General features: G+C 37.8%; 11 protein-coding genes, 1 non-coding gene and 2 pseudogenes across 13 annotated transcripts; 8 read left to right on the plus strand and 6 right to left on the minus strand.

Annotated features, from left to right (window-relative positions):
* Positions 1–753: 753 nt before the first annotated feature.
* On the plus strand, positions 754–1461 carry LOC132852531 (b(0,+)-type amino acid transporter 1-like; the record flags this gene model as incomplete). The annotated part of the gene is made up of 1 exon (XM_060879767.1): positions 754–1461. A coding segment is annotated over exon 1 (708 nt), but the record flags the coding sequence as incomplete, so codon positions are not given.
* An 832-nt stretch (positions 1462–2293) lies between these two features.
* LOC132852770 (b(0,+)-type amino acid transporter 1-like) lies at positions 2294–6699 on the minus strand. Its single transcript, XM_060880187.1, has 6 exons — positions 5964–6699; positions 4641–4774; positions 4379–4508; positions 4162–4286; positions 3850–3937; positions 2294–3142 (listed from the first exon to the last, which is right to left on the minus strand). Exons 1-6 carry the CDS (start codon positions 6672–6674, stop codon positions 2912–2914), a joined length of 1419 nt encoding a protein of 472 aa, XP_060736170.1. The 5' UTR covers positions 6675–6699; the 3' UTR covers positions 2294–2911.
* Positions 6700–8061: 1362 nt separating this feature from the next.
* Positions 8062–11330, minus strand: LOC132852771 (b(0,+)-type amino acid transporter 1-like). The gene is made up of 6 exons (XM_060880188.1): positions 10620–11330; positions 10254–10387; positions 10019–10148; positions 9736–9860; positions 9262–9349; positions 8062–8292 (listed from the first exon to the last, which is right to left on the minus strand). The coding sequence occupies exons 1-6, from the start codon at positions 11328–11330 to the stop codon at positions 8062–8064; spliced, it is 1419 nt and encodes a 472-aa protein (XP_060736171.1).
* A 1320-nt stretch (positions 11331–12650) lies between these two features.
* LOC132852532 (b(0,+)-type amino acid transporter 1-like) lies at positions 12651–19058 on the minus strand. The gene is made up of 4 exons (XM_060879768.1): positions 18999–19058; positions 17956–18447; positions 12988–13124; positions 12651–12890 (listed from the first exon to the last, which is right to left on the minus strand). The coding sequence occupies exons 1-4, from the start codon at positions 19056–19058 to the stop codon at positions 12716–12718; spliced, it is 864 nt and encodes a 287-aa protein (XP_060735751.1). The 3' UTR covers positions 12651–12715.
* Positions 19059–20945: 1887 nt separating this feature from the next.
* Positions 20946–21472, plus strand: LOC132852533 (rho-related GTP-binding protein RhoB-like). Its single transcript, XM_060879769.1, is given in 1 exon segment — positions 20946–21472. A coding segment is annotated over 1 exon segment (348 nt). The 5' UTR covers positions 20946–21124.
* Positions 21473–25868: 4396 nt separating this feature from the next.
* On the plus strand, positions 25869–62287 carry LOC132852236 (b(0,+)-type amino acid transporter 1-like). Of its 2 annotated transcripts, none has more exons than XM_060879318.1 (6): positions 25869–26567; positions 60372–60505; positions 60607–60736; positions 60954–61078; positions 61373–61460; positions 61627–62287. In XM_060879318.1, the coding sequence occupies exons 1-6, from the start codon at positions 25869–25871 to the stop codon at positions 61855–61857; spliced, it is 1407 nt and encodes a 468-aa protein (XP_060735301.1). In that variant the 3' UTR covers positions 61858–62287. The 2 variants fall into 2 exon arrangements, with proteins under 2 accessions (XP_060735301.1, XP_060735300.1); XM_060879317.1 differs by lacking the exon at positions 25869–26567 and adding an exon at positions 56581–57323 and having other exon boundaries at positions 61627–62114.
* LOC132852237 (b(0,+)-type amino acid transporter 1-like) lies at positions 33548–40849 on the plus strand (annotated as a pseudogene).
* LOC132852117 (b(0,+)-type amino acid transporter 1-like) lies at positions 43747–48280 on the plus strand. The gene is made up of 6 exons (XM_060879162.1): positions 43747–45114; positions 46037–46170; positions 46305–46434; positions 46527–46651; positions 46889–46976; positions 47678–48280. The coding sequence occupies exons 1-6, from the start codon at positions 44404–44406 to the stop codon at positions 47906–47908; spliced, it is 1419 nt and encodes a 472-aa protein (XP_060735145.1). The 5' UTR covers positions 43747–44403; the 3' UTR covers positions 47909–48280.
* Positions 62288–62424: 137 nt separating the features above from the next.
* LOC132852239 (b(0,+)-type amino acid transporter 1-like) lies at positions 62425–66555 on the plus strand. Its single transcript, XM_060879320.1, has 6 exons — positions 62425–63776; positions 64008–64141; positions 64258–64387; positions 64548–64672; positions 65026–65113; positions 65865–66555. Exons 1-6 carry the CDS (start codon positions 63066–63068, stop codon positions 66093–66095), a joined length of 1419 nt encoding a protein of 472 aa, XP_060735303.1. The 5' UTR covers positions 62425–63065; the 3' UTR covers positions 66096–66555.
* A 1184-nt stretch (positions 66556–67739) lies between these two features.
* LOC132852240 (b(0,+)-type amino acid transporter 1-like) lies at positions 67740–71442 on the plus strand (annotated as a pseudogene).
* Positions 71443–75542: 4100 nt separating this feature from the next.
* On the plus strand, positions 75543–77363 carry LOC132852238 (rho-related GTP-binding protein RhoB). Its single transcript, XM_060879319.1, has one exon. It carries the CDS (start codon positions 75688–75690, stop codon positions 76276–76278), a length of 591 nt encoding a protein of 196 aa, XP_060735302.1. The 5' UTR covers positions 75543–75687; the 3' UTR covers positions 76279–77363.
* Positions 77364–100628: 23265 nt separating this feature from the next.
* Positions 100629–107104, minus strand: hs1bp3 (HCLS1 binding protein 3). The gene is made up of 7 exons (XM_060879932.1): positions 106872–107104; positions 106062–106227; positions 105553–105760; positions 105265–105475; positions 103064–103179; positions 102401–102539; positions 100629–101508 (listed from the first exon to the last, which is right to left on the minus strand). The coding sequence occupies exons 1-7, from the start codon at positions 106895–106897 to the stop codon at positions 101268–101270; spliced, it is 1107 nt and encodes a 368-aa protein (XP_060735915.1). The 5' UTR covers positions 106898–107104; the 3' UTR covers positions 100629–101267.
* A 144-nt stretch (positions 107105–107248) lies between these two features.
* On the minus strand, positions 107249–107330 carry trnas-aga (transfer RNA serine (anticodon AGA)). Its single transcript has one exon. It is a non-coding gene; the product is annotated as a tRNA-Ser (tRNA).
* Positions 107331–113247: 5917 nt separating this feature from the next.
* LOC132852245 (latent-transforming growth factor beta-binding protein 2-like) lies at positions 113248–216516 on the minus strand. The gene is made up of 35 exons (XM_060879325.1): positions 215794–216516; positions 210169–210242; positions 198285–198564; positions 176214–176437; positions 174454–174624; positions 170889–171086; positions 169661–169947; positions 167253–167355; positions 153740–153814; positions 149963–150085; positions 149082–149246; positions 146892–147203; positions 146276–146295; positions 146124–146151; positions 145530–145625; positions 143266–143391; positions 141806–141934; positions 141527–141646; positions 137716–137835; positions 133223–133345; positions 133017–133139; positions 132720–132845; positions 131539–131661; positions 129371–129493; positions 128136–128252; positions 121017–121142; positions 120717–120878; positions 119755–119913; positions 119553–119639; positions 118500–118628; positions 118029–118169; positions 117595–117768; positions 117187–117465; positions 116884–117033; positions 113248–115059 (listed from the first exon to the last, which is right to left on the minus strand). The coding sequence occupies exons 1-35, from the start codon at positions 216171–216173 to the stop codon at positions 114884–114886; spliced, it is 5349 nt and encodes a 1782-aa protein (XP_060735308.1). The 5' UTR covers positions 216174–216516; the 3' UTR covers positions 113248–114883.
* Between the last annotated feature and the right edge of the window lie 29004 nt (positions 216517–245520).

Below are 245520 nucleotides of genomic sequence, written 5' to 3' on the forward strand. Positions count from 1 at the left end.
TCAGGGTTTTAAGAGGGATTGTTTGAGTCATCATAACCTTCCTGTAAGTTTGAAAGATTTTGACTAGTTTTCTCTGAAGGCCCCTGTGCACAAACTGAGGTCCAAAGACATGGTATGCAAAGGATGGCCTCAAGAAAGAGCCCTGTGTAACTGAGAAGTTTTAAACAAAAAAAAAAATTTTCTACACATGAGAAACCAGATTACTGCCAAAGAGTTCTGTTTTGTTTAATAACACTGCCTTTGGCAGAAGAGATACTCCCTTAGTCTTTAAATAAGCACTACTTCCTACTTCCACTTGTAGGGAGGACCCTAGAAAGTGCCACCACCATGTATGCTCCTAAGTAAAGAGGTGTGTCTTCTGACAACTGTAAAACATTGCGCACTGTCCTAATTTTACTGCCCATCTGGATGATGATGGCAGTGGCCTTAGGAATTCCCATACATGCTTGCTAAAATTGCAAGCATTTTATTAATAGGTCATCAGTCTTCTGTGATGAGTTATTCAATAACAAGCGCATGTCCATCAGAAAAGGCTTTATAACACTTTAACTTTTAATATTAAAAGGGGAAAAAAAACAAAAGGGGAAAATTTAAGACAAAAAGTTAAATGAGTTGCCAGAATTAAGTACTGAACTCCTATGCAGTAAACAATACAGCATAGTGGGTTGAGTTTAAATGTGGCAGTACTGTAGGTAGGGCAGCAGACACTACCACAGTACAGTGGAAAAGTCAGTCATTAGTAGAGTTATAGACATGGACAACACAGCTAGGAAACTTCAACTAAAGTCAGAGGTAGGACTGATTGGAGGAGTGTCCCTTATTGCAGGGGTCATGATCGGCTCTGGGATCTTTATGTCCCCACAGACTGTACTGCTGGACATTGGGAGTCCTGGGGCTAGCTTGGTGATCTGGGCTGTCTCTGGATTGTTGGCAATGCTGGCATCACTGAGCTATGCTGAACTGGGAACAGTGATTCGTGAATCTGGAGGTGAATACGTCTACATACTGCGCACTACCGGCAACTTGATGGCATTTCTCTTTGCTTTCACCTCTGTGCTTGTTGTAAGGCCAGTCAGTATGACTGGACTGGCTCTTAGCTTTGCGCTCAATGCTGTTGCACCCTTCTATGAAGACTGTGAACCCCCAGCCCTCGTAGTAAAGTCTGTAGCTGCATGTGGAATTGTCTTCTTGACCATAGTGAACTTCCTGAATGTGCGCTCCTCCATGGCTGTCACCACAATCCTCATGGTAGTTAAGTTCCTTGCACTGGCAGTTATTTCTATTATTGGTGTGATTTTGCTCATCCAAGGAGGCACTGGAAATCTTCAGAATGCATTTCAGGGGACCAGCTCCAGCATTAGTGTGACTGGAATGGCTTTCTACCAGTGTCTGTGGGCCTATGATGGTTGGAGCACTCTTAATTCAATCACTGAAGAGCTTAAGCATCCTGAGGTAACTATCATATATATATATATATATATATATATATATATATATATATATATATATATATATATATATATATATATGAATTACATGTTAAATTAAAAAAAATCTGGTATATCCATTAGAAACATTATTTTATTATCAATGAACGCCAATGAACATATAGTGTTGAACGTATAGTGAAAATATATGATTTAAATATCCCAGACTAGTAATCTGTGTGCACCTGAATGTTCCCTTTAGATTGAACACCCCTTTGTGATAAATTAATTCCTTAGATACATTAATTCTACAGGTAGTCTATGTTTCCCATTGCACAGTAACAAGGTTAATTTGTCCTCTGCTAGCTTCAAAGGAGGTATATAACATCTAGATGTGTGCATGTGCATTTACTGAGATATTTCAATGATCACATTGTGATGTACATCACAGTGTGTGCAATAGATACTGCTGTCATACACCATTTTAACTGGCCCACTACTAGTCTCACAACCTGAATATATACTTTCTACCTTTACTGCTAATATTTTCCACTCAGCAGGAATCAGCAACTTGTGGACTTGAGATGGTAAGCAAGTATTTTGTGCACTGCTGCGTTCACTGGTTGCTCTCAGTGTGGTTAGACCTACCTGATAAGATTTTTGCAGTAAGGAAAAACTCCCCTTTCTTAGAAAGAATCATAAGAATATTAATTGTGTATGAGTGATTTGTGTACATGGGTGAGTGGATTACAAACCAAGTATATATGTGAGATGCTTAAAGGGCTTGGTTTTTCTTTCTTGTTTTGGTTTGAGGTCATTTTGCACTCCTTGATTGTTATTTTTACATGTGATCATGTGGATATTAATTGGAAGCGCTGCCTTTTTATTTATAATTATAACACAAGTGTATTAGAAATCTGGAATATTATTTCTACTTTCAGGATGCAAATGGGATGTTGTAGCTCAGTAATTAAGGTGTTGGACTACTGATCAGAAGGTTGTGAGTTTGAATCCCAGGTCCACCAAGCTGCTACTGCTGGGCCCCTGAGCAAGGCCCTTAACCCCCAGTTGTTTACATTGAAAAAAGTCACAGAATGTAAGTCTCTCTGGATAAGGGTGTCTGCTAAATGCCAGAAATGTAAATGTAAAAGCAAATATTCGGAATACAGTGTTTTTCATATAATTAAATAATAACACCAAAAACTCTAGCTACAAAAATTATAATTTTTAAAAATTAAAAATTAAAAAAATTATATTTTTACAAACAAATTTGGCAATTTCTAGTGGTGCCATAAGACAACACAGCATATTATTGATATTTTAACAAACTCACAAAAACTAAAAATGCCCAAATGCAAAGACGGACTAAATGTTAACAACATTAAGAAAGCATTAGTAATAAAACTGTTACATATTATTATAAGGCCCCAGAGCTTATCAGCACAAGAGGCTAAAAAGTCTGCCTGTCAGTCTGATGTGGGGTTTTATACATTTTTGTTAGCTGGCGCCACCTCCAGGAAGAGCTGCAGGAACACTGTGAGTTTGTCCAGCAGGTGTGGACACAGTCTGAAGTGAATGAACGGAAAATAAATTAAAGCTCCACTTAGGATGAAGAGGGTGACATATAGGTACTCGAGCTGAGGATCGTCAATAATAGGAGCTAAAACCAGAAACAAAGCCACCAGAATTACCAGGATGGGGATAAAAATTGGAACCTGAGAAAAATAAAACACAAACAGTTTATTTCAATAATATTTCTGCTTTTGATTTTAATGATTCATGCATATTATACAGAATTAAAAAAATACTTTCAGTCAAACAGTCAGAGAAACTTTGTGTCTTTGTTCAAATAAGATTCTTATGAGATTATTTTTAAATAATGATCTGTAATAATAATAATAATAATAATAATAATAATAATAATAATAATAATAATAGTATTTAATCTGAAAAATACATGTGCCACATTTATTGAAACCACAAAGGATTCATTTATTATTGAAAAAAAGTCAAATTTTATATTTGCTCTCAGTCCTATTTCATGTCCTATTTCACTGGGATATAAATATGAGGTTGCGTACATGTAAAAATCCCATCGTCATGTATTCACATGAGAAACACCAAAAGAAAATTAAAAATAACAGACAGCAGTTGACCTGTAATCAAGTAAAGGACATATAAATGCATGTGGTTAAACAAAACATTAAACATGATTTGGACCATAACAATCTGTAACAATCTGAAAATATCAGATACATTTTGGATAGGTTTTGTAATTAAAGATCTGCACCTGTTTCTGTATAGTTCTAGGAGTGTGCTGCTGCCACATAACTGGCTGACTGAATAACTGCACTAATAAGATGAGAGTATATAATTTTTAACACATTCATTTTATATGAGACATGAGGTATATCTCACTTACCTTGTATGTACTTGGAAGGTCAGACCTTTTGATTTTTAGATAGAGTAGTCCAGATATTGTAACTCCATAGAAGAACCAGGATGTAAAGCTGAATGTCAGAGTAGAATTAAAGGAACAGGTGATAAACAAAACTGACTATCGCATGCATAACCTAAAATAAAAACTGGACAGATTCATTCAAGCTGATTCCTATACTTTACCAAACAACAGTAATCTTGTATTGATATGTTTTATAGTAAAGCTTATAGCCCACTATCTATCTCTCTCATTATATATATATTAGCCGATGAAGCTCTAAATGTTATGTCATACCTAAAGAAGTTGATTATTCCCTGGAAGTCTCCAGGAATGAGCACAATGAAGGCAATGATGCTGGTAAACGTAAGAGCTGGAGAGGGTGTGAGGCGACGCACATGGGCCATAGACAGGATGCTAGGCTGAAAGAGCAACAAATCACAAAGAAAGAAATCTCAGAACATATAACATCTTGGGTCATGTGTATTAAAGTTTTAATTTTTTTCATATTTACCATGTGACCCTCTCGTGCAGCTACAAAGCAAATTCGTCCTCCACTGAAGAACGAACCGTTCAGCGTGCCAAAAGAAGATAATGCGGCTGCAATAGACATCACCCATCCCCAGCTGCCCAGCACCTTATTGCTGTTCTCAGAGAAAAGATGCTGAGGTCTTATTAATTTCTTTATTTATTTTTTAAACCTACATTTAAATTTAGTGCTGTTCCATATTTGTTACATGCATCATCTTCCATGAATTCAAACTGTGGTGTCCTACCCCCATGTAACAGCTACAGCACTCGACGTCATCATCTCTCTAGGAGTCATTACAGCCAGATAACTGATATTGACCAGCAGGTAGAGGATCGTTACCATTGGGATGGCAATCATTAATGCTCGTGGGAGATTTACCTTACACAAATGGATATAGTATAAAATCCAATACAATTAATTGATGTTAATTACAAATTTCATAATCATTCATAGACCTCTAGATGTCCTACTAACCTGGATTTCTATTTCCTCTGGAGGATATCTTTGCTCTACACCTTTTCAACACCAACTGCCTTTACTCATCAACACCTATTAACTGAACTGATCTATCTTGTAGGGTTTGTATAAACTAGACAGCCAGTTACTGTGGTCTGGAGAATCCTGCTAGTCAGGCAGAGGAAAAAAAACAGCAAGGCAGGTGATAAAGAAAAAAGCTAAATGTACTTTGTCTAAAATTATTTCAGACTAGATTGTAGTCAGTTTTATAGTAACTGCTTCACTACATTGGGAAATGTGTTTTTAAACTTTTCTTTTGCTTTAATAGAAACAGATTTTTTATCACTTTGATGGCAAAAGATCCCACTTGGTTAGATTGGAATCAAATCAGTGGTGCATGCTGACTCAACTATAATGATCCAGTCTCATTTTCAGATGCTACTAAGGCCAAAGTTCAATATCTAAATATCTGAATATTGAATAGGGCAGGCTTTGGACTATTGATTGGAAGATTATGAGTTCAAGTCCCAACAACCTCAAGCTGCCACTGCTGGACCCCTGAGCAAGGCCTCTTAACTGCTCAGTTGTAAATGTAAGTCGTTCTGAATAAGGGTGTCTGCCAAATGCCATAAATATCCTATCGCTTTCTGTAGACATCGAATGGTATCTCAAAGAATAGTTCTTGCCGCTGATAACACCGTGATCTAAATCTACATGATCTAAAACTGCTTTATACTGTATAATTAATAAAAGTGCTGTACATATAAAATTGAATTGGACTGTAAAGAATCGCAACCTTTATTTATGTTCAGCAATAACTGAGTATGCTATATCAAATAGACATATGCTATGTAAACAAAGTGTTTATTAGCACAAAATCTCACAAATTACCTCTGGCATTTTATTTTGCTGATATTTATAAATCTCATGAAAATCATTCAGACAGATACAGATTTGTGTTTCCTCTAGAGAATCTTGACTCTTTGTTGTAGAAGGATGTATATTTACCAACTGAATATACCATTTACACCAGTTGAGTTATTAAAAGACATACTGTACAGTGTAAACTATGTCAAATTATCATATCAACACAAAATCTCAAGCAACTTACCTCTGGCTTTTTCACCTCTTCAAGAACAAAGTTTAAATTGTACCATCCAGCAAAAGACCAGAGTCCCTGATACAAAGCCATTCCAATGGTACCGATCCCCAAAGTTGTACCCTCAAAGGCAATGTCTGGATTTCTAAGGGTTTCCAGGCCATTTTGGGCCATGGTAAAGATCCCACCAATAATAATCACCATCAACCCCGCCACTTTAGCCACTAGGAAGATAACTTGAATGGTCATGGCAAAGCGAACATTCAGCATATTGATGGTCGCCACCACTAAAATGCACGCTGCTGCTAAACATTTCACCACCAATGTAGGTGGCATGCAGCCTGGATAAAAAGGAGCCACAGCATACTGAGCTAAACTCAAGGCTACAGCTGTAATACTTGCTGGTTTCACCACAATTGTGAACGTATATGCCACAAAGAATGCAGGTAAGGGTCCGTAGATTCTCAGGACGTAGATGAATTCACCTCCAGACTCTCTGAACATAGTACCGAGCTCTGCATAAGTGAGCGCAGCACATAGAGTCACCAGGCCACACACAGCCCAGATGATCAAGCTCGCTCCAGGGCTTCCAACATTGGACATCACAAACTGAGGGGACATGAAGATCCCCGATCCCATCATAGTGCCTGCGACCAGAGAGATCGCACTAATTAACCCTACCTCCCGCTTCAGCTTCAGACCTTCATGCATGTTGCTTGTCATGGTGCTGTGCTGTGAGTGAAAATGAGCTTAATACATCTTGCAGTAAAAGATCTGAAGCATGGGCAATAAAATACTAAGTACAAAGTATTACTGCTTAAATATTAACATTTATTACAGCTTGATGTACGTTGCTATGCACAAGTCTCAGAACAGCCAAGAAAAGTATCAATTGGTGTGGAGAGTTTATCACAAATTTAACAACTTTCAAGGACTGAATTCTGATGTCTGCTTACTGCACCACATGAACATTTCTGTTTATTTTTTGTGATTAGGGACAAAGGCATCAAAGAAATGTATGTGTTAAACCTAAATCTCCATCTGGAGCTTTGTCAGGTCTTACAGTGTCAATGTAATGAACACGGGACAGAGCGGACCCAATCGCAGGATAGCTAAAACAAACAGGGTTTAATAACAGAAAACACGAAACATGACGCGGACTAGAGACAGGACAAAACCACAGTAGATTCCGCGCTGCACAAGGCAACGCGGCACAATTAAATAGACAAGGTAATACAATGGTAAACAGGTGTGTTGAAGCGGGCAGGAAGAGACAAGGGGCGGGGCAGACACGTGACGAAGAACATAAACAAATGCACGTGGCCAGAGTCCGGGCAGAGTCCTAACAGTCAAATCAGCCACTTCAACCTCCGCCTCACTCCCAACACACTCAGATCTTTTTTATTGTCACAGTGAAAAAATTCCTAATAATATAGTGTAGTTGATCTTGATGCCCATTTTAGAAGAAAGATGAACCTAGTTGTGTGCCTGTACACTATTTATATCAGCCTTAATACAAATCGTGTCTTATTATTTATTTGTAACAAATGTCACACAAGCAAAGAATTTGGTTTTGGTGCCCAATGTATGTGAATCACACAGCTAACACAAGAATAGGAAAACTGCATTACAACCAGAGTTTTGTAAAATTTGTAAAATATTTTGGAATCAGAAAGATGAGAAAATAACTGATTTAAAAGCAGAAACAAGGCAATTTAGCATTTTATTATCAGTTATATAATTTTTTGCTTTTAGCCGTATTGTCTATTGGAAGTTTTATTCTACTTTCCTTCTTATTCTAATTCTGTACTAACACAAGGATATGAAATGTTTGGAGCACTAAATATGAATTTGGTAGTTTTTCTTTTGTTAATTAAACTGAAAAGAATGTAATAAAAGATTAAAAATAATTACAGTTGTGAAAGATGAAAGCATGTTTAGATACGCATATATTTATTTACCTTATTTACCTTAATTACAATGATGTGTTGCAAAAATGTTTATTTGGACTCTAAATGCTCAACACCCATAATATTCTGGTAATAAAATCATGACATACTCTTTTAAGGATCCAGATAAAAAGCTTTGCCTCCAAGCCTGATGTGGCATTTTATACATTTCTCTCAGCTGGTGCAACCTCCAGGAAGAGCTGCAGGAACACTGTGAGTTTGTCCAGCAGGTGTGGACACAGTTTGAAGTGAATTAATGGAATATACATTAAAACTCCGCTTAGGATGAAGAGGGTGACATACAGGTACTCGATCTGAGGATTGTCAATGATCGGAGCTAGAACCAGGAACACAGACACCAGCAGACCCAGGATAGGAATAATAATGTGTACCTGAGATGATCATATTAAACACAGAATGAGAAAAAGATCATATCACACATACACACGTTATATTTACCTGCTGTATACAAGCCAAAATTGTTGACAACCCTAACTAAAGCTTTACAGAAATATGAACAAAGTACACATTGCTCTCAGTCCCCAGGAACGTTAACTGTGTCCTGTTTAACTGTTATATAGTATGTATATATAAAATTGGTTTCTTTACAAAATTTACATAATGGATTTGGAAATAGTTAAGCTGTTAAAATGCATTAAAAACAATTATGGCAATAACAAATCATTTTACGTGTGAAATTTGCCAAGAATGGACTCACGACCACAGCAGTAAGGATGATGACGAAAGAGAGGTAAAAGTGTCTAAAGCTCACCGTTTGATTAATTTTTGGTTACAAGATTAGTAATTGTCACTTTAAGAGGAACAAGCTGTGAAATGAAAGTTTGATAGGTGTCCTGTGAATAATCTGGGGATAAATCCCCCTTCAAAAATAAACAAACAAGAAAAAAAAGAAGAAGAAGAAGCACAGAACTAACTAGAAATGCCAAACAAGGGAACAAGGAAAGGCATGTAAACCTGACTTAGTTGCACATATTAATGATAAGACTTTTCTGATGATATGAAAACACAGGAGGGAATAAAAACTAATGGGCATAGTACACCTTGACACATTTGGCAAAACCCCAATGATTGGGCAGTTACAAGACTCAAAGCAATACAAAAGCACATGACAATGTGAAAAAAATTTCATACAGAGGGGAGGAAATTGTGAAAAATAAAGTACAGGAAGAGACTCTCCAGGGCAGGCATCACAGAGTATTAATTGTATAGGTAGTGATACTTTTGCAACCAGAAAATTACACTAGAGTTATCTTTATTGTTGTTTGCAACTGATCATATAGGAATAAAATATATATTAGGTCACATTTTATGGGAGCTTTAGGCATGTGAATCTCTCTCACCTTGTATGCATGAGGAAGATAAGAATTTTTAATTTTTAGGTAGAGTAATCCCGATATTGTAATTCCATTGAAGATCCAGGATGTGAAGCTAAAGGTGAAATAGAAAGGTATTAAAAGAAAAAAGAATAGGTTATATAGGCTGCAGTAAAACTGGTTACATCATAACACATACATAACCTAAATTCCATATATATTTATTCAGTATTTTTTTGCTATTTCAAAGACAAGAAGTTCAGCTAAATGATTTGATATTTCTGTATGTTTTAATTCTGTCATGTGTTCATCATTAGTCACATGATTTATGCAACAGCATTACTGCTAAATGTATTTGTCATATATTTATTGCACATTCGTTTCAATATGCAGAATCAGTATTAAGCATTGCTTTGGATATATTATAAGCCATAAATTATGGATATGCATTTTATACTCTAAGTGGACAAAAGAAATGTATAAATGTATTATTAGCCATACCTGAAGAAACTGATTGTGTGTCGGAAATCGCCAGGAATGAGCACAATGAAGACAATGATGGTAGTAAAGCCGAGAGCTGGAGTGGGAGTGAGGCGTCGCACATGGGCCAAGGACAGGATGTTTGGCTGAAAGAGCAACAAAACATAAAGTGCCGCCAAACATTTTTTTAAAATTTTGGATTTAACACATCAGGAAGAAGATCTAAGGTGTGATGAGAACAAATGAGAGAGTCATCATTTTAAAATGTATAACTGTAAATATTAACCATTTCATTTGTACTTACCATGTGACCCTCTCGTGCAGCTACAAAGCAAACTCGTCCTCCACTGAAGAACGAACCGTTCAGCGTGCCAAAAGAAGCTAATGCGGCTGCAATAGACATCACCCAGCCCCAGCTGCCCAGCACCTTATTGCTGTTCTCAGAGAAAAGACGCTGATCTTCAGTGGGTCATTTTTCTTTGTAATATATGAACTTAATGCAGTTCCACAGGTGTTACATGCAAACTGTGATGACCTACCCCCATGTAACGGCTACGGCACTGGACATCATTATCTCTCTAGACGTCATGACGGCCAGAAAACTGATATTGACCAGCAGGTAGAGGATCGTTACCAGTGGGATGGCAATCATTAATGCCCGCAGGAGATTTATCTTGGATTGTATAAAACAGAACAATTTATTTTTTGCTTATATTTATAAATCTCATGACAATCATTCAGACAGATACAGATTTGTGTTTCCTCTAGAGAATCTTGACTCTTTGTTGTAGAAGGATGTATATTTACCAACTGAATATACCATTTACCCCAATTGAGTTATTAAAAGACATACACTGTAAACTATGTCAAATTATCATATCAACACAAAATCTCAAGCAACTTACCTCTGGCTTTTTCACCTCTTCAAGAACACTATTTAAATTATCCCATCCAGCAAAAGACCAGAGTCCCTGATACAAAGCCATTCCAATGGTACTGATCCCCAAAGTTGTACCCTCAAAGGCAATGTCTGGATTTCCAAGGGTTTCCAGGCCATTTTGGGCCATGGTAAAGATTCCACCAATAACAATCACCATTAAACCCGCCACTTTAACCACTAGGAAGATAACCTGAATGGTCATGGCAAAGCGAACATTCAGCATATTGATGGTAGCCACCACTAAAATGCACGCTGCTGCTAAACATTTCACCACCAATGTAGGTGGCATGCAGCCTGGATAAAAAGGAGCCACAGCATACTGAGCTAAACTCAGTGATATAGCAACAATACTTAATGGCTTCATCACCACTATTTTTGTGAATGCCAGAAAGAATGCAGGTAAGGGTCCGTAGATTCTCAGGATATAGATGAATTCACCTCCAGACTCTCTGAACATGGTACCGAGCTCTGCATAAGTGAGCGCAGCACATAGAGTCACCAGGCCACACACAGCCCAGATGATCAAGCTTGCTCCAGGGCTTCCAACGTTGGACATCACAAACTGAGGGGACATGAAGATCCCCGATCCTATCATAGTGCCTGCGACCAGAGAGATCGCACTAATTAACCCTACCTCCCGCTTCAGCTTCAGGCCTTCATGCTTGTTGCTTGTCATGGTGCTGTGCTGTGAGTGAAAATGAGCTTAATACATCTTGCAGTAAAAGAAAAGATCTAAAGCATGGGTAATAAGATACTAAGTTGCTGATTAAATATTAACATTTAAAACAGCTTTTTGTATGTTATAGTGCAGAAGTCTGAGACCAGCCAAGAAAATTATGGTAATGTATCTGTATAGTTAGTAGCAGAGGGGTGGGGCTGGGTTAAGGGAGATGAGCTCTCTCTCTCTCTCTCTCTCTCTCTCTCTCTCTCTCTCTCTCTCATATGGTTAAGGTGAATTGGAGCTGAGTTACACTACTATAATTTAAACCATAACCATTTAAGGGCATTTAAATAAATGAAATAATGTAATGTAAAAATACATTGTCAAATATTCTGAAAGAATGTTTAGCCCAGTAAAGTAAGAATTTGTTTATTTAGCTCATTTAAAGGTCTGTATCATTTCTTGGCAGAAAAAAAAACCAGACAAGATATATGATATTTTATTTCTTAAAGCTAACAAATATTACTGAAAACTTAAGATTTTGCCACTTTTATTTCCTAGATGTACTCTTTTGTCAACATTTATGAAAAATCAGAAACATGTAATTGAATTTGGTGAAAGATTGTTTTGGGATCTTTAATGATCTGGTGAAAAAAACAACTTATAACATATCTAATTAATTACATTTCCATGATCGTATGTAATAACACAAACTGACACTTTACATGTTTATTTGTTTAAAAAAAACAAAAAAACAAACAAAAAAAGACAACAGCTCAAACACTAAAATAGGGAATTTAATCCCATTTTAAGTTAGGATGACATTAATACAGTATTTACAACAAGCTGTATTTGATGTATTATTTAGTAGCAATCTTTGTGCCACAATTCCTTTGGAAACTGCTAACAAAAACATTGCAAAAAAAAAAAAAAAAAAACAAAAAAAAAAGAAACAATTTAGGCTGCAACTGACTGACAATTTTGGTAAAACATTTCTTTGAGTTCAACATTTAGAGACATTGCAAAAAATGTAAAAGTAATCTTTGTGCCACAATGCCTTTGGAAACTGCTAACAAAAACATTGCAAAAAAAAAAAAAAGAAAGAAAAAAACAATTTAGGCTGTAACTGACTGACAAATTTGGTAAAACATTTCTTTGGGAACATTTAGAGGCATTGCAAAAAATTTAATAGTAATCTTTGTGCCACAATGCCTTTGGAAACTGCTAACAAAAACATTGCAAAAAAAAATTTTTATTATTGCTTTATTTTCTTTTTCTTTTTTTACAATATAAACAGTTATTTGGAAATCTATTATTGTAGAACAATATTTTAAGAGTGAGTACTACATTATTAACAAATTATCATTAAATGAGTCACCTGAAAGAACATGCTGTTGCAGTTAAAATGACGAAGGCAAAATAATAGTTGTTCTTGTTTTCCTTACCATATGACCCTCTCGGGCAGCGACAAAACAAACTCGTCCTCCGCTAAAAAAGGATCCATTTAGAGAGCCGAAGGATGACAGTGCTGCAGCAATAGACATCACCCAGCCCCAGCTACCCAGGACCTTATTGCTGTTTCCAAAGACATAACAGTATCAACAGCTGCTTAGTCAGTGACTAACAACATGTTTAGTGTGCCATTCCTTCTGTCAGTATGCAGAATAAAAACTTACCCCAAGTAACTGCTACAGCACTGGATACCATAATTTCTCTTGGAGTCATGGCAGCCAGATAACTGACATTAATCAGCAAGTAGAGGATGGTTACCATCGGGATGGCAATCATTAATGCCCGGGGGAGATTTACCTTAAACAAATGGATAAAATGTAAAGATAAGTGCATCTTTTACTGACATATTTTACTGTTTCATAATAATCACTAACTTGTAGATCCATTTCATAAAGAACTTTGTTTCATTAGAAAGTGAAAGAATAACATTTTGTTGCAGACAAATGCATATTTGTAATGCTCAAGTATGCTATACTATACACATCCTCAATACAAAATGTCTTACATCTCACCTCTGGATTTTTCAACTGCTCAGTCACAACGTTTAGATTAGACCAGCCTAAAAAAAGACCAGAGTCCCTGATACACAGCTATTCCAATGGGACTGAGTCCCAGCTTTGTGCCCTGAAAGGCAATGTCCAAATTGCCAAGGATTTCATGGCCACCATTGGACACCATTATGGCCACCATTCCCCCAATCACAATTATTATCAAAGCTACAACTTTGGCCACTAGGAAGATAACCTGAATGGTCATGGCAGAGCGAAAACTTAGCATATTGATGACAGCCACCACCAAAATGCACACCACTGCTATGCATTTCACCACTAATGTAGGTGGCATGAAGCCGGAGTAAAAAGGAGCCACAGCATACTGAGCTAAACTTAGTGCCATGGCTGCAATACCTGCTGGCTTCAACACGATTAATTGAATTCACCTCCAGACTCTCTGAACATGGCACCAAGCTCTGCATAAGTTAGCGCAGCACATAGAGTCACCAGGCCACACACAGCCCAGATGATCAAGCTTGCTCCAGGGCTTCCAACATTAGACATCACAAACTGAGGAGACATGAAGATCCCCGAACCTATCATAGTGCCTGCGACCAGAGAGATTGCACTAATTAACCCTACCTCCCACTTCAGCTTCAATCATTTATACTCTCTTCTCTTTATGATACAAGTGAGAATGAGCTTATCAAAGTTTGCAATGAAAGGAGGAAAAAAAGGTAATAAGACACTTAAGTCCAATGTAATTCTGCTTAAATATTAACATGCTTGGAAAAACGTTCTATAAACAAAAGCATTACGGCAATAAAAGCAACCAGATAGTCAGTTCACTGTGAACATTTAAAGAACATTTGTTTCTCATTATCATTGTATTTAGTTATTCTATATATATTAACTACCATCACATATAATTCAAATAATAATTTAAAAAACCTGATTAGCCAAATATAGTTGTAGTGTTTTGTTGGTGTTTTTACATAAAAAAAAAAATATCGACTCTGTAGCACTTTGTATAAAATGTAATTACATGTTTTGTTTTTTGAATCACTAACAACGTGATTAATTCAATTTGATTTCAATTCGGTTTATAAAGCACTTTTAACTTTTACATATGTAGAAATATGTACATTGGATAGAAATGATTACATATGTGGTATGGACAACAAAGAAAAGTATTCTTGTCAGAGATGGGGGACTCGAGTCATATGACTTGACTCGAGTCAGACTTAAGTCGCAAATTTGAGACTTGCTTGACAAATATTAAAAAAAGACTCGACTTGACTTTGACTTGACATTCAAGGCTTGAGACTTACTTGTGACTCGAGTTAAATGACTCGAAATAACTTGTTTTTTTTGTTTTGTTTTTTCTAAATCTGTTTTTAAATGCATGCAAGAGCGTAATCTAATCACGTGACGCAGCAGGCAAGCAGAGGGAGCGCGCGCACTAACTAATAAACCTTAACAGTCGTGACGAAACATGGAAGGCGCTACACCAAAAATTATTTCGGGTACCGGGATTTTGGGGATCCAGTCCCCTTATTCGGTTTAACCACTATTTGGACATTTGTGATGGACTCCCTGCAGTTTTAGGCTGAGAACAGACACCCTCCCCTCTTTGTTCAAGGTAGCGGTAAGAGTTATGGCCATCCCTGCATCAAGTGCACCTGTTGAACGTGTATCGATCACAATGGAATGACAAAGTTCTATCAAATTAAATTTTTTGCAAGCGCAATGTAGTGTAAATGGTCACTGTTTATGTGGAAATGTCAGCTTTTTTGCAATAGCACTTATAATTGGTCTTCAGTGTTAGGCTTTGAGTGAAAAGCGTATGGATCGTTTATGGTAATGCGCGCACACACACACACACACACACACACACACACACACACATATATATACATATATATATATATATATATATATATATATATATATATATATATATATATATATATATATATATAAACCCTAAATATAAAAATAAAATACTTCAGAGTTGCAAGCACAGCAAATATTCTCGCATGCACACGCACACACATTCAATTTAAAGGGACAGTTCACCCAAAAATTTAAATTCTTTCATCTTTTTCTGACCCTCATGTTGTTACAAACCTGTATAAATGTCTTTGTTCTGATGAACACACATGTAGATATTTTGAGGACTGTTTGTAACCAAACCATTCTTGAGCCCCATTCACTTCTATAGTATTCCTTTTTCCCCACTATGGAAGTGAATGGGGCTCATAAATGGTTTGGTTACAAACAGTCCTCAAAATATCTTCCTCCGTGTTCATCAGAACAAAGACATTTATACAGGTTTGTAACATCATGAGGGTGAGAAAATTATGACAGAATTTTAATTTTTAGGTGAACTGTCCCTTTAATATTAATAAATTACACTCACTAAAATCATCTCTCTCTCTCTCTCTCTCTCTCTCTCTCTCTCCCCAATAGTTAAATAACTTCAAGGTTTGTGTGATTCAATAATTTACGTTTTTTGATTGACGTGATTGATTGTTGTTGTTGTTCTGTTGTTAAAAAGGAAGGGTCTAATTTAAGGATGTGTTCATGTCCCATTAAAAGGGAATGCCTGTTCAAAAAATACCATTTGTTTGCATAGAAACCATTGTAATCTTTTATATATATATATATATATATATATATATATATATATATATATATATATATATATATATATATATATATATACTTTTCTATGGTCTTCTGTCATGTTTGAGGCATATTGAAACTTTTCATGCTTTTATGTTGGCCTTATTTCAGTTACATTTACATCTTAGGTTTTGTTGTTTTGATTTTTATTCATTTTTAGATTTTTATTGTATTCACAACTCTTGCAAATTTTTTGTTGCAAATAAAACTAATTAAATTAGTTAAATTATCAAACATCTGTATGACTTGCCAGTGACTTGCTTGACTCAAGCTACGACTTGACTTGAATTGTTTGATATAAAGCAGTGACTTGACTTGACTTGACTTGACTCTCTCAAAAATTGACTCGGACTTGCTTGAGACTTGAAGGTTAAGACTTGAGACTTACTTGTGACTTGCACATGTGTGACTTACTCCCACCTCTGATTCTTGTAAACCTAAATACACATTTGATAGCAGTAGTTGGTAGCAGCATTAAAGAGAATTGAACTGCTGTTTTGCACAATACATTACAAGACCTCATATAACTGCTGCTATTATATAAAGTGTTTAGTCCAGTATTTCTGCACATGCAATAGTGTATATCTGCACTTCTTTTGTGTATTGTCTTTTGTGTAATGACACTGTCCTGCACTGTCTTTTTGTCTTGCACTGTTTGCACCACGTTGCACAGTTGCACATGTGGCTAGGACTACTTACTAAGTCCTTAGCTCTGTCTTTGTTCTATGTAGCACCATGATCCTGGTGAAACGTTTCATTGTGTACAGCAACAGCTATATATGGTTGAAATGACAATAAAATATTCTTGACTTGACTTGAATGTACAAAAACAGCATATAAAAAATGTTTATATTAGTGGTGCTGTAAATTTATGTATGTGTGTATGTGTGTATGTGTGTGTCAGTTCAGTTCACTGGAGCATGTACAGTGAGTAGAACAATGTAATCAATAACATAAAATAAACTAACATGGATAATCACATTGTGAAGTGGGAACTTACATCAGGTAGGTAATGGAGTTTATTTTTAACAAAGCTGGCAAAGCTGTCTTTATCAAGAAAGTTTTGTTTTTCTCTAAATCAGATGCTACTAATGTATTCTAGAAGATTCATCAGGCACCGACTCTACTGCTTGGTGTAAATGGGTACAGCCCAGAAGAAAGCTTAATAGTCTGAGGACTTCCTGTGATGCTTCTTGATCACCTCCACCTGAAGAACACCCTTCTAGCCAGACAATAATTCTGGTGTTGTCTATTGTACCTGAAAGGGGGGGAATTACCACATCTTCCCATGTAATTGGAATGCTGTCTCAATTTAGTTGCATAGTTCGCACCCTACTTGGTAGGTCTTCATATTGTACCTGATGAAAACAAGATAACAATAAGCTAAACGAAAGTCAAAAGAAAAGTATGCAACTTTTTTCTATTTTTAATATTGATTTCACTCTGTGTGTTGTCTATTCAATCGTATGTCATTCCAGCTGCTCAAATTTGTTTGCTTCTATAAAAATTGAAATTTGAGATATTTTGTTTACATATGTTCATGTATGTCTAAAGAAGAGCTGGTGAAAAGTTCAAGCAAGTCTGTATGCTGGATTCTGTGAGACACAGAACAGGCTTTATCATAGATATTATAACCAAAATGATAAAGAAACGCTCAAGGACAATGAAATAATAAATTCTGAGCAATACAAACGGAATATTATAATTTACTCTGAAATTGTGGAAGACCTTGTACACAGAGAATTGCTGACTTTTAACCTAAAAATCACAGTTCCACACCAGAGTTTGTGGTAATTAATCATCTGTCACACTCCTAAATGGTAAAGCATTTACATTTTATATTTATCGACCTTGATCTATGATCTATCCCATTGGGATAACATGCAACAAAACATTCATTTACTTGTTATCTTCCAAATAAAGGTACTTTATCTTAAGATAAGAATTACCTCTGGACACTTAAGTTCTTCAGTTACAGAGTTCAGGTTGTTCCAGCCATCGTAAGACCACAGACACTGATAGAAAGCCATTCCTATCACACCAACGCTTTGGCTTGTCCCCTCAAATGCATATTGAAGATTGCCAGTGTTGTCTTGAATAAGCAACACCACACCACCAATGGAAATAACAAGCAGTGCAAGGAACTTAACTGCCATTAGGATTGTTGTGACAGCCATGGAAAATCGCACATTCAGGCAGTTCACCATGACCAAGAGTAAGAGGCCAACAGCAGCTACAGACTTCACCACCACAGCTGGAGGTGCACAGTCTTCATAGAAGGGTGCAACAGCATTCTGGGCAAAGCTGAGAGCCAGTCCAGTCATACTGGTTGGCCTCACAACCAGAACAGATGTAAAGGCAAATATAAAGGCCATCAGGTTGCCAGACGTGTGTATTATATAGATGTATTCACCTCCAGATTCACGGATCGTTGTTCCTAGCTCAGCTTACGTTGTTCCTAGCTCAGCTCTTTAGTATTATCTACAGAGCAAGAGAAGCTATATTCATGTCAAACCATTCATTTGTGCGTAATGTTTTTCTCCTTTCGTCATAGCTTTGTGTTCAAGTTCTTACTTTTTGAGCAGCTCATGAGCAAAAAAGCGGGCTTAACTTTAATGAGGTATCCATTGAATTTAAACTATTACAATTGTATTTTACTTGATAAGGTTACAGTGTTTACAGTAACTTCTAATTAATGTAAGGCTTACATTACTTCAAAAGTTGAACCATTTACTTGCAAAGAAGTACATTTCATGTTACGTTACATTGTAAGCTTACATTTTGTTTGTGATGACAGGAATATAATGATAAATTACATTGGTTATGTCACAGCCAGTGTTTGTTGTGACAACAAAACTCAATGAAAGTCCCACACACGTCTTAAATTCGCAGTAAATAGCCGCCACCGCAACCGGATGCAGTCCTCGCATTTATCCACCGCGCGTCATGGCGCGTCATAGTGGGTCATAGCCAACATGGAAGTCTGTCGTACCTCTCGCGAGATTTCCATACTTTGAAGGAATTCGTGTAGCCGTAGAAACAGAGCAGCCATTTTGCCCCGGGGTTAAATCTTATAAACACAATTTTATTACTGTAAACCTTTAGTATTTTATTTATTTATTTTTCAAATTATAACAAATAACAATACAATAACATAGTATTAAAATCTTAAAACATCAGTATAACATAAAAGGAAGGAAAAATGGAAATACAAACAAGGGGTATCAAAACAATACAATTAATTTAGAAAAGAGGAATTAACAGCAATGTAAAAGTCCATAGTTTTCATAGCTTTTCAGATTGTAAGTCATTTTAAAGTTTGAAATATGGATAATGTTTGGTTTCCTTTCAGACCACTTACACTTATGGATATAAAACTTTCCAAATAAAATACAAAGATTTAAAATAAAAATAGGACATTTTGCCATTTTATTTTCCCCATTAAAAAAATATAACATATTTTTCCTGTTTATTAATTTTTGTCCCACATAATGAATCAAAAACAATTTTTGATATCAATCCAAAAAACCTAATGTACATACAATAAAAAAAGGTGCACAGCAGATTATGTATTTATATTACAGAATGTACAGCAATCTGATATATCATTTTAAAATTGATTAAAATATATCATTTAGAAATTGGTTTTTGCATAAATTAGGTGTATCATTTTAAAATATACTTTACTAATTTTATTGTTAATGCAATACTTATTATTGTAAGTACAAACCAATTTCCAAATAATATTATCAATGAGTCTGTCCCAGTATTGTTTGCTTTCCAATTCTGCAAGACAGTGAAGTAACTCCCTAAAAAATTTATTATCACATTTATTGTCTTTAATATTAATACCATTCAAAAGGATTTCTTTTTCACATTAGATTCTTATCAGAGTCCATATTACTTTGCAATAATCTCAGAAAACCTGCAGAAACTGCATCAAATACAATGCTATATTCTCTTGAAGAACTGGGATGTTAAATTTTATTCTAAGAAATATGTACTGTAAGTAAATAACCTTTGTCGTTTAGCAGTTTTGAAATAAACAATCTATTATTTTTAACTCAGTTATTGTAAAATATTGATTTATTTTTGTATTTCACGTATTGATTATTCCAGATGAAGTGCCTGTGGGGATAAAAATTATGTTTGTAGATAAAAAGCCAGAATTAGAGCCTGCCTATGAAAACTGGATAACTGAAAAGGGAGTTTATTTACATCAGAATCACATTTTAGGAGAAACTCTATGCCGCCAATTTTTTTCAAAACATACGATTAGGAATTATATACCATATCTTATCTTTATCTTTTATGAAATGTTTAATTCAGTTCAACTTGAACAAACCTGTAGTGTTTAAAGTTCATAAATCAGTACATGTATACGCATCTCTTTTACTAAAGACACGTGTCAGGGTTTCAAATGACAATAAATTATCAATAGGCCCACAATCAATAAATAAATAGTTTACAGTGAGATAACTTATCAAATTTGTAGGTGTTCTGTATATTATTTTTTAGAGGTTAGTATTTTTTCAAATAGTTTCATACACTTTGTCCAAAAATAAACAAAACAATTAATTTTGTTACAGTGAAATCTAGCTTAAAATACAATAAATAAATAATATATGTATTAATAATATTAATAATTTATTAGTCAAATAGAGGTTGTAAAATATGTATAAAGCCATGGCATTCTTACAAATAAATAATACAGTTTCTGTCCTGACATTGTCTCAAGATGTCATTTTTTATGATGTTTTTTACCATTTCGTCTTGTGAAACGTTGATGCTTTAAACATGCATGCGCATGCGCAAAAAAGAGGCCGGCAGTTCTAGTCCTCGTGGTGAAAGAATAATCCACGCTCTCTCTGCTGATTCAACCAATAATATTGCGAGCATGAAGTCATCGTGCTGCTCTCCATTGGAGTGCTATATTAAGAAAGCAGCGAGGTTGCTTTATAAAGAAGTTCTGTCCAGCAGCTGTTCATGGAAACGTCGTGGTCCAACCTTGTGAGAGGAAGTGACTGTAGATTATATGGCGGCACAATAAAAGCAGAGAGATCACTTGTATCTAATAAGGTTGTTTAGTTATTTGCAGTGTTTGATAGAACCAGTACAATGGCTGCTATCCGAAAGAAACTGGTGGTGGTTGGGAATGGCGCATGCGGTAAGACCTGTCTCCTGATCGTGTTCAGCAAGGACGAGTTCCCGGAGGTGTACGTCCCTACAGTGTTTGAGAACTACGTGGCGGACATCGAGGTGGACAGCAAGCAAGTGTAGCTGACGCTGTGGGACACGGCCGGACAGGAGGATTACGACCGGCTCCGACCGCTTTCCTATCCGGACACGGACGTCATACTAATGTGCTTCTCTGTGGACAGCCCTGACTCGCTAGAGAACATCCCTGAGAAGTGGGTTCCCGAGGTCAAACACTTCTGCCCTGTTTGGTTCTACTTGTCCACTTAAAGCACAAGTGTTAAACGTAATGCCTATGGGAACTTGCAAAAGTCATATTAAACATTAAAACATATAAAAATATTTTATTTGTTAGAATTGCACATTACATAAAATGGGTTAAAATTGTCTGATGCAAATCAGATATGCAGCTAAAATATTTCAGTGTTTGCAGTGCAGTAGAATGGAATTAATTGGAGGTGGGCCTGTACAGAATTTCCTGTATTGTCTTTAAATGTTAAACAATCAGCTCAATAATGATAAGTACATTTAAGCTCAGCTGTTAAGCTCAAACCATCATTCATGTAATCATCACAATTATATGGTTAATTATACATTGCTTTTTAATATTGTACTAATAATATGTAGTAGATTTCAGTAGTTATATCTTGGCTTGTTATAAAATCATTCAAAATCATTCAGATATTCATTCATTCATTTTCTACCGCTTATCCGAACTACCTCGGGTCACGGGGAGCCTGTGCCTATCTCAGGCGTCATCGGGCATCAAGGCAGGATACACCCTGGACAGAGTGCCAACCCATCGCAGGGCACACACACACACACACACACACACACACACACACACACACACATTCTCATTCAATCACACACTACGGACAATATTCCAGAGATGCCAATCAACCTACCATGCATGTGTTTGGACCGGGGGAGGAAACCGTAGTGCCCAGAGGAAACCACTGAGGCAGGGGGAGAACATGCAAACTCCACACACACAAGGCGGAGGCGGGAATCGAACCCCCAACCTTGGAGGTGTGAGGCGAACATGCTAACCACTAAGTCACCGTGCCCCCCCACATTCAGATATGAAATATTCAAAAATAATTTCATCTCACTGTGATGCATTGTTTATAGCAGGATATTTTTATTCATAAATTTTCCATCTACAGAATCTAGATTTTATAAAATTTGATTTTAACTTGGGGTGCACGGTGGCTTGGTGGTTAGCACATTTGCCTCACACCTTTAGGTTTGGGGGTTCTATTCCTGCCTCTGCCTTGTGTGTGTGGAGTTTGTATGTTCTCCCTGTGCTTCGGGGGTTTCCTCCAGGTACTCCGGTCCCAGGGTGTATCCTGCCTTAATGCTCAATGAAGCCTGAGATTGGCACAGGCTCCCCGTGACCCGAGAATAGTTCGGATAAGCGGTAGAATGAATGAATGAATGAATGAATGAATGAATGAATGAAACATTTTTATCATATTAACCATAATTATTAAAATTATTTATAGTCATATTTACATTAATGAGGTTTGGCTAAAACCCTTTCAATTTACCAGATTTATAATAATCTGAGAATAGAAGCCTTTTGAGAGACACAAGCGTAACAAATTCACCCATGACTCATTTTGGGGGTAATTTAAAGTTTAGTGGGGCTAACTTAACACTTAACAAGTAAAGTACAGCTAAAGTGTCCCTGGTTCAATCTTGAGTTTAGGTCACATTTTGTGTGAAGTTTCACATTTTCCCTGTGTCTGCACCATTTTCCTTCCTTCTCATTTTGGTGGTATATTGGGCTTCTCTAAAATTTCTTGGTGTGAAAAAACTGTCATATTCGAATGTATACCTTTCTCAATGCTCATGCAGGGAGCCTTCAAAGTGGCATCAATCCAGATCAATCTTGCTCTCATCCAGAAGCAGGCCAGCCATTACACATCCATTATTCCCTCTTACACTGTGACATGTAGACTAACAGTGAAAATGGTTGAGACCCCCTGAACAGGTAGATCACTAGCATGCATTTGGATAAACTAAGATAAATATTATCCTGCTTGCCAATGAGGTTCATCAAGGCTGCTACCTATATTCCCCTAATCTTGCTAGAACTGCAGACAATTCATTGATATGTCATCAGCCTTCAACTGTACTCCAAGTTACACAGAATAAAATGTGTCTTTGTCCCAGTAGATGGAATGCAATCATTAGCCCGCTGGCAGTGAAAGACATTTCTTGCAGAATGAGTCCCACTGGGATTATGCCCCACTGGAGAGGAATAATCACCTTGGATTCTTCACCCATAGGCTAGAGAGGTTGTCAGTTTGGCATCTGGTTTAAGGTGCATCAGTCACTTGAGAGCAGTCCATTCATGAAGGTTCTCAAACTTTGCAATGTTTTTGTCTGCTGAGACAACATTGTGACAGTTATATCAGGAATCGAAGTGGTATGAGGACGAGCAGCTGTTTTCACCATGTCACTTGGGCTTACTCATATCTTGTCTCTTTGAGAGCAATTCAACTGCCAGAAATGAACTGCCAAGATGGCGCATGCATACAGGGGAGTGATGTGTACACCTTGATGGTAGCCCTTGGGAAAATATTGTCCATGTACTCTTTGCTTGTGCCAAGTTTACCGGTTGCTAATTGTGCTAACATCTGGGTCATATAAACATTTTATTAACTCACTATCATTATTAAATATTGTATGCAACACATTTCTTCCTCCTCTTCACATTTCAGACATTTTCTCCTCTGATAAAGAAACTAGTAAGCCTCTTAAAATTCCTCTTCACTTCTCCTAACATTTTTTGACCTTATGAGATCTTTTAAGGGTTAAGATGATTTATGAATAACTTTTATCTTTACTGGGATCTTTTCTTTAATTTTAAGAGAAAACGCCCCAAATTCACTTGGAGCAACTCTTTATGAAAGAATCTTTATGAAATCGTCAAGATGTCATTGGATCAAGATGCTTTTATTTGTGTATTATAATTATAATTGGCTTTACATTTTTTACATTTCTGATTGTCAGCTCATTGTGACTGAAAAGTGAAAGGTGAAAGTCTGGAGTCTGGATTTCATGCCTTTAACCATGTTGGTTTTGAACCTCTTAATTGTAACTTTGTTATATGATGACATCTTCTGGATAGATTTGTCATTACAAGATACTGGTATCACATAGCCATGTCATAGTAAAGCCTTTTATGGTCCTCAAGATATGCTTCATCCACTGCGGGTCCTAAGCTTTAACGGAAATATTGTTGCTTTTCTAAAGACAGCAAATCCTGGTGGTTAAGGTGCCAGCCTGCATTCAGAAAATGAAAGTTAAAGCTACTGAAGGACTTCTTGGAACTGAAGAAACTCCTGAAGAAGAACAGCCGATACTGTATATACATGCAATGGGCAGTTTATTAGGCCTTGCTCATTCACACAACTATCCAGTCAGCCATTTATGTGGCAGCAGTGCAGTGCATAAACCCATGCAGATAGAGCTTAAGAGCTGTTCATCAAATATCAGAATGCGGAAAAATGTGCTATCAGTTATTTTATCATGGTTATGGTGCCAGTAGGGCTGGTTTTGGTATTACCAAAAATGCTGATCTTCTGGGATTTGTATACAAGATATTTCTACAGTTTCATGTAAAACTGTGTAAAAAATAAGGCAAAAGTATTTACTGTAGGGCGGTAGTAGCCCCGTTCAAGCCACAGCACCACAAAGCTGCCACTCTTGTGCCCTTGAGCAAAGTCCTTAACCTTCTCTTCTTCAGGGGCATTGTATCATGTGTTATTTCTTTAGCTTCCTTGCAAGTTGGTATATGCAAAGAAAGAATTTCTCTGTGAATTTCAACTATGAATTTCAATAAGACAAATAGAAACTTCTTCTAATGACCAATTGGTGTCAAACCTTTGCTAATAGGCAGAAGAAGTCAGGGTTTTAAGAGGGATTGTTTGAGTTATAACCTTCCTGTAAGATTGAAAGATTTTGACTAGTTTTCTCTGAAGGCCCCTGTGCACAAACTGAGGTCCAAAGACATGGTATGCAAAAGATGGCCTCAAGAAAGAGCCCTGTGTAATTGAGAAGTTTTAAACAAAAAAAAATTTTCTACACATGAGAAACCAGATTACTGCCAAAGAGTTCTGTTTTGTTTAATAACACTGCCTTTGGCAGAAGAGATACTCCCTTAGTCTTTAAATAAGCACTACTTCCTACTTCCACTTGTAGGGAGGACCCTAGAAAGTGCCACCACCATGTATGCTCCTAAGTACATGGTTTAGAGGTGTGTCTTCTGACAACTGTAAAACATTGCGCACTGTCCTAATTTTACTGCCCATCTGGATGATGATGGCAGTGGCCTTAGGAATTCCCATACATGTTTGCTAAAATTGCAAGCATTTCATTAATAGGTCATCAGTCTTCTGTGATGAGTTATTCAATAACAAGCGCGTGTCCACCAGAAAAGGCTTTATGACACTTTAACTTTTAATACTAAAAGGGAAAAAAAAAAACAAAAGGGGAAAATTTAAGACAAAAGTTGCCAGAATTAAGTACTGAACTCCTATGCAGTAAACAATACAGCATAGTGGGTTGAGTTTAAATGTGACAGTACTGTAGGTAGGGCAGCAGACACTACCATTGTACAGTGGAAAAGTCAGTCATTAGTAGAGTTATAGACATGGACAACACAGCTAGGAAACTTCAGCTAAAGTCAGAGGTAGGACTGATTGGAGGAGTGTCCCTTGTTGCAGGGGTCATGATCGACTCTGGGATCTTTATGTCCCCACAGACTGTGCTGCTGGACATTGGGAGTCCTGGGGCTAGCTTGGTGATCTGGGCTGGCTCTGGATTGTTGGCAATGCTGGCATCACTGAGCTATGCTGAACTGGGAACAGTGATTCGTGAATCTGGAGGTGAATACGTCTACATACTGCGCACTACCGGCAACTTGATGGCATTTCTCTTTGCTTTCACCTCTGTGCTTGTTGTAAGGCCAGTGAGTATGACTGGACTGGCTCTCAGCTTTGCGCTCAATGCTGTTGCACCCTTCTATGAAGACTGTGAATCCCCAGCCCTTGTAGTGAAGTCTGTAGCTGCATGTGGAATTGTCTTCTTGACCATAGTGAACTGCCTGAATGTGCGCTCCTCCATGGCTGTCACCACAATCCTCATGGTAGTTAAGTTCCTTGCACTGGCAGTTATTTCTATTATTGGTGTGATTTTGCTCATCCAAGGAGGCACTGGAAATCTTCAGAATGCATTTCAGGGGACCAGCTCCAGCATTAGTGTGACTGGAATGGCTTTCTACCAGTGTCTGTGGGCCTATGATGGTTGGAGCACTCTTAATTCAATCACTGAAGAGCTTAAGCATCCTGAGGTAACTATCACATGTATATATTCTTATATATATCCTAAGTACATGGTTTAGCATTGTGGCTTCTTACAGCTGGGAACGTTTCTCAGTGTCCTAATTTTACTGCCCATCTGGATGATGATGGCAGTGGCATTAGGAATTCCCCTAAATGTTTGATAAAATTGCTAGCATTTTTGAAATAGGTCATCAGCCTTCAATTGGACCAAGGCCTACTGAAATTGTGACTGAATTGTGTCCTCGTCTCAATAAGGGAACACAATCACCATCTGAATGGAAAAGGCATTTCTAGCAGAAGGAGTCCCGTTGAAGTTGTTTCTCACTAGACAGCGATAATCACAGATGGCTCCCTTACAGGCTGGAGGTAGTCTAGTGCCATATGGGTAATATGGGCAGGTGGCCCTGCAGTAAGCTGGAGTTCAGAACAGGCCACTTTGTTATATTTTGATATGTTTTTGATACAGAATTGTGACAGTAAGTTATAAGAGTAATCATGATTGTATACAAATCAACTGCCAGGGTTATGTGATAGTACAGTAGATTACCTACAGTATAAAGGATAGTGCTTTCCTCACCTTGCTGGTAGCTCATATGTCCAGATAAATCTATACTTATTTGTCTGTGCCAAGGTACCTAATTACTGGTTGTAGTTCTCTCTGGCAAAATTACTCAGACGTCTGGGATAGGATCGTATGTCCTCACTACTTCTATACTATGCTTTTATAAATTCAGAAAGAAGGATAGAATGCTTTACTTGTGGCCTCAAGATGATGCAACACAGTTGTTTGCACTGACTGATTTACTGAGTTTACACGATGACAGCCTCTAACTTCCCTTTAGTAATACCTCAAGAAGCTTAGCCCATTTGTTTTTAGTATGGTCGTGAATCATCTTCAGTTGTCAGTTAGTTGTTACTGTGTAACCATTTGAAGGTTTTAATAGTAGGCTACTTTGATTATCTTGTTAAAAATAAATTAAGGGTTTTGTCAGTGATGAGTTATTCAATAACAAGTGTGTGTCTGCCAGAAAAGAGTTTATGACACTTTAACTTTAAATACAGTACTGCTCAAAAGGGAAAATATAATGCAACAAGGGAAATAAGTGGCCAGCATTATATACTGAACTCCTATGCAGTAAACAATACAGCATAGTGGGTTGAGTTTAAATGTGACAGTACTGTAGGTAGGGCAGCAGACACTACCACTGTACAGTGGAAAGGTCAGTCATTAGTAGAGTTATAGACATGGACAACACAGCTAGGAAACGTACTCGGTTACAAACATAACCTCGGTTCCCTGAGATACGGAACGAGTACTGCGTATGGGGAAAAGCTCCTTTTTTCCTCAATACTGAAGCCTTTTTCAATAACGCAGTGCAACTGCACTGCCATTGGTTTAATCTGTAAACTTTTTTAAACCAATGACGGCGCTGCGTAGCTGCGCGAGCCTGTGGCGATGCAGCGCGCCAAAGCCCGCTAAAAAGGGGTGGGGCGTATAGCTATATAAGCAGGCAAATCGCCAGAGGAAATCAGGTCATACGACTGAAGCGACGACACTGAAGCCGCAGCCTCGTGGCATGGCATATAACGCAGTACTCGTTCCGTATCTCAGGGAACCGAGGTTACGTTCGTAACCGAGTACGTTCCCTTTCGATACTCCACTCATACTGCGTATGGGGAACGAATTCATCCGCGCCGTGCCACGGTAGGGAACGATAAGACTTATCTTGAACACCCTGGGGCCCAGAGGATAAGTGAGAGGGCCGGAGCCGTCGAACCCTTGACACAACACTGCTAAGAGGGAGCAAGCTTCCCGGAGGTGGTATGATGATGGAGCCTGAAGAGGCCGTCATATCAAACCGAAAGAACCCGAGCGTGCAAGGTCGGGATGTCCAGGTTATAGAATCTGACAAAAGTGGACGGCGAGGACCAACTGGCCGCCTCACAGATGTCCTTGATAGAGACACCACCAGACCAGGCCCATGAAGAGTCCATCCCTCTAGTGGAGTGGGCTCTTACTCCTATGGGGCACTCAAGACCCATAGAAGAGTAACATAGAGCGATAGCGTCGACTATCCAACGCGAGAGGCGTTGCTTTGAGACCGAAGACCCCTTGGTGCGGCCACCAAAGCAGACAAAAAGCTGGTCAGATTGCCTGAACGGCTGTGACCGCTCAGTGTATACCCTCAAAGCCCTCACTGGGCAGAGTAAATTCAGCTCTTGCTCACCTGACTCGTCTGATGACCTGAGGGACCAGAGCGATCGGGGGAAAAGCATAAAGAAGGAGGCTGGGCCAGTCGTGGGCCAGCGCATCTGTGTCCTTTGAAAAATAAGTTGGGCAATGAGAGTTGCTTTCTGAGACGAAGAGGTCGACCTCTGCCTTCCCGAAAATCTCCCAGATTTTGAGAACCATCTGGGGATGGAGCATCCACTCGTCCGAGGGGACGTTGCTCCGCGAAAGCATGTCTGCTCCCAGATTCGACTTGCCAGGTATGTGTGTCGCCTTGAGCGATTGCAACCTGGGTAATGCCCATTCCAAGAGGCGCTTTGCCAGCATGTAGAGGCGGCTGGACGAAAGGCCACCTTGGTGATTTATGTAGGACACCACTGTCATGCTGTCCGACTGGACTAGGACATGGCGCCCTTCCAGGATCGCCTGAAAAGATCGAAGGGCTCGTTCTACCGCCAGCATCTCGAGGCAGTTGATATGGAGATGGCTGTCCTCGTGCGACCACGAGCCGAAGGCTGGTCTGCCCTCGCACAGAGCGCCCCAACCCAGGTTGGACGCATCTGTTGAGACCACCGTCCTTCTGGAAACCGCCTGTAGGGGTACTCCACGGCTGAACCAAACAGGGTTCATCCAAGGCTCCAGGGCTGCTAGACAGGCCTGGTTGTCTCTGACGCGAAAGCGGCCGTGCCGCCAAGCGTGAGGTGGGACCCGGAGTTTCAGCCAGTATTGCAGGGGCCGCATTCGTAGGAGGCCAAGCTGTAAAACTGGGGAGGCGGAAGCCATCAGCCCTAGCATCCTCTGAAAGAACTTCAGAGGGAAACAGGCTTTGTTCCTGACAGAGGCCGCGAGCTGCTGAAGTACCAGAGCGCGCTCTGGTGATATGACCGCCCTCATGCAGACTGAGTCGAAAACCACTCCCAGGAACATAATACGTTGGCTGGGGAGCAGTGAGCTCTTGGCAAAATTGACCCTGAGTCCTAGGCACTCTAAGTGGCTCAGGAGCACGGATCTGTGGTGGTCTAGCTCGGTTCGCGACTGGGCTAGAATGAGCCAGTCGTCGAGATAGTTCAGAATGCGGATTCCCATCTGTCTCAGAGGGGAAAGTGCCTCGTTCATGCACTTCGTGAAAGTGCGTGGAGCTAGAGACAGCCCAAAGAGAAGGACTGCATATTGGTAAGCCACACCCTCGAACGCGAATCTCAAGAATCGTCTGTGATGTGGGGCTATCTGGATGTGAAAGTAAGCGTCTTTCAGATCCAGCGAGAAGAACCAGTCCTTCGGGGCAAATCTGCGTGAGTATCTGCTTCAGTGTCAACATCCTGAACTTCCGTTTCATGAGGGAGAGGTTCAGGAGTCTGAGGTCTAAGATGGGTCTGAGACCGGCATCTTTCTTGGGGACAAGGAAATAACGGCTGTAGAACCCCGACCCGCTTTCTGAGGGAGGAACGATCTCTATGGCTCCCTTCCTCAACAGCATCAGCACTTCGGTGCGGAGGACCTGGGCGTCGTCCGGCTCTACCAAAGTGGGAATCACCCCGCGAAAACGCGGGGGTCTCCGGGCGAACTGCAGTGAGTAGCCGTATTTTATTATCCCCAACACCCACTTGGACACTTTGGGGATGGCAGGCCACTGATTAGGGGCCTGAACACTGACGAGTGTGGAAGAGGAAAATTGCTCTCTTTTAGAAAATGTGAAATCTTTATTGTGTTTGACATAACAACAGTGCTTTGCGTGGACGCAACAACGGTGGGCCCAGGTCGCATAGCCGGCAGGTGAGAGAGCTTCTGGGGTGGTCCGGCCGTGGCGGGACTTTGCTCTTTCCTCTTCCTTCCCCAACATTAAGGAGGATTTAGAGGGCGTCGGGTCCAGCACAATCCTCTGCCGGGGGCCCTGACGTCCAGGCGGTTTAGCGCGCTTAGTGGGGCGAGCTGGGTGCTGCTCCTTAGGGGGCGCCACCTGGGGGGCAGAAAGGACAGGTTTGCTCTGGCGTTGAGTCGGCGCAGTCCTGGGGCGACTCGGGGCAGAGGTGGAGCGCTTGGGCAGGAAGTGCCGCATAGCCTGGGACGACTTCTGTGCTGCGGTGAAGCGCTCCGTAAACCCTTCTACGGCCCGAAGAGACCGGATGGAGAGACTGGGGCATCTAGAAAGGCCACCTTGTCGCTCTCCTTAATCTCAGTGAGGTTAAGCCAGAGGTGGCGCTCCAGCACAACCAGGTTGGCCATGGATCGTCCAATGGCTTGGGCCGTGGTTTTTGTGGCGCGCAGGGCCAGATCTGTCGTGCTGCAGAGGTCGCAAAAAGCAGGTTCACTAGGGCTCGACTCATCCAGGGAACGGAGAAGCTTTGCCTGGAACACTTGTAGAATGGCCATGGTGTGTAGTGCTGAAGCGGCTTGGCCCGCAGAAGTGTAGGCTCTGCCAGCCATGGCAGATGTCATCCTGCAGGGCTTTGAAGGAAGGGCTCTCTTGCTTTTCCACCCCACAGCCGCGGGGGGGCAGAGATGAGCAGCCACGGCCTCGTCCAGGGGCGGCAATTGCTCATAGCCCTTCTCCTGAGAGCCATCTACTGCGCCAAGAGCTGCAGAGGAAGTGCGTAGGCGGGCCGAGTAGGGGGCGCGCCACGACTTTGTGAGCTCATCGTACACCTCAGGGAAGAACGGGGCAGAACGCTGGCGGGGGGCCTGGCGGCTTCCCGGCAGGAACCACTCGTCCAGCCTGCTGCGCGTCGGCTCCTCAGGGGGGGCCCACTCCAGGTGGAGATCTTCGACAGCTCTGGAGAGGATGCGGAGAAGCTCGGCATCCATCCCAGCTTTGGCGTCGATGGGCTCTCGAGACGGCAAGTGGGCGGGGTTAGAATCACCGGCCCAGTCTTTCAGAAGCCGCGAGTGACATGGAGTCGTCAAGCGGCTTGTCCTCCGATCCGCCAAATGAGACGAGGTCACTCACTTCAGCTGAGGGACGCTGCTCTGGGCGTGAGAAGAGGACGGGGGACGGCTCTCTCGTTAAAACCGCTGGAAAGCTCTTTTTGTGATCGCCGGATGGCGGCAGGAGATCGCTGAGAAGCGGCTGCAAGCAGGAAGCCGGCAGCCCGAGAACGGCTGTCTAAAGAGCACCGGCGCTGCAAGCGGTCGGCGGTCTCAGCTGGTCCGCTGCGATGCCTATTCAACGGCGAAAATCCAGCGAAGGCGTTCAGAGGAAATTCAGCGAAGTCGTCGCTGAAGGAGTAAGATCTGATTTCCTCTGTCGATTTGCCTGCTTATATAGCTATACGCCCCGCCCCTTTTTAGCGGGCTTTGGCGCGCTGCATCGCCACAGGCCACATATAGTGAAAATATATGATTTAAATATCCCAGACTAGTAATCTGTGTGCACCTGAATGTTCCCTTTAGATTGAACACCCCTTTGTGATAAATTAATTCCTTAGATACATTAATTCTACAGGTAGTCTATGTTTCCCTTTGCACATTAACAAGGTTAATTTGTCCTCTGCTAGCTTCAAAGGAGGTATATAACATCTAGATGTGTGCATGTGCATTTACTGAGATATTTCAACGATCACATTGTGATGTACATCACAGTGTGTGCAATAGATACTGCTGTCATACACCATTTTAACTGGCCCACTACTAGTCTCACAACCTGCATATATACTTTCTACCTTTACTGCTAATATTTTCCACTCAGCAGGAGTCAGCAACGATTTTTGCAGTAAGGAAAAACTCCCCTTTCTTAGAGAGAATCTTAAGAATATTAAATGTGTATGAGTGATTTGTGTACATGGGTGAGTGGATTACAAACCAAGTACAGTATATATGTGAGATGCTTAACTTTTAAAGTGGTCCATTATTAGAAATGGCTTTATTTAAATGAGTGCTGCTCATTGTAGCAACTCATTGCAACAATCATCTTAAAGTCAGTCTGGATTGCCAGAAATTCCTTGGCTTTGCAATATGTTCCCAGACACTTGATGACTTTAGAAGGCTGATGGGAAAACTAGCTATAATATGACATATTCTGGACTGGTATGTGATTATATTAGCATGAAGTTAATTCCTTCTTTGTTGCCTACCATGTTATATTAAGACCTCCTTTTGTCCTTGAATCCCAATTCTATGCTACATATATGTATGCATCGATATAGGCTTGATAGCACATGAGTAAATTTCCATGATTAAATTTGCTATATAGCAAGACTATAAGGAGTAAGCGTGTTTTTAATAAGTTTTTAGATGACAGATTCTGAGTGTCAGCCTCAATATAAACCGAATAAATAAATTAATTCTAAGTAGTTTTATATTGAAAAAAACTGAGGAACAGTACAATGCAAAGTATTTACTTTACTATTTTGTTATATATGGCATTATTTTAGTTTTAGTTGTAAATAACAAGTGTAGTTAACACTGTTTAATGTTTTCACTATTTTCTCAGTCTTGATCAGGCTTAGAAGTTACTGTAAACACTGTAACCTTATCAAGTAAAATACAATTGTAATAGTTTAAATTCAATGGATGCCTCATTAAAGTTAAGCCCTCTTTTTTGCTCATGAGCTGCTCAAAAAGCAAGAACTTGAACACAAAGCTATGACGAAAGGAGAAAAACATTACGCACAAATGAATGGTTTGACATGAATATAGCTTCTCTTGCTCTGTTGAGAATACTAAAGAGAGGGTTGAGTTTAAATGGCCACAAGCCTGTAATTATTAACTGACTTAATTGCAGGTGGGGCATAGTGCAAATAAAACATTGCAGTGTCTATGAAAAGTATGCACTAAGTATCCATTAGATAAAACACATATAGACATGGACAGCACATCAAGGAAACTTCGGCTAAAGTCAGAAGTAGGACTGATGGGTGGAGTGTCCCTCATTGCAGGGGTAATGATCGGCTCGGGAATATTCATGTCTCCACAGACTGTACTGCTGAACATCGGGAGTCCTGGGGGTAGCTTGGTGATCTGGGCCTGCTGTGGGCTGTTGGCAATGTTGGCATCACTGGCGTACGCTGAGCTAGGAACAACGATCCGTGAATCTGGAGGTGAATACATCTATATAATACGCACGTCTGGCAACCTGATGGCCTTTATATTTGCCTTCACATCTGTTCTGGTTGTGAGGCCAACCAGTATGACTGGACTGGCTCTCAGCTTTGCCCAGAATGCTGTTGCACCCTTCTATGAAGACTGTGCACCTCCAGCTGTGGTGGTGAAGTCTGTACAGTAGCTGCTGTTGGCCTCTTACTCTTGGTCATTGTAAACTGCCTGAATGTGCGATTTTCCATGGCTGACATAACAATCCTAATGGCAGTTAAGTTCCTTGCACTGCTTGTTATTTCCATTGGTGGTGTGGTGTTGCTTATTCAAGGCAACACTGGCAATCTTCAAAATGCATTTGAGGGGACAAGCCAAAGCGTTGGTGTGATAGGAATGGCTTTCTATCAGTGTCTGTGGTCTTACGATGGCTGGAACAACCTGAACTCTGTAACTGAAGAACTTAAGCGTCCAGAGGTAATTCTTATCTTAAGATAAAGTACCTTTATTTGGAAGATAACAAGTAAATGAATGTTTTGTTGCATGTTATCCCAATGGGATAGATCATAGATCAAGGTCGATAAATATAAAATGTAAATGCTTTACCATTTAGGAGTGTGACAGATGATTAATTACCACAAACTCTGGTGTGGAACTGTGATTTTTAGGTTAAAAGTCAGCAATTCTCTGTGTACAAGGTCTTCCACAATTTCAGAGTAAATTATAATATTTCGTTTGTATTGCTCAGAATTTATTATTTCATTGTCCTTGAGCGTTTCTTTATCATTTTGGTTATAATGTCTATGATAAAGCCTGTTCTGTGTCTCACAGAATGCAGCATACAGACTTGCTTGAACTTTTCACCAGCTCTTCTTTAGACATACATGAACATATGTAAACAAAATATCCTAAATTTCAATTTTTATAGAAGCAAACAAATTTGAGCAGCTGGAATGACATACGATTGAATAGACAACACACAGAGTGAAATCAATATAAAAAATAGAAAAAGTTGCATACTTTACTTTTGACTTTCGTTTAGCTTATTGTTATCTTGTTTTCATTAGGTAGAATATGGAGACCTACCAAGTAGGGTGCGAACTATACAACTAAATTGAGACAGCATTCCAATTACATGGGAAGATGTGGTAATTCCCTCCCTTTCAGGTACAATAGACAACACCAGAATTATTGTCTGGCTAGAAGGGTGTTCTTCAGGTGGAGGTGATCAAGAAGCATCACAGGAAGTCCTCAGACTATTAAGCTTTCTTCTGGGCTGTACCCATTTACACCAAGCAATAGAGTCGGTGCCTGATGAATCTTCTAGAATACATTAGTAGCATCTCATTTAGAGAAAAACAAAATCTAGATAAAAAAAACCTTCTTGATAAAGACAGCTTTGCCAGCTTTGTTAAAAATAAACTCCATTACCTCCCTGATGTAAGTTCCCACTTCACAATGTGATTATCCATGTTAGTTTATTTTATGTTATTGATTACATTGTTCATACACACATACACACATACATAAACCTACAGCACCACTAATATAAACATTTTTTAAATGCTCTTTTTGTACATTCAAGTCAAGTCAAGAATATTTTATTGTCATTTCAACCATATATAGCTGTTGCAATACACAATGAAACGTTTCTCCAGGATCAGGACACATGAAGACAGGGCTAAGGACTTAGTAAGTAGTCCTAGCCACATAAAGTGCAACTGTGCAACGTGGTGCAAACAGTGCAGAACAAAAAGACAGTGCAGGACAGTGTCATTACACAAAAGACAACACACAAAAGAAGTGCAGATATACACTATTGCATGTGCAGAAATACTGGACTAAACACTTTATATAATAGCAGCAGTTATATGAGGTCTTGTAATGTATTGTGCAAAACAGCAGTTCAATTCTCTTTAATGCTGCTACCAACTACTGCTATCAAATGTGTATATAGGTTTACAAGAATATTTTTCTTTGTTGTCCATACCAACTGTACACTGGGCGGCGCTGTTTTATGTATCTGTCCTGTAGAGTATTGTATTGCACTGTTTGCACTGTCCTTGTCTTGCACTGTTTGCACTAGGTTGCCCACCATGTACATTACGTGTTTGGATAACTTACTTTTTAGTCCTCAGCTTTAACATTGTTTCTTGACTTAATTTGACTGGACAGAAAAGATGAACTAGATGGATACAGTATGAAAACTTCAAACAGATTTTGCATAGACACATTTTTTATCATCAGATTTGACTTTACACAGTTTGAACACATGAGGAGGGCAGTTTGGCTGTTTCTGCAAACAATTTCCTGACTGGAACAGAACATATGCGAGCATTTCTACAAGATTTTCATTACATTCTAAGCATTAAATTTGGCACCAGATGTCAAATTCTTAGCAATTCTGGATGTCTTTGTCTCTAAAAATAAATAATGTAGGTTGCTCATATTTGTTCATAAAACTACATCCAGATTTCTACATACGTAAAAGTTAAAAGTGCTTTATAAACCGAATTGAAATCAAATTGAATTAATCACGTTGTTAGTGATTCAAAAAACAAAACATGTAATTACATTTTATACAAAGTGCTACAGAGTCGATATTTTATTTTTTTATGTAAAAACACCAACAAAACACTACAACTATATTTGGCTAATCAGGTTTTTTAAATTATTATTTGAATTATATGTGATGGTAGTTAATATATATGGAATAACTAAATACAATGATAATGAGAAACAAATGTTCTTTAAATGTTCACAGTGAACTGACTATCTGGTTGCTTTTATTGCCGTAATGCTTTTGTTTATAGAATGTTTTTCCAAGCATGTTAATATTTAAGCAGAATTACATTGGACTTAAGAGTCTTATTACCTTTTTTCCTCCTTTCATTGCAAACTTTGATAAGCTCATTCTCACTTGTATCATAAAGAGAAGAGAGTATAAATGATTGAAGCTGAAGCGGGAGGTAGGGTTAATTAGTGCAATCTCTCTGGTCGCAGGCACTATGATAGGTTCAGGGATCTTCATGTCTCCTCAGTTTGTGATGTCTAATGTTGGAAGCCATGGAGCAAGCTTGATCATCTGGGCTGTGTGTGGCCTGGTGACTCTATGTGCTGCGCTCAGATCCTTTTTTAGCGGAGGACGAGTTTGTTTTGTCGCTGCCCGAGAGGGTCATATGGTAAGGAAAACAAGAACAACTATTACTGTATTTTGCCTTCTTCATTTTAACTGCAACAGCATGTTCTTTCAGGTGACTCATTTAATGATAATTTGTTAATAATGTAGTACTCACTCTTAAAATATTGTTCTACAATAATAGATTTCCAAATAACTGTTTATATTGTAAAAAAAAGAAAAAGAAAATAAAGCAATAATACGATTTATTTTTTTTTTTGCTGTTTTAGCCTAACATCCTAGCCATGGCTCATGTGCAGCGTCTCACTCCTTCTCCAGCTCTCATCTTCACCACCATCATCTCCCTCATTGTACTCATTCCTGGAGATTTTCAGGGTATAGTCAACTTTTTCAGGTCTGTAACATTTAATCTGCAACAAGCTCAATACATCATTATTATTCACACAGAGAGTGCAAATAGGGTGTGTTTCAAATTATGTGATTTTTTTTTTTACAACATTTTTTCCAATAACATTACAGGTTAAACTGTATACATATATTATGTGATTAACATAATAAGAATTATCTCTGAAATCATTTAGCTAGACTCCATCAGTTGGAGGCACCTGCACTATGACTATATTTAGTTCTTTCAGGTTTTGTGTGTGAAAACTAGTTTTAATGCTAATTCCAACCCATTTGATCTTCAGCTTTACAGCCTGGTTCTTCTATGGAGTTACGATAGCAGGGTTACTCTATCTAAAAATAAAATTTCCTGATCTTCCTCGTGCATACACGGTGAGATTATTAAACTATTATGGATGTAAAAATGAAGAGTTTATGTGCTTAAATTGCAAAAAAATATGTGCACACTCTGCACCATGACACAAGTTTACATTTATCAAAAAAAAAGTATTACTTTCTTTAGCTCTTTCGAATTCTGTGTTTAATATGATCATCTCAGGTACCCATTATTATTCCTATCCTGGTGCTGCTGGCAGCTGTGTTACTGGTTCTAGCTCCGATCATTGACAATCCTCAGCTCGAGTACCTATATGTCACCCTCTTCACTCTAAGTGGTGCTTTGATTTATATTCCATTGATTCACTTCAACTCCGTCCAGGGTGTATCCTGCCTTGATGCCCTATGACGCCTGAGATAGGCACAGGCTCCCCGTGACCCGAGGTAGTTCGGATAAGCAGTAGAAGATGAATGAATGAATGAATGATTCACTTCAAACTGTGTCCACACCTGCTGGACAAACTCACAGTGTTCCTGCAGCTCTTCCTGGAGGTTGCTGCAGCTGAGAAAAATGTATAAAACGTCACGTCACTCTTGGAGGAAGGTCAATATTTGTTTCTAAATGTTCCCAAAGAAATGTTTTACCAAATTTGTCAGTCAGTTACAGCCTAAATTGTTTTTTCTTTTTTATTTTTGCAATGTTTTTGTTAGCAGTTTCCAAAGGCATTGTGGCACAAAGATTACTATTAAATTTTTTGCAGTGTCTCCAAATGTTCCCAAAGAAATGTTTTACCAAAATTGTCAGTCAGTTACAGCCTAAATTGTTTTTTCCTTAGATATGTTATAAGTTGGTTCATTAAAGATCATTAAAGAGCCCAAAACTATCTTTCAGCAAATTCAACATTACATGTTTCTTATTTTTCATAAATGTTGACAAAAGAGTACATCTAGGACTTCTGAAATACATAAAATTTTTTCAGTAATATTTGTTAGCTTTAAGAAATAAAATATCATATATCTTATCTGTTTTTTTCTGCCAAGAAATGATACAGACCTTTAAATGAGCTAAATAAACAAATCTTTACTTTACTGGGCTAAACATTCTTTCAGAATATTTGACAATGTATTTTTACATTACATTATTTCATTTATTTAAATACCCTTAAATGGTTATGGTTTAAATTTCCGACAAATTATAGCAGTGTAACTCAGCTCCAATTCACCTTAACCACATGAGAGAGAGAGCTCATCTCCCTTAACCCAGCCCCACCCCTCTGCTACTAACTATACAGATACATTACCATCATTTTCTTTGGCTGGTCTCAGACTTCTGCACTATAACATACAAAAAGCTGTTTTAAATGTTAATATTTAATCAGCAACTACACACGTAAAATGATTTGTTATTGCCATAATTGTTTTTAATGCATTTTAACAGCTTAACTATTTCTAAATCCATTATGTAAATTTTGTAAATAAACCAATTTTATATATACATACTATATAACAGTTAAACAGGACACAGTCATCATTCCTGGGGGCTGAGCGCAATGTGTACTTTGTTCACATTTCTTTAAAGCTTTAGTTAGGGTTGTCAACCATTTTGGCTTGTATACAGCAGGTAAATATAACATGTGTATGTGTGATATGATTTTCTCATTCTGTGTTTAATATGATCATCTCAGGTACACATTATTATTCCTATCCTGGGTCTGCTGGTGTCTGTGTTCCTGGTTCTAGCTCGGATCATTGACAATCCTCAGATCGAGTACCTGTATGTCACCCTCTTCATCCTAAGTGGAGTTTTAATGTATATTCCATTAATTCACTTCAAACTGTGTCCACACCTGCTGGACAAACTCACAGTGTTCCTGCAGCTCTTCCTGGAGGTTGCACCAGCTGAGAAAAATGTATAAAACGCCACATCAGGCTTGGAGTTTTTTATCTGGGTCCTTAAAAGAGCATGTCATGATTTTATTACCAGAATACTATGGGTGTTGAGCATTTAGAGTCCAAATAAACATTTTTGCAACACATCATTTTAATTAAGGTAAATAAGGTAAATAAATGTATGCGTATTGTGAGAATGATTGTATGAAATACTTCATCTTTTCTAATAATGTTGCAGAATTTCTGTGCAAAACACAATGTTCTTTTCTTACACACAATCACATACACACACATTCTCTCTCTCTCATACACACACACAGATACCTTGACCTTAGCATAACCTCCTCTACCTAGCACATCTGCTCCGCTTTGTATGAAAGAAGCTATGAAAAACATGATACTGCTCTGGGAGGTTTCCTGCTTCATGATAACGGTCAAAGTATCTTCTGCCGATACTAGCATTAAGCTCCGCACACACACACATTATGTCCTTCCTCAATATATTCAGGTTTGACATAATAAAGTTTGGGACTTCTCTTTGAAAGGCTGACTGGCGTGTTTCATTGAGACTACCCCGAGTACTCGCCGGAGAACCAGAAACCGAGCAGAGGAAGAGGGGCTCAGAAATCCTGTCCAAGCGGCAGATGAGAGGGAAATAATTCCTTACAGTTTTGAATCCTGTCCAGGCGGCAGACGATAGAGAAATAATTCCTTACACGTATCTAAACATGCTGTCATCTTTCACAACTGTAATTATTCTTAATCTTTTATTACATTCTTTTCAGTTTAATTAACAAAAGAAAAAATACCAAATTCATATTTAGTGCTCCAAACATTTCATATCCTTGTGTTAGTACACAATTAGAATAAGAAGGAAAGTAGAATAAAACTTCCAATAGACAATACTGCTAAAAGCAAAAAATGATATAACTGATAATCCATCCATCCATCCATCTTCTACCGCTTATCCGGGGCCGGGTTGCGGGGGCAGCAGTCTGAGCAGGGACACCCAGACTTCCCTCTCCCCAGACACTTCCTCCAGCTCCTCCGGGGGAATACCGAGGCGTTCCCAGGCCAGCCGAAAGACATAGTCCCTCCAGCGTGTCCTAGGTCTTCCCCGGGGCCTCCTCCCGGTTGGACATGCCCGGAACACCTCCCCAGGGAGGCGTCCAGGAGGCATCCGGAACAGATACCCGAGCCACCTCAGCTGACTCCTCTCGATGTGGAGGAGCAGCGGCTCTACTCTGAGCTCCTCCCGAGTGACCGAGCTCCTCACCCTATCTCTAAGGGAGCGCCCAGCCACCTTGCGGAGGAAACTCATTTCGGCCGCCTGTAACCGGGATCTTATCCTTTCGGTCATGACCCAAAGCTCATGACCATAGGTGAGGGTAGGAACATAGATCGACTGGTAAATAGAGAGCTTCGCCTTGCGGCTCAGCTCTTTCTTTACCACAACAGACCGGTATATCGACCGCATCACTGCAGAAGATACACCGATCCGCCTGTCAATCTCCCGCTCCATCCTTCCCTCACTCGTGAACAAGACCCCAAGATACTTAAACTCCTCCACTTGAGGCAGGAGCTTTCCACCAACCTGAAGGGGGCAAGCCACCCTTTTCCGGCTGAGAACCATGGCCTCGGACTTGGAGGTGCTGATTCTCATCCCCGCCGCTTCACACTCGGCTGCAAACCATCCCAGTGCACGCTGAAGGTCCTGATTTGAAGAAGCCAACAGGACAACATCATCTGCAAAAAGCAGAGACGAAATCCCGTGGTCCCCAAACTGGACTCCCTCCGGCCCCCGACTGCGCCTAGAAATCCTGTCCATATAAATAATGAACAGGACCGGTGACAAAGGGCAGCCCTGCCGGAGTCCAACATGCACCGGGAACAAGTCTGACTTACTGCCGGCAATGCGAACCAAACTCCTGCTCCGGTCATATAGGGACCGGACAGCCCTTAGCAGAGGGCCCCGGACCCCATACTCCCAGATCACCCCCCACAGATCACCACGAGGGACACAGTCGAATGCCTTCTCCAGATCCACAAAGCACATGTGGACTGGTTGGGCAAACTCCCATGAACCCTCCAGCAACCTGGTGAGGGTATAGAGATGGTCCAGTGTTCCACGACCGGGACGAAACCCGCATTGTTCCTCCTGAATCCGAGGTTCGACTATCGGCCGAATTCTCCTCTCCAGTACCCTGGCATAGACTTTTCCGGGGAGGCTGAGGAGTGTGATCCCCCTGTAGTTGGAACACACCCTCCGGTCCCCCTTCTTAAACAGAGGGACCACCACCCCAGTCGGCCAGTCCAGAGGCACTGTCCCCAACCGCCACGCGATGTTGCAGAGGCGTGTCAACCAAGACAGCCCCACAACATCCAGAGACTTGAGGTACTCAGGGTGGATCTCATCCACCCCCGGTGCCTTGCCACTGAGGAGCTTCTCAACCACCTCAGTGACCTCAGCTTGGGGGATCGACGAGTCCCCAACCGAGCCCTCTGCCTCTGCTTCCTCAGTGGAAGACATGTCGGTGGGGTTGAGGAGATCCTCGAAGTACTCCTTCCACCGTCCGAGAATGTCCCCAGTCGAAGTCAGCAGATTCCCACTCCCACTGTAAACAGTGTGAGCAGGGCACTGCTTCCCTCTCCTGAGGCGCCGGACGGTTTGCCAGAATTTCTTCGAGGCCAACCGATAGTCCTTCTCCATGGCCTCACCGAACTCCTTCCAGACCCGAGTTTTTGCCTCTGCAACCACCCGGGCTGAAGCTCGCTTGGCCCTCCGGTACCTATCAGCTGCCTCCGGAGTCCCCCGAGCCAACCAGGCTCGATAGGACTCCTTCTTCATCTTGACGGCATCCCTTACTTCCGGGGTCCACCACCGGGTTCGGGGATTGCCGCCGCGACAGGCACTGGAGACCTTACGACCACAGCTCCGCGCGGCCGCGTCGAGAATAGAGGTGGAGAACATGGTCCACTCGGACTCAATGTCTCCAACCTCCCTCAGGATCTGGTTGAAGCTCTGCCGGAGGTGAGAGTTGAAGATCTCTCTGACCGGAGACTCTGCCAAACATTCCCAGCGGACCCTCACAGTACGTTTGGGTCTGCCAAGTCTGTCCAACTTCCTCCCCGGCCATCGGATCCAACTCACCACCAGGTGGTGATCAGTTGACAGCTCCGCCCCTCTCTTTACCCGAGTGTCCAAGACATACGGCCGGAGGTCAGATGAAACAACCACAAAGTCGATCATCGACCTCCGACCTAGGGTGTCCTGATGCCATGTGTACTGATGGACACCCTTATGCTTGAACATGGTGTTCGTTATGGACAAACTATGACTAGCACAGAAGTCCAATAACAGAACACCACTCGGGTTCAGGTCGGGGGGGCCGTTCCTCCCAATCACGCCCCTCCAGTTGTCACTGTCGCTGCCCACGTGGGCGTTGAAGTCCCCCAGTAGAACGCCTGAGTCCCCGGTCGGAGCACTTTCCAGCACCCCTCCCAGAGACGCCAAGAAGGTCGGGTACTCTACACTGCCATTTGGCCTGTAAGCACAAATAACAGTGAGAGACCTCTCCCCGACCCGAAGGCGCAGGGAAACGACCCTCTCGTTCACCGGGGTAAACTCCAACACATGGCTGCTGAGCTGGGGGGCTACGAGCAAGCCCACACCAGCCCGCCGCCTCTCACCGTGGGCAACTCCAGAGTAGTAGAGAGCCCAGCCTCTCTCGAGGAGTTGGGTTCCAGAGCCCAAGCCGTGCGTGGAGGCGAGCCCAACTATATCTAGTCGGTATCTCTCAACCTCCCGCACCAGCTCAGGCTCCTTCCCCCCCAGCGAGGTGACATTCCATGTTCCTAGAGCCAGATTCCGTGTCCAGGGATTGGGTCGCCTAGGCTCCCGCCTTCGACTGCCACCCAATCCACATTGCACCAGCCCCTTACGGTTTCTCCTGTAGGTGGTGGGCCCACAGGAGATCGGCCCCACGTCGCTCTTTCGGGCTGAGACCGGCCGGGCCCCGTATACTCATAATAAAATGCTAAATTGCCTTGTTTCTGCTTTTAAATCAGCTATTTTCTCATCATTCTGATTCCAAAATATTTTACAAATCTGGTATTAACTCTGGTTGTAATGCAGTTTTCCTATTCTTGTGTTAGCTGTGTGATTCACATAAATTGGGCACCAATTGGGCATTCACATACATTGGGTACCAAAACCAAATTCTTTGTTTGTGTGACATTTGTTACAAATAAATAATAAGACACGATTTGTATTAAGGCTGATATAAATAGTGTACAGGTACACAACTAGGTTCATCTTTCTTCTAAAATGGGCATCAAGATCAACTACACTTTATTATTAGGAATGTTTTCACTGTGACAACAAAAAAGATCTGAGTGTGTTGGGAGTGAGGCGGAGGTTGAATTGGCTGATTTGACACTGTAAAACCTGACAAAGCTCCAGATGGAGATTTAGGTTTAACACATACATTTCTTTGATGACTTTGTCCCTAGAACGATTAAAAAAAATTGTCTTTGTAATTTAGTGAAAGAAAATGTGGAGACATTTTTGCATCACAAAAAATAAACAGAAATGTTCATGTGTTGCAGTAAGCAGATATCAGAATTCAGTCCTTGAAAGTTGTTAAATTTGTGATAAACTCTCCACACCAATTGATACTTTTCTTGGCTGTTCTGAGACTTGTGCATAGCAACGTACATCAAGCTGTCATAAATGTTAATATTTATGCAGTAATACTTTGTACTTAGTATTTTATTGCTCATGCTTCAGATCTTTTACTGCAAGATGTATTAAGCTCATTTTCACTCGCAGCACAGCACCATGACAAGCAACAAGCATGAAGGCCTGAAGCTGAAGCGGGAGGTAGGGTTAATTAATGCGATCTCTCTGGTCGCAGGCACTATGATAGGATCGGGGATCTTCATGTCCCCTCAGTTTGTGATGTCCAATGTTGGAAGCCCTGGAGCGAGCTTGATCATCTGGGCTGTGTGTGGCCTGGTGACTCTATGTGCTGCGCTCACTTATGCAGAGCTCGGTACCATGTTCAGAGAGTCTGGAGGTGAATTCATCTACGTCCTGAGAATCTACGGACCCTTACCTGCATTCTTTGTGGCATATACGTTCACAATTGTGGTGAAACCAACAGGTATTACAGCTGTAGCCTTGAGTTTAGCTCAGTATGCTGTGGCTCCTTTTTATCCAGGCTGCATGCCACCTACATTGGTGGTGAAATGTTTAGCAGCAGCGTGCATTTTAGTGGTGGCGACCATCAATATGCTGAATGTTCGATTTGCCATGACCATTCAGGTTATCTTCCTAGTGGCTAATGTGGCGGGGTTGATGGTGATTGTTATTGGTGGAATCTTTACTATGGCCCAAAATGGCCTGGAAACCCTTGGAAATCCAGACATTGCCTTTAAGGGTACAACTTTGGGGATCAGTACCATTGGAATGGCTTTGTATCAGGGACTCTGGTCTTTTGCTGGATGGGCTAATTTAAATATTGTTCTTGAAGAGGTGAAAAAGCCAGAGGTAAGTTGCTTGAGATTTTGTGTTGATATGATAATTTGACATAGTTCACAATGTATGTTTTTTAATAACTCAATTGGTGTAAATGGTATATTCAGTTGGTAAATATACATCCTTCTACAACAAAGAATCAAGATATTCTCTAGAGGAAACACAAATCTGTATCTATTTTCATGAGATTTATAAATATCAGCAAAATAAAATGCCAGAGGTCATTTGTGTGAGATTTTGTGCTAATAAACACTTTGTTTACATAGCATATGTCTATTTGATATAGCATACTCAGTTATTGCTGAACATAAATAAAAGGTTGCGATGCTTTACAGTCCAATTCAATTTTATATGTACCTGCCCTATTCAATATTCAGATATTTAGATATTGATCTCTGGCCTTAGTAGCATCTGAAAATGAGACTGGATCATTATAGTTGAGTCAGCATGCACCACTGATTTGACTCCAATCTAACCAAGTGGGATCTTTTGCCATCAAAGTGATAAAAAAAAAAAATCTGTTTCTATTAAAGCAAAAGAAAAGTTTAAAAACACATTTCCCAATGTAGTGAACAGTTATTATAAAACTGACTACAATCTAGTCTGAAATAATTTTAGACAAAGTACATTTAGCTTTTTTCTTTATCACCTGCCTTGCTGTTTTTTCCTCTGCCTGACTAGCAGGATTCTCCAGACCATAGTAACTGGCTGTCTAGTTTATACAAACCCTATAGATAGATCAGTTCAGTTAATAGGTGTTGATGAGTAAAGGCAGTTGGTGTTGAAAAGGTGTAGAGCAAAGATATCCTCCAGAGGAAATAGAAATCCAAGTTAGTAGGACATCTAGAGGTCCATGAATGATTATTTGTAAATGAAATTTGTAATTAACATCAATTAATTGTATTGAATTTTATACTATATCCATTTGTGTAAGGTAAATCTCCCACGAGCATTAATGATTGCCATCCCAATGGTAACGATCCTCTACCTGCTGGTCAATATCAGTTATTTGGCTGTAATGACTCCTAGGGAGATGATGACGTCGAGTGCTGTAGCCGTTACATGGGGGTAGGACACCACAGTTTGAATTCATGGAAGATGATGCATGTAACAAATATGGAACAGCACTAAATTTAAATGTAGGTTTTATAAAAATAAATAAAGAAATAAATAAGACCTCAGCATCTTTTCTCTGAGAACAGCAATAAGGTGCTGGGCAGCTGGGGATGGGTGATGTCTATTGCAGCCGCATTATCTTCTTTTGGCACGCTGAACGGTTCGTTCTTCAGTGGAGGACGAATTTGCTTTGTAGCTGCACGAGAGGGTCACTTGGTAAATATGAAAAAAATTAAAACTTTAATACACATGACCCAAGATGTTATATGTTCTGAGATTTCTTTCTTTGTGATTTGTTGCTCTTTCAGCCTAGTATCCTGTCTATGGCCCATGTGCGTCGCCTCACACCCTCTCCAGCTCTTACGTTTACCAGCATCATTGCCTTCATTGTGCTCATTCCTGGAGACTTCCTGGGAATAATCAACTTCCTTAGGTATGACATAACATTTAGAGCTTCATCGGCTTTACAAGTTATTATTAATTTATTTATTTATATCTATCTATCTATCTATCTATCTATCTATCTATCTATATATATATATATATATATATATATATATATATATATATATATATATATATATATATATATATATATACATAAATAGGTTATGCATGCGATAGTCAGTTTGTTTATCACCTGTTCCTTTAATTCTACTCTGACATTCAGCTTTACATCCTGGTTCTTCTATGGAGTTACAATATCTGGACTACTCTATCTAAAAATCAAAAGGTCTGACCTTCCAAGTACATACAAGGTGAGTTATATCTCATATCTCATATAAAATGAATGTGTTAAAAATGATATACTCTCATCTTATTAGTGCAGTTATTCAGTCAGCCAGTTATGTGGCAGCAGCACACTCCTAGAACTATACAGAAACAGGTGCAGATCTTTAGTTACAAAACCTATCCAAAAGTTATCGGTTATTTTCAAACAGATTGTTATGGTCCAAATCATGTTTAATGTTTTGTTTAACCACATGCATTTATATGTCCTTTACTTGATTACAGGTCAACTGCTGTCTGTTACTTTTATGTTGAATTTCCTTTGGCGTTTCTCATGTGAATACATGACAATGGGATTTTTACATGTACGCAACCTCATATTTAAATCCCAGTGAAATAGGACATGAAATAGGACTGAGAGCAAATATAAAATTAGACTTTTTTCAATAATAAATGAATCCATTGTGGTTTCAATAAATTTGGCACATGTATTTTTCAGATTAAATACTATTATTATTATTATTATTATTATTATTATTATTATTATTATTATTATTATTACAGATTATTATTTAAAAATAATCTCATAAGAATCTTATTTTAACAGACACAAAGTTTCTCTGACTGTGTGAGTGAAAGTATTTTCTTAATTCTGTATAATATGCATGAATCATTAAAATCAAAAGCAGAAATATTATTGAAATAAACTGTTTGTGTTTGTTTTTCTCAGGTTCCAATTTTTATCCCCATCCTGGTAATTCTGGTGGCTTTGTTTCTGGTTTTAGCTCCTATTATTGACGATCCTCAGCTCGAGTACCTATATGTCACCCTCTTCATCCTAAGTGGAGCTTTAATTTATTTTCCGTTCATTCACTTCAGACTGTGTCCACACCTGCTGGACAAACTCACAGTGTTCCTGCAGCTCTTCCTGGAGGTGGCGCCAGCTAACAAAAATGTATAAAACCCCACATCAGACTGACAGGCAGACTTTTTAGCCTCTTGTGCTGATAAGCTCTGGGGCCTTATAATAATTTGTAACAGTTTTATAACTAATGCTTTCTGAATGTTGTTAACATTTAGTCCGTCTTTGCATTTGGGAATTTTTAGTTTTTGTGAGTTTGTTAAAATATCAATAATATGCTGTGTTGTCTTATGGCACCACTAGAAATTGCCAAATTTGTTTGCAAAAATATAATTTACAATACATTTTTGTAGCTAGAGTTTTTGGTGTTATTATTTAATTATATGAAAAACACTGTATTCCGAATATTTGCTTTTACATTTACATTTCTGGCATTTAGCAGACACCCTTATCCAGAGTGACTTACATTCTGTGACTTATTTCAATGTAAACAACTGACGGTTAAGGGCCTTGCTCAGGGGCCCAGCAGTAGCAGCTTGGTGAACCTGGGATTCAAACTCACAACCTTCTGATCAGTAGTCCAACACCTTAACTACAGAGCTACAACATCCCATTTGCATCCTGAAAGTAGAAATAATATTCCAGATTTCGAATACACTTGTGTTATAATTATAAATAAAAAGGCAGCGCTTTCAATTAATATCCACATGATCACATGTAAAAATAACAATCAAGGAGTGCAAAATGACCTCAAACCAAAACACGAAAGAAAAACCAAGCCCTTTAAATTGAGAGAAACATGAAATGTACTTCTTTGCAAGTAAATGGTTCAACTTTTGGAGTAATGTAAGACTTACATTACTCCAAAAGTTGAAGCATTTACTTGCAAAGAAGTACATTTCATGTTACGTTACATTGTAAGCTTACATTTTGTTTGTGATGACAGGAATATAATGATAAATTACATTGGTTATGTCACAGCCAGCGTTTGTTGTGACAACAAAAATCAATGAAACTCCCACACACGTCTCCATACACACGGCTATTTACACACGTAAATAGCCGCCACAGCAACCGGATGCAGTCCTCACATTTATCCACCGCGCGTCATGGCGCGTCATAGTGGGTCATAGCCAACATGGAAGTCTGTCATACCTCTCACGAGATTGCCATACTTTGAAGGAATTCGTGTAACCGTAGAAACAGAGCAGCCATTTTGCCCCGGGGTTAAATCTTATAAACACAATTTTATTACTGTAAACCTTTAGTATTTTCATTCATTCATTCATTTTCTACCGCTTATCCGAACTACCACGGGTCACGGGGAGCCTGTGCCTATCTCAGGCGACATCGGGCATCAAGGCAGGATACACCCTGGACGGAGTGCCAACCCATCGCAAGGCACACACACACTCTCATTCACTCACGCAATCACACACTACGGACAATTTTCCAGAGATGCCAATCAACCTACCATGCATGTGTTTGGACCCGGGGAGGAAACCGGAGTGCCCAGAGGAAACCACTGAGGCACGGGGAGAACATGCAAACTCCACACACACAAGGCGGAGGCAGGAATCGAACCCCCAACCTTGGAGGTGTGAGGCGAACGTGGTTATGTCACAGCCAGCGTTTGTTGTGACAACAAAAATCAATGAAACTCCCACACACGTCTCCATACACACGGCTATTTACACACGTAAATAGCCGCCACAGCAACCGGATGCAGTCCTCGCATTTATCCACCGCGCGTCATGGCGCGTCATAGTGGGTCATAGCCAACATGGAAGTCTGTCATACCTCTCGTGAGATTGCCATACTTTGAAGGAATTCGTGTAGCCGTAGAAACAGAGCAGCCATTTTGCCCCGGGGTTAAATCTTATAAACACAATTTTATTACTGTAAACCTTTAGTATTTTCATTCATTCATTCATTTTCTACCGCTTATCCGAACTACCACGGGTCACGGGGAGCCTGTGCCTATCTCAGGCGACATCGGGCATCAAGGCAGGATACACCCTGGACGGAGTGCAAACCCATCGCAAGGCACACACACTCTCATTCACTCACGCAATCACACACTACGGACAATTTTCCAGAGATGCCAATCAACCTACCATGCATGTGTTTGGACCCGGGGAGGAAACCGGAGTGCCCAGAGGAAACCACTGAGGCACGGGGAGAACATGCAAACTCCACACACACAAGGCGGAGGCGGGAATCGAACCCCCAACCTTGGAGGTGTGAGGCGAACGTGCTAACCACTAAGCCACCGTGCCCCCCCACATTCAGATATGAAATATTCAAAAATAATTTCATCTCACTGTGATGCATTGTTTATAGCAGGATATTTTTATTCATAAATTTTCCATCTACAGAATCTAGATTTTATAAAATTTGATTTTAACTTGGGGGGCACGGTGGCTTGGTGGTTAGCACATTTGCCTCACATCTTTAGGGTTGGGGGTTCTATTCCTGCCTCCGCCTTGTGTGTGTGGAGTTTGTATGTTCTCCCTGTGCTTCGGGGGTTTCCTCCAGGTACTCCGGTCCCAGGGTGTATCCTGCCTTAATGCCCAATGACGCCTGAGATAGGCACAGGCTCCCCGTGACCCGAGAATAGTTCGGATAAGCGGTAGAATGAATGAATGAATGAATGAATGAATGAATGAATGAAACATTTTTATCATATTAACCATAATTATTAAAATTATTTATAGTCATATTTACATTAATGAGGTTTGGCTAAAACCCTTTCAATTTACCAGATTTATAATAATCTGAGAATAGAAGCCTTTTGAGAGACACAAGCGTAACAAATTCACCCATGACTCATTTTGGGGGTCATTTAAAGTTTAGTGGGGCTAACTTAACACTTAACAAGTAAAGTACAGCTAAAGTGTCCCTGGTTCAATCTTGAGTTTAGGTCACATTTTGTGTGAAGTTTCACATTTTCCCTGTGTCTGCACCATTTTCCTTCCTTCTCATTTTGGTGGTATATTGGGCTTCTCTAAAATTTCTTGGTGTGAAAAAACTGTAAGTCATATTCGAATGTATACCTTTCTCAGTGCTCATGCAGGGAGCCTTCAAAGTGGCATCAATCCAGATCAATCCTGCTCTCATCCAGAAGCAGGCCAGCCATTACACATCCATTATTCCCTCTTACACTGTGACATGTAGACTAACAGTGAAAATGGTTGAGACCCCCTGAACAGGTAGATCACTAGCATGCATTTGGATAAACTAAGATAAATATTATCCTGCTTGCCAATGAGGTTCATCAAGGCTGCTACCTATATTCCCCTAATCTTGCTAGAACTGCAGACAATTCACTGATATGTCATCAGCCTTCAACTGTACTCCAAGTTACACAGAATAAAATGTGTCTTTGTCCCAGTAGACGGAATGCAATCATTAGCCTGCTGGCAGTGAAAGACATTTCTTGCAGAATGAGTCCCACTGCGATTATGCCCCACTGGAGAGGAATAATCACCTTGGATTCTTCACCCACAGGCTAGAGAGGTTGTCAGTTTGGCATCTGGTTTAAGGTGCATCAGTCACTTGAGAGCAGTCCATTCATGAAGGTTCTCAAACTTTGCAATGTTTTTGTCTGCTGAGACAACATTGTGACAGTTATATCAGGAATCGAAGTGGTATGAGGACGAGCAGCTGTTTTCACCATGTCACTTGGGCTTACTCATATCTTGTCTCTTTGAGAGCAATTCAACTACCAGAAATGAACTGTCAAGATGGCGCATGCATACAGGGGAGTGATGTGTACACCTTGATGGTAGCCCTTGGGAAAATATTGTCCATGTACTCTTTGCTTGTGCCAAATTTACCGGTTGCTAATTGTGCTAACATCTGGGTCATATAAACATTTTATTAACTCACTATCATTATTAAATATTGTATGCAACACATTTCTTCCTCCTCTTCACATTTCAGACATTTTCTCCTCTGATAAAGAAACTAGTAAGCCTCTTAAAATTCCTCTTCACTTCTCCTAACATTTTTTGACCTTATGAGATCTTTTAAGGGTTAAGATGATTTATGAATAACTTTTATCTTTACTGGGATCTTTTCTTTAATTTTAAGAGAAAACGCCCCAAAATCACTTGGAGTAACTCTTTATGAAAGAATCTTTATGAAATCGTCAAGATGTCATTGGATCACGATGCTTTTATTTGTGTATTATAATTATAATTGGCTTTACATTTTTTACATTTCTGATTGTCAGCTCATTGTGACAGAAAAGTGAAAGGTGAAAGTCTGGAGTCTGGATTTCATGCCTTTAACCATGTTCGTTTTGAACCTCTTAATTGTAACCTTGTTATATGATGACATCTTCTGGATAGATTTGTCATTACAAGATACTGGTATCGCATAGCCATGTCATAGTAAAGCCTTTTATGGTCCTCAAGATATGCTTCATCCACTGCAGGTCCTAAGCTTTAACGGAAATATTGTTGCTTTTCTAAAGACAGCAAATCCTGGTGGTTAAGGTGCCAGCCTGCATTCAGAAAATGAAAGTTAAAGCTACTGAAGGACTTCTTGGAACTGAAGAAACTCCTGAAGAAGAACAGCCGATACTGTATATACATGCAATGGGCAGTTTATTAGGCCTTGCTCATTCACACAACTATCCAGTCAGCCATTTATGTGGCAGCAGTGCAGTGCATAAACCCATGCAGATAGAGCTTAAGAGCTGTTCATCAAATATCAGAATGCGGAAAAATGTGCTATCAGTTATTTTATCATGGTTATGGTGCCAGTTGGGCTGGTTTTGGTATTACCAAAAATGCTGATCTTCTGGGATTTTTATACAAGATATTTCTACAGTTTCATGTAAAACTGTGTAAAAAATAAGGCAAAATTATTTACTGTAGGGCGGTAGTAGCCCCGTTCAAGCTACAGCACCACAAAGCTGCCACTCTTGTGCCCTTGAGCAAAGTCCTTAACCTTCTCTTCTTCAGGGGCATTGTATCATGTGTTATTTCTTTAGCTTCCTTGCAAGTTGGTATATGCAAAGAAAGAATTTCTCTGTGAATTTCAACTATGAATTTCAATAAGACAAATAGAAACCTCTTCTAATGACCAATTGGTGTCAAACTTTTGCTAATAGGCAGAAGTCAGGGGTTTAAGAGGGATTGTTTGAGTTATAACCTTCCTGTAAGTTTGAAAGATTTTGACTAGTTTTCTCTGAAGGCCCCTGTGCACAAACTGAGGTCCAAAGACATGGTATGCAAAGGATGGCCTCAAGAAAGAGCCCTGTGTAATTGAGAAGTTTTAAACAAAAAAAAAAATAATAATAATAATAATAATTTTTCTACACATGAGAAACCAGATTACTGCCAAAGAGTTCTGTTTTGTTTAATAACACTGCCTTTGGCAGAAGAGATACTCCCTTAGTCTTTAAATAAGCACTACTTCCTACTTCCACTTGTAGGGAGGACCCTAGAAAGTGCCACCACCATGTATGCTCCTAAGTACATGGTTTAGTGTTGTGTCTTCTGACAACTGTAAAACATTGCGCACTGTCCTAATTTTACTGCCCATTTGGATGATGATGGCAGTGGCCTTAGGAATTCCCATACATGCTTGCTAAAATTGCAAGCATTTCATTAATAGGTCATCAGTCTTCTGTGATGAGTTATTCAATAACAAGCGCGTGTCCACCAGAAAAGGCTTTATGACACTTTAACTTTTAATACTAAAAGGGAAAAAAAAAACAAAGGGGGAAAACAAAAATTTAAGACAAAAAGTTAAATGAGTTGCCAGAATTAAGTACTGAACTCCTATGCAGTAAACAATACAGCATAGTGGGTTGAGTTTAAATGTGACAGTACTGTAGGTAGGGCAGCAGACACTACCACAGTACAGTGGAAAAGTCAGTCATTAGTAGAGTTATAGACATGGACAACACAGCTAGGAAACTTCAGCTAAAGTCAGAGGTAGGACTGATTGGAGGAGTGTCCCTTGTTGCAGGGGTCATGATCGGCTCTGGGATCTTTATGTCCCCACAGACTGTGCTGCTGGACATTGGGAGTCCTGGGGCTAGCTTGGTGATCTGGGCTGGCTCTGGATTGTTGGCAATGCTGGCATCACTGAGCTATGCTGAACTGGGAACAGTGATTCGTGAATCTGGAGGTGAATACGTCTACATACTGCGCACTACCAGCAACTTGATGGCATTTCTCTTTGCTTTCACCTCTGTGCTGCTTGTGAGGCCAACCAGTATAAGTGGAGGGGCTCTTAGCTTTGCGCTCAATGCTGTTGCACCCTTCTATGAAGACTGTGAACCCCCAGCCCTTGTAGTGAAGTCTGTAGCTGCATGTGGAATTGTCTTCTTGACCATAGTGAACTTCCTGAATGTGCGCTCCTCCATGGCTGTCACCACAATCCTCATGGTTGTTAAGTTCCTTGCACTGGCAGTTATTTCTATTATTGGTGTGATTTTGCTCATCCAAGGAGGCACTGGAAATCTTCAGAATGCATTTCAGGGGACCAGCTCCAGCATTGGTGTGACTGGAATGGCTTTCTACCAGTGTCTGTGGGCCTATGATGGCTGGAGCACTCTTAATTCAATCACTGAAGAGCTTAAGCATCCTGAGGTAACTATCACATGTACTGTATATATTCTTATATATATCCTAAGTACATGTGTTACGTCTGTGTGTCTGTGCCTGTGTTTTGCTTCCTTCTTGTGCTCTCCCGCGCTATCTCTCTCTTCAGGTCCAGAGAGAGATTAGGAGTGAGTGCCACCCCTTGTACGTTTTGGTTATGGGATAGTTTAGATAGGGCGTTTTATGCTGAAGATCTTTTGTTTCTACATTTTGTCAGTGTAAGAAAATATTATACATAATAAAGAAGGTGACACTATGTACACTATATATATATATATATAGACCAATGAACAAAATGAGAGGTGTGGGGAGGGGGAAAGGGACAAGAGTGGTGCTAAAAGAACCAAAGTAACAAAACAAAACAATACTGACTAATTTGATGGGACTCCCATAGCCTAACTAATAAATCAAAATGTAGAAACAAAAGATCTTCAGCGTAAAACGCCCTATCTAAACTATCCCATAACCAAAACGTACAAGGGGTGGCACTCACTCCTAATCTAGTGTGTCTAATACAAAAATAAGGTAACCTACGTGTGCACAATGTATGTCGCGCGACCTCTTACCTGTCCACTTTTCCCCTATAACCGGAAAACGAGTCACCCACTACAAACAGACGAGTATGACACACAGTACGCCGACTCAAACATTCAGCTGACAAAGTAACAACAAGACTTAAGGAGACGTTCAGAGACGCTTGCACTCCTCCGGTGGCGTTTCTTAAAGTACCGGCATGATTGTGATTGGAGCAGAGACTCATGACGTCACTTTTGAGGCCGGGAGATTGACGGTTCTACGGACCAACGGGAAACTGCAGATGGACCTGAAGAGAGAGATAGCGCGGGAGAGCAAAAGAAGGAAGCAAAACACAGGCACAGCCACACAGACGTAACAACATGGTTTAGCATTGTGGCTTCTTACAGCTGGGAACATTTCTCACTGTCCTAATTTTACTGCCCATCTGGATGATGATGGCAGTGGCATTAGGAATTCCCCTAAATGTTTGATAAAATTGCTAGCATTTTTGAAATAGGTCATCAGCCTTCAATTGGACCAAGGCCTACTGAAATTGTGACTGAATTGTGTCCTCGTCTCAATAAGGGAACACAATCACCATCTGAATGGAAAAGGCATTTCTAGCAGAAGGAGTCCCGTTGAAGTTGTTTCTCACTAGACAGCGATAATCACAGATGGCTCCCTTACAGGCTGGAGGTAGTCTAGTGCCATATGGGTAATATGGGCAGGTGGCCCTGCAGTATAAGCTGGAGTTCAGAACAGGCCATTTTGTTATATTTTGCCATGTTTTTGATACAGAATTGTGACAGTAAGTTATAAGAGTAATCATGATTGTATACAAATCAACTGCCAGGGTTATGTGATAGTACAGTAGATTACCTACAGTATAAAGGATAGTACCTTCCTCACCTTGCTGGTAGCTCATATGTCCAGATAAATCTATACTTATTTGTCTGTGCCAAGGTACCTAATTACTGGTTGTAGTTCTCTCTGGCAAAATTACTCAGACGTCTGGGATAGGATCGTATGTCCTCACTACTTCTATACTATGCTTTTATAAATTCAGAAAGAAGGATAGAATGCTTTACTTGTGGCCTCAAGATGATTAGCAACACAGTTGTTTGCACTGACTGATTTACTGAGTTTACACGATGGCAGCCTCTAACTTCCCTTTAGTAATACCTCAAGAAGCTTAGCCCATTTGTTTTTAGTATGGTCGTGAATCATTTTCAGTTGTCAGTTAGTTGTTACTGTTTAACCATTTGAAGGTTTTAATAGTAGGCTACTTTGATTATCTTGTTAAAAATAAATTAAGGGTTTTGTCAGTGATTAGTTATTCAATAACAAGTGTGTGTCCGCCAGAAAAGAGTTTATGACACTTTAACTTTAAATTCAAAAGGGAAAATATAATGCAACAAGGGAAATAAGTGGCCAGCATTATATACTGAACTCCTATGCAGTAAACAATACAGCATACTATTCACAAATGAATGGTTTGACATGAATATAGCTTCTCTTGCTCTGTAGATAATACTAAAGAGAGGGTTGAGTTTAAATGGCCACAAGCCTGTAATTATTAACTGACTTAATTGTAGGTGGGGCATAGTGCAAATAAAACATTGCAGTGTCTATGAAAAGTATGCACTAAGTATCCATTAGATAAAACACATATAGACATGGACAGCACATCAAGGAAACTTCGGCTAAAGTCAGAAGTAGGACTGATGGGTGGAGTGTCCCTCATTGCAGGGGTAATGATCGGCTCGGGAATATTCATGTCCCCACAGACTGTACTGCTGAACATCGGGAGTCCTGGGGGTAGCTTGGTGATCTGGGCCTGCTGTGGGCTGTTGGCAATGTTGGCATCACTGGCGTACGCTGAGCTAGGAACAACGATCCGTGAATCTGGAGGTGAATACATCTATATAATACGCACGTCTGGCAACCTGATGGCCTTTATATTTGCCTTCACATCTGTTCTGGTTGTGAGGCCAACCAGTATGACTGGACTGGCTCTCAGCTTTGCCCAGAATGCTGTTGCACCCTTCTATGAAGACTGTGCACCTCCAGCTGTGGTGGTGAAGTCTGTAGCTGCTGTTGGCCTCTTACTCTTGGTCATTGTGAACTGCCTGAATGTGCGATTTTCCATGGCTGTCACAACAATCCTAATGGCAGTTAAGTTCCTTGCACTGCTTTTTATTTCCATTGGTGGTGTGGTGTTGCTTATTCAAGGCAACACTGGCAATCTTCAATATGCATTTGAGGGGACAAGCCAAAGCGTTGGTGTGATAGGAATGGCTTTCTATCAGTGTCTGTGGTCTTACGATGGCTGGAACAACCTGAACTCTGTAACTGAAGAGCTTAAGCGTCCAGAGGTAATTCTTATCTTAAGATAAAGTACCTTTATTTGGAAGATAACAAGTAAATGAATGTTTTGTTGCATGTTATCCCAATGGGATAGATCATAGATCAAGGTCGATAAATATAAAATGTAAATGCTTTACCATTTAGGAGTGTGACAGATGATTAATTACCACAAACTCTGGTGTGGAACTGTGATTTTTAGGTTAAAAGTCAGCAATTCTCTGTGTACAAGGTCTTCCACAATTTCAGAGTAAATTATAATATTTTGTTTGTATTGCTCAGAATTTATTATTTCATTGTCCTTGAGCGTTTCCTTATCATTTTGTTTATAATATCTATGATAAAGCCTGTTCTGTGTCTCACAGAATCCAGAATACAGACTTGCTTGAACTTTTCACCTGCTCTTCTTTAGACATACATGAACATATGTAAACAAAATATCTCAAATTTCAATTTTTATAGAAGCAAACAAATTTGAGCAGCTGGAATGACATACGATTGAATAGACAACACACAGAGTGAAATCAATATAAAAAATAGAAAAAGTTGCATACTTTTCTTTTGACTTTCGTTTAGCTTATTGTTATCTTGTTTTCATTAGGTAGAATATGAAGACCTACACAACTAAATTGAGACAGCATTCCAATTACATTGGAAGATGTGGTAATTCCCTCCCTTTCAGGTACAATAGACAACACCAGAATTATTGTCTGGCTAGAAGGGTGTTCTTCAGGTGGAGGTGATCAAGAAGCATCACAGGAAGTCCTCAGACTATTAAGCTTTCTTCTGGGCTGTACCCATTTACACCAAGCAGTAGAGTCGGTGCCTGATGAATCTTCTAGAATTCATTAGTAGCATTTCATTTAGAGAAAAACAAAACCTTCTTGATAAAGACAGCTTTGCCAGCTTTGTTAAAAATAAACTCCATTACCTCCCTGATGTAAGTTCCCACTTCACAATGTGATTATCCATGTTAGTTTATTTTATGTTATTGATTACATTGTTCTACTCACTGTACATGCTCCAGTGAACTGAACTGACACACACATACACACATACACACATACATAAATTTACAGCACCACTAATATAAACATTTTTTATATGCTGTTTTTGTACATTCAAGTCAAGTCAAGAATATTTTATTGTCATTTCAACCATATATAGCTGTTGCAGTACACAATGAAACGTTTCTCCAGGATCAGGACACATGAAGACAGGGCTAAGGACTTAGTAAGTAGTCCTAGCCACATAAAGTGCAACTGTGCAATGTGGTGCAAACAGTGCAAGACAAGAAGACAGTGCAGGACAGTGTCATTACACAACAGACAATACACAAAAGAAGTGCAGATATACACTATTGCATGTGCAGAAATACTGGACTAAACACTTTATATAATAGCAGCAGTTATATGAGGTCTTGTATTATGAGGTATTGTGCAAAACAGCAGTTCAATTCTCTTTAATGCTGCTACCAACTACTGCTATCAAATGTGTATATATTTTTACAAGAATATTTTTCTTTGTTGTCCATACCAACTGTACACTGGGCGGCGCTGTTTTATGTATCTGTCCTGTAGAGTATTGTATTGCACTGTTTGCACTGTCCTTGTCTTGCACTGTTTGCACTAGGTTGTCCACCATGTACATTACGTGTTTGGATAACTTACTTTTTAGTCCTCAGCTTTAACGTTGTTTCTTGACTTAATTTGACTGGACAGAAAAGATGAACTAGATGGATATGAAAACTTCAAACAGATTTTGCATATACACATTTTTTATCATCAGATTTGACTTTACACAGTTTGAACACATGAGGAGGGCAGTTTGGCTGTTTCTGCAAACAATTTCCTGACTGGAACAGAACATACAGTATGCGAGCATTTCTACAAGATTTTCATTACATTCTATTTTACATTAAATTTGGCACCAGATGTCAAATTCTTAGCAATTCTGGATGTCTTTGTCTCTAAAAATAAATAATGTAGGTTGCTCATATTTGTTCATAAAACTACATCCAGATTTCTACATATGTAAAAGTTAAAAGTGCTTCATAAACCAAATTGAAATCAAATTTAATTAACCACGTTGTTAGTGATTCAAAAAACAAAACATGTAATTACATTTTATACAAAGTGCTACAGAGTCGATATTTTATTTTTTTATGTAAAAACACCAACAAAACACTACAACTATATTTGGCTAATCACTCATCTTCTACCGCTTATCCGAACTACCTCGGGTCACGGGGAGCCTGTGCCTATCTCAGGCGTCATCGGGCATCAAGGCAGGATACACCCTGGACGGAGTGCCAACCCATCGCAGGGCACACACACTCTCATTCACTCACACAATCACACACTAGGGACAATTTTCCAGAGGTGCCAATCAACCTACCATGCATGTCTTTGGACCGGGGGAGGAAACCGGAGTACCCGGAGGAAACCCCCGAGGCACGGGGAGAACATGCAAACTCCACACACACAAGGTGGAGGCGGGAATCGAACCCCGACCCTAGAGGTGTGAGGCGAACGTGCTAACCACGTGCAGGGCTGTGTGTTGCCTGGGGACTCTATGTGCTGCGCTCACTTATGCAGAGCTCGTTGCCATGTTCAGAGAGTCTGGAGGTGAATTCAATTAATCGTGTTGAAGCCAGCAGGTAATGCAGCCATGGCACTAAGTTTAGCTCAGTATGCTGTGGCTCCTTTTTACTCCGGCTGCATGCCACCTACATTAGTGGTGAAATGCATAGCAGTTATCTTCCTAGCTGTGTATCAGGGACTCTGGTCTTTTTTAGGCTGGTCTAATCTAAACGTTGTGACTGAGCAGTTGAAAAATCCAGAGGTGAGATGTAAGACATTTTGTATTGAGGATGTGTATAGTATAGCATACTTGAGCATTACAAATATGCATTTGTCTGCAACAAAATGTTATTCTTTCACTTTCTAATGAAACAAAGTTCTTTATGAAGTGTATCTACAAGTTAGTGATTATTATGAAACAGTAAAAGATGTCAGTAAAAGATGCACTTATCTCTACATTCTATCCATTTGTTTAAGGTAAATCTCCCCCGGGCATTAATGATTGCCATCCCGATGGTAACCATCCTCTACTTGCTGGTTAATGTCAGTTATCTGGCTGCCATGACTCCAAGAGAAATGATGGTATCCAGTGCTGTAGCAGTTACTTGGGGGTAAGTTTTTATTCTGCATACTGACAGAAGGAATGGCACACTAAACATGTTGTTAGTCACTGACTAAGCAGCTGTTGATACTGTTATGTCTTTGGAAACAGCAATAAGGTCCTGGGTAGCTGGGGCTGGGTGATGTCTATTGCTGCAGCACTGTCATCCTTCGGCTCTCTAAATGGATCCTTTTTTAGCGGAGGACGAGTTTGTTTTGTCGCTGCCCGAGAGGGTCATATGGTAAGGAAAACAAGAACAACTATTACTGTATTTTGCCTTCTTCATTTTAACTGCAACAGCATGTTCTTTCAGGTGACTCATTTAATGATAATTTGTTAATAATGTAGTACTCACTCTTAAAATATTGTTCTACAATAATAGATTTCCAAATAACTGTTTATATTGTAAAAAAGAAAAAGAAAATAAAGCAATAATAAGATTTTTTTTGCTGTTTTAGCCTAACATCCTAGCCATGGCTCATGTGCAGCGTCTCACTCCTTCTCCAGCTCTCATCTTCACCACCATCATCTCCCTCATTGTACTCATTCCTGGAGATTTTCAGGGTATAGTCAACTTTTTCAGGTCTGTAACATTTAATCTGCAACAAGCTCAATACATCATTATTATTCACACAGAGAGTGCAAATAGGGTGTGTTTCAAATTATGTGATTTTTTTTTTACAACATTTTTTCCAAAAACATTACAGGTTAAACTGTACACATATATTATGTGATTAACATAATAAGAATTATCTCTGAAATCATTTAGCTAGACTCCATCAGTTGGAGGCACCTGCACTATGACTATATTTAGTTCTTTCAGGTTTTGTGTGTGAAAACTAGTTTTAATGCTAATTCCAACCCATTTGATCTTCAGCTTTACAGCCTGGTTCTTCTATGGAGTTACGATAGCAGGGTTACTCTATCTAAAAATAAAATTTCCTGATCTTCCTCGTGCATACACGGTGAGATTATTAAACTATTATGGATGTGAAAATGAAGAGTTTATGTGCTTAAATTGTGAAAGAATATGTGCACACTCTGCACCATGACACAAATTTACATTTATCAAAAAAAAAGTATTACTTTCTTTAGCTCTTTCGAATTCTGTGTTTAATATGATCATCTCAGGTACCCATTATTATTCCTATCCTGGTGCTGCTGGCAGCTGTTTTCCTGGTTCTAGCTCCGATCATTGACAATCCTCAGCTCGAATACCTATATGTCACCCTCTTCACTCTAAGTGGTGCTTTGATTTATATTCCATTGATTCACTTCAAACTGTGTCCACACCTGCTGGACAAACTCACAGTGTTCCTGCAGCTCTTCCTGGAGGTTGCACCAGCTGAGAAAAATGTATAAAACGTCACATCACTCTTGGAGGAAGGTCAATATTTGTTTCTAAATGTTCCCAAAGAAATGTTTTACCAAATTTGTCAGTCAGTTACAGCCTAAATTGTTTTTTCTTTTTTCTTTTTGCAATGTTTTTGTTAGCAGTTTCCAAAGGCATTGTGGCACAAAGATTACTATAAAATTTTTTGCAATGTCTCTAAATGTTCCCAAAGAAATGTTTTACCAAAATTGTCAGTCAATTACAGCCTAAATTGTTTTTTTTTTCTTGTTCTTTTTTTTTTTTTTTTTTTTGCAATGTTTTTGTTAGCAGTTTCCAAAGGCATTGTGGCACAAAGATTACTATTAAATAATACAGCAAATACAGTTTGTTGTAAATACTGTATTATATACTGTATTACTGCCATTTAATCCAATGGGATTAAATTCCCTATTTTAGTGCTTGAGCTTTTTTTTTTTTTTTTTGTTTTTTTTTTTTTTAAAAATAAATGTGTAAAGTGACAGTTTGTGTTATTACATACGATCATGGAAATGTAATTAATTAGATATGTTATAAGTTGTTTTTCCACCAGATCATTAAAGATCCCAAAACAATCTTTCAGCAAATTCAACATTACATGTTTCTTATTTTTCATAAATGTTGACAAAAGAGTACATCTAGGACTTCTGAAATACATAAGAATTTTTCAGTAATATTTGTTAGCTTTAAGAAATAAAATATCATATATCTTATCTGCTTTTTTCTGCCAAGAAATGATACAGACCTTTAAATGAGCTAAATAAACAAATTCTTACTTTACTGGGCTAAACATTCTTTCAGAATATTTGACAATGTATTTTTACATTACATTATTTCATTTATTTAAATGCCCTTAAATGGTTATGGTTTAAATTATAGTAGTGTAACTCAGCTCCAATTCACCTTAACCATATGAGAGAGAGAGAGAGAGAGAGAGAGAGAGAGAGAGAGAGAGAGAGAGAGAGAGAGAGAGAGAGAGAGCTCATCTCCCTTAACCCAGCCCCACCCCTCTGCTACTAACTATACAGATACGTTACCATCATTTTCTTTGGCTGGTCTCAGACTTCTGCACTATAACATACAAAAAGCTGTTTTAAATGTTAATATTTAATCAGCAACTTAGTCTCTTATTACCCATGCTTTAGATCTTTTCTTTTATTGCAAGATGTATTAAGCTCATTTTCACTCGCAGCACAGCACCATGACAAGCAACAAGCATGAAGGTCTGAAGCTGAAGCGGGAGGTAGGGTTAATTAGTGCGATCTCTCTGGTCGCAGGCACTATGATAGGATCGGGGATCTTCATGTCCCCTCAGTTTGTGATGTCAAATGTTGGAAGCCCTGGAGCAAGCTTGATCATCTGGGCTGTGTGTGGCCTGGTGACTCTATGTGCTGCGCTCACTTATGCAGAGCTCGGTACCATGTTCAGAGAGTCTGGAGGTGAATTCATCTATATCCTGAGAATCTACGGACCCTTACCTGCATTCTTTCTGGCATTCACAAAAATAGTGGTGATGAAGCCATTAAGTATTGTTGCTATATCACTGAGTTTAGCTCAGTATGCTGTGGCTCCTTTTTATCCAGGCTGCATGCCACCTACATTGGTGGTGAAATGTTTAGCAGCAGCGTGCATTTTAGTGGTGGCAACCATCAATATGCTGAATGTTCGCTTTGCCATGACCATTCAGGTTATCTTCCTAGTGGTTAAAGTGGCGGGGTTGATGGTGATTGTTATTGGTGGAATCATTACTATGGCCCAAAATGGCCTGGAAACCCTTGGAAATCCAGACATTGCCTTTGAGGGTACAACTTTGGGGATCAGTACCATTGGAATGGCTTTGTATCAGGGACTCTGGTCTTTTGCTGGATGGGCTAATTTAAATATTGTTCTTGAAGAGGTGAAAAAGCCAGAGGTAAGTTGCTTGAGATTTTGTGTTGATATGATAATTTGACATAGTTTACAATGTATGTCTTTTAATAACTCAATTGGGGTAAATGGTATATTCAGTTGGTAAATATACATCCTTCTACAACAAAGAGTCAAGATTCTCTAGAGGAAACACAAATCTGTATCTGTCTGAATGATTTTCATGAGATTTATAAATATAAGCAAAAATAAATTGTTCTGTTTTATACAATCCAAGATAAATCTCCTGCGGGCATTAATGATTGCCATCCCACTGGTAACGATCCTCTATCTGCTGGTCAATATCAGTTTTCTGGCCGTCATGACGTCTAGAGAGATAATGATGTCCAGTGCCGTAGCCGTTACATGGGGGTAGGTCATCACAGTTTGCAATTATATGACATGTAACACCTGTGGAACTGCATTTAGTTCATATATTACAAAGAAAAATGACCCACTGAAGATCAGCGTCTTTTCTCTGAGAACAGCAATAAGGTGCTGGGCAGCTGGGGCTGGGTGATGTCTATTGCAGCCGCATTAGCTTCTTTTGGCACGCTGAACGGTTCGTTCTTCAGTGGAGGACGAGTTTGCTTTGTAGCTGCACGAGAGGGTCACATGGTAAGTACAAATGAAATGGTTAATATTTACAGTTATACATTTTAAAATGATGACTCTCTCATTTGTTCTCATCACACCTTAGATCTTCTTCCTGATGTGTTAAATCCAAAATTTTTTACATTTTTTTTTGGTGGCACTTTATGTTTTGTTGCTCTTTCAGCCAAACATCCTGTCCTTGGCCCATGTGCGACGCCTCACTCCCACTCCAGCTCTCGGCTTTACTACCATCATTGTCTTCATTGTGCTCATTCCTGGCGATTTCCGACACACAATCAACTTCTTCAGGTATGGCTAATAGTACATTTATACATTTCTTTTGTCCACTTAAAGAGTATAAAATGCATATCCATAATTTATGGCTTATAATATATCCAAAGCAATGCTTAATACTGATTCTGCATATTGAAATGAATGTGCAATAAATATATGACAAATACATTTAGCAGTAATGCTGTTGCATAAATCATGTGACTAATGATGAACACATGACAGAATTAAAAAATACAGAAATATCAAATTATTTAGCTGAACTTCTTGTCTTTGAAATAGCAAAAAAATACTGAATAAATATATATAGAATTTAGGTTATGTATGTGTTATGATGTAACCAGTTTTACTGTAGCCTATTTCACCTTTAGCTTCACATCCTGGATCTTCAATGGAATTACAATATCGGGATTACTCTATCTAAAAATTAAAAATTCTTATCTTCCTCATGCATACAAGGTGAGAGAGATTCACATGCCCAAAGCTCCCATAAAATGTGACCTAATATATATTTTATTCCTATATGATCAGTTGCAAACAACAATAAAGATAACTCTAGTGTAATTTTCTGGTTGCAAAAGTATCACTACCTATACAATTAATACTCTGTGATGCCTGCCCTGGAGAGTCTCTTCCTGTACTTTATTTTTCACAATTTCCTCCCCTCTGTATGAAATTTTTTTCACATTGTCATGTGCTTTTGTATTGCTTTGAGTCTTGTAACTGCCCAATCATTGGGGTTTTGCCAAATGTGTCAACCTTTCATTTCACAGCTTGTTCCTCTTAAAGTGACAATTACTAATCTTGTAACCACAAAAATTTATCAAACGGTGAGCTATAGACACTTTTACCTCTCTTTCGTCATCATCCTTACTGCTGTGGTCGTGAGTCCATTCTTGGCAAATTACACACGTAAAATGATTTGTTATTGCCAGAATTGTTTTTAATGCATTTTAACAGCTTAACTATTTCCAAATCCATTATGTAAATTTTGTAAATAAACCAATTTTATATATACATACTATATAACAGTTAAACAGGACACAGTCATCATTCCTGGGGGCTGAGCACAATGTGTTTTTTATTCACATTTCTTTAAAGCTTTAGTTAGGGTTGTCAACCATTTTGGCTTGTATACAGCAGGTAAATATAACGTGTGTATGTGTGATATGATCTTTTTCTCATTCTGTGTTTAATATGATCATCTCAGGTACACATTATTATTCCTATCCTGGGTCTGCTGGTGTCTGTGTTCCTGGTTCTAGCTCCGATCATTGACAATCCTCAGATCGAGTACCTGTATATCACCCTCTTCATCCTAAGTGGAGTTTTAATGTATATTCCATTAATTCACTTCAAACTGTGTCCACACCTGCTGGACAAACTCACAGTGTTCCTGCAGCTCTTCCTGGAGGTTGCACCAGCTGAGAAAAATGTATAAAACGCCACATCAGGCTTGGAATTATCTGGGTCCTTAAAAGAGTATGTCATGATTTTATTACCAGAATATTATGGGTGTTGAGCATTTAGAGTCCAAATACACATTTTTGCAACACATCATTTTAATTAAGGTAAATAAAGTAAATAAATGTATGCGTATTGTGAGAATAATTGTATGAAATACTTCATCTTTTCTAATAATGTTGCAGAATTTCTGTACAAAACACAATGTTCTTTTCTTACACACAATCACATACACACACATTCTCTCTCTCTCATACACACACACACAGATACCTTGACCTTAGCATAACCTCCTCTACCTAGCACATCTGCTCCGCTTTGTATGAAAGAAGCTATGAAAAACATGATACTGCTCTGGGAGGTTTCCTGCTTCATGATAACGGTCAAAGTATCTTCTGCCGATACTAGCATTAAGCTCCGCACACACACACATTATGTCCTTCCTCTATATATTCAGGTTTGACATAATAAAGTTTGGAACTTCTCTTTGAAAGGCTGACTGGCGTGTTTCATTGAGACTACCCCGAGTACTCGCCGGAGAACCAGAAACCGAGCAGAGGAAGAGGGGCTCAGACATCCTGTCCAAGCGGCAGATGAGAGTTAAATAATTCCTTACAGTTTTGAATCCTAAACATGCTTTCATCTTTCACAACTGTAATTATTCTTAATCTTTTATTACATTCTTTTCAGTTTAATTAACAAAAGAAAAAATGCCAAATTCATATTTAGTGCTCCAAACATTTCATATCCTTGTGTTAGTACAGAATTAGAATAAGAAGGAAAGTAGAATAAAACTTCCAATAGACAATACAGCTAAAAGCAAAAAATTATATAACTGATAATAAAATGATAAATTGCCTTGTTTCTGCTTTTAAATCAGTTATTTTCTCATCTTTCTGATTCCAAAATATTTTACAAATCTGGTATTAACTCTGGTTGTAATGCAGTTTTCCTATTCTTGTGTTAGCTGTGTGATTCACATAAATTGGGCACCAAAACCAAATTCTTTGTTTGTGTGACATTTGTTACAAATAAATAATAAGACACGATTTGTATTAAGGCTGATATAAATAGTGTACAGGCACACAACTAGGTTCATCTTTCTTCTAAAATGGGCATCAAGATCAACTACACTATATTATTAGGAATTTTTTCACTGTGACAACAAAAAAGATCTGAGTGTGTTGGGAGTGAGGCGGAGGTTGAAGTGGCTGATTTGACACTGTAAAACCTGACAAAGCTCCAGATGGAGATTTAGGTTTAACACATACATTTCTTTGATGACTTTGTCCCTAGAACGATTAAAAGAAATTGCCTTTGTAATTTAGTGAAAGAAAATGTGGATACATTTTTGCATCACAAAAAATAAACAGAAATGTTCATGTGGTGCAGTAAGCAGACATCAGAATTCAGTCCTTGAAAGTTGTTAAATTTGTGATAAACTCTCCACAATTGATACTTTTCTTGGCTGTTCTGAGACTTGTGCATAGCAACGTACATCAAGCTGTAATAAATGTTAATATTTAAGTAGTAATACTTTGTACTTAGTATTTTATTGCCCATGCTTCAGATCTTTTACTGCAAGCTGTATTAAGCTCATTTTCACCCGCAGCACAGCACCATGACAAGCAATATGCATGAAGGCCTGAAGCTGAAGCGGGAGGTAGGGTTAATTAGTGCGATCTCTCTGGTCGCAGGCACTATGATAGGATCGGGGATCTTCATGTCCCCTCAGTTTGTGATGTCCAATGTTGGAAGCCCTGGAGCGAGCTTGATCATCTGGGCTGTGTGTGGCCTGGTGACTCTATGTGCTGCGCTCACTTATGCAGAGAATCTGGAGGTGAATTCATCTACGTCCTGAGAATCTACGGACCCTTACCTGCATTCTTTGTGGCATATACGTTCACAATTGTGGTGAACCCAGCAGGTATTACAGCTGTAGCCTTGAGTGTAGCTCAGTATGCTGTGGCTCCTTTTTATCCAGGCTGCATGCCACCTACATTGGTGGTGAAATGTTTATCAGCAGTGTGCATTTTAGTGGTGGCTACCATCAATATGCTGAATGTTCGCTTTGCCATGACCATTCAGGTTATCTTCCTAGTGGCTAAAGTGGCGGGGTTGATGGTGATTGTTATTGGTGGAATCATTACTATGGCCCAAAATGGCCTGGAAACCCTTGGAAATCCAGACATTGCCTTTGAGGGTACAACTTTGGGGATCAGTACCATTGGAATGGCTTTGTATCAGGGACTCTGGTCTTTTGCTGGATGGGCTAATTTAAATATTGTTCTTGAAGAGGTGAAAAAGCCAGAGGTAAGTTGCTTGAGATTTTTTGTTGATATGATAATTTGACATAGTTAACAATTTATGTCTTTTAATAACTCAATTGGTATAAATGGTATATTCAGTTGGTAAATATACATCCTTCTACAACAAAGAATCAAGATTCTCTAGAGGAAACACAAATCTGTATCTGTCTGAATGATTTTCATGAGATTTATAAATATCAGCAAAATAAAATGCCAGAGGTAATTTGTGTGAGATTTTGTGCTAATAAACACTTTGTTTACATAGCATATGTCTATTTGATATAGCATACTCAGTTATTGCTGAACATAAATAAAAGGTTGCAATGCTTTACAGTCCAATTCAATTTTATATGTACCTGCCCTATTCAATATTCAGATATTTAGATATTGATCTCTGGCCTTAGTAGCATCTGAAAATGAGACTGGATCATTATAGTTGAGTCAGCATGCACCACTGATTTGACTCCAATCTAACCAAGTGGGATCTTTTGCCATCAAAGTGATAACAAAAAAAAAATCTATTTTCTTTTAATTTTCTATTAAAGCAAATGAAAAGTTTAAAAACACATTTCCCAATGTAGTGAACAGTTACTATAAAACTGACTACAATCTAGTCTAAAATAATTTTAGACAAAGTACATTTAGCTTTGTTCTTTATCACCTGCCTTGCTGTTTTTTCCTCAGGATTCTCCAGACCACAGTAACTGGCTGTCTAGTTTATACAAACCCTACTAGATAGATCAGTTCAGTTAATAGGTGTTGATGAGTAAAGGCAGTTGGTGTTGAAAAGGTGTAGAGCAAAGATATCCTCCAGAGGAAATAGAAATCCAAGTTTGTAGGACATCTAGAGGTCCATGAATGATTAATTTGTAATTAACATCAATTAATTGTATTGAATTTTATACTATATCCATTTGTGTAAGGTAAATCTCCCACGAGCATTAATGATTGCCATCCCAATGGTAACGATCCTCTACCTGCTGGTCAATATCAGTTATTTGGCTGTAATGACTCCTAGAGAGATGATGACGTCGAGTGCTGTAGCAGTTACATGGGGGTAGGACACCACAGTTTGTAACACCTATGGAACAGCACTAAGTTTAAATGTAGGTTTTATAAAAATAAATAAAGAAATTAATAAGACCTCAGCATCTTTTCTCTGAGAACAGCAATAAGGTGCTGGGCAGCTGGGGATGGGTGATGTCTGTTGCAGCCTCATTATCTTCTTTTGGCACGCTGAACGGTTCGTTCTTCAGTGGAGGACGAATTTGCTTTGTAGCTGCACGAGAGGGTCACATGGTAAATATGAAGAAAATTAAAACTTTAATACACATGACCCAAGATGTTATATGTTCTGAGATTTCTTTCTTTGTGATTTGTTGCTCTTTCAGCCTATCATCCTGTCTATGGCCCATGTGCGTCGCCTCACACCCTCTCCAGCTCTTACGTTTACCAGCATCATTGCCTTCATTGTGCTCATTCCTGGAGACTTCCAGGGAATAATCAACTTCTTTAGGTATGACATAACTTTTAGAGCTTCATCGGCTTCACAAGTTATTATTTATACATATACATATATATATATATATATATATATATATATATATATATATATATATATATATATATATATATATATATATATATATAATGAGAGAGATAGATAGTGGGCTATAAGCTTTACTATAAAACATATCAATACAAGATTACTGTTGTTTGGTAAAGTATAGGAATCAGCTTGAATGAATCTGTCCAGTTTTTATTTTAGGTTATGCATGCGATAGTCAGTTTTGTTTATCACCTGTTCCTTTAATTCTACTCTGACATTCAGCTTTACATGCTGGTTCTTCTATGGAGTTACAATATCTGGACTACTCTATCTAAAAATCAAAAGGTCTGACCTTCCAAGTACATACAAGGTGAGATATATCTCATATCTCATATAAAATGAATGTGTTAAAAATTATATACTCTCATCTTATTAGTGCAGTTATTCAGTCAGCCAGTTATGTGGCAGCAGCACACTCCTAGAACTATACAGAAACAGGTGCAGATCTTTAGTTACAAAACCTATCCAAAAGGTATCGGATATTTTCAGATTGTTACAGATTGTTATGGTCCAAATCATGTTTAATGTTTTGTTTAACCACATGCATTTATATGTCCTTTACTTGATTACAGGTCAACTGCTGTCTGTCACTTTTATGTTGAATGTTGAAATAGGACTGAGAGCAAATATAAAATTTGACTTTTTTCAATAATAAATGAATCCATTGTGGTTTCAATAAATTTGGCACATGTATTTTTCAGATTACTGTAAATACTATTATTATTATTATTATTATTATTATTATTATTATTATTATTACAGATTATTATTTAAAAAATAATCTCATAAGAATCTTATTTTAACAAAGACACAAAGTTTCTCTGACTGTTTGATGAAAGTATTTTTTTAATTCTGTATGATATACATGAATCATTAAAATCAAAAGCAGAAAAATTATTGAAATAAACTGTTTGTGTTTGTTTTTCTCAGGTTCCAATTTTTATCCCCATCCTGGTAATTCTGGTGGCTTTGTTTCTGGTTTTAGCTCCTATTATTGACGATCCTCGGCTCGAGTACCTATATGTCACCCTCTTCATCCTAAGTGGAGCTTTAATTTATTTTCCGTTCATTCACTTCAGACTGTGTCCACAACTGCTGGACAAACTCACAGTGTTCCTGCAGCTCTTCCTGGAGGTGGCGCCAGTTAACAAAAATGTATAAAACCCCACATCAGACTGACAGGCAGACTTTTTAGCCTCTTGTGCTGATAAGCTCTGGGGCCTTATAATAATTTGTAACAGTTTTATTACTAATGCTTTCTTAATGTTGTTAACATTTAGTCCGTCTTTGCATTTGGGAATTTTTAGTTTTTGTGAGTTTGTTAAAATATCAATAATATGCTATGTTGTCTTATGGCACCACTAGAAATTGCCAAATTTGTTTGTAAAAATATAATTTACAATACATTTTTGTAGCTAGAGTTTTTGGTGTTATTTTTTAATTATATGAAAAACACTGCATTCTGAATATTTGCTTTTACATTTCTGGCATTTAGCAGACACCCTTATCCACGGTGACTTACATTCTGTGACTTATTTCAATGTAAACAACTGAGGGTTAAGGGCCTTGCTCCTGGGCCCAGCAGTGGCATTGGTGGACCTGGGACCAAACTCACAACCTTCTGATCAGTAGTCCAATACCTTATCTACTGAGCTACAACATCCCATTTGCATCCTGAAAGTAGAAATAACAGATTTCTAATACACTTGTGTTATAATTATAAATAAAATGGCAGCGCTTCCAATTAATATCCACATGATCACATGTAAAAATAACAATCAAGGAGTGCAAAATGACTTCAAACCAAAACACGAAAGAAAAACCAAGCCCTTTAAATTCAGAGAAACATGAAATGTACTTCTTTGCAAGTAAATGGTTCAACTTTTGAAGTAATGTAAGGCTTACATTACTTCAAAAGTTGAACCATTTACTTGCAAAGAAGTACATTTCATGTTACGTTACATTGTAAGCTTACATTTTGTTTGTGATGACAGGAATATAATGATAAATTACATTGGTTATGTCACAGCCAGCGTTTGTTGTGACAACAAAAATCAATGAAACTCCCGTGTCGGCTCCACGAGCGGGCCCTGGGGGGCGTGGCCCGGCATCTTGAGTCACTGTGCCCCCTTACTTCTCAAAATAATAACGAACTTAATAATATAAAAAATGTTTTACAAATTACTTTTATTATAACATGAATACTGGTTAAAGAATAAAGAGTATAAGTTAATTTAAAAAAATAATAATTGTACTAAGGGGGGCACGGTGGCTTAGTGGTTAGCACGTTCGCCTCACACCTCCAGGGTCGGGGTTCGATTCCCGCCTCCACCTTGTGTGTGTGGAGTTTGCATGTTCTCCCCGTGCCTCGGGGGTTTCCTCCGGGTACTCCGGTTTCCTCCCCCGGTCCAAAAACATGCGTGGTAGGTTGATTGGCATCTCTGGAAAATTGTCCCTAGTGTGTGATTGCATGAGTGTGTGTGTGCGCCCTGTGATGGGTTGGAACTCCGTCCAGGGTGTATCCTGCCTTGATGCCCGATGACGCCCGAGAAAGGCACAGGCTCCCCGTGACCCGAGGTAGTTCGGATAAGCGGTAGAAGATGAATGAATGAATGAATAATTGTACTAACTCATAATGCAGTGCTAACATAGTCAGCCAATTACATTCTGGGTGAAATGCAAGTTGGCTGCAGCGCTTTTAAAAAAGTGAGACGTTTTTAAATGTTGAGTCTATGAAGCCTATTATGGATTTAACAAATTGCACCATTGTGGAAACAGAATGCATCGTTGCAAAGCAATATATCTCCAGAATTAAGACAGAGGAAAGTCAACAGAAAATGACGGTTATGAGACTTATTTCTGAACAACACAAAGTTCTGAAAGCTATGCCCAGTGTTTTGTCTGCGCTAAAAGTTGCGGTCACGTTCGAGGCCTCCACTGCCATGTGTGAGAACTCCTGCTCGGCACTAACGTTTTTACAGACCACAGACGAGCAATGAGCCACACTCGTAAGTCTCAACTCGTGCATCTTGCATTTGTGCGGGACCTTACGAAAAAAAAATCGCCATTCGTTGAAGGACCTTGTTTTTCAAAAATGTAATTCTTCCTCTCGTCGCCTGCAGCTCTTCTAAAGGTAAGATGCCTTTTTGCTTTAGTACGTTTGGTTATATGCTGGTGGCTAATTTGCGTGTGTTTTCGCGAGTCTTGCACTTTAGAGTCATGATAAATTATAGTTTACAGTGAGTGACACGTTTAATATTTTATTGAAGTTTAATAATAGTAATAGTATGTGAACGAGATAGGCCCCCTCATTCTCTATTCTCTGGCGCCGACACTGGAAACTCCCACACACGTCCTAAATTCGCAGTAAATAGCCGCCACCGCAACCGGATGCAGTCCTCGCATTTATCCACCGCGCGTCATGGCGCGTCATAGTGGGTCATAGCCAACATGGAAGTCTGTCGTACCTCTCGCGAGATTTCCATACTTTGAAGGAATTCGTGTAGCCGTAGAAACAGAGCAGCCATTTTGCCCCGGGGGTTAAATCTTATAAACACAATTTTATTACTGTAAACCTTTAGTATTTTATTTATTTATTTTTCAAATTATAACAAATAACATAATACAATAACATAGTATTAAAATCTTAAAACATCAGTATAACATAAAAGGAAAGAAAAATGGAAATACAAACAAGGGGTATCAAAACAATACAATTAATTTAGAAAAGAGGAATTAACAGCAATGTAAAAGTCCATAATTTTCATAGCTTTTCAGCTTGTAAGTCATTTTAAAGTTTGAAATATGGATAATGTTTGGTTTCCTTTCAGACCACTTACACTTATGGATATAAAACTTTCCAAATAAAATACAAAGATTTAAAATAAAAATAGGACATTTTGCCATTTTATTTTCCCCATTAAAAAAATAACATATTTTTCCTATTTATTAATTTTTGTCCCACATAATGAATCAAAAACAATTTTTGATATCAATCCAAAAAACCTAATGTACATACAATAAAAAAGTTGCACAGCAGATTCTGTATTTATATTACAGAATGTACAAGAATCTGGTATATCATTTTTACATTTTTGTAGAAATTGGTTTGTTGGATAAATTAGGTGTATCATTTTAATGTTAATGCAATACTTATTATTGTAAGTCAAAACCAATTTCCAAATAATATTATCAATGAGTCTGTCCCAGTATTGTTTGCTTTCCAATTCTGCAGGACAGTGAAGTAACTCCCTAAAAAATGTATTATCACATTTACTGTCTTTAATATTAATACCATTCAAAAGGATTTCTTTTTCACATTAGATTCTTATCAGAGTCCATATTACTTTGCAATAATCTCAGAAAATCTGCAGAAACTGCATCAAATACAATGCTATATTCTCTTGAAGAACTGGGATATTAAATTTTATTCTAAGAAACTCAGAATGTGTACTGTAAGTAAATAACCTTTGTCGTTTAGCAGTTTTGAAATAAACAATCTATTATTTTTAACCCAGTTATTGTAAAATATTGATTTATTTTTGTATTTAACGTATTGATTATTCCAGATGAAGTGCCTGTGGGGATAAAAATTATGTTTGTAGATAAAAAGCCAGAATTAGAGCCTGCCTATGAAAACTTGATAACTGAAAAGGGAGTTTATTTACATCAAAATCACATTTTAGGAGAAACTCTATACCGCCAATTTTTTTCAAAACATACGGCTAGGAATTATATACCATATCTTATCTTTATATTTTATGAAATGTTTAATTAAGTTCAACTTGAACAAACCTGTAGTGTTTAAAGTTCATAAATCAGTACATGTATATGCATCTCTTTTACTAAAGACACGTGTCAGGGTTTCAAATGACAATAAATTATCAATAGGCCCACAATCAATAAATAAATAGTTTACAGTGAGATAACTTATCAAATTTGTAGGTGTTCTGTATATTATTAGTTTAGTTTAGTTTAGTATTTTAGTATTCAGTTTAGAGTTTAGTACTTTTTCAAATAGTTTCAAACACTTTGTACAAAAATAAACAAAACAATTAATTTTGTTACAGTGAAATCTAGCTTAAAATACAATAAATAAAGAATATATTTATTAACAATATTAATAATTAATATTAGTCAAATAGAGGTTGTAAAATATGTATAAAGCCATGGCATTCTTACGAATAAATAAATAATACGGTTTCTGTCCTAACTTTGCCTCAAGATGTCATTTTTGTATGTTTTTACCATTTAGATTAATCATCTTGTGAAACGTTTATACTTTTGTAAATAAACGTGCACAGTAATTTGAAGTGGCATGCGCGCATGCGCAAGCGCAAAAAAAGAGGCCGGCAGTTCTAGTCCTCGTGGTGAAAGAATAATCCACGCCCTCTCTGCTGATTCAACCAATAATATTGCGAGTTTAAAAGCATGAAGTCATCGTGCTGCTCTCCATTGGAGTGCTATATTAAGAAAGCAGCGAGGTTGCTTTATAAAGAAGTTCTGTCCAGCAGCTGTTCATGGAAACGTCGTGGTCCAACCTTGTGAGAGGAAGTGACTGTAGATTATATGGCGGCGCAATAAAAGCAGAGAGATCACTTGTATCTAATAAGGTTGTTTAGTTATTTGCAGTGTTTGACAGAACCAGTACAATGGCTGCTATCCGAAAGAAGCTGGTGGTGGTTGGGGACGGCGCATGCGGTAAGACCTGTCTCCTGATCGTGTTCAGCAAGGACGAGTTCCCGGAGGTGTACGTCCCTACAGTGTTTGAGAACTATGTGGCGGACATCGAGGTGGACAGCAAGCAAGTGGAGCTGGCGCTGTGGGACACGGCCGGACAGGAGGATTACGACCGGCTCCGACCGCTTTCCTATCCGGACACGGACGTCATACTAATGTGCTTCTCTGTGGACAGCCCTGACTCGTTAGAGAACATCCCTGAGAAGTGGGTTCCCGAGGTCAAACACTTCTGCCCTAACGTGCCAATCATACTGGTGGCCAACAAGAAGGACTTGCGCAACGATGAAAACGTGCGCAATGAGCTAGCGCGCATGAAGCAGGAGCCGGTGAAGGGCGAGGACGGGCGCGCCATGGCTGTGCGCATCGGTGCCTACGACTATCTGGAGTGTTCAGCTAAGACTAAAGAAGGCGTTCGGGAGGTGTTTGAGACCGCCACCCGCGCCGCGCTACAGAAGAGGACGAGACCCTCTCCGGGCTGTGGTCAGTGCTGCAAACTGCTCTGAACAAGCTTCAAATGAACTCTTCTGAAAACACCAAGAAATCACGACGTGTCCTGCTCCGTCGCTGCACAAACGCGCACGCAGGGCAGCAGCTGTTGATGTAAAATGGGCGCGTCTCCTTTTTGTGTAGTATTGAGTTCTTCTGAAGCCCGTTGAGAGGGAGAGGGGACACTGAAATACTCCCTTGGTCGTTGCATTATGGGATCGGACGACTAGGGTTGAATGGCAAACCTATTAGTCTACTACAAGTCCGACATTGGGGTTTACAGATATGACTTGCCTTCCTAAACACTTATAGGGTCACAATTTGACGCCTGGGGTTATCCTGCTTCCAGCCATGACTAGAGAGAGACAGAAATATGTTTCTTACAAGGAAACGGTTGCCACGCAGTCCTGCAAAATCTTGAAGAAATGCATGAGGCTGCATAGAGTGGGGGATGTGATGTGGGTGGTCAGGGCTGTGTTTCATTGTGCTTTGCTTAAAATTCAACATGCTTTTAATCACAGCCAGGGATTTATTTTTATTTTTTAAATAGTGCATCAAAATGTTGCCATAGAAATCACAATATGTATACAATGGCCCATTTCATTGCTTATTTTATATGCACTGGATGACCGTGCAGTAGAAATGTACATAAATAAGTTATTGTTTTTATTTTTTAAAACTAGGAATTTTTAAAATACCAGTTCTACAATGATCAGCATAATCTCACTGCACTGAAGAAATAGCTATTTGCTGTTTAAAAAGAATGAAAAATAACAATGTACAAGCCCTTATCTTTGTGTTTGTTACCAGCGAGACACATAGCTTAAGAGATTTACAATACATGCATATATTCGACTTCTTTGTCTGTGGTACTTTTAAGTTTGACTTTAAAATAATGATTTCTGTTGTAAGTTGCCAAGTTTACATAAACCCAGCAAGTATTTCACATGAATGAATGTTTGACAGAACAATTATTAAATATGTAAATGTCAGTTGTTGACAGAAGCCTTAAGGCTTCACCATCTTTCTTTTTTTCTTTTCTTGTGGTATTATTTGTGTAACTGGTTTTACAGTAATAAAAATTGGAAGTGAAATAAAACAAGGGTGGGGTCAGATGCTTTGTGCACAACACTGTCTAAGTTTCACTAAACAGTAGCCAGACATTAAAATGTGCTTTATAAGTATTTATACACATTGATATTAACAGCAAAAAATATATAATTGTGTTTCCCTTCACACAAATTTATGATTTTGACAAAATCTAGTAAATGAATAAAAAAAATACATAGCAATATATTGACCTAACATTATACATATAAGGATGTAATGCAAAATGCAAGTTTGAGTATTGGACCATCTGTTCAATTTTCAAGTAAAAATGGTCTACTTTTGGATAAGATATAAACGACAGTGTCCTTATCTGCTAAATTGACTTTTGTCTTTTACAATTACCCCTGCAACAAAATACCAGCACGTACACCTCACATGTTGTGTGAAAAAATATTGAGTGAGATAGGGTTTGTTATTTTGACTTTGAAGAGTTTAGTGTTTCTAGTTAGATTTTAAGTGAGATTACCTGCTGCTCAAATGTCTGGGCTTTTTCCCACACAATACACATTCTCTGAGATTATAGTACAGGCCTTCTGTAGACCGTTACACACCAGATTTACTTGATATTTGAAACTTGAAGGTGAGGCTTCCGCATTGCTAATTTGGTGAACAGTTATCAGTGCTCTTCTCATTAGCACATGAAAGTTTGCTCTTTAGACGATTTCACATGCCCCAGCAAGTTTACAATGCTTAAAGCCAAATCACAGTGGCTTCAAATATATGGAGAACATTCTTGCAGAACACTGAAGGTTGTCATGCTGCTGATGCAACTAAGAGAAATGAAAATGACAGTAAAAATACAATGTGATGATGTAACATTATGACCTAGAAATGCTTTCACATTGTGCTAACCCCTTTGTGTTGTAATTGGCCTATTAATGTTTCCATTTGTGACAGTGGAAACTAAAACGATATGTCAGACCTATCAAAGGAAAGAGTGACACATCTTATCCACCCAATAACAGGATACAAGACTCCCTGATATTTTGTTCCTTCTTTATGTTCATATTACAACAGCAAAATAATTTTCAAAAGTCAAATTATTGGGTAAAGCATTTTGTTATAGGTAAATAATTTTGCTCATCTTTGTTCCTCACAGATATTTTCAGTAATCCAGTAGACATTGTACTTTCTATTGTCATGTACTAAATAATAAATAAATATAAATATACTAAATAATCCCCACCATATCAATAGTTACACCTTTTTTATTCAATTGATGAGGAACGATAAAATTCCTGTGTAGGTTGTTATTATAACGCATTAAAATAAATATGTGCCCTGCGATGAGTTGGCACTCCGTCCAGGGTGTATCCTGCCTTGATGCCCGATGACGCCTGAGATAGGCACAGGCTCCCCGTGACCCGAGGTTGTTCGGATAAGCGGTAGAAAATGAATGTATGAATGAAAATAAATATGTAGTTTTAGAAGAAAATGAATCAACACCTTCTGACCAATCAGAATCAACAATTCTTCAGAGGAACGGTGACTACTGTCACATTAACACTGCTTACCTTCTAATTTACCCTTTACACATCTACACAGAAGTTTCTCTAGTAGGACATTTATGATAATATAGACATTGATTTAATTTTTGATATTTGCCTTCCATGACATTTTGGGTCACAGTGTAAAACATCTTGTTGCTGGGTATAATCTCCATAGTTGAATAAAACAATGTAATAAAAATAGATGACCTACTTAATGCTTTTGAGTGCCAGTTGACTGATCTGTTCCTATTAGCAAGAGCAGTTTGAGCCTGACACACACACACACACACACACACACACAGAGCTACATCCTTTATATATTAGGCGTCTAGTGATTGGTACACAATTCTTACCTGAGGAGTATAGATGCAGAGTGTAGCATTTTCTTCCCAGAAAATCTTCACAATCTCTTGGATGAATATGGGGGTGGCAGGGATATAGGCCATCAAAGAATAGACAAGGCATACAGAGAGAGCTCGGGGGAGGATGATGAGATAGCTCAAAGGGAAATGTGGGCTGACTAGTTTGGATGGATGAAAGGCTGGATATATTGATTTATTTATGTATTTTAAATCTCTATATTTGGGGCCACATGTCACTGGGGTACTCTGCTGCAAAGCCCTAGTCTGCAAATTCAAAACATATAGTTACACAGAAATCATATGAAAGACATAAACTAATTCCATTCAATTCAATTCAATTTGAGTGAACATTAATATAGATTTGTACATCCATCTGTACACTTTCAGAAAAAAGGGTACTAAACTAGATCCTTTTCATGTGTGTTTACATTTAATAGCTTTAATATGTCTTTCACCTGGAAATGTGTTAATAACATTGCAGTGGTAAGCTTTAGAGAAACACTACATGAATCTTTGTAGGTAAAATATACTAATGGAACAAAAGGGTACCACCCCAGCAACAAGGAAGGCTACAGTTTAGAAACCTTTTTAAGTAACTAACTGTTCTATTAACATCAATAAAGAAACAAAAGCAGTTTCCAATGCATCAGACAGTGTATACAGTTTCAGTCCATATTTGATGAAATAATGAGAATCAATAGTGTTGTGTGTACTTTACCAAAAGGGAAAAATACTAACTTTACACAATGACAGGATATGATATGAATGGGGTAAAATCTTCACAAATCAACTGCCTGCACTAACAAACGACAGCTTTGCTCATCACCTAATTTTACAAAGGAAACCTGCAGGAAACACTTAGAGATGAAACCTAAAATAAATGTCTGACAAGTGACCATTGTTTTGAATCAGCTTTGCCAGAGAGGATGTCTGACCGCTTGATCCATATCCTACATTGGTAAAGTTTTCCACAGAGTGTTAGGACACAGAATAAATAGGCACAGCCATCTGTGTACCTTCAAAAGTCTATTTGTGAACGGATGAAAACAACGCTGTGATTTAGTAATGTTATTAGCATTTTCTCCTCTTACATCACAGCTAAAGATTAAAATACGTTTTTTTTGCACAACATTATTAAAATGGCCAGCTACTGAAACTTAGCACTAATGTTTAATAGGCTACTAGTTGACTTAGCTGATGATATCTCTTTAAAGTATTCAATGTTAATTCTTAGCCATGTGTGCTAGCTAACTCTCTAATGATAGTTAAATTTCTAGCAAACATTTCTGAGCAGTTCTTCTTTATCCTTTTCAGAGTGGCAGAAGATCTGAACTCTATCCCATATATTTGGTCATACTAATTGCAGTTTATCCAGCTTTCATGATATTTGTGAAGAAGGAAAATTGTTTGTTTTTAAAGATGTTTTAGAGTCAAAATAGCTGCTAGTGGCAAATGGACATAACTGAGATTTGTATGGTTTTCAGTGTGACCATGCAGATGTTAGATCAAGTATCAGTAATTGTAGTAAATGTAGTTTACAGTGGGAAACAATTTGCAATATGTTATAAAATTCTAAAACAGTATCCCACAGAAAGTAACCCCAACTCAGTTTAGTTCATGATGTTTCATTCTAAACTTTGGAGAGATTTGAACCTGAAAAGACAACATAAAGACCCAGCCTTCCAGTAAGACCTACACAAATTATATTATTCTATATACAGGAAGTGTCTTTCTAAACAACCGATCTCACTTCAAACTGGATCCATCTAGACAGACTTCATGTTCTGTTTCATCATATTTATACAGGACTGGTGGCATAAGACAAGAATCCGAGACAGTTGCAACAGTTGAGTAAGCACAGAGATAGAATGAGCTGGAAGATCTGTTCAGCGTTCCCTGGTGGCTGGTAGTTCAGGGAAGTGTTCCGATTTGTGAGCTGGATAAACACTTCCTCTAGCCAGATCTGTGCTCTGAGGTCACTGGCCTAATGAATGACTCATTTGGGAAGGTCTCCAAGCTTGTTTGTTTTCAGACCAAGCAAGAACACAGCAATGCCAGCCACCACTGTGTAGTCCATCCCTGTACGCAAATGTATGTGTGTATGTGGGTGTGTGTGCGTGTGTGTCAGTATGTTCGAGTATGTGAAGAAAAGCAAAGTACACAAAATCCATGGTACATTTTTTGGTGAAGTGTTTATAACACTTTAAATAAAAAAGGTTGTGAAAGTAGGATCTGGGGGTATTAGGCTTGGAATTTCCTGCTCCTTATCATGTGTTCAGACAAGGTGTGATGACTTTGAAAATATGTGCACATGTCTTTATGCATCTCTATGTCTGTATGTCTCTATGTGTATGTGTCCATGCTTTTATGTCTGTGTGCTTATTTCTGTATTAAATCATATATATTTGTGTAATATTTTTAAGCTCTGATGAAGTTACATACTGTGAATGATATCTATATCCATATCGAAATGTCTTACAATGTCGTACTTTTTTAATCTGTGCACAGTATATGTTTATATAGTATATATATTTTTATATATTTAAAGTATATATTTTTTCCGATCCGCATTGTTAAAAAAAGTCTAAACACAGAAGAGCCTGTGTATGTGTGTGTGTTTGTGTGTGTGTGTTTGATCTGCATCCATTCATTGTAAAACATATAATAATGTCTAGTTTACAATTTGTACCTTCAGCAAATGTTTGATGTGAGTGCTGCTAGCTTGCTAGGACACAGCGTTAGGTTGCTAGGACAGGTTTATAGGATTGGTTTTAAAAGCCTGAACATTCCAGACATTTATACACAGCAACTCAGAGGTAGAGGAATCAGAAATGGCCTGTCTCGAATACAGATACACTGCTGATTAAAACTTACGTAAGCCTGCAAACACATGACTAAACCTTGTGTTTCCATGGGCAAAAACCTACACTGTGTTCTTTAATAGCCTTTCTGTCTGAGTGAAGATGGAAAATGCTTTATCAAAGTCTGAAAACCCACCAAAATAACTGCAGGACTAAGGAGAATGTTCTGATAGCTGATTAAGGTCTTAACAAATTAATACCTTCTTCTTTCCTTAACTATTTATTAGAATGATTGATCAGATTTGAGATTCAGCAATGTGATTAAAAAAAGTTTCATCTCAGTTTTGACGGGAAAAAAATAAAAAAGGAAAGCCTGACAGAAAAGAGAGTGTCTTTATCCTGAAGAAAAATAATAAAAGTTCTTATACAACATGATATAATGGAAACTTTACCAACATCTGTTCAGATCTGATATATACAGTACCTGGGGTTGTTTCAACTGCTTACTTTATAGGTCTAAACATGTCCATGGGCAGTCCATAAAGATGCTACCGACATGATCGATTTGGATATGATACATCCATAATAAAACAAGTATAAAACAAATGCAATTTGAATAGGAAAGATATTAATTTCTATAAAATGTCTTACATTAGATAAGGTCAGTAGGTCAATCGTTGCATTATCATTAGAAGCTGAAAGAGGGTGAGGCTCTAAGGAAAGGTGAGGCTAAGGGAAACAAAAGGCAGAAATGTATTTTAACACTTGAAAAGTTCAGCAGTAAGGTATGTCTCATATTGTACACCTTGACAAACCATAACACCATAACAACCCCAGTCATAGCATTATTAAAGGAACGGCTGAGCTTCCTCAAGAATGATTTATAGAAACAGAGTAGATAGAGATAGGTTATGTATCTAGCTGAAATGAGTATCTCATAAATCTAATTAAACTACGTCATCTGGCTTAGAACAGTTTTTGGCATTGTTTTCGTTTATTGAGATCATGCTTCTGTGTTTTACAGACTCTCACACATTCACTTCACCAATAAACTGAATCTAGCCCTCATTTTCAACTATATCTGTTTATTTCCTTGAGAACATCCAACACATCTGTCTAAAAAAATTATTTTTACCAAGATGTAAAAACCTTGTTCATTCTCTGTTAAATGGTTTGTTTTGCAATTTGAAGAAAATGTCTGGAAAACGGATGAGCAGTGTGAAAGTTTTGTCATAAAAATATATGAGCTCAGACCTTAGTACAGTTAAACAAGCAGTTCTAGACACTGTTAGATGAGTAATGTTGATGGATCCAGTCTGATCTGGTTTCTTAAAGTTGCAACACAGCCATTATCCACGTTGCTGAGCTCAGAATAAGACGGCTGGATATGTACACAAGATGGCCAAAAGTAGATGGACACCTGAGCATCACACCCATGTTTTCATTTATGGCATACAACTGAGCAAGTGAGGATTAAGGGCCTTGCTCAGGGGCCCATCAGTGGCAGCTTAGTGGACCTGGGATTCAAGCTTGTAACCATTCGATCGGTAGTCCACCACCTCATCCATTAGGCTACACCCCCTTAACGTATGTGGGCCTTTCCCCAAACTCTTGCTACAAAGTTGGAAGCGCACAAATGTTTCAAATATCTTTGAAAACTATAACAGTAAGATTTCCTTTTATTGCAACTAAGGGGCCCAAACATGTTCCAGCATGTCCCTGTGCACAAAGCAAAGTTTATTAAGACATGTGGTACCGTCCCAAATCGAATATTTTTACACTAGTCCGAAGGTTAGTATTATTTTGTACCAATTCAGTGTAAATAAAGTGTGAGTGTTAGCCATTTTGTAGTATAAATAGTGTGACTAGTTTGCTCCCAGATGATGTACTGATTTAACTTCACTGAATTTTTGACACTTCATGAAGTCAACAGTTGCACTTTACAAAAAAAAAAAAGGGGGGGGCAGGGATATCAGAAACTGATGCTGGATGAAAATGCGTAAATGTGTAAATGTAAATGCAGTGTTGGAGTGGAACAGCTCGAGTATCCTGCACAGAGCCTTGACCTCAACCTTACTGAACACCTTTGGGATGAACTGGAACGCTGACTGAATGCCAGGTATTCTTGTCTGACGTCATTGCCTGAATTCACTTATTCTCTTGGGGCAGAATGGTCACAAAATCCCCACAACCATGCTCCAAATTGTAACTGAGAGCCATCAATGAGAGTGGAGGTTATTATAACAGAGAAAAGGGGAACTCCATCTTGAATGGCATGTTCAGAAAATACATACAGGTGTGATGGTCAGGTGTCCATAAACATTTAGCAATGCAATGCTAATTTAGATTCAAGCAGCTTGACTTTGGGATCATTGATATCTAAATAAATACTAAGTGTGAATGAAAATCCATTAGATGTTGGAGCACTTAAATTCAAGAAAACAGTTAAAGACAATGAAAACGTCAAAGATTGCAACAAATGGCAAAAATTGGCAAAATGATTTTGCCAATAATATACTCTGACATCTGTAAAATAAATTAATAAATAAATTAATGAGTAAATAAACAAATAAATAAATAAAATTTACCAAAAACATTTGAACATTTGAACCTTGCCTTTTTGATGCAGCTAGACATTTTAATCCCTTAATCCTTTTTGTTTTTGAGATACTCCTAAAATTAGAATATTTATATTTCATTTTAAGAAAGCTTTTAATTTTCAGAACTATTCCATACAGAATTTTACCATGTGAACTGTTTCATCAGCTTGCCATGCATATTTCATTGTAATGATCATAAACATGTTTGAACTTCGTTCCTCAGACACAGTCGGGAGTCTACACTAGCCTACAGGCCTGGCCTACATTTTTGCATTACTCATGGATGAGCTTGCTCTCATGATTCACAGCTTATTTGTCACACACCAGTTCAGATCCATTCACATCTCAGCCGCTGCTTCACCAGAATACAAAAAACTCATTACAAAACACCCAGTGAGCTTTTGTTCAGTGGTTTAAATGTGATTGCAGTATCTGTTTTGCCAAGACAATGCCTCATTCATCAAATTCATCGAATTTCATACAGCTTAGCCTCTTTTGCATACGTAAGAAATGTAAAGTGTGGAATGCTAATCTACAAGTTGCAAGAGGTTTTGTGTTAGCTGAATGAGTGTACTGTCAAAGAACAAGGCTAGTTACTGATATAAGTTCAAGAGTCCATTATATCTATCATCAGACAAATTTACAAATGCCGTATTTATTATATTTACCACAGCAATGTGGTATGTGTGCGTACACTGTTTACAATGTTCCATTAGTTATAATCTAGTCTTATGAATACAATCATCAGCATGGGATTTGAAAAACTGCAATGTGTGTGTGTCCATGAGTCATGCCGTTTGCGTTGTCTGGTTGAAAAGGAAGAACACTACCTACAGCATGTATTGAGAGACTGTGGAGTTGACGTCTGTTCATTATTAAGCATTATATTGTTTCATAGAGATTCAAAAATATTGCTAGGATTTTATTTGCAATTTACAGAACTGGGGATATAATTATTTCTAATTGCTGATAGAATCACTTCGTGATATGAAGAAACTTTCACAATCTTTATTCCGGTTTTCAGTTCACTGATGCATCCACTTTACTTTTACATTAACATTTACTCGTATGGAATGACTTTTTTCCAAACCAGCTTATGTATGCCACTTATGGTAGCATAAAATAATTAAAATACAATTACAGCATACAATTATGTGAGAGATGATTTTATTGATGAGCCACAATGGTCGAGGTGGCACTTAGCATCAAGACTCTTCACACACTTTTCTTACCTGGACTGCATTGTATTCAAGACCTGTATTCAAGACAGAAGCTTGTCAGTTACACAAAGGAGGAAAACATCTTACTCCTGTGAGAAAATAATACAACTGCTTTAATTGTTAAATCATTGTTCTGGTTGTTCAAGGTAGTACTCAGTTACACTGGAATCTCCTTAAAGTCTTTTTAAGGAGAGTTCGGAAGCAGACTCAAACTTAAATGGTCAGTTTTGCATAGCTAGAGGTTTTTGAACATCAGTTTCCATTCACCTGAACCCACCACACTGGACAAAACAAGAATAAACCATTTGACAGTAATCAGTACTGTCCTTCACTGTTTGTCTACTTTATGCTAGTAGAACACTGGATGCTAGCCATCAGGCAAAACAGCTATGTTTTTGCACGGCCTTATAATTAAAGAACAGTTACCCAGTATAATCAAGTGGCAAGTGATATGCTACATATTACCAGTGTGCTTTCTGAATAATGCCTAGCTTTAGCATTAGCTGCCACCATAACTTTTAATTTAACCTTTAACCCTTGCATGCTGTATTTCTGTTATTTATTTATTTTTTTTTTCAAATAGAAGTTTATCCATTATTTATATTATTGTATTATAGTATTGTGGTTAATTTCACTGATATAAATAAACTAATGTCTGTAACGCAGCTAAGTGACCATTATCCATTGTTAAATGTGCTTTGCAAATAAAATTTACAGTCACAAATGCAGTCACAAATGCTGAAGGATTGGGAACTTGGTGTTTTAAGCAGTACTATTCAATTGTTTTATTGTTTTTTTCAGTCCTTGTGTAAATAGCAGGCTGAGATTGAAAAATAATCAAGTATAATCACCTTTCTCTCTACAATATTCACTACTGTGGTTACACCACTTGCTACCCAGAATTTAAAAATGTCACAATTACATTTTAAATATAAAATATCCGAGTGAATTAAATCAGTCTCCAAAGAAGGTTTGGTTTTGCTGTGGTGTGTTTGTTTGAACTCCTGTGTTACGTAAGTAGCACTGACTTTCTCTGTGTTACATCCTAAAGAAAGCATCAACCATGCCCTCTGATGTTATTCATTGTATCCTGTTATTCATCTGGAGTCTATGGCACACACAGCTTCCATTGTTTGTTGAACTGTACCTTTTCTTTTCTAGTGTATCTGCCCTGTTATAGTTCCTGCCCCTGCCCCATTCTAAGTACATCATGTTCACCACTCATTGTTAGTAACTGGAAATTTGTCATTACATGGAAACTGGAAGTATGTTTATATGAAGTGAAACTGATAGCAAATGCTTATCTGTATGCAACAACATGATAGGTTACATTTCAGACACAGACAATGATAAATGAAACCTTTATCAATTATTGTAGAAATGGTTATTTTTGTACTTTAGAGGCCACACACCAAACAAACCAAACAAACTACTTGAAAAATAGGTTTAATATTAATATACAAATATATAATGTATTTCATTAATATATACATCATTAACAGTTTAGAGTAAATTAAATTTTTTGTGTGTATATCAAGAGCTTTTCTGGTGACTTCTCTGGTGCTGCATTTCAAGCTCAGATAAACATGACCTCCCATTGTATGTAGTGTGTAAAGAGTCACGTCAGCATCTCTGCTGTTAGATGATGAGGGGTGACTCTGAACCCTTGTTACACACATTTATTGTACATACAAGGTACAATCCCATACACACATGCACCCACACACACACACATACACACACGTGTACACACACACCTACACACACCCCACAGAAAGTGATGGTGCTTTTGACCCTTTTAGAGACTTCCTTATATGGGGCATAGCATGATACTGCTACACATTTCCTATTCTCATAACTGCTATCTCAACTGGACTACAAGCACAAACTCCAAAGCAAAGTGTGATTATTCAGGGAATGAAAGATCTATGAAAATCTAAATTACTCTCTGATTGGAGTTTTCGTGTTGGTTTCCTCCCCACGTCATAGCTTGTTATTCTGGGATTAGCTCTGTTCCCTGATCAAATTTAAATAGTTACCGTGGTTACCGAAGATTATCTTATTTTAATGTAAAGCTCTGATTCATTACATATGAATCAGGAACACCTATACACCCATGCATGCAGTTATCTTTAATCATGTGGCAGGAGCATGTTGCCTAGTGGTTAGCACGTTCGCCTCACACCTCCAGGGTCGGGGTTCGGTTCCCGCCTCCACCTTGTGTGTATGGAGCTTGCATGTTCTCCCCGTGCTTCGGGGGTTTCCTCCGGGTACTCCGGTTTCCTCCCCCGGTCCAAAGACATGCATGGTAGGTTGATTGGCATCTCTGGAAAAATTGTCCCTAGTGTGTGATTGTGTGAGTGAATGAGTGTGTGTGTGTGCCCTGCGATGGGTTGGCACTCCGTCCAGGGTGTATCCTGCCTTGATGCCCGATGACGCCTGAGATAGGCACAGGCTCCCTGTGACACCGTGATAGGCACCGTGACCCGAGGTAGTTCGGATAAGCGGTAGAAAATGAATGAATGAATGAATGAACATCAGAATGAAGAGAAATTGTGATCTCTGTGACTTTTATTGCGTCAGGATTGTTGATACCATATGAGCTGGCACAAGGACAGATGTTTAGCTCACGCTGAGACATTTTTCTGGTGACCATGCTTGTAAAGTGTGCTTATATGAGTTACTATATCCTTCCTGGTAGATCTAACCAACCCAGCCATTTTCCTCTGATCTCTTTTATCAACAAAGTGTTTGATGTGAACATGAAGCTCTTGAGCTGTACCTGCATGATTTTATACATTGGGCTGCAGCCACACGATTGGCTGATTGGACAACTTCATGAATGTGCAGGTCTACTGGTGTTCCTAATAAAGTGGACAGTAAGTCTATATACTCGCGTGTGACATTTAATTTTGCTCCGTTTTTAAAGAGCACAGTGAAATTTCTTAGGGCATAAGGGCGCCTATAAAAAGCTGCCTGTATGCTCTTATGATTCACTGCACAGAACCGTCCACAGTCAAGGCCACTCATTTTTATAGAACAAGTACAATCTGATGTTCCACAGAAATGCATAATATTTTAAGCAGAACTATTAAGTAATAGTAATAATAAATAATGTTATTTATTCAATGCTTACAAATTGGATCCATCACTTTCATTTTATTTAATTAAAGCATTAAAGACAAAAGCTGTAAATAATGAAGCTCTTTGTGACCAACAATGAGAAAATCAATGTGCAGTATCTAATGACACACTTCTACTTTGAGAGCATGCATTTAGAAATGTCTATAAATTAAATACACTGGAAATACCTACAATGTCTTCAAAACAACTGCAGATTTTGCTTTTCATAAAATCATATGATCATGATGAATTCTAATGCCTCATGCACTACTGTGACACCCTGAAATTCTGCTTGATCTGCAAGTCCAATAAAACCTTATTATAACGGCATTGAAATGCCTCAAAATGAGACAAATGTAGATATTCAGTAACAAGATTTTGAAAACATGCACAGATTACAAGAACAGATTAAGTGGATTGGTCAATAAGTAACAGGAATAGCAGGGATGCAAAACACAGCAACAATATTCAATTAATGTGGCTGCTGCTTTGCATTGCATTTGATCTGGACTTGTGTACTCATGCAAAGTAATTAAGAGTTTGGGGCAAATCATGAACAAATAGGAACAAAAATATACATTTTTTAATGCGGAATTTGTTTTCTAAACCATACAGCCTTTTCTGAGAAATTTCACTTAATTCACAGAAACAAAATCAAATCTCTATGGATAATATTGCTCTTGTGTTCGGTTATACACCAGGATTTCCCCCAACAAAAAAAACATATCAAAGCTGAGCCAGAGCGGAAGCAGGCCTCAGAACATTTGTCCTGATGACAGCTGTGGAGTCCAGTAAAAAAAAAAAAAACCCGGGTCAGTCAGTTCCCAGCTTTGTTGAGATGATGAGCCATTAAATGGGGACAAGCCACAGCCATGGTGAAAGGAAGGAAGCTGGCAGGTATTTTGATTTAAAAAATGAAAGAATGAAACACAAGTTCCATAAAATACTAAAATGAATAAAAACCTAAATCATGGTTAGTAACAATAACTGAAATGAACTCTGATTTATTTGGCACTGAAGGGGATTTACACCTACTGTCAGAAAACAGGAAGTAGGAACTTATGGCAGCTCTCAGAGACTGTAAAGAACATACAATACCAAGTCATTACGCAGGGTATGGATATGAGGAATAAGGCAAAACATTAAGAGCCAGTTTCGACACTAAGCCAAAAAAATGGAAATCATAGTGAGATATAAATAAAAGCAGCATTCCACTAAGTACTAAACCTGATGTAAAAGCAACTGGTGTGACAGGTCATGCTACTGTACTGTACATATGTGAGGTAAAAAATTTGAGGTAAAGCAAATAATCAGGTTGCTGGATGAGGAGATGTGTTATAGCATTAAAGCTGCATTGATTTTTTTTGTATTATTCCTATAAATAAAGCTGATGCATTAAATACAAATCTGACTTTAATGTTTTCTATAGGTCTGATTTGATTACTGACCCCATGTACAAATTCAGTATAAGCTCAGCTGAATGAAAATGGACCTGCTAAGCATTCACTAAGGTCCTTTAAACTGAATATAATACTACATATGCCATTGTTCTAAACAGGAAACAGGTGCCAATAAGCAGGAAGTTCAGTACATTTAAACATAAAAGGTAATAGTATGCTAATGATAAAGCAAGCCTAGGTAAGATAGACACTTCAAAAATGGAAAATAAATGAATATTATTAATCACACTGTCAGAAATGCAAGACCAGTAAAAGATAAGATAAGATAAGATAAGATAAGATAAGATAAGATATACAGTACCTTTATTCGTCCTTACAGTGGGGAAATTTCTCTGTTACAGCAGCAAAGAAAAAGAAATCATGTTAATCATGAGTGTTAGGTGTGTGTGTGTGTGTGTGTGTGTGTGTGTGTGTGTACGTGTGTGTTTTAGATTTCATTTTTTTATTATTATTTTTTTAAATGCACATTATTAGCTGTGATTAGCTAGCTCTTACTAATCCGGGCAAATCACATGGCAAATTTTATGCCTTATGAAAGATTTGATCATCTACATCAGAATATCAGTCTGGGCAGAGTGAATCTTCTAAAGTAAGCTTTGAAAGTTTCTTTCAAATATGAAAATCTATTTTTTCTGATGAATGTATCTTGGTCTATCCCACTATCAGCTGCTGAGGTGCTGATACTGGTAGTCCATCTTACCAGCTGGTAGAAAGTACACAGTTGCTGAATTACTGCTCCTAAAGTTATTGCTCACTTTAGACTCAAGTAATACGGAAAATGACTTACCAGATGGCAGCTAGTCTACCAGTTTGACCAGCTCGGCTGTTTTGGCAGCTGCTGGATGATTAGATGAGCTTTTCAGATGGGTAATCAAAACCTAATGCAATTCCATATAGAAATGAGGTCATAAAAATTAAAACCACAATAAATATAGTATAGTATAGTTTTTTAAAATTATACAAATATTTAAAAACTTTAGGTATCATCAATAAAGTTTAGATTCACTGGGTATAATTACGTCTTGGTCGTGATGTCTGTGAAATTGTATATATATTTATTCTCAAGAGAGAGATAAAAAGCATCATATTCACACTACAGGCCTGAACCAGTCTAAAACCTCAGACTGAATACTGCAACAGAGAAATAACATTCCATCCAGGACCAGCACTATATTATGTGCTTTGCCCTTTCCAGCACTGCAACTTTATGAGTTTGGGAGGCTCAGGAATAAAGAGCTGATCTATTATTCATCTTTTTATTGCCCCTTCCTGTGCTCAGTGGCTCAGGCAAGAAAGAAGACCCTCAACTCCCTTGGCACCAAAATGCACTACAGCAGCTAATGCTGAGACAGGCAATGTGATTTAAAACCTTAGTAAGCATGGTGAAAGGAAATATTTTGATCTTATAAGAAGCATGGGTAGCCATACATGGAAGGGACGGAGGTATCATAATAAAAATGACCCCACATTAGGATGCTGGTATGAGTGATTTTAAAGGATAAGACATCATGAGGCTCATAATTATTAATAGAAAGTCCAGTTTAAACAGATTATGTAATCTATCATTCCGTTCTGGGATCTGGGCTACTCGGAAGCAAGGAGAATGCTTGCACTTGGGATGCCAGGTTACTTTTGTCATTACATAGCAATGGTTCATTTATGAATAAATGAACTGAATTGAATTGAAATCATTGAATTGAATTGAATTGAATGATTATTATCTTATGTTATATAACTTATGTAACATATAGAACATAATTTGGTGTATAGAAAAACAAAAATGATGCATTACCAGCCCAGAGTTGATTATTTTCCCATAACAGTATGTCCCAAAGTGCTTTATTCCTATTATACAGCAATACAACAATTTACCAAACAATGCATTTATTATTTAAAGAATGTCATACCTTGTTTCTGTATATAGTTACATTTTATGTTAAAAATCCACAAACAATTTAGTTTTAGTATGTTATAAGAACTATAAACAGTCATTCCATCACTTTGTCCTCTGTCCTGAAGTGGAAAACCATTGTCCTCTTTCTTATAAATTGCCCTTTTTTTTTTAAAGGTTTCAATTTGAACCACTTACTCATGACCTAAATTAGAAATGCATTAACCAGATTAGCAAAGACTTCTGCTGATATGGAAAAGCACTGATGAATTATTACTGTTTTTTGGCATGTTCTCAGTATCATTATCTTATTTCAGTCACATTCTTGAACCTCTGTCTATTTCTGTGCCTTCTCTTATTGCTATGACAACACCAGGTATGATGTCTGGTATGTGACAAAATACCTACAGACATAAAGAAAGGAAACCAGATGTTAAAGGCAAGCAAGTCAAAAACATGGCTTCGGTCATAACAGGATAAGGGTCAGTATGCTTTAGTCTACTTTGCTGTTTCCTGTTTTTCTCTAGATGCTATGAAGTTCCTCAGGAGTCTGCTGTGTGCAGTCACGTTGGCTAAATTGAAATCAATAGCTTGTATGCCTCAATGCCTTTTGAAACATTTTTAAACATTGCATTCCTGTCTGTTGACACTGGGACACATTTGCCCTGCTGGGACAAGCAGCAACAATAATTATTGACAGATTGGCAAACAGAAGTGATTGACAGATAGAAGTGATTGACAGATAGAAGTGATTGACAGATGTTTATAGAAGTGGTTTAGTTTTTCCTAATCAGTTTTCTCATACTTGTACAACATATAGAGTCAGAAATATCCCTTTCACCAAACACTATGCCTAATAATTTAGTTTCACATTGGTTATTCATCATAACCTTAATTTAGTGTCACAAATTATGGTCTACATTAGAAAAAAAATATATAATTTGTCCAATAAGTTAAAATAAATAGAGGCCTAATAGGCTCCTGAAAATCATCTCAGAACACCCCAGAAATCCCATCCTGTTTATTTTAACTGATGAAAGTCAAGTTTTTGGGATTATTAAGTAGGCACATAATACGATTATGTAACAGGTCTTTCTCTTCAGAGAAAATAAGAGAAAAGACATTATTAAGTAAAGTCCTTTAATTAAATCTTTAGAATGCAAGGAGTCTGATTTTTCATCCAGTTTCTTGACTATAAGCAATACAAACATCCAGTTGTTTCTGCTTGACTGTTATTGCTAGACTTGTCTAGTTTTTTAACAAATGTCTCACGTGGCACACTAGCCAAACAACAGTTCATAAACAGCAGCATTTTAATCCATTCTTACTTGATATCCTTAGTAACATCATTGTTCCTCATCAAAACTGTAGAGTAAAGCAAAGAACATCAAAAAGCTTTTCAAATTGGAGATTTGGACACAAATACAGACACTTCCATGCCTCATGAGGGGCTGTGCTTCAGGAAGTTGCTGGGGCCTCTGCAGGGTTAGAACATAGGAGACTGATACAGACAACTTAGCGTGAAAAGCAGTGCAGGCATAATGCCAAGCGAGCCCAGTCCCCCCCACTGGATAAAGCCTGCTCTTGTTCATGCTGTGCAGTGAAGCACAGAGATTATCACCAGGCTGAAGAATGTTCTAAGTGTAAGTGTTACAAAAGTGGATGCCGTCAGTGTTGTACTTACTTAACATAGTTTACAGATGCCCTCATAACTCTTTTCTGTCTCTATATACATCTCTGCCTTGTTTGATTTCTGAATACACAATTTCTTATTACCCATCAACTCATGAAAAAGGACTCATTTGTATGTCTGCTTGGATGGCTGATTTCAATTATATCGTTTGGTGTGTGTCTGCAATTTATTACCACAGCACATAAGTCACATTTTTCTACTTAAAAAAGAAACAGCCTGCTTTGGTGAGCTCATGAAATTAGCTTTCTGTCTTGAATATTTAACATCCAAAATGTCATACATGATTTGATAGATAGATAGATAGATAGATAGATAGATAGATAGATAGATAGATAGATAGATAGATAGATTGACAGATAGACAGATAGATAGATAGATAGATAACAACCTTTTAAGCAAGACACAAATGAATGTTCTACATATGCTGTTTCTTCTGCTGTATTGAACATGTGAAGGCTTCAACATGGAGGTGCTCCTGGTTACACAACTCCAAATGACTGCATACAGCTGTAGAAAGGACATTTTATATTTTTAATCAAACTATCCGGTGTTTATGTTGATTTAGAATCACACTCTGGTGTTTATGTTGATTTAGAATCACACTCTGGTGTCACCCAAATGAGGATGTGTTCCCTTTTGAGTCTGGTTCCTCTCAAGGTTTCTTCCTCATACAGTACCATCTCAGGAAAGCCACAGTCATCTCAGGCTTGCTCTTTATAGAAAAATATAAATAAACTAACATTTAATTTTTTATTCAATATTTCTTATATACTTTAAAGCTGCTTTGAGGCAATGTACATTGGTAAAAGTGCTATACAAATAAAATTGAATTTAATTGAATAGTAAGAAACATGGTATGGTATATTGACTAAATTGGTAGTAATGGAAAGCTCTGATACAAACACTTGGGCTATTGGCAAATGTCTGCTACTTTAGTAAAAGAAGCCTTTATTTGTCACATATACGTTGGAGCTGAGCAAAATATTTCATCTAATCAGTGCTGGGGGTTAAAAACTCTGAAACCTTTTGATGGGTGACCCAGAGCCTTAACCATTACACCTGCACTACACTAGTTTACTAGCCTCTAAGTAGTCATGTAATTACCACTGATAGCAGAACTACATGCATATTCCACGTTCATATCTTTCTGTCGTTCACACCTTTAGCTATTAGTTTGGCAGTAGTGTGATGTTTTTGTCATGCTTCCTGTTCCATCATAACCTGGAATCAGCTTCCCGATCCAGCCATGAGCATGATTTCAATATGTCGTTCTTATGGCAAGGGCATTTTTACAGGCTTCTAAAAATATACAATCTAAAATAAGTATGAAACATTTGCAAGACATTTTGTGAATAAGCGTTTATTTTCCTATAAACCAGAAATCTCCAATTATTTCCACTTCCATCTGATACCATCCATTCTTGAAATATATTATTGTTAATATTAAGTGTTCTAGAGCACTTTGTTTCTGCAGATCTGTCCATGACCCTGATATCACCATTTTAATAACATACTATCTAAATAAACCTTGATTTGATTGGTTCTAAACAACTCACCAACCTCGCACAGACCCCACACTGGCTTGCGAACAAAAAGGGTCAAAACCGTGCCATATAAATGTTGGTAGATTATCACAAAATATGATTCATATTTCAGATGCATTTATCTAAATTAGGATTCTGCAGAGCTCTGAGTAAGCAATCATATATCTTGCTGTACTTGACCATCAAGATTTTGGCTCTTTGACACAAAAACGTTTTTTTTTTTTGAATTCGTTTCTCAAAGCCTGCATCACTACTTTAAAGGAACAAACACACTTATTATTATTGTGGAAGCATAAGCATGTTCAGAGTAGGGATAAACATCAGTGCACTAGAACTATTAAGCAACATGTTCATTTATTTGCATCAGTTAGCAGAATATATGACACAAGGTTAATATTCCTAACGCATGAATACTCACAGTTTACTGGATGCTGGCGAAGTGTCGGAACAGCCAGTTCTATAAAGCTGCTGTTGTCAGCAAGTAACACACAACAGCAAACAGCTGCAGTTCATAGAAAGGAAGAACCAAAGCCTGATCAGGGGCAACAGTTATTAACACAAAACTATTAAATAAACCCAATAAAACCACCTCAAAGAAGAGAAGTTCGATTTGTGACTAGAGTACTTAAAGCGAGTCAGTAAAGTTAATTCAAAACAACTCCAGGAGTTATATGAGTTCCAGAGAGTGATGTATTGACATGAGTACAGTCATACATAAGAAAGTGAGCAGACACTGCAGGATGTTCTAAACACGTCTACGTAGCAGGCCAGTGAGTGTCGATGTGACCCGATGTCTGACAAAAGCCACACCAACGCAGCATTAATCACTAGTTAGCAGTGGGCCTCACTGTCACTGCTTCCGGCTAAGCACTTCTGCTAGAGCACAAACAGCCCTTGTACTCCAGATCAACGACTACACTGTGGATGGCTGTGGAAGTGATGGATATACATAAGCCATGTTTTAAAAATGCATTCATTTCATTGTTAGGAAACTAAATGTCAAATCAAGTGGTGTTTATTTTAAACTGGGATTACACATTCTAACAAATATTTTACAAAACATTATTTATTTATTTACCGTTATTTAAAACGATATTTAGATTTCATTTGGAACAAACAAAGGAAAACAAATCAGGTTGTACTCTAGATATTCATTCATTTATTCATCTTCTACCGCTTATCCGAACTACCTCGGGTCACGTGGAGCCTGTGCCTATCTCAGGCGTCATCGGGCATCAATGCAGGATACACCCTGGACGGAGTGCCAACCCATCGCAGGGCACACACACTCTCATTCACTCACACATTCACACACTAGGGACAATTTTCCAGAGATGCCAATCAACCTACCACTTTGGACCGGGGGAGGAAACCGGAGTACCCGGAGGAAACCCCCGAGGCATGGGGAGAACATGCAAACTCCACACACACACAAGGTGGAGGCAGGAATCGAACCCCGACCCTGGAGGTGTGAGGTGAACGTGCTAACCACTAAGCCACCGTGCCCCCCAACTCTAGATATCGACTTATTGAATGATTCGCTTATTTTAATACTTGCGTGATGGATTGGAAAATCTGTTAGTGTGAATAAAATGTACAGAAATCTATTTGATCGAACCAGTTTTTCTGCCAATATGATACTTTAAGAAAAAATACATTAAATAAACAGGAAGCCAGCATCAACAAACATCTATATTTATGATAAAATATAAATATAGATGTTGCTAGCTAAAGTTTTTCTCACTCTTGAATTGAATATGTATGTTTATGGATATTATGTTTCAATCAAGTTGTTAATTATGTTCTGAAGTGAAATAAGACATGATGGTAGCAAAAATTGTGCTGAAGTGGCAGATAGTAGTAGATTGTGCTCCCTTATTAAAATGAGAGCATGATGCTCTCAATAAAGACAATAACCAGATCTGGTGAAACAATCATCAACAACGTCATCTAAGTTTAAACAAGCTGCGATTTAAACCTCACCACAGACAAGTACATACAGGTCACTCTCAACTTCATACACCCATAAATCTCATTTTTATGTGTCAAACACAAGCAGTAAATAAGTGGATACTGAGTGTCTAATGCTGTGTCAAACAGAACTGCTGATGCATTTAACACTCGGTTCCTCTTTGCTACAGCAAGTGGAAGAAATGTAATATAACATAATTTTACATTTGGAGAGGAAAAAAATGGAAGGACCTGCCAGTTTTTAAATTAATAAAGCTGTTGTTAATCTAATCAAGCTGTTTTAAAAGGAGTTGAACTGAAGGTTCAAAGGAAATATCTAACCCTAATCCCAAACCATGATGGAGCATTCGTGAGAATGGAGCACCAGGAAAACCTGATGGCTCATATGAATTTACTTGCTTTGGTTATTGTTGTTGTCCAGTCAAGGTTCAAAATCTGGCAGTCTTTTCCTACCAGTAAACATTCGGTGCACTGAATCTGACATGTTTATTGTCTACTTTCCAGTTTGAACATAAGCTGTGCATTATAAATAAACTGATGACCAGGAAATGGACGAAGCCAGAAATAAGGCACAAAATAAAAAGAGCAAGCACAGGAGATAGCCGAGAGACGAAATTAAAAAGAGAGAACTACCGCAATTAAAAGCATTACTCCAGGCAATGAAGGCAATGAATGAAATACTATACTATAATATGAATATATTTTGAATTATTTTGCATACTTATGCAGATGGTGGTGCAGTGGGTAGTGATGCAGCCTCGCGGCTCTAGGTTGACCAGTTTGATCATGAGCTGGGATTAATGTATCTGTGGAATTTTCACATCTTCTTTTCATGTTCATGTGGGTTTCGTCTGGGTTTTTGGGCTTGAAAAACATGCAGGCAGGTGAATTGGTTATGCTACATTTCCTATAAATGTGTGTGAGCGAGTGGTGTGTGTGTGTGTGTGTGTGTGTGTGTGTGTGTGTGTGTGTGTGTGTGTGTTTGTGAGTATGTGTGTGCTATTCTGCCTTGAAATCTGGTGTTCCGGGGAAAAGTTCTGGATGATCTGGACAAGATGAATGAATGAGTAAATAGTTATAAATATGCTTATTGAAAAATCCTTTTGGCTCTAATCAATTAATATTGATTAATATATAAAACTTAAACTGATACAGACAGTTAAAGCAGCTTCAATATCTCTGCATGGTCAGGGATCCCATCATTCTTTAAGGATTTCATTCTCTCATTACCTTGTTTTGTTTTTTTTTGTATAGATTTTATCATTTCATTTGTCTATTTGATTTGTTTTGTTAAAGATTACTTTTAAATGTAAAATGATTTGCTCACAAAAAAGGCTGAAGGCTTGCCCAGGGGTCAGGAAAAGACCAATCATGAAAAAGACGTCCATAATTTTTTGCCTACACTGTGTGCCTACTTTGTAAGAACATGAGTCAGTTTAAAATTCAGCTTCAGTGTCTCAGGGTTTTTTCCCCCAAAAAAGGTTAATAGAGGTCCCACAAACATGACCCTGCTTCCTGTACAGATGTGGCTCCAAACTGAATTCTGTTCTTATGAATTTGTTTCAAAGCCAACGCAAACTTTGTGCTTTCAGACCTGTGGTCATGTCTGAATGCCCTGTACCACTCGCTACAGTGGCTGTGATCACACAGCTAGGATCTGTCATACCTCAAAAGCACATCTGTATCCGCTGGCAGCCGGACTGATCTGGTCAAAACAGGGACACAAATACCACTACTGAATCAGATACATCTGGGGGATTGTGGGAAAGCCCACTGTTTTGATCTCTGCTGTGCTTTGAATTAAGTAACATCTGTTTCTGGGTCTGGGATGCTTTTACAGAGAATCAGACTCTTGTGGATTATGGATATGCTGAAACTTGGAAACTTTTCCTGGAAAGATTAAACTCAAAGTAATACATAAGGTATGACTAATAAAGAGAAATCATGCTGTCAATGAAGGAATTAATACTTAAGATTGGACCTAACATATTTTTGTTATTGGGGAGTGAAGCTGGACAAACAGAGAAGAAAACAGAAATCATCCACTCTGTTGGAATGTTCTTGGACAAAAACCCACTTTTAGGTTGATTCTGGCATTCTGCAATAATAGCACCAAGAGTACAAATACTAAACATAATGTTTTATTCAAATAATATAGTATTGTTAAATCATTAATATGATAAATTCCTAAAGCATAATACATTTTCTTGTTTGTTAAACAGTTGCAAGTGTTAAAATATAGAGAAACTGGTGTTATTGTCAGCTTGGACAAGGCAAATGAAACACCTGATTTTAGACCACAATAATCTATTGGTATGTTGGTAATGCCCTACAGTGGCTCAGTAATATTTAGATATGGTGACTATGCAAGCCATGGGTGATGTTTAACTTCACTTTCATGTTTATCAGATCACCTGCCTTGCTGTGTCTGTTGTGTGTATTTTCATCCTGATACATGGCAAGACCTTCAGGGTACAATGTTTGAACCACTGGGGCACATAGAACTCAAGAATGGAGTTTGAATAGTCTGTCACAGACTCATACATTTACACTGGATAACTTTTAACTTCCCTAAAATTAGTTCCCTTAAAACCCTCTGTAATAAAGTCTTTAGTCACAACAGTGTACAAAACAGCTAGGGACATCCCACTGACTAGCCAGCATAAGAAATATATAGCTTCTAGGTAAAGTAGAGCTTGAAATCAACTTTTCCCGGCGTTCATTCACTGAAAGCCTTTTGTGGGATTGGCCCTTTTTCACAGGGCCAAATGATTCAGACTGATTGATGGTTTAAACATGGCTAATTGTGGGTAATGATCTGTAATGCAGTCAAGCCTGATAAAAATCACCTTCTATAACCCTTCTCCTCTGTGTACACACCAGAAAGGGAAAGGGAAGTATTAAGCAGGCTGATAAGATACATATGCACATTATGCTTTGTTATGTCACTGATTAACCTGATCTGGATGTACAATGCAAATAAAATGAGCCACAATTGAATTCATTAGAGAAGCTAATGTTTTATCGCCCCCTTGTGTTTGATTCAAGTATCACATGTACATATATATAAAAAAAAAGAAATTCACACTGATTTATTTTAGTTTCCATTATTTTATTTTTTTTATTTTCTCTCTTCTTGTGCTGCTATGTGAACTTGAATTTTCCATATGGGGGAATTAATAAAGGTACATCTAAGGTACAAGTAACAGACAAACAAAAAGAAGAGTTTACTACAAAGTTTACTAGAAAGTTCCTGTATACTACAAAGAACAGGAGATTAAGTATATAAACATTTTTATAGGTATCAAAATGACTTTACAGCTACACAAATCACGTCCTCACAAATCAAAAAGTGTAAGGTCTATATGCCATTAAAAAAATTAATAATAATAATACTAATAATAATAATACCATAGTTTCTGTTTTCTTTATTAAACATTATTATTATTTCCAAAATCAAAATCAACTCACCAATATATGAATGTTAAATTATTTTATAAAGGTTCTTTCCTTCCTTTGAGTCTCTACAATATAATAACATCATATAATGGCATATAATAAAATCTACGTAGATATAGTCAATCATGTGAGCTTTATACGCGAGGGCTCATTTCAGAATGATATTCAGATATTGTCAGATCACCTACATACAAAACTCCTGTCTGAACAGAGATTAACAGAAGAATGTTTTAGTGTTGTTATGATGAAATGTTTTGCCTGGCTTGACCCTGAACAACAAAGCTAAAAGAGGTCCAGGTCCTCACTAGGAGCAGCCTCGTTCTGTTGGATATACTTTAAGATGTCGTGCTGATCCATTGCCTGGGCCACGGCTGGCTGAGGAAGTGCTCGTCCAGACTGTGACATGGAAGAGGGCTTGTGTGGAATTACTGGCTTGGCTTTCACTGCTGGTTTCTGGGCAACAGCTGGCTTTGGATGCACTGGTTTACTGATAGCTAAAAGTCTGTCCAAATTCTCCTCCACTCTATAATAAAATGAAAAAGTGAAAACAGTAATCTTTGATTCTGGTGAATTCTGTTTTTTGGCCTGTACAATGAATCGTGCTTATGTATTTATTAATATAATAATATATTCATATAATACATCTAACAGAAAATGACTAATCAGTAACAAGTTTAAAATCCAAATGTCTTGTGTAAGTGAGAAATTTTCTCAGATACAAATCTACATATCCTGTCAAATCTTGTCAACAGTGAAACTTAATTCACCTACAGATAGAGGCTGTGTATGAAAAATAAAACACAATGGGAATCGATTTGTGGGGATCGATTGATTTCAATAAGAGATTTATTTCAATCTTAAAAAAAAAGAAAGAAACAAATCATTTGGAGTCTCTCTAAAAAAGATTCAGTAGGTCAGGGTCTATCAGAAAAACACCATCAGAAAAAAATAAAAAATATATTACCCTAATATATATATTATAATGTGCCATGTTATAATAATGATATATAATATATATATATATATATATATATATATATATATATATATATATATATATATATATATATATATAGTACCCTTTTACCCTAATCATTTATTTCATGCTTCCAGCTGTCTGTGCACTCGAACCTTTACAGAGTTTTATTTAGTGGATGATCTACCAAAAACAGCTGAAAATGAACACGTGCCGTGACAGCTGGTCATACTATAACATGGGATGGCTACATTCTAATATAGATTTCCTTTCATTCTAATAAAACATTTTAAATCTGTAATGCTGTAAAGGGTCCATGCTATGTTTCCTCTGAACACCAGAAAGCTGTAAAGGATTTCTGTTGGGATTTTCATGGCAATTCTCTCAACATCGTCAGTCTTATCCCTGACTACAGAAAGGGTTAGTGTTAGTTACCTACCTAAAGAGATCATCCATATCATCATCTAGTTTGGTGTTAGCAGGGGCTTCACTCCTCTGGTAGGCGTTAGGAAGCAGCAAAGTGTCTCCAAGAGAGACAGTTCCACCTAAATCTGGATCCTCAAACAATTTCACGTCACCTGGAGGTACAGTTAGGGCCGGATGTTGTTCATTATAATACAATACATCAAACCCAACATGTTCAATGTTTTCTGCTTATCTTGAGGAAAAGTCTTAGATTAAACTCCTGCAATGTGCACACAGTAACAATAATATGCTAACACCAGTCCAAATAGTATTAACTACATAACTAGCAAAGCAGGCCATTTCAATTAGATCATCAACAAAAACTTTTGTGATTACTTTCTCATCATTAAGTGCGACTTGACTGTATGTAGCTAGGGTTTAAGATGAAGATCACATAAAGTCCTGGTGAATGTCCTGAAATAACCAAGTGGATATTTTAAGTTCTATTAAGGATATTGGCAGGGACTTATTTTTGATTGACACTCTACGTTTCTCTACTTGATGTACCTTTGTGCTTTTTAAGTTTTCCCACATGGGTTCATGGTCTGGTAGCAGTTGCACCCTAAACATATCTACAGTGTGTATACAGGATAGTTCATATACTTTTGGTGTAACACAGTTTAAAAGCCACACTCACTCTTTACCGCAGGCTGAAAAAGCTCCTTGTCTGGATCATCTTCTTCATCAAACAGAGAGAGTTTGGGTTTAGCTGCAGGTTTTGGTGCTGGCTTGGCAGGCTTAGGCTTCTTAGACCTACAATCAAGTAAAGGATGAGGGTATTATTGCAATATTTTTCAATTCTTTTACTATAATGGAAATTTAATAGAACTGATTCTGAAAGTTACATGATGTAATAATCTATAGACACAATACTGCATAAGAGATTTCTTGGATGTGAAAATAAAATAAATATTAAACAGGTTCTGTGAAATCTAAACAAAACTGTATTTCTTGTTATCGATTCACACTCAGTGATCTCTTATATTTTTTATCATCCCTCTAAACTACCTGAAGCCTTTTCATCAGAATATCGATTAAAAAAACAACAAAAAAAAAAAACACAAATTATTTCATCACGTTTCAGTTTCAGACACCTTTCTAAAGCCAAAAAAAGGCTGGTAAAGTCTTGTGATTTAAAACAGAAAGGGTGCTTTGTTAGAAAATGTGGGTGGAGGAGGCTGTCTGAAAGGGTACATCATAGAAACAGCTGCATAAAAAGAAAACTCTTTAAAAGTTCTGTTCCAGTAAGTGTGCTTGTGACTCACGGTGACGTAGAAAGGACGGCTTTCTGAATTTGAGACAAAACATCACAGCACTGTGTTCCTGCACACAACACTGCTATCATTCCAGGATGGGTGGTGACCCAAAAAATGGCATTTATCAGTTGTGGTATTTCAAATGTCTAGACGGTCCAATAAATCTGCTCACTTTGACACATGACTAAAACCATTTGTTTTTCAACCAACTGTAACTTGCTAGATAAGTAACCAGACAATTCTAAAAGAAGCAGATAGGCATTTCCTTATTTATTCAATAATAAACACAAGCACGTGACACCATACAAGTCAGTGTATGGCAACAATGCAGTGATTTTATTTCAAGAGAAGTCCTTAAGACTGTGGCTCATCGGGTTCTTGAAAATTCTCGGCTGGGATTTATAAAAAGCATTACCATAACGAGAGATGAGGATGAGTTTTCCAAAACATAGCACAAACGATTGACCTTTTATAGTAGCTTTATTTGGAACAGTGCTGAAGAGCATGTACTACTGGAAGATGTCCAGTAACATCAAATAGTCAAATCAGACATAATGAAGGATAAAAATAAAACCCTGCTTTATAACTGAGTGAACTAAAAAGAACTTTTCCACATTTACTAAAAAAAAAAAAATTGCTGAGAAACTGACCCTGAAACTTGTCGAGTATTCAGAGCATTTTGGGTTGTTCAGAGCATTATAGGGTTGTAAAGGCATTTTACCACTGAACCCATGACTGGGTGTTAGTTAGAAACAAAACAGAGCCAGTGAGCCAGTGCACAGGAATTACTGCAACTCTGGAAGATTCTCACTGCCTAATAAAGCCCTTTTTTTATATTTATTATAAAAATATCTTATTTTTTTTATTGGATTCTAAAACTCTAATTTTATGCTAAATATTTTCCATTAAAAAATCATAGTACCTTATATGCAGCCTAATTTAAGTATCCTTATTCCTAAAACTTGTATTAATTGATAAAAATGTAACGTGTAGAACTTAATATGTCATATAGCCCTGTCATACAGTCATCAAGCCAACAATTGATAAGACAAATCCTTAAGACTACTAAAAACACCACTAATGCAGCACAGCACAGGTTTCTTATAAAACAGCACAGCAATCTTATGACTGAAAAGAACAATGTGTATAGATCTCTGTAAGCTGAACTAGTTCAAGCAATGTTTTCCGATGCATTCATTACAGTTGACAAGTCATTTTTAAATACTAAACAATGAAACTGAGCAGCACTTAAATTAACCTACAGCACATGCCTTTGGACTGGGGCAGAAAACCAGAGTACCCTGAGGAAACCCCCTATTTACAGGGAAATCACATAAACTCCATGAACACAGGGTGATTTATCAAAGGTGGCTTTTTACTTCCATCCAAAGTAGCCAAAGAAATATTAAATTAAGCTACATATCAGTTACAAAAAAAAATCATTAAGTTTAATGATAAAAATAAGACAACGAATAGGTTTTCTATAACCAAACACTGCCATCTAGTGGACAACTTGTAAACTCCACTTTTTTGTCAGGTTGGACAATTTGTTCATTTGTCTGCTAAATAGATATATTCTTACCTAACACTGCCTAAGGGGTCAAACAGTTCCTCTTCATCTTCTTCCTCCTCTTCAGCTGCCTTTCCTACAATCACTAGCTTCTTCAGTTGCTCAGGCTGAGTGGTAGGTACCTCATCTTTCCCAAAAAAATCCAACCCGTCGTCTTCGTTCTCATCCTCTGGTACGTCAGGAGTATTGGAGGCTTTCACATCATGAAGCGTATCTTTTGCTCCTATGAAAGTCAACGCAAATTTGATTACACTAATGGGATAAATACAAATAATGCAATGCATAGACACAGTTTCTCACCTAAAAATTCCATAAGCTCTGGACAGGTAGAGAGTGTCGGATGTTTGGAAATAAAGCGGACAAGCTCATCAAAGGTCACTCGGCGTTCACGGATGTCAGATTCTCCAACAAAGAGCGCTTTACGGGGCATGACAGGCAGATGGATGCTCGGATACTGAGCCAACAACTTGAAGTAAAACTCATCAATTTCACTGTACTTCTTTGACACCTAAAGAAATAATAAAACAAAATTGCAATTAGCATATATTCTCTGAGGCCACAATTGCTACAAAGACATGATTGAAAATTGTATATCTATATAGTCTGCTTTTATTGTGTCACCTATGTATATGTAATGTATGTTTTTTTTTATTAGGGACTGGATATGTACACCCAAACAGGATTAAAACATTACTCTGGTTGAAGAAAGCATCTAAACACACCATTGGTTGTAAAATAAAGTAGAACATCTGATATGTTTCACCTTTGTCTTAGAGTTCACTTGCTAGATTATGAAATCAGACACTCACCACAAACTGGACAACATCTTCTGGTTTGTGTTTAGCAGATTTGAAGGGTGCAAGGCGTGTGATCACCACAATCTGGTACTCCACATGGCCTGTCATCATGGAACCCCGCACCTCCTGATACTGTGGAACCTGCAGGTCAATACCTGTAGCCTCATTCTGCAGAGGCCTAAGTAAAATAACATTATAATGACAATCTACATGAGTAAATACATAAAAACGACATTCACTCTATCCAAAAAGTTAAAGCTGAAGACAGAAACAACATGCAGTTTAGAGAGATTTGTTCAATATTGAAGTATTTGGAGTAAACATTCATACTTGGACACATGGTGGTGTGTGATTGTAACTTTTATGGCAAAACAGATGCTTTTGTACCTTCTCACACAACCATTTCCTATTCTCTAGTTTTATTATATATATATATATATATATATATATATATATATATATATATATATATATATATATATATAATTTGTATATACGAACCCAACCTTTGAGTATTTAATATAATAACAATCCAGGGATGCTACCACTAATCTGCTGTACCATTTCGTCTATGTTGTTTTTAACCTATACAGATTTATTTGTTATTTATTTCTAAACTGAGAGTCGTGAACCACATTTCACTGCACTTGTACTCTATATAATATTATATATGCAAACATATACAGGTATATACTGAAAAAAAATAATAATAATAAAACCCCGATATGGTTGTTTACTCTATCATTTCAGCCTAAACTGTCAGTACTAGCTAGCTAGTAACAGGAACCGTGGAACAGTTCAATAAACTTTCAGTAAAGTTACCTGTTAGTAACAAGTCCATCTGGCATTACTGAACGCTGCAAGGTTACTGCTAAATGTTTCACACTTATTACAAAAGCTTCATAATCGTTTCCTTCTCTCGGTTTGAGTAAATCTTGTGACTGAAACGTATACAGTGAGCTATAAAACAGACAGTACAAGTGACTAGCTTGTGGCTAAGTCACGGGACTCCTCCTTAGCATTCAACTTAGCTAGCAAACAAACTGTTGATGGATTGATTGGCAAAGATGTTAACGATAAGGCGCTGGATTTCGGGGGGATAACGTTTATAAATTAAACCTTAAGGTAAACGACCATAAAGATGTTAAGAATTTTTTTACTGAAGTAAAACACATTGAATAGAGTGGAAAAAGATACTTCGTAGTCGGCAGGATTCGAACCTGCGCGGGGAGACCCCAATGGATTTCTAGTCCATCGCCTTAACCACTCGGCCACGACTACAGACGCCCTAATGTTTTGACATTTGACACATGATGGCGCACTAACGCTTAAAATGTTTTAACATCTTAGCAAGGACATATCTTTCTCAAAAAATATTAATATACTAAAGTGTGAGTGTAATAGGTAAGTATCATACAGGTTCACATAAACAAAACATACACAGTTATCATACACTGATGCCCGCAGTCACTGCCTGTAGATTAATTGCTTTGTCCATTAAAATGATAGGGGTTGTGAGTAATTTTAGAGCTTCTCTGACATTGAGATGGTATGTTAGAGTGTTCTGTTCAGAGGGAGGTGAGGGGATCAACAATATGGAGAGTTGGCTCTGAACATAGGAACAGGGATCTTAAGCTTTTCTTTATTCACAGTTTAGTGGAGATACATCAGGCCCAATAATATGAAGGCTGGATTGATGGCTGTAGGATATGGACAGCAGTACGTACACAGATATGATCTAAAATGAAGGCTACTTGCTCTTCAATAGTGATTAATAGGCTTGTTATGTTGCTTTAAACATAACTGCAAAAATAACTTATCATACCCTACCATATACTGTAACTCGTTGAGAAAACACTGCTTTCAGCAGCTAAATATGTAACCGTAGTTATGCATTTTACCAAATTAGAAAGAAGAATTTCCTCCACATCATCCAAATTATCCTTCTTTTTTAGTTTTTGTTTTATACAGTGCTGCATTGAAGCTTTTCTGGCATGTTGTTGTGGCTAAACACCTTACTAATATTGTTTTTTGTTTTGTTTTGTTTTACATGAATTATTTTACCATGCATTAAATTATGTTTTGCCATGTCTGCTGATGATGTTGCTAACTTTACTAACTAATGTTTTTAACTATACTTTAATCATTTCAATGGGACTGATGTTAGAATTTAGTTCGGTCACAGACAAAAGCTGTAATACACACAGTTAAATTTGTCAGTGCCATTATATTAAATATAAGCACTTTAGGAACTCCGTCGTTGTGTGTGTCTGTGTGTGTGTATATATGTGTTTAATATTTCTTATTTAATTGATTTAATTAAGAATGTCGCTGTATTAAAAGAGGATGGGTGCAGGTGCTGTGTAAGTCGGTTTTGTTTGTCACTGTATCTTTTAATGTTTGTGTAACACTAAATAACATTTAGCACTAAGTGACCAAAATCTCAAACCACCATGTGCCGTATACTCCCTAGTGTGCTGTGTGACAGTCAATGTCCTTTAACACTCTCATTCTTTTCTGTTCCTTTTCCAATATGGGGTCAGGGAGCATGCATTGGTGTGTGGGAAATCTCTAGCCAAGAGTCACTGATACACTTTACAAGTGAACAAACAGCAGTTTTTCCTGCATGATGTACTTTGTATTCACGATCAACTGGGTATAGTCAATACTTTTTTCTCTGTTTTCATGTCAATACATTTCATATTATTTTCCCCTCCATCAGTTAATTCATATCTAATTCACCTTTCTCTAATTCAGCTCTAGGTTATATGTGAGTCAAATAAATTTACACCAGTATCTCTTGGAATGTTCTTTTATTTTACCGTTTGCTCATCATTTAATGCTGTGAACTTAGCCTTTTATAGAATTTTGTGGGTGTCACCGAATGCAAATCAGTTGTGCCATGCACACATCTGATCATTTACAGGTGATCGTAAAACCAGGGGAAATGTTTATTTTCGTTTGGCTCATGGAAACATTTGCACACATACTTATTAAAAGTAAAATGAGAAATAGTAACATCAGGAGGATGGCTACATGTCCGTGTTAAAGTGTTATCACACTATTACTTTCAAATATGTGTAATTTAGCTGAAATAATACATTAAAATATGAATTCTGAATTTGGAGTGTGTAAGTTCAAAATAAGTAAACAATCTTTATTAGTCATCACTAGCAGTGCTTGGCATGATTGTTGCTATGGCTACCAAACAAGAAAGATGCAGGGAATAATATTACTTTGACCTTTTTACAGGTTCTAAAAAGGCAGGCATAAGCTTTTACATTTACTAGAATCTACTGATGATTATTGATATCGCTATGAATATTACAAGATTTCATGAATCATCTCAAGGTCAATGGCAGACTGGGGTGGTGGTCCCTCTGTTTAAGAAGGGGGACCGGAGGGTGTGTTCCAACTACAGGGGGATCACACTCCTCAGCCTCCCCGGAAAAGTCTATGCCAGGGTACTGGAGAGGAGAATTCGGCCGATAGTCGAACCTCGGATTCAGGAGGAACAATGTGGGTTTCGTCCCGGTCGTGGAACACTGGACCATCTCTATACCCTCACCAGGTTGCTGGAGGGTTCATGGGAGTTTGCCCAACCAGTCCACATGTGCTTTGTGGATCTGGAGAAGGCATTCGACTGTGTCCCTCGTGGTGATCTGTGGGGGGTGCTCTGGGAGTATGGGGTCCGGGGCCCTCTGCTAAGGGCTGTTCGGTCCCTATATGACCGGAGCAGGAGTTTGGTTCGCATTGCCGGCAGTAAGTCAGACTTGTTCCCGGTGCATGTTGGACTCCGGCAGGGCTGCCCTTTGTCACCGGTCCTGTTCATTATTTATATGGACAGGATTTCTAGGCGCAGTCAGGGGCCGGAGGGAGTCCGGTTTGGGGACCACGGGATTTCGTCTCTGCTTTTTGCAGATGATGTTGTCCTGTTGGCTTCTTCAAATCAGGACCTTCAGCACTGGGACGGTGCACTGGGACGGTTTGCAGCCGAGTGTGAAGCGGCAGGGATGAGAATCAGCACCTCCAAGTCCGAGGCCATGGTTCTCAGCCGGAAAAGGGTGGCTTGTCCCCTTCGGGTTGGTGGAAAGCTCCTGCCTCAAGTGGAGGAGTTTAAGTATCTTGGGGTCTTGTTCACGAGTGAGGGAAGGATGGAGCGGGAGATCGACAGGCGGATCGGTGTATCTTCTGCAGTGATGCGGTCGATATACCGGTCTGTTGTGGTGAAGAAAGAGCTGAGCCGCAAGGCGAAGCTCTCTATTTACCAGTCGATCTACGTTCCTACCCTTACCTATGGTCATGAGCTTTGGGTCATGACCGAAAGGACAAGATCCCGGATACAGGCGGCCGAAATGAGTTTCCTCCGCAGGGTGGCTGGGCGCTCCCTTAGAGATAGGGTGAGGAGCTCGGTCACTCGGGAGGAGCTCAGAGTAGAGCCGCTGCTCCTCCACATCGAGAGGAGTCAGCTGAGGTGGCTCGGGCATCTGTTCCGGATGCCTCCTGGACGCCTCCCTGGGGAGGTGTTCCGGGCATGTCCAACCGGGAGGAGGCCCCGGGGAAGACCTAGGACACGCTGGAGGGACTATGTCTCTCGGCTGGCCTGGGAACGCCTCGGTATTCCCCCGGAGGAGCTGGAGGAAGTGTCTGGGGAGAGGGAAGTCTGGGTGTCCCTGCTCAGACTGCTGCCCCCGCGACCCGGCCCCGGATAAGCGGTAGAAGATGGATGGATGGATGGATCTCAAGGTCAAGGGTCAATTTTAATTCTATAATTCAAGATAACGAATACGACCACCCAAAAGTCATTAGAGGGAGACCTAATTATCAGAAACACCCAAAATGAAGAAGACATGGCATCTCTTTCATATGATATTTATGACTTTATTGCCAGTATTATTAAAGGACCTTAAATTAAGTTGTTCAGATTCATAATCGCAGTGCATTTCCAGTAAACATTCAGCTTCTTAAATGATGAGGTATGTAGCACATTCTGAATTTCCACTACAAATCAAACACAACACATTTCAACTGTGTAATATCGACATACTACACAAGGTGACTGTAAATCAAGGATTTTGGCTCGATGGCATGCTGCTTGAGCTTAGACATGGAGCAGAGAACACTTTGATCATTTATTCCCAATTCGGATTCACAGGAACTAATGTAAGAGCATTACTGTCAGCACCCGTGATTGGCTGAACACATAATGAGAAGCATTCTTGAGAGACATCCAGGAGTGTGTATCATGGACAAATTCTGGAAAAGTGATTGAGGGTGAGTGGCCTGAAATGCACACAACCTTTTCCTCAGGCACATCCTCTTAGAGCCATATAAAATTTGAACACTAGTGTTTTTGATCTTAGGTGTTTAAGATTTTACATGACCCAAGTCTGACTCTTCTCTACTCAGTGTTTGTGGCTAGAGGTTATAGAAAATACACTTTCCTTTTTAATCAAAAATCCTTTGTAATCCTGAGTTATTTTTGCCATTGAAGTTAAATTTCAAGGTTTTTTTGCACTGTTGCCTGTGCCAGACTTATAATCCTCCAAACCCTCATAGCTTTTTTAACAGAAATTCAACATCTGTGAGTTAGGCATGTGAGAACATAGCAGAACAAGCATTAGTTTTGCTTACTCTTTTGCTTTGTATGTACTTGTATGTAAACGTACATGGCATGTGTTATGCTTGGCTATGCCCCCTCCGTTTCCTCTGAGCCACAGACAATACTTGTCAATCAGGAAGCTCTATAGGACCATGACATATGCCACAATTTTATAAGCCAAGTCCTCGTATGGTGGACCATTGGGTCTATATTCTGTAAGCTGTCTAAGCCTTTGTTAGACAGGTTACAGAATCACTGGGCATGTGGTAGCCTAGTGGTAAAGGTGTTGGGTTACTAATCAGAAGGATATGAGTTCAATCTCAGGTTCACCAAGCTGCCACTGTTGGGCCCCTGATCAAGGCCCTTAACCCTCAATTGCTCAGTTGTTGTATAAGAATGAGATGATGTAAGTCACTCTGGATATGGGTGTTAGGGCATAAGGCGCACTGTGACAGCACTGCTTTTAGTTAATTCCATATACCAAACAGGGGTTTCATTCCTGAGAATTATTCCCGAGATTTATGCCAGCAGATGTCTGTTTCATTATAAAGTATGAGAAAAGACATTTGCACAAAACAGCAATGCTGTTATATAAATGTATTTTTTTCCTTTACAAGACAATTAGCATCACATCACATCTGAGTGAATGAGAGCTCAGAGGTTCAACCTTTGTGCTGTTGGCAGAGATGCTGTGAAAATGAATGTATGCAGAAGCAGTTAAAGGAGCAGTTAAAGTTCACACACTCTCCATGTTCACAGATTCTCCTCCTTACATTCATCACCTTAGGCACATGTCATACCTGCTGTAACTGTTAAAAAAAGCTTAAAGATTTTAGTGTCAGTAAAGCATGGGGAAAAAGAGGCATTTATTCATCATATACACATTATAGCACAGTGATACACTGTTTTTTGCATATCACAGCTTTTTAGAAAGCTGACATCAGAGCACAGGGTCAGTGATGATAAGGTTAACCCTGGAGCAGATAGAGATATGGACCTTGCTCAAAGGCCCAACAGTGGCATCTTGTCTGATATACTTGTAGATTATGACTTAAAAATAAATTCACACAAAGTGTGACTGTGTAATTTCTGTGAATTTCTATCAAGTCCACTAACACTCTTACTTAAAATTTTGTGTTTCTATTTTTTCATAAATGATCCGTAAATGTTGTGGTTGTGGATTTAAATCCTGTTTAAAATGGAAACATAAATGTCACCTCTTATTCATGTGAAGAAAAAGCTTCAGATACATGTCCGGTGCAAATTATATGATATTACTTAATTAAGTAGCGTATTGAACAGCATAGTAGAAAATGCCAAAGTGGTGTTCTCCATTTCCTGTGGGTGCCAGTGGCTGGGGGTCATAAGAATAAGAATGTGAATCAGAAAAGCGTGTGCTACAGCCAGCAACAGTAAATATACAGGACATCTAATTTGTATGATTGGTGTAGGTAATTTACTTCAGGTATGTAAGTAACAATGTAACTATGCCTTGTAATTTATTGTTTTTTATAGATTGTTTGTGTTAGTTAGCCTGATCTTGGAAGTTTATCATATTTAGAAGGTATTTATACAAAAATCACAAAAGACACAACGTCATTTTTCAGACTTTATTGTCCGGAAACAACTACAGTCAGAGGTAATCAAATGGAATGAACAAAACAGGGTGGACCACCAAAATAAGGGCTCATTCCTACAGCCTACTCGTAACCATCTTCATAAGTTTAAAATTGCCTTCCAAAATACCAAAAATTAAAGGTGATGGAGACTTCATTTCAATACATAAACTGAGCACGGGTTGCACAGTGTCCATTGAGACTCCACTGAAAATGGTAGTGAGTACAGACACATATAACTTGTCTTTTTCTATATGGAAAAATGATCATCAGTTTCTATCAAGTGACGTTGGTATATATAGACAGGTGCCATATTAAAGGGAAAAAAGAGTTATGCTGTGTGCGGTAGTTTGCAAGCATGGTTTGGATCCAGCTATTCGGTTAGAGTGAACATCACATTGCACATCAATACTACATGAATCTGACAGATCACCTTTATTCTATGCTGAAACATCTCTATCCTGATTAGAGACTGATGTTAAACAGTGCTCTCTCCCACCATCTTCAAAACAACGAAAGAAACACCTTTCGGAGAAATGGTGTTCCTCACAGTTCTAGTTAACTTGTAGAATCTGTGCCATGGTTCATTGAAGCTGTTCTGGTGGCTCATTGTAGTTTTACACTACTTCTATTTATTACAAATGTATTTCAATAATAATTTGTCTATCTGCTCTTCTGTAATATTCAGGCTGCTATAATCCAAGTAGTAAAATGTTTAATCTGTTATAGTATACATGTCATATTGCTCAACGGCAGGACATAATATTTCGTTTAAATGTGGTTTGCATTGTCTATAAGGCAACTTTAAATCTGTTGAAAATCTAGCCAGCAATAATGGATGCAAGTATTTCAGTTCAAAGTAGACTATGTAATTATCAAGCAAATGTGACACACATTAATGTGTTGCTGAACTAGGTGTTCACTGGATTGAAGGCACCACATAACGTTAGTTAAAAAGTGCACTCATTCCATAAAATAACATTTCATAGTCTGCTCCACAGGGCAGGATACATACACTTTATCTGATACAGTGTAAACCTTTTTTTCCATACATAAAAGATAGTGCTACAAAACATTTGTACAGAGATCTATAAATCTACAGGGTTAATCAGATTTTTTTGTATCTTTTTTTTTTTTTTTTGGTCAAACAAAATATTGAGTGTACTGAATGAGTTTATTAGAATATATAACAAACCAAATTAAATACATAGTACTAGATCTGTACAACAATCCCAAACCCTGTCAATGAAGCCTCGAACCACAATCCTGAGCTGGAATGACCTCCGATAACAAAATATGTGTATAAATTCTAAATAAAGTACATGTAATCACCATCTGAGTAACATTCAGAATGCTGTGCATATCACTTTATGCTCGAGAACCAATCAAAAACCGAGTCACACTTAAACTTGTTTTCTTTAAAAATCACTCGTTATGTACAAGACGGAATGGGCTTGTATTTGTGTGTAAATGTCAGTGTGTGTATGTTTGGAGCTCAGCTGGCTCGGCTTCACTGATGCAGGTTTAGTGTCAGTCATTTAGAAAAATGATGTAGGAGAGAGAGAGAGAGAGAGAGCGAGAGAGAGAGAGAGAGAGAGAGTGAGAGAGAATATGCATCAATATCCCACAGTCTGGGCAACAGAGTCATTGTCTTCTGGGATACACTCGTGGGGTTTAGAAGAAGCCAAAAATCCTGGCAGGCAAGTGCATTTGTATGATCCCTCTGTATTGGAACACACTCCATTCTTACACAGCTCCACTTTGTCACTGATATCCTCACATTCATTTATATCTGAAAGAGGAAGAGGTGACAAAAGAATCAAGCTGAATGTGAGAGGTATGTAGAAAAAAAATTACTCAGCGGAAGCAAAACTGGATATGGATAGTAAAAGGGCTGGAAAAGGATTATGATTTGCAGCTAATATCAGGTGAGTCTTGGAGGAGTTTGAATAAAACAAACTACCACAAACTGACTAACACCAGTCTGAACACACATTGAAGCAGTCTACAGCTGATGGAAGAGTAAATCTTAATCAAAACATAATTGGCATCTGAAGTATGAATATGCAGTGATATTTAATTTGAAATAAAAAAATTACTGAGTCAGTACTCAGTCAGTGAGAAAGTTCTCATTATTTCATCAGAAACACTTGAAATGAAAAAGACATGGAATCTTGTTTATATGAAAGATATAATACTATGCAATACTTTTGTTAATAAAGCTTTTTTTTTTTTTTGCCAGTGTCACATCAGGACCTTAAATTAACTGGTTCAGATTCATAATTGAAGTGCGCTTGTTATTTAAGAAACATTCAGCTTCTTAAATGATGAGGTATGTAGCACATTCTGAATTTCCACTACAAATCAAACACAACACATTTGTGAAATATCGACATACTACACAAGGTAACTGTAAATCAAGGATTTTGGCTCGCTGGCATGCTGCGTGAGCTTAGACATGGAGCAGAGAACACTTTGATCATTTATTCCCAATTCGGATTCACAGGAACTAATGTAAGAGCATTACTGTCAGCACCCGTGATTGGCCAAACACATAATGAGAAGCATTCTTGAGAGACATCCAGGAGTGTGTATCATGGACAAATTCTGGAAAAGTGATTGAGGGTGAGTGGCCTGAGATACACGCAACCTTTTCCTCAGGCACATCCTCTTAAAACACAAGATTGTACATGATCCAATTCTTACTCTTTTTTTCTCTATCAATGGATAGAAGTTATAGACAATAACCTTCTTCAAAGCGTTTCTAATAAAGGAGTTTTGCCATTAAAGTTAAATGTCATGTTTTTATGCTGCTGTCTGTGCCAATATCCTAATCCTCTAAACCCTCAACTTTTTTTAAATAGAATACCAGCATTTGTGTGTCAGGTATGTGGGAATATAGCAATGCTTCAATGTACTGCATAACTAATTTCACATCAAGCATTAGGTTTGTCTTATTCTTTTGCTTTGTTTCAGGGTGTATACTATATACATAACATTTAACCTTCAAGAATTCTGGTGCTGAAGTGTGATGGAGAAAGATTATAATCTTTATTTTTATAGCACTTTTTAGTTTGAGTCTAGACTGCTGTAAATATAAAAAGTTAAACAAAGTAAAATGTTGATATAATCTACAATCATTAATGAAATGACTATAAAACTTTATGCAAGGTGGCCTGGGAAAACTCACTGTGACTGATCTCTGAAGTGAATAAAGTAAAGGCAAGACATCTTTACTTTAAGCAAATATACGCATGAAAAATGAATAAAAAGTCAGTATTACTAAAGTTGTCTATAACCTTCCTAGCTAAGTGTGATTATTTCCTTTCACTTTGTCACTTGGACTTGAGAATCAACTGATACTGATAACAATCTGGTTATGTTTCAAAAATAATTTACTTTCTTTTGATTAGAGCGCTTCAGAGTTGAGACTTGAGAGTTGTGTATTTCATATAAAAATCACTTATATTGTAAATATAATATACACTATAACAAATCTAAATTCTATCATTATATCATATATATATCATATATAGACACTATATAAAAGTAAGTATAAAGTAAGTATAAAATATATGAATGATGGAGAAATAAATGAGAGAATATATAGCTTTACCAATACACGCCATCTTGCTTAAGTTTAGTTCATAGCCATCAAAGCAGTCGCATGTGTAGCCCTCTCGCACACGGACACATCGGCCATTTTCACAGCCATTCAAGATGCCACATTCTTCTGCCTGTAAACCCTCAAATCCTGCACTATGTTCTGAAAGAAAAATAGCAGACAGGATGGAATCACAGACACTTTCACATTGTGATTATGAAGAGCTTGTGCTTGAATTAAAAAAGTCCATCACTACCTAACTATGATTAGTTATGCATGCACAAGTATGTTTTTCCTAAGGAAGAATGAAGCTACCTCTGTAAGGGTCAATTCGGCGGGGTGGCTGGTGCTCTCTGAGTCTGGGCACAGGTACTGGTCCTTCCTCTCTAGAGCTGTAGTCATTTGAGCGATCAGTAAAGGAACCACTCAAAGGACCTTCAGCTCCATAGAAGGTCTCACCTCCCAAAACGCCATAGTTACCCCAGTACGGTGAACCATTGGGTCCCTCGTGTGACGATTCGGGTCCATATTCAAAGCCTGGTTGCTCCCGTAGGCTGTCTCTATTACCCAGGTTACACAAAATAGCAAAAGCATCTGTATGGAGACACATCACATTTTGTATTAGTTGTGTAAGCTTATGTCAGAGTGTCTGGGTTCTATAGAGTAAGCTTAACATTTCCATAAACATGTGTATAGCTAGAAATAAATATTAAAAAAACTCACCGGAAGATTTTTCAGGGCAAAATGCACACTGTAGCCCCCAGGCAATACCATAGAGACAGCAACACTCAGTGTAGGTAGTTGAAATACCAAGCATTGGATTAATGCATGTGGTATCAGGTTTAAGGTCCCGCCAGCAGATGTCTGTGTGAATATAATCCTCATCAAGGAAAGAACCTATAGGCAGAAAGAGATACAAGAGTATAATGGGTATATATATACAGCAGGTATCAGCAGGTATAAAATGAAATTATTACATTATGTAAGATTATCTCACAAAATCTCACTTGCAATGATAGGATCATATAACGTATTATTATAACATTATTCACTACACATCAGTCATGTTTCATGGATTCAATGTTATGGCTGATCAGTGTGTATGCATATTTTTTTATATATTTGAATTTGTATATATTTGTATGGATTTGTATTACCCTCAGTGCTGTTGGCAGAGATGCAGCGGCGCTGTGTGTCATCCAGGATTAGTGGAGGAGTGCAGAAGCAGTTAAAGGAGCCAGGGGTGTTCACACACTCTCCATGTTCACACGTATTCTCTTCCTTACATTCATCGTCGTCTGAGGCACATGTGCAGAGTACAAGCTTATACCAAATGCATTTCCTTGATGTGATGTTACAGTACGTGCTGTGACTGTCTACAAGAACAATCTATAATACACTACCAGAACAACAGAATCATTTATTTTTATATGAAAAACATGGCATGAGTTGGGGCAGTGGATCCTTCATCTTTTTTTTGGTTAGACTCTAAAGCAGTGTATGTGCATTGAAATGCTTCCTAAAATGAAAGCACTAAAATGAAAGTACTATGTAGCATCTTAACATATTAAAACATTTAGTTTTATTTGTTTGCTTGTTTTTTAACAGAATGAATTAAAATGACTTACCAACACACTCCATACGGAGGTTGTCATAGTAATATCCGCTATGACAGTAGCAGTTGTACGAGGCGTAGGCGTTTTCACAATAACCATTTTTACAAATTTCTGGACCAAACATCTCACACTCATCTGCATCTGTGGACAAGAGTACATTGTTGAAATGATATGTCATTCAAAATATACATTATAAATATCTCTTCAATCTAATTGGTCAAATCTATATACACATATGATAAAATATGTAGAATTTCACCATGAGAACACTAGGCATTTATTCTAGAAAAAATAGTAGAACGTTCCCTGTTTTTTATTCTGTTATTATAAATGAAAAATTAAAGTGTTTATTTGAGGACTCTGGACTTTCAAGATGGCTGTAATAGTCACACTATTAATTAATAAAATTAAATTCTTGGCACTAAATGCCAGAACCACAGTGGTGTCAACACTTCTATTGATGCATATTTTGTGATAAATTTGGTTAAATACATGGCCAAGTCCAAAATGTGAAAAAGAAAGAACTTATGATAACAAAAATGTAGTTTAGGTACTTTCACTGTAATACTTATCCATCCTGATCATCCTGATCATTACCATGGTCTAGTCTTGACTCTGTTTGGTCTCAATATTGTCTCTAAATGTTATCTTAAAATAACAAGCTTCTCTTTAGCTTCTTCTGATCCTTGCAGCAATGTCTTTGTCTGGATTTGTACAATATTTAGAGTTTTCCATTGGACCCAAACAAGTAAACCTTAATGCCCAACATCACCAATGGGGATACATCTAATGTAGACAATCTAGTCCTGCTTGTTACAGATGCCTAAAATAACCTTAAAATACCTCAAACAAGGAAGATCTCATATACTGAATGGATAGATAGGCAGACAACTGGAAATATGACAATTATTGTATATAGATCCAGAAAATGCCTTGAACATGAACATTTAAGTAGCAACTCTAATCTTTGCTATAATATTAAAAGACTTATTCTGGTCATGCCAGGATATTGATTATCTGATAACACTGTTAAGTGAATAGAAAGCACTGCAGATGCAAAAATACCTCTAGTCAGGAGCTGACTGATGCCTTGGACTGAGGTGATGATGGGAAGAATGCCAGCACCATGAGGACACAGCTCAGAATATTCCACTGAGAAGATAAACATTCAAAATAACTTCCAGGAGACACATTCACATTCACCGATTAGGTATATTTAAAGCAAAGGGTCAATAAAAACACAACAAAATTAATGGTGGTACTCTACCTTGTCCACTTTGTGGACATGGGTGTATATTGCAGTTGTCTCCCCAACCTGCTCCCACGGTGCAGCAGCATTCCGGCTTGGTGACATTTCTGGAGAGCACATTTTCACAGAAGTTGGCACCGTTTAGGTTGTAGTAGCAATCCTTCCTCTGTTCGTCATCTACGGCATCATGGGGAGAAGCAGGACATTACATTGAACATATAAATTACACCAGTCAGAAAGCTACAAGACAGAGAGGCACTATAAAGCAGTTTGTATACTGTTAGTCCATGCACTAAACGGGATTAAACTAAAGTCCCTGAAATATGAAAATGCAGTTGCTCTCTAGGCCTGATGAATTCAACAGTGTCACAGGAAACTGGAATCATTGCTCACTCAATGCTGTAATATTTACTGAATATTTCAAACACAGCCTGAATGACCCGATCAAAGTTCTATGGCATCTCGCCATATTTACACAACAGATTGAACAACTGACAGAGCCAACAATCTTGTTTTTTAATCAGTTGATTGGAATATCAAGAGATTTAGAACATTTTGAGTTTTTTAAATCATACACTCTTCCGTTATCTTTATCACATGCAAAATTCACACCACAAGATAAAGTTACTGCTAAAATCTTTTCCAAAGTGCATTGCTGGTCATTAGTCTGCTTATGCTCAAGGCTGTTAGTTTCCACAAATGAAGTGCCAACAGCTCACCCTAAAGCAGAATTAACTTGACTGAAACTTGGCTTTAGGCTGCACCTCTGCAGCATGCACAGTATGGAATATCGAATCAAGTAAAAGAACCTGGACACTTTTGCACAATGTGTTCTGTGTGTAACTGAGATTTATAGGAATATTGAAATTACAGATTGTTTTCACCTGTTTGTGAAATTGAGCAATGTCTTACACATTATCTTACACACAACGTAAAGAAGGTTTGTATGCATGTGTGCATGTGTTTTTATGATTCTGTACCTGGTATGATCATGTGTTCATGATCATGGCGGGGTTTGCACTGTGTGGTACTGGGGTCAAATTCCTCATCATCAGTAGGGCAGAGGCACAGAAAACTTCCTTCTACATTCTCACAGTGAGCCTCACCACACAACTCACTACTTAGTTCACATTCATCTGCATCTGTACACACATGCACACGCACACGCACACGCACACACACACAAAAAAAACCAACACAGATTTATATCTGTAACACAGTTCAGTTAGTTAAACCCCTTCTCGTGTTAACAATTAATAAAGTATTTTCTACTTCCATACCAACGCAATCTGTGCCCTCGGGTGTACTGACATATCCTTGGTCACAGTGACAATAATAGGAGCCGTCTGTGTTCTCACAGAAGCCATGCTTGCCACAGATCATCTCGTCGTCACACTCGTCAATATCTAAATAGAAAAATTAGACACAACGTTTTAAAATATGTGAAATAAATTTCAGATTTTTTTTCAGACACTCAATATAAGTATATATAATAGTCAGACACATAAAACAACAATGACAATAAACCTTATTATTAAAATCTTACTTTCTTGTTTTGGATGTTTTGTTGTTGTTTTTTTTTTTAATTCTACTCAGATTTCGTATTCCAATACTTCTCTAACACCTCTGATTTTCGACTAAATGCAATAATAACAGTGTGTATACCTATAATATAAATATTTAAAGTCATGTATGGTAGTAAAACTGTAAAAAATCACTATGCCAATTATGGTTAAACCTGCTATAAACCAGTCTGTCAACAGTTTATGATGCTGAGTCATTGTTCATCAGACTAAATCTAAGACTATACGAGTAGGAGAAAAGGATGAGTCATAAAGTAGATGAACTGTGATGCTCATGTTTTGGTCTCAGTGATTAGTTCAGTGGGTGCAGCAGTTTAATGTGAGTCTGGGAAGCTTCAGCCTGGAGCATGAAAACTGAGGAGTGATGATCACGCAACAGAGCCAGGGGGGTCAGATTATGTAACTGTTATACAACAGTGTAAAACTTTTATCTTTTGCTTTGTAAATTTTCCTAATAGTTTAAAAGGAAAAAATATTTAAAACTAATAAGTAATCTACACCAGGGCTGGTTTTCATATCAACCATTAACAGGTTTCTGTTTGTTCGTGTGGAGATGATGTTCGTCTGGATTCTACAAGCAACATGATGTAATTGCAGAAAAAAGTTTGAGCCATAACACAAGCTTTGCATGCCGTGTCGTGCACACGGCAGCTGGGTGAACTCCTTTGATATATCTATATATATACATACACAATAGCCTGTAACTGGTCATTACACACAATGTGTGCCCTGCAAGCAATCTTTTTCTAGTAGTTGTGGCATTTGGCATGAACTTTTAATAATACCACCTGCAACACTGGAGCACTCGTGCAATACGACTAACACGAAAGATTATGCAAGCCTGTGTGGTGCTTTTGTCTTTACAAAACCTTTATAGTCATCATCTCTGTGGCCTTTACTTTGAAAAATCAGCCGTGGGATAACACTGACCGTATTTCATCCATTACTATTTCACTCATGCAAGAGTACTGTATGCCTTTTGCCAAAAAGCACCACAATGTTGGCACACAGATTAAGCAGCTGTACAATATGATCAATACAGTCATACATCATAACCACGCTGTATGAACATGGAGGAAACACCTTGTACTTTGTGTATAGCTTTCCATCATACTATCTAACATGGAACTGGTAGAGGGTTAAACCTCAGCCATAGCCCAATGAAAGAAAACGTTATGCATGGACACTTTGTTTAGCTATTTTTAATCAAAACTAGATCTAAGTAAAGGATTGAAGCAAATGTTTCCTAAAAAACACAGGCAATCTGAGACGGTCACGAGAGACAGACTTCCACCAAGCAGCACTCTCCTGCCGTTGGACTGAAGGGACAGCTGGAAAACAATCAGACACTGAAGTGGACAGGGAATACTCCACCACAGCCAAAACTACTCCAGCTTTAATAAGGCTACAATAAAGAGTGAATGTGATATCTTGGTGTTCTTGTTATTTTATCTGAAGTTGCACATGCAAGTTCTGATCCACTGTGCAAACTCACTCAAACACACATATATTCACACACCAGTGCCATAATAAACACAGTTTGCCCAAATCTTCAGCATGGGTTGAGAAAAACTCTAGCCCATAACTGAGGAAATGACTTTTATGTCTCTCTGTAATACATTTCCTTTTGTGTTAAAGGCTTAAGTGGGATTTTGAACAACACTGCTAGTGGTCTGACCAGCTGTGAAACCCCAGGAGAAGGTAACAGAAGAGTTCACTTGCTACATCATATTTATTTAAGACATTTTTTCATCTCTTTTTAGAGATGACAAAAGCAGGACTTCCCCTCCTTTAAGCTAGAGAGAAGAGCCAAACTATCAGATATCATGTTAGGACTGTAAAAAGTGCCAAAATGACTGGTTACTCACTGACATGAAGACCGAATATAGCAAGAGAACAAGAACTCATTGATTGCAGGCAAGATTTTGTACAATAACTCCATGAAATTTCTTGACTGGGAAATTGAGGGCTGTTTTTCCATTATCAAATTTATTAAGGAGGCAATGAAACAGGGCTGACAAAATTAGTGCACTCACACTAATGGGAATGAGTTCAAGCAGTCCCAGCTGTCCTTTCTTGTAATGCAATAAACGTACAGTATGAACATATAAACGTCCTTTTACTTGAAGCAAGATGGCTTCCTTCTTAGAAATAGATATGAATTTAAAACCAAGTGTGGTTTGGACTCTGACGTCTTCTATTGTCAAGCATAGCCAAAGATAATTTCTGTCTCCCAACTTCTCCTGTCTTCCAAATTCTTAAAGAAACAATCAAATTATGCAGCCTGGACATTATACATAGGTGATGAGGTTTTTTGTAAGTGGATAAAAAAGTTTACTAAGTAACTGGAACGTCTGGAAGCCGCTCATCCATTGCTTTATTAGGATGATGGAAGCACCTTTCAGGCATTTCCAAGATGAAGTGGAAACAAGTGGGCTTTGTCAAGAGGTCTGTGCTTGAGAGCTGAGTTTGGCCTCCACAGCTCAGAGCACAAGGTGGCCTATGGGTAAATGCCTGAGCTGTTATTTAATGTGGCTTTCATAGGCTGGCCAAGGTAAGAGCTGTCTGCCAATTACGAGCTCTCTGACAACCGCAAATACCCAGTAGTGCTGGAGAGCAATACAGAATCTAATGCTGATGCTTAGATGGAGCTTTTAATGCTCAGTCTTCAGAATATGCACTGTCAAAAATGACTAATGAGCAGTTACTAAATCCCACCATAGTAGTGGTATGTGTCTGGGAGGAACACATCCGGAAAGGCTTGGTCATTAATCAGGATCTAGCTGTCTTGACTCCCAACATAATACAGCCAATGCACAGGTTTTGGTGCAAGCATTGAAGTGCTCAGTGTATTAGTATCATTACTGCCTTATATTTTCTGGTGCTGCCTTTATGGATCAGTACAGACAATACGATTTCATTGAAAACAAAGCTTAGGGAGGAAGAAATGTCTGAAAACCACTAATATCCACTGAAAAAGAATCAAATCTTTAAAGTCAAATTACATGGAAAACAAAACCAGGTTTTTAAAAACAAGAAAAATGTTATGTGCTGATATTCAAGCATTCAGGCTCATTCTCACTGGAGCATTTTTAGAGTTAAATTTTCTGTATAGGGAATATATGCGTTTTGATGATATTTTGACTAATGTGTAATAGCAGTAGAGTAATAAATGCCTTAATATTTCATAATATTAATACGTCATCATTCGAGGCAAGAACTTGGCCCTCGTTAAAAGCAGCAATTTAGGAGAAACCATGTGAAAGCCACAGTACACTTGGTTCAAAGTTAAGGAAAACCGCTAAGATACACTGAGAGGGGGAATCAAACTCTTGAAGTCAAATCACATGGGAGAAAAAGGCCAAGTTTTCAAAACACTGGAAAAATCTTATGTGCTTATTTTCAGGCATTCATGCTCAGCCTTACAAACACCAAATGTGGTGTGCATGGGCTAAATGCAGTGCAACGAAGCTTATAATTTTTTGAATAATGTAGAATAAACACATAAAAATGTCATAAAAGTAATATGTTATATGCCTTAATGCATACAGTATCAATACTGCTATTTTGACCTAACACAATTTCACATATTCAATAATCCATGAATCCCAGTGGAAAGCTACACAACACTGTCACGTGACAAGAAAACATACATTTTCCTCATGTTCCCTAAATATTCTGGGTGTGATCTGTGCCACAGTGTTGATCCGTTAACCATGTAACCAGTGTAGTGCTTTGAGGATGGTGAATTTGGAGAGTCTACAGACCACATACACCACATCCCTGACAGAAAGAACACAAGGATTTTGGCTAAGACCTATCCACACAGAGAGCAGTACAGAACAAGTGGACGCATATTTCATAAATTGTAAACTGTGTTGTATCTATTGGCAAAACAACCCTTATACCTCAATAATGTTTAAGTACTAATCATGACAGGATGTCCTTGTTTTCAAAACTGTTATTATTACACAGGGTTCTCTCAACTCTGTCACTTCTAAATTTCAACCCAATTCACATGACTGCTCGATGTCAACAGTTTCAACTTTTCAAACCGTTGCACTGTGATATTAAAATAAAATAGGGAAAGAATAATAATATTCAATACGATATACTGTAATAAGAAGAGATTCCTGACTGCCTTATTCTGTATAGACTTTGACTGACATGGATTAGAATAATACTGAAAGCTGGGCCAGTGATGCTCTTTGGAATGCTGGATGTGGATAGTTGTAAGGTGGCTGAGATGGAAATCTCTTGACAATTGGGTGAAACGTTAATAAGTAAAAAGTTAATAATAAATTCCTTAAAGTTAAGGAAACGTATTTACATCTGTAATAGCTCAACACAGTAACCTTGTACCACAAGAATCAGACAATCACACCATTTTTACAATCTCAGTGAATGAATTAGCTTTGAAATTGTGTAGTAATAGACGGAAAATACAATAAGAAAAAAAAAAGCACAGCCACATCTGCCAATAACGCCACTGAAACAATTGCCAATTTACTGCATTCACCAAGCATTCAATGGAAAAAAGCTGGGAAAATTCCTAAACTCAGCTAGTATAAAATTAATAATGATGGCTACATGCATGATTAAACAAGGATTGAAGGATAATTGTTGCATTACTACATAACTTCGATGGGATTCGGGACGCCAACTATGGAACATATTACATACCGAAGTGTTCTCCAAGTGTCAGTAATGAGAACAAATAAGAACATTTTAATTAAGGACTGTTTGTGTGCCACTTGTATAATATATGTAGACCAAGCAAGTTAAAAAATACCATACAAAAGACATACGCTTTAGTGTATTTATAGCATTTATAGTTTCCTAAGAATGGTCATGCATCTCGTATTTAGCTGAGTTCCAATATTGTAATCTAGTGAAAAAGAAATACAGAGCTGTTGGGATACCTGATTTCTGCTACACAGATGCACACATGCACATGTACTGGCAGCCACAGATACGCTCATACATCACTTTATGCTTTAAATCCCATGCTGGTGACCTGGCGTCACTGCCTGCATGCAGACGGACACACACGCAGACTGAGGAAAAAGCGCTTAGCCTGATTTATAGCATAATTAGAGGCCAATATTTTCAGTGGCCACAGTCCAGAAGGGTGTGTATGCCTCTGTGTAGGTTAAATGGCATTGCACACGATTGAGAGTATTTGATGCAGCTTGCCATGTGTCAGAAATGGGTTTGGGAGCATTTAGGCATGCATGAATAGAAGGCAAGAGCTTCTTTTATGTGGAAGCCATCATACCACATTTAAAGGGTCAAACAGTTCTGCTTTGTATATTAGCATAAATATCAACATTAATATATAATATCATGGGTGCTCAACCAAGGTGAAGTTCCAGGTCCATAAAATCTTTTGCTTATAAAAGGTACAGATAAGCAACAACGTGAGACATCAGTTTGAAGTTTTTTTTTCTTTTACACTGGAGCTTCAGGTTATGGCTTTTGTCCAGTGCCATGAACAGATGAGAGACCTGTTTTTAACTTGAAACAAAAAATAAATGCGTACTTTCCCGTCCAATTTTTTTTCAAGTTTTTTTTAAGCAGGTCATTGTGTCATTTTATTACTCAGACTAGAAAGAGTACATGTGCTGACTTATAGTAAATTATTTAGGTAAATATATGAGACAGACAGTGTGAGAGATTTGCTGATCTAATCAGTCGATGTCCTGTGTTTTATATTGAAATACGATCATTATTCTTGCAACATACTGGTCTTTCAAACCATTTTACAGAAGCTTACAGAAGTTCTACAGACATTCAGAACACAATGAATGCTATACTATTTATATTCATACTGATGTTTCCAGCAGGGTGTCTGGGATTTTTCACAGAGAAACTGAGTCGAAATTAGAGTTGCATGTGTAGACAAAGTGCATACAAGGTGAGGTACTCTGTACAGACTTTCTTCAGGGATTTGACATTTTGCTATGGTCTATTATAAATAATAAGTGGGTTAGACTTTTGTTCTCTGATCAAAAAGCATTCTCTAATTTCTCATCCATCATCATCCTCTAGACAATTTCCTCCGACTCACATTCTCACTGCTTGTCCTTCCCTCTCCTTTTCAATTCCATGTCATTGCTTATCTTGATTATGCAGTGAATTCAGAAATGAAAAAGACTATTGTGAAGTTTGTTGGTCCACGTCAGCATCGTGCTTATGCTTGGCTTGTCTCCACTGTACCGATATTTCAGTAAGTAGGGTGCGGTCTACATACAAACTCGGCAGCCTTCAGTGAGAGTTCTGGCCTTAACTTCACCCTAATCTCTCTGCAAGCACTCATTACTTTCACTTGCACCATACAAGCTCAACTGGATCTGTTGTACTCAACATGTTTTTGCGTGAAAAGGGGTCAAGTGGAGCAGTTGGCAATGTCTCGGCATACTTTTGCAGTGTGACAACTTCATCATGAATGCATTTAACATGCTTTGTGTCATGCCTTTATTTCTGTATTAAGCATGTCATGTGGTGTAACTGGACAGCTAAATGTCAAATGCACGTTCCAGAAAGCGAAAAGAAAGGGACCAGAAAATAACAGACATAGTCACTTTAGTGTAATTAATTCATCTGTAGAGGATATCATGTGCAATGTGTGTGTGTGTGTCTTGACAGCTAACACCATTCTGGTTTCGATTATAATGTAACAATGTACACTTATATTTACAAGTGTAATAGAGGCAGTATATACTGTAGAGAGACACTAAGACTGGTAAACACCCACAGACACACAAAATGGCCTACTGATGAACTGAAATGTTGTATGTATTGTCGAAAGAGCACCTTTGCAGACAGAGTTAAGCAGCTCATAGCCTGGAGTACAATCACAATGGTAGGAGCCATCTGTGTTTGTGCACCGTCCATTCAGACACGCTGCCATGTCTTCACATTCGTCAATATCTGCAAGATATCACATTACAAATTGAGCAGATTTAATTTATTACAACTTCAACCATCAAAAGAACAAGAGAAAATGACAACACAATCAAATTTTCGTTCTTTTGTTTCTTTTAAATGGCTCTAATTTTATGAGAAATTTACTGGTGCCTTTGATCATCTATGTTACCCTTGAGAACAAATAAAAGATTGCCCACATAATCACAAAATAACCTTTATGATTCCAGAAGAAGGAGTCATATTCTTAAAATGTAAAGCATGGGTTTACATTTATTCATTTGGCTCATACTTTTATCCAAAGTGACCAACAATTAAGATTATAGGATCATTTTGAACATTTTAGGTTCAGATCAGACAGTACCAATATATGAACTCTCAGCTCTTATCAGTAGCCCTGACCCTTAACTGTGATCAAAATGTTTCATCATAGCATGTTTGGCCTACAAGAAAAAGCCCCCACACACATTGTAATATAAGATGCTGGAGCACTAAGGCTTTTTATCTAGTGGTCCAGGATGTTGTCATGTGTGAAGACTGAAGACTCCTTTATTCTTGTTGCCTATGTCAGGAGGAGTGGTCTTGCCCATAGATGTTTTAACAAGGTAATACATAAATGCTTATCCAAATCAACAACTAAATATCCCTCTAAAAGATCTCCTACCATATAGAAAGACAGCCAGTGTTTTAATTCTCTCCAAACAAGTCTTCACTAAATATAAATTATAAGCTAATAATTTTGAGACTGTCTTGAAGAACAAAATGCACTATTTTAGAAAACTTTTTGTGTCGCTTATTGCATGTAATATAAATTATGTAAGCATATATAATTATTTTTACTGTTTTTTATGAATGATAATTTCCATAAATTCTGAAGATGATTAGAGAGCAAACAGGAAATGTGTGATGATGTTCGCAAAAGATTACAATGACACTGAAACAGTATGTCTGATAATGTATTAAATGCTTATTTTATGTCCAGGGAAGTTGGCTTAGACTATATATTTGCTCACTGTACATTTATACCAAAAGGATAACCAAAGGATTTCAGATGGTTGCTTATGTAGCTCTTAATATGAACACTTAATATAATATTCTTAATATGAATAGATATGGGTCACTACCTTCACATGTGCGGTCTGAGGAGACCTTGTATCCAGACTCACAGGTCCTGCAGGAATATGAACCCTCTGAGTTTGTACAAGCAGACAGTGGGCAAATGTCTGGAGACTCGCATTCATCAATATCTGAAACATAAAGCCAACAAATCTATTATAGTGGAGGAGAAAAAAAAAGTTCTAAAATTGGCGATAAACTAAAAATTGAAACCTTGGTGGTCTTTATTCTCCACTTTCTACTGGATTCACTTCAAGGATTCAAGGATTTATTTAGATACCATCGATACCTCTTCACTTTCCAATCAAAACACAAGCTGTTTCCAAACCATTCGGTTTCAGAGGCAGGCAAAAAAGGGCCTACTGATGTGCTGATATCCCAACAAAACAGCCTGCATACCACAGCGAATTAGCGCAAGTCTTTTAGTCTGCACATAGAGCTCCTGCATTATTAAACTGCACTGACAGAGCAGCTGATGAGAAGGAGGCGAGAGATAAGGTATGCAGGGTGGAGAGCTCAATCCAAAACGGCAAGCTATTACAGGCACTTCATAATGGCTCTATCAACAAATGCTTGAAGGACTGGTGCTATATTAGAGCTGGAAATTCTTTTCCCTGGCACTAATCACTCGCCTTAGTCTGTCTCTGAGACACACACACACACACACTCACACAAGCAAGAAGCAAGCGCCTGGTCCCTCTGTCTGTATATCTATGTACATCTATCTGTCTTTCTTTAGAAGAGCCAGATAAGTTAATCTACAGATTTATTGATAAAATAGTGCAAACAGCTCAATCATACCGAATACAATCTGTCAGATTATAATCAATATCCACAGCCGGTCGGCTTGACCGTCTAAAAAAGAAAATGAAGCATATAGTATCTGGCCTGGCAAATCAGCCCATGTGTATGGAGTTGCATAATGTAACTAAATAACTATAATCATAACATACCACACAATTTATAATCATTATAAAATAACCATGAAACGCTGAAGATTATTCTTTGTTGTGCAACTGTGTAAACAGAGATTTAATGATTAACGGAATGATGATTAAATTATTGATAGAACAGAATTCAAAATTTCTACAACAAAAGGCAACATAAACCAAAGGCATTTATGGAAAACACTCAGCTGAGAGCGTTTCAGTTCACATCTGAAAACTTGCTATTCAACAATACAAATATGTAGTTAAAGACTAATTCTGTAAAATAATTGAAAGATATTCTGAAGTTAGCATGTCTGTATGACACGCGGTATACTAAACATACCCCACCAAAAATGTTACTTAAAAAACTTGTACTTTCCTTGTTGTCCTAAATCTAAAGTTTTCACCTAAATCTAACAACAGTTCACAAAATACGTTAAATAATTTATTTATATGTAAAATTTTATTTATTTATTTAATATAATATTTAATATACTTTAGGCACAAAAGAGTTGCCTTTAAGGGCACAAGCCCAGCAGCAGGGAAGAGTACAGTTTCAGTCCTGTTTTTGTCTGAGATCAGGATCACATTGTTTTTCGTTCAGTTGTAATCTCATTTGAGCTGGATATATGGTTTCACAGTCAGAGTTGGCCATCATTTTCAAGGTCAATTAAATTTTTTGTTACACAAATCCCTTGCACCCTTGCAACAGAACAGACGCAATTGATGTGATTCCTGAAAAGAGCATTGCTCTGACAAATCCTGCATTGTCCACGCTTAGGTCCAGTGATAAATTAGGATACAAACAGCTAGAGTTCATGTGTTAAACTCACATTTATCTATCATAAATCTGCATTTATTTGGTTGTCCACATATTCCTAATGGAGCCCAAACTATCCATAGTTTTATTAGTTTGGAAGACACTACTGTACTGTAATGTACAGTTTGTCAAGAACATATTGATAACTTTTGAAGCTACACAGTTCTGCCACACAGAAAGAGTAATTGTGCTTCTTGGCTGTCACAAAATACTAGTTTATCTGAAATATTTCTCACTGTCATGGCAGGATTCTGATTGGACAGCTGTCTGTTAGAGGCCACTGGGCTTAAATCTACTCCAACCGTACTTACTAATTTGGTGACTAATTGTGAGTGTTACTCCAAACAGCAGTTTTCAATATACTGATTATTATATATCATGCATAGTATATATCAATATATTACATCACAAACAATATATCACACACCTTTACACAGCTCTCCATTTGGTGACACAGTGAAACCAGTGGGACAATTTTCGCAGGAGTATGAGCCCTCTGAGTTTAGACAGATGCCGTTCGGGCAGGTCAAGGAGAGACACTCATCTATATCTGTGAGAAATAATAATAATAATAATAATAATAATAATAATAATAATAATAATAATAATAATAATAATAATAATATGGTTACTGCTAACTTTCCATACAACCAAAAGAGTAAAGTTGCTTAAAATAGGGAAGAATCTCTATAACACACAACTAAAGTAATGTTATACTAGAAGACATAATATAGATATAAGGTATAGATAAGTTCTCAAATCAAAAAAGAGTCACATGAAACACAAATTTAAAAACCTAAAATTTTTAACACAATTTTTAAACAGCATAACAAACCATGCCATTATATTTCATCTGCCAGGAATTTTTTGAGAATTATTTTTTGATCTTGTGGGTTTTTCCAAAATTTGCGATATGCTTAAATTGGCAGAAACTGTAAACACTGGGTTCTTCTATATCTTAAATAATAAAAGACAACATGAAAGTATAATAATGAAAGTAATAGCACATGTCCACTTTAAGCATCAAAAGACTTGAAACATGGAATGAACATGGAATGAACTTCCCCTAGAGTGGAATGAACTTCCCCTAGAGGTCCGGACAGCTGAGTCAATGGCTATTTTCAAGCAGCGGTTGAAGACCTACTTATTCAAGAAACACTTCAACTAGCACTTCTTTCCTTATCTTTTGCATTTAAAAAAAAAAAAACACCCTTTGACACTTTTTCATTGTAACTTTGAACAAATGTTTTAATCTCATGGTATCTTAAGTACGTAACTTAGTGAGCCAGCATTAATGTATCCAATGTTAGAGATTTAAGCACTTATGTACGTCGCTCTTAATACGGGCGTCTGCCAAATGCTGTAAATGTAAATGTAAATGTAAATGTTTAACAAAGCTAAACAAATTTAAAGTATGCATCCAAAATCATTAAAAATATCCAATTATTCTGTTTAGATTAGATAAGGCAGCTGCTCTAATGTCAGTAAAGTGAAGTGGAACACTATAAATACGATGGGATAACATACAATGCAATTCAGAGTCACCATCACAACGTTGCTAATGTGAGTGCAAATGTAAGTTTAAGTGTTGACTGGAGTGTGACTCACCCTCACACCTCTGTCTGTCCTCGGAGAGAGCGTATCCAACCTCACACTGGGTACAGGTGAAGGAGCCCACAGTGTTAACACACACACCTCGCATACACAGGCTGGGCTCAGAGCATTCATCAACATCTGTAAGGCAGACCTTGCACTTCATTCGCTATTTTAACAGTATTATGACTCAAAATCAAAGGCCACTAATTCACACAGCTGTAATAAACCTGTTACATACAACAATCAATATCTCTTGATTTAGCCAGTTAGAGTAAAAAGCAGACTATTTATCCAGTGTAAACTACATACCCAAACAAGCTTTGCCATCAGGGCTGCTATGGTAACCTGTGTTACAGCTGCATCTGTGTGAACCCGGAACATTAAAGCATGTGCCGTGAGCGCAGACGTCTCGGAGCAGACACTCGTCCACATCTGGAACGGAGACAGCATGGTTGACGACCCTGAACGCTAACTGTGTGTTAGTGCGCATGCCAGTATGTGTTTGATATATGTACCTTGGCAGCTTTTATTGTCAGGAGTTGTTTGGTATCCATGGTTGCATGTACAAGTGAAAGAGCCCTCTGTGTTCACACACTGACCATTAGTACACACAGCTGCCATCTGACACTCATTAATGTCTGAAAATATAGCACAAAAATTAATCAGTAATATACAAAATGCACAAAAAGCAAATGGAAGATGGTGGAAAGTTACAGTGGTCACTTACATCAGAGAAAGTTCTGATGCTTTCTGTAAAACTGGACAGGACGTAACCCTTTCCCCTAATTATACCCCTGCGCTGCTGAATTTCTGAATCTGATTGGTCAGAATGTTTTGATTCATTTTCTGTAACATCAGCTCTGAAAATAGTGGTTACTAATTCACATTTCACAATTATAATAATTTTTGCGATTATAACAATTTCTTATAATTTATAATTATAGTAATGGCATTATTGCATCTATGTGGACAGTCCACATAAACAGATATTTAAAAAGCGTAGCTGTTGATATAGTGACGCTTTCTTTACTTAACATTTTGGAAGGAGTCTCTAATTAGCCGTAAGTTTTTAGACACAGGAAAGCTTTCATGACAAATTACTCTTCAGGATTTCTTGACAAGCTGCCTTAGTCTTAAGCTGTCTTAGTAACTACTAGAGAAATAATAAAAAAGCAAAGACTTGTGAAGTATTGATTGTTTTTAGCTGATACAATAAAAAGCTATCCAGTTCTTGCGATATTAGCATAACTATGCAATCAAAAAACTTCAAAATGTTTTCAAGAAATGAGTGAAAAATGTAATCAGTGGAAATGACTGCAATACAAAAGGAATAGAACACTTCAACATTGAAAAAGAATCAACTTTGCAGTGGTAAAACATACAGCTGATGGTTTCAAATAGGATGGGACCGAAAGTAGACACAGAGGACCACTGAGGTGAAAAGACACACAAGCAGAGCTTTGTGTTCACTGCCACTACATCTGCCAGTTTTCTGTCAGTGTCCCCTGCATCTTTGTTTCTGCAATCTCCAGGTATTTCTCAAAGTCTTCCCCGATAAGGGTTTGAAAGAAAGCTGTGCTGTTTTTCCTATCACACCAGCAAATAGTCTTTTCCACCAGCCAACCAAATGGCCACTAACTTCTGCGCTACATTCAATTGACTAAGGAAATGGCTGGCGAACGAGACGTTATTTACATACTCTCTGTAGGCAGTCAAAAAAATAAACCCTGCCTTATTGTGGTACAGTGGAGCACCAAACAGGCCCAGAAGCTGAGGTGAACCCTGTACAACCTGCTTCTAACTCAACCCCGAATTATCCCTCAAATAAGCCATTTACACTAGTGACTGTTTGAACCCAGATACTTCATCTTTGATGGAAAGGCACTGATTACAATTGCTGGAAATACAAGCTTGTATTTATTTAGCAAGAGGCACTGTTAGGTTTCTTTTTAATTAAACTTATAAATACACAATATGTAAGGTACATGCCTGCAATAATGGATGTTACTATATATATAATATATAAATATATAAGGACATTGTGTTACAGTCCATGCTTATATATGATATAAGACCTTGTGGACTTTAGGTAAGGAAATACTGTAAAGTGCTAAGACAATAAAGGCTCTCTTTCTAGCAAAGGTCAACAGTAATCAGATTTTATGAAGTAACACATCCTGTGAGCTTTCTACTGCCAAATGCTTACTGAATGCCCAGTGAAGTTGAAATGATTGATTTGCGTATTTATTTTGGTAAAGCACTGAATTTGAATCTGAAAGTGCGGCACATCACCTCTCTTTACAGTACTTACAGTCTTTCCTACATAATGATGAGATTGTACAGTTCTGTGTTTGTGTGTATAAGTGTGTGAGTACAGATTAACTACAGTTATCAGTAAGCATCAATTTTAGTGAATTTACTCTTAAGCAACCTTGCAATATATTAGACTGGAGCATCAGTGAGATCTCTCAAATGTGTCCTGTTTACTTAGAACCCAATGAATCACATATGTTTAGTAACAGTGCTCCATCTCTCTTTTTAAACAGTGGAACTGATTACATTTCATACATTTTAAAAACCTGCTTACAAAATATTTTAGATTTTGGCTCCCACCATAAGCTCGCTGTTTTAGTTTAGTGATTTGCAAAACAACAAAAAAAAAACTCAATGTTAATCCCATAAGCATTTTTTGGACATATTGGCATATGTATATTGCATTATCTTCTTCAACGTCTTAACGTCCGCACTCACATTCTTCCTTATACATATATACATATATAGAACTATACATTAATATATGTCTATACTATAGTGATATGTTAATATGCTTTATATCACAGTTTAGTTCTTGATTCTGATTGGCCACAAGTATTGATTACTTTTATACAGACAGTAATTCAAATCACAGGTTTATATTAATGCATTTATTCTAATATGACATGGACTCTAAAGTAGCAAGAAGGACATTTATGGTAGACTTTTTAAATAAACTGATTAAAAACATGCACATTCATTGATTTACAGCTTTTAGCAGACACCCTTATCCAGAGTGATTTACATTTTATTTAAATTTATACAGCTAAGCGATTGGAGCTGGGATTTGAACTCTAATCAGTAGTCCAACACCTTAACCACTAGACTACCACAGCACTGATACAGTGAAATTTATGGTGACATCATAACAATACATTTTTAACAGTAAGAGGGCTTTTTAATTTCTCAGTAATGTTATAAGCTGCAGTTTTGTTTTTAGCTTCAGCAGAAAAAAGTAGGATGGTAGAGAACTGATGGTTTACAGCTTACTGGCTAACATTCTCTAATATTAAATGTAATGTATAAATGAATAAATTCACATGCTTACTGTCACCCAGCTACACATTCAATCAGCCCTACAATCACACTCAGTTTAAAAGAGCTCTCGTTCTTTGTACACATCTCAAAGAATTTGCCAAGATTACAGTTGTATCTGAACCTTTTTGATCAATGTGTCTTTTTTCATGTATCTGGTTTTTGCCTCGTTCTCTGACAACCTGTTTTTGCCTACTGTTTTTGCCTCATTTAACTGGTTTATATTAAAGAACTGCTTATCTGCAGTTACATCTGTTTCTGCAAGTTTTCACATGAACGTGTGAAATATAAGGAACGCTGAATAAAATGACATTTTAATGTTGCTTGTTAAGGCAAATTCATATGTTGTTCGTTCTCATCAAAAACATTTCAGATAAAATTACTTCAACAGAAACCCTGCTTGTCACTGGAGTAAGACCATCAAGTCTTGTACCACTGTATTATACCCTTAGAACCCATTTAGGGTTGATAATAAGAACCTTAAACCCAGTGATTGTACTTCAAAAGGTGCTTTCCTGAGTAAAAGTAAAAGTTGTACTCCAAACCGCTATATAGTAAATGGTATGGTTTAATACATTGTATAACCACACTTACATTCACCTGGCTTAACTACTAGCATGAAAATCTGTGTTATTTCCTCATAATTCCATTATTACTAAGATTCTCTCCAGTGTCCAATCGTTCACTGAAATACCTTAAGAATACTTTGTCATTTTTAAGCTACATCGTGTGCTATACCAAAGACAGAGCTCAGGGAGTAATATACAGTCTGATGACCTAATGCCCTAGTGGTCTATCTCTGTCCTCCCATCCTAAACTTTCTGAAAATGAGCCTTTCCGCACTGGGATTTGCTGCAGCCTCCAGAGCTGTCCAAAAATAATATTCTGTTTGTTTAAGGCTGTGGCCAATGCAGAAATATTTTGACTCTCCCAAACTGAAGTATTGCAAACAATCTTTTACGGCAGCAACAGATCCATAATAATAAGACACAAGTGTTTAAAGAGTGTGGGTGGAACTCTTTGGGTTGAAATTGGTGGCAAGAGAGGGGATGGATATTAGATAAAAATATGTGAGGCACTGCAAAATAAAACAGAGGGATGAAAGCTAAGCAAAGGAGCTAGAAGTGCCTCTGTGAGGAGACGCCCAACATTCAAAAGCTATAAAAACTCCCACATAATAAGGTTTTAGGCTGCCACAAGTTGCTATATGCTGACTTTAATTTAACCTTTATTGTATGTAACGAGTACATATAAGGTCATGTCTAGAAATGGCAAAGATTTCAAAGGGTTACTGAGTTCAATTAAGTTTAATTAAGTTGTCAATGCTAATTTCCTCAACTGTTTTGAGATAAAATAATATTTAGAATTAAAGGCACATGAAATCACCAGTTTCAAGATAAAATAATATTTAGCATTTAAGGCACATGAAAGGTACATGACATCAGGCATATGAAATCAATCACCTCATGGCAATTCTGAAAAAAAAAATAGAGTGTCAACACTTAAAAAAGGGGCACATGCTGCCGCCATGCCTCCTTTAGTCATGTGGAACACTGCCAAAGCCAAGTCTATGCTTCCAGGCCATGCCAGACTGAGGGAATAATATTATTATTACACAATCATAAAATGAAATAGGGAAAACCCAGATGGAGCCTCTTACCCAGACATCTCCCAGAGTCAGGCCTGAATCCAGGGCCACATGCTTGGCACTTGAACGAGCCGTGTGTGTTCACACATTTACCACTGGGGCAGACACCAGGGCTCCTGCACTCATCTATATCTGAAATACAGAGGGAGAAGGAGGCATGCATTTACACAACTCGATTAGATTAGGTAAGCTAACCATCTGTGCAAGGCTTATGCTTAGCTGTTACAAAGAATGAGTTAACGAAGAAACAAACAGAAACTATCCAGTATTAATATGTAATATGAAGATATACATGCATTGCAAAAAAAAATAAAAAATCCACCACAAACATCACTTACTCACAAAAATATTATAATACAAACACACCAAATATGTAAACAATTTATAATCCACCAAATACCTTATTTTTCCTTTGGCTTAGGGCTGAGGGAAAATACAATCATTGTTTTGTTGTTAGATTACTGGGGAATCCCAGGCAGCTAATGCAATTCAGACTTGTAATCATATTGCTCAATTTGAAAGTCTGGAAATACGACGTCGTTCGTTTAAAGAGTAGATCACAATTTCCATTAAAATGTCATCTTATCATTTCAGAATCCCATAGTTTCAACTAGGGCTGCCACGATCACCCAGTTTAATGAAATAACTCAAAAGCTTGAATGGATTTAAAGTGACATAACCATGGCCAGGGCAAAAAACAGAGCTCAAAGTGTCAGCTATTTTGGAGCATGTCACTTTAAAACTGAAGACTGTGTATGGGGTGTTTAACAATAGATATTGTTATTATAAGAAAGCTTCACAGATCTACAGATGTAGATTGAGTTACCGAATGTGCAAGCCAGAGACAACATGAGGGGAAAAGAAAAACCTTGAGAGAAACCAGACCAGGAAAGGAACTCATCCTGTGCCGAGTGACACTGGATAGTGGCATTATAAATCACAACAGTGTACATGTGTAGAAAAATAAAAGTACCCAGTACAGTACTGGGTGTGTTTAGAATGAATATTTTGTGAATAAAAATGAGACCTTGGATGAGCACAGCACATTGTTTATGATCACAGCAGCAATTCTTTAATCTGTAATATACAGGTGAGATTAGTCACTTAAGCAAAGGTGAGTCTGTACAGTATACTATTTTTGGAACGTGCACAACAAACACATCAATGTGAACAAAAATCTTTATAGTGCCTCACAACACATTGCCTGGTGGATTGGTGTGAATGTGTGTAATCTGTCATCCCATCCAGACTGTATTCCCACCTCACTCCAAGGATCCACTGTGATCCTGACAAGGATAATGTGTTTATTGAAGATGATTGAATAAAGGTTTGCTTGATGTTCTGGATGCTACAAGGTAAGCATCATCTGGATAAACGCACTGACTAATGGAATCCTCCGACTGGAATCGTTTGGCTTTTAGATATTGGCTATGGATACTTACACCTGGCTGAATATTTTCCGCATGCAGGCTGCACTCATCTTTTAAATCATAATAAAAAAAAACCCTCCTCTAATGAACCACTTAACACATTTCAGGCCAGTGTGACTACAGGATAAAACTCAGAGCCTCTGCAATAAAGTGAAACAGCATTAGATACTTCCATCATCTCTTTTATAGTGAATCTACTTCTGCAGAATGTAGACATAGTTAATAATGTTGTGGTTTCTATTTCAAAAACTGATACCAAACCATTACTCTCTCACACAGAGCTGATGTGGTGACATGGTGGTTAAGGCGTGGGCTCGAATTAATATACTGAGGCCATGAGATAATATTTTTGAAGCCAAAAACAAAGTATCTTGTGGCCACAAATGATTATGTTGTGTCCATGAGATACCAAAGGCATGGCCACAAATTGTGTAACTTGATTCTGCAGTTTAATATGTTATGGAATGTCATTCTTAATACAAAGCCCCAATTGAATCATATTTAGGGGGAATTTTAATAATTTTGAGAATTCGCATAAGGTGACGCAGGCTAATGGTATCCAGAATGTTGGTATGTCATTCCAAGACTAAAGCAAGATTTAATTTTATCTTCTTTATTCTCAGGATCCTGTGGCAATAATGATATAATTTAACTGATTTCTCTGCGGCTGAGTCATTTTAAAATGCCATAGTTGCCAGGGGTTAAGTACTCTCTGGCCTCTATATACTAATTTGAAGCCAAGCCTTATTAAAAAATAACCACAATGTCACCTCAGTGGTTCTGAAGCTTTGTGAGTGCTTTGTGAGTGAGAGAAATGTTTGAATAAAGCACAGCATTGTGTCTTCCCTGCACTTCATCTGTTTGTGAGAAGAGTAAAAATTGTGACAAACTTCTCCTTCAGTCAGACCAAGCCAGTGCTGCTTGAGTTCTAAATCCTAGAATTAGAAAAATGAAATCTGTGTCTTCAGAGCAAACATGTACGATCCAGAGCATACAAACACTCACACACTTTCTGTGCTGGGCAAAGAAAAAAATCATTAATGAACAGTGATTTTTCTACAGCACTCCAGAAATCCAAAGTATGAGAGTTCACTGGCTTTACTTTGCCAAATCAATCCTTTACATCATTCCTACCCCAACTCCTAAAGAGTTCAATTTCTGTAATGGAAAACATTGCATTTAAAGTTTATGTCCTGAACAAATTGATATGTTCACTAGCCTTTTTAGCATCCATTAACTGTTTTGAACTTAACAAATCCAAAATGATCATTTTTATGAGTCAAAAAACCTTTTTGTTGTATCTATATTTAATTATAGTTTACTGAATTCTGAAGAACAAGCTTGTAAAACTGTTTTACCCCTAACTAGAGACATACTTTCCAAATGGTTTTCAATGCTAGTAGCTAATAAGCTACAATGCTAGCAGGTTTTCAATAAAAAAAACTATCAAGTGAATCTCAAATGACAAATATTTGCAAAATTTTATGTCATTTTAAGAAGAACTGCTTCAAGTACCTGGATAATGTACTTTTTTAACTGGAAAAACTGTGTGTGGAAAAATGGACATCATATTCAATCAACATTCGCAGCTCTGTTTAATAGTGAAAGGGGGTGGAGCCACCAGGTGGATGAGAAAAAATTTATCACATGGCCCACAACAATATGTCTTACAAATGCCTTTTAAATTAGCCCACAGACAGTGTGATTTATTTTTCAACCATTTACAAAAGCCACTGTATTCTGCTAAAGCTAGCGGTGTTGCATTCTAAATGTTTCATCATCTAGGAAATAGCTTATACTAATGGTTAGTTAAAAACTGTTGGTGTTCCATTTGAGATAATACTAGCCTTCTAATATTCATACACTAAACAGTACAGTGCATAGTGCATAGTGTATAGTACGCCATTTAGGACAAAGCTCATGCCTGTAGTTGTCTTGTTCAAATCAGCGTTTGATTTATGGTCTGTGTGAAGTTTTATCTATTCTCCACAGGGTTCTCTGGTTTACTCACACCTCCCAAAAGCATGCTGGTAGGTGGATTGGTGGCTCTTAATGCACAGATACCGGACATTTTACTTTCACAACAGGTACACGAGCGGGAACAACAGATATGTGAGCAGCATTGTTCACGTTCTCTGTTGCTTATCTTATATACATCTGGAGGATTAAAAGCCACATCCACTAGATGGCACATCAGAGCCAACGCATCTCTGTCCACCTGGTTTTCAAGTCAAACTTTTAACATTTAACAATTTCATTCAAATTCAATTTTCACTTTCAATTTTCTTGATGACTAGTGACAGCCCCAGTTGCAACAGGATATCAGCAATATTAACGAGGTAACATTTTTAAAAGGCACAAATTTGAGTCAGTTATAAAGCTGATCATCATACCTTCACACTCTCCTCTCTGGTTTTTGGTGAAGCCACTTCTGCATTCGCACATAAAGGATCCTTCAGTGTTGATACAGCGGCCATTGGGACATTTGTTAGGCATTGTACACTCATTTATATCTAATTCATGAGGAACACAGAGGAACAAAGAGTAAATCTCCCAACACCTAGTAACATGTTCAATCTTACGATCCCTTATGACATTAGTTTCGCCGAATAATTTTTATACTAATTCATTCCAAAGAACCTAATCACCCAGAAGAAGCACAGCTTGCTCACCTTGACACAGTTTTCTGTTTTGTGTCATGAGCAGGCTGAAGCCCGGGAAGCACTGGCAGGTGTAGGAGCCAAAAGTGTTCACACATTGGCCCTTTCCTCTGCATGGGTCATTCTCACATTCATTTACATCTGAAGAAGACATTATTTACATCAAATCATATCATATATTATATGTCTTATATCAAAATCACATCATCATACAGTATATAGGTGCAGAGTCTCACTCATGCTGTGTTTCTCCAGAGTAGCACTATTTATCCACCATTCCACCAGTCTGAACTGCATATGTATGATACAGCTTGAGTAAACATGAAAGTTAAGCTCTGCCTGGGGATCATCCAGAAAGATCATCCAAATTGCAGCTTAACTTGGACACTAAGATGTGGATGAAGTTACATTTGACAGCAGTCTGGCACTGATCTGGTTGTCTCCTACGCCACTGCTAGACATCATGCGACACCTCAACAAAAATCATTTATTTCCTTTTGCTCTGTAGTTTCGAGAAGTAGTTTTTCGAGAGGTGCAGTATGGCAAGGATATTCTGTTCACAGATGAAAAAATACATCTGGAAAGCGCTCTCAATGGCCGTTAAAAAGCCTCCTTCATATTACGAGGCAGCAACTTGCTGTTGTTGCACCAAGTTTTTCTCTTGAGACCATGCAGCAGCTGTGGGAATTATGGTTACAGGTCTGTAGAGTGTATAGTCTAGGTTCCAAAAGAAATTGTAGAAACCAAAACGTTCACATTTACAGTACAACATATGCCCTTATCCAGAGTGACTTAAATTTATTTCATTTAAACAACTAAACAAGTGAGGGTTAAGTGCTTTCTCACAGGCCCAGCAGTACGTCTTGGTGGTTCTGGAATTCATTCCTCCTAGAGGAATTCTTCATCTATTCATTCCTTCATGTTTAAATCTATGCCAAGCTCTGTTGGAAGTGAGCTTTTTTATACATTTGCTAGACCAAAATTTGTTAGACTAAAATATTACCATTGTTTCTTCAAGGTGTCACATCTAAATTAGTCTCTAAGGCAGACAACTTCCTATCACATGGTACAATTTGTCAATAAATGAAGCAAAGAAACAGCACATTGCATGTGACTAATTATTTTATCATTACCTCACTGCTAACTGCTTCCAACAAAATCTTTATTAACTTTTAAAAATGCAATTTTGTGAATTGTTTTCAGTCTGGTCACTCTGTCTTTTTCCGTGGAATAGCATATGAGCTGAGAGACAATCAGAATTCAGTCAGAGTTCTGAAGCGTGTGGCCAGAAAAGTGTACAAACACTTACCACCACTTTGTATCCTACTGTGTAGCATCTGAAGCTGTGTACTGTATATCTATATATACTACACTTAGCATAAAAATCTCTAAGTTAAGGACTCATATGAAATGACTGGCCATCTAATTGGAATGGAGTCTATCACTCATCTGGTGGTCATTACCAGTCTTACCAATGCAGGTGGTCTGTAGAGCGTTAAGGGTGTAGCCTGGGTCACAGTAGCAGGTGTAACCCGTCTGCACTGACACACACTGGCCTGGACCACAGATTGTCGGAGTCAACGAACACTTGTCGATGTCTAAAAGAAGAGATTGAACAGGATAATGAGTAACTGATTCTGCAACACGTTCGAATACAAGAGAAGAAATATCTGTAAATTGTCAAATACAAATTGTTCACTGGATATTACATGCAAACCCCTGAAAGCAGATTGCTCACAGAACTCTGTCACATAATGTCATATTTTTTGTGTCAACTTAATGAATACACAGTAAAATCTTATAAAAACAGGGCATGAATAATATCATTTCTAGAGCCAAAACTGAAAAATACTCAAATAAATAATGTAATACTATCAGTCTCTAATTCATCAGAAGCATACACAGCTCTGGAAAATGTTGCTCAGTGCACAGGACACAGGAGCAGGTTTTACAGTGCAGGCTTAGGTATGGGATCACCTTTTACTGTGGTGTAGCGCACTAAACGGTGGCCATCTGCTTCTATAAAACTGAGGGCTTTTCCTTTACTCATTTAGCATTTAATTCATGCCAGGCCAGAGTGGTCTGACAGACCCATCTGCAGTGATGAGGCTTTGACTCAAGGCTTTTGACTTCCCACTTTTTTTTTTCCTCCTCCACTCTTTTTTGAAACACAGTCTTGGAAGCGCATTTTCTCAGCAATTCTGCATCCAATCTGATACTGATTGTCCAACCTGGAGTTTATTCTTTAATTTAATTGTGTTATACTGATTCCAAACAGCACATTTGCTTTGACTGTTTGCCTCATCACCCACTGAGTAGGGTTCAATAGATGGAGCCTGGCCGGCTTAAATGGGGGGAAAACAACCTACACAAAGCTTACTTTGTTCTTAGGAAACTAAACCTGTGGAACACAAACTCAAACCAAGCCACAAACCTCCAGAAGAAGACCTACTGAGGTTATGAGTTGGCTGCAGATTATTTATGTCTACCTTAATTTCTTGAAAGTCAAGAACTGCCTTTTAATTTTAACATTTAAAGGAGAGTGAAACTTAAAGTCACTTTTGCCTTCTGAAAAAGATCAAGCTCTTTTAAGAGTCTCATTACTTGCTAACAAAACGTTAATGAGAGAATGATCTCCAAAAAAAAAATCACCAACTTCTACACCAGAAGAGAAGAAAAACAGATAATTCACCCCTATAATCTCACCTGCACTATAAATGCAAAAACGGCTAAACATAGAGACAGTTAAATTTGTACATCTAGACACAGCACAAAAACAGTGTGTGATCTGTATATAATGCATCTTGTACACACTTTAATTGTATATACTTTAGTATTTACACATCTTTATTTATATTCACATACTTGTCTTGTTTAAACTACTTATACAAACTACATATTTTTGGCTTCTGAGTAATCATGAAGCAGTGAAATCTTAACAATAAAACAATAAAAATCATTCTGCTTTAAAGAATTCTAAAACAATGCTAGTGTTTGTATCTGTATGTTTAATGCCCCAAAAATGTCCCTGTATTTGGATTTAAACCTGAAGCAAGCATGCTCTAAGCCTTCACTCACTCGATCACTAGTTCACTAGTTCACTCACTCACTCCCTCACTCACAGACACTTCAACCATGCTGACAGTAACACTGGAAACCACTGAAAAACCCCTACAGATAGAAATGCCAACAATGTCAGGTCTTGATCGGTGAATTCTGGCTCTAAAGGTCCTTGAAACAATTGGTCTCAACTGTGTAACATTAATTGGAACATTACTGCTATTTAAATTCCACTCACATAGTTTTGTCTGCATTGCATGTGGCATTTCCTAAAAAAATCTAGTAGGTTCTATTTCTAAAATATCTAAATATTAAATAACTGGTAGCCTAATTGAAATGCATTGTGCAGCACATCATTCTTTGTCCTGCATGCTGCATAACTGCAACCTGTAGGATCTAAGTCCAGAAAGATTCCTGGCAGGCATTCAAAACAAACAAACAAACAAACAAACAAACAAACAAACAAACAAACAAATCTAGTTTATCTTTTATTCCTTTTTGTGTTTATATAGAAATCCAGTGTATTCATATTTATTTAAAACCACACTGCTTTATATTCTGTAGATCCAAAGCATCCACTGCGTCCAATAGACAGAATTGATAAATGCAAGTGAGAATTATTTGTGATGGTTTGATAGGATGAAGGAATTCCAATGGTATGTCTGTAGCCACTGACCTGTGACCTGAGTGGCAACGTTAATCGGTGCTGTGTCGCGATCCCCCAAGTCTGGCATCACATAGGTGGGAGATTTAGACGTGACCTCTACTACACCTACAGCCAGAGCCAGCCAAAACCAACACGCAAACAATTACAGAAATCAATCTTGCAATACATTACACAGGATTTACAATGTACAGGCCATCAGTCTATTAATCTCAAGTGGACGCTCATGTAATTCATCTACAGAAGCAATACTGACATAAAAACAAAATGTTTTTCCACAAACTAAAACCAATAGAAAAACATTCATAAATCTCTAAGAGGGCCAAAAAGCTTTGCATGATGTACGTTAGATTTGTTCATATTTACACTGGCAGTAGGAACCAATTATTGGTTGTCTTGGGTTCATATGAACAATTTATAGAAAAATAAAGCCAGACTCCAGCTCCCCAAGAGATGACTAATCTCTGTTTTACATGGCTCTAAGATTGCTGAGTTAAAGAGAAAAAAGTGTGGACATTAGTTAGAAGCAACGTTTCCTGTTCATTTGTAGTTAAATTATCCAGAATCCTTTCCACAATGAAGTAACTATAAGAAAGAAAATATTACCTGGGTATAAAGGAGGTGTATTAATTGGCTGTTAGGATAAAACAGAGTAATTCTGTTAAAAATAAATAAGATTCTATGTTTTTATATATCACACAGCATATGCAATTTATGCAATATTGTACACATTGTTCTTTCCTTAAATACGTTCTTACCTCATTCGCTGTTTCACCACCTAGAGGAGAGGAAGAAGAGGAGAGGGAGGATGAAGGTTAATCAACAGCAGTGTTTTTTACAACTCAGCAAGCTCAGCCGGTATATTTCCTCCATCAGGAACACATTTTACAATATTTATTTCTTATAGAAATTTCTTAAAGCTTATCTAGCTTTTAGTTTGCATCAATCCCTTTGGCTTAGCACAAAAGGGAGGAGCTGAAAACATGTAAATACAGAAGTAGACAGAAAAAATGACTTCACTAATAAAGACACAATTTGTAAATGTTTATAGTGGCCCGAGTGATGCCAGTGAATTATCTCATTAACTGTAAATAAAAAGGTTTCGGAGAAATCCCACAGATATTTAACTTCCCTGGAGTAAGAGTATTCCCAAAAGCCAAAGGAAAGATCATGGACCCATGGATCATATTCAAACGCAAATTAATCTTCACTTCTTATATGGTGATATTGAAGAGCAAATTCTGAAACCAGGCTAACTGCATCCATTAAATCTCTCTCTGACTTGTCTCTCAAGCACCATCTAAAATATGAATAAATGTGCACATCACATAGGAATGTGATACTCGGCACTGTACATATATTCTTTTTACTCACCTTCAGGTAAGGAGACTGGAGAAGGCTGAAGAGGCGTGTTTCCAGTCCTGGGTGGCTGAGGCCTAGCGGGTGTTTGAGGGTAAGATGGCACTGAGGGCTCGTGATACGGGCTCTCTGGGTAAACGGGTGGAAGTGGTTGGTGATGAGGTGTCTCTGGCACGGTCCGAGGAGGCTCGGGGTATGTGGGGTTCTGAGAAAGGAAAGAGTCGACTTCTGTGAGCTCGTCTCCCTCCAGCTCACGGAGAGTGATCTGGACGTCTGAACGAGAATAGGTGTAGCCATGGCCTGCTGGACAGATCTCCTTAAAGTGATCTGTGAATATGAATTAAAAATGTAAGATATACGCTCGTATTGTCACACTATTACACAATATTCTTATATACAACACACAGCCTAGATAATAACATTCAAACAGTTATGGCTGAAAGATTTCTATCCATCCATTTATCCACACAAGGTTGCAGGGAACCTATACATTTACATTGCATTTAGCAGATGCCCTTATCCAGAGCGACTTACATTTTTATCTCATTTTTATACAACCTAGCAATTGAGGGTTAAGAGCCTTGCTCAGGGGCCCAGCAGTGGAAACCTGGTGGATGTAGGAATTGAACTCACAACCTTCCGATTGGTAGCCCAACACCTTAAACCCTAGGCTACCACATCCCTATACCAAAGGACACTGGGCCCAAGGCGAGTACCCTGGGGAAGTAAACAAGGTACAGGAAGAAAACTCCATACACAGAGAAGAAATGAGAATCGAATCCCCAACCCTGGAGGTGCGAGGCAAAAGTGTTAGCCACTAAGCCATTGTGCCCCAATTATGTAACATAATAATAGATCACAGAAATTTATGATTATTATTCCTTTATTGATTAGTTTAAAGCTATTAATGAGACCATGTAAATTGTTGGTTGCTGGTTGCTTCTTGATAAAACTTTCCTCTAGCACCATGGACACTGAACAGATGACGGCAGTTTTGAGCAGAAAAACAAAACACACTTCGAACTTCTGGTTCTATCTAATCATCTGTAAATATTCTGGTTCTCACTCCATTAATAAGACCAGAGATGGTATATGAAATAATAATAATAATAAAAAAAAATCTGTGAAAGGCTGTGAAAACTCATTCCTTCTCCTCTTTCCAGAGAGGGAAATTTACATAAATGCATGTGACTGGAGTATCTCCTACAGAAGCCACAATGGTTCACGTCTAATAAATTAGAGTCACTGAACCACAGGCAGTTTTTTCCATATGTTGATTGTTTCAGCTACAGTATTTTTTTATGTTGTTGGATCTCCTGACACACTTTAATGGGCATCTGGAGCGCGGTCTGCAAGTCAGCAACCCCTACTCTAGACTAACAGTGATGAGACCTTGATGTAACTGGATGCTGGTTTGACTTCTAACACTCAGTCCATCTGAGCACATCAATTACATTAAAGGGCAAAAAATATTTTGCGTGCTTGCAGCCTAAGCCAGACACATCGTGCACTACCCTCAGTCACATCGTATATGTTATATGAACTGTGAAGAGAAATTTTAGAAATCTCTTTCGGCTCATGAAGGTCAGACACTAGCACACGCAGCATAAATTAGGAGAATCTGATTTCAGATAAAAGACAGCAGCTGGTACCAGAAACACAGTGGTACAGATTTCATGCAGGTTTTATCCTTTCATCAAGTCCAAATTCTCTCCCCTCCTCCAATAGTGCATTTAAAGTAGAGAAACTAACTCAAAGTATCCCAGATCTTCATTCCTATGTGTTATATTGATTCACACTGCCTCCATGGAACAGATGGAATGTGTAGAAGGGAGGTCTAACATAATGGACTGAGTGTAAATCAATGTGATATCACAGACTTCCCTTTTTATTTATACCGTCCATAGTTCATTCTCCCGCACTCCCATGGTAACAGATCTGTGACGCAGTCCATGAATCACTTCATTAGCACACACACGACGCGCATAATTCTTATTTTCACTTTGAAGATAAAATCAGGAGCAGGAAAAGGGATGTTTAGTTAGGATGTTTAAGTTCAGGTTTTGTGGAGAATAGATTTCCTTTTTGTGATAAACTCACTTGGACTATTAATAGTGTTTAAGTTGCAGCGTTATAGTATTATGACCTGAATACGTTTGCTTATTTTTTTGCTTGGACTTTAACAAAGTTTTAGAAGTCACGTACCTGTGTCAGGTAATGGGCACCTCTCACAGGCCGAGCCCCAGGCCTTTCCCACACGGCTGCAACAGCAGATTTGCTTGGTAATTTTCTGGGCCAGTGGATGGCTACATGAGCCTGGTAATATGGATCGGTAGCACGAGGCTTGCTCCACTGACACTGCTTTATCAGCTGTAAACATCACAAGCGCAAAATTGTATTCTATGTCACTGCAAGCAGGTAGGTTGATAAATGTAAACATAACATGAAAACCACCTAGTACACAATACACAACTGACAATTAAAGCATAACTTAATGCATCATGTATCTAGATTTATTTACATTTATAGCCAAGAACATTTTTGATTGGTCAGACTGACTGCATTGCATGTAAATATGCAAATCAGCTTTATAAATTGAAAGGTAAAATTTTTTTACAATTGTATTGTTTACCAATGCATTTACATTTTTTGTGTCAGGGTTTATAAAATAACAAAGGGTGAACAGCGTCTAAGATTAAATGCAATAAGAGTCAGTGAATCGGTCACTACACTATTTTCAAAACCTTCTATCCAATTTTTTAAAGGACTCTAAATGTATGATCAGAAGAGAAAACATGATGGAATGTGATATGAGTAGTGCAGAAAAAAACACACACTGGTTGTTTTTGGAAGTTCAGGACTGAAGGTTGTGAGTTGAAATCTCGGCCTTGTCAAGTAATCACCGCTAGGCTTTAAAACTCAGCTGCTTGATTTTTATCCTCTCTTATTTGTGAAATAGATGTAGAACTTTAGTGTCTGGGTCTTATTTTGATAACAGATTATCCATCCTTTATTTAGTGTGCTGTATGCTGAGTATGTGGTGTGTGTGTGTGTGCATGTGTGTGGGTGTGTGTGGTGTAACTCACAGACACACTGACTGCGCGCAGCGTCCAGCATGTATCCAGGCTTACACGTGCACCTGTAGCTGCCTTTAGTGTTCAGACACTCAGCATGTTTGCACACTCCAGGAATCAGACACTCATTGATATCTGTTGACATTTCAGAAACAGAACGTAAGAATGAAACAGTTCAAGACTGGGAATCTTATCCTGCATTATACCTGATACCGGTTATTATAACAACCAGGAGTATAAAATCAAACACATCTCTCAACGTTTTATTTTTTTTTTTGTCTTGCCATCGTATTGACAATTTGGATTAGGAAATCTGAATGATGAACGATACATGAGAATGTTTCTGAGAACGTGTATTCGAGAGCGATTTCTTTGTTATCATTATGCCTTGATAAGTGTCCAAGCTCTACACTGGTGAGACAGTTTTGATCAAAGACGTGAGAGAGCGCTGGAGTGGAGTAAGGAATATGATACCGATGAGGAGTTGACATGAGTTCACTCTCTTACATGCACACGCTCACATTTATTTGCGAACAACATGCAATAGGTGAGAAGAATCGAACCTGGCACTCGTATATAAACACATTGCCTTAAACTGATGTTAACTCAGTGCCAATAAAAATACAAAAATCTATTAAACTCAAGTCCGAATGGAAAATGGATTTGTTCTTTTTTCTGTGCACATGTGGATGACTGTAGACTTACAACTTTAACATCGTATTGAACTAAACAAAAGTCTTTTAGCCTGACTATACATACAACTTAATCACGTATTAATGATCTGATTGCTATACTGTATATTTATGCGCTCCTTCTAATATATTATCGTTTCTATAAGTGAATGCGGTGAAGGTGAAGTACGTGCCATTGGCTATTTGTAATGGCCAAAACTATGACTGATGGATGGAGAGCTTTGTGGTTTCTCTGTGACATAACAAGCTGAATTACCTTCAAGTCAGAGAGTTGAGACTATTTGCAGCTGCTCTGACTTAAGTGATAAGTTTCACAGATGTTCCTAAACATCCATAACTATATATGGTTAAAATGAATAATGTTTCATTCTTTAGTAAATAACATTAATTGCTGGTGAATTGCTGAGCTATAATGATAATAAAACATTGTCAGACATGCTGTTATAAGAAAATGATCAACTTCTCCACTTCTTGCCAGGACTCATTATGCCATTGCATAATGCCATTGAATTCTTTTCCTATAACAGCACATCCTGTAATATATAGAATAATTTTAGTCTGTTTTATTTGATAATCTTATTCAATGTTTTACATATCTATCACAAATACAAATGTACAGTAAACTAAGACAGAGTTTCTTCTGCCTTTTACAATAGGGAAAAAGCAAAGCAGACCAACCTCACCTGCATTAACGCCAATGTTGAGGTTTTACATTTATGAGTGTAAAAAAGTATAAACCATCAGTTGCACGTTTAGAACATTTGTGTGTTAGTAATAACAAAACAGCATCAAGCTCACATCCTTGGCTTTGGTGGGTTATTATTTCACTACTCTTTAATGATGTGGTCTGCTTCTGTGAAGAAAGGCATGGTGTTAAGTTGCTCGCATGCCATATTCTCTGGAGACATAACAACTATTTAGCAGAGCTGGAAGCTGCTCTTCTCAGAAGTGATAACTCTCTGCCATTTTCCATCAGGCAGGAAGGAGATAGAGAGACTGATGGGAAATCCAGCTGCCCTTGATGGAGATGAAGAAAAAGGTTTGAGGGGTCTGTAGAGCTGGCAAGCTTTTGAAGTGACTCTTATGCACACTGTGTATCGCCGAGCCTGTACGAGTGGAACAGGCAGCAGTGAATCATGGCTATAATATGAACTGCAGGATATGACACATGTCCAAGACTGATGTGACATTCGAATGCAATGTGGTAAGGGAATGTGTTTGTGTGTGCGTGTTTGTGTGTATATGTGTGTAAATGTATGTATAAGTTTGTATGTGTGTGTGTGTGTGTGTGTGTGAGTGAGTGAGAGTGTGTGTGTGTCTGGCATGCACACACACACACACACACACACACAGCTTGGCTGAAAAGTCATCAACCTGACAATGACAGAAACCCACAACTAACAGCTCTCAGTGCTTTGGCAGGCCATCTGACGGGGCGAAATTATCCTTTTTTTTGGATAAGAGAGATGCACATGAACAAGACTTTGAAGCCAGCTAGAAAACATCGTGAATAACTGTCAGCTTAGTTTTGGAGCATCCTGAAAATGCAAATGCTGTAAGGAGAAACATCTTGAAGTGATCAGAAGGAAGGGAACTGAGTCAAAGCAGGATAAATGACTCAGGCAATTTTTGACACCAGTTCAGATGGCATGTGTCTGTCTCCGCAACACTGCACTGCAAGTTTAAATGTGGGTCCTTCCATGGAAATGGAAACAGCATAAGAATGAATGGCCAAATTCATCCCAAATCAATACAAAATGCTTTAAGGAGCACAGTCAGTTTTTTCAAAAGGCCAACTTAGTTTCTGGATTTGAATCTGTAGTCTGAATCAAACAGGGCAGTCAACATGTGCAAACCGGAGAAATATTTTGAAAGGAAAACTTCAAAGTCTCCTTTACTTGTGTCTCTGTCCTTGTCATAATGTACAGGAAAATATTGTTGCTGCTATCAAATATTAATCATAAGAAGGTTGTTGAGTCTAAAATAAGGAGTTTTGTTTGTCAAAATGACACCATGGCTTCATATGATATGCTGTCAAAATGATATTGGGTGCCATAAAGTATGGAAAGAAAGGTGTTTTTATTCATGAAAACCTTTATTTTCTTTTATCATTGTCATTTGTTTTTATATTAACATGTGTATGAATTTACACGAACACACACGCACACACACTGCCTTGCTCACAGTCACTGAAATTCTGCTTGAGCACATGTGTTCTCAATCACACACACACTCACCTCACACAAAAGACTCTCATTCACAACCACATTGTGAAGTACACATACAGTTTTGTCTGTGTACATCTGACTATATCAAACCTGCTGTTATTGTTGGATTTTCTGATTTGACCTGCATTTTTCTTCACTCATGTTTATTCCCTGTGCCTACTAACTAGTCTGTTTGCTCCTCGTCTAACTGTTGCCTGTGTTGGATTAGTTGATCCATGTGCCATTAAAGCTGTTTGCATCTGCATTTTTGAACCCGTTATGAATATGACGCTAGGAGATTACCTCATGCCTCATGTTATGGCATGTCTAGAACACAGGAAAATAGATAACTTCACTAATGATAACTTCACTAAACATATATTAATAAATTCCTCATTATGCCAAATTAAACCTGTCCTGTACAGGAACAAACTGAAATCACCATTGATGTGATGATGACCATTTTTTCCTATTAATGTAAGTGTAAACTCGAAGTCCATGTATATACTAGCTTTGTTGGCAAACGCATTTATTTTTACTTGCAGTAGATGGATGATGGTGTGTGTGCTAACCTTAGCTCAACCCCTCTGAACCAGCCATTGTGTTCCCAATTGTATCTTTTCACATAATTCACAATTATTTTATAAAGGTCTGATGGGATATTTATGAATGTTTGAGGATGCACATGGAACCTTTATGGCGGAATGTAACCCCAAAACTTGGACTAAAAACCTCTTTTCAGTCAGTCCTTGAAAACTTGACGCTTTCATTAGGATTCTTAAAAGTCCACCTGGACGCATGAAATTGCAAAGTCATACGCATATGTTAGAAAAAAAAAAAAAGAAAAAAAAAACTGGTCAAGCGCTACTGAACAATCTCGCATTACTTACCTTGACAATGAGTTGAATTCATTCTTTTATAGCCTTTAGGGCATTCCACTAGGCCATTTGCAATCACTGCATACGCTGTAAAGAAAGGAAGAAGAGAGAATGTCAGAAACTTAAGTAAAAATTATTGTTCTCATCCTGGCAGAAAAATGCAGAAGAGGTCTAACGGTTGGCCACATGAGATGTAAGAGATATGTAACTGGTCCTCATGATTTTCATTTATAGTTTTACACCACATACAGTACATCCAGATACACATGTCAAGCCCCGAGTTTAAAAAAGGGCTAAAATCCACACGGGAAAACTTATCGCACAAAATAGATTCTAGTCTACTGAAGTCATCTGTTTAATATGTATATTCAGTATGTAACATGATAAGTGCCAAAAAAACAACAAAACCACTATTGTACAGAAAAAGGCAGCATGATATAGCATGTCCCTGGTACAAACACAGAGGTATAAATAATTAGATGTAACAACCAACAACTAAAAAACAGAAGCAATTGTAATCACACTGGATTTGACAGGAAGTGGACCATTAATCCTGCACTTTCAAACATTTAATATATGATAGATTCAAGGAAGAACTAGCACATTACATATCACAATATCACTGGAAAGACAGCGCTAATGTTTCTACACAAGGCTCTTAAGGTTTATACAAACTTTTAAAAGACAGAAATAAAAAAAAGTGAATATAGTAGATTCAGATAAAAATATTCGTATCTAACTATATCTACTGTATGCATTGTATGTTCATCTATCTATCTATCTATCTATCTATCTATCTATCTATCTATCTATCTATCTAACTAACTAACAAACTAACTAACTAACTAGCTAGCTAAAACTAATTTGCATTCTTACACCACTTTATTAAAATTGAGTAAGGGCACACAAGATCTGGAGGAAATGCTGACTAACCTGTCCAGATGACAATTCTATAGGTATTCCATATCAAGTTAAAATGACAGAATATATTATTACTGAACATTCATTCATTCATTCATTCATTCATTCATTCATTTTCTACCGCTTGTCCGAACTACCTCGGGTCACGGGGAGCCTGTGCCTATCTCAGGCGTCATCGGGCATCAAGGCAGGATACACCCTGGACGGAGTGCCCACCCATCGCAGGGCACACACTCTCTCATTCACTCACGCAATCACACACTACGGACAATTTTCCAGAGATGCCAATCAACCTACCATGCATGTCTTTGGACCGGGGGAGGAAACCAGAGTACCCGGAGGAAACCCCCGAGGCACTGAGAGAACATGCAAACTCCACACACACAAGGCGGAGGCGGGAATCAAACCCCCAACCCTGGAGGTGTTATTTGAATCATATCACTTGAAATAAACTATTTTATGTGACACTATAGTCCTGGAGAAACGCTGTTTCAATTCACTATGTACTGTGTCAGCTATATATGGTTGAAATGACAATAAAAGCTTTTTGACTTGACTTGAATTGACTAGACAATTAACGGTAGGTAGTTACTATACCGTAACCTATTACCACTGATAAACACTATATTGTTAATTTTTCTTAAAATGCACAATATATTTTTAGTTTAAAAATTAATTTAGTTAAAAATTCCAGACACTAAAAACCGGTCCGATGGTTCCCAATGGTTTGGAGTCGATTGAAAAATGAATGAAATTTAGCATTGAAGTGTTTCGGATAGCAAGGCAGCTAGTATATTTTGACAATTATTTAGAATTTCACTGGTTGGGAAAAGATCAGGGCTAGAACCAGATATGGGTTAAATAGTTTTCCTGTGATCTAGACTATTGGTCCATTGGTTTCCATGAAAAACATCAGTAATATTGCACTCATAAAATGCCTACAGAATAATTTCCAACATAAGTGAATGAGTAAAAAAAGAAGCTAGGATCATGTGGTGCTTTGCATGTCCAGAGCTGGACACTAGAGACTACAGTACAAACACTAGAGGATTAAACCAGTCCTATAATAAAGTCCACCACCCCATATTTGTATGTCATCAGCAGTGGGTAAGAGGAGGAATCCAATCTCTCTTCAAGCTAGTGATAATAGAGGAAGCTTCTCTATTTGTTTCATTTTCCTCCCAAGTGACAACTGTTCACTCCAACTCAAGCTACACAGCCAACGATCTGTCCTTCTGGGAGTATGCTGACCTTTTGCATAAACTGAAGGACGTTGCAGAGGAAGCAGTTATGGTCAAGGTGAGTCTAAAACAACAGCTCAAATGAAAAATGTTAGGAATGTCTTACAATAAGATTCAACTGAAGTTAATCACAGTAGACTAAACTGAGTTCAAACAGACCACAGGTTTAAAAATGGTCTCATACTGATGCTAAAGTTTTGCGAAGTGATTTATCATCGATTCATGTTCTTAATCATAAAACCAAAAGTCAATCAATTTGTCGTTTAGTTTAATGGGACCCTTAGCTGAACTGGGGCAGTTCTCTTTACTTTGCTACTCATATTCCAGTTCAGATATAGGGCAGAGCGTATCAGGTAGCATAGCGGTCGGGAATCATAGCCGATTATGTGAATAATAGCTGCTAAAACCCTGTTTCACCAGTAATCTCATCCTGCGCCCTGGTATTGGGGAGTTTTAGTGTCAGAGGAGTCTCTGATCCCCATAATTGCTGCATTGGGCCAATGCAGTTCAAAAACGGTCTCAAAAACAGAGAAAAAGAGCTAAACACACTAGGAGATAAATGTTAAAAAGAGGAGCTAGGGAGAGACTGAGAAGCTTGTCTTTAAAAAAGAGAAAAGCGTATCTGAAAAATAACCATGGAACTTAGATGTGTTTCAGTTTTATGTTTTTTGAGAAGAAATAAGTGATCACTACATGTGTATGTACTGTATCAAGCTTGTTGACAGACACCACATTACTCCACAACAATGATTATAATTACTGACGCCATCGATGTGTCTGCATGCAGTTGTGTACTATATCGTGCTCTTGACAACAAGAATCATGAGTTTAATCATCAGCCTTTAATGTGCCATGTAAGGAGCATCCAGAGTGACACAGGTAACAGAATATGAAAATATTATTCAGAATGAACAGATAACGTGCTCAATGAATACACACGCTATTATTTTTTTCTCTTTTAAAAAACCTTTGCCAGTTATGTTAGCATCAGAAGCATGTCGTACTGTGTATGAATGTGTATGTGACATAAAATTTTAATTTTAATTTTGAATTTAGTTGAGGAATATAAACTCTAGTGACATAACTAAAGTTGAGGAACTGAGACAGAATTTAGAGACCATGGTGACCTGGTGCCAATATTTCTCCAGCAACATTGTTGTGGGAAAGAAAAAAACTTTCTGAATATTGTGGTTCTGAGCTGTAGTTCAAAAAGATGATGTTTGATAAGGTCACGCTAGCTAGTGTGTGGGGAAAAGGAGGAAGGAGTTGAGGAGGAAAATGAAGGAAATCTGAATACAGATATTTGGATATACAAATATCTGTAGAGGTAAATAGATACAGTTACAAATACCCTTAGACACGTTTATGTAGCACGTTTGTGCAATTTTCACACATTAGGTTTTGTCTATTCTTAATTACAGCAATGCTATATACCATAAAATGCTGTTTTTTTACTACACATTATACACATATATGTTTTGTATAGTTGCGTAGTGAAATGATGCAATTACTGTACAGGAGGCAGGCATGATATTAGGTGATTAACGAATGACTCTTTAAGTGAAAGAAGCTTAGAAAGCATACGAGGGTTCATTGATAAAAACAGTGATTGATGGTTTCAAGCTATCACCAAGAGGATCACCCTGTAGAGTGGAGAGCGCTACATTACTTCAAAAATAACCTTACAGGTGCAATGAGAGCTTCCCTTCAGGACCTAGTGTTCTTTACTAGAGCCAAACATTCAACCCAAAAGCATCAGGAGGGTGTAGAGTGTGAGTAGGAGGACAGACAACAGCGTTCCTTAAGTGTTCTATATCTGTGGACATGTAGGCTGAGATGAGAGATCTGGGAAATGGGGCAAGAAGAGGGTCAATGATGAGTGAAGATTTCCATGGTGATCTTAATAATACTACAGTGCTGAGAAATGCTGAATTCTGCTTATAAGTTGCTGTTTATTTTTCTTTAAAAGCAGCACTGATAGTACAATTGAAAGAGTATATTACTGTACTTGATCTGATTTTCTATTTAATATATTAAAATATTACAATATCTATAATAACACAGGGACCTCTATAGCCGATAAAGGATTTTAAAAATGAAATGTAAAAAAACTCTTTACCAAAGGCCAAAAATGTCAGGGATGCGGGGGATAAAAACAGACCCAAATGCACTCACTCTCACTCTCTCACTCATTTTCTACCGCTTATCCCAGACCCGAATGCAGAATAGCGTAAAAATAAACAGGTTTAATAACTAAAATAACAAAACAAGGACAAATACGTGACAAAGGATGACACACAAGACGAGGATTAAATACACAAGACAATTAACACATAAGGAACAGGTTTGCAGAGGAGAGGAGGAAGAGACAAGGGCAGGCAGACACGTGAACACAGAACATAAACAAAGGCACGTGGCCAAAGTCCGGGCTGGATCCTGACAAAAAAATGGAATTTGCACCTGTATTGGTTTTACCCATTCAGCATTATGGCTCATATGAAACTAGACTAAGGGCTTTGAAAAATATATAAATTAAGAAGAATTAACTTATTTTTTCGTTACCATTTCTAACGAAATTTCTAACGTCACCGTTTACCTTGACCACTAGTGATTTACAGTATATATTCATACCCCACCCCCTTTTTTTTCTCCACACAAATGTTTATATTTTCAAAGTAAATGGTGATGTCAAACCCAATTCTACTCCCAGAGATGCCTCAAGTGTTTGTTGATAAGTCTCTAAAATTAGAAGACATTATCTTCAACCACTAGAATTCTGAAGGTTATCAACTCACACTGGAAGCCAGCAATGTCCTGACGAATTTCATATCAGACTTGCAAAGACAAATAAATTCATTTGTTTATACTGATTAAAACTGACAGATAAGATGTTACATAAGATGTTTCCGTTACACCAGTGTATTGATAAAAAAAATTTCTATTTATTATAAGGCATCTCCATGGTCAGTTCAACGTATAGCAGTTCGTTTAAAGTTTTAGACATGGGGTATTCTTCCAGATGAAAAGATTTCTGCGTTCTCAATAGCACTAACTTCAAGAGAAAAAAAGAAAATGAAAGAAAGGAATGAGAAAACAGCTAATTTCTGCTATAAAGTAGTAGTAAGAAATAACAGGAACTAACTTATTGGAGGTTTGCTGATTAATTAATAAAAGAAATTAACACCTCAAGATTTTGCTGTTATTTAAAACGACCAAAGGGTTGATTATTTTTCACACACACTGCTGTATTTTATTCCTTATATAATGAAAGACCACTTTCCAGATAAAAAAACCACCAAAGCTGTCTGGTAAATATCTAATGCTTAAAGTCAAAGAGTGATGAGACCATATTTTGATTTAACTTCATTTTACTCTTTACTGCTTGTTCTAAAACATTTTTTATATTTAGAAACTTTACACAGTACAGCATGCATGTGCCAAAACTAAGAGAGCTCAAAGCTCTTTAATCAGTTGTTTTCATTTCCCGATCAGGCAAATGAGAAAGTCGTCGCCATTTAATCTCACAGCCTGTGCAGTCTCCCTGTTTTTCCACTGACTAAGCCTGATTAGAAGAAGTCACTTTTTCAAAGGAAACATTTACTTTTTCCACAAAACTAAAGCTTTAGCCATAAACAACTTAGATGAAGAGAATGCACTTCAGGAAATGATAAACTTTTTTAAGTTTGCTCACTAATGAATCAAAAGAAAGTTCCCTGGAACATTAATATGATGAAACCATCTGATTTGTTTACTTTTTAACAGCCGTACCATAGTATAGTACTTCAGCTCTATTTGAAAACAAATGTTATTTCAACCCGCAGGGCTGAAGAAGATGTTTTCTCGTGCCCTAGTTTATGTCTGTCAACATCACTGCATCACTGATTCCATCGTTAACGTTAATAATACATAAAGAGATAGAAGAGAGGTTTTTTTTACTTTTCAGTTGTTTGCATTACTCTCATCAGCAGCATTCTCCACACAGGCCATTTAATTTAATCATTCCAAGATCTAAAAAAACCTAAGCTAAAAAGTAACCGAAAGCTAAAAAGTAACACGCGAGGCACACGCAACAATTATGATCTCATTAGAAACACACTTCAACATTATGTGTGATTTATTGTGTCTTTTCTATGCTGTCACAGTCCCTTGCAAATGAAAAATAGACCTAACTGCTAATTATGTTGAGCCACAATAAGAAAAAAATCCAGATAACAGATGGAATTTCCTAGTTCAATAACACAGGCAAATGAAAACGATGTGGCTAAATATTTCTCTCAATTTCTGTCAATCCTTGTAAATAACATTAGGATACTATTTATTTATTTATTTTACATTTTGACCCATGTCACTCACTCATTTTCTACCGCTTATCCGAACTACCTCGGGTCACGAGGAGCCTGTGCCTATCTCAGGCGTCATCGGGCATCAAGGCAGGATACACCCTGGACGGAGTGCCAACCCATCGCAGGGCACACACACTCTCATTCACTCACGCAATCACACACTACGGACAATTTTCCAGAGATGCCAATCAACCTACCATGCATGTCTTTGGACCGGGGGAGGAAACCGGAGTACCCGGAGGAAACCCCCGAGGCACGGGGAGAACATGCAAACTCCACACACACAGGGCGGTGGCGGGAATCGAACCCCCAACCCTGGAGTTGTGAGGCGAATGTGCTAACCACTACGCCACTATGCCCCCCACCCATAAGTCAAGTTACTGATTTTGTTGGTCATTTACAAGTATGTCATGCTTAATCATGCCTCAGCTTGCAGACTTGTCCTTGATTAATAGTACATTAAGCTGATTGCTACAGCTTCTTCTCCACTAAGGAGTGAATGATTGAGAAAAGAGTGTTATGTAGATCCATATGCATTCAACACAAGTGTGTAATCCATATCAGACAAAATCATTGATGATTTGGGATTGTTTAATGAGATAGATGTGGTAATACATTCACATCACTATATAATCCAAATTCATGCTTCCTCTTTTAATAAGAAGTAAAATATGCTGATAGTTGGATTGGTAAAGCTAAGGTACAGCTAATCAGTGTGATAGACTGGCGTCCCATCCAGAGTGTATTCCTGCCCCTAGTTTCCTGAGACAGGCTCTAAATCCACCCCAGCCCTAACCAGTATAAAGCACTTACTGTACTGAAGATAAATTAATAAATCCTCGATGATTCAGCCATAAGATTGCGACCATTATGGCAGAAAGAAAAAGCACTTGAGCATTTAGAGACTGTATGTTGTAGCCCAGAAAAAACATTCTTAAAAAAAAAGTTGGTTGTACTATAAAGGAGGACCATTAAATACCAATCATTCAGCCATTCAGATGAATACAGCCTCAAAATCATGCCTGGATAATGACAGTTATTTAGGGTGTAATCTTGTAAATTCTTGAATAAATCACAGCACATAAAGTATGTTGGCTTAATAAATAGATGAGGAAAGGTTTCTGATTTGTGATTAGTGACCCAGGAGTCAGACTGACACATCATACCCTATAATTGGTGATAGTTTATTGGCTCCTGTGGAAAGTTTTTATTTATTTATCTATTTATTTGAGAAGTTTAAATGGCCTTTATCATTTATGTTTGGATATTCTGAACCAAGTGATGACCCAGAAAGCACAGTGTCACCTGCTGGCAGACTAATAGGACTTTATATTCATAATGTAGGATGGGGTTTTGATGGAAACATACATAAAGATCTCCCAATAAAATTATAGGAAACTGATAAAACTGTCAATTTCATATTCTCCTTTTAAGAGAGTGGAAATTGACATGGTATGATTCCGAATCAAACCATGAACTATTTGTACCCTCATGGCTCAAGATTATTAAGTGAGCCTTGAATCAATAGTCTACTTTTTTTTTCTCTATTAATAGCTCCTAGCTCCATTTCCACTTCTATTCTCCCTCTACACTAATGACTGCACTTCAAGTGACCAAACTGTTAAACTCCTGAAATTTGCAGATGATGCTATGCTCATCGGTCTCATCCAAGATGGCGATGAGTCTGCATACCGGCAGGAGGTGAGGCGGCTGGTGCTATGGTGCAGTCAGAACAGTCTAGAGCTAAACACCCTCAAAACTGTGGAGATGATAGTGGACTTTAGGAAAGACCCCTCAACACTACTCCCCCGCACAATATCCAACAGCCCGGTGCCATCTGTGGAGGCCTTCAAGTTTCTGGGCACTACCATTTCCAAAGACCTGACATGGGAGTGCAACATAAACTCTATCATCAAAAATGCCCAACAGAGGATGTACTGTCTACGTCAATTTGGTCTGCCACAGGAGCTGTTGATTCTGTCCTACACTGCAGTCATTGAATCTGGCCTGTGCACATCCATCACCATCTGGTTTGGTGCAGCAACAAAACAGGACAGAAACAGACTGCAATGCACGGTTAGAACAGCAGAAATAATAATTGGTGCCCCCCTGCCCACTCCCCAGGACCTGTACGACACAAGAACCAGAAACCGGGCAGGAAAAATCACCACTGAACCTTCGCCTTTCCCCAGGCAATCACCCTGATTAACAACTCACCATAATTATATTCCCTGCTTCTTATCTATAAGTACTGCATTATCAGAACTCTCAGTCATCACATCATCCGTGTATGTTACACACACTACTGCTGTTGCATATTGTACAAAAAGCATAATATTGTACAATATTGTTATTTGCACTTCACACACTTTATGTACATAACTGATCAGTCATATATTCTGTCTTCATATTTAATACTCATAATATCTATTGTATCACATCTGCATTTTCTTGTATAGTCTGTATTATCTTGTACAGTATAGTGTTGTTTATGTATGTACTTTTGAGTCACAAACAGCTGGAACCAAATTCCTTGTGTGTGTCAACACACATGGCCAATAAACCAAAAATGATACTGATTTGTAACTTTACCCAACATTGGTACAATTCAAATGGTAACAGAAACAAGTGGAAAATATAAGGCTAAAAATTTGTTACTGAGGCACTGTCCACTGGAAAATATATTGGTAACGAATGAAAACATAGAAATCAAGTTCAATCCTAACTAAAATACAGACGTCTTTAGAGTCCAAAAAGTTTAAAACAAATTTACAATGCCTGCGCTAAGAAATACTTTGCTCTCAGATTCTGTGGAAATATTTGTACTGTAGTGTGTTATATCAGTTCATTTTGGAAAACTTCATAATGCTGAGAACAGTTTGGTCTTCGTTATTTAAACCCTTGTCTCTAATGGTTTACATGTCATCCAGTAAGCTTCCAGTGCCTCAGTCACCTTTAATGACCCTGTATACACAAGAGATTGGATCAAATCTACTGTAGCACCAGTGACCTGGACTGTAAAACTGCATCCAATTGGCAAAGACACTGATACAGATGCAAACAATCCTCCAGCAATTCAATTAGTTTTAACCTGAAACTCTCTGGCCATGCCAATCAATCCTCTCAGTGGCACCCTGAAACCACTGGAATCACAGTAATGCACAATGACTCAATTCTCATGGATAAGAATGCTATGTCTTTCACGCTATCCCCTGTTATGTCTCCAAGACTCCATCTTAACTACTCCAAAATATTCTTGCCTTACTCAAGCTCAAAGACCTTATTTAAAAACTCTTAGAAACCGATAACCTTTAAACAATATACAGAATGTGATGCCTTGATAAGAACCTTAAGATTCAAAACAGGAGCATACGTTTAGTCTCATCAGGACCTGAGAAGATAAAGAGCACTGATAAGTCTCTCGGTCCATTGCTGATGCGCGAATCCAAGAAAAAGCAAAGACTTGTGTCCAAGACATGAATATGATCTCTGCATCTCGGTCTCTCTCTCTCGCTCGCTCTCTCTCTTTCTCGCTCATTTTATCTCTCTCTTGATATTTCAGCCTGGTGTTCATTACAGGCCGGAATTTGCAACATCTGAGATGGTAATGCATTACTTCCGTCAAGGACGTAGCCTCCCTTGCAAGATGGGAATGACAAGCTCTCTTGACTGTCATCACTTTCAATAGACTTGCTCCACAAGCTGTGTACCTCATAACCCCGTCTTCACCCAACCACAATGCTTCTTCGGCTCACAGAAAAAAATAAAGAAAAAATTAAACACGTTCCAAAAAAAATGTTGGCTTGGCTAGTATATTGTAGTAGGGAGTATTTCGGTTACAAGGTAATCACAAGACCTGAACCACCTTAATTAACCTGGGATCTACTAATAACAATACTAGATAAATGAAAAATATATCTTACAAAGGTGTTAAACTGGTATTTTTATATTAAGATCCTTATTTTAGTGTAACCAGCAATGTGAGAACAGTACAGCTGAATTAATTATGTGATCCTGATATAAGTTAGTTTCAGCAGCTGCATTGCTTCTTTCAGCGTTATTCCATATTATGATTAACATTTCTATTAAATTATAGTGCTGGAGCTCAAATCAGCTTTCTGTTGACATAAATCAAAGCTCAAGTAAGAAGCCCTGATCTTACAGCTTACAGTATATTATTTCATGGACACTTTAAGGACAATAATTAAAACCATACGCATTTATGTATTTAGGTATATGTACAGTATATACATTATTTTTCACTTATATTCTCATATTTTACAGTTTTTTATATAGTTTATAGTTTTTTATTTATCTACCTCCTTTTGGTTCTATTTTTTAACCCAAATTGCATTTTGCATTTTTAACCCAGTTTGAATACCGGACAGATGCAGAAAGCATTTCACTGCATGTCGTACTCTTGTATATGTGACAAATACAATTTGATTTGATTCTAATCAATGCACTGGATATTCCATAAGTCCCTCGACTTTCGACTTTTGAAAGCATTCCACTTTTTGAATGCTTATCCCACATTTACTGTTCCTAATCAATGCGCACATCCAACAACATAATAGTCACTGATGTCATTCCGAACGTTCCAAAACCAGCTGTTCAGAATTCTTCCCAAACAAACTGAAAATGAGAGAATGGATGGACACTTCTGCAAAATCCAGACTTCAAAGAGCAGGGAGCAGAGACACATCTGGAAAGTTAAAGAGATCTAGAAATTCTGGCAGGCAGGGAAAAAAGAGAATAAATATCTGTCAGTGATCTAAAGGCTCCCCACAAGTGAGCTGACGTCTGCATCGGATTATCGGCTATGCTTAATAAGGAAACAAATATGACGGTCTTATGTCTGATAGTCAAGACGCGCAAGTGCATGCTCATGTTGCCTCTTCCTGAAGGGAAAAATGAAGATCATAAGGAGGGTGATGCCACACACATACATGTACACACACACAAGCAGAAAGGCCCCAATTTTCTAAAGGTCTGCCTTTGCCTTATTACATTAAATTAGCACCTGCAATGTGATCTACTAAACCTGAACATGCTTTTCTACTAAGTATATAATTTACTGATGCAATTTAACAGAGGAGCAGGTAAAACATTTGCGTGAGCTTTTTTGAAAATAAGAATATTTAGCAATTTGAAAGCTATCCATGGGCAGGATAAAGTAAGCTGTGGCAGCAGGGGCATTGTTGAGTGTGTCTGTGGACAGAGAGGAGGTGGGTCGAACAGGCAGGTAACATGATTCTCACCTGTGTCTCATTTACACCAGTCAATTTATTTGTATCCTTTAATGCTTTCAGTGGTTTTCAGAGGTAGAGAGAGAGAGAGAGAGAGAGACACAGACAACATGGACAGAGTGGTAAACACAAGCCCAGAGCTCAGCTAATATTCCACCTGTTTCCTAAGTTATCCTCCACACCCTCACACATCAGGGTTCCAAAAAGCATAATTGGAGGATGACATTGTCTCCTGTTAATTACAATAACAACAGCTAATTGTTTGCTAATTGCATCTCTGTGCTAATGTATGTGAAGGAGGGAAGTTAGAAATTTGGCTACACAGTGACATGGCATGAGCAGCAGTTCAAAAAGATCTGAACATTTCTGAAATGAAGCAGATATGATCCCTCACCCTGTGCAATAATGGATATCCTGTTAATGGGTGGAAATTGGTGATGAACAATGTATTCTGAGCATCTTTCAAAATATTGATGTGATTCTTAAAATGAATACAAAATTAAGAACATACTGATTATGGGCAACTGTGAACCATTATCGCACACAAGAGTTTTCCACCATATTTAGCTTTCTATATTGTCATTTAGAAAATTATTCATCAATATGGTCAATACCCTTAGTTTTGTTCTCTCCCATACACAAATCACTGTTTAGTACACCAGGGCAAGGTTTTTTGAATTACATATCACTTTCCTGTATTTCCACTAACCAGTTTATCATTATAGCTAAATGTGTTATGTCTATGCTTAAACCCACCCCTTCCCTTAACTCTACATATATATGATTGTTGATGTTGTTTTAATTAAAAAAACTACTAAGGCATAGAACATAGCACAGTATGCCTTACACATTGTCTATTTAATTCCACACAGCATGAAGCATGAACACTGCCAGCAGTCAACTTCCATTCTGTATACACAAACTAAACCAGGCTGACTGTAAACTGTGGCTTTTCAAAGGGCTCACAGATTGAAGTTGGCATTTGCTTGTCTTGAGAAGCAATCTCATCAGGCTTTTTTTTTTTGCCAAACTGCCTTCATCCAAAATAATGCCTGGTTGGGTTTGTTTCCTTGTTGACTTTCTAAAGCACAAACTTTTTATAAAGGGAACAAGGTAGGAAATGCACTATATGCACAGTGTACTGTCAGTACTGTGAACACAGATGAAGAGGATTCTTGTATATATTTATGTCAGCCCGAAAATGACCTACATACTCTAAGTGTCTCTAATTGACATTTCTTACCATAGATAGTCCTGAAAAATACAGACCTTCCTAAAATTAAATATTCAACCATTTTGCCTGTATTTCAACCAGAAGTTGAACATTCTAAGCTCTGGATCCTGTCTAAAGAGAATACGAGTTGTATACGAGTTAAATTGTACTTGAATATCTCGTTTCAATTGGGATCAATGCCTAAGCGGAACATAATTTCATCATATAATCTGACATGGAGAGCACATTATCACACAATCTATTATACAGTTTTGCCAAGATTTATTGCGATCATCTTGCATAGTGTGACAAGTAATAATCTTAAAAGACAGTTGAAATCCCACAGTTTTAAATCAGCTTTCAGCATGATCCGTGCAAGAAGAAAACCTAGACTTGATTAAAAAGTAAATAACATTTCTATGTCATTTTAGTGGAATTTATTGTAGAGAAATTTATTAAGTGAAGGTGTCAAAATATGTCAGAAAAAAAAAAAAGTTTTCCACATAGTTTTTCCTAGACATACATTATGTGTTAGCCCCTTCTGTTTGAGTGTCTCACCTGGTTTGCTGGGACACTCGGTGCATTTGTGCAAACCCCATGAAGCTCCCACACTGCCACAACAGTCTTCCTGCCTGGTAAGACCTGGCAGAGGCTTCCCACACTGCAACATAAGCACACAAACACACAATAGCACAAATTCCAGCGACTCATGTTTCTGAACAAACACAAGGGTCTTTTCAAGGGGCTGAATGTTACGAAAGGGTTTGGAACAAGCAATTGAAGTATATTATGAAACTCAGGCCTGTTCTAGAATTAGAGGAGTTACGCAAAACCTATGCAGTATTACAAAACGTATCTCCTTTTCTTTAAACATACGTCCTTCCTTTTGATACCTAAATGTGTCATTTATATGCTGTGTTTAAAACAGCTTACAGATAGATTGTGCCTCTTCACATTTAAAAAAAAAAAAAAGATGAGAAGCAGCTGAGACCGGTTAGAAAGGACAAAAGCAACCTATTTTTTTCCACTCTCCTCTCCTGGCACACTTCTCATGAATCTGAGCTAACTGCGAGATTAGGATCTGAATTCCTTTTAAATTTATGGGATTTTGGAAGCCAAGATGCTGTTATGTCAGATATACTACTAGGGCATTGGCAACATCTCTATATTCACTATAATGTACACACACTATGAGCATGCTATGTTAAATGGAAAAACTGCTGAGTCATTTAGCTTTCAGTATGTTCTGTTCCTGTCAAGACTGCTAATAGGCCAGACAGAGACAATTAAAAGACAAATACAACATGTACCATTCTGCAGCCAGATCTTTTCAAAGTACACACTTAATATGTTTCAAACTCTGTTTATCTAAATAGAGTAAAAGGCTTGCATAAATAAAAAAAAAACCTTGGTTTAGACATTGAGACTATTTAAACTTAAATATATAACCTTATATAACCTTGTGTGATGTAATGCGTTATAATATTGCGTTGAAGGATCATGTTAGTTACAGCTTGTCTCTTTACCACATTCCAGATGGATGTATAGAGTCATATCCTCTGCCTAAAAGTTGTTGCCCTTTTGGCCTCAAATCATTACACCTCTGCTAATGTGTCTGGAATATGAGAGGGCTAAACTTCGCAGGGTGCATAAATTCTAACTGTGGAGTAAATCTGAACCCTAGCTTCATTCCTGTCTGGCAGAAACTTATGCTATGTCTCTGTTTTACAAAACAAACTGGTATCAGTACAATGTCTGAGTGAACTTTCAAATAAAAACAAGGCTGTGAATCAGAGCAATAAAACATTAGAAGAAACTGATCAAAATAAAATCAGCAATAAGAAAATATAGTAGACGATATTATATCCTACAGTCCATCATTAGTGTTTTACATTTATTAATATATAAGAAAAATACTAAAGCTTACTGCGTGTGTACAAGGTCTGAACTTGCTTTGCATTAAATCATGAATCTTCTCACTTGTGTTCCCTGGCTAGGTTTGTGAGTCAAGTTAGGTCAGCTTTATTTATATAGAGCATCTCAAGAAAAACAGCTGAATGTAAATGAAGACTGCATTCTCTTCTCCAAATACAATTTAAAATAACTTGATCAATTGCGGTAGCAGAACAGAAAGCTCTTGTTACTGTCTGAGTTTCTCTTATTCTCTCCTTATCTGTGTGAGATTCCTCTGGGTTTTCAAGTTTCCTCTCAAAAACATGCCAGTAGGTGGATTGACTTATCTAGAATTTAAGTGTGTGTGTGTGTGTGTGTGTGTGTGTGTGTGTGTGTGTGTGTGTGTGTGTGTGTGTGACCATATGACCTAAGTAATTTATGAGTTTTTTTTTTTTTTTTTTACTGTTTTATCTTTGTTTCCCATTGTAGTGAGATATTTTTCTGCTCTTTGTATATCACTCCTTGTTGTGTTTATCATGTGTTGAGTTGCATACTGCCTTACCATTGTTTCTTAATTTGGATTATAGAAAAGTCTAAGCTGACCTCCCATGCTCTGATGTCTGCTTAGGATTATAACCATGAGTTTCGGAAATGCCTTATAAACATAGTCTGTGTATCTATCCAAACACCTGTGGCTCGTATGTGATACAAATATCAAGAGGTATCTGAGTGTTGTAATCAGGACCATTTACTCTGAGTCCTAATTAGAACTGAGACAAAAGGAGTTGAACTTGGAGACAGGGAAAAGATTCACTAGGGGTCAACGAGAACTGAGCCGAGACCAAGAAACTCAAGCCAATTGAGAACCTTGAAGGAAATTGTTACCTTATGCAATTATAAAGACTGTGTTGTATCAAAATACTGACACACTAACATTCATTCGTGCTGACACAATAAATGGGAATTATCATGAGCCCATGACAAGCTAAGAGTAGCACAATTCAAATACATCTGTACTTTGTGTTCTTTTAGTCAATCCAGTTGTATACTTTTAATCAATCCAATTTGTTTACCTTTCCATCAACTGTTTCTTGGAAACACCTTCCAACATGTCCATTAAGCCTGGTATTTGGCCTGTGGTGGTTCTGCCCATGGTTCTGCCCAGTGCTGTGCACGCTGTTCTGCCGGTTGCCATTCCCATTGCCATTTATATGATTATTGCCAGGCTGAGAGCGTTGTTGTACTGAGTGACCAGTTTCAGCTGTTTGGCCTGGTTTGACCCGTGCAACCTGGTGGATCTGAACCTCAGCTTCTGGTGGGTGCTGAACATGTACCTTCACCAGTGAGGGTAAAAGAGAGGCTAAAAAAAACACAAAAACAGTCATAACACTGTCATTATATAGGAACGCTATAAACATAACTCTATTAATGAGAAACAATGTAGAACACACAGTTATTGATGTGTAATTCTGAACTCTATAACTATATTTTATAAATGCTGAATGAAATAAAAACATAAATGACTGCTTGGATCAGTAAGCAGTAGATAGCACCCGAGAAAATTTTGACATGGCTATACCTGTGTATGAACAACTTCTTGCATTACTTGCTACAACAGCTCTTAAATGGTTCTGTTTCACTTGCTATACAAAGCTTGAGATGCTTGTACAGTGATGTAATAGGGGCCAGATGTGATCCCTGCCACTGAATTAGACTTATTAAAACACGGCACAATGTTCACCAAGCAAATAAGAATGGAATGCAGAGGGTTGAAAGCCACATGAGAGATTCTGCATCTGTTTAATGCCGAAAAAGAAAAGAAAAGAAAAGAAAAGAGAAGAGAGCAAGTAAGAGTGAGACATGCCAGAAGAAGAATATGTTAATTTCTTGGAATTGAAAATGACAGGCGTTCTTTGTTAGCATGGATGACACTAGCTTTAGTGAGACATATTCTGTTTTTAATATTTATAATGGGATTGCTGAAATAAAAAAACACTCTGAACAATATGGGCCACTTAAACATGTGTGCAAAAGTAGATCCAGATACTGTAAGCATTAATATTTGACTATTTGCACAATTTTTGATTTATGTAAATGAAAAGTCAATTAATAACAAATTACAAATCATGCCTGGGAATGCATACTGAGCAAACTTCAAAGAATCTGTCTAAAATGATGATCTGCAAGATGTTTGAAGATGTTGGATTCTTTCCTCTACAATTATCTTCTGAAATGTGTTAGCATATATCAGTGTATGAAAGCCACAGTCACAGTGGGGTCATGATTGTGTTTTGAGTTCACCTTGCTGGTTGGACAGGGGCAGGGTGTAGACTGAGTGAGCTGCGCCGTCCTGCATTCCGTCGGCTTGTCGTCCATTAGAGGGTTTGCTGGGATTCTGAGCTGGAAGGTGACAGAACTTTCCTGTGGAGTTTGATGGGCACCAGCATTCATTTTGCCCAATACACCGTCCTCCATTCAAGCATGGAATCTGACAGAAAACTAGAAGATAAACAGATAAACAGATAAACAGTTTACTGTAGTAGTAAACTCATAAACCCCATTTTTTAATTTTAGAAATTTAAAAAAAAAAGGCACAATTTTTTATTGTAGTCCCTCTAGTTTGATGTGATTTTACCTTAAAATAAATACTTGCAAATAGGGTAATGATCTTTTGTTTTGGTTTGCAAAGCTTTTAAGTTGTTCTTGAACACTCTGTCTTAAGAGGATTATGAACCCTAAAAATTCATCCTCAGGGAAAACACATGAATCTAGTAGTCATATTTGTGTGAAGAAGGTACTGCCTTAACCTTTGCTTCCTGTAGCTCATAAGACTTTCCTGAGGACTGCTAATAACTTCCTGTATTGCAATAACCAAACAGAGTCAGTTAACAATTACTGAACTCACAGACCAATAACCACATGTTCTGTGTGTTCATTGGGTCAGATTCATTGAAGAATTAATTGATAATAATTTCTTATAAATAACATAAATAAATAAGCAAATAATGCAATAATAAATAATAATAAATAAAAAAAATATATAAATAAGCAAATAACAGAATAAAAAAACGACCTCGTGTAGTGTATGAACACTGAAATATTTCAAATTACATGCCAGATCTTCTTTTGAACAGACAAAAACATTACAAACCAGACTCATTTTTGCCGTCATGGAGAGCAAGAAAGGAATGATACAGATGAACAGCTGTGGTTTCACAGAGCATCTTTAATTCTCCTTACCTTCTGTCAGCAGTGCCTGTGCCCTATATACCTGTGACCGGGGCATCTGAGCCCCCAACTGAACCTATTTGCAGTCAGACTTCAAAGAGACACTATGAAAAATACCTAGGAAGCTTCAGCAATAAAAGGAAAGGCCTTTGTAGTCACAAAACAGTGAAAACAGTTCTGACCTCAAGAAGGCATATGTTCTCCTCGTTTGAGCAATACTGTTTAAACATATTTTTGAGATAATAGTTGTAGTGTGGCAAAACAGAGATAAAAGCCAAAGAATTAAAACAACCTGTCCTGTCTCTTCTTCATTTTCTCTGCGAAAGATCATGAGGCATATTGATGGAAAGAAAACATAGTGTCTAGGGTTTTTCTACAAGGGTTTCTACAAGTCTCTGGAACTGTACTAGAGAAATGAACAGCATACGTCCAAATCATTTCTCTCAGTTGGTGTTTGATTATGATGATGGATAGTACTGTCTCTCCAAAATCCCTAATAACTGCTGAGATTGCGAGTAGAGATCTGGTGACTGTCAAGGCCACATCATGAGAATCATTCAGTCTACTCTTCCTGAAGATGCCCTGTGGATGAGGGTAAGGCAATCCTGGAAGAGGCCACTGTTACAAAATCTCACCCTCAGCATAAATTCCTTCCTCGTCCATGATTTTGTTTGTTTTGGCATGTGTCTTTGTTTGTGTTTTGGTCCTACCGTCGTGCCTGTCCTGTCATTGGTCATACTGTAGGTCTGCTTGTTACTAGTGCAGAATTAGTTTATTTACATTTTGTGTTTCACTGGCAAGTCTTATCATTCAGTTACCATTGTTAAGTCATAGATGGTTCTGTATTCCTTTTATTCTTTTTACATATCTGCATGTAAGTGTGACATTTCACTAGTCATGCTTCATCTACATTTACATTTATGGCATTTGGCAGACACCCTTATCCAGAGTGAATTACATTCATACAGCCGAGCTATTGAGGGTTAAGTGGGCCTTGCTCAGGGGCCCAGAAATGGCAGCTTGGGAGACCTGGTATTCAAACTCATGACCTTCCGAGTGGTAGTCCAACACCTCAAACACTAAGATAACATATCTCTGAAGAAAAGCAGCAAAAGCCTTACAAGTCTTACGATCAGGATATGTGAAAATCTGATTCGCATTTATAAAGAAACACATATTACACTAGCAATATCAAATGATTTATCTGAGAAACCAAAGTTTTAGAAAAAGAATTAAAATATAACCCAGACCTTCTTTCAGATGTTGGCATGTGTCAGAAATGTGTTTTCCAATGCTCAAGGCTTCCAAGCTGTTAAAGTGTTTAAAGCACCCAGACATGTTCCAAACAGCTACTATTGAAGGGGTCCTTCACCCTGAAGCACATTAAATGTGTTTATATTGAAATATCTGTGATGTGACAGGAGGTTCTGGAGCTAATTTGTAAGATGTGTTTGTATTTCCCTTATTTGCATGTGAAGTTAGCTGTATGCAGTGCCGGTGTCACAGACAAATCGATTAAAGTGCTGCTGCATCATTCTCTTCATGTAGTTAAATCCCAGTGGCAACAATATCAGCAGGTAGTCAAACAGTCATATAGGACAGGTTTTACTTACTTTGAGTAAGTAAAAATGTGCATGTAGCGCCTTTAAATCTTCACCTCAAAAAGGTAATTATGATCAAATTTTGAACCTTCAGAATGTTGTTACTCTTTTTCTAAGAGTGTATAGTTTTCACAGTAGTTATCAACTGTATTTTAAACTAATAGTTCAGCAGTAAACTGCAATCAAACAATTAGTGTCCAACAAATCCAAAAAGTTCCAACAAATATACACGGATATTTTAATATTTCAACCTCTAGTGATATCATCAGTGGTTCCCAAGATAGTTAGTTCTACATCATATCATATGAATAAGTTTCTGATCTGCATCTTGTTTGCATCAGTGTAATGGTATTGAACGAAGGGAAGAACCAGCTACAAATGCCATTGATTCACTGGTCTATACTACAAGTATGTTCTCACCAGTGATGAAAGGACTTGGCCGGGCATTAAACGGTCCACTGGTGTTAACTGAGCTCTGGTGTATGAAATGTGCTTCATTAACCACATGCAGATCTAGTGGGATAGTGGGAGTTTTCCCTATAAAGCGGATTGAGCTGTTAGAAGAGGCAGCTCAGTATTGTCACCTCTCCTCAGGCCCTCCGTGCTGGCTTGGGGCTAAAGCAGGTGGATAAAAGTGGCTTTAATGTAATCCCTGTTAAATCTAGCTCCCTTTCTCCTTCTTGTTCTCTCCCCCTGTCATTCTTTTTCTTCTGCTGGCCATATGAAATAGTTAAGGTGAGGTTCAAAGCGAGGTGTAAACCACAGACGAGCAGGGGGTAGAGAGGAGGGAGCGTGAGACGAGTGTGTGGTTTTTCCCCATTTCTAAACACCTCTTAGTTCTCAGTGCGCAATCACAGAGACGATTTTCTCCCTTTCTTTCAGTCTTTAATAGCATGCTGAAAGAAATCTCTACAAAATGTTTCATTTCAGTGAGTCTCAAAGACAAGAAAGACTTTTCTTTTTTGGCAAAGACAAAACATGCTCTTTTGAGAAATTCAGAATTCAGAAATGTATGAATGAGATGATGAGAGACTTACAGAGTCTGAAGCCGTGGGTCTTAGATGGTGGGCCCTGGTTCTCGCTATACACCGTGGTCTTATCTCCACGCTCACAGTTATTATAGCATTGACCCCCATGGCAGATCCTTCTACACACCATGGGCGTAAAGACGATCTTGATTCGATCCACGTTTGCTGTAAGGTTTGCTCCTAAAAATGGTAACGATGTAGAATGACAACAAGAAAGCAAGAGCTGAAAGCACAGAACAGACACATACAAGAAGTGCTGCATCTTCATAAGACACACTCTCCCTGACTGGACACTGGTAGAACAGGAGGTTTATAACAGTGTAAGTGCGTCAGTGGCAGTGTGTGTGGGTGTGAGTGTGTGTACACCAGAGTCTGGATAGCTGGAAGGATGTGTCACTGCAAAAGCTCTCCAGAGCAGGATAGAGTGTGTGTGTGAGAGAGAGAGGGAGCATCACGAGGATAAGGCGTGTGTGAGCGTGCACAAGTGTGTGTGTGTGTGTGTACGTGTTTGTAGTTGGAAGGGAAGTCTTGTGTAATGGTGGGAACCTGTTCAATTCCTGTTGCCTTGTAAATGATGGAAAAACAGACGTCTGAAAACACGGATCTCTTGGAATGTTTGTGAGGATTGAACTTGTTAAACATTGCCATTGTAATATAATTCAAGGGTGTTGTTAGATCCTGTCCAAATGCACATATCATTATTCATTATTCATTGTTCATTATTCATAATTTGATTAGGATTTTATTTCTTTTAATTGATCATGCTGCTTTAAAAAGTCTCATAGCGATAATGTAGATGACAAAGGAAAGGCTTTGAAGCTCAAGTACGAGTTATGGTTCAAAGTGTTTGTTGGCTTTGTGTAGAGCACGTGTGCTGAGAAAAAGAAGGCCCAAGGGCACCAGGAGAAAGACATCAAACACCTTGTGTGTGTATGTGTGACCACAATCACTGAGAGTAACACTTGTAAATTTAAGTGAAGAGAGTGTGAGCGTGGATGACGTGTGTTTGCAATTGTTTTAAAATGACAGTGATGAATGTGTGTTTTCATGTCTCTGTTTATGTGTTTATATGCTTGTTTAGCCACAAATGTCCCTGTGGACATATTAACAGTCTCAGTTAACAAGAGTTTCCATTGCATCCAAAACTTAGCTCCATGGAGAAGACCTCTTTGTGTGTGCATGTGTGACTATGTATGTGTGTGTCTATTTGTGTATGTACGCCTTTTACTCAAAGTCAGTACCGTTCATGACAACTGTGATAAACCTACATAAACATTTATAAACATTTATTCTAGACTTTTTCTCAACAAGAATGTGAAGTATGGAATGTAGGAATGGAGATGACTGAGGCCCAGTTCATTGTTTATTGATTTCTGTGTAATTGTTGCTGCTGCTGCTTTCAGGTTTTCCTGCAACTCTTTTCGAGAAAATGCTGTTTTCATTCTCTCATCCATGTAAAAGGCATGCGTATATACAGTGTATGTAAATGTCTATTGGAAGTATGAATCATATTGCATGAAAAAAAAAACAAAATTAGCTATTTCATTGAAAGCTTTCTTATTTCACTGTAAGTCAAATGACAGACTTTTGGTAGCATTACACTGTAGGTTGAAATGCTGATTACATAAATTACTTTATGACAGTTGACCAATTGGAATACATTTAAGCATGTATTTTTATACACATATTAAATGATGGCCTTATGTTGTTATCACTGTTGTATGTGTGTGTTTGTTTGTGTGTGTGTGTGCATGTGTGTGTGTGTTAACCTGCTGGAGTCACTTGGTTGCTGGAGGCATGCGGCTGGCCATTAGAGTAGGCAACATGTTGAGTGCGTGTGTGTCCATGGTTGTGTCCGTTTGCACTGGGCAGAGCATTTGAGGTTATGGGTTCTGTTGATGAAGGATAACGCTTGACAGTCCTGGAGACATGAGACTGTCCTGCACCAGGCTGCTGCAGTGAGACCTCAGGAGAACCGCGTCTAACCTGGGTTCTGACAAAAACAAACATGTTGATGAGAGTAAATGAGAGAAGATATTGTAACTATCTAATATTAGCACTGCATGTGAGAGAGCAAAAACATGGAAAAATATTACATCATGTATTTAGCTAACAGTCCCTACCAAGCCGATGGTATCATTTTAATATAATTTTGACTAATTTGAAAAACAGGATGCTCTCATGATATTGTGTTTGTATTTGTGTTTCGCAATTAGTTAATTACTGTAATCAAATTTTGATATTTGACATTAGCTACATGATTTTCAAAAATCTGTTGTAAACAGCTCTGCTCATCAACTGCAACAAATTTCTCCTAATAATTTCCAGGGCCTTTTGTTAGTAAGTGGAATAAACTACAATGTAAAATAATAATGAAATAATTAGGCCTCACACAAACAGATAAATAAGAGACCATGATTTAGTACATGACATATTGAAATGACTGTATATACCATTGTGTATTACTAGATGTATTCACCTGTATAAAAGTAACTTAGATGATCAGGCTGTTAAACAAATTCAGATGTTGACTTTTGTACTTTATGTCCAAGCAGAAGACAACTTTGAGCCATAATGTATAAGGATATATAGCTCTTAATCTGTGTGTGACTTGGATTGAAACAAGCATGGTGGAACCTAAGACACTGACCACTGGACCACAGTCAGAGTATGTGAAACACACTAATATACTAATAATTTTCACCCAATCAGTGGAAGAGTAAGCTAAAATCTCAAGACCCTGTTTCTATTCTTTCGTGACAGGTTGGGGATGTGTATACTAGTAAGTATAAAAGTGTGTATACTAATATTGTGCAAGAAATGCCACCGAAAAATAATTGTTCATCTAGAGAGCTGATCTGCAGACCATTAAACACTAAAATATTTAAAAAGATTGTAATACATATTACACATAAATCTATTGCCTTAATTATTAAAATGAATATTGAGATGCATATATTTCACATTGAAATATATATTGCACAATGCCTAAAGTCTTTAGAGGCATTTTGCACATTGTATAAAGTAGCAAAAGAGCAAAAAAAAACCACTGTAGTGTATAAATTAAGTGTAAATGCAAGAAAATGTGAGATTTAACCAATTTGCCAGACACTTGTGTTACGACCCATGATTTTGTGATTCTGTGGATTGTATTGTGTGCTCTATACATGTCTATGTGCACGTCTATTTGATTTCAGGCCAGAGTTTCCGGCCTGTCCGAGCCTGCCCTGATTCTGCCCACAAGTCGATGACCTCATCACTGATCAGCTATATAAAGAGGAAGCAGAAGAAGGTGGAAGGTGTTAGATGTGGTGTGTTTATAGCAGTGGTGTTGAGATAGTGATTGTTGTGTTTAGTGATAGTTCCTGTTCTGGTTTTGACTTCTGCCTGTTTCTGAGTTTTCCCTTGGACTTGTTGCTGTGTTTCACTCTTTGTATATATACAGTATATATACATATATGTTTATCACTTTCATTTTGCTCTCTGTTTCACTGGCAGTAGGGGTGTGGCTACCCTTTTTTCTTTGGGAGTAGGTTCCTTTTTCCACTCTGTAAAAAGTCCCGATGTATTTTTCTTTCCTAAGAAAAGTTACTTAATTATTAGACCCTTTTTGTTTATTATTTTGGCTTGGGCCCACCCTGAAGAAATGCCGTTGTACAGTGGTTTGTGTGTGTGTGTGTGTGTGTGTGTGTATATATATATATATATATATATATATATATATATATATATATATATATATATATATAGTGTCTTTTTTTTTGGTCTTTGCCCCAATTTATAATGGTATCAAGTCACTGAATCCCACGCAATAACTCCCCAGCTCAACCCTAGACTGGGTTGTAACACTTGCAACTGCCTGCATTTCTGGGATATCAGACACTGTGGTAAAATACTCTGTCATTATCTGTCTGATGACAATCTTAAATAAAAATGTTGCACAATTCCTGAACATACACAGTACAGGGAAACCCTTCACATGGTATAAGACTGGCATTTCCCACTATACACAGACATCTGAAAACCACAGACTTTCCTGGACTCAAATATGTTTATCTTTTGTACATTTTACAAACACAAATAAAACTATAAAATTACTATAAAAGCTACAATAACTATAAAAGCTATAATAACTATAAAAGGACTGGTTTCCACCCAAACATGAATCAGGCACTTCATGATGGGACATTTGAACAGCCTACATCTAAACTGACTTGGCTAATGTCTGTTTCACTATAGCATCTAACTAACACCTGGACAAAGCCTGACATTCACTTGGCTAGTAAAGACATCTTTAGGCAAGCTGACTGTTTTAGCACCACTTGTTCTTGGCTTTTTACCCAGCATAATCTTTGCAGGATGACAGCCGAGGCAAGATTAAAAAGTAAATAACACATTTCCATGTCATCTTGGTGAAATATGTTCATAGTTGCTTAAAGTTTATTTGTCAAATTATGTTACAAGTAGAAAAAAAAATTTAGGCTACACACAATTTCTAGGTTTTTTGTGGGTGTTTGCCAGAATTCAGTCACATAGACATACTGTGATTTATTAATTCACTGCACAATATGTGTCATGAAACTCAAAACCTGAGGCAAGTATCAGCACTCACTCATTTTCTACCGCTTATCCGAGCTACCTCGGGTCACGGGGAGCCTGTGCCTATCTCAGGCGTCATCGGGCATCAAGGCAGGATACACCCCGGACGGAGTGTCAACCCATCGCAGGGCACACACACACTCTCATTCACTCACACACTACAGACAATTTTCCAGAGATGCCAATCAACCTACCATGCATGTCTTTGGACCAGGGGGAGGAAACCGGAGTACCCGGAGGAAACCCCCGAGGCATGGGGAGAACATGCAAACTCCACACGCACAAGGCAGATGTGGGAATCGAACCCCCAACCCTGGAGGTGTGAGGCGAACGTGCTAACCACTAAGCCACCATGCCCCCAAGTATCAGCACATAAACATATATTCAAAAGCCAACTGAAGAAAGTTTAAATTAAACAATGCAAAAGCTAACAATATAATAAAATAAAGCATGTAACAAACAGAAGTTGAGCCATTTCTCAGCGATCAGATGCATCAGTACTATTCCTCCATTAAGGTGTTGTTGAAAATTGTGTGGCTGACTGTGTTATAATGACCTTTTCCCACCCGCATTTGTGAGAGACACCTGGCTGACTCTCACGCTGGCACATGTGCACTCTTCAGACCAGATGTCTTGCCTTGCGATCTCAGTTCATTTCCTCACTGAATGAAGTCACTGCTGCCCTTCGCTATATTTGGACAAAGAGGCCTCATTTTCTTTGTTTGATGTCATCATCATTAGCTCAAGGCTCACTGCACTTATGCTTTGGGTGAACAAATTTGCAAACTTTGTAGCCATGATTAAATGCATGAAACCTGCTGAAGAGTAGAAAAGCTCCTTTTAAAGCCTCAAATAATACCATTCACCTAATTAAATCTGACTATGAAAGCATATACAGTGTGTGTGTGGTCATAATATGAGGCTGATGGCAAGTGAGTTTATCTCAATTGGTTTAAAATAGGCAATGTTCAGTAATTTGCTTAAAATAAAATGATGGGTTGTTGACTCATAGGCATATTGGATTGTGTAACTAAAGAAGAGGTGGTTATATAACACATTGTAACTGCTTTAAGATAGGACCAGAAGCAGAAGGTCATTATTAAAGGGGAATCACTATAGTCTAGACATCATCAATCCCTTGGGGAATGATAAGAGCCACGTAATATCCATTGCATGTTCTTTGTAATCGAAACAGACAAATCTAATTACATAAGAGCTTTGTAAAGCGTGTCAGTGTGCTTTGTAAGTATATTGTTTCAAACTGTTGTTCATTATGTCATTAAATTTAAATAAGACAAAGCCTACAAGCTTCAACAGATGTGGACACAATTGATGAAAGCATTCTCTTCAGAACTGTTCTGTTTTGTTCGTGGACTTTATCTGGTAAGTGTGAAAGGGTCATTATGTATGAGATATCCCCAAACAGTACTCACACATAGGAAGCTATTTTCATCATTGTCCATAGGCTAGGACTTTTAACAAGTACAGGAGCTAACACGTTTAGCTAGCTAAGACAGTAACAAATTATTCCCCAAGTCCACTGACCACAACAAACATATAAGCAAATTTTGGCCAAACATATGTAGATTGTGTTTTTAAAAATATTCAAGATCTAAAGGCATAACTGTTATGGCAGTATGAAATGGCACAGAACTACTCTACCCATCAGCCCCTATATCTCATACTAGCTTGCCACATAGACCCTGATGACCATGGTCAGTATCAGGGATTAGAATTATTTTGGAATTGTGGACCCTTTATAAGCTAATATTGCCCATAACACCTTGCACAAGGAGAGAGGATTTTGTGATGGTTTGCTTTGCTAAATCCAACCTGCAAATATAGTGGAAATGTGGAGAAAATAAATCAAGGGAATGCTGAATGAAATGACATAGTATACAGTAAATGATATAAGGAATAGTGAGTGAAGAAATGCTGAAATGCAACAAGAAGTTTGGTTTACTGGACAGTGTGTGTAACTATGCACCAACATTGTCTTCCTTTATGTGACAATTTAGTATTAAGACAATTTAGTCCCAGTACTTGCATACGCTTTGGCTACACACTTTAAAGTGTGCACTTTTTCTTTACAAACAGAGTACATACCATTAGTGCATAGTAGCAACAAAAGGAAACGTGGGATGCAGCATGTCTTGATGTCATGTCAAAATATGTATTGATAGATCATATTAATGGTTCTTGTTTTCACTGGTTTGTTTCTACTTTCCATAATAAAATGTCTGACAATAACACTGGATTTTACGGAAGCGTATTGCATTCACTCGAGGACAAAAAAAATCTACTCTGTTTTTCTGAATTAACGAGTTAATTATCTCAGAATTATGGGATAATTTTTCATGAATAAAAAGTTTTTTGCTCTGTTTTTCTGAATTAACAACTTAATTATCTCAAAATTATGAGATACATTTTTCTTGAAATAAAATGTATTTGCTCTGTTTTTCTGAATTATTGAGTTAATTATCTCAGAATTATGAGATCATTTTTCATAAAAAAAAAAAATAAAAATTAATTGTTCTGTTTTTCTGAATTAATGAGATCCCTCAAAATCCTGCCAGGAGCTCTATTTTAGGTGGATTGCATGGAAGTAAACATGTCCCGCCTTTCAAGTTTAATCCGGTTTTATTTTACTTTGGGTTTGAGACATTGGGAGATACTGCTGTCTTTAATATTTAAGTAACTTTGCACAGACCCCTCAAGACTTTGCGCCTGTTCAGACGAAAAGAACATTCTGATCTGTTGACGTTGCTGTGTTTCTCCAGGATCAGTTGAACCGATATGGTATGCTTCACGGATATATCATAATTTTGAGATAATTAAGTCGTTAATTCAGAAAAACAGAGCAAAAAACTTTTTATTCATGAAAAATGATCTCATAATTCTGAGATAATTAACTCGTTAATTCAGAAAAATAGAGTAGATTTTTTTCCTCAAGTGAATGCAATACGCTTCCGTAGGATTTCACCAGTTTTTTATTAGCTACAATTATTGAATTCATGTTTCTTGCACCATTAAATGTAACCTAATGGTATGTTAGTAACAATGTGTTTGTAACTTGCTAGATGAGAAACAAACCATTACACAGCTACAGCCAGTCATATTATGTCACTTTCTATAGATATGAAATATTATTTGACTCCACCCTTGTTTACCATCCAAATAATATCATTGGGTCTAACCTGTTTGACCCCATTGTAGACGGTCTGTCTACTCCCCTGCACAGAAGAACTTCATGTAAGTGTGACAACTTCTGAGCTTCCTGCACTTTTAATCTTGTTCATCTCAACCAACAGCTCAGAATAACATGTTCCAGGGGTCAGTAAAAGTCCAAATATGAGCTGTGTTTGGTCAATTTAATCAGGATAAGTGATTTAGTCATATACTTTATTCCCATGGTTGAGACATACAGTACAACATAGTACCATATAAAAATATTTTCATGTCAAATAACCAACCTTTCTTACAAGCTAACTCAAATTTATGTCTTTACTGACACATTAATGTTACCCACAAATTCTCCACACACCAGCAGACTGGTCACAGTGATACCACAACAGAGAGTTGTGCTATCAACACTAACGACACATGGGAAAAGCTCAGCAGTGTGTGATCTTGATGGAGTTGACAGTTTCTCTGAGTTGTGAGAAGAATAAACCGGTGAGGACTGGTTCTACTTCCCGTCTCTGAGAAATCAAAACTCAGCCATGCCACTAAGGACATATTACACTCCAGACAATTAGTGTTCAGCCACCTGAAGAGTGTTGATGGATTCACCTGATGGAGAACAGTTCATGAGTCAGGAAGATATAGAGTTACACCCATTCAGTTGGCTGTTCTGTTAATCAAAAACAGCTTAGAACTGAGGCAGGATACATCTGAACACTTGATGGTTAACACACACTTGATGCTCAAAGGCACATCAGTGGTATCTGGGTTGCCCTGGGATTTGAACTCACAACCCTCTGATATTCTTCTTTGGCTTTCATACCTGATATATCATCCAATCCTCATGGAAAAACCTTAACATACAACTTCTTAACAGCAGCTTATGAAAAACTAGTTTCTATACAAGTATAACATTACCACACCCACATCTCCACTTCTGTAAATTAGTCTATTAAGATATACAGTATATACCCTACCATTGCATGTCCTCCCCATGTCCCCCATGTGGGTTTCCTTTGGGTCCTTAAAGGAATATAAAAAATATGTCTGTAAGTGAAGTGGCTCTTCTAAACTAAAGTGCTCTGTGATGGACTGTGGTGTCTTATTCAAATGAAGTGTATAAATGAATAAATGAATGAATGAATGAATGAATGAATGAATGAATGAATGAATGAATGAATGAACAAATGAACAAATGTAGTACCATTCAAAGGTTTTTAATGTGCTAGGTAATATAAAGGTTTCCTTTAATAGTATGCCTCCACCATGCTTTTGGGTTGTCTGTGCATCCATCTGAGTTTCTCATTAGCATGATCTCACAGCTCCACTGTCATTATCATCACTATTTTGTATGCCTGAACTATTCTTAAAATAAGTTACAAAAAAGATAGAAGCTATTCAAAGCCTGTTTGGATTAATTACAACATCTAATCAGTTCAACTGCTAGTTAAAATGATAATACTATAAATATTCTATTAACTATAGATAAATCCCACCACCCTTTCTTGAGATATCTCACAGACAGGAATCTTGATGTCTGAGGGATAAAAACTCAGTAATAAGAAAGAAACATCGCTTTAATAATAAATGAGACATTTTCATATTTAAATGAATAATAATATTCCTGATAAAACTTCACCCATTAGGCTTTTCTTATTTTTTTTCCTTTAAATTCCACAGTAAGCCAAACTCCTTACTACCTCGCTTTAGTTCTAATTGAACTCAACTTGAACTCAAACCAAATAAATTTAATAATAAAATTTAATAAAAAAAAATTTAGTAATAAAGTCAAACATAGGCTTCACTATTTACATTATTTCACAATTTCAACCAAATGTAGTGTGAAATAAAAATAAAAAAATAAAAAATAAATGTGTTGATTTTATCATTACAAGCATAACCCACCTTGTTTGTAGTTTAATACTTTTTAACTGAATTCAATTAAATAACAGTAATAACACTTTATTTAATTGTTTTCTAATTTTAAGTATACAGTTTTAACATTTAAAGTTAACAGTTTTAAGTTATTGCTTACATGGTAACACGGCACTGATTTTTGTTATTGTTGATGTTCAGGCTGTTTGTAGCCTCTCATTCAATTGTATTAATTCTTATGAAGTTATACAGCTAAATCACATTAGATGAAGTACATAAAATAATGTCTACTTAAGTAACAAATATTTATTATATTAAGTGGGAAATTCATTTCATAAGACATTTCAACAAATGCTAGGTCATATCCATAGTATATGTACCACTGAAGTTGCTGCAAATTTGCGTGTGAACATATTTTTAGTCTAAGTTAGATATATTGCATCCTAGCAAATTTACTCTATAACAAGAAAAAGCTCTTCTTAGTTTTGGCCCAGCATGCTGTATTACTACTCATGGCAGTTCTTTTGGCTCTGACATTTTCTCATAGAATTCTCTCCACATTCAGTCATTAGCATTTCATCTTTCTTAGAGAGGAAAATAACGTGTTCTTTCCACTGTTGTCATTTAGTCAACAGATCAAGTAAACATAGGGAAATAAAATTTAAATTTGATGAAAACTAGAAGATGTTTTAAGGACAAGAACAGATTCCATGAATGTTTTCCTGTAAAATTGGATGCAGAGAGAGCTGAGAGACAGAAGCCAAGTTTCTGCTGGGACATTCAGTACATGGGCTTTGTGGGTGTGCCAACCACTGCACATTGGTAGGTGGGTAAACTGTTCAACACCAATCGCTGCAATGCTGAATTGATGATTGTTTGCATTTAGGTGGCTAGTGGAAACAGCAGTCCTGTAGGTCCCTTTGTAGAACAAATGTTACCATGGGAGAGAAGGCTTGAGACCACAGACTGCTAAACAGACCTAGTTTATCAAACTATGATAATTCAAAAGAGAAATCTAAGGCATAAATTCTCACTGTTTTCCCTATTTGATAACAAAAGTCCAAAAAACGAAAAAGTCTTTATGTATGTCTTCTTTTGAGTTACCAGAAAAAAAGCACAAAAATAAAAATTAAACTGATAACACAACTTTGTGCAGCCGTTGTCTTTAAATTTGACATTACAACATTCTAACCGTTTGAAGATAATCCTCTGTCTAATGAACTGTTTAACCAACACATTCACATTTTGTTCTGTAGGGCCTCTATTTTCTACAGAGCACCAAAAATGCAGTTAAGTTTGCAGTTGTGTCTGAAAATGTAGAAGTAGGTTCAGAGAAGCCATTTCATCATAGCAAAGTCCATTTGTCTTTCTGAACTGTTTGGAAAGAACGAACCCACATCTAACATCCAAGAATTTAGCATCGATCAGTTAATGCAGAAATTTTCTGATATGAAGGCTGTGTTTGAGGGATGGAAATAGTCAGTTGGCTATGCACTGACTGTCTAAACAAATCTCTCTGACATCAGACAGGACTCTCTGGCATCAGCTGCCTGGTCTGGTATTTCGAGTACTGAGAGCAAATGGACAGCAACAGAGCAACAGTAAAACAGTGGCACGATTCCAAGACCCTATATTTAGCAATGGACTGGAAAAAAATTAAGAAAAGGGGGGACAGCGATAGCAAAAATCTCTGGTTAGGGTAACAATTCACTAGTGTTCTGTGTAAATTTAGACACTTTGTCATGCCAAGAAATAACCTTTCAATAAAGAGGGAAAAAAATGATTTATTCATATTTACACAATATGAGTAATGCTTATGTTTCCATCTGAACCAACTGGTGAGTCAGCCAAATGCCATTTGTTGTATAAGAGCTTGGCATTATTAGCATCAGTCAGAAAGCTGGTTGGCGAAGAGGTGATAAGTGGCGTCTGGTGGAGGTCAACTAGAAATCCAAATTTGCCCAAGTTCTCGTAAAATCCTCAAACCACACCATACGTAATTTAAGTTTGAGAATCCGAACATGTAGATCATCAGGCTAATTTGGAACAACAGCACACTGGCAAATGGCATAATTGTTATTAAGCTTGTAATGAAGAGACTTTGGGACTATGAAAAGTGCTTTAAGAATGACAGAATCATTCCAAGAATCATTCCAAATTTTTATTGTCTTCAAAATTTCTTCTGGCTTAAAAATCACATTTTCTGTACATAAGAAAATGTGACTTTATTATGTAAATACTCAATATAATTACATGAAATTATATAAGATAAGCATATAAGAAAATGCTGTAGTTCACTGACTCCAACAGCTCCTGTGTTGTGGCAGATAAATCACATGCATTTAAATACACAACCTAAAACAGCTCATTAGACCAGAGACTAGCTACAGGGCTAAAGACACTGCTTCACAAAGATGATAGTGATTGCCGAATTAAGCCAATTTTCCCTTTTATTTATCTCTCTGCTCTGTTTAGCAAACTAACAACAAATACAGAATGTTTAAAGATGAATAGACAGGCAAATATGCTTTTATTCTCACCACATTAAATACCAAATAAAACTGTTTCCTTTGTTTATAGTCCATAATGCTTTTAGATCAGATCAGATTCAACTTTATTGTCACTGTGCAAGGTACATGTACAGAGCCAATGAAATGCAGTTAGCATCTAACCAGAAGTGCATAGATAGCTTATTTACAAGTGGCAGTGTAACCGGTTTCCTCCCCCGGTCCAAAGACATGCATGTTAGGTTGATTGGCATCTCTGGAAAATTGTCCCTAGTGTGTGATTGCGTGAGTGAATGAGTGTGTGTGTGCCCTGCGATGGGTTGGCACTCCGTCCAGGGTGTATCCTGCCTTGATGCCCGATGACGCCTGAGATAGGCACAGGCTCCCCGTGACCCGAGGTAGTTCGGATAAGCGGTAGATGAATGAATGAATATATATATATATATATATATATATATATATACACATATACAGTATACACATAATAAACAGAACAAATATGGATGGACATACAGAAGTGTAATGATAGTTTTTGGGTGGAGCAAGGATGCATGGTTTTTTTTGGTGCCAAATAGTGCAAAACACAGAAGAAAAGTGACAGTGGTGATTGTGCAGAAACAGCCACAGGAAAGAAGCTATTTTTCAGTCTATTTGTCCTGGCTCTGAGACAACGATAGCGTCTGCCCGATGGGAGAAGTGTAAACAGTCCGTGGTTGGGGTGAGAGGGATCTTTGATGATGCCCCTCGCCCTTTTTAAAAGGTAACTCTTGTCACCAAACTGCCATTCACTCTTGTTAGCTTCTCCACTCTAAGCCAGGGCTGTTTTATGTAACTAGACCTTTATAAATTTTAGATCCACTGGACTACGCTAGAGTACACAATACGTTCCCAACAGTGTGGTCGTAATTAAGACTATGTAATGTTGACTTATTTTCTGAAATCTGTGGGAAATAGAGCTATGAGGGAGGCAGTAGGGGTGCGGTAGCCATGCCGTTTATACATTAAGATCCACTATTACTCACGGAAATAACACCCAGCTTCCCTCATAGCGGTAAACCACCCATACCTAATGTATCAGCTTTTCCCAGGCATTATGTACAAGGTTGCTGTCTCACTGTTTTCATTAGCCCTTGCACCTAACATTTACAATGACTCTGAAATATATAAATGGCAATATTTTCCCCATAAATATATATCAAAGTGTGTAATAAAAGTTGTTTTGGCACAGCACTCTTGACAGCATACGGAAAGCTGGTATGATCTTTGTCCTCAGTGAAGTAAAACAAAAATAAGTCAGAGGTTTTTGTCATGTCGAAGTACGAACTTACACGGCAACCCTTTGGACGACTTTAACCTCTTGTGGTCACTCTCATATGCAGGTCTGCAAGACTGTGGTGTAAGACAAAACACCGTTTAGCCTTTTCTGCTTTCCGGTACATTTAGAGCACCCTAAATTTAATTGGACAGGGACACATGGCTCCTTTTGGCTCTGTACACCAACAGGGTGGATTTAAATGTTATAATCCAGGATGTCAGCTTTAATTTAATTTAATATTGCTTCTTTGTGATCTGTGTGGTAGTGCATCATTACCAAGCTCAATGTTGTGTTCTTTTTTCAGTTGAACAGAAATGAATCCTGACTTTCTGAACTTTAACCTTATTACCACAATTCCATTATAAAGCTAGGAAACGGTATTGCACCTTATCTAATTATATTTCAGTAATTTTCATGTAATTGACTTTTATCAACATCTGTCTTTTCCAAGACTTAATAGTATGTAAAGAGCAAATGCCTTCATTATCAATTTACCATGTTGTAATATTTTACCCACAAGCATGTGGATTCAATCAGACACTTAATGATGAAGGAGAACATTGCCTTAACTCTACTCATTACAACCTTCTCCAAATGCCTATCGTTTCTTTTTTATGACAGTAGGCATACAGCATAGGAAGCTTGTTTAGATATTTATTAGTATTTTTATTCTTCTGGCTGTAGATCCCCTGCCATATTAAGAGAATTAGCCTTTAAAATGCTTCTAAATGCCTTGATTAAATTGCCAAACATTTATTATACAACTTGACAAATATATATTTAGTTGTTCAAATATATAACTCCAACATGTCATCATGCCAAGCAAAATCAAATTCATTATATATTTTATTACATCATGGCTTTAAGGCCAATGGATCCAAAATCTTAGTCTTAAGAAAAATGTGTTGCCTGTTTTCATTTAATGTGCTTGCAACACAGCCCTGCACCTGGCATTTAAGATAAAGCCTTGGATTACGGTCTCCTCTATTATCCATAATGCACGGGGCCAAACATCAGTGAACAATTACAGTATACCCCAAATGACTGCACTGTTGTGTATTCAAAACATCTCCACTCACTGTCCTTTTGGAGAAGATACTGCTGATCATGGCACATTTTGCTTCATTTAAAGAAGGATTAAAGTGCTAGAAGACAGATGTCTTAATTAAAGGCCCAGTCTGTTCATGCTCCCTGATGTTAAGAATACTTAAGTAATTCTATATCATGACTAAATGACATATCATTTCAGAGGATTTTACCTAAATGAACATGTTCTTTAATTACTCTAATTCAATAGCGTTCCCCTGTCGATCATAGTGACACATCAGAATGCTCTGCTCTTGTATGCAGAATGAGATGGACAGCACTTTACTCTGAGTATGTTATGTATGTTACCCTGTAATGCATATAGTTTCATATACATATAGTTACATATAGTTTCATATAAAAAAGCAATTCTAACATAATTCCGCTTCTATGAATTCAGGATAGCCACCAATGGCAGTACGTATCACCTGTTTACATTCTTGTGTACATAGACTGACATGCAGAGACCTTCCAGCAAAGACTCAGAGTGATGTATGATGCAGTGTTTACTATAAATACAACTGCCATCTTTCCTTGGAACCTTCTTGACATGTTCTTGCCAGGTCAGTGGTGGCTGCAGTTATCTAAGGTTCAAAGAATCACAATTACATAAGTCACTACCACTCTAAACTGCCAAGCCATCTGGATAATGTAGGCCACAATGTTATGAAAAACAGAATATCTTAGGAATGAACTGGAAAGGTGCTCACAGATGGACACCAAATTCATGACGCTGGGGGAAGTGCGGTTAACCGTATATAACCAGAAGTTGTGCACAGCAATGCCCATGTACCAGCACAGCATATTGCGAAGCCTACAAATAATACAATCTGCATCTCATCTGATAATTTGTATTGCAGCTATAGGGACTGGGTATCCAGCCTGCCTACTGTTGATGGTGATGACATCCAGCAACCAGTATATGATTGCCACTCTGTCTAAATGGTACATTAGGGCAACACAAGGAACACTTACCAATGCTGGCTCATCTTTTCAGCTATAATAGTTCAGTCAATTAATTTTCGAAACTGGGTGTTCAATCTGACTATGAAGGTGATTACAAAATCATGGTAGTGCCTTAAAAGACAAACATTAGACATTTATATTCTTTTTGATGGTGATATTAAGATCCATTTGAACCAGTCATGTGGTTGCAAAGCAGGAATTATATACAATAACCTTAATATTAAAAAAGGAAGGGTCTTTTTAAAAAGTTTAGCCCCCTCAAATCTAGACTTGGATGGAAACTTTTTGCTATTTTTCTTTTGACCAAGGAGTACTGTATGTTGGCCACAACACTATTCTGCAACAGGTGGACACATTTTAACTTTCAGTCAAATATCATTCTAACTAACACTTGACAAAACATCCCTTCTTTCACTTAAGTATAACATTTTCCATTACTTCATGGTTTCTATCTTTTCAATTCAAGGATCATCAGTAGATGCTAGAACCAAGGCACATGCTACTTTTTTTGTATAAAATGAGGTCACTGGAAAGATTTTAGCTGTAATTTCGTTTGTGATTACACAGTTAGACACTACACCACTGTATATCAGAGGAACGTTTGAGCTTTTACTCAAAATCCAAACATAAAACTGCATGGAACCTTTCCAATTTCAATCTGGACTATGTTTCTTTATCGACACAGCTATATTTCAGTAAAAGAGAACATGCTCATACTTGTAGTTGCTGTTTCCTGAGTATGTTTTCTGGCTGTTTTTTTTTAAACTGCAAACTAGCTGAAACTCAAGTTTGCCACTAGAGGCCCATATAACATGTCAATTGCTCAAGTGCATCAATTTTCACTAACACTTGAAGTGAGGAGTGAGAATGCAGGGTGGAAAGGACAGCCAGAACCAGAGAAAGAGATAGAGAGAGTGAGTGTAAGGAAGGAAAGAGGAAAGATTGTGGTTCAATGGTGAAACTCATCTATTCAACAGGACAGGAGTCAATGTGCTAAACTTGCAATGTGCAATGTAGAACCGATAAGAACTGATATTAACTGAGCAATGTGACTGGCTACATACACATGCATTGTAAATTAGCCAAATAAGACATACACAATCACAGATGAAATGCATGACACCAACTTCAAATACCTAAAGAGTTCATTTCTACACACAGTCTTCTATCCAAGCAGGTACAGAACACACTAGGACTAAAAGCAGACATGTAAAGACCTCATAATCTCTCCACAATTAAAATCCGATAATTCTATAACTACTAAACACAGTTCATATATTTGAACAGTAATTAATTATAAGGAAACCATAATAAATATATTAGTAGTTTATGCTCTGCAGGCAATTTCATGAATACAAAATTCTAATAAGGAAATCTTTAGGAAAAGTGTTACCACATGTTTTGAAATATTCTCTATATCATTATCATGAACTGCATTCACAAATGGTTTCTCTCTAATTTATTCCAGCAGTCAATACGGCCTAAATTGCTAAATAACACAATTAGGTTAAGGATTAAATGCTGACGATTCCTTATCAGATTTTCTGCGATAAATAGTCATTTTGTTAACTATTCTTAAAAGCATCTGAAGCAGTCTACTTTAACTGACTAGTTTATGTATTGGAAAACAATGCATAAAAAGGGGGGAACAAATAAATAAAATCTAGCAGTTGTAATGTTATAAAGGTGTAATAATGCATTTGGCGTAGTAGGTCAAGGGTTCATGTGGAATGCTGAGTCTGCATTTTTTGTTTACATAATCCAGTGTTTTCAGAGAAACCCTACAGAACAGCTGCCCTAAATCACCGAAGAGGATGTCCCCTTGGCTCCGGAAAGTCCTAACCCATCACACCCTCCACACTGCACAGTCACACTGCCCAACAGGAAAGCCAAAGGTCAAAGGTCCACCCTGCATCACCAGTACACCCACCAGCAGGAAGCACTACGTCACCATCTACTGTCACATTTTTTACCTTTATGGAGAAATTATTCAGACGAAAATAATAAAAATTAAGCAGTAATTGTAAAAGCATAAAACCATTTAAAAGTGACATTTATTCATTCATGACACTATTTAGGAATTGAAAAATACCTTAAAACTAAGGGAAAGATATAACTACCTATACTTTGTGTAATAGTGGTAGAAAACCTGCTTTAATGGCTGACAGACAGGAAGTGAATTTGTGAGCCAGAAGCACTAGAATTTGGGCGAAGCCTTCCTCAATCTCACATGTGCTTTTTGATCATCCCATTCCGGATTGAGGTCCTCCTTGGGTGGTATAATAAGACTTTCCTCTCGATTTGTGGGACTTTACCCATTCAGCTACAAGAGCATTAGTGAGGTCAGGCACTGATGTTGAGTGAGAAGGTCTGGGGTGCAGTCAGTGTTCCAGTTCATCAAAAAAGGTGTTCAATGGGGTTGAATTCAGGGTTCTGTGCAGGACACTGAAATTCTTCCACTCCAACCTCAAAAGAAAGCATCTTGATTTGTGCATACTGGGCATTGTAATGCTGGAACATGTTTGCGAACAATTAGGCAGGGAAATTGTAAAGTTACAGCATACAAAGACATTCTATGCAACTGTGTGGCTACAGTTTGGGTAAAGGCTCACATGAGGATGATGATCATATGTCCACAAACATTTGGCCATATATTGTAAGTACTATTTCCTCGCACAGTGAACGTCTCACTTGATCAACTGCTTTTAGATATTACCATGTCATGGTTTTCACAGGCCACAACATAAGGAGAAATAATGATTAACATAAAGAGTATGTCAATTTCCAAAGGGAATGGAAGATACTTTATATGTGAAGTCTTTCATTAAAGAATCTTAAAGCTCTGGTGACTTGCTTCCTGTCTGGCTTGGGGGATGAAGTGTGTAAATCCGGCTAGATTGGAAGAGCAGATTTCTAGCTGGTTCTATGGGATAGCTTTACCAGACAGAAATGTACTGTGCAAAACTGTACACAAAATGCTGCAGATCTGAGATCACTGTGATAAAACCATGTTTATAAACTATATGCAAAGCGGGTTGCACATTTTTCCAACACACTGACAGCTCAGTAGTGAATTCTGTGTCTTCCCAAAGGTCATGTTGCTCCTTACAGTAGTTCTACCATTTATAGTAGAACAAAGACTGCAAGTATTGGAAGGTAAAACATATAAAACTTCTAGCGCTGATAGGTGTCGTTTTATTGCTCATAATATTTCCTACAAATACTGATACCAATTCTGTTAGAAGTAGATGCATATCCTTTCATATCAACACGTCTGCTTCTAGAATAAATACAACTGGCCTGCACTGGCAGCAGTTTTGTTGAACTATATTTAGTCTTGAGGTTACAGTAAAAATGAAAGATTGGTCTTAGTTAATCATTTTAAAACTCACACAGAAACCTCAAATTTCCCCTGAGGAGAGGTTCTGGTGTCTGAGTAAATCTTTGGTCACTAAGTGCTGGTTTTAGTCATACAGCAACAGTAACAAGTGAGCAGGATGTGACTAAGAGGCAGTGCAATAGGGAATCATGCCTTTAACCAGTTTATCACTCAGTAGGCTTCAGATACTTCTAAAACCACCAAATGTGTAAATGAGAATGGCCTAAATCTGTGAGCCACCCACTGTGAACTTAGAGTAGCCCCTAAAGTACAAATGTTCTAAATTACAAAAGTGTTGACACACTGATTTTTTAATGTGTATTGCTATCCCTGGTTCTCAGAGATATTCTCCAACAGTTTTTTTTTAAAGTATATGTATCACTCCTGGGGGGCAGGGTGGCTTAGTGGTTAGCACGTTCGCCTCACACCTCCAGGGTCGGGGTTCGATTCCCGCCTCCACCTTCTGTGTGTGGAGTTTGCATGTTCTCCCTGTGCCTCGGGGGTTTCCTCCGGGTACTCCGGTTTCCTCCCCCGGTCCGAAGACATGCATGGTAGGTTGATTGGCATCTCTGGAAAATTGTCCCTAGTGTGTGAGTGTGTGAGTGCGTGAGTGAATGAGAGTGTGTGTGCCCTGCGATGGATTGGTACTCCGTCCAGGGTGTATCCTGCCTTGATGCCCGATGACGCCTGAGATAGGCACAGGCTCCCCGTGACCCGAGGTAGTTCGGATAAGCGGTAGAAAATGAATGAACGAATGAATATATCACTCCAGATATTATGGACTGTTACTGCAGTACAAGTTCCAGTGGTGGTCTTGTAGACTATTCCAAGGATTCCACTTGTCCCATTTCAAATCAAGGTGCAACAGCTCACAAAGCATCAGGCCATAACTTAAATCTTAGTAGGTAAGGTTTCGGACTGTTTTCAAGATGTTCCAAGCACTCACCTCAGATTAGAAAGGCAGAGCTTCCTTCAAAACAGCCCACAAAGCTAGTTTACCATTCTCCACCTAGCATTATCTAAGAGTTGGCCAGAGAAACAGATTACCTCTGGGAGCACCAAAAGTGTGTGCTGCACACGCAAACCCAGATCACACCACTCATCATCCTGTGAAGCCCTGATGTCACAGAGAACAGGATGGGAGGCCAAACAGGGCCCAATGCTCAGACTGTCTGGCTCAACTTATCACCTCTGCAGCTGTTCATAACTACTGGAGCAATGTAGACAAGGGATGGAATAGTAAGGCATATGATACTGACCTATTGAGAGTGAATGCTGCATGCTCGACAGTAGAATGCATTTGAAAATGATCCTAATTCATATACAGATAGCAGATTAGATTTCAGAGGGCATGATGATGAACATGAGCCTAAATCAATGAAAAGTCAAAGAATTTATCAGGAAGGACTATGGGTCAAAAAATAATTGACAAAAGATTAAACATAGATTAATCCCAGTGACAGTGACTGATCAGAAATGCATAGGAAGTCCTTTTTTTATATTTGGTTTGTTCTTGTTTGTTTGTTTTGTTAATCATTTTTCATTTATTTTTATCAAACTTATAGTTATCGGTATCATCTATTTATATTTATCACATTATCAGTCTGTTTGGCTGGTTGCTTCAAGATCAAACCCAAATTCTGATGTTCCTAAAGTTCCTCAAACCCTTTTGAACTGCATAATTCTTTCCTAGCTTTTTTATGCGAACATTGCCCGGCCATTTGCAGAAAGCTTTAAGGACAAATGCCTACTGCAGTTGTGTAATGGAGCTGAACCAATGTTCACTGATGACAAATAGCTTCCTTTAAACAAAATACAGAGGCACTTTCACCTTAAGCAGCCCTGCCGACAGTCTACAAATAGTGATTTAATTTCAGCAGGACGCCAACTGGCAGCGGCACGAAGTGTGGAGTGGGCGTCTGGACCCAGGCAGCTAGACACAGCACAGCCAGACAAACCCTTAAGCCCTTCACTATGTCAGCTTCCACGGACCTTTAGCCAAGACACCCTTTAGACCTATCCAGCATTTTTTGTTTTGGCATTGCCTTGCACAGCAGGGTGTCAAGAAGCACAGGTTATGACAGAAAGTAGGTGTTGCTTGCATGCCAGACAGCGGACATACCTTACAATTTAGGGTTCAAAGGACATGCCAACATAGCACATGCTGTCTGCTCTGTGGCAAAAGGCATAAAGGTTTAACCCAGGCAATTTGGACTGACTTCAGGAATGTTCCTGTCTAAAAAGATTTCAGCAGGTTGGCTGAGTTCTGAGTTTGTTGTTTAAGGTGCCACCTTATCAGACAGGGCTGAGGAAGAGGATACAGAGATGATGGGATGAAAACAGCAGGACTTTCTAATAATCATGGAGACAGCGTCTGAACTTTTTAATCCAGTCTTGGCACTTTTCTCTATGGTAATGGCCTTGAATTGCTCCTATGCTGCTGATGAGGCTGGAAGTACGGTCTGATCATGGAGATAAAGAGCCTGACTTACTCATGTCTGGGGGTAGAAGGTTGACTTCTACTGTTTCTTTTCATCTTAGTCCAGAGGTATACTTGGTAATATTTATTAATCTTGCTAATCTCCTTAATGTCTTAGTTCAGTAAAAGCCTTATAAAGCATGGTCATTGTATAGGATTTGAGTCACAGCTTGGGACTGTTGAAAAGTCATAATCAATTGTAATCCTCTAGATGTACAAAAGGTATGCATGTAAAAATGTGTTTTGTCTGTATTTAAGGTTTGATTTAGTTTTAGCATTTGATGTATGTGACAATAGTTGACAATAAAAATGCATTTACAGCTTTATAGTCCCCAGAATTTAGGACTCGTGTCTCGTGTCTGGCTGTGGTATAGTACAAACACAAAGGCTCATGATTCAGAGCACAAAAATGTCCTCTGACAACATGTCAAAGTAAACACATTCATGGCAACTGTTTGCTTTAGACAGAACCTTGAATTAATTACAAAACACAGATTTGATCTGATTTGAGAGCGCAAACATCCGGATAAAGCACACATTTACATATTTACAAAGTGGATTGTTGCCAATGGTATATATTCGAGCAACACTAGACAGTCGGGGTAAAGTAGCTAATAGTAAAAGTTTCAAGTGAAGTAAAATATACTGTATTAGAGAGCTTTGCTAAGATATTACAAGCAGACAAGTTGGATAAACATGAGTTCCGAAGTCAGCGTTTATACAGAAATACAACTTAATATGCACTTACAGGATTAGAAAAGCATTGGGATTGATTCCAAAGTAGAGAACATCATGACAAGCTAAAGCCTTATTTGTATATAGTTGACATACAGTGATATATTTAAACAGCTGAACAAGTGGCTTCTTTCAGCACTGACTGTAAAACAGGGTTCAAGCCGGAATAACACGCCGATCAAGAGCTGCCCAATCCTTGCATCAGTGTTCAAAACTGTACTGCTGGCAGATACCTTTTAAGGACCACTTTCAAAATAACTTTAGCCCCTTTATGTTGGAGGAATATCAGAATGCATTAAGTGGTGAGTCTTTGTCGTGAGTGCGTATTAGTATTCAATGGTAGTGAAGCCCGGTGACTCAACGAGCAAAGACAGTGTTACATAAAAACAATAAAAATATAAAAATAAAAAATATTTGTTCCAAATAACAGAACATTTCTTGTTGCAAATGGCAAAAGTTACCACATCTTTCCTGCTTGGCACATTATAGCTACTTTGTTTTCCCTTGGTTTATGTGTTTTGTTTTGTGATTCCCCAACTACGGAGTTTTCAAATTCCCCTGAGAGAACAACATGAAAATGAATAGCATGTTCATTAAGGGTGAGCAGGTGGTCAATTCTTCCATGTCTTACACTACTGTCCTAGGAAAACATATTAAATCTGGGTTCCCATCTTCTGCTCTGAAGCTAACCGCTACAACAGGAGAATTAAAATATTATACAGTCAAAAAAGCTGTTGGTTTATTTCATATTTCTTATAATTAAAATGTCAAGTTTCAATACAAAGACTTTCATAATGTTTATTTTCAGTGATGTCTGACTATGAATAATGCTTACTGGAAAAATGTATATACTGTTTATCTACAAGTATACTTTATATCTAAGTGAGAACAATCAGCTTTCAGTCTCTCTGCATATCAAAGTGATGTGGTTTTTATAAAAGGTTGGCCGATACTTAAAGAAAATCTGCTCGTCAATCAAAAGACATTTATAGCACTGATAACAGAGCAGAACAGTCTGTCAAAAGCTGACAGCTTGATATTAATTAAAAAAAGTCTACACACAGCAGCAGCACACCGATATACATGTTCAAAATAATGTAAAATAAAAAATCATTGTGCATAGTGTTAATTAGTAATGTGTCAAAGGCTGTTAGTAGCAGAGAAGGGAACATGTGCTAATGTCTAACATGAAACTTGCTATCCTTGTAATAGGTCATCATTTTGAATATTATATGATTATTCTTTAATCTTTTTTATTGCCTTTTTTATAAGCATTCCCATTATTAAATGGAAAGATTTTGTCATCTAGTGGAATCAGACTTCTCCAAATATATAACACCTGCCCTTAAGCCTTCAGTGCTACATGAAGCTGTAGCTCCAGTTTTGACTTTAAGAAATAGTGAATGACATTGAGGGTACAAAATGAACCAATTTGCTACAACACTAAACTGCATTTTGCACATTTACATTAGATAAACATGCAAAGCACTATCTTTCATAATCAAAATAAAAAAATCCTAACCAGAAAAAAATGTAACCAGAGTGAACCCATATGTACCAACAACACCTCTGTACAAGCATGGCATTCTAAATAACACGAAAAAAACAACAAAAAATGTGCCAAATAACCGTTCATCATGGCTTCTTTTCCTCTGGCAGCTTTCATGTATTCTGTGATTTTCCATCTATGTGTTTGTGTGGTGTTGAGAGACTTACCCAGATGAATGGGCCACTCTGCCAGTTGGCGGCTTCGGTGTTTGAGTTTTGGGATTGCTTTCACTGGCTTGTCTCTCAGTGGGTTTCCTGCGGGCAGACTGATGCTGCTTGGTGTCCGTTCCAGGCTGGATGGGTATCAGTACTCTGGTTGAGCCGGTGTGGATGTAAACCTGCTCAGGCGCAACCTCCTCACAGCGTGGTCCCTGATAGCCTGAGCGGCACACGCAGGTGTGTGGGCGACTACATGAGCCGCGGTTTTGACACGGGGGCTGGCAATCCGCTATGAACATGAAAGATGAACAATGCAATCAGTCATTAATAGGTACATACATATTTAGATATGGATGGCATAAATAAAAAGAAAAATGGTTAAAAATGTTAAATAAACATCATTTTTAGTTTACAGTTTACAGTTTATGATATTCCTGCATAAAGCTGATTAGTCACAAGTTATTCTCGAACAAAACAGTGAATTTTAAACTCAAAGGTGTTTATTAATTTTCTATAACAGCCGTTCTGACAGTAATGCCAGCTGCATGGCAAATTACAGATTAACATGAATCCACTCTCTCTAATACATCTAAAATATTTCATATAAAAAAATAAAAAATCTATGTACTCATTAATATGGTGAGGTTTTCTATAGAGATGTTTGTTTAGCACTTTTGAATGGTGTCATTAATGTCATAGATTTATAACATTTTGCCGTAAGTAAATTTAAGTTTTCCAACACAAAAAAGACAGAGGGATTTGATGTTTATTATTAAAATGAAAAATGACAGTTTTGTTTGTCTGTTAATTATCATGAGGTAAAAAACATTGTGAGGGAACAACCTGTTACCACATAAGTATAGTAAGTATATAATTAATAACAGGAAATAAATTATTTAATGGAAATTCACAACATTTACCACAAACCTATCTATATCTAAATTAAAAGAGAGCAAGTCTTACTTTCATTAAGAGAATGAGAAATATGAGGGTTAAGAGAAATAAAACACTATGAGGCATGGTGTTATCAACCTTGAAATGGTTATATTAAGTCTTTATGTACATTTACCACAGCACACAATCCATTACTGATTATTTTCCTATAGCAGCACATCCCATTATATTTGATTCCTTACATGTTATTTAAAAAACCATTCTGCTAATTTCAGGACACACTGATACAGTATTTTTTTGTTCTGGTATTTCTCCTTAAATCTTTGAGTTTAAACATGTAGTGATTTATTCATTGAATCATTTATTCAGATGATTCAAGAGCCAAACAGCAGGTTTAAATGTACCCCTGCGACACAGCAAATATTAGAAAGCAATCACTTTACAGAGAGCATGCCTACATCCCGAAGCACTTCTTTAATTACAACAATAAATATTTCATTCTGTATCACACATATATTTTATGTTTTCATAAAGGTCTGTGTTTTTCTAAATAAACGTGAGCATTCCCCACCCACCAGAGGTCCAAGTGATTTATTCACAAACATTATTTATCGATTGCCAGTGAACACAGTCAGCATGAGGTAACCCCGTGGTCACGGCTGGCTGAAAAACAATCCGTGCAGCCTTCGAGCCGGCAGCCTGGCTACTTTAACGTGGTCCAGAAGGGCCTGTAGCATGCCATGCAATCTAAACAAGGCTCTCTGGCTTGTGAAGAGCCTGTGTGTGCTGGATGGCAACCCAGAATTTATTACATTGTCCTCAAACAGTAAATCAGGCCACTGCTCTCTGGGGACTAAAGCAAACAGCGACGCTCTGTCAACAGCACAGGAATGCTATTGACACAGATGCTGGGAGACACTGACAGATTACAAGCCCAAAAGCTTCCTCTAGCTCTTCTGGGAGAGTGACTGCATGGCCTGCTGGCTTTCCTGTTATTGTCATGCAGGCCTTGAACTTTTTTCAGTCCAAAGTTGGCCTAGTAGGGAGAGCAAGATAGTTCTGGGTCTTCCCTGATTCTGTCAGCCTGTTCTCCTCCTGTGATTTTAAGAAAGCAAGAATCAACCCTCAATATGATCAAATCAGATGCAACTTCTCCAATTTATATTTCAGCATTTATATACCTTACACCTCTGCAGGTGGGGGTGTAATGCATGAGTTCAAAGTTTACATGTTCTCCCTGTGCTTTGGGGCTTTCATTCCAACACCTCTAACCTCCAACCACCCCACAGTCCAAAAAGATTTGTTGTGAGCTAATTGGAATCTCCAAGTTGGGTGTATGCATTTGTGCCCTGTGATGGATATGCCACTGCATCCCTTGGGAAAGGCTCTATGTTCTCCACGAGCCTGTATAGAAGAATGTTACTGTATATCAGAACCCAACTGCACACCTGTGGGAAATTTTGCTCCCATGTGTTAGACAATAACAGGTGGAATAAACTAAAAAAGATGTGCATCCCTCCAGTACAGCTGCAGATATGTGTACAATCTACGCCAAGTTGCACTGAAGCTGTTCTGTTGCCTTGCATAAGCCAAACATACGAAAAAATTAAATGTGGTTTCTTTTTTCCTTTCATTTGTCTGTAGATGCAGTAAGCAGACCAGAAAATATGATTCAGCTTTGTAGAATCATAAAAATAATAATAATAATATTAAAAAACTAAATCACTTTTTCAACTTGTAATTTATTGTGGGATCACTGTTGCAAACTTTAAAAAACTGAGTGTATAAGCCTCAATACATGCAGCATTTACACATTTATTGCTATAAATAAATACTTTTACAGCAAGAAGCCTCAACACTGATGAAGTAAAACATTCTATTTGACAAGCGGTCCCGCTAATCCAACATTTTTACTCGTAGGAAGTTTCGTTATGAACTGTTATGACTTTTATGACATAACAAAAGTTGGGTTAAATCCGACAATACTTGATCTACAACACTTTTCACATTCCCTTTACATTCAGCTTACATTCTTCTGGAATCTTAAACTGTCTTTGGATTTTATATGTTGTTTCAGTCCCATCCAAAGCCATCGTGTCAGTAATTTCTTACAGACTGTGCATGCATCTACATGGAAAGTTTACACCAACTTTTACCTTCTATAATAGGACCAGAAGATATAACCTCATATAATATTTATCATATATCATCGGATTGACATCATATATCATGTATCACATATAAGTCATCAAATTGACATGTTGATAAAGACTCCATGTGGGGAAAAAGATTTTTTACTTTTTCTTCAGTATATAGCTATTTCATGAAGCGCTCTTTTCTGTAGTCTGGAGTGGGAGCACTGACACCGAAAACAAGTTTTTCAATGCGTTCATCATGAAGAAATCATATGTCCAGAAATCTTATACTATTCAAAGACCTTGATTATTTTTACTTTAGTCAAAACGATTTAAGCTTGTGCTGTGTTGAATCGTAATCATACTTTGAATTTCCAATATAAGGTCCAAAATATCCCAAAAAAAATTATAGGTCTAAAATCAAATCATACATTTGTTATGTCAGTGCGTGGGCCAGTCAAAAATGACATAAAAACCAAACAACGCATCTTAAGTGTAAGTAAACTTGGTATCCAATAGTGGTACAGCAGCATGGATCTAATTAATGCCTCCATTACATTAAAGTGGTCACTACCTTAAATCATATGACTAAAGATGGGAGCAGCTGGCCTTTGACACCATGAATACACTGCTCTCATTGTAGTGTGTTGGGTGTGTTAGTGTTTCCTGCACTGTCACTGCTTCCACAAGCAGTTTGGCCCAATAATGTTGCAATAATTGCTGTCATGCTGACTTGTCCTGCACATCATTAAAATTAATTGCTCCGCATACCTTTCATTCGGTAAAAAATGTGCTCTCCTTGACAGTGGGGTATAATAAAAAATAAAAAAAAAAACATCTGTAAAGACAAAAAAAATGCATTTTTTCTCAGCATAGCCACTGTCGTAATAATTATATTGGAGGCAGGATGTCTAGTCATGGGTGGAGAGGAGAAGCGATGCAGTGGTCCAAAGAGTGAGCATGATGCACTCACACTCCATTTCTTTTCATTTAGAACATAATAGGTCAGTTAATAAATGGAAAAATTGGTGAGCTTTCTGATGGCCACAAATGTTTCATATCTGCTTACTTCAGATTGCAAAACCCTGGAAATTCATCAATGTAATGTTTGAACTAAATAGCCTTTACAGGAAGCACAATCATGGGCAGATTCCAGTCAGGATACACGGTGTATCATAGCACAAAACCCCTTCTACAAAATCCCTGACATTTTATGCCAGTACTTACACTAAGCTGTAATTAACACCGTAATTGACCTACATTTGAGGCTTTTGATCAAGGTCTACACAGGAATAATTCATCTGACCTAGTTTAAGCAGGAATTTCATGAAAAAATAGTCAGAAAAACAAAGAAAAAAGATATTATTACCAATATAAGATATATTATGGATAGATACAGTATAACATGTACACTAAACATATTTCTACAGTGAAAAATGTAAGGATCGTCATGTAAAGCATTAAAGGAAGAACTGGTGAGAAGGGAGATTTTGGACTGACATGTTGAACAACACTCCACTACCATCATTACAACACCAACTGAAAAAATCTTTGGGATGGTATTCCTCCTTCCTGTACCCTCCCAAAGACTCGGAGAATCTATGCCAAGACACACTGATGCTGTTCTTGTGGCTTTATACCTCAATGGTGTGAAAGTAATTTAAACACTGAATGTTGATTTGTTTCCTTCAATTTGTCAACTGTCTATAGATATTGTAAGCAGCCCAGAAATGACTCTTCAGCACTGACCATGACTGAGTGGAAGTCATCATATAAAATAATCACTTTCAACAAGAGACTTGGGTGTGCCAGAAACCGTTAGTAGGCCAAATGGAGAAAATCAGAGCCTTCTTAAGCAAACTGGTATCAAGAATGAGACAATTAATTTATAATAAGGAAGAGAGAGAAGCATTAGTCATGAAATATAAATAAAAAGCTTGATTATCAACTAGAAATGGAAATAAATCGTAAGAAAGTATTCAGAAAGAAGGAAGTGAATGGTGTACTGTAGAAACAAGGGACTACAGTACAGATCAGACACTACTAAAAATACACCACAGCACTTTTTACTTTTACTGTTCAGCATACCATTTAAATCTCGTATTGTATTTTACGTTCTGTCTTCAGGTCTTGTTGAAAGCTTATGGGGAATATAATCTTACAGCAACCCGTGTCAATACCATGGCTACCACTGAATTGGGTCACCAGTACAACCCTTCACCTCTAATTCCATCTAACTGAGAACTAGCATACTACGTGATAAAATGCTTTGAAGGAGAGGTTCTTCTTTGTTGTGTTACACCCAACACTCTGAAGCAGCCAATCTCAGGAGAGCAGCAAGAAGTACGAATGATCTCCATATGGCAGCGAGGCATTACTGTGTTTGCGATTTATTGCTGTGTGCACACTAGGAAGATACTACTACTCAATCTGTGCTGTATGCAGACTGCATGCTCAGGCCTTTGATTAATTATTGGTGACCGGAGCTGTTCACTCATTTTTTTTAGCTTTTCCACTATCCACAGTGAATGACGCAAAACACAGAGTTGCAACAGGCTAATATCAGGTCTAGTCATCACAGAAGTTTGATATACAAATGCCTGAAGTTTCAAAATGTGCCTGACTGTATCTAGGGTTCCGGTTTTCTTAAATTTGTAAATGAGCTGCTCTTTGTAGACAGACATAGGACAGGTACACACTGCTACACAGTTTAATCTGTCAGAATTTAGTTTTATATTGTATTAAACTCAAAATGACTGTAACTATGATCAAGCATTTATATGCAAAACTGACCTAATTCAGTTTGGAGGCAATGTTGATTGTATTGCTAACTGAAATCTGCCTTGGTGTGGGTAACATTGAGCCCACGCTATGGTGTGTATTAATTTCAGGCTGTGTCTGATGGCCCATAAAACTCTTCCTCTGTCAGGAAGAGTTATGCCCCTGCACTGTGAACTGCATAACCCTGGTCTTAAGCCACCCAGGCCTAGTAAAGAATTGAAAGGTCTCCATGACCATTGGTGTAGCAAATTACCTCAACGGCAACTCAATAACCTTACAGCAGAGGCAGACCTGTTTTAATGACTTTCCACAGGTCACAGGAAGTGTGTTCTACAACGCAGCAAGAACGGTACCACACTAGATTTTTCCCGTCTCTAATATTCAGCATTTTTAATGCATTCAGGCTATGAAAGGTTTCTGGATTCCACTTGAAAAATCTTCATAAAACTGTTAAGCATCACAGCCAACAGTACTGCTAATGGATTTGACGTCCAAGTGCTAACACGCTGACACACAACCAGCTGGTAAACACATGGTGATGAAGCTTAAAAGTTGTTAAATTTGTACTTTGCTGCTCTCTCGCATACATACACACGGTTAGAGGTCATGATCCAAGCACCCTTACCTCACTAACTTTAACATTTTCCAACTAACAGTTGAATGCTGTTTCATAGTGGAATTTCATGGTGCTGGGGATCAGAAACTTTAATTTTCTTTACAGTATTTCATGTCAAATCATACAGAACACACTTAGCAAAAGCGTTTCATTCAGTGCAGCGCTCACAAACCAATATTTTAGGAAACTTGACTCTGTGTGTTCTTTATATCTTAACCCCCCATCCTCTTTAAATCATGCACAAATATGCACAAATTAATATACTGTGTATTATCTAATACTTTGACCTATACTGTATCTAGTCTTTAAGAAAGTCATGAAACAGAAACATGGCTGGTGTCATGCTGTGATTTTATAGATTTAGTAAGGTTTGTACAACTGGTAGGTGTTGAGTAATTATTAACAAGACAAATCAGAGATGAATTGCATTATGGGAAAACACTCGGGATGTCTTTATAGCCTAATTCTGACAAACAGCCAAAATAATAAATGACTAATTCTATTTTTCTGTCTGACACTTCAGCTTAAAGAAAACACAGAGATGACACTTTCCCTAATCTTTCCTAAGATATCACTTTAGGTAGTTAAACAAACGTCTTAAAACGTCTCTAGATTATAAATCAAGGGATTACAAATATAGACATTGTTTTTATGCTTAAATGTATTAATTTAGATAATATTTTACTTTTTAATTTCTGAGTGCTTTTATACACTTTTCTTCTGTGTAACATTTGATAGAACTTTTACTCTGGTTGAGATACAGACACAGAGAAGTCAAAGAAAAACAGCTCAGAAGAGCAGACAGATGCAGACACAGAAAAGATAGATAGATAGATAGATAGATAGATAGATAGATAGATAGATAGATAGATAGATAGATAGATAGATAGATAGATAGATAGACGGTGGGACGGACAGATGGATGAACAGACAGACGGACGGACGGAGAGACTTTAAAAAAATAAATAAATAAATAAATGAAAGTTTAAAATGAAAGAACAACAACGAGGTTAATATTATGAGCTTCTTCTAAGATTCTGTGATTATAAAATATATTGAAAGAGGCTAAATAAAAACTTTATAGTTACTTATGTGTTAGATTCTAGATAAAGAAACAAACAACTTAACTGTAGCAATTCTTCATTCGTCATCTTTTCCACATCCGATTAATGAGTGACATCATAAGCTTTTAATCCAATTAAACCAGGAGCTGGCAAAATAAGACTTAATATATGGCCTACATTTGCCTTTTCATTTAGGAGAAGTGATCTGTATCTGAGACATGATGATGCAGTTAGATGATGCATAAGGGCCTTGCTAACTAGGGCAGAGTCTTAAGCATTGGTCCGCTGCCCCCACTGGTACCAAGCAATTATGCATCGGCTGTCAACTTTGTGAACTTGTAGCAGATATGAGACCATATGTATTGTTAAAATCACTATGCAAATATTGAATTATACGGAAAACATCATATGCAGTCCTGTCACAATGCTTGAAAACCCAATATACTTCATGATATATATATCTAACAAACAGCAAAACATGAAAATTAAGTGACATGATATAATTATTGTTACATAATTTTCCTAAATATCAGTATCATATCACCATAAAGCCCACTCCTAATTCTGGATGTCAAGCATGCTATTTATGACACAATGTCCCAAATTTCCTGATCTGGATAAGACAAAGACGAATGTCAGACAATATGAAAAAGTTACCTTGGGAGCAAACAGACACATAGGGGAACTAATTCTCTTCTGGGAGACTTAATGGGATTACAATTCATTACAGTATACAAAAGTAGAAGAGTAAAGACAAAAAGATCATGATGAAGTGTGCTGAAAGGTCATTTTGTGAATGTGATTCTTGCAACAAGCACCGGACAGTGTTTAGGATTAGAGCAGCAGTCCTTAGGTACAAATCTACAGTATTTATTTAAAAAAATACAGACTGACACAAGGCTGTTTTAAAGAACTGTGTTTTAGGAAGTGCAAATCTTTGAGGTATGCATGTGGGACAATGCAGAGCAGCAGAAGGTACTGATCATTGCTCTGTAATCTATTACCAGCGTGGGGAACCTGCTAAGGGCAGAAATGTTTTGCTATTATCTGACTGTGTGTCATCACAAACTTCTGAGACACACGGGCGCCAATCTCAGTGTGTACAGCAGAACGAGGAAACCTTGCAGCTTCTCTCTCCTGATCACGAAAAGGCCTGAATTTTCCAAATTAATCCAACACCATTCAGTGTTCCTTAAAATTAAGCATGAAGATAAACAGTTTATTGAGCATAAGTAAAGCCAAGAGTGTGGTCTGTTTTTAATTGGACAGAAACAACTATAAGGAAGTGCTTCACATGAGACGTAAGAGAGAGACGTTCTATATAAATACCAGATTGGATTAAACCAGGCTAGAAGTAAACAAACAAATAAATCAAACCAGGAGGTTCTTGTATGCAATTGTATTGAAGTTTTCTGTTTATGGTAGAGTGTAAAATGAAAAGGAAATTCTCACTATTACAAAGAAGAAGCAGTCCTTACTGAAAGAAAAACAGTTTAAGGGAATGTTCTCTGAACACATGGAGGGGGGTTGGAAAAGTAGGGTAATTATGATCATTCTCACACCTGCGTTCATCTGGGACAAATCCAACATTGAATCGAGGGATGTATTATGTTTTCCTGAATGATTGTGCCTGTCATGCATCGGTTCTTGAACCTGATCTCTAAAAGACTTTCAGTGATCCCATCCAAAGTTGAGCCCCATAACATCTGCATGTAGATTCTTCCTGTTGTAAAACTATTACATACCTGCGTGTTTGTGTGTGTGTGTGTGTGTGTGTGTGTGTGTGTGTATGTGTGTGTGTGTGTGTGTGGTTAATCTGAGCTTAGTCACAACATGAATCATGGAGGTATGACACTGTTACTCAACCATAGCCCTAGGCATCAGTTCCTCCCTAATGAGAAAAGCTTGCCACTGACAGCTTTAAAATCACAACTCCGTCATAGAGGAATAAAGGGTTCTGGGAGGCAGGTTGTATTAAATGTTTTTACAAATGTCAGCCTGTTCTTTTTCTTTCCCCCACTGTGAGTGTGTTTTCTCTCCCCCACGTCCTGTAGTGTGCGTGTATATAAACATATGAAATGCTTGATTGGGCATACATCTATAGCATACATCAGTATAGTTTTGGAGCAACACATAAATGTGTAACACACAAAATATGCATCCCCCACTGTGAATATTTTCTTTAGTAGATTTACTTCCAAATCGAACCCCCCAGAGTTGTCCTCACTGCCAATCTGTGGTGTGTGTATGTCACTCTGAGTTAAGGTCTCCGACATGTTTGAGGCCAGGCACAGTGGCACTTGTTTTACTGATTTAGTCAGTCATGGTGTGTTATGCTCCCACCTGGGTCAAAGCCAGGTACTAAAGAGAGGCCACATGTAGAGAGAAGAATGAGCTTGCAAGCCAATCCTGATAGTCATTGCAGTCACGCTACCATCTCTGTGAGTCCGATTAGAAGATTATATGCTTCCTAAAAGCATGTGTATTTTGTATAGGCATTTTATTTGCACCCTCACAAAATACAGACCCTTCAATCATAATACAAGAATCACAATGCTTTATAACTGTTATGCATTTACAGTATATAACAGATGCTATGCCTGTCCAATAATAACTGAAACATATATGATATGTGTCTGTATATTATCTCCTTATCTCCTATTCTCTCTATATATATAGCTACAGTATAGGCTCAAGCTTTATGAAGTGTTACCATTTCTACTATTTAACAATCAGAGTTTAGAATTAAATGAAATATGATTTATACTACAAATTAAAATGTTAATGTAGAACCCTGTATGTGTGTAAAAAGCTAAAGTTAAGTCACAGCAAAATGAAAAAAAAAAAAACTTTTCTACCACACCAACCCTGCACACGGGGCAGTTATAATTGAGGCTTTCCTCAATGTCTGTGCTTGTAAAACTTAAAGATAACCCTAGCAAAAGTTTTCTGAAACCTTTCATTTTGGGGTTCAGATCTGGAGAAACATAAAAATGTCATTGATAAATCTAATAGCTCAAAAGATTCATTTTGATTATGCCACACCCAGAATTATAGCTATTTTTAACAGTAACTACTATATAACTATCTGTCCCTGATTTGAAATGTCCTGCTTTATAACGTAGTCACAATAAAGTATTGTTGAGTATTAGATACAGTAATTCTGAAATGAACCTGAAGCAGATGTTCTAATGTACGTGGATAATCTTCCTGTAAAGGGCATTTTTTTAAGTAACAAACAAAAAGAATGCAATAATTGAGTTGCAGCTGCATCTCAACAGCGAACCACTATTTTTTAGTCCTGCTGCATTATTTGCCCTTTTTGTTTTTAATTATGTGGCAATTTCAGTATCCAGTATCACTGTGGCCAAATAAAAGTGGAGTTACACCCATAATTAAGCACCTCTGTCAGGAGAACTGTGTAAACCAGATGCTGAGGGCTGGAAATTCGTGCCCTAAGACGAACATTATGAAAGTGGGGGAAAAAATACTTCTTTTGTACCATAATCCAGCAGGATGTTTGCATGCTCACCAGTCTGCAGTGGCAAAACCATGGTTTACAAGATCGCATATGCAATTGTATGGTATTCCACAACACCATCAGCACTATAGCTGTAAACATACTGTAATGATCTATCATCATGAAGGCTGGATTGTTGGTTGTTCTGCCGAATGTCTCTCTTAAACCTGGTTTACATGAATCTGACCTATAGGGTGGAACTTACAGGACGTTAGACAGACCAATAGATATGTGGGTTCTCATGAACTGATGTGTGGTTACCTCATAACATTTATGAGAAACATGTATAACCTTATATAACATATATAACATTCATCTATATTTAAAAGTAGCAGGATTGCTAGCTAAAATATCCAGAGAAGACAGAATAAACCCTAACCTATGTGAGTAAACAAGAAGTTATATTATTTTTTTTTTCTTTGGGGTTTGTCTTTGTTTATGGTGGGCACCAAAATTCCTGCCTTCTTGTTTTGTATTTCAAACCAACAATTGTAAAATCACAAGTCAAAATATTCATAGATAATGACAACACAAAACAAAGTACTAGTATCCACTACCAAATATATATCTTTCTGATCTGATGTCCTTTCCCCTTCAGTGAACTGCCTTTTCTTCCAAGTGACTTTCTCCATGCTTTGCTGCTTTATCTGCCCCTTTGTGTATTTATAATTATCCTCAAACTTATCATTGCTTGCTGGATATGGAGCCTGAAAAGATTCCGCACAAGACAGAGAGATTCACTGAAACACTCGCACCACGTTGGCTTGGTTTTTACTGTTGTTTACAGTGAAGACCATGATGAACTGTGAGTATCTCTCATGTTGTCATGTGCTTTGCTGATTGCTGCTACAGGGCAGATCATGAAAAAAAATGTTTGACTTACGTTTGATGCAGCGGTTTGTTCCAGGTGCAACAGCCCATCCTGAACAGCACTGCTGACCCCCACACACATGTGGCCTGCAGGAGCAAAAACATCATCTCTATTAGCACCATGCAGTGTGTTAGCAGCATGCTCCACTTCAGATAGAAAAAAGTACTCATGAGTACAAAAGTACTCATTGCCATTGCTTTAATGCTCCTTCAAGACCCATGCAAAGACTTTCAATTTCCAGAGATTTTCATTAAGCAAGCCACTATCATTTCATCATGCTCTAATGTGGCAAAAACCCCTACAGAAATATGTCAAATAATTACACTTAAATTGTGAGTGATTCAGTAACAAGTTCAAGCTGGTTCTGTAACTCTAGCCAACACTGTGGTTCCACACTGCCTGTTATACACTGGGATCAGTGTGAAAATAAATACTGAGGGTATCTAAAATTTTGGCAGAAGATAACAACCACAGGGTCTGAAAATCACCCAGTGCTTATAGAGATACTGTGAAGTTTCACTACAATGTTAGCTTTCTTCTCAAACATAGAGTATTCAATATTAAGTCCAGTCCTGGCGTAATGTTAGAAAGACACGTGCGCTACTATAATGTGAAACAAAAGAGTTTTTCACATTTAACAGACAAAGCAAACCTGTTAACTTTTATCAAAATATCTTTTTAAATGTGTCGGACTTGAATTAATATTGTTTTATAAAATTGTAATTATTTTTTGCAAAAAAAAGTTAATATTCCATAACTGTAATATTTAATATTCCATGATTCTACACTATTTCTATGTCCTGCAGTGAACACTGAAGCGTGTTCAGATGTCACTCAGATAAATTTGATCTAAATCTATCATAAGGTTCTGCACAAACTTGTGGAGTCCATGCCAGCTCGACTGCAGACTGTAGTTAAAGCAAAATGTGAGATGAACCAAATAAAAAGAAACTCTGAAATTCGTTTCAATATTTCAAAGATTCTACTTTTGATTAATAATATACTTATCATAAAATGTGTTATTTTATGAATGCCCCCTGTATGTCGCTACGTTATGTCACTCCTTCCCTCTTTACCTCACCAATCCTGTTACAATGAATGCAATGTGTTAATATTTGTTTGTTTGTTTTTTGTCCTAGTATTCTCACCACCTATGTCCTGTCATTGGTTTGTTAAGTGATTGTGTTCACCAGTTCTGTGTTACTCCTCAATTTTGTCTCAGTTTGTCTATGTGTGTGCTTTTAATCAATCGCTGTTTCTTATCTTTTTAGTTATAATGTTTTCTGCATTTTTGTGTATTGGGATATCTTCTTGTTTTCATGTTGACTCTGTTTTTTGGACCACTGTCGACCTTTTTACTTTTCTGACACTGATTACAAATTGTTCATTTTCTTTTTCTTTTTTTCATTGCTGGTGTGTCAGTTCTGTCAGTTCCTATGGACCCTGATATGACGATGGAAGTTCATTCTACACATTTGACCTATAGGTAATGGTTTACATGGTTCTGTAGACAGACAGAAATAACACCATGTCCTATTAAGCAATAACATGTACTGTAACATACCAACCAACAAGAATGAGTCAGAAACAGTGAACAGCCTCACAGTAAATGTGTCATCAAGACACTCACATTAGTTACTGAAGATGAATAATAAGACTATAGATAATTAAATAAGCAAAGGCAAAGTGTTAATAAAATTAAGCAATAATGTTTGACACTGGTTTCATTATGGCCTCTTTATTTTTTTCATACCACGGACTGAAATTCAATCTTGTAATTACACAAAGGGAACTTTAATGCTCAGGGGAAAAAAATCTTTGAACAGACTTTTAGTGTTATTTGGAGAAACACACCAAATTTGTCTCCGGATAAAGTATCAATGGCATGCTTTAAAAAAGTGTAAAGCTGTCTTGTCTTTTGTGCAGATGAAAACTGAGACATGAAAGTAAAGATATCAATGAAAAGATGACATCAGTGTGTGAGGCATTTTCATCACACTCGGTGATGTGTGGGTTGACGGGATCAGTGGTTAACTGACACCAAATATAAAGCTTCGTTGAACATGATATCGAACACGAGAAACTAAACATGATGTATACCAACATGATGTCACACAAAAGTCATATGGATTCTTGCAAGATGTGTGAGGAAAGCCACATCCCTGGACCACACCCATCACCACAACCCCTAACTATTCACAGTTTTACATATGAGTTCATGAGCTTATTAGATCAGTTCTTAGCTCAATCACAGATAAAGTGTCAGATTTTCTTTACGATGTCAGTTTACTTTCACACCTCAGCCCTGCTGAAAGCTCCATTCTGATTGTTCTGAAAGTGTTAATTAGTCTAACAGCAGCTCTGGTAATAGTTCTGGTTGGGTCTATTGATACTGCTGTAAAACGTTCAATAGTAATCGTATACACAATGTGTATACCGGACATCCCACAAAAAATTATTTCTTTTTTGTTTGTTTTTCTGGGGACACATTTCGATAGCATTTTGGATGGAGTCTCTTGTGTCAGTTCTTTCAAACAGTTAGAGGTATAGCTGTAACTTTAAGTTCCAACAGTAATACCAGAAAGTACGGCTTTTTAGCGGCTTCTGGGTAACATGACACGCTACTTTTTTTCAGAGAAAAAAAAGATAATGGTGAGGGAGAGACTGTATATAACTATTACTGTATAGGATGTTTCATGTGCTTTAAACAAATGTTGGAAAATTGCTGGATGAAAAACCCATCAGGACATGCTGTTATTGGAAAATAATCAACTTCACTGTGGTAACAGGAACTATTACATTGGGCTAAATCACAACACCAAGACTTTTCCACATTATTTTCCTATAACAGCACAACATTTTGTGTTTTATTCCTTGCTTGTAACATTACATGACATCAGTAGAACTCTTAGAAAGTTGAACAAGTCTATTTTCTAACCACAACCTTCAAACATACATCAGAGGCCCAATTACACATACAAGCGCTAGTTTTCATAAACGGGCTCATAGAAATTAGACATATAATATATATGATGCCCTTAAGCGTTCATGCCGAGTCCTGATATGGCACGCAGAGAATCTGTTGGTACAAAAGCTGTATTTATAAAGAACACCATAATTCTTATAAACACAAGTTTCTGTCACTTCTCCAATGTACTGTACAATGCTTTATTTGTGCAACAAAGCACATGGAGTCAAAATCTGAGGCTTTGCTAAAAAAAAAAAAAAAAAAATGTAAATAGGACTTTCATGCAATCTAATGTTAGGTCTGTTTAACGTAAAAAAAAAAAAAATCTTTTCATCACTGAGGGATGGCCGTCAGAGAAACAGGTGTTTCTGATCACAAGCCGCAGCTACAAAAAAAGGTGCCAGGGCTCTAAGGGAGAACCACATGTAGGACATCTGTACGACATGTGCATCAACTGTAACACACACACACACACCACACACCTATTCCCACATGTGCACAAACTTCACCAGCAGTACTCTACAGCCAGGCACAATGGCTTCAATGTGAATAAAATAATAGACACGTGAAAGTAATACCAAAAAGTTAACACCAAATGACACTAGCAGTAGCTGCCATCATGTTTGTATCATACAAAAAATGTATTTTTATACTCATTACCAGATTTAGTAATGATTACAGACAGCAGTTTAAAACAGAAACAAGCACAAATGAGTATGTTCTCATTTTGGCCAAGAACAAGCTTGGTTCTGAAAAAAGAAAACAGCCTGTAAAGTAATGATAATAATAATAAAAATTAGAAAAGAAGAAGAATATGTCTACACTCATTTTTCAGCAATTACCCTGAAAGCGTTGTCTTTTATAGAGACAGGAGCAGGACCTCAAGTGATCAGCACAAACAGAACCCACTCAGACATTCCTCAGGTCCACAACGTTTACCTCTCTAACATCTACCTAAAATGAGTCATCTAATGTCAGTGTAGACGTTTTTCACCACTACTCACTACTCTATTCTCCAGAAGTTCATTAGATGGCTGCTTTATCAGACTCCTCATTCATCACCCAATGTCCACTTAGCATGTAATGTCATGTGCAGATGGCAAACAGCCTACTGTAAGTAACAAGAGATTAGTTTTAGGTACACATTTTCTAGCACCTGTGTTTTTACTGAAAAGACCAGCAAAATCCATCAAGGGAAGATAAGTTTGGGAATTTCATAATACACCAGGCTTCATTCTGTACTACTGCTGTGGTGAGAATCACATACTTGTCGTTCCTCCTCTGTGCACAGCATAATCCCCAGTGTTGAATTAACGCTTACGGTGTTTATATAAGTCAAGTTGGACACTGTGAGCACTGTAATAAGTTGACAATACGGATTTGCTGTTGAATAGAACAACAGGGATTTGCTGTGAGAGGGAATTATAGACGTTTATCAGCACTGATAGGTTTAAGCATTATTATAGCTATTGCTAATCTTCTGATGAGAATTTCATTCATGCCATTCATTCTTAGAGTTTATAGCCATTTATAGATGACAGTACTTCTGTAGCTAAACAGCAAAGCCCACATGAGCAGTTTAACACCTAGAGAACTGAATTAAGTGTTTAAACGAACAGTAAACTAAGTGCTAAATTGTCTTGAATTCTCTACACCATTGAATTTGCACCTACAGCATTTTAATGAATGCCAACAGTCTTAAAAACAGCTCGTAGACTATTCACTCTTACAAAAATGGTTCTTTAAACAAATAACCATTTGGGTTCTCCGGATGGTAAATGGTTTCTTATAGGGGTTCAAATTTCCCTGGCAGGGAAATCCTCTGTTGTAGGGGTCTACGTACAACAATTAAGTGTTTTGTATGTTAAAATAGCTATGCGTTGAACAGAAATAGAACATTTTTGGGGGTCTTTAAGCTGTCTTAAATGGTGGAAACCTTCAAGATGCGTCCAACAATCTGTGAAACATGAGTGAGATCTAAAAGAGCCATAATTAAAAAAAATATGAATATAAAGTTTCCCAAAGTTTCAAGCACCCTTAGAATAAGTAAGAATAATTTGGATGGGAAATTATTTCTAACTTTCCAAATGGGTTTTACTTGGAATGCTTTCTGAATGGCAAATATTTTATTGTAGGTTCTAACAACTGTCAACTCTTAAAAAAAAAGTGACACAGACAAACAGAAAAAACAATCATGTTGCTAGATGACACCTTATTAACCTTAATCTACATAGTGTTTCATTAACTAGAACATTTTAAGAGGTTGTTAAATGGTCATACAGGAGGTTTTTTTTAAGATAAGCAGTAATTCTAGCTTTCTACAGGGCTTCAGGATGGAAAGAGAGAAGCTTTTCCCTGTCCTTATTTTCAGTATGATCACCCAAAGGGTCCAAGACTCTGAGAGACTGAGCAAAATCACATTTACATCATACACACTTATTATCCAGAGTGACTTACATTTTTATTTCAGTTTATACACCTGAGCAATAGAGGCTTAGGTTAAGGGCCTTGCTCAGGGGAACCTTAACCACTGAGCTACCATCCCACTTAAAGTACTAGTAATAGTAAAGTAAACAATCTGTTGTAGGGTCTAACGAGAGCATTCTGGATAGAAATCATCACTGAACTTACAGAACCCTGTATTAAAGCGGTCTGGGACTGAATCTTACCCAACCAGGCGCTTTGGATGAGAAGGTTTGTTGTCCGCGCGCTCAGGTGTGTTGGCTGTGCTGATGCTTCGCGCTCTGTTTCCAGCTTGTCTCGGGATTCTCCCGGATTTCTCCCGTGCTTCTACAGTGTCTTCATCCTGTAAAGAAGCACGAGCCACCGGCCCGGTGTCAGAGTCATGTGGGTGGTATCTTACGGGCCCCGGATCTAAAGGAGCTCGGTTCAAGCTCCTTGCTCCTTGCAGCTGCTCGAAAACGGCGCGTGCGGAGGCGGCGGCTGCGTCTCTCCGGTCTCGGCCACCTGCGCGAGCCTTCCAGCCGTCACACATGTGCGCGATCGAGATGCCGATCGACATAACGAGCAAAATCCACGTGCGGTCCATGTTTTTAAATTTCAATTGGAATCTAAAACGAAGCGGAAAAGTTCGTGGTCGCTGTCCAGAGTTTGAAGTTCGGTGCCTAAAACACTTAAACGCTGTAAAAAAAAAAAAAACGTACTTCACCCTGATCTAAATACCGCGCGCCATAGTTCATACGTCTGAACAAAGATAATTATTTTTTTTTAAATAATAATGATATAAAGTCATCCACTACGCGCGTGCGTGACGCTGATGATACGCGCTCAGAGAAGCGGGATGTCTTTGTGCACGCGCGCGTTCACGCCTCATGGTGCTGATGTGCGTGGCGGAGGCGCCGCTGCTGCTCCTTTTGCTGTGGTGTGGAGTTTGAATGGCGCTCTTCTGCCTTCTCCTGCTCCTTCACAGCTCCGAGTCATCGGGAGGGTTTAGGAGGCTGGGGAACTCCTCCTCTGCGTGTTCAACTCTGAACACTGCACCCACAATACGTGCATTTATAATCATGCTGACTTGACATACATAGTTGTGTGCAAAAGTCTATACGCAATTTGAAGTAAATAAATCAACCCACGTGAGGATGAGGTTCCCCTTTGAGTCTGGTTCCTCTCAAGGTTTCTTCCTTTACCATTCAGGGGAGTTTTTCCTCCCCACAATCATCTTGGTCACCACAAACTTCCCCATTGGGGATAAATACAAACACATTTAAATATATCTGATATTAATCTTAAATTTTGGTATTCTATTAATCTGTATATTGTTCTTTATAATAACCTTTTGTTCTGTGTTTATGTTCTGTAAAGCTGTTTTGAGGCATTGTCCATTGAAAAAAAGAGATATATAAATAAATTTGAATTGAATTGAATAAAAAAAAAAAAAGAAAAACTTACTGAAATGTTGGATGGAACCTGTCATTTCTGAGCATGTAATATATATATACGCATAGTGTATAGTGTTAAGTTAACAGAAGATTTTTTTTTTAGGGATTCTTTTAATTCTCTCACAGGTGGAACCATTTAAATTGCTTTGTGAATGATTTCTAATAGAACCCTCATTTCATTTCATTAAGATCATTTAGAGGTTCTTACACAGGACTAAAGTGTCTTATAAGGGCACTTGAGACACGCTTATAAGCACGTTTCTGTTTTAATCCTCTTGGAATTTTATCCATTCATTCAATCTTTTATCTTTAGTAGCTAGTTTATCCTTGTCAGGATTGTGTGAATCTGGAGCCAATCCCAGAGGTACATTATAAATGGGATGTCATTGCAAGATATGGCAAGATAACATGTATATATCAGGAAATAACGCAAAACCCACATGAACACAGGGAGAACATGCAAAATATCACACAGATATTAACACATGCTCACAATCAGACTGGATACCCTAGGCAGTTGTGAGGCATCAGCGATACCGGGGTCATCCTAAAATGTTGCACACGTATGAGATATAATCAGAAGATTAGATCATGGGCATGTAAGTGGCACAGATATTCAGCTGTTACCATTACAATAGAAATCGTCACCCTAATTTCCATCTTAATCTCTGGTCAAAATATTCAGAAGTCAGTTATTTAATTCATTGTTGATAATAATTAAGCATTGTAGGTTTTGAACAAATCAAGATCACTATAAAGGATATAAAAGCTATTAAGATGATAAAACTATTATAGTCATGTCATTATCCTGATCATGGACATTAATATTGCACCATTGGACAAATGAGATATTCTGAAAATGTTACTCATACTATACTGTACATATTGGTCCCATAACACTTGGAATTGGTAATGCAAATGTCTGGGTATGAGACATTAGCAAGAAAGATGATACTAGTGGAAGCTATTTATTACAAACTCATAAAACCCCCTAGCTTACACATGCACACCTACTGCAGCAATGTGCTCACTAAAACAACTATCTTGAGACTCTGAAGGCAAAACATAATAAATCAGCTGCTCGTTAATGTTGCATGTGATTTAGAAATTACAACACATTCTTGCTTAGCATAATATAGTTCTGGGAAAACATGCAATATATATAATAGATCATATCCATCTTTCCTCATCCCTCTTTACCATATCATCAGTTTTCTTCCGCTGACTGGAAGAAAAACCTTTCCCACTTTCCCTCAAGAGTTTAAACGCTCCAAAGAGAATTGGCAGCCTTATCCCTCTCTAGCCGCAATGAGACATTTGTACTTCTTATCCCATGGTTCTCTAGTACTGTTCAGAAGTTCAGGTCCAATTCCATTAAACTCTCTCCAAACACACAACACAATTGCCTTTGCATTGAACTGCAGATTGTCCCAGCCGCTAATAATCACTAGAAGTGAAATAGATCTTTGTACCTTCAGGGAAAGTGGAGGCTGATCAGATGTTTGACGGGACTAACAGTTTAGATCCACATGGGCTAAACAGAGTATTTATTACAGTAACCAGCAGAACTGCAGGCAGTTTATCAGTTCCAAACCACTAATGGAGACAGAATGAAAAAAGGTATGTTCATAGAGTCGGCATGTCTTCAGTTCAGAAGTGCAGAATCTCGGGAAATGAAGTGACTGGCTAAGTCCAACATACTCTTCTCAACTGTGTTTTCTTTCAAAGGAGATGTCTGAGCTAGTCATTTTTTATGAGTCCTGAGTCTTCAGAGAGTAGACCTGTGTTACATTCAACCCATGCAAAGGTAAAACGTTTACAGGAGATGCTCTTGTTTTTATAGTTAACTGTACATTCATTACGTTGCAAAAAATTGCTCATCAAACTCACTGTAATTAAAACACAGAGCTGGTCAACTACATCCATTTTAAATAGACAACTTGTCTTTCACATATAAATGTAAAAATACTTCTGTGCATATTCACTGGAAAGATTTAATGTCATTATAGTGCACAAGCCTTTACTCATTACAGTCCACAAGCCTATCCGTCAAGCTAATACCATGTGATGGACTTAGCATACTTACCATAGCAGGTTTGACATTTCCCTTTCTATAATGCATACACTTGTACTTGATTTCCTTTCTGCTTTCTGTATGTACCACACACACACACACACACACACACACACACACACACACATACACACACACAAATATGACATGCTCACACTGATTATCAGTCCTTCCCTCTCATGGGAAACAGAATTACACAAAGTTAGACACAGTCATCATAAAAGTCATTTGTATTGTGAATTGTGATGGGGTAATTAGAGCCACATTATAACACACTGCTGAAAACTGGGAAGTGTGTTGATGCTAGATTAGTATACATTCCTAACAGTATTATCTGTTGTCTTTGCAGCCGCATTTGTGTGTATGTTATGGCTTATTGTTGTTCGTTTATTAGGCTGAGGGACATGTCTGTACTTTTGTCTATCAGCAGACTTCTGTGGAAGATATTTTTTAGCAGCAGCATGATAATTTATGGCAACAAAGCTTTAATCTGGTCTAGTTTCACACAAATTGCAGCATCTGCAACAACACAAACTGAGCATCAGGAGAATCGTTTTGGCTGACACTACACACTACACACAAAGAGTCCTTAGAATACCCTCGCCTGACAACAAGGCCACTCCTGCATATTCACACAGACAACAAAATCAAAAGCATTTAAGTGGATAAACAACAGGAAGTCTACGGGAGGATGAAATATAACTCCCAAGATAGCATTATTTTTCAAGCCAAGTCTTGTGTGCAGCATAGAATGAAATACTTGTTCATTTCCCACAGACAGACTGTACAACAATAATCATTATACAGGATTCAGACATAAGTATAGTTAGTGTTAGGGGTGCATCAGTACTCATTTTTTCAGACAGATTGCATGTTTTTTGGTGCTTGTTGATCTGATACAGTTTCTCATAATGAAATACTGTAAATTACATACTTAGTGTTAAGCAATCAGGGGTGTCATGGAACACTCATACATACAGTACATACTATATGTTATAGTAATTTTGTTTATGTTGGGTGTCGTTGTGTTGCTGGCAATGAACTCCTCTTGCTAAGATTTATGTGTAAAATCAAGTCAAGTGGGGTTTTATTGTCATTCTTCTATATACTTACTGTACAGTAGTATACACTGTCCTTTCTCCAGAACAATGGTTCAACAAATAACAGTGTAGAAGTACAAGACTACATAAAGTGATTATCCACAACAGTGTGAGACAAGTGTGAGACAATAAATACTCAGAACAATATACACAGAACAGTCAATATACAAAAGACCACAGATACACATGCAGTAACAAAAGAACAGTTTAGTGTGGAAATTTATTGTAACAATGGGATGTAAACAGAGGTTTGACTAACCAAGATGAGCACTGTAGCTGTTGAGGTGTCATCCACAATGCTGGTAGTTTTGCAAATGCAGAGGTTTACAGCTGATCAGGATACTCTATCATGTAGACAGTAGTCCCACTGTAGTCATTAAAAATGAGATCAAGATGCTGGGAATTTGACTAGGACCTTAACTCGTAAGCTACGTGTAGACCCTGGGGTATGTATTTTTCTCAGTGTTCAGTGGTCGTAGAAATGAATCACTTCCTTTCTCTTGTTCAATTGTTTCCTTGTATGCTCAGTTTATTCCTCTAGATTTGTAAAACACATTTACTTTTATCAGAGTTTATTAAACGAAGCACATGTTGCTGTGATTGCCATCATTAATTGTGAAATATGTATATCACATAGTGTTGTATGTTGATACCAGAGCATTTGTGTAAATGAACACAGTAACAGAACAAAATGCAAAACCAGGACCAGTACATTTGTAAAATAAAAATTTTTAAAATAAAGACTGCTGTATTGGATTGATGGCTTTGTATAGAAGTGTAGAATTAGAAAACTCAGCAATCTTGTGTTACTTAAAAAAGAAGGTAGAAAGCATTGTAATCCAAATCTTCGCTTTGTCCTTTAGTGTAAGAGTTCTCAGATATTGTGTAACCAGAAATGTCAGAAACTTTAACAAAAAAGAATCCTTGAACACCCTCAGTACAGATTTATTAAACTATTATTATGCAAATGTATTATTGCAATTATTATGCATAATTATTATGCAGTTCTTTGCTGATTTTGAGTTATTGAACTTATCCACAAACAAGCTAATATGTATAAAACTTTGATATGTCTCTTTGACTTAGTGGTTCTACAGTATGTCAAACCCTATATGTCCATTTCAGAAAAGGGTACTCATTTAAAACCAGTAGAAAGCCAGTGGTTTTCTGTTTAGCATATAAATAAAATGATGTTTTGAGCCAGCGGTTTTACTCTCTACAGTGTTCTTTTGGTCTTATGTTGAACAGCTGCAGTCCCACAGTGCCCTACATCCTGTAAGGATGGACAAAATCCACTTGTTGGAACTGATGAGATGTTCATAGCTTCTCTTCCTTCCTTAAAATAGTTTTATATTTCTATAATTTCTTACAATAGAGAGTTGTTTCAAGCCGTTTTACAGACATAACCGAGCAAAAAAAAACTATTCAGAAGCTGAGAGAAAAAGAAACCTCGAGAGTATATATAATCATAAGGTTATTTTGATACCAAAACAACTAAAAATATATTTATATTTGGAATATTAGTTCATTGTTAGCCATAAGCATATCAGTATAATCACTGGAGTACTGTAGATAATGGTACGAGGTCAAATCTGAACCTCGTGTGTATGCACACACATATACACACAACTCCTATCCACAGGTTTCTGGGGGTTGGGCAAAGACAGACCCTATAGGAGAAAATGTGAAACATTAACAAGAGCTTAAGGTCAAACCTCAAACATTGTAGCTATGAGACACTAACACTACCTTCTGAACCACCATCTCACCACTTACTGCAGTCAGTAAGCCTAACTGTAGGTTAAAGTGACATGTAGGTTATAGCTAGCAGTCAGCTGAAAAAAGAAAGCCTTCTGGCTAGCCTTCTGGTTTCCACTTGAGCTTATTAATGATAGTGACATCCAGGAATGTAAAGCAGCTGACCTGCTCCACAGCATCCCCTTTGATGAATGTGTGAAGGTGGGTCGTCCCCTTCGCTTTCTGAGGTCAATGACTCACTTTCATTTTGGTCACTTAATTTTGGTGTCATTTAAACTCAGATTATTGTTTGAAGACTGACCATGTGGCAAGAAGCCATTAAAAAAAGACTAGTTAGTTTTTTTTATTTTTATATTCTGAATAAATCAATGTAAAGTGATATCATTAAGTTGCAGGTGTTAAACTGTGTTAAATTTTTGTGTTGTATGCAAACAACAACAACGACAATGACAATACAGTGTGGTTGAATGCTTGCACCTGATTGGCTAGAATATATTTATAGGATATTAATCGATATCTTCTGTATCATATACATCGATATCTGATACAGAAGATATCGATTCATTTCTGATAAAAGTAGTTCTGTCTTGTGTGAAAACACAGCTTTATATTAATGCCCTCATTCTAATATATTATCATTTCTATAGTATCAGCTAATTCACAGGGACTTGGATGGTGAGCGAATAATATCATTCTAATAATAAACAGATTAACAAGCATCTTGTTACCAAGCAAATAACAAGCATAGTCATTGATATGAACCTTTGTGTTAGGAGTCTCCTGTTTCAGTTCGGTCCCGACAGTGAACTTTCCAATTTCAAGTGATTTTAACAGAGGAAAAGTGACGCTGGTGAGGAATTAATGACTGTAATGTTAATGATATCAAGGTATTAACTTTTCTCTCGGCTGTCCAATAGATTAAATGGAACTAAACTGAATATATGTCTGATAATTATTGACACATTGTTATAGTGTAAAAGGATTAAAACACTTTTATTGTTAATAGAAAGGAATTAACTTTAGGGTGGTGACAGTAACTATGCTACATCCTAGACTGCATCTCACCACTCCATCAGTATTTAGTCTCCCATTTCACCCCTTTACCCTCCCTTTCCCAAAGATTCAGTTTTTGATTAAAGTTCTTGAATAACATTTGCATTTTTTTTATATATGTAAATTGATATTTTACATATATTACCATATTTTGTAAAGTAGGAAAAATGTTGATTCATTGCCATGGATACTATGAATTTTCTCAGCTCATTTTGTGTGGGTGTGTGTGTGTGCGTGTGTGTGAGTGTGTGTTAAAGGACCTGTTTCTGATTTCCTTCCAACGATTTAAACAACATTCATGCAAATGGACAGCATTGTTCAGCCTTCAGTCACTACATTCTCTTTTTCAGTCACTTTGTAGTCAGATTTAATTGGGTTACAAATATCAATGGATGGCGTAGCCAACGCTACATTTCCCAGGAGGGTCTCATTTGCATTCATTTCGTCACATGTACAATGATTGAATGCCCAGCCCCCACAAGAGAGTGGACTGAGGGGTCAAACTTCATGTGTACCCATTAGAAACCCAAACAGGATCATTGCACTGTGAATGTAGGCCCTTCATTGAGATGAAGTATCAGCGGTACAGACGAAAGCAATGGCTACAGAATCTTAAGTGTTCTATTGAACCAAACCCTTTACGTTTTTTCTGCTGAAGTCGAATCAGTTGACCAAAATGTCTTACCTTTTGCCTTTTTTTAATCCATATCCTTAGCTGCTTTTCCTTTCCTGTGTTCAACAGCATGCATAATATGGATATTGTTCCAGCTGGGGCAGCAGCTATCAACCTGGGACTGAATAGGAAGGAATATAAAACATATTAGCTGAGAGGAAATGGGACTTCAGACCCATCACTCAAAGTCACTCTTGGATAGCAGAGGATGTTTTCTTTCTATTCTATTAATATTTTCTCTTTCTGGATATGACTGCTGGAGGATATTAGGAAAGAGTCCCATTGTACTCAATGTGGACAGTTGTACGTAAAGCAGACATGCACTGAGCTGATCTAGACTGTAGACTTTAGAGACTAAACTAGCACTAACCCTGCGAGAGCTGGCTCATTATACAGTAAGCTAGTGCCGGAAACTTTTCACTACGATAGGATGTTGTTAAATATACCATCACATTCTCACAGTCTTCATCCCCACTTTAGAATGATGTAATACATGTGTTCACTTCAAGCACTGCTAACATGAGATTTGTCTGTGTGTGATTTATGTGGAAATCTTCTGTCTGTAGATATTAAGAAACAAAATGTAAAAAAAATACATGCAATATGTCTGACTGAAAGGTGTTTTCTTTACTTAGTTGAACTTATCATTAAGCATTCACGGTGCTGACGGACTGCATTACAGTCTAGTTAAATGATTGCTTTATTCATTTAAGGCATGATTTGTTTGTGGTTAACGAAGGGTTCTAACATTTCTGTTCATCATTCCTTAAGAACGTGATGAAAAAAGTCTTCAGTATGGTATAATTCAGATTATCATCCACTACTTTCTCCACACAGCTTCATTTCCCATGATTGATTTGAGTAAGGATGGATATATTCTTCATCATAATAATAAATAATATCAAATTCCTTATTTAGCCCCTGCTGAAAAATCCAACTCAATCCGACAATCTACCAGCTGCCAAAACCAAGGTCGCTGGTCAAGGTGGTAGCCTACAGGTGTCAAACTCAAGACCAGTGGGACAAACATGGCATGCTGCCTCATTTCTTCTGGCTTGCACATGGTTGCGAAGAATAGTATTGAAATATCCTGGAGTATTACAGTACAACATTACACGCATTTTCTACAATTCACAGCAGAGCTGTAGTATATCAAGTGCCAGCACAAATCTACAACAATCATCTCACAGGACTGAAACTCTGGTTAAAATCTTCACATGATGCAAGTCAAGTCAAGAAGCTTTTGTTGTCAATTCAAGCATATATAGCTGATGCAGTAGATGGTGAAATGAAACAACGCTTCTCCAAGACCATAAAATGACATAAAGCTACATAAAACAGCACAGATCTAATGACCTAAAAGAGGTTGTCCTAGCCACATAAAGTGCATATATGCAACCTGGTGCAAACAGTGCGAGACAAAAGACATTGCAAACAGACAACACAGAATAATACAGGACAATACACAAAATACAAAATAGTGCTGGCCGGTATCCATTCATTCATTTTCTTAATTGCATATCCTACACAAGGTCACAGGGAACCTTTCATAAGGGACTCAGGGCACATGCTGGATGGGGTGCCAGACCATCTAAGGGCACACAACTGTACACAAACTCACATATTCATCACACACTATGAAAAATTTAGAGATGTCAATTGGACTACAACTCCGTCTTTGGATTGGGTGAGAAAACCAGAGTACCTGGAAGAAATTCCTAACACACGGGTAGAACATGCAAACTCCACACACAGGGAAGCTGCAAGAATCAAACCCCAACCCTATGGTGTGAGGCAAAACACTAGGTCACCATTTCCTAATCATATATAGACCAAAAATGTGTTTAAAATGGAAAACTGTTTGTGAGTTCTTCATGAATCTCATTCTTAAAATAATAGTGATATATCTAAAACAACTGTACAAAACAACTGTCTACACGTAGCTTACTCCTGTTGTTTTCCTGGATAAATTCGATTATATTTAAAGCCTAAAATAGTGCTGATTATTGATAAAATAATAATATGATGATATATTTAAAAAAAAATTATATTCTGGAATATGACCCATTAAGGGCACACAAAAATGTTAATAGGCTCTCTGACGCTCTTGCAATGTTTGCCAGTTGGTAAGTGCTGGTAGAAAGGAAAACAGTTTCCAGAGAATCTCAAACATTTATTGGTTAGTTTAGACAAGCAATAAGGAAGCTGGAAAATAAATTACCAGCTGGCAAACATGGTTTGCCACAGGAGTGTCAGAGACAAAATTCTGTTTGACCAAGTTTGTTTTTAACAGACTTTTCAGCAGATTTTCTAGCAGAGGGATAGGCTAAATTTACTGAAGAAAACTATTATGTTGACTATTAACCAACAAAATTAGCTTTTTGAACTGGCAGAGGTCAAATAAGGGAAACATTCCGCAGCCTTTAGGGACTCATGTTATCTGATGTTTATTCTCTGGCACTAAAACAATCTTTCCATGATTCACCATTATGATATGATGGTTTTATCTGCGTTATGTAACGCCAATGTGTAGATCTTTCAACCTGAATGTGAAAATTGCATCGTGGTGGGTCTTGTCTTTTAACATTGATAAATGTTTTCTTTCTGCCTGTTTTTTTGGATGTACATAAAATAGCAGTGTTTCATGCATGTGTGGTTTTTATCTTAGACATGTCCTGTTTAACATATTTTGCACGGATGCACATCCACACAAAAGAGCTTTACTGATCAAACCCGTTTCCAATGACCTTTATTTGTCTTGTTTTAGGACATTAATTATCTAGGACACGCTCAGACTCATGTGCATATACACAGTGAGTTGTGTGGTGATGGAAGTCCACAGTTTAGACATTGGAGGTTTCTATCTGTATGTGTGTTTATTATATTAACTTTTTTCTCCTTGGACTTGCTGCTCTGAGCTGCTTCACACAGTTTGAGATTGTTTAGTCGAAGCCTGATAGCTTTTATGTGTCTCTTATGGTCCTTTTCCTTTATAAATAGTACATTCTTGAGATAAATATTGAATATTGCTATATTATTGTATCACATGGTTCTCCTGCTTAAGTTTGCTGTTGTTGGCATGTCTGTTTGGAGGACAGAAAACAAGGTGTTTCTTATTGGACAGGGTGAATGAAGATCACAAGGGAATGAAAGCGTCCTCCAGGGGAAACCTGCTGAGAAGGAAATGCTCTGGAATTCTAAGGCCGTGGCATCAACAGCGCTCCCTGATGCTTCCTGACTCCTTCTCTTATCGTTGCTGATATTTAATATACATTGACCTCAAACCTTTAACAAACACAAAACAACTAGATTTAATGTACTGCATAGAAACGGGTGTTGTCTTATAGCATGATTAAATTTCACTTTCACATTAACAATCAATAGAAAGCATCTAATGACAATGAGCTAGCCAGCTGCCTTGCATTAGCATAAATCACAATGATAAGGTGCCTAGGATTTAATTGGAGTCCTTGCCCTCCTCATCTTTCTCTTTGTCTATAAATTTTTCTCATTTAGGTCTTTTGCTATCCATTAGAAAACCGCTTTAATCAAGTTTATAGCTTTTAACACAGAATATGTAATCACTGCAACAGAGTTTGTACCAAGTCAGTACTGCTCAGCAACCCGCTGTCTTGTGTTTGCATCTGGCTTCTAGACAGAAACCTCATTCATGTAACTTTATCGCTATTTCCTAAGTCGCCACCCAAACTTTGTCCATGCGCTGACTTCCCAGCCACTATGATTAGGAAGTAGTCTTCGTGGAAAATGCACTGCATGATGTCAGGCCTTACTACTTGGCCAGCATCAAAGGGCAAAAAATGCAGACTGCCAATAAGGGGAAGGCTGCCATGAGTTTCCAGTAAGCACTCATATTGCTAACATGAGAGGCTTTGCAACTCACTGCTTTGGGTTTAAACAGTGTTTACCCAAATTGGTGAATAATGAGGCTATGAAAAGCATGCTTCTTAATTCACATTAAAGACGGAGTAGGGGAATCAGGGCATGTATTTGTTATCCGCACAGAGTGTAGCATGTATGTAAGGTATTAAATTATGCTGAATGAATGAAATGTTACCAAATACGAATGCATTATTTAGATTGAACAGATTATGTGTTGGGCACGGTGGCTTAGTGGTTAGCACGTTCGCCTCACACCTCCAGGGTTGGGGGTTTGATTCCCGCCTCTGCCTTGTGTGTGTGGAGTTTGCATGTTCTCCCCATGCCTCGGGGGTTTCCTCCGGGTACTCCGGTTTCCTCCCCCAGTCCAAAGACATGCAGGGTAGGTTGATTGGCATCTCTGGAAAATTGTCCGTAGTGTGTGATTGCATGAGTGAATGAGAGTGTGTGTGTGCCATGCGATGGGTTGGCACTCCGTCCAGGGTGTATCTTGCCTTGATCCCCTATGACGCCTGAGACACAGGCTCCCCGTGACCCGAGGTAGTTCGGATAAGCGGTAGAAGATGAGTGAGTGAGTGAGAGAGATTATGTGTTCTAAACAGACACAAATACAAATAAGAATAGGAGGTGCACCTTTTTTTTTTCTTTTAGAAAGGGTCACCAGGACATCTTGTCAAGGTCAGAGGTGTGAATCAGACCTGGGATCCCATGAGACAAGACAAAAAAGAGCAACATTTTTTGTGTCTTTTTTACATTTGTGAGTGAGCAGTCAGATATAAAGCTCACAGGACAAAGAAAGACAATATTTACTACTGTATATAACATACAGTATTCGTTCATTCATCCTTAGTAACTGATTGGACAAGGTCGTGTTTTTTAGTACTAGATGCTATGCAGTATTTTGTGAAACCAACTAAATTTATTAGAAAATATTGCAGGCAGGTGCAAACCAAACTGATTACATGTCTGTGCGGGATTAAAAAAACATTTCACTGCATATACTGTATCTAGTTAAGACAAATCTTAGACTTGAGTGATATAGCTGAGATTGCGGAATTGTCACAGTAAGAATATATATATAGTAAGAATAACTACCAGATAAAAACTTTCTGGTTTAAGCTACACCGACTTTAGGTTTAAATACAAATACAGAATGTATATTGAACACACTAAAATAGATGTCTTTTACACCTCTACTGAACGAATGATGCAAATTTTAATACTAAATTTATACAAACCAGACTGTGTAGACTGATCTGCACGCTCAGCATAAAACTTTATAAAATTGACAGCATTGTATACAGTTTATGGCTATATGAAGGAAACTTCATGGCACTCTGTGGGACCCTTGAGACAGATTTTGCATTTCCCCCAGCTGCTCGCCCTCGGCCTATCTGAACTTCTGCTTCCACTTACCACTCATGCTTCAACACTCCTCTTCCTGAAACAGATGAACTTTGGCCATGCCCGGCATTCGGCTCTGCTCCACAGTGGCTCCACCAACACAGCATGGAAAATCAAGCTCCAACGTTTTCCATATTAGCCACTTTACTGCCTGAGAGGATAGAAATAGACATTTGTAATTTGAACCTTGTTAATAGCGGTACATATGACACAGAAGCTTTGAGATGCTGATGGAAAGTTAGTATATATGCCATAGAGACCAAATTCATATTAATAATAATCAGGGCTCGGAGTGAATCTTGCATTAGGAGACATTAGTGAGAATGAACATGCGAAATATCCATGATGCTAAAATGATAACGTTTAAAGACTGTGAAACTGTTAAAGAACTTGTTCACTAAACAATCATCAGTGCCTAAGAGACCTGATTTCTCTTCACCTAACTGGAAGAAGTCAGAAGAGCAGAACCTTGAACTCTATCCAAGCTCATTTCATGTCTTGGCATGGAATCGTTCACATTTACATTTCAATTCATCCCTTGTTGCTACAGTACATAATTACTCTTGTTGTTTAGCAAAAAAATGTAAAATTCCACATATTTTCTGCACAATGAAGTGTCAGATTTAATCATCCCAAAGAGAACAAGGCAGACCTGTATATTTATTTGAGCCTGTAACTGTTATTTAGGGTCATTCTTGAACAAACACATAATTCTGCTGTCGGACTGCCTTACAGACAGAAAATAAGAAAAGAAAAAAAACTATGCTTTAGAAAAGTATGTTGTGATGTCATGCAGTGAACATTCCCTACAGTAATTGCAACTTAATGCTAAATCATTAATCATCAAGTTACTATTTGTAACTTGTAATATTAATGACCAGGAGACTTCAATTGGCTCATAAGAATTCAGTTACTGTAAATGAGAGTATTTGTCAGTGATGACAAAAGTGCTGCCTCTATTATGTATGTGTTTACCTGGATGTTGTTTGATTTAGTCATTTATAGTCAATGTTCCCTTCTGACATTACCATAATCACATGTCAATCAAATCAAGACACGTTTGTCCTGGCTTTTATCAGTAATAGCCAGTCATGATATTAGGTGGGAAGGTTAAAATATCTAATATCTTATATTATTGATATTATTTTTCAGGTTATGATGAAATAAATGAACCATTTTGCTCACTTTTTTTACACAACTGTATTTCACATGAATACTTCTCGATCACTGCTGATGATTTGTTAGAAGTGTCAGCAATGTGAGCTGAAAATGAAGCTGTTAATAAAGCTGCGTGAATCTGAGCTAGAAAAAGTATGAGTTAGAAAGAAATCAGTCCCAGCCTTGCTTACACATACTGTTCTATGTATTTTCCTTATAGCCATTGTTCCTGTTGTTCTTGATTTTATAACAGACCATAATAATCCACCTTAAAACGCTTGTTCTTCTACTTTTGGGCTCGCCACAGCGAATCATCTGTTTCCACCTAACTCTATCCTCATCCTCTACTCTCACACCAATTAACTTCATGTCCTCTTTCAATACATCCATATATTTCCTCTTTGGCCTTCCTCTTGACCTCTTACCTGGCAACTCCAACTCCATCTCCAACATACTTCTAACAATATAACCATCTCCCTAATCTGTACATGTCCAAATCATCTTAATCTATCCTTGTCCCCAAAACAGCCAGCCTGAGCTGTCCCTCTGATGTGCTCGTTTCTAATCCTGTCCATCCTCCTCACTCCTAAAGAGAACCTCGACATCCTCATCTCTGCTACCTCCATCTCTGCCTCATGTCTTTTCCTCACTGCTACAGTTTCTAACCCATACAGCAGAGCTGGTCTCACTATCGCCTTGTACACTTTTCTTTTGATTCTTGCTGACACTCTTCTGTCACACAACATTCCTGACACTTCTCTCCACCCACTCCAACCTGTCTGCACTCACCTCTTTATCTCTTTTCCACACTCTCCATTGCATTGGTCGGTTGACCCCTCCTGCCCCTTCTGGTCCTCATCCCCCTGTAACCTCACTGTTCTGTTTCCCTCCTTCTCATTCAAACACATGTATTCTGTCTTATACTATAAGTTCCTTTCATTTCACTTCTTTCCAGAGCAGACCACTCTGTCCACTGTCACTACAGATCACAATGTCATCTGCAAACATCGTTGTCCACAGAGATTCCTGTCTGACTTCATCGGTCAACCTGTCCATCACCATAGCAAACAAGAAGGGACTCAAAGCCGATCCTTGATGGAGCCCCACCTCCACCTTGAACTCCTCTGTCTGACCTACAGCACATCTCACTGCTGTCATACTCCTCTCATACATATCCTGAACTACTCTGATGTACTTCTCTGCCACTCCTGACATCCTCATACATTTCCATAGCTCCTCTCTTGGCACCCTGTCATATCCCTAAATCCACAAAGACTCAGTGCAGCTCCTTCTGACCATCTCTGTACTTCTCCATTAACAATCTCAGAGCAAGAATTACATCAGTCGTGCTCTTTCTGGGCATGAAGCCATACTGCTGCTTACAAATATCCACATCCTTTCTTAGCCTAGCTTCCACTACTCTTTTCCATAGCTTCATTGTGTGGCTAATCAATTTTATACCTCTGTAGTTGCTACAATTCTGCACATCACCCTTGTTCTTAATGTTTGGCACTAGAACGCTACTCTTCCATTCCTCAGGCATCTTCTTACTCTCTAAAATCCTGTTGAACAATCTAGATAAAAATTTCACTGCTGTCTCTCCTAGACACTTCTACACCTCCAGAGGTATGTCATCTGCACCAAGTCTTTCCACTCTTGATTCTCCTCAGAGCCTTACCTCATCCTTTCTAATCTTTGCTATTTCCTGCTCTACAATATTCACCTCCTTCTCCCCTTCTTTCCCTCTCATCTTCCTCATTCATCAGCTCCTCAAAATATTCCTTCCATCTTCTCTGCACACTCTCCTTGCCTGTTAGCACAATCACCATTATCTTTTGCACATCCTTCCCATCTCTATCTCTCTGTCTCTCTAAACTGTACAAGTCATTCTCGCCTTCCCTTGAGTCTAACCTGGCATACAACTCCTTGTATGCTTTCTATTTGGCCTTTGCCACATCCCTCTGCTGTGCAATTCCTTGTCTACTTTCTTTAGTCCTTTCTACACCCCACTTCTTTTTAGCCAGCCTCTTCCTCTGAATTCTGACCTGTACTTCCTCTAACTACAGCTTATCCACCCGCTTAGCAAAGTCCACCACCATCTGTTTTTCAAGGTTCCTTTCCTTAACACCAAACCTGCCCATCACCTCCTCAACACCTCTGTTCCTTTCACCAACATGCCCATTGAAGTCTGCTCTAATCACTACTCTCTCCCATCTGGGAATACTCTCTATCACAATGAAGCAGTGAGATCCTTCTACTGTACTTTCACATTAATAATAGAAATAAGAAAAGAAACAAACTAAAATATGGGTATAATAATAAAAACATGAGCTTGTTGTAAGAAATGCTACTACAAATACCACACAAATAGCATTATTTGCCAGATTTTATGACCTCATGCAGATACTAAGATAATGGCTCCCATTTAACCGCCATAGGGCATCTGGAAACAGTCTTTGCCCTGTAAAGAGCAGAGAGCAACAAACTTTAATTTCTACAGCTTATGCAGGAAATCAGCCGCACTCTCAGGCATCGACAATATTTGGCACAGATTTTCCTGATTAGCTGATCCAGCCTGTGGTTCATTTTTCCTGTTAAAGGTCACATGCTCAATTAACTGTGCTCTCAGGTTCATGTGCATTTCTGTATCGTCAATTAAGTAAACATTAAAGAATGAGCTTCCCTACAGGGTCGAATAGGGGAGTTGTGATGGTTTGACTCCAGGATACTGTGATTAGGTTTATACCTGCTCATTAAGTCAATTTTCTCTTCATGAATTCCAATTAACAGTAAGACAGTAACTACAACAAACATACAACATTTACAGATTTTTACTGTAGCGAATTCACAGTATAAAAGCACATTCATTTTCAGTAAACTGTAACGGAATCTACATATACTCAAAGTTTATCACACTGCAGAAGACTCGACATTTATTCATCTGGCATTCATTCGTTTTGTCTGATATTAGCTATATCTTATTATAGTAATAGTGGACATTAATCACATATTTTATTCTTTATATAGAATTAGTTGAACTGATTAAACACATAGGTATTACTCTTACCTACCACACTTAATATTGTTACATATCTGTGTAGGAAAATGAAAAAGAACTGCACCATGATGGAATCTAACCTCTAAAGTAAGCTACCTGGAAAGCAAAGTGGTGATGAAAGAAATCAAATTCCATGGAAAGTACACAAAACTTACAAAAGGCAGCTAGAGTAATCCAAGGTATTAAGCATAGTGTCTAGACTGAGTGGGAACCGTACAGCCATGGTGCAACATATTCCAATATAATAACAACTAATAACAAAATTACCTCAGAATATTACTGGCAGATAGATAACAGATTGCTTGCTCAGTTAATAAACATAATCATATTTTGCACAGTCAAAAGGTCTATTAAAATCAGATACTTAAACAATGTTAATGCTTAAAGCAAAATGACCTATTCTAAACAGAAAAGTAATGTTATTAGTAAAAATATTTTGTTATATATATATTTTTTTATACAAAATTAAATAGATAAACAAGGATATTGGATGTTGCATTGCATGAGGACCCTAAATTGTATGATAGAAATAACAGATAAAATTGCCCCAAAAGATTAAATCGTTCAAAAAAACAAAACAAAACAAAAAAACACATCCACATTTGTTATTCTATATGAGATCCTCTTGTAATCAGATTCTTTTAATAAAATCTCTCTGTTAGCTAAGCAGCTAGGTACAGTAAAGGTAACTAAATTTGTATACTAGCAAGTTACTTGTTAGTGTAAGTAGTCTAGGTTAGGTCTTGTTAACCCTAAAACTTAATGACCAAAATGTCTAACATTTCTGCATGGTTCTTAACTGACAGATAAATGTCAAAATGAATCAATTGCCTAATGCTGATGGATTCTGTATTCATTTCAATTTAATTTATTTGTATAATGCTTTTAACAATGGACATTGACTCAAAGCAGCGTTGAAGAACATAAGAAATACAGGGGGGAAAAGTTTTGGATTAATATTAGACTTATATTTGCATTTATTTGTATTTATCCCTATTTAACCCTAATGAGCAAGCCTTAGGAGACTGGCAAGGAAAAACTCCCATAAGAGGAAGAAACCTTGAGAGGAACCAGACTAAAAAGGGAACCCATACTCATTTGGGTGACACCAGAGAGTATGAATATAAATTATTATAACACTGGAGAGTGTGAATTACCATAAACACTGAAGAGTGTGATTATAAATAATGCCCTTTCTACAGTCCTATCTGAGCTCCTTATAGATTCAACACCAACTCTATCTGTGCCAAAGTGTTCATATACTCAATGATGGAGATACAGCATATGTAGAATGTTATTTTGTCTATTGATAAAGAGGATGTTCTCCTCAAATTCCTCATAGGGTTGACAACTTCTCTTCCAGTGTCCGAAATCTTCATAAAGCGGAACACAACTAGAGTTGGTAAAACTCTAAATGCCTCGGGATCCTCATGGGGTTGGCCTTCTCTGTTTGAGGTCTGAAATCTTCATGAAGTGGAACACAACTGGAGTTGGCACAATCACTATTTGCCTCAGGATGGGCAGAAAAAGAGAAGCAAGTGGAGAAGAATTAGTGTAGCTGCTATTCATAATATTAGCAAGCACTAAACGATAATGTGCATTTGATCAGATGTAATGGAGCACAAGGTTTTCAGATGTATTATGTGTATGTCTGGCTAAATGGATATCTCTTTAAACTACATTTAAACTGGGAGAGTGTGTCTGAGCCCTGAACATTTCAGCATAAAAATGGAAACTACTCCCATGCTTTCTGATGTTTCCCAAGGGAAGCATGTATATTGAAAAAGCAGAGGTCCTAAAATTGATCCCTGAGGGACCCCATATTTTACTGGCATTAAACTGAATAGTTCTCCATTTAAATCTAAAAAAAATGGTATCGCTCAAACAGGTAGGATCTAAACCATCTTAATGCCTTTCCCTTAATACCTATGTCATTTGTAAGGGATCTAGGAGAATGAGGCAGTAAGATAAAATTCAAATAATAATGGGTGTAGCCTTGGTCCAACATTAAAAACAAGTCATTTTTGATTTTAACTAGTGCAGTTATGATGGGGCCTGAAACTTGACTGAAACTTTTCAAAGATATTGTACTCCTGTAAGAAGGAGCATAATTTAGCACACAAAACCTTTTCTAATATTTTATAAATTAACAGAAGGATTGTCTATAATTTGATCATTCATTGGGGTCTAGTTTAGGTTTCTAGATAAAAGGCTTAATAACCTCCAACTTGAAAGGTTTAAGGACGTGAAGAGATGAAGAGGCTCTTCAGCTATATATAAGACTTCTTTCAGTAGTTTGGTTGTTATGGGATCTAACAAACATGTTGCTAATTTAGATGTAATGTGTTTATATAGATCTTCCTGTCCTATACTTGTAAATCCTTGTATTTGTGCTGTAGGAGCTATAGGTGAGACTGGATCATGAGATGCTGTCAAAAGTCAAATCTCCACAGTTATTTTCCTGATATTTTCAATTTTTTCAGTGAAGTAATTCATATAACTCACTACTAAACTGTGATGGAATACTGTTTTCAGTAATTTAGCCACTGTGTGAAATAATAACCTGGGATTGTTTTGGTTAGTTTCTACGAGTTTGCTTTTAGCATCATTTAGTGCCTGTCTATTGCTGGACATACTGTCTTTGTTCACAATTCTATAAACCTCCAATTTAGTTTTAGTCCATTTTCACTCAAGGTTACTGGTTGCGGTCTTGAAAGCATGTGTATGACTATTATGCAATGGTGTAGATGTTTTTAGCAGGTTACTTGTGATTCTTTAGTCATCGGGATAATAGTTCTACCAAATCAATAACACAGTGAGACACGGGTAATCTGTTCTACAGGTAGTGACATCTGCTCCGTGTAATATAACTAAATCTAATGTATAATAAACACGACGAGTTGGTCTAGTGATATTTCGTTAAAACCCAAAAGAGTTTAGTAGGTCCATAAATATGAGTCCTAAAGCATCTTTTGCATCATCTATGTGCATGTTAAACTCTCCTACAATCAACACTTTATAAAAAATTAACCAATAGGTCTGAAAGAAAATGAACAAACTCTTTAAGAAAATCAATATAGGGCTCTGGGGGTCTGTAGGCTACAGCTGTGTCTTCTTTTTTCAAAAAAACATACACACAACAACTCTATCCTCACAACAGACTAATCATTGTTCATAGAACTCAGGATGTCACGTTTAATTCCAGAAATAATCAAGAATTCACCCCAGTTCCATCTAGTGAAGGAAAACATGTCAGAATCAATTTTTGACACAAATATATTATAACAAATTACTGTATATCTTTACACTTGGCAAACTATTGCTTAGTTGTTGTTTTTTCCATTGTACTCAGAGTTGCAGGTTTCTCATAAGGAGGATTAAATTTTCTTGTAATTAAATACCTCTTAAAGTAATACATGAACTGTGCTAAACAGAAAAAAAAAATACATGTAAGAACACTGCAGTTACATTACACAGACATTAGACACCAATCTCTAAAACAAGATAACCAGAATCAGATCTTTAGGTAAGTCTGACATATTAGGGAGATCTGATGTAAAGGATAACCTATGATTCACAACATGGGTTGTATCATGGATTAGATCATGTTATTTCATCCATTATATCATGGATACTATTATGAAAGATTGTTTTGGTGAACAATAACCAGATGATCTCATGTATCTCATATACTTTACAAGCTCATCTGTGCTTCCTGTTTATGACATAATTCTGATGTGTCAGCAAAGTGCACTGGAAAATACTGATCCAAATCGTGATTTAAAAAGGGAGGCGTTTCACGACTGTCACTGAAGCTGCACGAATCTATAATCAAATACTTTTTTCCAAAGTATGTATTAATTTAGCACAGCTATTTATTTTCATCGAAGCATTTTTGTAGTGAAATGTTCATTGTGTCAAAAGACCACTGTGTATTACTGTTAATGCATTCTCCAATCATGGTTCTGTCCAATTCCAGCAGTCCATAAAAGAAATGGAATTGGATGTGATCTAAATGTTTAGTTCTCTAACCCTTTAGGAGATGCCTGAATATTTATAGCATAGCAGCTTCCTGTAACAAAGCAATTCTATGTTAAGTATGAGGCTTTGAGGACTAATAAACATTTGAAATGTTGGAATTGTAGCTTCACGATCTTGATTATAAATATTGACAAATGTTCGGTTTCAAATATTTCAAAATGCAAAAATACAAAACACAATCTTCTGTATACACATGGAATGATGGTGCCCCCTCTTCATCTACACACAGGCTGAGGTTAAATACAAGATTACATATTATGGGGATTAACTTGAAGCCTGTCTTTTTTCATAATATGATGTAATTCTTCTTTTTACAGAGTTCTTAAAATGGATGTGGTTGCTGCCTGTTTTGCACATTTAATTGCTTACTTCCCCTTACATTTAATTTACATTTAATTACATACTTACGCATAGTACTGCAAATAAAATCTTCTAGAGTCCTTTTTGTGCAGTTATAAAAAGCAAGTGAAGAAAAAGAACATCTGACAACTGGGTGGTCATGTCAGTGTTCAGCAATTTCAAGGATAACATCTATTAAATTTTTATTTGGTTTTAGCGGCAGCCCACTCTAAAATGTACAAAATGTGTAGCTCATTCTCTCTATATCACTATCACTTAGGAAGATTTGAGAGTGGGTGGCATTGTGGCACAGCAGGTAATGTTTCACAGCTTCATGGTCCAGGGATTGATCCTCAGCTTGAGTTACCGTCTGTACAGGGTTACATATGTTCTCTTCATTTACACTGCACACTTTTTTGGTTTCCTCACACCTCCCCAAATCATGTTGGTAGTTCCATACACTCTGGCCTTGATTTTATTGTTGATATTGTAACATTGCCTGATGTCGGATCTCGTATTGAACTGTGTTTTGATTGCTTTTGTCTATATGTTTTTCTTTTAACAGTTTTTCTTCAATGTTTTTCTTTATTTCTTTTTGCACATGGTTCCTAATCCTAAATCTGTGTGGTACTTTTTTTATTCATTCAAAGGTTGTGTTACTTTTTAGTTAAAGGAAAATTCCTGAGCTGCATAATGCAAAAACGATTCAACAGTTGAAATCTTGTCTTGTGTTCTGTTTAATGTCTGTATACATACAGATGGAAATTCGATTTATTTTCCTCTGCTGATTACAGATGTTGTTACACAATCAGGTTATATCATGTTTGCCCAGCCAATGTGGTTAAAACCATTTCCTCAGTGAGGTGAAGAGCTGGTGGCAGGCCAGGACATCTAGGCCTCAGGCCGTGGTGGTCGGCAGTCTGTAGTGTGCACTGGCATCTCGGGAGAGAGAGCTCTCATTTCACTAAACAGTTGTAAAAAAGTCTGTGAATAGACATGCTGCTCCACTGCCAGGAAAGACTTCAGCCTTTAGACTGTGCTCCATATAATGTAGACCATGAAGAGTATGACAACATCTGACCATCCGCTAACCTCAGAAAGTCTCTCCGTAGCCACTAACAGGCCAGGAGTATTCCAGGACTCTTGTGCTTCTGTACAGCAGTGTGGCCATTTCTGCATGTCAGCTATTTTTTACATCAACAGAACATTAGGGAGCTTTCATTATGCATGACATACTGTATGAACACCATCTGGGAAGCGGCACACAAGCCGTGACCTGTCGCCTCCGTCTTCCATGTTCCAACTGCTAAACCCGGTAACAGCAGCGAGGAAAGGAAATGTTGACATGGATAAAAATCACTGTATGGAAACACAGCAGGTAAATGATGCTGATAATGGAAAGAATCAAATTTGCTCTGTGCATTCACATCAGCAGTCTTTCAGTGATGAATTTAGTTTTATATGTAAGAGAGGATAAACGTACAATGGCCTGCAAGTGTAAAATACATAGCAGAACAAACACAATAGCCAAGCTAACAGAAAAACACAACAGCAATTTAGATCTGGAAGAAATCAGAAAATAAAACTAAGTAAAACTAAAACTACAAAAGTACATCAATAGCAAAATAACAGAAAACACAAGCAAAATTCACAAGCACAGTGGCAGAATTCAAAATATAACAGCAAAACTTAACCAAAAACAATAGGAAAACATCAGAAGTGTATAGGAAAGCATGACAAAAGTGAAAAGATAACAGTAATTCCAGAAACACATCATTATTAATGAATGAATGCAGAAAGGAATATCACATGCTAACCGATTTGCTACAGCACATGGCAGTGTGAGAGACTAAAAAACACATAGCCTACAATAAGTATGTTTATAATAAAAAGAAAAGTTTAAAGAAATCTTAAACTTAATACTTTTGCTTTTCTTCACGCCTCATTTCTCAAAGCCATTTATTTTACAGTATGTTGGTTTAAATACGCTGTCAACTGTGCACAGTGTTAATCTGAGTAAGCAAACACAGCCACTGTAAATATCATCTGTGATGTTATCATCTAATTCTACATATATGTTACAGGATAAACAAGTGAAATTTAGTCACTTTGACCTGTTCGATTGTGGATGTAATGGAGGTCTATCTCAGAGTCAGGGAAACTGGACTGTGTGGAATGTCGCTTCCCTCGAGCGGTGCATACTGCTGAACAGCACGTCTGCAGGAACTGTAATTTGGTCGACAGACTTAAAGGCCTCTGGTTTAGGGTCCTTAATGAGTAGGTAGCCTGTGAAAGTGAACTCTGGACAGTAATTTATGTCACAAAATACCAGTGATTTTTTTTTTTCCCAAGTATGCCTTTCTAAACTCTGTTTATGGTCAGAACGAGGATAGCAAGTCATCTGTACTAGTCTTTAAAGCCGAGGTGCTTTCTCTTAATCTGGGAGGAAAAACCTTTCGGACACCTGGTTCTTAAACTGTAGGAGCTTCTGGTGAAAATACAGGTCTCGGAAAAGTATTTCCGTAGCCCAGCTTGTCCACGTGTCCTCAGTCTTTGTGAAAGTTTCCCAGAGACTTGCTGCATTGCATATAAATAGTGTACTTTAAATTAAAGTAAATTTGCTCATCCTTATTCGGTGGATGAATTAAAAACAATGTAAAAAATCGTTTCACATCGTCAGGGTTATAAAACGTGCACACGATCGGGCCGACGAATGATGTTTTTGTTGTGTTGTTGTTGTTGTTTTTTTGTTGCTGCAAACACTGTCTAACAATTAGAGCTGAATTCGTTTGGTCTTCAGGGTTAGTGAAGGCTGCATCTGGAAGTCTGTTTAGAAATCTGAGAGGGGCGCCACACTTCTCACCCCTTCTTCAGTTTTATAGCCAAGTGGCAGCAGCACCATGCTGATTTTTAAAAATCACAAAACGTCGCCTTAAGGGAAATGGCAATCCCTTACAAAGCAACAGTCAAATAAACCTGAAAGAAAAAATAAAACTTGTTTAGATTTCTAAGTGAATTTACAATTGAGCATTTATCAGCTTGTCAGTCAGGATTTTTTTTTTTATTTCTGCTGCTTCTCTAGTCATTTTTTTCTGACATGCTGAAAATAAAAGAAAATGAGAATAAGCCAAAAAAAAAAAGGTATAAATTCAAACTCTAATTCCCTTAGAGGGGAACTGACCTGTGAAGAACATTAAATGTAGAATAAACAACTTACTTTTGTCTGTAGCTCTTTGTTTTTTTGTGTAGCACCATGTTCCTGGAGAAACGTTGTTTTACGTCATTATTTTCTACATCACCTATATATGGTTAAAATGAAAATAAAAGCTTATTGACTCTCTCTTAAAAGTCCAAATCCTCTGTTCTGAAGATTTCAACAATAATAATGCTTTTTCTGCACAAGAAAGGATGTAGATGTGCACAATATGTTTTATTGTTCTATTTATAGTAATGTTTAATATTTTCAGCATGTTTTCCTTCATTCCCATGTTGGCAAACAGAACATCTTCAGCTGTATGCTAACACTACTTCCTACTTACTTACAGACTACTTCCATATATGCTTCTAAAACATCTCTTCACATAAAACTTCAGTCGCACATGATTTTAATCCATTATTGTAGACCAGTCAAGACCCCATGTAAGTTGCTTTAGAATGCTATTAACTCTTTTTACCAGCGGCCAAAAAATGGAATTTGTGCCTGTTTTGTGGTGTCCGTGGTGTTTAATGTCACACCCTACAGTGATATTTAATGACCCACATGAAAGAAGACACACTGGGCTTTAAGAATTTTTCATTTTTCTTTAAAACTTTCTTTACCTATCTTGCTAAGGTCAATATTTCCATAGATAAGTTTATTTAAAAAAGAACTAAATGTTTGTTTCTTTTTCACAAATTTTACTATCTTCAAAGTAAATGTTGATATCAAATTCATTTCTGCTCTCTCCAAGTGCAAGATGCTCCAAGTACTTGTTCAAAATGTTATTCTCACTCACTCTCTCACTCATTTTCTACCACTTATCCGAACTACCTCGGGTCACGGGGAGCCTGGATGTGGGTGGCAGGATACACCCTGGATGGAGTGCCAACCCATCGCAGGGCACACACACACTCTCATTCACTCACGCAATCACACACTACTGACAATTTTTACAGACATGCCAATCAACCTACCATGCATGTCTTTGGACTGGGGGAGGAAACCGGAGTACCCGGAGGAAACCCCCGAGGCACGGGGAGAACATGCAAACTCCACACACACAAGGCGGAGGCAGGAATCGAACCCCCAACCCTGGAGGTGTGAGGCGAACGTGCTAACCACTAAGCCACCGTGCCCCCCAAAATGTTATTTTAAAATGAAATAAATATACACAAAAATTAGTTTGTATAAACTGATTGAAAATGTCAGATAAGTCGATTTCCATTCCGCTGCTGGTAAAAAGGGTTAATATAAACCTTGTACTTGTAGGAGCATTCAGGAGCACTGTGCAATATAAAATGCTTATTATGCATAACATCATCAGTGATGTTGACCACTTAAATTATACCAAATAAAATTTGTGATTTAGAATATATTACAAGTTATAGAAGGAAATCATAAACAGAGGTGAAGAAGTACATTCTGTCATTTTTGAGAGACTAATTACTAGAAAGATTCTATGCAGAAGAAACTCATGGCCATTAATCCTCAATGATGATGCAATGCTTCACCAAATCACATTAGTTTTCAGAGTCTAAAGAACTTGTAGATTTTTAAGATTTGCTTAAAAATCATTTCGAGCTTCGAGCAGTAAGTCGCGTGCCACGGAGTGACGTGACTGCCACGGGCAATCGCAAGTGATTTGGATATTTCCCAAGTGATCATCTCTAATTGGCTTTTAAAGAAAGAGAGTGAGATAGAGAGACAGAGAGAGGGAATTCCAGAGAGAGAGGGAGGAGTAGAGCAGCATCGATATGTCATATGGCTTTGATGGGGTTTTGAGCATGATGTAACCACTTGTAAGTAAATATGACTGGAAGACATTGTTTTGCGTCTTTAAGTAATAAGGATGAGCTTTGTGGAAATGAAAACATCTGTCTCCAGCTGTGGTATCTTTGAAGTTGAATTTCTGAAAAAACAAACGGATGCTTAAGAATTAATTCCATTGCAAAATCCCTAACAAGGTAGCAGCATGTGGTGTTCATACATTATGCAGAAATATGGCTGTTTGTTTTTTTTTTCACTTCCTCCACTGAATCAAAGTGTGTGCCATGTCTTCACATGTAGCTTCATGCTGACTGTCTATTATGTTCTCAAATCAGAGCATGTGCTTTTATCAACGTCGTTCTTGGTAGATAATATATATTACCTCTTCTGTTTACAGCATGTTAAGCTAACAACAACAACCAGTTGCTCTTAATATGGCTCCATTGACACGTCTCTGAGTGGAAAAAAAAAAGAAAGCTGAGAAGGCAATAGATGGAATTATAATGTATAATGTATGTCTTGCACTGCAGGAACATTGAGACAAAATTCTGTTATAAAAAGCCAGTTTGATGAAACTCTGAGAACACAAAGCTGATAAGTGAGCTCCTTCACAGACATGTTTGTGCTTTTCTTGGTCAGTTTTTGCTATAAAAACACAGAACCATCTAAATGACTCTTAAGCCAGGTGATTTTCATTCAAACACTGACTCACATCCAAACAATTTGAAGACATGCCAACATGACCTGACTTAAGGACATTCGATTTTGTCCAAAACATTGAGCGAATTCTACGTAAAGTACCTCTTTTATTTAAAACTTGATCTTATTCTCTTTCTTTCTTTCATTGAGGCAGGGAGTGGGATACTGGAATTTAGCCCAGATGGAAAATCAGTTGTCTGGCTTCAGCAGTTTCCAGAAGGTGTGGTACCTAACCTACTGCTGCTGGTTCATCTGCAACTGCTTTCACTTTCCGCAGTCTGTAATTTAGCTCCAGTTCACTATCTCTATCGTTGCTGGCACCGTCTCTGCATCGACAGCACTCACAAATTTCATTAGGTCAGATTTGGAGTAAAACTGCACTTGTATTGGTTACGATTAAGACTTCTAATCCTAAAATGCTCCATCTAAGTTATGTCACCTCCTAGACATTTCTATAAACTCTTGCCACAATTATACCACCTCATGAGAAAACCGTAGAGTGTGTGCCATTGTGCTAACCACACACTGCCAGCGTTTGAGGATCTCCACCTGGACATGCCACAGCAGGGGACCACCATGCATTTGGCAGCCAGATGTTACAGCTTTGGTAAATGCTGTTGTTGTTTTTCATTAAATGTCTCCTGACTGCTACAACTTAAATCTGTACAAAAGAATTCTATAAACTATCAATACAATTTTGATGTGTTCATAAGGGGCCAATTAAAAAAATTAATCTTATTTAAAACAGCAGTGGCTGGAATTTGTGGATTAAAGTGGATATTGTGAACTTCTTGAATATACACATTTTCATTAGGAACTCCTGTACACTTAATCATTCATGCAATTGCCTAATCAGCCAATCATGTGACAGTGGTGCAATGCGTAAAATCATAGGGATACGGGCCATCCGCTCTGGGAAATGTTCTACCATCAGTGATTTTTGACCTGTGGCATGATTATCAGTGCCAGGCGGGCTGGTTTGAGTATTTTTTTAACTACTGATCTCCGATCACACATTCACACACGCTCTCTAGAGTTTACTCGGAAAACTGCAATTAAAAAAAAGCAACCAGTGAGTGGCAGTTCTGCAGACTGAAATGCCATGTTAATGAGAGAGCTCAACGGAGACTGGCCAGACTGGTGGAGCTGACAGAAAGTCTACACTAACTCAGATATCCGCAGAAAAGGCATCTCAGAATGCACAACATCTCGAACCTTGAGGAGGTTGGCTACAAAAGCAGAAAACTACATGAAGTTCCACTTCTGTCAGCCAAGACCAGAAAGCTGAGCCTGCAGTGGGCACATGCTCACCAAAACTGGACAGTTGAAGACTGGAAAAATGCAGCTTGGGTTGATGAATCTCAATTTCTGCTGAAGCACACAGATGATAGAGTCAGAATCTGGAGCTAACAGCATAAATCCATGAACACAACCTGCCTTGTGCCAACAGTCCAGACTGGTGGAGGTGGGAAATGTTTTCTTGGCACATTGGGCCTGTTAATTCCAATCAGTCATCACTTAAATGCCACAGCCAATTTTAGTATTGTTGCTGACCATGTGCTTCCTTTTATGACCACAATTTACAATCTTTTAATGGCTACTTTCAGCATGCAAAAGCAGCGTGTCACAAAATAAAAGTTGTCTCAAACTGGTTAAATGAACACTGGGTTCAATGTTCTTCAGAAACCTTCGCAGTCATTGGATCTGAATCTAATATCTCACCTTTGAGATGTGATCAAACAAGAGTATCCCTAGTGGTAGACCAGAGGTTAAGGAGGTAGATGGTTGTGAGTTCAAAACGCAGCAACATCAAGCTACAACTTCTGGGCCGTTGTGAAAGGCCCTTAACCCTCACCTGCTCAGTTGTATAAATGAGATCATTTTAATTATTCAGTCTCATTTTATTTATCGCTCTGGATAAAGGTGTCTGCAAATCAGCATAAAAGTGCACCTGAAAAATCTGCATGAATTGTGTCGTGCAATCATGTCAACATGGTTCAGACTCACAAATGTTTTTAACATTTTGTGGAATCCATTAAACAAAGAATTGAGGCTGGTTTGAGAGCAAAATGAGCATTTTGGGAATTATAATCCTGCACTTCCTGGTCAGAATACTGTTCAGCTGTACTATTTCTCAATAAGAATATTGTCTGGCATACAAAAGCACAAATATAGCACAGTGTATTTTGGGAAACCACAAATTTAAGACCACAACACTATATAATCCTACATAAATTATTATCAGAGCCTCATACATTGTACGTGTTCCTATATAAC

This window comes from Tachysurus vachellii, chromosome 10 (assembly GCF_030014155.1).
Source record: "Tachysurus vachellii isolate PV-2020 chromosome 10, HZAU_Pvac_v1, whole genome shotgun sequence".
Lineage (NCBI taxonomy): Eukaryota > Metazoa > Chordata > Actinopteri > Siluriformes > Bagridae > Tachysurus > Tachysurus vachellii.

What these genes read in the sequence shown, in the direction of transcription:
- LOC132852771 (XM_060880188.1), bottom strand. Translation starts at nt 11,330, where the DNA reads ATGACAAGCAACAAGCATGAAGGCCTGAAGCTGAAGCGGGAGGTAGGG. An exon ending in AAGAGGTGAAAAAGCCAGAG is followed by an intron (nt 10,388 to 10,619) that starts GTAAGTTGCTTG and finishes ATACAATCCAAG; the next exon opens with ATAAATCTCCTGCGGGCATT. An exon ending in ATCTTCCTCATGCATACAAG is followed by an intron (nt 8,293 to 9,261) that starts GTGAGAGAGATT and finishes TGATCATCTCAG; the next exon opens with GTACACATTATTATTCCTAT.
- LOC132852532 (XM_060879768.1), bottom strand. Translation starts at nt 19,058, where the DNA reads ATGGCTGCTCTGTTTCTACGGCTACACGAATTCCTTCAAAGTATGGAA. An exon ending in AAGAACTTAAGTGTCCAGAG is followed by an intron (nt 13,125 to 17,955) that starts GTAATTCTTATC and finishes CATTTGTTTAAG; the next exon opens with GTAAATCTCCCCCGGGCATT. An exon ending in GTAGCAGTTACTTGGGGTAA is followed by an intron (nt 12,891 to 12,987) that starts GTTTTTATTCTG and finishes CTTTGGAAACAG; the next exon opens with CAATAAGGTCCTGGGTAGCT.
- LOC132852239 (XM_060879320.1), top strand. Translation starts at nt 63,066, where the DNA reads ATGACAAGCAACAAGCATGAAGGTCTGAAGCTGAAGCGGGAGGTAGGG. An exon ending in GCCGTAGCCGTTACATGGGG is followed by an intron (nt 64,142 to 64,257) that starts GTAGGTCATCAC and finishes CTCTGAGAACAG; the next exon opens with CAATAAGGTGCTGGGCAGCT. An exon ending in CTGCACGAGAGGGTCACATG is followed by an intron (nt 64,388 to 64,547) that starts GTAAGTACAAAT and finishes TTGCTCTTTCAG; the next exon opens with CCAAACATCCTGTCCTTGGC.
- LOC132852238 (XM_060879319.1), top strand. Translation starts at nt 75,688, where the DNA reads ATGGCTGCTATCCGAAAGAAGCTGGTGGTGGTTGGGGACGGCGCATGC.
- LOC132852117 (XM_060879162.1), top strand. Translation starts at nt 44,404, where the DNA reads ATGACAAGCAACAAGCATGAAGGCCTGAAGCTGAAGCGGGAGGTAGGG. An exon ending in GCTGTAGCCGTTACATGGGG is followed by an intron (nt 46,171 to 46,304) that starts GTAGGACACCAC and finishes CTCTGAGAACAG; the next exon opens with CAATAAGGTGCTGGGCAGCT. An exon ending in CTGCACGAGAGGGTCACTTG is followed by an intron (nt 46,435 to 46,526) that starts GTAAATATGAAA and finishes TTGCTCTTTCAG; the next exon opens with CCTAGTATCCTGTCTATGGC.
- LOC132852245 (XM_060879325.1), bottom strand. Translation starts at nt 216,173, where the DNA reads ATGGACCGCACGTGGATTTTGCTCGTTATGTCGATCGGCATCTCGATC. An exon ending in TGAACACATGATCATACCAG is followed by an intron (nt 119,914 to 120,716) that starts GTACAGAATCAT and finishes ATGATGCCGTAG; the next exon opens with ATGACGAACAGAGGAAGGAT. An exon ending in CAGTCAGCTCCTGACTAGAG is followed by an intron (nt 118,629 to 119,552) that starts GTATTTTTGCAT and finishes TCTTGTCCACAG; the next exon opens with ATGCAGATGAGTGTGAGATG.
- LOC132852770 (XM_060880187.1), bottom strand. Translation starts at nt 6,674, where the DNA reads ATGACAAGCAACATGCATGAAGGTCTGAAGCTGAAGCGGGAGGTAGGG. An exon ending in AAGAGGTGAAAAAGCCAGAG is followed by an intron (nt 4,775 to 5,963) that starts GTAAGTTGCTTG and finishes CATTTGTGTAAG; the next exon opens with GTAAATCTCCCACGAGCATT. An exon ending in ACCTTCCAAGTACATACAAG is followed by an intron (nt 3,143 to 3,849) that starts GTAAGTGAGATA and finishes TATTTTTCTCAG; the next exon opens with GTTCCAATTTTTATCCCCAT.
- hs1bp3 (XM_060879932.1), bottom strand. Translation starts at nt 106,897, where the DNA reads ATGCCAGATGGACTTGTTACTAACAG. An exon ending in AAGATGTTGTCCAGTTTGTG is followed by an intron (nt 105,761 to 106,061) that starts GTGAGTGTCTGA and finishes TTATTTCTTTAG; the next exon opens with GTGTCAAAGAAGTACAGTGA. An exon ending in GACCCCTTAGGCAGTGTTAG is followed by an intron (nt 103,180 to 105,264) that starts GTAAGAATATAT and finishes ACTTGATTGTAG; the next exon opens with GTCTAAGAAGCCTAAGCCTG.
- LOC132852236 (XM_060879318.1), top strand. Translation starts at nt 25,869, where the DNA reads ATGGACAACACAGCTAGGAAACTTCAGCTAAAGTCAGAGGTAGGACTG. An exon ending in CTGCCCGAGAGGGTCATATG is followed by an intron (nt 60,737 to 60,953) that starts GTAAGGAAAACA and finishes TTGCTGTTTTAG; the next exon opens with CCTAACATCCTAGCCATGGC. An exon ending in GGTATAGTCAACTTTTTCAG is followed by an intron (nt 61,079 to 61,372) that starts GTCTGTAACATT and finishes TTTGATCTTCAG; the next exon opens with CTTTACAGCCTGGTTCTTCT.